General features: G+C 42.7%; 4 protein-coding genes and 1 long non-coding RNA gene across 11 annotated transcripts; 3 read left to right on the forward strand and 2 right to left on the reverse strand.

The window, feature by feature from the left end:
- The first annotated feature begins 13,203 nt into the window (after positions 1-13,203).
- Positions 13,204-32,782, forward strand: WDR86 (WD repeat domain 86). Of its 2 annotated transcripts, XM_042888364.1 has the most exons (7): positions 13,204-13,250; positions 13,954-14,230; positions 16,396-16,537; positions 17,875-18,307; positions 26,904-27,039; positions 30,482-30,585; positions 31,695-32,782. In XM_042888364.1, the coding sequence occupies exons 2-7, from the start codon at positions 14,068-14,070 to the stop codon at positions 31,911-31,913; spliced, it is 1,197 nt and encodes a 398-aa protein (XP_042744298.1). In that variant the 5' UTR covers positions 13,204-13,250; positions 13,954-14,067; the 3' UTR covers positions 31,914-32,782. The 2 variants fall into 2 exon arrangements, with proteins under 2 accessions (XP_042744298.1, XP_042744296.1); XM_042888362.1 differs by lacking the exon at positions 13,204-13,250 and having other exon boundaries at positions 13,725-14,230.
- Positions 32,783-34,300: 1,518 nt separating this feature from the next.
- NUB1 (negative regulator of ubiquitin like proteins 1) lies at positions 34,301-50,696 on the reverse strand. Of its 4 annotated transcripts, none has more exons than XM_042888360.1 (15): positions 50,596-50,696; positions 47,365-47,482; positions 47,117-47,278; positions 45,116-45,174; positions 44,460-44,530; positions 43,386-43,568; positions 41,412-41,500; positions 39,940-40,046; positions 38,846-39,032; positions 38,382-38,489; positions 38,041-38,193; positions 37,184-37,330; positions 36,831-36,926; positions 35,914-36,106; positions 34,301-34,979 (listed from the first exon to the last, which is right to left on the reverse strand). In XM_042888360.1, exons 2-15 carry the CDS (start codon positions 47,479-47,481, stop codon positions 34,816-34,818), a joined length of 1,836 nt encoding a protein of 611 aa, XP_042744294.1. In that variant the 5' UTR covers position 47,482; positions 50,596-50,696; the 3' UTR covers positions 34,301-34,815. The 4 variants fall into 4 exon arrangements, with proteins under 4 accessions (XP_042744294.1, XP_042744292.1, XP_042744293.1 ...); XM_042888358.1 differs by having other exon boundaries at positions 50,469-50,696; XM_042888359.1 differs by lacking the exon at positions 50,596-50,696 and adding an exon at positions 49,450-49,490.
- Positions 50,697-50,790: 94 nt separating this feature from the next.
- XYLB (xylulokinase) lies at positions 50,791-150,396 on the forward strand. Of its 3 annotated transcripts, none has more exons than XM_042888220.1 (22): positions 50,791-50,889; positions 52,146-52,236; positions 55,540-55,659; positions 68,739-69,115; positions 71,067-71,149; positions 72,042-72,111; positions 73,210-73,290; positions 75,223-75,309; positions 76,685-76,813; positions 78,131-78,196; positions 80,479-80,551; positions 86,652-86,770; positions 88,408-88,489; positions 89,476-89,516; positions 89,949-90,064; positions 91,994-92,109; positions 94,659-94,732; positions 95,446-95,542; positions 135,313-135,371; positions 139,384-139,471; positions 141,660-141,754; positions 143,688-143,831. In XM_042888220.1, exons 4-22 carry the CDS (start codon positions 69,071-69,073, stop codon positions 143,814-143,816), a joined length of 1,650 nt encoding a protein of 549 aa, XP_042744154.1. In that variant the 5' UTR covers positions 50,791-50,889; positions 52,146-52,236; positions 55,540-55,659; positions 68,739-69,070; the 3' UTR covers positions 143,817-143,831. The 3 variants fall into 3 exon arrangements, with proteins under 3 accessions (XP_042744154.1, XP_042744156.1, XP_042744155.1); XM_042888222.1 differs by lacking the exon at positions 143,688-143,831 and adding an exon at positions 150,112-150,396 and having other exon boundaries at positions 50,795-50,889; XM_042888221.1 differs by lacking the exon at positions 50,791-50,889 and adding an exon at positions 51,039-51,053.
- CUNH9orf152 (chromosome unknown C9orf152 homolog) lies at positions 54,780-60,597 on the reverse strand. Its single transcript, XM_042888224.1, has 2 exons — positions 60,203-60,597; positions 54,780-55,823 (listed from the first exon to the last, which is right to left on the reverse strand). Exons 1-2 carry the CDS (start codon positions 60,429-60,431, stop codon positions 55,267-55,269), a joined length of 786 nt encoding a protein of 261 aa, XP_042744158.1. The 5' UTR covers positions 60,432-60,597; the 3' UTR covers positions 54,780-55,266.
- An 8,217-nt stretch (positions 150,397-158,613) lies between the features above and the next one.
- LOC122189246 lies at positions 158,614-190,594 on the forward strand. Its single transcript, XR_006181759.1, has 5 exons — positions 158,614-158,725; positions 162,004-162,130; positions 168,188-168,332; positions 184,537-184,671; positions 189,408-190,594. It is a non-coding gene; the product is annotated as an uncharacterized LOC122189246 (long non-coding RNA).
- Positions 190,595-204,512: the final 13,918 nt, after the last annotated feature.

Consider the following 204,512-nt stretch of genomic DNA (forward strand, 5'->3'; position numbering starts at 1 on the left):
GGGAAGGGAAGGGAAGGGAAGGGAAGGGAAGGGAAGGGAAGGGAAGGAAGCCATGCACCGAGTCCCCCAGGAGCAGCAGTTAAGACCAGAAATCCCACACCTGGGTTCCCCACGCTCAGCAGCCACAGCCTGGTGAGCAGTGTGGTTGCATGGGAGCCTGTCTGCAAGCAGGCAGCACTTGGCTACCTACAGCACATCTTACACACGCCTGTCTCAGACTCCCAGACCACAAACCCACCATTTAACACATGCTATCCCATTTACAAGCACACTCCCAAGACAAGGAGCTGATCTCATTAACACTTTCTTTAAAGAAACCCTCTGGATACTGAAGTCTGACATCACTACAAACTGGGGGTGGGGGATGAAATCCCATCTCTTCGTTTTCTTGATCTGAGCCTAAATGGCTCAGAACTCCTAAATGGAGTTTGCAGTGTAGAAAATATAAATGACAAAAATGCCAGCTTGGTGAGAAGCGAATGTGAGATGGTGCAGCAGAGATCTGCACTGCACCATGTTATGGCTGAACGAGCTCTGCTCTGTGCACCAAATTGGAAACTGCTCTGCAAAATGCTGGAGATAAAACAAAGATTCAAAAAGTTATTGTAGTTATATGTAGTTATTAATTACAGGAGAGAGAACTAAATGAAATCAGCTCCATCTGGAAAGCCAGGAAAGCCCTAATAATCAGCATTACTGGGCTTGGCCAGGCTGCTGCAGTGTAATATTCAGAATAACTTTGAATTACCTCTGGCCCCAAAGCAAATAGCTCCTGCCAGAATGGCTGCATACATAAATGTCCTTTCTCTCTGGCTGGATAATATGGGAATTTGATGGAATATGTCTTGCAAACGAATCCTTGGAAAACATCTGCACAGCTACAGTACTTTTGCTGTGCTCCATTACCCAGTACACACAGAAACCCTCCTGTGCTTTCTTCTTTCTTTCTCCAGAGCAGCCCATCTGGACCAGGTAACAGTGAATTCACTCCCCCATGCCTGCTGGAGCTGTTTTATTGGGTCTTTGAATGGGGTTTTTGAGCTGCTTGTCCAACTCCAATGGAAGAATCAGAGAATCATTAAGGTCAGAAGAAACTTCAGATCACCAGGTCCAACCCCAGCCATCCCACCATGTCCACTGACCACGGCCCCAAGTGCCACATCTCCACAGTTCTGCAACACCCCCGTGGATGGTAACAGATGAGCTGTCAAGTCCTTGAATCAGAGGACATCCATCTGCCTGGTGTGCTCAGCATCCTCAGCATCACAAATGGCACTTTGCCTTGATTTTTCATTTTCAGCCATCCAGTCTGTTTGGAGAGGTTAAATCAAGTGATTCCTGTCCAGTGATAGGGGCTCACGTAGGGTTTGTTGTCTGATGGCCTCCTGTTCCAAAAGTACCCACTCAATCAGCAAAGGAGGTGCAATAACAAACATATCACCTGTTTTGAACTGTTCTCATACTTACTGGTGACAATGAAGGAAATCAAAGATGCTTGCATGGAAGAAAGTGGGAAAGGACAGAATTGTTTTAATTTTCCATGGAGCAACAGAGACACAAAGGAGCAAATGGATACGTGGTGCTTTCTGGGGACACCTGACCATCTTTATGTGCTTTTTATAGCCCTATTTGTAATCAAATCAGGCTGTCCCAGCTTCAGCACAGAGGAATGTAGCAGTGTTTGCAGTCAAATTGTGCAGGAAGCAAACGCAAAATCGTATTGTAATTGTTAATGTAAATTCCTTCTCTCCATACAATGGTCTCCAGTGGGTTGCAGTAAGCCTGCACTTTGTGTAGGCACTCACACCTGTGCTCACACAGTCCAAAATGCACTGAGAGCTTCCTCCCAGGCACAAGGAAGAGCTTTATGCACTCCTGCTAGGGGAGCGCAGGGGCTGACTTAGTGCAGGATCAGCCTCTGCTGTTTCATGGGAATACTGCATTTTTTTTCCATGTAGTTTAACTCCTTGCAGCTGCTGTGCAGTGCTGCTAGTCGCTTTGTTTAGCCCAATGACAGACACTGAGATAACTGCTTTCTCATGCGAGCAGCTCTTAGTGTTGCTCATGGGCTGGGATGCGGCATGAGAGCTGCACAAGCTGCACAGCTCCTTCCCCACAAGCCGACCCAGGCAAGGCAATCACCTGCGGTCTGCACAGGTTTGTTCATGTCTGGGGAGAGGTGCTCCCAAGCTTTGATGCTGCTGCCCCATGGTCAGGGTGTTGGGAAGGCTGGTGAATGATCCTGACTCATAAATGGGCAAGACTCGGTGGTTTTAGCTGGCTGTCCATCGCTTGCTTCGTTCTGATGAAAAGCAACGGCTTAAAGAGAGCAGCTGGTGGAGCCACCACCAAAACGAGTCTTTTCTCTTCACAAGAACCAGTGCTACGTGCTATATGTGCCATAAAGTGCTAGCACACAGCTGAGCCCTTCCGACACATAGCAAGTCAATGCCCAAGGAGGCTGTGGATGCCCCATCCCTTCAGGCATTCGGGACCAGGCTGGATGTGGCTCTGGGCAGCCTGGTCTGCTGGTTGGTGACCCTGCACACAGCAGGGGGGTTGAAATTAGATGATCACTGTGGTCCTTTTCAACTCAGGCCATTCTATGATTCTATAATTCTATGATACAATACTGTAGGCTTAGCTCTGCTTTGCAGGGTAGGAGCTCATGAGTCCCGTTCGTAAATCATGCTAAGGCTTTATGGTGAGAAAGCACCGTGTGGTCCGGTCTGCACGCAGGGCTGACCTGCTCAACTCTGTGAGAGCAACAGCTGTTCCAGCAATGTAAGTGGGAACCAAAACTGCTGAGATTTGCAGAGCTTTATGCGGTTGTCATTGGTTTTCTTGGCTGGTAATGCGAGCAGAGAATAATAACATTTGAGTCATCCGAAGCTACAATAGTAATAATAATAATAACAGGATTCCAAAGGTTTTATTTTGTGTGTATCCTGCTATTATTGACTTGCCCTTTGAAATTATTTTTCTGGGAATAATAGAGCTTCTTTTTTGGACTGGGGGCTGGGGTCAGCTTCATTTGTCTTCCACCTATTTAAAAGAGAGAGAGGAAATAAAAGCAGGCAAACACCATTACGACTTCTGGAGTTTATCATTTCAGTTCAGATCTTCTTACAGAGCTGACAATCTGCATTTCAAAGGCTTCAGACCTCTTTCTCTATCGTTTATTAGTAAATGATACGTAACAGTCAGATCCTTTGACAACGAAGGATCACACTCCCCAGCAGAAATAGAGTTTCATGATGCTGGAAAGCCTCCTGCCTGCATGGAATGATTCTTCTTTTCAGCTGCACTCAGGCAACTTAGGTTTGGAAACAAAACATTCTGGTAGGAATCCAAAACCTCTGTAACAGACCCCCAGGCCTGGGATTTGTCTAATAGTTTGCTATTAAAGAGCTCTTTGGTTGGAATGAAGTACCAGACAGTGTTTTCCTCGTTCAGCTCTTGGACTATTATTTTCCTCCTTTTCTTTTTTTTCTTTTAAATCGGCATTTGAACCTTCAAGACAAACTTGCTGTCAAGATGATGGAAGATCAAGGGGAAGGGTGCAGCTTACCAGATTCCTGAAGCCTGACTTCTGCTGGGTGTAGGGATGGTGGGGAAGCCCTCCTTTCCCGGTCACAAAGTGTGATCACCCAACGCTGAAGGCCAGCAGTGCCAATGAACATGAGATAGGGCTGCCTTGGAGCTGTGTGCTGCTCCCAGAGAGACACGGGCTGCCATAGGGTTCTGGTGCAGAGCAGCTCATCAAGCAAGCCAAGTACCTCAGCTGAGTTTGCTTTGCTCAACTGCACTGATCTACTGCTGCCAAATAGCTGGCCTGCGCTCTGTATCTCTTCCTATATGGTTAAAGATCATTCTTCACATTTCCATTCCTGTCAAGAGCTCCAAGGCTGCATAGCTCTGCAGTGCCACTGAAAAGTACTTATTGTTTCTTTTATTTCAGTGGTTTGCTTGTGAAATCTATGCTTGAGGAGGGGGGAGGAAAGTCCCAGAGCAGCCAAAGTAACCATGCCATGCCAACCAGCATCTCCTCCATCTTCATCCTGTCCTCCTGCCAATCCTATGTCACTGCAAGTCCCTGGGAAACCAGCTCCATGCTGCAAACATCCATTTACACCCATGCAGAGTTCTGATTTGATGAAAATGCTACATCAGAATGAAGGTTGAAAGTGAATCAAGGACAGTGGTTTGTTCAGTTTCTTTCCTTCACCACCATGGAAATCCAGAGAATGAGCACCTCCCCCATTAGCAAAAGGTCATGGAAACCACAGCCAAATTCAGAGAGGAGAGAAGCAGGGTATGTTCCCTAGGGTTAATACCCTTAGCTAATGTAACTGGCTTGGTTTTATCCAAGGTAGAACTGGGCTCTCACTCTTCAGCTTCCTCGTTGTACATCCAGGACTAACAGGGATCCGAAGGGTTAACAACACAACTGCTGGTCTCCTTTGTATTTATCCTTATGGCCATAAGCAATGCATATTTTGAGCAATTGCATCCAAAATGAACAGATCTGTGAAAGGAGATGGATCACTTACAGAGCAGAACAGGAAGAGCCTGCAGCTGTCTTCCAAAAGCGTGCAGCGGTTGTTTGCTGGGTCCTAGCGCCGTTCCCAGCATATCCTGAGGCTCAAACACTTAATCAGCATGATTATCAACACACAAACACTGCCAGAGAGCTTGATTTGCACATTTGCTTCTTTGCTAAATAACCTTTCCAGAGCCCCGTGATGCTTGAGCCTCTGTCATAATTCTTCTGAATCTTGGAAGGCTTTTCCTGCCTGTTTGGGGTTTGGCGCCTGAGCTGAGAGGTGTCATAGGAAAAGTTATTCACAGGAGAGATTCAGCTAGAGCAGGCAGCTCTGATTTAACTAAGGCCTCACCCTCCTGGGGCCGGAGCCTGGCCATGGTGTGAGCAGATGCAGCAGCTCCTATTGCTTGCAGGGGGAGCGGAATCTGCTAAGAATAAGGGAGGGATTTTGTTTCAGACAAGCAGATGTTGCATCAATGTGGTGCAAGCTGCAGGGAGACTTTGCTGAGCCCGTTGTCCTTGGACTGTAGTGGGTGCATAGCTGCTGCCTTGCGACAGCAATCCTTGTGATGCCCAAGGCTGGGTTCTCCGGCTGCCCTCCTTGCCTTGATTCCTTCTGGACCAACAGTGCCATGGGACGAGAGCTATGAGAATGTAACAGCAGCACTCTCCAAAGCAGCTTTTTTGGGCACAGTGATGAGGGGCAACCTGCCAATGACCTGGTTGTCCTTGCATCCTGTGGACCAGGATGAATGAGGCCCTGTGCAACCTGACTTAGTGGCTGCCAACCCTGCCTGCAGCCTAGGGTTGGAACTGGATGATCTTTGAGGTCCATTTCAAGCCCAGCCATTCTATGACTGTATGGCTGTGTGATGAGGAGAACCAGCACCCAGCCCTTGGGCAACCCATGTTCTTGGGATCACCCCTTCCAAGAGCTCCACCTTCAGTCCATGCAGAGTTCCCATAGGGACTCCTCAAGGCATCTATAAGGGCTGTGCCTTTCTCCTTTTGCCTCAGCTTTCCATTTGTGCTTGAATGACACCAGAACATAGCACAGAGCCTCCTAAGGAGCCTGGGGTCCTCTCCCTCCCTTTACAGCCTTGGTTCTTGGCTTCTTCTCTAAATCACAAAATGTCCCTCGCCCTGCAGCCAACTCACTGCTCTTTCCCCTGTTTCTTCTCCACTTTTCTCCCTCTTTCTCTTGAGTAGTTGGCAGAAGGCCTTTTCTTTCATAACTTTCAGTCACTTTTGCCAGGTGACCCTGTGAGTAATCTCCCCCAACAAATAAGCAAAAGCGTGGTTAAAAGACCACTTCTGACAGAAAGGACATTCTCCTCTTGAACCCCTTGATTATTCCCTCTGTGGGACCTCTCAGGCAGACAACATGAAGCCCTGATCACCCCATACCCACTTGTGCACATGGACTTGGTTTTAATCTCCCACCTCAGTGTATGGCTCAGGGAAGATGTTACCCCCACGAGGCCAGGAAGGAGGCAGAAGAAAACTTAACGGCTTCAGTGAGCCACGCACAATGTTCCATGAAGCAGCACAGAGATTGCCTTAATTCCACAGCTCTGCATGCAATAGTTTCATTTATTTATTTATCTGTTGGTCGAGTTTCACCCAACTGGCGTTTTAAATGCCACGGTTTATATCCGAGATGAATTGCACTTACAAGTGCTGTTGCTAAGACAGAACATATTGTGGCATCAATTTTTAATCAGGCTGTTCCCTCAGACTCAACGGGGAGCTCTGCCTGAGATCTGCTGGCGGTATAAATCAAGAAGTTGTGCTGTTAGCATTTTTGATCACACACTTTGTGCCTCTCCATGTGAAAGAGGGATGATAAAATGAGAGAGGGAATTCAGCAGAAATAAACAGCTGAATACAACATCCTGTCTGATGCAGTCTGTCTCCCTTACCTCTTTGAAAGTGCGAGCAACACCAACCACCCTTGAAATTCAGTTTATTTTTCCTCCCAGCCCTTAGATGCTCAAGTTTGGGACTGCTGACATTTGCCTGGGAAGATGCTGGCTGTGTTACCCGGGCTGTGAGCCATGTGGGCTGCAGCTCCGCCATCCCTTTCTGACCATGTCGTGCCCCTATCTGCTCTGTTTTACAGGACAAAGAACGCTCCCCAGATCTCCCAGCCCCACCTCGCCCTTTGTGCTGGATGTGGTTCAAGTCCACACAGAGTGTATCAGTGCATTGTTTTCATGGGCAGCTGGAAAACCTCAGGAATGAATGGAAACAGACGGCTGCAGACCAGCTAAATTACACTCTCTCCTGCTGACAGAAGTGGACTCCAGCAGGGTGCCTTCTTAAAAGAGGGCTGGGATGAACCCCTGTGCAGACTTGGTGGGGGAGGGAAAAAGGAGAACAGTGATGAGGAAAGATTTGTTCACCAAACAAGCCATGGAGTACGTGCAGGAAGTGAAGGCAGACTGATGTCCCACTGCCCTGTCTGTCTCGCTGCTATCAGTGCATGGCATCGAGCTTCCTTGCACTACACTACAGCTGCCATTTTGTGTCTCCCCAGCAGAACACCAGTCACCATCCAGTCCTCCACTGACAAGATCCCCTCTCAGTCTTCCCTTCTCCCGGCTGAACAGCCCCAGGACTCTCAGCCTTTCCTCATCAGGGAGATTCTCTACACAACCAACCTGAGATGCCGAATCCAAGCTTCTCACGCTTCATTTATGCTAGTAATTCTTATGGTAGGATTATCAGCATTACCCTGGTATCCTTCTCTCTACCAAGGATTGCTGGGTTATTTGGTGAGGAGAAACAGTGAAAAGCAGTGTTGGCTCTAAACAAGCACAGGCAGAGAGACAGAACAGAGCTCTGGCACAGGCCCCAGAGGGGCTGTGGAGTCTCCTCCTTGGAGGTCTAAATCCACATGGACATGGGCCTGGGCACCCACCCTGCCCTGGGTGGCCCTGCTGGAGCAAGGGTGGGATCAGAGGGACCAGAGGTCCTTCCAACCTCACACATTCTGTGATTCCGTGAAGCTTTGGCATCCCCTGGGATGGTACTGTTTTCATTCACCAACAGCAACATGCAGCTAAGCCATTTCCTGCCCCTCTTAAACCTCCTTTTTGTATCAGCTGTTAGTACAGATCTTCACAGCAACGAGGTATGTGGGATGTCCTTACCTAAGGTAGCACAGCAATTTGGCTCTGCTCACAACCAGGCAGAAACAAACACTGAGCAATCTCTCAGAGTCCAGATGAGAATGCAATTGCTGTAATTCTGCCTGGGTCACTACTTGTAACTTCTGCGTTTTTTAAATCTCGTTTCTGCACCCATGTCAGGGGCACTGGGTCTCTGCCTGCATTAGTACAGCTCTGGATTAGTGCAGTCAAAGCCAGCAGAGCTATTTCGGAGCAAAATCAGTTAAAATGGCTTCGGAATAAGGCTCAGAAAGTTACTCTCGTGTCACTTAGTAAGATATATTTCTTTTGGCTTCCATTGAGATGTGGTCCTTAAGGAGCCTGTCAGAAGAGATATACGGTCTAGGCAAGAGGCCAGCTTACTGTCTGGAAGGAACAGCAGGGCTCCCATCAAAGTAGGGAGCAGGGGAAAATGAGCTTTTTGCTATTATTTTGTAATTCTGTAAATATTTGTAATGTTCCCACTATACAGTGACGTGATGGAAGGTCTTTGCCATCTATAGACTATGGGGGGGAAAGCTGCTTACAGTAAGGCTGTTTACAGTAAAGATCTTGCATCCCCTGGCATGCAGCATCTTAAAAACGTCTAGGAAATGACTTCTGCTTTCCTAGCCAGAGAGATAAGATTCCTTCACAGCAGCAGTTTTTAAGCTATCAGTTCATCACAGCAAAAAGTTAATTCAACCCCCTTCAGAGTTCATGGCTAACCTCCCATTGCTGACAGGGGTGAGCTACCAAGAACCCACTTGTATCAGGCAGCAATATTACCATCACCATTTCTGAATACCTCTTCATTTCCCAGCTCTCAGGTTTTCAACATTGATAAGGGGTAATGCACCCACCTGGGTAAAGTAGCAGGGGACAGCAGAGCTGCATCGAGTTTAGCAGGCAGGCATTTATGAGACAGCAGTAACAGAAAACCTAGAAAACCAAGCATTTTTGAAAGAACTGTTTTGAAACCACTGCTTCAGATCTGATTAAAAAGCGAAAGAACTTTGTAGATGTTTACAGGAAATCCTGGGCTACGTGACAGTTTGAAACCATCTTTTATTCTGTAGAGACAACTTGCTAAGGCTTTACACCCATGCAAAACTTCTGAGCACTGTGGGACACTTATAACTGCAAGGGACCTGCACTTACATGGGGAAAGGGAGGACTTTCAAAGGCATGTACAGCATTGCCTGTCACAGAGGCCAATTGCAGAGGGTTCGGAAGGAAGCAAACGCTGAGTCTGAAAGGATAGATTCAGACTGTGTGCAGAACTGCACATACAAGTTCTGTGCCCAGAGCCTCCAAAGGCCTTTGGATGACCCTGGGAAAATGCAAGGAATTCCAGAGCAGGAGAATGGGGAGGGTCAATGTACTTTCCAAAATGTTTTTTGGTGTTTCTTAATACAGTTTGCCAATACTGTAGTTATCTGTGTACCTCCACATGAGTTTCTTCACTCCTTTTCCCAAACCATACCTCACACACCACTGGTGCTTTGCAGGGTAAAGCCTGGCTCTGCGCTCCACCTGCAAACCGTTAGGTGAGAGCTGCAGGCACGCAGCATCCCTCCTATGCTCCCTGCATGGGAAGAGAGCCCACTCCAACAGCTCTTCCAATCTGAGTGGTAAGAGGAGTGCTCCAAAGAGTCCCACATGTAGACATCACCATGGCAAGAAGGCTGCAGATGGTCTGGGGATCAAACCAACCCTTGCTTTCCAAGAGGCCCTGAGCAATGTCACACACGGCCCAGATGTAATGCATGATCACAGCCTTCCCTGCGCTATGACCCGGGCACAAGGCCTCCCGTGGATCGAGAGCTACGTGGTGGTCTAGGATAAATCCTGAGGCCTGGCAGGGTTCTACTGCTATGAACTGTTCGGGAATTTCTTTTCTCTCTTGGCCATAACAGCATCCTGTGGCAATGAGTTCCGCAGACTGATTGCATGTTGCCTAAAGGCATTTCCTTTCAGAATTGTGAACTGTCCAGCTTCCATTGACTTGCCCCCATACTTGTGGCATCGGGCTGGGAAATGAAGACATTTTATCCGACGGTGCTATGCTGCTGCATTCTAACACTGAGCTCTGTGCCCATCTTTAAGCTGCAGAGTAGCTCTGCCAGGAAAAGTTGAACGTTGCTGTTATTGGTCCTTCTAAAGGATGAAGGGCAGAGAAGGAGAGCGTAGCTCACCCTTCCCTTCCAACAGTAGCACTGGATGGGGCTGTGGAGCAATATGTGGCCTTGGACTAATGAAGAAGCCATGCTGACCTACTCCCCCATCCTCACTTCAGAGTAAAGCTACATCTGCACAAGCTCTGATAATTAAATCCATGTAAAAATCAATCTGCCTTCACCAACGCCAGCTCTTCATGAAAGCAAAGCTGTTCAGACATTGAGAACATTTTGAATTAAATCATATCAGTAGAAGCTACATTGGAATCTACTTAAGGTTGGATTTTATTTACACTGTACTTGTGTAACTAGATCAATTTTAAATCAAATTGAACCCTAGTAGAGAAATATTCTTAGCACAGATTAGGTTTCCTCTGTGGGGAACTGTGCTACTGGAGATACCACACAGTCCTTTGAGGTCAACAGTTCTCATTCATTCTAATGATGTGGTTGATGGTGAAATGAAAAAGCAGTGCAGGATATGCCAGTATCAATTTTCCGGACCCTGACAGTAGTTCCAGGAGAGTTAGTTGGCTTTTGTGATTTTCTGAGGTAAAGAAAGAGGAAGCAATACTTAATTATCAGCAAATCTGATGGTGATTGGGGTTGATAGCCTGAAGCAAAGCCATATAGGGTTTGGTGAAACAGGCTAGCAGCCATGGCAGTCCTTCTGTGGGAATGTGGAGGGGTTTGGATGCTGGGAGGAGAGAATTCTCTAAGGGAGATTGCATTGTTGTACACTTCATTCTTTTGTTTTTGGAGTGAGTGGAGCTCTGGTGCTGGCTTCTTTGGGGCATTATGGGCACCACTTCTTTGACACAACAAAGTGCCTCCGTAGTCTACTGAACGCCATTGCAATTCCATCCACATCACCAAAGCCTGGGAATGGGGAGCTGGAAGAGCTGCCTGTGCTTCCTCTGCCACAAATGACATCCATAACATTTTGAAATCATTTGCATCATTACTCAAATCTTACCAAGGGTAAGAATCTTCAGCATTCTCATTGTGCAGCCACACATAAAATGCAGCCAACGCAATATGTCTGAAGGGGACCTCCCTGAGGGAGACCCTGAACACCAATAATTTGGATGATGTTGCCTGATAGAGACTTTTCCACCTGACCGTGTCTTGGAGTGATTTGAGGAGTCTCCCCATACTGTCTTGTTAGTGGATCAGAGCTGTGAGAACAAGCTATGGTGCAAAGAAAGTGTGTTTTAAAGACAAAGGTCCCACTTCACTCACTTCATAGAACCATAGAACCACAGAATGGCTTGGGTTGGAAGGGACCTCAGGGATTCTTAAGCTCCAACCCCCCTACTGCATGCAGGGCTGCCAATCTCCACATTTAATACTAGACCAGGCTGCCCAGGGCCCCATCCAACCTGGCCTTGAACACCTCTAGGGATGGAGCATCCACAGGCTCTCTCTCAGTGGAAAAGAACCTGCAAATGTCAGACCCCAGGTGAAGGACGGAGGTAACCCTCCCCTTCCAAAAGACAATACAAACTATCTGAACTCCAAATCCTTTATTTGGGTGGCATTTGCCTCACCTTGCTAACTAGAATAGAAGATGAAATCCAAATTTCCCCCGTGTTCACATCACTGCAGCGCAGGAAAAATAAGGAGTGCTTATCTATCCTCCAGTTTCCCTCACTCCGTGCAGTGGTTTGTGAGTGGATTTGACAGATGTACGAGAAGATGGTGAGGGACACCCCCTGAGCACAGCTGATTCCCAGGCCAACACGTTCAAAAGAATGTCTTTCCATGGATAACATGATTTTCAGAGGAAAGAAATCCAGTGCTCGTGTCTCACATTGAAAGTCATGGAGCACGCAGTGTCAAGGCTGGGGATAGTGCAGAAATGCAGATATGCTTCTCTTCAGAAAAGAGCTGGCTGGAGACAACGTGCCATGCAGGACGTGTGCTTACAGTGGGCAGCAGAGCCAGGACCATCTCGTGGTGGTGGTGTTGGCTGGGATGTAGCAGCTCAGTTCCACGTCTGCCAGAATGCGCAGTGCAAAATAAAGTATCCCATTAAGCATACATTTAAAGGCTGCATTTCTGTACAACCCACACACTGAAATACATCATCCAGGAATGAGCCTGCTGCCTTGTTCAGTGTTTACTAAACCTCAGGGCTGAATGTGACAGCCTGAAATGGAGCCAGCAGGCCCAAGGACTTGATGCAAAAAGGCACTTCTTTGATTAAATTGAGTGGGGAATAGGGAAAGTGGGTTTTGCCATGTACCCTACTCAGCAGGTGTGTTTTTAGCAGTACAGGTGCTGCCCATTTGTTAGTTGTCAACTTAGGGCAATGGGATCTGCATCAGACCCTGCCGTGGGCTTGCTGTGGGTTCTCTGTCTGCCAGGTTATCTTTTGTATGTTGAATTACACGTGCTGGGACAGGATTCATCCCACTTGTGTTTCATTCTGCTCCTAGAACAGCAGAGCCTCATTTTGGAGAAGCAGCATGCCATCACCCCATAGCCCAGGGCTTGCATGACTACAGCCAGACAAAGTGTGGATTTGTGGCCTGATTAAGTGTAGCTGGCAGGAGTAGGGAGGTATCATCCCTCAATACTTGGCCCTGGTGAGGATGCATCCTGAATACAGTGTTCAGTGTTGGACCCCTCACTATAAGAAGACATGAGGATGTGCAGACAAGGGCAACTGAGCTGTGAGAGGTCTGGAGAACAAGCATGATGGGGAGCAGCTGAGGGAGCTGGGGTTGTTCAGTGTGGAGAGGAGAAGGCTCAGGGGAGACCTCAGTGCTCTCTATAAATGCCTGAGAGGAGGTTGTGGTGAGGTGGGGGTTGGCTTTTGCTTCCACATAATAGCAACAGGATGAGAGAGAATGGCCTGAGAGAGCTGTGCCAGGGAAGGTTCAGGGTGGAAAAGCTTCTTCTCAGAAGGAGTGGTGCTGCACCGGTACAGGCTGCCCAGGGAGGTGGTGCAGTCACCGTCCCTGGAGGTGTTTCAGACCTGCAGAGATGTGGCACACGGTCAGTGGGCGCTGTGGGATGGGTCGGACCTGATGATCTTCGCGGTCTTTTTCAACATTGATCATTCTGTGATGTTATGGAAGGTGGGGCTCTGCTGCCAGTCTGGTTTGCCCACGGGAGCGAGGGACCGCACTAACGAGCAACAGCCCTCAACGTTTTGGCAACGAGCAGAATTTTTGGCGTCCTCCTGAGGAGCAGCTCAGCCGCAGCTCATCCTCAGGGATGAGGGCGAGAGGAGGAACAAAAGGCGATGGCTTCCCTCAAAGCCAGCCCCCAGCTCGCCCCCTCCCTCCTCTCCCGGGGAGCACGGGGCTGAGAGCTGAGGGCTGGAGCCTCCCCGAGGAAGGAAAGCCGGGGAACTGAAAGGCGGTAAGGGAGGCAGGCGGGCTGGGGGCGCCTCTTCCCTGAAAAGAAAAAAAAAAAAAGGAGAGGCAAGGGGGCACAAAGGGAGGGAGCGGCACGGGTTGGGGAGAGGGGAGGCCGCGGCGTCCCGCCCCGGGGAAGCGGCTCTAACATGGAGGGAGGAGAGCCGGCGTCGGGGACCCACCCCGGGGTGGCCCGAGGGGAGCGCGGCGTCCGCCTCGGCCCTCCCCGCGCAGCCCCGGCTGGGGGCGGCTCCTCCGTCCCGCCGCAGCCCGGAGCCGCGTCCGGGGCGGTGAGCGAGCGGCGAGGGCGGGGATGCCGCGGGCCGGGCGGGAGGACGAGGGATGGCGGCGGGGCCGGGGGGCTGCGGGGCGCTGCGGGCTGACCGCGGGGGGCGCGGGCGGGAGCCGGGGGTGCCTGAGCTGCTCGGAGTCGAGGAGCTGAAGGAGAAGGAGCGTGCCCGAGTGCCGCAGTGCGGGGCGGCGGGTGGCCGGGGAGGGCTCGGTGCCGTCCTGGCGATCGGACGTGCCCTTGTGCTGGCGGTGCGATGGAAGGCGACGGGAGGCCCCGCGGTTTTCCGCCGTAGGGCTTTTATGCGGTGAAAGAAGCGCTCCGGAGCACGCACGCGTCCCCACTGAGAAAAGCGGTGTGTCCGCCGAGGAGGCGCAATGACTCAACGAGACCCCGTCCCCTGCTCTGTGTCCCCCAGCCGCCTTTCCCTCTGTGAGGTGCGTGGCTGAAGGCGGTCGGTGGGAGATGAGGCCCGGAGCGAGGGGCCGCGAGGCGACCTGCTGACCCGCAGCCTTCGTGGGCAGCGCCGGCAATGGGGAACGGCGGCTCGGCCGTGAAAGTGTGCGCCGATCACCAAGGAGGCATCAACTGGCTGAGCCTCAGCCCCGACGGGCAGCGACTGCTGACGGGCAGCGAGGACGGCACGGCGCGGCTCTGGAGCACGGCCGACAGCCAGTGCCACGGCCACTTCCAGGGTAGGCATCCTGAGCTCCTTATCGCCTCTCTCGCTCTTCACGTTACTTGTGTCCCGTTAATCGTCTCGCTTTCCAGGTGGTTTTTACACAGAACCTCTTGGCCCAGAGCTCTGGGAGGAAACCTTGTTGAATAGAACCTTTTCTTTTTTCCTCAGAGCTCTGACACACGGATGCGTCAGGCGCTGGAGTTTTGACTTCTAAATTGGTTTTGTATTTGTAACAGAATCTGATGTCCTTAGGCTAACGTTTGTATACCTGAGAGAAAAGCTTTGCAGAAAGCACAGCCGTGCAGGAACCACGCTGGGGGCCAAAGATTGGTTGTATTCTCATTCACTCGTGTTCTTTCTCTCTTAGTAAAGCAGAAAACCAACCACCCGACTCTTACATTTGGAATTTCTCATCCTTTCTTCTTTCAAAGATTAACGTTGTTGGGATTTTTTTGTTAGTTTGTCTTTTTATTATTATTTATTTACTTTGTGTTGTCTGTGCCCCCACATCCTGTGTCTCCTGGAAGATTCGCTGCGTTTGCTTAGGGATCAGAAATCCACTCAAAGCAACAATTAGCTTTAAACTGGGAAGATAAGTGTGCTGGATAGTATTCAGTACGTGGCTTATGAACTGCTGGTGTTTGGGGGAAGCTTTAAAGAAGGTTGGCTGGATGGTTTGTGAACTACCAATCCATCAGCTAACTCTGTGTATATTATGTTTATGTTCTTATGCTACTCTTGTGTAAATTCACATTGAAAAGCTGTAATTATGATAAACCCTTACCTAGAACAGTTTCCAGCTTGTACCACAGCATAACCAGCAGACTTGTGTGGTGGCAGACCATCACCAGACCATCAGCTGCACCTTACCTGCCATGAGGGATTTGGACAAGCTCTGTGTAACTGTTACCAATGGTTAAACTCTGACAGGCTGTGCTGCAGTGACCAAAGTGCTGTTTTGGTCTTGTAAGAGTGGGGTTGGATGCTGCTGCAAGAGAAAAGCTGGAGGTTGAAACCTGCCCCTAGATAAGCTGCTTTGAAAAACGTTGTCACAAACGTGTGAGGCTGGGTAGAGTTTACATACAGCCTATTTTTTTTATATCTGATGAGTTTAATTAAAAGAAAAATGAAGGTCATGTGTGCTTGGAGCGTGGATTCTGATTTGCTGAACACTGAAAGGGTTTTCAATCATAACAGTTGCAGTAAAATCACTTTTTTGATGTCAGAGAGCATAAGTGCTTTACTGGGTAGCCTGCTTTCCCTCAGTTCTTTAACATCTCTGTTGTTCAACATTCTGTTTTCCTAGCATCACTGTTTCTCTCTCTTTTTAATTACATTTGCCCTTTCTATATGCAAGCATTTAAATCACATTCAGGCCTACTGGCTTCAGCCAGAGTCTCTTGGGACACTTCAGAAGAATCAGTTTTGGTCTAGAAATCTTTAAGTCTAGATGTCTAAATCCAAAGGAGTGTAAGAACGTTCTGTCTCATCTGTTACCCTGGTGGGTGACTGTATAAATGAATCTTACTCCTTCTTTCTGGGTCATTTCCTAAAGGTATACTGATATCCTGAAAACTTTTCACTCATGTTATTGGGCACAATGGGGAAAACGCTGGCTGACTTTTTACCAATTATGCTCTTTTTGTTTGCATTTCATTCTGCTTGGACAATGAAACTAAGCTTGCTGGTGAGGTTCATGTCTCTTCCTTGTTTCATAGTTACGTGCTTCAGCTTAGGACTGCTTGTGTCCTGTCAGTCAGTGGGCTGTATTGAAATGCAGCCTTTTTTCTGACTTTAGAAGGAAGCAAATGCATTTCTGTATACAAAATGGATTAACAAACCTTTTTTTTTTTCTTCCCCTTGTTACCAGTTTTGCAGTAGTGCAGATGTTGTTATACTGACAATAGTTCAGCTCATCTTCTTTTGATACAGCTGAGCTGCCTGATTAGAGAAGCAGTACTGCTGTACTCTTCCACTGAATGTGTGACAATGAAGTGGAATTTTCTCCTGGTCATTAAAAATGCTGTTTTACACAAATCCTTCAGCGTGAAGAATGGGATTGTAAATTTAAGACTAGTCTGCCTGTTTTCTGTGCACTTAGTCCAGCTGAAGAGCTCACCCAGTCCTCCCTGCTTGCAGGCATGATGCTTGAGCTGTTATTTCTGCTCTTGTTCCTAGGACATGAGAGTTACATCACCTTTTGCCACTTAGAAAACGAGGCTGCCTTCACATGCAGTGCAGATCATACCATCCGAAAGTGGGACGTGGTGACAGGCCAGTGCCTGGCCATTTACCGAGGGCACACATCCATTGTGAACAGGTTGGTTCCATGGAGTTCCGTGGTGTTCCTGTAATCTCTTATCACATAGGTTGTCATCTTGCTGCAATTTTCCGTGACTATGCTAACAAAAGGGTTGTGTAAGCCTTTGGGTGCATGCTCCACGTGTTCTGTGCTGTAATGATTGGTTTTCCTAGCAACAGTGCTGACATATCCATAGACGGCAGATAGGAGAGGGCTGTAAGGCACATGGCAGGGGAATTGAATCCAGCACCAGCCATGACATTCCAGAAGAAATTGTTCAATTGATAACAGATGCTTTTGATAAATGGATGTAAAAACATCACGTCAAACCTTTGAGTCACTGAGGGGGGTGAAGTCAGGGCTGTTTCTGGAATCGCAATTCCTCCTTGTGCAAACGAAGTTTGTCTTAATCTGATTGTTCATAACTGATTGGCTTGTTGATTTTTGAAGTGCCTCTTAATAGCTGGGATGGCTTTACTTAATGGAGCAATCAGTCAAAGATTTATTTTAATATTTTTTTGTTGTTGTTCATCACCAAACTCGGAGCACAAACGGTGTGTAGCTGGATGCTGTAAATAGTTAGGAAGGCTGGCTCTGCCTGTGTTCTGGCACTGGCCTGATTTTGCTTGAATCAGCAAGTTGGAAATGTGTTCCCTATTCATCTGTCTTTGTTGCCAGTTTGAAAGGTTCCAGAGGGCCAAACTCAGCGTATAAAGAAGATAGGTTATGATGTTCCCTGTTTCCAGTTTAGAAACACAGTCCACAGAGACTGTGCTGTTATCTCTTAAGTGTTTGTGCAGCTACACTTCATTATTACGGAGGCCCAGCAAGCTGGATTCTTGAGCTATAGTCTCTGATTTGCTTTTTGATTCTGTAATAGGGTTAGATATTAGGAGGAAGCTTTTCACAAAGTTTTTCATGCAGTGGAACAGGTTGCCCAAGGAGGCTGTGGATGCCCCATCCCTGGAGGCATCTGGGCAGCCTGCTGTGGTGGTTGGCGACCCTGCACATAGCAGGGGGTTGAAACTAGATGAGCATTGTGGTCCTTTTTTATTTTATTATCTCCTATGATTTAGCACTGCAAAGGTACAGTGTAAAATATCCACACTGGTGTACCTGAAGAAAGAGTCTTACTTTTCAAAACTAAAACAGAGATGTGTTTAGTGTGGGGAAAAAGAAAAAAGTGTGCTTATTAAATAATGTGTTTTAAACAGAGGGGCTGAATCAGAGGTGTGTATGTTGAATTCATGCTACTGTTTCTAGCTTCAGTGTGCTTAGCATTGAAATCATTACAAAAATAAAAGGTAAAAAGAATGGTACTGTTAATATATAATGCTTTCTTTATTTTTTTGCAGGATCCTGGTTGCCAAAGACTATCTCTTTAGTGGCTCCTATGACAGGACAGCCCGCTGCTGGAGTGTGGACAAGGAGAAACAAATCCAGGAATTCCGGGGCCATCGGAACTGCGTCCTGACTCTAGCGCACTATTCCTCCAAGGACGTCCTGGAGGAGGAGGAGGAGGAAGAGGAGGAAGAGGAGAGAGTAAGCAGAGACCTCCTGGTGACAGGTAGCACGGACTGCACTGTAAAGGTCTGGTGGGTGTCCAGCGGGCGCTGTTACCAGACTCTGCTGGGACACACTGGGGCTGTCTTATGCCTTATACTTGACGCACCAAACAGGGAGTTGTTTTCTGGCAGCACGGACTATACCATTCGAACATGGAATATTGTTACTGGCGAGCAGCTGAAAGTGTTCAAAGAGCACCAAGGATCAATAATTTGCCTAGAGGTAAGAACATAGGATTGCTCAAGTTGGAAAAGACCTCAAAGATCAAGTCTAACAGCGACTCAACCAAACTACCCTAACTCTGACAACCCTAAATCGTGTCCCTGGGCAGCACATCTGAATGGCTTTCGAACACATCCAGGGATGGTGGCTCAACCGCCTCCCTGGGGTGCCTATTCCAGTGCTTAACTACCCTTTCTGTAAAGAAGTTTTCCTTGATTCCAACCTAAATCTTCACTGGTGCAACCAAGAGCCATTCTAAGGAGGTATCTGTCTTCTAATCTGTGCGAGTCTCAACTGTCTTTTCACTCACAGAGATGCTCTTCTGAGACATGTTGTAAATGATATTCTTAACCATTCATATAATAACAGAATAATTGTGCCCTATGATCTCGGAACAACCTTTCTCTAGAATATGTCATGGTATCCTCTTGGATTCCAGTGGCTGTCCTGGTCTAACTTCTAGCTCAGTATTTGTTTAGGTACCCCTTGGTCTTGAAGTTTATGTGTGGGGTGTGTTGGTGTGCTCTTCTTCTGAGTAGGATTGTGCATCGTGGCCCACCAGACTTTGAAGAGAAATAACCTGAGCTGTTGGTGCAACAAAGCTGACATAGGGATGAGTATCTTAAAATGGGAGGAGTAAAATTCAGAGTAAATCAGATATCCAACGCAAAATTGTGAACAAGAGATGATAGCATAAAGCTGGAAGAAATCCTGCTGTTAAAACCACACACACAGACACAAGATGAGGAAAGAAAGGGAGAAAGAGATGGCCAAATGAGAGAACGGGCAAGGAAAATGGAAAAGAGAAATAGAGCCTGGGGGAGAGAATTGGGAAACAGTGAAGGAGAGGGGAAAAAATTTAATGTGACTTGAAGAACTGTACCTTGTTTTTCTGTTTGTGGTATTTTTCTGGTGAACATTGCCAAGTTTATTAACATTGCAAGGGAGGGAATGGATTTGGGGAGACGAAGAAGACAAAAGGGAACTATGGCATAAGTACTTGTCCATTCACCAGACAATATTAATGGAATATTTAAAGAAGGTGTGTAAGTTAATTTCAGGTCAGTAAACCTAAGTACTTTTAATTAGATGTGTTGTATGAACTTACACAAGTTGTGTTTGTTTTATTTATTTATTTTTTTTTCCCACTATTCTTCTTGTTTATGTAACTTCCTTTGCAGAGGCTACAGTGTATATTTTTAATAGCTGTTTAATAAATGTTGCCTCTGTTTCTAAAGAAGATACTTATAGCTGACAGTAGCAGGCTGAAGACCCAATAGTACGGAAGGAATTCTATTTTCCTTCCCTTTTAGAAAGGAAAAAGAACTAAGTTGTGTTTCCCTGGAGTAATGTTTGTCTTGCCTGGGTACATTCTCAGATTGTGGTAATGCATTTTGAGGATGCTCACGTAAATATGTTGTTGTTCTTAGTGTCACGCTATGTCTTACAGTTTAATAGTAACCTTTTCTCAAGACACAGATTGGCAACAACAGAGCTTGCTTTAATTTAATTGGGTTCTTGCTAAAATTGTTACACAAAACTGGCTTGACCCTCTCCCAGAAGCCTGGGAAATTCAATTACACTCTTTGAATGCTCCAGAATGAGCAATACTTCCCTCCTTGCGAGCACAGCATTAAACAATGGTTTTAAACAAACAGAACTTCTTGTAGGAGAGAAGAAAAGCAAAACCAACACGTCTCTTTGGAAAATCTGAACAATTCAAAGTAGACAAGTCTGCTGCTGCCAAGGCTGTGCTGGCAATGATCCTGGCCAAACCCTCAGCCCGTAGCTGTGAGTAACTGGTAGCCATTTGCTTCTCCAGTCATCAGTTGATGGCTGAAGCTAGAGGAGTCCAGCTGGGTACACGCTGCCCTAAAACTTACCCCAGCTTAATCACTTGCTGTAATGCTGTTGAATAGCTTTAGCCTGTCAGTCTTTCCTAATTCCTAGCTCTTCCTTATTGGTTCAACACTAGCCCTTCTGTTCCTCTTGGCTGCCTCTCAGCACAGCCCACATGGTATTTTCGTTCTTCTAGAAAGGGGTCAATCACAAGAATCCATACAAAGATGTTGCAACAGAAGGGAAACTTCCTGAGCTGAGGTGTGTGCAGTTTTCTTGTGTTCTGGTTTTTGTTTGCTTGGTTGCTTTCTTTATTTTTATTTTTTATTTTTATTTTTTTTTCTTTATGTTCCTTTATTTTGTTTTTGACTTTAATAATTTTTTTTTTTTTTTTCTCTCCAGGAACCTTTGGAGCCTTCTTTGCCCAGGGCTCCTTTGTGGCAGTGTTGCAATCCGTGTCAGTGAGTTTAGTGTAGTATTTTTCAAACCCTGTGTCCGGGAGGACTTGGAGGTGGTTGTGAGTCACTAACAGTAGCCAGCAGAGAGCTTTAATTGTTGGCAGTAGCTCAGTTTCTTCAGAGCATGAGAGTGAGCTTCTAATTACACCACATTTTTACTCCCTTGTCCTGGAGGAGCTGAGCTGGTACCAGCATTTAAAGGTAGTTGTTACCATTCACCAGCTGCTGTACTGCTTATGTGGAGAGACTAAAGGGGTACAAAAAGAAGTACTAATTTCTAGTGTATGTATGCAAATAAAGGTTCCTAAGGGAGGCTGGCCTTTCAGAACATTTGAGAAATGGAGTTCAATGTGGTATCTTTTCCCAGACAGGACACGAAAAGTGTGACTACTAAGACTGTATCTTCCCCAGCTTTAAAATGTACTGTATTAGCAGGAGTGCCTCAGGATGTTCTGAACTGCTGCAGGTAAGGTCTGGGCTGGTCTGGCCAGCTTCCATGACTTTCCAGTAAATACCAATAGCATTTCTGTAGCAGTGAATGGAGCTTAGGAGAGCCTTTCAGGGTAGATATCCATAGATGCACCCGTGATTTCCCTTCCTGCATGGCTGGTGAATGGAGAGCAAAGAGATGATGGCACAGTCATGTTCTGACTTGGAATGCTCCTCATTTGCTCCAAGATCTTCTAGGTACTGTTGCCATCCAGCATACATTAGAGGAGCCTGAATACTCTAATCTGGCACGGAAGGCCAAGGAACACTGTTTGGCTTTTGCTTTCCCTTTTCCCCTGTCCTTGGTGATCACAGACAACAGTGAGGAGAGTGAGCAGTTCTGATCTTCTGTGTGATGTGTCCTGCTGTCCCAGGGCTGAAGCATGGCGTGTGGCCTGCTCTCACAACAGCTGCAGGTGCCTGCTTTTTGTAACGCCATTCCTCCTTCCACCATCCCAATTCAGCTGACAGAAGCTTTGCCAGTAGACTTTCTGCATGCGAGGTGCCTTGGCAGCCTTGACTCCTTCCCTCACGTCGTCAGGCAAGGTAACCATTGGTGCAGCAGCCAGAACTCTTCTCCCATGCTTCTTCTGCACAGTGTTGCTAGCTTGGCAAGTGAGGGCCAGCAGCTGCTCTGAGTGCTCTCTTCGTGTAAGAGCCAATGATGTGATACAGGAAGCAATGGGAAAAAAGCAAGGGTGGGCTGAGTGTAATCACACAGCTCATTCTATTTCTTCTGCTAAAACATTTCAGGCCCAGCTAAAGACCAAGGTTTGTAATTCGTAATCAGACCGACAATTCCCCTGAACACCACTGCCTGCACCAGGCTGAATAACCCTGGCCCACATATTTACTAGTGTGTGTTATTCTAAACGTCTCCAAAGTGGTTTTGCAAACTGTTTACAAGGATTGCTTTGTCCTTTGCTGATTGTTCAAACCGAGTATTTATCGAACTTGTGCTGCCAAAGGCTGGCAGAAAGAAATGATCCAGTCTGGTATTTAGCTTGGATTCTATAGCGAACATTCTTACAAGGATGAGAATTGCAAAATGAGTTTTAAATGAACATGAGTGGGCAAGGACTTGCTTCTGGTTTTCCTGCAAAAGATCCTTTGTTGGGAACATTCCCCTTTGTTGTCTTTTAAGGCTGGCTGGAAGAAAAGAATGCTTTGAGCAAACCCGCTGCTTGAGCTCCATTTATCCACTTAGCTATTGTGGTCGTGGGGAAGGATTTTTTTTTTCTCTCATGGCACCAATGAAACTGTGTGCACTTTTGGGCAATTTGTTTGTTGCATCGTTCATCACAGGATGAGTTGGGGAAATCTGAACGTGTTCAGCGCCTTTAGAAAAGGAGCGTGTTTTAGGGCCATTACACTGCAGTGAAGAAGCTGAAAAATGTTCTCTAGCAGCCAGAGCACACTCTAGATGGATTCTCAGTTTAAAATAAAAACAAAACCAAAAAACAAAACAATTTCTTGCTCACAGGGAGTTATTTAGCTTGCTAAAATGACTGTGGTTTGAATGGGATCCTGAAGGTCTAACTCAGCGGAAGGCTCGCATGGATGTAACTTGAGATTGCTCCAAGTTGGTGATTTCTAGCTTGGGAGCAGCTGTGAACAGAAGACCCGGCTGACAGGTTGCAGGAGCACTGACCCCTTGTAGAGAGAAAGTTGGCAATTGGAAGTGTGCTGATGGGAACTTGCCTGCTTGAGAGCCTGCTTGAGCACAGTGATCTGCAGCAAGATGACGTGCCTGTTCCGATTGCTGAGCCAGTGGCCTCTCCTTGGACGAAAGTTAAATTGCCTTATAGCAAAGGTTAATTGGAGAGCAAAGTCCACTTCTATAAACTGTAGGTTGAATAACCTGCTACACAACTCTTTTGCTGACTTTTTTGGCATTCATGCAGGTGGAAATTGTCTTAAGCTGCTGCACGTGTTCAGCTCAGCCAGGCTCACAGAGCAGTAGGGTTGTGACTGTCAGGAGAAACCAACGCTAGCTATGCTTCTTTATGTCAACTGTGGCATGTCTAGGGGCTGTGACCAACATCAGGATTAAATAAAACAGGCAATCTTTTTATGGTGAAACTTGTAACTACTTCAGTGTCTGCAACTTTTATTTTTCCAGTGCTGTAACTTGGCTGTTAAAAGCCAGTCTGACCAAACTTTGTCGTGGAATAGTACATTTTTCAGGACATTGCTGGAGAAACTGAGACAAGTGTGCCTCATTCTCATGTCTCAGTGTTTCATCTGGTAAAAAGCAAAGTCCCTCAGCACAATGAGAAACACAAATAGTCCAGAATTAAAGCTATCAATGCGGTGATTTCTTTCCCCCCATCTGGCTGAGGCTTTAAAACTGGGCATCTGATTGTCATCAGCTTTCTTTATTCTTTTGAAGCTCCTTGGGTTTGAAGTATCCGCACAGCTCATTAGTTCCCAAGCTGCAGATCTGTTGTGTATTGTCTGCCCTGCTCCAGGTGTCCTTGCATTGCCATGCTTTTCCTTGTCAGGAACTTTGTTGGGCAGTGATCCAAAGTGAACAAAGCACTCAGGAGCCAGCCAAGGAAAATACAGCTCTGGAAATACCACCAGTTCTCCAGGCATTTGCAGATTAGAATATGTAACTGTTTCTACTGATGGTTTTTAAACCAGGATTTGACAGGCTTGGGTATATTTGGAAAATCTGTTGGGTGAAATTTCACCATTTTCCTTCTAAATTATATGAAAGTTAAATAATAAGATTAGGACTGGGGTTAGAGAATTGAGTGTGGGTTTTGGAGCTTTGGAAGGGGAAAAAAGGCCTGGTAGTTAGGGATGGAGAGTTTGTAAGCACACAAGTATTGGCTGAAAATGACTGCATCTGAATGCCCATGCACAAAAATGGGTGCCGGTCTCGGCACTTGGAATGCCTTCCTCCCACCAAAGGTAAAGCTTGGTCTTGCATTCTGGTGAAGAAGTTGTCCTAGGAGCTGATCTGCTGAGCCTAATGTGCTAGCAGGGGTATTTAAGCCAAGGAACAGCAACTATGGATGCTTCCTAGTGATCGGACGAAGAGAAGTGGCTTTAAATTAAGAAAGGGTAGGTTTGGATTGAGTATTAGAAAGAAGTTCTTCCTGGTGAGGCACTGGCACTTCTGCCCAGAGCTGTGGCTGCCCCCTCCTTGGAGGTGCTCAGGGCCAGGCTGGATGGGGCTTTGGCTACTTGCTGTGCCCAGCCAGCATGGGGTATTTGTGCACTGAATGCAACCCTGGGGAGTTGAGAGCCAGGCCTGCTGTGTCTGCACTGGGAGGTAAATGCATCTTTTGGATGCCAATGCTGGCAGAAGGCTGTGGAGTCAAACTGCTGATTTGACGTGGGTTGGACTGGATTGGTGCCTCTGTCTTGCTCTTGTCAGTAAGAATCCCAGTTGGTTTTCATATACCCTCCTGGGCTCAGTGCACTGGTGCTCATCACAGCTTCCCTGAGGCATGTAATGCATCCTGTGCTCTGAGATCCTGGCAGTCAGAAGTTACAGTGCTGCAAATTTCAGGACATTTTTTTTAAGCAGGGACTTGAGATGCACTGTATCACAGTTCCCCACCTGTGAATCAGGGAAGGCATTTATTTATATTTTATTTTATGCCATACAATGTGAGTGCTGCGCATCGGGTGCTTGGGCTGGGGGCACTGCCTGTCATGACGATGATTGTGACTAAATAATAGGTATCTGAAGTGCTGTAGCTTAGGTTGCAGCTGTAACCTAGATCTGTTAAGATCTGATCAAATGAAGCGGGATCAAAAAGCAGTTCATCAAAACTGATAGCGATGGCTGCAGCTGAGACAGCCACCCTTGTCTGAGGGACAAAGAGCCACTTTTAAGGTGTGATTGGCTTCGGACATCTCCTTTAGGGGCAGACCTCAGTGGCTGTAAGGGGCTATTTTAGATGTAGATAGTTACAGCAATTCAGATGAGGCGATGCCTGCATCGTACCACCAGTGGTAGATCTGATTTGCAGCTTCCACTTGATCTGATGACTTTCATTGGATTTCCCTGCTAATAGCTATTCTGTGTTCTGCATTTTAAAAATCCCATGGAAATGAGAGGCAGTGTGACAGTTTGAACACGTAGCAGACTTTGCTATTGGCTTTACTGCAAGCTTAGTCTGTGACATCCAATAGATGGTTTAACATGCTCATGTTTCTGTTTCTAAGCATTGCTGAGAATCCTTTGCTCCCCTGCTTAAACTGGGGAGTGGGAGGAGGGGAAATAAACAGGTGTATTAGAGGGCAGCTTGGGTGGCACAGAGACTTGGGGCTTAATGAAGAGAGCTGCCACGCTGCTGACTCTGCAGGTCTCCATGCATTGAAAGCTTTTATGGTTCTTATGCTTCCTGTGGCATAAATTATCTGTGTAGCCCAGGTCATTTAACATATTTTTAAATCTAGCAAGGAAGAAAATCCAGGCAAGTGCTGCTGTTCTGTTCCATTTCAGCATCTGCACACCCACTTAGATGTGGAACTCAAGCAGTTTAACCTAACGTTCCAGTAATGCTGAGTGGCACCTACCTGCAGGAGGTTATAACTCCATGTTTTCCCCTTCTTTGCTCAGTGTGTCGGTGTGAGATGTCTGAACCAGAAATGTGATGACTTGGCCAGGAAAAGCCCAGCAGGCTCTCAATTCAAAACAACTCTTGCATTGAACAGGGGCCATGTGACAATGTTTGTCGTGCCCATTCAAGTTGAGCCCGGAAATGAAAGGTCAGGTTTCCTTCCTCAGGCTGACTGTTACGGCTCTCGCTTTTCGTTAGTGCTGCTGGCCATTCCTTCTCTTTCCTCAAAGAGATGTAGTATTAATGCCATGGGTAACGCAGCTTAAAAGTAATGGGATGTGACATTTCAAAGTACTGCTGACTTTTAGCAGCTGATGTGTTTTACAACCTCTTGACGTTCAGCTGTGAAAACTGCCCCGTGGGCCAAGTTCTGCTCGTTTATGATGCCTTTCACAAATGACACCTTCTCAAAGTGGAGTGGAGATGGGAAAGAATGGAAAAAACATTTAAAGCTTACAGAAACAGAGTGCCAGGAGGAGGGATTGGGGGTTTATAGTGCAAGGTGTCCCCTGAAAGTGACCCAAGAGCAACGCCCAGGTCCAGTTGACTCATGATTGCTGTGAGAGTGTGTGCTTCACTGGCTGACACCATCATACTGCCTTCAAATGGCATCTGCCAGGCCAGCTCTCTGCTTGGAGAAATATACAGAGCCGTGCAGAATGGTGCCTGCTCAGAGGCCATAATTGCTTGCCCTAGATGAGCATGAATGCAGGATTTCTTTGCACTGCGGAGGGTTTCCCCTGCAAAGCTGCCAGGCTCTGTGCACTTCAGATTGTCTATTGCTGTATCCTGGCAAGTTTCATAGTACTGCACAGGTCTGTTACATTCTCCCTGTCTCTCTTTCCCTTCTGTAATCATTCCCTTTGCAATTCTTCGCTGTGTCTGTGTGGAAAGGAAAAACCCCCCTCTACCATTGATGAAGAGCTAGTGTTTCCACATAGTGACCTCAAGCAGAGTAATCCTGCTATACTCTGTTTATCACAGAATCACAGAATGGCTTGGGTTGGAAGGGACCTCAAGGATCATCAGGTTCCAACCCTCTGCCACAGAGGGGTTTGCCAACCACTGTTTAAAACCCAGTCTGTACCTCACAGAACTACCACTTGTTGGGCTTTTTTGAGGCCGTTCAGACAGAAACTGCGACTTCAGATGAGTCAGCTCAGTGCAGAGCTCACACCACCATGCCTAAGAGACTGTTGTTAATGCTTTTTTTTCTCTTCCCTTCAGCTGGTGAATCGGCACTTGTATTCAGGAAGCGCGGACAGGACAGTGAAGTGCTGGTTAGTGGACACTGGGGAGCGAATCCAAACATACAAGGCTCACAAACACAGCGTTAGCACTTTGAAATACCACGCTGGGATCTGTGAGTTGCCTTTCCTATGTTCAGCAATCCCTTGTCTCCTTTTGGATGTTTGTCTTTGATCGAAGATTGTTAATAGAGAATGCTGTAATTACAAGGCTTCAGAACGTGTCACTTTATTCAGCTCCAGCTTTTTTTTATGTTCAGTATCAAATTTGCTGCACTGTTCCGTGTGAGAAGCTCAGATCTTCCCTCCATTTTGACCTCCTTCTTCTAGCTTTGTAATACTTGCTTTATTTATGTTACGAGGGGAAGTGGCTGAAATCCAGAGCTGTCTGTGCTTTGTTTGCACAGACATGGTTTAGCCTCACCAGCCTAATGTCTGTCAGCCTGCTGCTCTTGCTGACAGCAAGTGCTGCTGCTGGATACACTGCCCCGTGCCACCCTCTACTGCCTTGTCTGTACTGTTAACAGACTGTCCCAAACCAGAATCACTTCTCAAATCCTCGCTGCTCTTTCCAACAGGGTTTCTGTTTGGACTCTGACTGTCTCAAAGACTCATTTTGCACAAATTCTTTTCCTTTTTTCTGTCTTTCTGCATCTAGTTGTTCCCAAAACCACCTTTCTGCTGCGGCTGAGCATTACTTACAAATGCTTGGGACTCAGCTTCACTGCTGTCAATACTCCTATTAATACAGTTATCTTTGCATAGCTCTCTCTTGTTGACATAACATATTTCAGCCAAGGAACTGCTCTTTAAATCCCTCTCTTGGCTGGCTTTCCTTATGCATGTCAATCTCTGCTCTTCCACATTTGGGTTGCAAGGCTGCATCTCTGCTTTAGTCAGTCCAAACCTCTCAATGCATCATCTCTGTCTCATTCTGACACTATTGTTAGACTCGATGTGCCTTCATTCACTTCCCAAACAAGTATTTCTCTCCTCTGGGTAACTGGGGTGGATAGTCTTAAACTAATCTAGAAAGCTGCAGCGCTTTTCTGATCTCAGTTTCTGTACTTTTGGCTGGGTGGTGAGGCACCAGAACAGGTTGCCCAAGGAGGCTGTGGATGCCCCATCCCTGCAGGCATTCAAGGCCAGGCTGGATGTGGCTCTGGGCAGCCTGGTCTGCTGGTTGGTGACCCTGCACACAGCAGGGGGTTGGAACTGGATGAGCACTGTGGTCCTTTTCAACCCAGGCCATTCTATGATTCTATGACCAACATGTAACACCAAATGAATGGTTGCTATTGGGGCCTTAACATCTCTTGTGGTAGATGATGGGTATAATGGTGATAAATGGCTGACAAATGTGAGATAATACTCGTTAGAAAGATACAAAACCAAACATTGTCATCAAGCAAGATGACTGCACTAAGCAAATGCTGGTCTGATCCAGTGAGGAATCTGTGCTGAGCAGACAGCAGGCTGCGTCCTTCATTAATGAGATGCTCACAGCTTCTTTTCAGGCTGTTTGTACAGGCTTGACCAGAGTCTCTAAAATCACTGTGAAGAAGGTTAGGCTCAAACAGAAGTTTCATTATTTGACGCCATTTCCCTCCCCTTCATCCCTCTGCAGTGTCTCTGCCATGCAGATGCATTACTTTTTCATAGTTCTCTTTCTTAAAATGCATTTAGTATTACTGCATTTAGTCAGATCTGCAACATCCTGATAGTGTGATAGAAGTGCTCATGGTGTTATTTAAGATCTCACTTTTCAATCTAAAGCAAAAATGCTAAGTGTGTCAAACAAGGAGAATTTATTGCACTTAAAGAGTAGGATACGTGTCATGGAAGAATGCTAGGGATGTGTCTGAACATAATTTAGATATATTCTGATTCTAACTGAGCCATCAAATGATCAGAATGTGTTTCTATTGGCCTTGCTTAGTATGTGTGTGTAATTACAAGCATGGGGAATGTTACAGCTGTTCTCAGTTCCATTTACTTAATGGTCTTATCATGGTTATTTCTCTCCTACTATACATACGTGGTCATTTAGTTTAGTTTATATTTAATATATTTATATATATTTAATATATTTATGTCATCTTGCTTGATGACAATGTTTGGTTTTGTATCTTTCTAATGAGTATTATCCCACATTTGTCAGCCATTTATCACCATTATACCCATCATCTACCACAAGAGATGTTAAGGCCCCAATAGCAGCCATTCATTTGGTGTTACATGTTGGTCATAGAATCATCAGAATGGCCTGGGTTGAAAAGGACCACAATGCTCATTTAGTGTGTATATATATGTATATATATATATATATATTTTTTTTTTTCCTGTTCCAAATCTCCAAGGGAACGTTCCAAACCAGCCCACTCTCCCAAGATGCTGTGAATTTTAAGTAAAAAAAATAAAAAATAATAAAAAAAAAGAATTGCTGACATATTTGCTTATTTGCTTCAGAGAGGTGTCTATATAATCTAAATGCTGAATCTGGGTTATGTCAGCAGCTCTCCCTTACAACTCAGGGCTGCAGGGGGGCTTCCTAAATCTGGAGTGACAGTTCAAAAGGTGGAGGAGATGTCTGTCAAGAGCAAAATCCTGATAGCTGGAATGAACTGACGGCAGCATGGTGAAAGCAGCTCTTAATTGCTTATTCTCTGCATGCGTGTAATATAGGAAGGTACTTCTGTTAACTGGAAAAGACTGTGCTGTGCTTTGTGTTATTGGTACTGGTCTGCAGAATGGGACGAGTGCTTTTTCAGAATTGTGTTGGCCACAGAGTGCATGCAGGCCCATGTAAAATGAGTCTGGTTTGTCCATATCCAGCTGTTCCTTAAAGGTGTACCCAGGAGGCAGCCAGCCTCCTGCTCTTTAACTTGAGGTTGGAAAGCTGGTAGCAAGAGGCAGCCTGTTCTTGTCTCTTCTTGTAGCCCTCCATTTGCTACTGTGTACATTTCTTTACATCTGTTCAGGAATCCAGTGCCCTGTTTCTCCCAGAAGATGAGGAATCTGTTGTTTTCAGGCACTGTAGTTTTGTAGCTGTCTTTCTGCAAAGACATGAAGTGCAGAGAGCAGTGAATACGAAGCAGTGAATGCTTTGTGCTGTTCTGACATTTTTATCTGTAGATAAACTTGAGGAATTTGAGGCACGTGAAAGAAAGTGGGTGTTCCTGGAAGCAGCTTCTAACCCTTAAAGAACACGGCTGTTCCCCTTTGGGGGAACACTGCAAAGGTATGGCTTAAATCATAGAATCGTAGGGGAGAGTCAGAGAATGGCCTGGGTTGGAAAGGATCACAGTGCTCATCTAGTTTTAACCCCCCTGCTATGTGCCTTGAATGCCTCCAGGCATGGGGCATCCACAGCCTCCTTGGGCAACCTGTTCCAGTGCCTCACCACCCTCTGAGTGAAAAACTTCCTCCTAATATCCAACCTAAACCTCTCCTGTCTCAGTTTAAGACCATTCTTGGCGTGTTTCTGACTTGGCATGAGCTGTTCTTTTGTGGCTGCTCCTGTTAGGCTGCGTGCTGAGCTGTGTGCTTGTCTTGCAGTGTTTACTGGGAGTGGTGATGCCTGCGCACGAGCCTTCAATTCCAGGAGTGGTGTCCTGCAGAAGATCTTCCGAGGACACAAGTTCATCATCAATTGCATCCAGGTGGGGAATTTGTCACTTGTGCTCGCTCTCTTGTGTTTCATGGGAACCGTGCAGCAGTTGAGTGCTGTTGTGGGATAAGATGAAATGTAATAGATGCAAGTATCCCCACTGAGAAGGGTAAGCGAAGCCACAGAATGAAGCCACAGAATGAACCCCCAGAGGCAGTCCTGTGTCAGGGAGGGGAGGCTTTTCAGGTCACGTTAGACAAGCATTCATAAGAAATGCAATGACAGAGACATGTAGGGGCAGGGGATGGACTCAGAGAGCCCTTCCACCAGGAGGCTTCACAATGCAAGGATTTGCAGTGCTTTGTGCAGAATGCAAGTTTCTTCCTTGTCCAAACAGAACAAATACAGCATTCAGCCCCTGTCCCCCAGATATGGCATCCCTTCACAGAGAGTCTAGCAACTGTTTACTGTCCTTTCCAATCTTAGTGAGGTGCTAGTGCTGATTACCATGTTCTACCCTTTATTTAAACTACTCTATGAAGTGTTGCCTCCAGCATACGATTTTTTCTGTAGCTGTAACGATGCCAGAGAAGCTCTATCTTGCTGTCTGCTGTACCTCCCACCAGACAAATGGAAGAGTCTCTGCTACAGGGTTAACATTTTTCTGAAAACTAATCCAGGTCCTTAAAAAGGACTTGTTCATTGTCTTGATTCAATGGGCACTGATGTTTAATGCTAAAAAGGGAGAAAGTGAAGTGGTAAGGAGAGCATTCCTGTCCACATCCACTGCTCAGTGATTCACATTTTGATGGTGCCTCAGTCTTTGTCTTCAAAACCAGGAGTCTGAAGCTGGCACAGAAATGCCTGGCTACAGCCTGCTATGACACTTAGGAATTAGTTCCCCATTGCTTTTCTGGTGGATGTAAATTATAAATAACCCTTGCTGTGTATATTTTATGGCTCTGTGAAATGGCTAAGAAATGAGGCCTGACTTGGGAACGTCCCATCGCACTTGAGCAGCTTTTGTGATAATTTATAGCAGCTTTCGGTATGCGCTATCAGGTCCTAAGTGTCGATCCAAGCTGTGTTTGCTCTGATTCTGGAGTTTGATTATGCATGTTCTGAGCTGTAGCTTGGCATTGTGTGACCCTGTTGTTCCAGATCCACAACGAGCTGCTGTACACAGCCTCCCACGATGGAACACTGAGGATTTGGGACATCCGGGGAATATGCAAGAGAAATAAGCGGCGTTTGAAGAAGGAGAGGTGTGTCCAGGGCAGGAGCTCGCAGAAGGGAAGTCTGTCTCGTCTCTTCAACAATAAGGTCGGCTGTATGGTACAGCAAGAAAATGGGGAACATGAGACTGTTGAACTAATGTGACTGACCACAACGGACTGTCTGTGAGTGACCAAAGCTGAACCTTCTGTTTTCTGCACCACTGTCTTCATGCAAACCAGAACTCGGAAAGAGACGGGAGATGGCTTTGCTTGAAACTCTCTTTAAAGAGCCAAAGCTCTCTGTGGCAGTAAGATGGACTCCAGTCATGTTGCTGCTCAGGATGACTCAGCTGAGCCGTACTGGGGGCAGGAGGGACTGAGTGTGGTTGGGGTGATGTATCAGCGGTGTGGCTGTGTCATTAAGTACTTCATTTACAGCTGCTTTTTTTCAGTTCTTCCTGGCATTGAGGTGTTGCACACTTCTACTTGGCTGGAATCTGACAAGGACTGTTTCTGCCTATCCCCACTACCCTCTCACAGGCCCTGAGTCTGGTTGAATGCCTGAGCATGGCAGGAGCAAGGAGGCTGTGGCACCACATCTGGGATAGTGGCTATGCAATGCCCCTGGGCTCAGTGCTCGGTTCTGCCTGGTCCTTGTATCCATGTGGGAGTTCCAGTTGTGCTTCACCGGGGGTGGGTGTGAATTATAGGGAAGAGTTGCTGGAAAGGTGTTGTCTCTTCCTTATGTGGTTATGCCTGGCCTTGGCTTGCTAGCAGCAATGGCTAAGCAGTTGAATTCAAGAGTATTTCTCCCCCTCTTTTTCCAGGTTCATCCCTTTCTGATAACCACTGAGCCCTGAGTAAACGAAGGTTCTTCTATTTTTCTATTTGCAGATATAACCCTTTGTAGAACCAGTACGAAAATATCTAACCACATGTTTTTATTTTTATGGCTTTATTTATTCTGTACTACAGCAAGATAGCAACGCTGTAATTCTTTCTTAGAATGGACCAATAAACATGTGGCATCTACAACTGCCTGTCTTGCTTTTATCTACTTATCAGGTAGAGGGAATTTGCCTGCAGGGGCATAGCAGCAGAGGATGAATGGAATAGGGAAAAACAATATACACACTTTGGGAACTATTTGCCTTGCTGCTGGGGCTGCCCCTGGAGCAGGGCTGGCATTGGCTCTGTGTACCCCTTTCCTCACTGCTGTGTTTTGCATACGATGGCAATGCCTGTAGGAAGCCAGCAGCAGAGATGGAAGAGTTGTTACAGGCAGCATAGGAGACTGCTGGGTTAAAACTTTGAACTAAAGGCCCACAGTGTGTGAGATGTGAGAGCTCAGCACAGGGCAGCTGCAACTGAAGTTTGCAAATGGATTTCAGAGGCACAGAGCTCATAGAGGGGAATTAATGAGTCATTACTGTTTGTGCCTGTCACTAAAGATATCAGCGTCTTCAAATGCACGTTCAAAATTAACTAAATCCTTCAGCAAATCCTCCCACCCTGCTGATCACTTAAAACTGCACACACAGTTCCTGGGGGCAGTACTGGCAGAATTACATCACAGAGGAACAGCTTCTCCTATAAGCTTTGCATGTCAAGATGCTAATTTTACAAACCCTGAGGAGTTCACTTTTTGAGTTGTCACTGCCAATGGCTATGTAAACTGTGCCAAAGCAGAGAGCTGCTGCCTTCTGTGCATGCTCATGCACTACCCCAAGGTAATGCCACTGCAGTCCCACCTACTCCTTGTTAAAGCTATGTACAGCTTCTGGCTCGGCTGGTTGTTTCCATTGTCTAGCTATTTTTTGGTTTGTCTGTTGTTCAGTGCTCTGTGCTCTCCTGCAGAGAGACAGTGGGGATAGAGCAGTTGCTGGGTTTCTTTTTGCCTCAAGTTTGCATTTCTAGCTTTATCCCCATTGACCAACATGTTTCTAAAATACAAAACTACCCTGTTTTTGTAGTGCTTGTCTTGACACACAAGCGTGAAATAAACAGCAAGTAACTCATTAGTGATATATATAATTATTCCCTGTCTTTTGCTGCCCCAGGCTAAGGTAGCCAGAGTAAAAACCACTACAAGACTTACCAACTATTAGCTTTAGGATTATTGCAGTCACTTTGCAGGCCATAGTCCTACTTCCAGTATTGTGTATTCTCCCAGTACTGCAGAAGTGCAAGCCTTCATTTCCCCTGATAAATGCTGGGTAAGAAGAAATGGTCACTGCATACACAGCTCATTCCAGAGCAGCTCCGGTCATGGCCACCAGCAGCAAAGGTCCCCACTCCCTGCTGCCTTCCCCCCGGCCCTGCAGCAGGTAGGGCTTGAGCTCCCTCTACCGTGAGTCTGAAGGTATTGAATGCAAATGGAAAAACAACGCTGGGTGAAACTCACATGCCAGGCAGAGAGGAGTCTCTTGTCGCAGGAAGCTGGATGTTACACCGGCTATTTCCACGCAGGTATTTCTCCAGAACGCTATGGGATGTGGCAGCTCTTACTGCTTTTTAAGACCAAAGAACAGAAGACTTCTTACTAGAAGCTGAAGTAGCACATGGTTATCTTTATTGCCTGTGTAACATCTGCATGAAGCAAGAAGCAGAATGCAGTATAAATCCATGCATAACAGACACATCAATGACTCTCAGCAATCTTCCAGATGGAAAAAAAACAGTACACAGGTGGATACCTCTCTAACCTCATTAGCCAGGTCTCTCCTTTACACAGATTGCATCAAAGTTGATATCTTCAAGTGATGTAGAAATGCTTATTTGCCTGTATACTAAGTGAATCACTTTTTCACAATAAAAATATAGTTAAGTTCTATTAAATTTTTTTCTGAAAATAAATGTTTCTATCTTTTTGCTAGGACAATAAATTACAGTGTACCACAGATGTAGGCTTTAAGCAGATTTATAAATAAGCAGGAATTATGTGTTTCACCTACAGCTTAACTGACTTCAAGGCGTTTAGTAAGAAATAAGCTGAAGATGCATTTAGAATCCAAACTCAATTTGCCAAGGGAAAAAGTGTGTAACTGAAGTCAAGATAATGAGATTTAATGCTGTGGTACTTCTATGTAGGATAAGTATTCATGAATGATCTGTTCCTCCTCCTCCAGTGTTAAATCCAGATAATCCTCCTCATGTTCAGGAATATCCTCCAGGATTTCATTGACTGCATCAGTCTCCATGTCTTCATCTGTTGGTGAACTAGAAGAACCTTCAATTAGAAAAGAAATAAAGTCAGCAGTGGTTTCACTGCTGAAAGAAGTTTATACTTTCCCTCTTTCAGCAGCATGAATTTCTCTGCAAGAGCCAATTACTACAAACTACCTCTTATTTTAAAATTGCTCTACCAGTTATTGCAGGATGGCCAATTTTCCCTCTACTTAAAGCTGCAGGAAAGCCCTTAGTTGTACAACAGGGATTGCTTGAGCTCTGGCAGCTAATACGAGACAAAGTATGAGTTTTCTCTTTGCTAATGCAAGTATCAGTTACAGCTCTATCAAGATAAAGGGCATGTGGTCAGATCAGCTTCTGTATCATACATTTGGAATAAAACTTCATGGCAATAAAAAAAATAAAAATAAAAGATCAGGCATTAACAAGCCAAAAATTTTCAGCACTAAGTCCAAGAAGCCAGAGAGTCTTAAGACTCTCTGAGAGTACAGGCAGGGAGAGGCTGATTCATTTTTAGACTTAATTAGTATGAGTGAATTCAGTTAGATGGGAAAAGCTAGAATTATCTGTGGGCTACAAAGGGCAGTGTGTTCCTCCTCAGTGATATGATGGAGATACCCAAGGCCTCCAGCCGTGCATGCTAAAGGCATGGCTAAGTCAGCAGCCACTCCTTTCAGTTTCTCCCTGGATGCCTCTGAAGGTTATCCTTTCCTTCTGGGCTACATCTGTCTTGTGTGCCTTCAGCTGACACTACACCCCTTATAGATCATAAATGGCCACGACTGATTGCAGGGGCTGTAGCTTATCTGGGGCTAATGTCTGCCTTGTCAGTAACTACAGTACCAAGGAAATCAGTCTGAGGCCTAACTCAAAGCACTCTACAAACAGTGTAAGCAGAAATCACATCATCCATTTGTACAAAAAGCAGAATAGCCTCCTGCTCTCTCTTAGTTGTTGCATGCAGCATTTCTTACTTGCAGACTCTGTGGGTGAGTCTTTAGATGAAGTTGATTCCTCTGATAGACTGGACCCCTCTGGAGATAGCTGAAGTGAATCTGGCAGAACTCCCCCATAATGAGCCAGTGTCTGGGAAGCTAAGTGGATGTTGCCTTTAAAGACCTTTAAAGCTTGCTTTGCTGACTCCTGGCTGAATCCCATGTACATCAGCTACAAGGGGCAGAAATAAAGAAATTCAAGCTCAGTCAGCATCAGTGACTGACAGGAATCTGACAGTCACTCCCCTTGCACAGAGGAAAGCGTTGCATGCCAGGAATTCCAGGACACTGAGTGTGGTTTACTGGAATAGCTAACAACAGGGCAGTGACCTATTACAGGAATGGGAACGCTGAGCAAAATCAAGAGCCTCTTGTTTAACATCAGGCCAGCTCTTCAGTTTTCAAAGGGAACTTCAAAGCACTTCAGCATTCCAGGAGTGTGCATTTATTATTTATCTTTTCTATGCAATAGTTTTCCTGCCTGACATTAAACTATCGAGCCACACTAGCTACTGAAGAGCTTTTCACATGGCCCATGATGAGAAAGACAGATGTCAACTCTTTCCCAAGTGCACTGCAATATGTTTATAATACTCGAATACATTTCTTCTCTGATGTCTTTTTTAGAGTAAGAGCACTAGAATGCCTGTACTTCCTTCAGAACCTGTGCACCACACATTGGTGTGAAGGGCAGGAAGTAGACAGGAATTACACTTCAGCCCAAGTGTGACTTCGCTGTGAAGAGCAGATGCAAGACGATGGAAATGTGACAGCATATGAGGCACATGGGACAAAGACAATTTCCACAGCTTTGCTTAAGAAAGATCCAGCGTGGTTGAAGGTATAATTCAGAAACAAGGCTACCAACTCCTCAGAAAGAAAAAGATTTGACTTACTTGGTCAATACTTTCTTGGGAAACCTGAAACTGGTCTGAGGCTGCAGAATCATCATCATCGTTTTCCAACAGTAACTCTGGATTGTCCAGAATAAACTGTAGTAAAATGGAGAGGGATCAGAACAGGGCAACACAGTTACATTAGTCCTCAAAATGGAAAAGTGTGTACAAGCAAAACCTCAACCATCTTAGTGTCTGATTCACCAGGTCAGGAAGTAGAAGTTTGGTCATTACAGTTCAAAAAAAGGGTACAAACTCACCAATACAGAAAGCAGAAAATAAGAATCTGCTAAGCAATTCTAAAAGAATACTTTTTTTTTTTTGTATAAAAGCACTACTCCTGGAAATCTTACCTTAAAAGCTTGGTCCAGGTTTCCTTGTGCATGATGAAGGGCTACTTGAGCAGCTCGCTCTGAGTAGCCCATACTTTTCAAGGTGTTTATGTCTTCCAGTCGCTGCCTTCTTTTAGCTCTCTCCTCCCTCCTTATCTGTGCCTTTTCCTGCAAGAACACAGCCATTACAAAGCTAACTGTGCATGGGATTGCTTCCACCTTCCCCTGTGCATGAGGGGTTTCTTGGATTTGCTTCTTTTGAACTTGGATTTCTTGAGGAAAAAGAACTTAGTATTTTAAATACAGATTTCACTGCCAGACAGTGATCACTAGAGTGATTTGTATTCCCATGAGCAAGCACTGCAGCCATGCTTCTGTTCTGAAGTCTCAGCAGATCTAATCCTACACTATCACAGCTATTATAGGCCCTTGTAGTAAGCGATAAACCAGCTTGGCAGATGGGTCTGTGGACAAGACCTGCCAAGGACACACAGTCAGGGCTGGGCATGTAGCCAACAAGATCTCACAGCCATTTGACTTTTCTATCCACATTTCACTGTCTGAGGTCTTAAAATACCACCTCTACTTACCAAATGTAATTTCAGGCACTTCAAGTATGGCCAACACCGTCAGCTACTTATACTTCAGCACAACACAGCCTTCTCCCCTCTTGAATTTTCCAAGTCCAAACACTTCTATTAAGTTGTGGTTTCAAACTTGCGGCAGCAGATGTCAAGCTGTTAGTCACACTAACAGTGCCAAAGCATGACAATTTAAGTCCTTAATTTAGCATTATGGTGTACTAGTTATGCAAAACATGATCTTAGGGACACCCCAACAAATAGAATCCTTGGTTTAATGCTTTTACTGCCCCATACCTCTCTCCTGTTGGTAATAAGGTTGGCAGCATGCTCCACATTCCCATGGCACGCTCGCAGGGCAAGGCGAGCTTCCTGTTCAGAAAAGCCCAGGAATGACAGTTGATAAACCTTTTCTGGATCTATGTACAGTTCTTCATACAAATGAGATGCCTGTGTGTAAAATGAACAACGTGACATCACTAACACTGCTGCTAACATACAAATGGAAAAAAAAAATCTCCCCATTTTCCTGAGTAAGCAATGAACAGGTAGAAGGCACAGTCCAAACATAGGAGCATATTTCCTTCAGTAAATTCCTAGTGCAAACAACTTGAAAGCTCTCCCTAATGATGCCTCACCTTCTGGATGTACTCAGCAGCCTCCTTTTCTCTGCCACTGTGATAGTGTCCTATTCCCTGAAGAAGGTAAAGCCGTAGAAATAAAACCTTCTCACGGCCATAGCTTCCCTAAAGGATTGTTAAACAAAGGGGACAGGGGGGTAAGCATATGTTAGAACATCCATTATCAATAGAACATTATACATCTTTAATGAAATTTTAGTCACTAATATGCAAAGCTCAGTATGTAAATGAAGTGCCACAGCAAAATCTACACATATAAACATATTTGCTGTGACCTTGTTGTCAAACCCATTGCTTTCACAATGACATAATGACATAACCAGCTAAGGAAGCACAAGAAAGCTTTAAACTAGAAGAGAGCCTTGGAATATTTGAACAGTAAGTGAATCAATGCAAGAAAAAAAAAAAAAAAAACCAAAACACCACAACAAAACCACCCTCGTTTAATAAAACCAGCATACCTTGATATCAATAAGTCTTTCATGGTTCTCCCCATAGCACCTCTGGAAGCACCTGTGGGCTGTGGTCAGCTTTTTCTCTGCATCATCCAGGCAATCCAGCTGTTCCAGGCGGAAGTAGCACCACACTATATCCAGCTGCAGGACTGCATAGTTATCAACTGTGTTCAGCAGCTCCGTGCTGCACTCACTGGGAAAACAAAACATTTGGTTTTTTTAGGGGAGTGGTTGTTTGCCTTTTGACACTAACAAAATAACAGGCTAGGAGTACACATACTCATATGTACTCAAATACATACGCTCACATACATACACTCAATTCATTGAGGAAGCATGTGCTTCATATTTGAGGCAGCAAACTGAAGCCAGTGGAACTTTAAGAGAACACTGTTGTCCATCACTTTCATTAATACATAGGACATTCTTGATAACACTTCTTCCCAAAAAAACTATGATAGCCACAATATATTTTTTTAAGCTATTTAAAGACAGCATCCATATAAAAGCAGGATAGAATTAAGCACTCTATAACCTTTAAGACCACAGAGATCAATCATCTGCTTCACTGCAAGTGAATACACTAGGATCTGTGTGAGTCTCCTTATTTGTGAGTGCAGACGAGAAGCAGAAGGGTACATTACTTTGGGGAGGGGGTTCCTCAACATTAGCACCTTAGGGTTCTGACTGCTGACAGCAAATTAGATTACCAGCAGAAACTCCAATATGGTTACTGCCCTCTGTGTTCTGCTCCACCTTTTTCGGAAATTATTCCTTACAGGAGTGATTGCAAAAGAGTACGTGCATCTGCCTCCCAAGCTACAGCAATTTATAGCCTCATACATTAATGACAGTTTCTGTTTATGTAATATGACAGACTAAATGGCCCAGTGGCTGTATCTGTTTCAGCTGTTCTACACGAAGCCACCTGTCACCAAAAGTCAGAGGCTTCTCCTGCTATTTCCCAACTGCAGAGAGGGTGAGAAGTAATCCTGGGCAAAAGAGGCCCTGATTTACACACGTAGCCAGGGCTAATGGTGTTCCTATATTTGGCTGACAGTACAGGAAAGCCAGATATAAATACTTCAAAAGGTTCTTACCAGAAATGTTTATCAGCATCCAACAAATATGGCAGAGCTATTTCATATTCCTTCTTTTTCATTAATGCTCTGCCCTTTTCATGATAACCCATTGCCAGCAGAAGTGCCTAGAAAAAAATGCATCAAGTCATTTCTGTACTGCCCTCAGCTCTCTTTCATGACTAAAAATAATGATGTAGGTAATCCATTAGACTCCTTGTTCTTCCTAGAAAAATACCGTTGTATCAGTTCAGTAAGAGTCATCATTTCACACTCCTTGATATTTTTATCTCATTTAATAATATATTGTCTAGGAAAAAAAAGCAACAAATGTTACTGACACATGAAGTGAAGCACCAAATTTATTCTAAAACTAAAACCACAGATTGATTCTCAGTAACAAGAGATAACAAGCTAAGCATTTTGCAAGTCCCACACATTCTAACAGTACCAAGCTTGTTTTGCTTTACTATTATAACTATCTTGTATAACTCTTGTGATTCACTTCCTGTAAAACCTCAGAACTGATAATTATATCTTGATCGTGGCAGGAAAACTCTCTAGTTCCTGCAGGATGGCAATTGCAGTAATGACAGTCACAACCTGCAGTAGTTCTTCTCACTCAAATTCCATACATCTGATGCTTTAACTTTCAGGCTCTTCAGCTCTCATCAGAACAATCTGCATTCTGAGAAAGGACGGCTATTTCTTCCAATCATCCAGAAACTCCAGATGAGTCAGAAAACAGTGTGCCTCAGCAGATGCTAGAGCAGCAATTAACATGTTGGGGGTCTGCTTGTTGTTGCTTCCCCTCCCCTGTATTTTTTTTTTTCCTTTTGTTATATTTGTAACCATTTCTTACTTATCTTCAAAAAATCCAACATCTTAAAAGACAGTGTTACAGCCATTCTTCTGCTTCAGCAGCCAACATCACGTGTGTCACTCCTACTGTAATGACTGCATGCACCTGGCCAAAGACTTTCAGTTGGGAATGTGAGGTTTGAACAGGGAGCAAATTTAAATCTGAGATGGGTCGCAGTGCAGAAGATCTCAAAACTACTTTTTAGAAGTCTGACTTTGCAAGGCTCGTTTTGCCTCCAGCTGAAGTTGACTGAGCCTAATGAACAAGTTCATTTCATGTGGCCCTACAGCAATCAAAATTCAGGTGCTAGGAAACAAAGTTAACACCCATCTTAAAAACAAAACTGAAGAAAAAAAAAAAAAAAAAGACATTGACAACACTGGAGCCTATGCAAGATTAAACCTGCAATTAGATCAGCAGTTAGGGGGCTGTCTTCAGATGACTAAAGTACCTCAACTGCAGAGTTATACTTCATTTCCATTTCAAAATTATTTTTATTAAGCAAATATCTAGCTGACCTAGTGTATATCCCCAGAAAGCCCTAGTGTATTTCAATGCTATATTTGAAATAGCTTCTTAAAGCCTGATTTGTCAAGTGTCTTATTAGCTCAGTAAGATAAATTTTACCTACTTTTTTGGCTTGAGGAGGAATCTCGATTGACCTCCCAGTCTGATTAGCTATATCTAGATATGGAGCAGTATCTGCATCCAAGTACTCCTCTGAAACATAAGAAAAAGCAAGTCTTAGTTGTAAGTACCTCCTAAAAGAATACCATTGTTGCCATAAGTTTATGTCATTAAGTACACAGTCAAACAACAAAGCAAACAACAGAAAACGTGAATTACAAAAGGGCTGGAGCACCTCACACATGAGGAAAGGCTGAGGGGGTTGGGCTCGTTCAGCCTGGAGAAGAGAAAGCTCTGGGGAGATCACATTGCAGCCTTCCAGAACTTGTCGAGAGCTTACAAGCAGGAAGGGGACCAACTTTTTACATGGTCTGGAGAGTGATAGAACAAGGGGGAATGGCTTTAAACTGAAAGGGGAAAATTTAGCTTAGATGATAGGAAGAAATTTTGTACTTGGAGGGTGGGGATGCACTGGCACTGCTGCCCAGGGAGGCTGCAGATAGCCCATCCCAGGAGTTGCTCAAGGCCAGGTAGGATGGGGCCCCAGCAGCCCCGTCCATGGCAGGGACTGAACTGAATGACCTTCAAGGTCCCTTCTACTCTAAGCTATTCTATGATTCTATTACATGAAGTCTGTTTTTAGACAGACCTACCACCACCAGCCTCAGCTGGCCAAGCATGAAGCATTTTAGGGCCCATTTTTTTTTGAATCTCCAGAGGAGATTCAGGCTGGGCATTCAGAAAAATTTCTTCTTCAAGAGAGTGGTCAGGCACTGGCAGAGGCTGCCCAGGGAGGTGGAGTCAGCATCCCTGGAGGTGCTCAAGACACAGTTTAGTGGGGACACACGGGTGATAAGTGCATGGTTGGACAAGATGACCTTGGAGGTCTTTTCCAACCTCAGTGATTCTATGATTCTATCCTTCCCCAATGTCTTTGAAGTTTATGACTGTTCTATTAATTTTTTGTTTTCACTTACATTAGATTTCAAAAGGATGCTTTTCTTCCAAACAAAAGACAATTAAGAAGGAGTTTACAGAGGCTAAAAGCTTCTGCCCTGCAATTTTCCTCAGGTGAAACAAAAGGTTTGGTAGATTCTTTTTGTACTTCATGTTGCTTCACACAGAGCCTTGAGCCTTTGAGGACACTATATAAAGACTCTGTCATACTCTGGCATTTTGCTATAAATGACAGCTAGTAGTATCTTAAAGAGGCCCTATGCAGGATTCAAAGGCTGGGGTCTAAATTACCCCTTAAGTCAATAAAAAGACTCACTTCCTTTATTTGTTCAAAATCTGGTATTACAGTAGGCTGAAAGCAGCTTTGTTCACATACTATTTATGCATTTGGCAGGAATTCATTGCATACTCAATTTCAGTTTCTTGTTTGTGGATTTTCGAAACAGTAAAATAGAGAAGTGATTTAAGTTCATCATCTAGCAGTGCAATTCACAGACACACTTAATCTCATTTTGAAAAATTACTGTTAAATTGACCATATCCCTTTGACTTAATCCACAGTTGCAGGCAGCTGACATCAAACACAATGAGAAAAGAACAACCACATTATAGATCAGAATGACAAGTGAGCTGTTCTGCACATTGTAACCATGGTTACACGTAGTCATATCTGAGGTAAACTACATAAAAGTGTGTAAGACTTATCATACATTATTCCACTGTGCTTATGTGAACAATAAGTTTAAAGCCTGCTCTCAGAGTTGTCAGTCCCTTAGCTGTCAAGTGCCAATTACACAATAATTGATTCATATTATATCCTTCAGCAAGTGTAAAATATTTTCTAGCATTCCACTTGTGTAATAATTAGAAGAGGAAGTTTTAATCAACTCAGTTTTCAAGTTGGTAGAAAACTACAAGAGTATAAACTGAAGTGACAGTGCAGGCATTCTGCATGCTGAAATGCTACAGAGATGATCTGCAAGATGCCCAGCTCCCCACTCCCACACCAACCCTGCCCTACCTCTCTCTGCTAGGATTTCCAAACCCTTCTTAGTTCTTTGCATCTTCTCACTGATGTCTTTTTCTTTCTTGCGCTGAAGTTCTTCTTCGTGAACTTTTCTTTTAGTTTCCTCATCACTCTGTTCCAGTTGAAGTACCATCACTTTTGCATTATGTGTTACACCTTGATCTTCAAGGGTTCTTCCTGCAAAACACAGTATTAGGATCACATTTCTCATACTTTATTTGTGAAGAAACCATTTTACATTGGAGTGCTACTGGAAAAAAAAACAAAACAACAATCTCAACAGTCCCTTACCTTGCTTGCATTATACTGGTGAACTACAATCAGTACCAGATCCAAGTATTCAGTCATGATCACTGTAAATTACTGACATCTTCCACAGAAACTCAAATCAGAAGCACATTTGCATTTAAGAAATGCTTTTAAAATGACTGGTATGGGTTTTTCCCCTAAGCACTCAAGAAACACAAGTGTTTCTATTGCAATTAATTGATCTCCAGGCAAAAACTAGAATAATGTGGGGTTAAACAAGGCATCCAGTATCACACATCACAACAATACCAGGACAGAACAAATGGAAATTAAATCCAAGTTCTTATCAATTTCATGGCTCTAAGTAGCTCTGACTTCTTCCAAGGGAAGAAATATGTCAGCTGCTCAGGTAACCAACAAAAAAAGAAAGTAGTTGTTGTTCAGTGTTTCAAACACATTGTGGGAATTAGCACGTGTAACACATTACAAACAAATTTCTGAATGTGCAGCTATGTAGTGTGGATTGGGGAAATTTATTTATTTTTGTTAAAATCCATTCTGGGTATTTCAACGCTTCAGAAAATAGGTTTTCAGCATTTATTAAGGGATTCCTATAATCAATAGTTCTGAGTACTTTGATCATTACTATTTATTACCTTCACCTTAGAGCAGAGACTGGCAAATAGAACTGCAATTCCTTGGAGATTTTTCACATTAAAAAAAATTGCAAACAAGTTTGCTTCTGAGAAGCAATAAACTGAAAAACAAACACAGAAGTACACTCAACTGCAGACAGTTTACTTGACTAGAAATACATACCCAGGTCGAGCTGCTTCTTATTTATGATTATTTTGATAGCATTTTCTTGTAATGCATGCTCTTGTGCTATCCTGTGAAATAAATCATTGCATTTATGAATACAAACTTACAAGGACAAACAGCATTTCTAATAGAACAGTGGTAAAACTTGAAAACAACTATGTTAATAACTGGCTTAACATTTGACTATGAAAGGCTGCTAAAAGTTAAAATAACATCATCAGAAAGCTTTCTATGCCATACAGGAAAAAGATGGGATACAGAAAGGGAAAAGCAAAATAGGCAGAAAAGAATCTGATTTTAGTTGGGTTAAAAACAAACAAACAAACAACACACCAAACCACAAAAGAGAAGCTGGTTCACTATTTAGAGGACCTGCCTCACTACAAACAGTGTTGATCACTGCTGCCTCCTCTGGTACTTGCTGATGACTTACAAAGGAGTCATTTCCACTACTAACTTTCCTTTTTTCTGTGTTGAGCTGCCACTTTTTAAATGAAGAACTGCCCTATCCAGGAATGCTGTACAGCCTACTCAGACACAACAAACAGTAAGAAAAACTTAAGAGAACCCAACAATAGTGCACTGCCTGCATTTCTGTGAATAGCACACTGTCACACAGTACTAAGACAAGAACCAAAGGTGATTACACTTACTGTGATCTGAGCTCCTTGCCAGTGATGAACAGGCTAGTTTCCAGTGGGACTTTTCTGCTCTGTAGTAATTATATTGGATGGAAGAATGGAGGAAGGAAGGAAAAGAATGTATCATAGCACTTCGGGCATTTTTTAAAATTAACTGCTTTCTAACAACTGCAGTTTCTTTTTCAAATAAGAATCATGTTAACAGGGTTACTACTTGGCATACATACTATTAATTTCCAGGCAGGGAGCATACACTGCTATCCACTGCTAAAAATAAGCATTACTACTGCACAAGATTGATAGTTAGATAAATCCAAATTCAGACCCAAACAATTTAAACTAATTTAATTATGTGCTTCCAATCTTAACTCTGCTCTGTAATTATGCCACTCACCTGTGACTGGTGAAGTTATGATTAATTCCTATTACTGCGTCTGGTCCCAGATTAGATAAACTGGGATTTGAAATGAATTAATTCCCTCGTGCCCAGCAGCATAGAAGAAAGGAATTAGCAGACTATTTGTTTGTTTTAACTGCATGGCAAATACTTAATACTTTTAAAACAAAAACTGCTGCCTTCAGCCTGTCACATTCCCTGCTAATTAATTTTCACTGCAGGAGAGAGAACAACTATGATTGTGTTTTTTCAAGCATTCAGTGGAAAAAGAAACCTTCTGAAGTACAGGTTATCTCTGAAGATCACCATCTTCAGCAGAAATATATTATCCTTTTCCAGAGTCACCACTCATTGCTGCTGCTGCAAAGATGAATGCAACCTTTAAGTGTCCCTAAGCAAAGAAGTTCTATGTTATCTGAGCAGATCAAGATACACAGCTCTGGGGAAGATGCTGCTCTCACTCAGCAGAACCAAAACTAGAAAGTGATCTAAGATGGCAATTGTGTTTGCCAGACACTGGCTTTGTCTGCACTAGTAAGAAACTAACCAAGAGCTGTTCTCTGTCCTGTAAAGCAGCTCACATCCATAGAATTGAATCCTCTCAGCCTTCAAAACAGCACAGCTGTATCCAAACCACTGATGGAGATCAGTCCCTCACCTTGTGCCTGACCATTGCTTGGCAGAACAGCAGGTGGCCTGGGCAGAGCTGCTTCAGAGGATGCAAACAGCTGTGACTGCAGAACAGCCAGTGGGCTTTAGCTGACTAAAGTTCAGCTGAGCAGGGTAGATGCAGCCTCAGAATCCAGCACAGCAACCAGAGTGACACCAATTTCATTACTGTGGTATGTTTTATGCAGGAAACTAAAGGCTGAAGCCTGGATGTAAGGGGCAAATTGTTTGGAACCTCACTTAAAATAGATGAGTACCATCATAACAGAAAATCATACCTTTCCAAGTTCAGACACTGGAGGTTTAGTTAGCTGCCAGGTCTAGAACAGTTACAATATAAATCACTGTAAGAGCACTGCCATGTGCCATGGTTAAAAGCTACAGGAGGACTATTTTATATCAGCCATACACCACTTAAGATGACAGAGCATTCAATTTGGTCATTGCAATTAAAAAGAAAGGGGACTTCTTAAAAAATTAAAGCTGTCATTGAAACAAGAGCTGTGGTAATAAAGTGATATTCATTTGCTAATGCAACTTTAGGTATTTTACAACTGAAAAAAAAAAAATCTGCTCTTTATTACTAACATGAACAGTTAAGTCAGAAGAAATTAAATTGAACTAAACAAACTCAAATCTAATTTACTTTTCTTAATTGAAAGATCATTTCTCATTAAATCCTACAAGGAAGACAATTACTAGTCACCCAACACTATATCCCCCCTTCATGATATTCTCATATATCTGAGGAACTAAAACTATATCTACATAACTTCTTCTCCCTCCCCACCTCCAGCATTATTATTTTTTTAATACCAAACACAGATTCATCATGCAAAGCACCCAAACAAGTTGAGGAAGAACAAGTTTGCACTGGATGTATAACTAGAACTCAGAAGGCCATAAAGGAAAGTTACTTCTCCCAACTTTTCTCCAACATCGCTTACTTTCCTCCGAGGCAGATGTATATCAAGTCTTGCAATCCCAGTCACTTTATAATTTTCATTTCCTGTTCCACGCTCAATTGCTTTACACCGTATTTCTTCCAGCATATTCTCTGCATCATTCTGATTGATTTTCAGCTTGGATGAATATTTTTGGACAAGCTCCTAAGAAAACAGCAAGAAAAATCTGGTGAAATGCACCAGTAATACGACTGGAGGACACATGACACCAGCTCAGATGGAATATTTACCTTCATCTCTTCACCAGCTTCTTTTTTATCATTTGTATATGGTGGCTTCCACAGCTGAATTTTGTCTTCTCTTAAGCAACTTGTCAGCTTTGCTATCAAATACTTCTTTTGTGCCATTCTTTTAAAGAAAAGCAAACAAGCAAAAAGTACCATTGAGTATGAAACACATTTTGGTTGGGAAGGGAACCTAACAACAAAACTACTATCAAAAATTGGAACATAGACAATTCAGGAACCCCCCCCCCCCCCCAATTTAGTATTTTGTGGCAGGAAATCTCTTCCTAACCTCTCATATAAGCTACAATTGCAGAACACATTGCTTCTTCAAAATCCATGACAAAACTATTCTTTCCTGCCCTGGAAAGATCTGCTCATTCCAATCCCTCTGCAAAACGTGTCTGTGCTATGCCTCTGCCTTCCTGCTTTTCTCCACCAGCCACTGAACACAAGTTATGACTCTTTTGGAAGACAGAAAAGAGATGTCAAGAAGAAACATCTCAGTCCCACAAGCTTCCCCATGAGAAGACCATAACACAACGTCCTCATCCCTCCAGCAAATGAAATCAGTGCCAAGATCCATGCCTCCCCTCTCAGATCTCAATCATTTGCTATCACAGTGATGAAATAGCAGCTTGTCATAGTCCACGATACGTTCTTCCCACTCCCACTGCAGAAAAAGCACAAAGAGCACAAGCAACATAAAGTACAGAGACTGAGATTCAATGTGATGTGCACTGTAGATCTGCAGCACGCAATGAAGCACCCATCACTAGGGACAAGTTGGCAGTGTGCTGAAAAGAGCAATTCCCTGGCTCACAGGTGACAATTTAGGCTGAACTCATCACAAGTTACATTCAGTTGAGAAAAAGCAGTTACCTCTGAGTAAATCAGCATTTCCATGAAAAAAAAATCCATTAAAAAAAAAAAAAATGGTGTTCAAGAAATGTTTAGATGTCGTACTGAGGGATGTGGTTTGGTGGGAAATATTGGTGATATGTGGTTGATTGGACTGAATGACCTTAGGGACCTATTCCAACCTCTATGATTCTATAGCAAGGAATTAGAGAAGGCAGAGAGAGGGTAAGGAAAGGAGGATAAGATGATCTTGGAAGAAAAAAAAAAAAACACACCACAAAGAAAATCTATTTACTTATGACTTGGCTCTTGCACACCAGGAATCATATGGGAGATGTCTGTTAATTTATATAGAAAGACATTTAAGTTGCGGGCATTGAAAACTGATTAAACTGTCACTTTTCTTTAAGAGTGGGTTCATTTTTTCTTGTTCTTGTTTATCAGCACAGAGCTCTCAAGAAAATGGGGGGAAAAAAGAGAAGAATCAGAAATCACTGCCCTTGTGTCCAGATTCAAAGCCTGTTCCTTGTTCAGAAGGGCACACTTAATGAGCAAAAAAATGTAGGTAAAAAAAAAAAGGTCAGTTAAACGTATCAGTTAATCTTAACTGCAGTTTTGGTGAGATACAAAGAACCTCTGAATGCCATAAAGACTCTTCTAGCAAAAGGCCACAACAGCTGAGCAGCAGGTGCTTCAAAAACCCTTCCAGTTTGTTTCCTGTAGTTCACATAGTGTCTGATCAAACCAGGTGAGAAAACACACATTCTTCGTCTCACTGAGATGCTGTTATTACTTCAGGGCCAAAACAAAACATGCATTTGCAAGCAGAAAGGAACAAACATATCCAGTTTCCAAAAGATGGTATTAAAGTGCAGTTTTCCCATTTTTTTTCCCAAAACACATCACATAAATCCCATATCACAGAATCGCAGAATGACCTGGGTTGGAAGGGACCTCAAGGATCATGAAGCTCCAACCCTTCCCCCCTCAACCCCCAACTCCTCCACTCCACAGGCAGGGCTGCCAATGTCCCCATTCAATACCAGACCAGGCTGCTCAGGGCCCCATCCCACCTGGTCTTGAACACCTCCAGGGATGAGACATCCACAACCTCTCTGGGCAGCTGTTCCAGCACCTCACCATTCTCATGGTAAAGCAACTCCCCTGACATCCAACCTAATCTCCCCTCCCTCAACTTAAAACCATTTCCCTTGTCCTGCAGTTACCTACCCTTTCAAAGAGCTGACTCCCCTCCTGTTTGTAGGCTCCCTTTAGGTACTGAAAGGCTGCAATAAGGTCACCTTGCAGCCTTCTTTTCTCCAGGCTGAAATACAATCATTTTTTTGCAATTTTCAGGATGTGCTGAACAACCAAACCATCACTATATTTCCACTTAACAATAACTTCAGAAACAAAAGAATATCCTTTATTTTAAGGCATCTAGACACTTTAAGTCCACAAATTATACAGGTAACACTTGGAAGCTGGTCATTCACCTTCTTATCAGATTGGTACTTCACAGTTTTGTAAATCTGCTCATCTATAGAACCAGGAAGCAACACCAAAGTCTCCAATTAAACTTACCCTTATCAAGCCTCCATAAAAAGAACATTTTCCTTTCCACAAGTAATAACACAGATATAGCTGTTAAAAAACTTTAACATTCATAATGAATTACCATTTCACCTTAAGTAAATGGCAAGAGAATCCTTAAAAAGAACTTATGAGTGACAATCCCACAAGCATCCCTGAGATGGTTTCACTTTCACTGAGCTTAAAGGGGCTCTCCAAAAACTCAAAACAACCAGTGGGGATTTACCAAGGGCTGCTCTGAACACCAGACTGAGCTTTTGCCACACAGATGTCACTTGAACCAGCTGGGCTCAGAAAAACAAACGCAGGTTTGAAAGCCAAATCATTGAGGGAAGGATTCTGAGCAGCCCAGTAATAAAACAGACTGCATAAAGAACATAAGCAAGGCTCCCTATAGCACCGATTTAATGCTCACTGACAGCTCCAGAGGCGATAGAGAAGCTAAGCAGCAGAACGGGCACCCAGCAGCAGCCCTGGGCCGCCCTCAGCACACACCCGGCTCACCCCTGCCCTGACAGCACCGACACCCCCACCCCCGTGCCGCAGGGGGCGATTCCCAGCGCTGTCACTGCTGGGTGCCTCCAAAGCACCACGCTGACAGAAGGGCGAGGCCCGGGGAGGCCGTACGGTACCTCAGCGTGAGAGGAGGCACCCACCTGAGCCCTGCGCTTGAACGCGGGCCTCGGCGCTCAGGCCAAGGGGGACAGCGAGCCCTACCAACAGCTGTCCCAGCCCACCACGGACCCAGAGCCCGCTCTGAGGGGCAGCTGGGCGGCAGCTCACCCACTGGCAGAGGCCCGTAGGAAAAGCGAGGCGCACCGCTCCCCTTAGGGAGGGCAGCTATATGGGGCGGGGTTCTGTAACGCCCTTTGCTGCTGCCGGCTTCCGGCTTCCGGGAGATTCCTGCGCTGAGACGGGAAGTGGGAGGTCACGTGGTGAAGCCAAGCCCCGCCCGCCATTTTAGGGCTTTGCCCTCACTTGTGTGTGTTCGTGCGCGGTGTTTGGTCGCTCGGTGGCATGCTGTGCCTTCTGCTCTTCGTTTGCCTGTTTTGCACCTTGAGAAGTGCTGGTGCTTAGGTACCTGCTTCTCCTTTTTATCCTTTCACCTGTCAGACCCTTTCACCCGCAACCTTTCTGCTTGTGAGGCAAAAGAGGCAGAGGTTCCTGTCAGTGCTGGGGGGCCTTTCCAAGGGCTGAGAGGTGCCGGGGAAGAGCCGGGTGTGATGGTTGCTGTGTGCAGGGTAAGCGTGTCTGTGTGGGCCTGGGGTTAGAAAACAAGTTTGTGTTTGTTGTAAGGGTGTCAAAATTAACCTGGACTCAGAGGCTGGGCTGGAAAACTATTACATGTGGCACTGTACATGGCGATAACTCACAGAATCATTAAGGTTAGAGAAGGTCTAACTAAGGTCTAGTCTCTACCTGTCCCAGCATGCCCATTGACTCTGTCCCTCAGTGCCACATCTCCACAGTTCTGGAACACCTCCAGGGATGGTGACTCCACCACCCTGTGCCACTTCATCACCTGTCTTTCTGAGATTAATTTTTTTCATAAAATCCAACCTGAATCTCCTCCAGTGCAGCTTCAGGCCATTGCTTCTCATCTTACTGCTATTACCTGGGGGAAGAGGCCGATGCCCACCTTTGGTACAACCGCCTTTCAGGGCACTGTACAGACCTCCCAGACTCAGATGTTTTGGCCCCATTTCCCTTACAATATATATTGTACCTTCTGCTCTAGTGCCCATAATGGCCCACTGCTAGGAATGGGGTGAGGCTAACAAGGCTGCACAAAGTAGACACTTGATGTTATATTTGTATGTAGGACCCCCAAAGGTCCCACGTACTCCCAAAACTGTCCAGGCAGCTAAGGATTTTTATGGTATCATCAATGTTGGAAAAGACCTCTGAAATCATCTAGTCTAACTTTCAACCCATTGCCACCATGCCCTGTGAACCATGTCCCTCAGCACCACATTTCTGGACACCTTTCTTGAACACTTCCAGGAATGATGACCCCACCACCATGCAGCCTGTTCCAATGCCTGACTAAACTTTTGTTCAAATTGCCCTGATATTGTGAGGGAAAGCATTGTCCAAGGATGTTGTTTATTTTGGACTAGATGGCCCTGCAGATCAGTCATCATGTAAAGCATATTCCTTAGGCAGTTATGTGGCCCCGCAGGTATTGTGTGTCTTGCTCGCAAACTCTGAACTAGAATTTCAGGATTGTGAACTCTCCTGTGTGCATAAATCAGTCACATTTGCCCACTGTTAAAGTAAGGTTATTGTTACTCTGTTTACTTTTCTGATACTCTTGAATTCTGTGCTTGAAGCTTTGCTAAAGCTACCGTAATCCAGTAATGACAGTTATTCCCCATGAGTTCCAAACATGAACAGCAAACAGCAAAGTGCTTTGAAAATCAGGTAAGTTTGAGAACTGTGACTTCACAATATTTGAAGTTTTCCATTTTTCTCATGAAATTCTTCCCTTTTTCATTTCTTTTACTAAGGCTGCTTTAGGGAAAAAATAACAATTTTCAGGCAATGCACCTGTATAATATTTTAATCTCTTGAAATGCAGGTTCAGCCACTTTTCTCATAACTAACAATACTCCATTAACAAATGAAAATGTACTGAAATGTTCCTTCTCTTATGTCCTTGGGATTTAAACTAAAGGACTTTTCCAAAGGCAAAATGCCCTTCCTGATTAAGCTCGTCATACAAAGCACACTAGCATGCTAGAGAAGCCTCAGGAAAGGACAAAGTGGTTCTATGAAAGTGCCTGCAAAGATTTAGCTATTTAGTATGTGTATAAACTTTCACTGACTTTTAAATCAAGGTATTCAAGTCTGTGTTTAGTTAAGATAACTAATTCAAAGCACTTTAAAATCAATTTAGAAGTATTTGCAGAAAATAATATCACTAATTTAGTCAAATGGGTGTACAGAGAAGGTAGATAAGATTTTAGAATTTCTGTGATACTGATTTAAAAATTTAAATTGCATTCACTGAAATGTTTTCAAGTGTTTCATTGCAACTATCATGTCAAAGTGATCCTGAATTTAATTTTTAATAGTTTTTTATAGTGGATCCTTGCCAACGTGACTTTTTTTTAATTTCAGTTGTTCCTTTATCTTGATGTGATTCTGTTGTGGTCTCCAGACTTGTAGATACAACAAAAACAACACTCTGGTATAATGAAAGGCTGGAGTATAAATCAATAAACTCTGTAATCAGCATGACAGGAAAACAGAAAGCTAATGTGCACCACAGAGTTCAAAAAACTCATTGTCCTTTGATATTTCTCTCCAGGTACTTTCTTGTTTCATATAGCTGGTTGTTATCTGGTATTTTATCCCTATTATACCTTTACCTATTATCCATAATTGTAATTTATCTTTTTTTCAGTTCTTTTTTTAGTACTCTTAGTACTGTGTTTTTGGTTTTGGTTTGTATTTTATTTCTTTCGTTGTTGTTTTAAGTTCTGTTTGTTTTTATAAGTTAGTTGTGATTGCTTATTAATTTTTCATGCCTACCCAGAAATAGGAATCAATTAATTGAAAATATTAAAAAAAAAAGAAAAGGAAAACATTGAAAAATCACAGCAAGTGATCAAGTGAAATGGTTTTAAATGGTTTTAAGTAGAGGGAGGGAAGATTTAGGTTGGATATCAGGGGGAAGTTCTTTACAGAGAGTGGTGAGGTGCTGGAACAGCTGCCCAGAGAGGCTGTGGATGCCCCGTCCATCCCTGGAGGTGTTCAAGGCCAGGTTGGATGGGGCCCTGGGCAGCCTGGTCTGGTATTGAATGTGGAGGTTGGTGGCCCTGCCTGTGGCAGGGGGTTGGAGATTCATCATCCTTGAGGTCCCTTCCAACCCTGGCCATTCTGTGATTCTGTGGTTATGGATGGTTACTTATAGAAGAGAAGTGCCTGCCAGTCTATTGGTGCTGGCTGGATCACTGTGTGGCAGTATGGAATTTAGGAACTACTTTGAGTGGCACAGAGGAGATGGCACTTGGCAAGGAGAAGTAGAATAGCATTGTATTCCATGGTGGTTTTTCCTTTTCTGTGGTCTTACAAAATACTGTGCCATGGTAACATGATATTCCTACCTGGAGCACTGCATTCGTCTTGGAGCCCTGAGCAGGTGGAGAGGAGACCACAAAGCTGATCAGAGGGCTGGAGGTCCTCTGTTATGAAGGAAGACTGAGGGAGTTGATGTTCAGTCTGGAAAAGGCTCCGGGGTGACATTATTGTTGCCTTTCAAAGGAGATTTGCAAAAAAAAACCTGGCTGTGGACTCTTTACCAAGCTGTTTAGAGATAGGACAAGGGCAGGTAATGGTTTTAAACAAAAAGAAAGTAGATTGGACAAAGAGAAGACATTCTTTATTCAGAGGGTGGTGAGGCCCAGAGAAGCTGTGGATGCCCCATCCGTGCAGGGCTTTGGGCTCCTGGTCTGGTGAGAGGTGTCCCTGCCCATGGAACTGAGTGGGCTTTAAGGTCCCTTCCAACCCAAACCATTCTGTGATTCAACACTTACACTGTGAATCTCCTGTGAAAGAATTGGCTCTTATGGCCACGTCCAGAGAATGGTGGTGAATGGAGTGGTCAGGAGCGGTGTTCTCCAGGCAGCAGTACTGGGGCTGGCCCTGTTTAATATCTTTATTGATGATCTGGACAGGGAGATTGAGTGCACACTCAGTAAGTTTGCAGATGACACCAAGCTGGGAGGAAGCGCTGCTTTGCCTGAGGGTAGAAAGGCCCTACAGAAGGATCTGGATAAGCTGAATGTCTGTGTTGAGGCCAATCATGTGAGGTTAAGCTGTGTCTATAGAAGTGTGTAGAAGGGAGTCAACAATGTATTTTTACAGCATTTATATATAAGAAAAATGTACCATTTACTGTGTCCCATCAAAACAACAACAGATGTGAGCAAAGATTTTATTAATTGCTTTTAAAACTGCATTAAAATTATAATGAATATCTTTTTTTTTTTAGAAGAGGCTTTTAGGAAATCATATTAAGTGTATGAATCACCTTCAGTACTGTTTCATTGCTCATTTTTTTAATTTTCTAGTCAAATCGTACCATACTGAAGTTCAGCCTTGTTGCTTCACCAGCAGTTTTGCTAATGTTTGCTATAGCTCTCAGATATTTCAAATGTTGTTATGATGCAGTCTTTTTCCTAAATAAGTAACCTGAAAATAGAGGGGAAACAGCCCAGAAAAATTGCTCCAGTATCTAGAATAACAAAAGTGAGCTTCTGTTTCAGTCCAACATTTTCCTTACAACTCTCTTTAGATTGTACTGTACAGCAACAATTTATTTTGTGAAGATCTTCCTTGGCTAATAGGAGACCTTCAGCAGGTTGATCACAGTAACTAGGAATGCTATTTTGCTGCTTTAAGTTTTACTCAAATTTTTGAGTGAACTTTATTTACTGCTGAGTGTCTTCACTGTGAGACATATAATCCAAGCCTCCTTGCTGCTTCTGAAATTCTGGGTGCTTTTTTATTAGGGAAAGGATAAAAGTCTAACTTGTGGCAAGCTGGCATATATTTTGTAGAGGAAATGTGCTGATGCGTCCCGACTGCTGAAGTGTCTGACTTCAGAGCAGGCTTTTGGCAAGTTCCTGAGATGGTGCTGCCACTCTCTTTGCTGAAACTGCTCAATGTTGAACTTAGCACGGATAATTCACTCGCTTCTTCTAATTCCTTGTGTTGCAGTGTGCCATCTTCCTTTGGAACCAGTCTCTGATTGTCAGAACTGCACGATTCATTCCTGCAGTGGGAAAGATCCCAGGGAGCTCTCTTACAAGGAGTTTGTGCCAGGAGGTGAATTCCCAGGTGAGTACGCCAGGGTGAGCTGTCGTGTGCAGTGCCATTGCTGGTTACCTCCAGCCTGACCTTTCTGACAGGGACACGTTCTGTAAATGACTTTGAATTTTTAACTTTTTTATTAATTAAAACAGCATTGACCATTGATTCTGGGAGAACGGATTCATGCTCACCTGTAAGAGAAACACATACATGCACTGTAGTAGGGTGGCAGAAATTAAGGGTCTACTTCAGCTGAAGAGCTTTAACAGATGAGTGGTGCCTGTACTCCTTCCATCTGTGACCAAGAGTAGTTCAAACTCTTTTGATACCAGATTACAGAGAAGTATTCCTCACTCAGTTTTGCAGTTTGAAGACATGAATGCTACCACAGAGTCAGTTCAACGATAATGGAAATTTATCAAGTCAATATTGATCTAAGCGCTACTCTAAGACTCATTAACAACACAGATTGAGAATTGACTTTCAGTAATTAACTGCTTGTAAGCAAAAATTCTTAAGGTGAACAGGGGCCTGCTTAATGTGTCGATTGGTACTGTGGTTTGAGACACAGATGTTCAAGATGATACTGCTGTATTCACTTGTATTCACAACCCAAAAATATTCTGAATTTCTTTCCTCTTTTTCCCAACGCAGAATCATTAACGTATAGGCTTGTATTTATTACTTAATTATTTTTTCCCATCTCTGTGGCTTAATTTCTAATGTGTTATGAAAGTTACTGCTGGAAATGCATAGGATATTAGAAATAGAAATGCTAATGCTACCTTAATTAGATGTAGCAGCTATTAAATTACTGAACATGACTGGCCTTCTGTGCCTTGAAAATGAATAGAATCTGAGCCATTGTACTAAAGATAAACAAACAGTGCTGTTGACATTGTAAGCACTAATTAAATGCACTTTAGTTACTATAAATATTGCTTAAAGTGGAGTTTGTGCAGAATGCTGACCTTATTTATGGGGTTGAGTTAAGGGAACTGAATTTTTTTTCAGTACAAATGATGAAGTATATTGATGTGAAAAAGAACAGACATAGAGAGTTGATTATATTTTGAAACACAAAATCTGAATAGCCACTTAAGAGAATTCTAACCTTGAATTTGAACTGAAACTAATTGGAGTAGGATGTTGCCATAAAAAAGAATCTAATGCAAAAATCCTTTTAACAGTCTTTCATATCACTGTTATGAGAAACGATCTGAAGATATCAGATGCAGCTGATTTACTGGCAGCAAATGAACCTGCACAATGGGGCTTGAGTTAAGGAGAGGCTTTTGCTGCTGTCTTTGGCTCTCACTACTAAAGCAACAACACCTGTACAGTATCATAGAATTTTCTCTGCCCCTCAGTTGGCCACAGAAGGTTGATCTGATAAGAGCTGGGAAGTGAGAGTTGTGTGCATCTTCTGCTTTTGTGCAGTGTTATGAGGAGAGAGGAGACAAAAGCACATGCTAAGCTTAGAGCATGTGTCTGTGCATATGTCTATACAGTGAAATATACTAGAAGAATTTCCTAGTGTGAAGCCATTCTTAGAGATGAGAATGCACAATTTTGTATCATGAAACAGTGAGAATCAAAGTTATGGCCAGTCTTATGGTCAGACTTTTTCTAGGAAAGTCCATTTGCACAGCAATGGTCAGCACAACAGCACCAGGCTACAAAGGAGGGTTTGTTCTTCACATGTGAGAGAAAAGACGAGAAAGGAGGAACTGAGAGACTCTCAGGGGTGCAGCTTTGCATATTCTTGTAGATATCACTGCACTTTTAGATGAATTCGTGTTTATAGGCAACATCAGGTTTTATCTCGAATCATCTGAACTGGTCTTCAGAAGAATTACAGTCTGGTTTGAGCTGATCAGAGAGTTCAGTGTAATGCATCAGTCCAAGTCAAATAATCCAAACTGGTTTTCAGTTCAGGTTTGATTTGATTCCTTGGCTACAAGTGCAACACACAAAGTTGAGCAATGAGCTGTAATAGAAATGTTGGAGCCCTGAGCCATGCTCTGTTGAGCTAATGCACATTCAGCACTCCCTGAACTTCTGAAGAAAGCTTGATTAAGATCAAGCTTTTTTTTCTTTTAGAAAAGACAGGTCTTTTGAATTGCACATAATAGCCTTGCAGTAAGGTTGTCTACCATTTGGCCTTTTTCATATGCTGTCATCATAGATTCTGAATTAACAGAAGTTGATCTTTGAAGTCTTGGAAGAGATTTCTGCAGTCAGAGGTCCAGTGTTTATTCCACTCTTACTGCATGCTCTGAATGCTATTTTAATTCCTAAAGTAAATACTGCTTTTCTTCTTGTTAGCCAATGAATAATAAACACACTATCGTGTTATCCCCTACCTGGAGATCTTCAAATCTTGTCATCCCTTTTCTCAAAGAATCAGGAACTGGCAGAAATATGAATGTGGCTGTGTGTATTGGGGACAAACCAGAGGCAAGCTGTTTTAAGGTGACTTATCATTTAGTAGCTCACCAGTCAAAAACCTAGAAAAGTTAAGGAGTCTGAAATTCTGTTTAAAGGTTTACAATTCCATTGCTCTGGCAAACCAGGCAGATAATGAGATGCAGAGCTGGAAGTCCTTATGGAATCTTGAAGTTACCATTCCAACTGCAGTGCTGTAAACCTGCAATGCTCAAAACCACTGTGGCACCATGGAAAGACAGATGGCCTATCTGCAGGAAGCAATTCAAGGTTTTCCTAGTTAGAAATGTTTGCAGGAATTTTTGGGACCATGGAAGGAATGAAGGCATCCTTCTACCATGGAATGTCATGTCTCTGACCTTGGAGGTTTGTGTGCATCTGTAGTCTTATTGCTGTCGTTGCCCTTCAGCAACAATTTTACCCTCTGAGTACGGTAACAAGGAAATGATAACTGTCAGTACAGAAAAGCAGTGCACACATGGAATGCTTTGTGGAATGAGCTGGAATTTCTGGATAGCTCAGGCTTGTAACTTAAGGAGTGTAGCAATGCTATCTGATAATAGTGGTGGTTATTGCATCCTGACATCCTCTTGGAAACTGATGCACGTAACAGCTTCTAAGTGCTGAGCTATGTAATAGGTTTTTCCAACTTCCAAACCACATGAATGTTTAAGGTTAGCTTTAGTGGTGCTGAGAACTCAGCAGTTTCTCACAGCAACATTAACCCCCTCCACACAAGGTGATTAAAGGCAGAAGTTCATTGCCATAGGTTCTGTGTTTTTGTTAATGTTTTGAGCTATGTGCATGCATATGACAACATGTATGTCAACTTCCAGCCCCACTAAATTTTTAAATTCTCAGAGCTGTATGGTCCTACTTTGTCTTTTCTTTAATCTTCAATTAGTGTCCTGGCCAAAAAGAAAAAAAATTGCTCTGATTATGTGTATTACATTTGAAGTTTCATCTGAATTTCATTAGAATACACACCTCTGCTTCTTTTCTTTAACTGGCTAATATTGTTCCTTTGCCTTCAAGTTAGTTGTCTTTCCATACCTGATAAAATAAGCTCGCACATTCACATCCCTTTCTTCCTTAAATAGGCTTTTTTGCTTGTTTATTTAACATTAGAATTTCTTGCCATTTGGGTGAAATGATATTGAGGAAGCTAGTATATTTTCTGGTTCATAATAAGGTGTTTTGTCAATTGTTTCGATGACCCTCCTAGTCAGATACAGCCAAAATCCAGAACTGCTGAAAAATGTAGAGAAAAATGTGAAGAACAAAATAGCCTAAGTTCTCTATTTGTTCAGCTAACTACTAACACCAGAGGTGAATTAAGCACGTTTTGCATATTGGTATTGCATTCAAAGACAATTTCATTAATTGATTTAGTATTCTCAGTATCACTTTAACTTAGAAAGTAACTGGAAATATGTCAGTGCAATATTGCAAGCAGTAGTTTAACTGAAAACTTCAAAACAGTTGAATGTTTGTTTTATAAAAGCTGTCTGGCGTAGCAGAAAGATGATTGATACACTGTCACTTCTATTTTCCAAGCACTGTGCAATGAAAACGTTTTCAGAAAGGGACCTTTTGTTCCAAGATTATATCTTGGATACCCACTGTTACTTAGTAGAAGTTATTTTCTAAGCAGATGCCCAACTTTTGCTTGATATTTGGTTTTGCCTCCTATAGTCTTGTAGGATGCATTTCTTTACATAGATAAAGAAGAGAAAAAGAGACAGAAGATCCACGACTGATTGTTCTGATGGAAGAATTTGATAAAGTACATTTCACAAATAGATTGATGATAGATGTGAAGTATATGGCTCCTGTAAGAATAAACAGCAAGGTTAAGAATTTTACTTTCCTAACTTAAAACCTGTAAAACCTTTAATCAGATGCATTCATCTATTTCAAATTGATGTTTTTCCGCTGTGAAACTTGCTGATAGAGCCAAAAGACTGCCTGTTAGTGAAATGAATAAAAACCCTAAACTGACAGAAAAGTAGACACTTTGTCCCTCTCTTGAAGCCAAGCATTAAAAGAACAAAGATAGAAGTTATTCAGTATAAAGTTTTTACATCTACATTTACATCGTTTCCTATAAATCCAGGCATACCTGTTTTAAATACAATAATGTGTGATTGCAGCTTTTGCTTCTGTTTTATGTGGTCATACTGCTCCTCAAGTAAGCTTACATCCATCTTGGTTGGCTGCTTATGATGATCTGAATCTCGTAGCTCTGAGGTATGAGTCACTGAAAAAATACCAGTCGTGCATTTGTAAGCCTTTACCATCTGTTCCCACAAGGAAGAAAAAGTCGTGCAGAAGCAGGACATTTCCTTCATTGTGTTGGCAAAAAAAGCACATCAAAGTATCTGAAATCTTCCTAAATGATGAAATAATTCTCTTTTCTAAGTTGGGTTACTTCTTTCAGAAGTGTCTGTTCTGAAGCTGTGGATTTCAAGCAGCTTGTTCTCCTGCAGCACACTTTGAGCTCCTGCATACAGATTCATGGTGATAGCAGGATTTATGATTGGATTTAATGTTGACTTAAGGTTGTGAACACATGAGGCTTTGCCAAAAAAAACAGTGAAATTCAAAACCTCATTGAACACGGTCAGGTGCTCAAAGGGCTGGATAATACTGGTTTATGTAGCAAGGCTAACTCTTAAAGGGGTGCTGTCATGGTGACCTGACCAAGACAGTAATTCCATCAGAGAAATCTTCAGGTTTCTTTTCAGTTTTTTTTTTTTTTTGTCTTTTCCTTCCCATTCTCCTTCCTTGACTTTCACCCAGTGTCATTCTTATTGGAGCCTCTTGGGCAGTAGGGTGAAGACTGAACTGACAACCTTTATAACCTTGGTAAAGATATTCCTGGGTGCAAAGTCAAAACAGAGCTTTATGTAACAGTGAGGGAAAGATTAAAAAGAAAACCAACCCAAACACATCTTTTTCTTCTACGAGTTAAAGTATGAGAGTGTCTGAATGATAAGCTGCACATTTCTGTCCCTGAAACAGGTCCTTTTGATGCTATTACAAGGATCCAAGAGAGTTGTGTGCCTGAAACACTGTTCAGTGTCAATCTAATTGTTCATCTGCTCGGTTCCTTGCAGTGAGAAGCATTGCACAGAAACAGTGTGAAAGGGCAGTATGTGCAAGGAATGCCTGCATGCTGTATTTTTCCACTTACTGGGAGAAATTATGCTCTCATTTGTGTTCTAAATGATTTACTGAATCAGGTTCAAAAACATGCAGATCTTAGGAATCTGTTTGGAAGTTGTGTGTACACCGGTGACAAGTCTTGCTACAGAGTTACATGCATACGGTTCTGGTAAGGCTCAATTGGCTCACAGGTGTAAATCTGCTTTAATTCACTTATTCACTTAATTGCTTTTGCCTTTCTATTATGCATGTGTCTTGCAAATCATGTTCCCCAGCTCAGCTGCAGTCCCATTCTGCCCTACCAGAAAGAAAAGTAAGCACAACAGTTGATCAGAAGCTGACTATTTGTCAAGTCATCTTCTCCCTCCTGAGCCCTGAAAAAGCATGTGTTGTGTTAAGAGTTGTTCTGATGTGCTATGGCTTTGGAGTATCTGCTTTGATATTCTGCCTTCAGTAGTGACAAACACTAGTGCTCTGCAGAAGGCTGCCTTGTTTTTCTGCTGTTCTGAGTTGTTGGCACATGGAGTCCTCCTTTGGACCTTCAGGCAGTGGGTTTCTGTATTGGGGCAGGAGATTTAATTAATCTCATTGCAGCTTGAGCTGGTATTCAATACAAACATTGTTAATGGCCATAAAAGTTCCCCAACCTTCTTAAAATTCCAGTCACAGTGTGTGGCTCTCTGACCTCCTGAGAAAGTGACTTGTACACCCTGAGCGTGTGCTGCAGGCAGAATTACCGTGATCCCATCCCTTAACGTGAATGTACACTCTGTCTTAAAAGATGTCCATGTCTTCTCATTAGAAGGGCATTGAAAGTAGGAGTTTTTATCTGAGCAAAAAGTGTTATGATTTTTGATCGTGCTGTAGCATTGCCTCAGGCTCATGGAAGGCCATCACGCTCAGTTGCACGTGCGCTATACAAGGCAGCCTCTTTCCAGACAGTTGCATGGGTAAATAACAAAAACAGAACGAAAGAAAAGAGCTGCCCAGTGAAATAGAGTGAGTGCAGGTGGTACAACAGGTCAGGGGAACCAGGAACAGGATTAGCTTTTGTGTTGCTCAGCCCGTCCCTTACACACTGCAGTTTGTTTCCTTTACAGGGAACGGCTGTGAGCATGGCATCCTGATTCTGCCTCAGGTGGAGTGTGTTTGTGTGCATGCATGCATTTGGCACTGCTTACTTTGCTTGCTGTCAAGGCGTGTATATACACATACATACGTGTGGTTTGTGAATAAGTTGCAGTCAGGATATGATTCATAAAATGAGGTGCAGATCCAATATCCTGGGGATCACAGAGAAAATGGGGTTGTGATTTTGATGTATAGTGAGCTGATGCAACTAATTTTTGTTACACCACTGACATGAGCTTGCAAATTGCTTACCTGAGGCTTCTGTTCTTATACTGCAGTGGAACACCTTCCTTTGTACTCCAGCCTGTTTAGGTAAAAGGAAAAAAAAATAATCTGTCTTTGATACGTACAAAATGGAAATGATGATTTGTGTTTAAGCCAGTCATCACTCACTCTTTAAATGGAGGTACTCAGATCTGCAGACCGCTGTGTGCTTTTAAAATATGCAGCAGATGGCACTATTGGAGTGATGTGACTGTAGGCTCGCCCTAGTCCTAAAACATCAGAGGCCCAAATTTCCTTTGCGTGTTTCTGAGCAATACGAGCAGCCAAGCCGCTTTTTAGCATTGCTACGTGCATTTCTTAACAGTACTGAAAACTCAGTGTCATGATTAGGTTTCTGAAAGAAAATTAATAAAAAAATAGCCTTGTCTTTAATTGAACAAACTCTTAAAATCATCTATGAGTGATTTTAATTTCATTATCCACTGACGTCTGAATTGCTATATTTTCTCTTAAGTCTGTTCATCCATCACACAATGGAAGCAATTTTTCATTTCTTTGGGGCAAAATAAATTTGTGAGTATATTACAGTCCAAAAGCAATGGTTTTCAGAACTTGACGTAGATGCGTACTGCCCTTGACCTTGGTTGCAAAATCTCATTTAAAAAGATGCAACTAATTTTATCACATACTAATTAATTTGTAAGTAGTAAATCATTTTTTATTCTAAAAATGTTTGAAGGATCTTGCAGGAATCACTGTTGATTTAAAGATAATTAAAAGAAAATGCTCAGAACAGTTAACTATGACTGAATGGAATTCCTGCAGCCCTGGGTTTTATGGCACACCTGGGGCTGGAGGCATATATGGTTATTCACATTGCTCATGTGGGGAATTACAGGCACGTGGCCTGTTTGTGAGGGGTACAAAGACAGAATACAGATATCTAGATTTAATCTAGATGATTACGAGGGTGGATAATGATAGGACAATGGGGAATGGTTTTAAACTAAGACAGGGGAGGTTTAGGTTTTATTAGGTTTTTTATTTTAGGAGGAAGTTTTTCACACAGAGGGCGGTGAGGCACTGGCACAGGTTGCCCAAGGAGGCTGTGGATGCCCCATCCCTGCAGGCATTCAAGGCCAGGCTGGATGTGGCTCTGGGCAGCCTGGTCTGCTGGTTGGTGACCCTGCACACAGTGGGGGTTGGAACTGGATGAGCACTGTGGTCCTTTTCAAACCAGGCCATTCTGTGATTCTGTAATTCTATGATAATCCCCCTTCTGTAGCTTTCTATAGACATATATGTATTACTTACACATAGTTTGAATTGTTGGAAACTATTAGATTGTTAGAAAATTTAGTAACAAATAAGAAACATGGAAACAGGGTAGCTGCCCTTATTGGTGCTCCAGACAATATTAGCAGAATCAATAGTAATCATTTACTTTTTAATGAGGTTTTTTACAAGAGCGCATATCTTTCTGTTACTCAGAGCACAGCTTTCAGGCAAACTGCAGTTAGGGACTGGTTAAGTAGTCAGAGCACAGCACTCTCTAATGATGCAAGATCATTTTTTGGTGTTCTCTGCACATCCATGAGAGTGGCATGAAGAAGCCCATGGTGCAAGATTTCAGAATGATCTCGAGATGTTTCTTTTATCTGCTGACCTTTTGCTTCTCGTATCTGGTTTTGCATGTGTTGAAACCTTGGTGTATGCCATTCCTTTGCACAATCACTGTGGGTTTTGGTTTTTGGTTGCTTTTTGTGGGTGATAAAGGCAGTAGGGTCAAAATCACTGGATTCATAGAATCACAGAATCATTTGAGTTGAAAGAGACCTTTAAAGGTTATCTGGTCCAACTCCCCTGCAGCGAACAGGGACTCCTACAGCTCGATCAAGTGAATCAGAGCCTGGCTCAGATGGATTCACCTACATTAAATTAAACTGCACTGATGGTGAGGGGTTAAATGCAGCAGATGTCCTGCATGTGGGGTATTTTTTTTTGTGCCCGGCATAAGCAGCATTTAAAAACCTCTGTTCTTCTGTCTTCACTCTGTTGGTGCTGAGGATTAATTAACTTTCCTTTGGAACGTTAACTGCTATGGAAAGTAATTTAAAATGCCAAGCTTTGCACTGTTAGCTGTCTTTACTCTGTTGGTTGTCTGCATGAGTAGGACTGGAATCTCTCTCTCTCTGTTTGAACAGTCAGCATCCAAACGTAAGGTCAGGATTTGCTGTTCATTTTGTGGTTGTTGCCCACTAAGAACTCCTCAGATGCCCTCTTGTGAATGACAGTGTGCAGAGGCAAGTCAAAGAAGAAAGTGAAGTTATTTACATTTTAGACATTGTAAACAAATGAACCCTGCCATCTTTCCTTCCTGTTTCCCTTTCTTCTTGGTTACAGGGTTTCTTAAATCAGAATGACAAACAAAACGGTAGTTTTAGTCTTGGAGGTAGCCAAGGTCAGGCTGGATGGGGCTCTGAGCACCTTATGCTGCTGTGGGTGTCCTTGTTCGCTGCAGGGGAATTGGACCATATGGTCTTTAAGGCTTCCTTCCAACTCATATGATTTTATCATTCTATGATATTAACATTATAAAACTGTCCATGAGAAGTGGACGAGAGGGAAGTAAATTGCCTTCATAAATAGGCCTTCAGAGGATTTTGGAAATTCACTGCAGTTTCCTTGATTTTTGAATGTCTTAAATTCCAGTTACTGATAAACAGAGCTCATCTTTATGGTACTGCTCTGTAAGTATATTTTCTATATGAGCTGTTTCTCAGTGTTTCCTGCCCATGGAGTTACAATGGCTCCAGCCACTTACATTTATTTGTTCTTGCAACAGACAAAAAACACTTGCATGGAGGAACTCAAGGAGACATTCCAAGTTCAAATAAGATCTAAAAATGATTGGATAAGCTATATAAATTTTCTGCCTTGATTTTTTTTCCCACTTGTAAACTACATTAATTTGATTTTTTCTTGATTGTAAAATAATTTTTCCTTCTTGCTGGATAGTGCTAAAAAGTGCGAGGCTTGGCTCTTATTTTTTTTCCACTTAAGGCATTGTTTGAGTAGGAATTAATTTACCCTTGATTGTTTTTAATCAATAAAATGTACTTATCTGTAAGAGTGATAAGAATCAGATACAGCACGAAAGAACTGGTTAATCTGTTGTTAATGAAAAGTTTTATCAGGATGACAACATCTTGCTTTTGGGCTTTAGGACACAAGCCACTTCAGTATTCCTCTTGAAGGGAATCTGCCAGGTGGGTAAGATTGAATAAGCCTCGCAAATGACTGTGGTTAACATAGTCCTCCAAAGAGGATGGTTGAGTGCTACCACTACTGTGGAGTGAATGTGGACTTGAAATCTGTACAGAGGAGGGAAGTGTCCTAAAAAAATGATTTGCCAGTCAGAAACATCCTTCACTTCCATGCAGGGATCTCATGAGGAATTTGTTCTGCACTTCATAATCACTAGTAACATAACTGAAGTCAGTGAAATGACATCTGTAAAACTAGAGTATATAAAACCAGAAGCAATTCCACAGTGCCTGATTCAGCGCCTACTGAAGTGGAGAGGTTTCAATAGATTTCTATTGAAATTAGTAGAAATGAAATTGGAGGATTTTATGTACATGATTTAGTGCAGGCTCTGACCTGACCAATACACATGAAACTGACAGTATAACCAACAGATTGGGCAGCGAAGCCATCATTTAAATTCTTTGCAAGTACCCACTGTTCCTGTGCTTTCATAGGCTATTATCTGAAACCCTGTGCCAGTTCTTCATGAGGGGTGGCCTCTTAACGGGCCTTAGTTAGTTAGTGCAGTCCAACACCTGGGAATTTGAGTATACACATGCCAAGAACTAAATCCTGCAATGAGACTGCAGATAATTTCTACACCTAAATAAGGTATGTCTTCAGTCCCAATGTAACAACTGGTTTGGGCTTCCTGTAGTGGAACTCGTGCAAGGGGCTTCTGCTGGATCTTTGTCTTATAAACTTTTGCTCATTCACAGTGCAATCACTAAAATTAGTGGATAACAACAGTCCTGATACATTACTTTTAAACAATAAGTATTTATTCTTGCAGGGTGAAAGCTGAGGTTCTCTACAGTGTCTGGAGGTATGGATAAACACAATTGTTAGCATAAAGTACTTTGGTGGATAAGTGCATATTTACAGAAGGGAAAACTTTTTTGATGTTACAGGTTCATCTCATTACAAAGAACAGCAACTTTGTATTTTAATTTATGATACTGTGGTATTTTGACTTATCAGCACTTGGTTGAACATTGCTGAATATTCTGATAACAGAATACTGGTGGTGCTAAGTAGAAAAAGGGATGACCTTTAGAGAATTATTGTTGTTCAGGTATCTTTCCAAAAGGCAGCTCTAGTGCTCACACTGAGGTGTTTTTTTTTTTCCTTAAGGTGGAGTACTGTTACGTTACATAGAACTGTAAACATTCTCCCACTTAATTAGCAGCATTGCATATGACTGTGAGACTGGCTGGCAAATAGGCAGAAATTCATCTGACCCAACGTAGCACACTTTGATGTTTCTGAGGTTAATTAAAGACCCACAAGATTTCTTATGGGAAAAAGCACAGTTGTGCCACCAAGCCTAACAATGCTAGGTCTAACATGGATTCCCTTAGTTGTAGGGATATCAGCTGTGTGCATGCACTACGTGTAATGCTGTCTTGTTTGTGCTGAGCCAACCTTTGCTGATGTACCAATATGAAGTACTTGTTTGGGATGGAGAATATTTGGCTGTCTAGCTACTTAAGTAGGTAGAGGCCCCAAATCTGCTGGAAGCAAAAGGATGGGTAGCGTTGAAGCAGCTTGTGGACTTCTCCTATGAAGGTGTAAATACTTTCACCTACCATTCAATTATGTAGCCCGCATCCATCAGGACTACAGTCAGTATGGTAATGCTAATTAGTATCAAACAAAGGTCTGGTCTCACTGTTCCCTAGTTTTTTGGCACCTTTCAGATGACGGGATGATACTGAAGCACAGTAGTTAGGTTGGGGGGGAAATCAATATCATTAGTTAGCTGAGTAGTTAAAATTTACCAGAACAGCTAGAGGCCTAAAGCATAGCAGTATTGCTCCTTTGTTACAGCAGGTCTGTGCAAAACTGCAGAAGCTGGTTGATAGGAAAAGGGGAAAAAGCCCACTTTTCCCTTTACTGTATATACGTGCTGTGAGTGATTAATCTTTGCTGTGCCTCAAACTGTTAATCTGTGATGGTGACATTTTGCCCATGCTCTCTGGAAATTTTGGACTCGTCAGTACCAAAACATCAGTGGCACATGAATGCAACTTCACTGATAACAACACAGCTCTAATCCTTGTTTGCTTTCAAGAAACGATTTTAGAGGTTATGGCAATGACCGCCAGCATAAGCCTTAACACAGAAAGAAAAGCTGCAATGTCAATTTTCCATACAGAAGCAATTAAATCTGGGAGAATGCTGACCTGTTGGGATGAGGTGTAAGAAAGACAGAATGAGGTTCTGAGAACATCCTGATTTTCATTAGAAAGACCTGAACAGTAAAAGTAGCATAATTAACTTTCCCATTCTGTCCTTGTGGAATCCTTATGCATTCTTCCACAATAATTTAAGATCTGATAACACTAGGGCTGTTATCCCAATCCTATAACTTTTCTGTGCTGTTTAAAGCCAAGCATTTCACACAGCAGTCTGACCACTGGACGATCTCATTGCTGAAGGACGGAATTGATTCTGACATTCTCACGATGTAAGACTGCTTTATATAATTTATTAATCCTTTTTCAGTACTTTTCCTGAAAAAGCTTCCTTTTTCAGTACTAACACCTTTTGAAAGTTGCACAGCTGTCTCTTTCCGAAGCGATTCATCATTCCTGTGGCTTTCTTTAGGGCTGACTTCCTGGGCATCCTGGTCTGGTGGTTGGTGGCCCTGCACATAGCAGGAGGGTGGAAACGAGATGATCACTGCGGTCCTTTTCAACACAGGCCTGTGTGTGATTCTGTGACTTCAATTTTTTATTTTTATTTATTTTTTTGTGAGCAACTGTACATTGAAAACAGTAGCGTTTCAAGCCTTCCAATTCCATATCTGCCCTTATTTATAGGAAACATGCAGTAAGATCCACCCAGCCCGATCTCTTTGTGGACAGAGGAATCTCAGCAGCACCAACCGCTGCAATCCTGTGATTTAAAGACGCGTTACTACAAACCGGGTGACCATTCGACACGCCTTCGCCTTCAGACAGATCGGTGCTTCAGCTTTGTCCAGCTGGACCTTCCCTGATTGCAGACTCACAGAACCTGACGCTGCTCGCCCAGCCTCAGCCGAACACTCATTAACTCGGGTTCACCTTTAAGCAGCCGCTGCGGTGCAGAGCTCCGTTCCGGGGGAAGGCCGGGCTTAAGGCCGCCGCTTCCCTGCCCGGCGGGGTTCGACATGGCCGCCCCCTGCTTCTTGGGATGGGATTTCAGCACGCAGCAGGTACCGCAGGTTTCCTTCTTCCCTTCCCTCCTTCCTTACGCGGCTCCGCCGTTGCTTCCTGAGGGCTGGAGCCGGCTGCTCGCGCTTAACGGGCCGTGCCGTGCTGCTCCCCGGGAATTCGGCGCTTCCTCTTCCCGAGTCGGGAACACTGCCTCTTGCTGGCTGCCGTAGAGCACAGGCTTCTGTATATCCGCCCAGCCTTCTGCACGCCTCCATCTGCCTGCGTAAAGTTGTTGGGCCACCTCTTCTAGCGATGTGCTGCTGCTGTTTGTCTGTTTGCACGTCCGAACCGGGCTGCATTCCTCTGCCTCTTGTCCTTTGGTCCAGGTGGCCAAATCAGCGTTGGTAGAACTATGCGCTTTAATGCTGAGGGTTTTACAATTGCTGGGAATTCTGGAATTCCTCAGTTTTGGAATTGTCAGCATAGTCTGGTGTCAACCACACTGCCCAGATTTGTTTAACTAGCAGGTATGCAAATAAGTCACTTCATAATGGCTGTGCTGAAGAGGCATATGCAGGTTACTCGTATTAAGTTCATTATTTTTAAGGGAGAACATAGCAAGCAGAAAGCCAATTAAGCTGCAGCTGGTCAGAGCCATGTTAAAGCTAGCACAGTGCACCAACTTGGTAATGAGTGGTGGTAGTGCATAAATGAGGCCCTACATTAATATGGCTAAAATTAAATAACCCACCCCCAAATGCGATGGCTCTGTTACTTGAATACAGCTCTTTGAGATGACGATCTTTGTACTTTTTTTCAGTCTGTTCGTTTAGCAGCAGCTTGCGTTCTTTCCTTTGTTAAAATGCAGGACATGAACTACACTCTTGCTTTTTATTTGAGGCTGTTAATGTTTTTCTTCATCACTAGTTAAACTTGACAAAAGCTAGAGTGGGAAAGTCTGCGGTACCTCCTAGCCAGTGCTTGCAAGAAAGCTCAGCCTGATGGACTTGAGATTGGGATGTTGCTTTCCATTGGCTGCAGAAGCTAAGTGTGCAGCTGTGTAATGTCTTCTGAGCTTTGTCAGGTGGAGATCAGCTTACTCCCTGTGTAGGGGTTGAGGGAAGATCCTCAAAGTGTTCTAAAGGTCTGCAAAGTTCTTGGATAATATTGCAGAATCAAGGGATCACAGAATGGCTTGGGTTAGAAGGGACCTCAAGGATTATGAATCTCTAACCCCCCAAACAGAGGGAGGGTCACCAACCAACATATTTAACGCTATCCCAGGGCCCCATCCAACCTGGCCTTGAACACTTCCAGGGATGGGGCATCCTTATCCTCCTTTCTGGACAGCCTGCTCCAGCACCTCCCTGCTCTCACAGTAAAGATCTCCCTGATATCCAACCTAAATTTTCCCTCCTTCAACTTAAAAGCATTTCCCCTTGTCTTGCAGTTACCTGCCCTTTTGAGGAGTTGACTCCACTCCTGCTTATAGGCTCCTTTTAGGTACTGAAAGGCTGCAGTGAGGTCACCCCGCAGCCTCCAGGCTGAACAAGCCCAGCTCCCCCATCGTGTCTTCATAGGGGACGTGCTCCAGCTCTATCACTGAAGATGAGGCTATTAAGAAAAACACACAGAAAATACGACGTGTTTAACCTAAGATACTGTGTTCCTTGGATGGATTGGTTACTGTGGTGCAAGCTGGGAATGGTGTATCTCATTTAATGTTTTTTCTTTTAGCTAGCATCTTATTCTAGTGTAATTAAAGAGAGAGAGAAAGTGTAGGGGAAAATGCAAGCATTTACACATTGCTGGGTAACTGACATGCTGTAAATTCACACAATGACTTGTTTCATGTAAAATTGTGTCCGTACTTATAGTCATTTGTATGGATTGGGGTGATCTTCTTTCCCTTTTTATCTGTGAGAATTGAGTTACTATAAATGAATTACCAGTGCTATCTAATTATGTTGCTGGGCGGTTTTTGTTAACATCCTGTTTTATTTCTTCTAGCTGAAAGTCATTGCTATTGATGAACATCTGAGAGTCATTTATGAGGATAATGTTAATTTTGATAAAGACCTTCCAGAATTTAGGTAAGTTTTTTTTTTTGTATTTTACTTGGATAATCTTGTTTAGAACTTTGACTATTGAGACAGGTCTGTTGCCTGCTTTGCTCTCGTTGGTATGTGTAGAGGTATGGAAGCAGTTATGCTGCATTTGTGTTTTGTACTTCACAAGTGAAGTTTGTGCCCTTACCTTGCTTGATATGTAAGTATGGCAAGAATTCCCCAGAGGAGAAAGAGGAAATAAAAAGACCCTCTCACACGAAGGCATAAGGTATAAACTAACCAATGTATATTTTCTCATCTGGGACTTTTGCTGTTAACAGGTGGCTGTTTCTTTTTGGACACAGAAGCACCGCCTCTGTGTCAGGATGGAATGCTGTGATAACAGTGAATAAATTGCATGAGAGGAACTTATAAAACACTTTTGAAGACAGATTCAGTGGCTCCCAATGGCACATTAGAATGTATAAATTCTGATTTATAGATGAGAATTTACAAATTCCATCCGCTATGGTCATAAGTGTCAGTAAAGTACATTTGCTTACAGCAAAAAACTGAGTTTCATCTACTAGATTTAAGTCACTAATGGTGACAGTTAGGAAACTTAAAGATAACTGTTACTTGTGTGGAGCCCATGAGCAGCATCAGCACTAGAGTCTATCACAGATCTTACACCAGGACCAAAGTCCTTCCTTGCAATTTATTTGCTTTAGCATTGGGTCTCTCTCTAATGCTGTTTCCTAAGAGCTGGCCTTTTTCAGCTTTCAAACTCTGATCTTTTCTTTGCTCCTAACAAAAAAAATAAAAACCCCAAACAACACTGCAAGCTCACTTTAGTCATTAAAATACTTGAAAAACTTTGCTTGATGGGGAAAAATGTACTGACTTTATGAATAAAATACTATTTTTCCATTTTTAGGACTCAAGGTGGAGCCCACGTTCACAGTGACCGACTGACAGTCACTTCTCCTGTGCTAATGTGGGTCAAGGTATGGATGAGCTGTTATGTCAGCCTTCTGGGAGTATTTGTAGTATGTGGTTCAGCTTCCTTTCTGTTATAAGAAGCTTTGCCTAGCTTTACTGTGGTTGTGCAGCATCCAGGTTGCACTGTCTTTTTAGAATGAACTTTGCTAACTGATTTGTGTCTCAAATGGCAAGTGGTTGAAGAGCAATTTATTTAGTAATTCCCAGTCATCTTGACTGGCATTTATTTTGAAATACAGATAACATTGTCTGCTGTTTTGAAAGCAGTTTCTGCAGCTCTTGCTCTCGCATGGTGCTGTTGTGATTTGAATAGTTAAAGACATTTAAAAGGTCACAGAATTCCCAGTTGGTGATCAACAGCAGTTCTGTCTGATAATACAAGAAGATTTGGTAAATTGGTTGCAGGTGGTCTGTAGAAACATAATAAACAGTTTATTTATTAAATTAGTATATGATAATGGTTTCTTGGGAAATTTTGTAGCATTATAGTGGTCCATCTATCAAGAAAGTCTGAGAAATGCAGATCTGAATTAGCTTAAATAAAGACAGATTGATTTTTTGGTTTTAAATTTTAGTAAAATAGAAAAAGAGCAAAAGTAACCTAGGTACTTCAGTGCAAAAATGTACTTTCAGCAGATGCTGGAGTTGGTGATAATGAGGTTGCCTTTTAGCATCCTGTAGGATGACTTGTAGGTTGCACACCATGAAAAATGTCATAGATTTCCAAAAGTAAGAACGGAAAAAGTTAATGGTGTTTTGTATCTGGCTCTCTTAATAGTTGCTTTTAAATGAATTGGAATTTATTAAATCTTCCTTTTATTTAGATTTCAAAGAATGGTTCTTTGTGATTCAGCTAGTTTAAATATTTTTTTTTCCTCTTTGTGATTCAACTTTCCTTTTATGGACTCTTACTTAGTAAATTAATGTATGCGGCTTCTTGAAATCCATAGTCATTAGCTAATTTGTCATTAGCTAATTTTTCATTACCTGCCAATGAACTCTTACTAGTGATGACATGAGTTTACTCTTTAATCCCAAGGCCTGTGAGTATGCATAATTTGGTATCTCGTTACTGTCGTTCTTGGTTCTGTTTGTTCTTGTAGGCTCTGGATGTGATTTTGGAAAAGATGAAGTCTTCAGGATTTAACTTCTCTCAAGTCAGAGCTTTGTCTGGTGCTGGCCAGGTTAGTTCATAAAAAGAGAAATCACTCTTAACGTAAACTCTAATGAAGGCATACTATCTAATCATATATTTCCTTTTAATAGTTATATCATAGGATCACAGAATGGCCTGGTTTGAAAAGGACCACAAATACTTTCACCCCCCTGCTGTGTGCAGGGTCACCAACCAGCAGCCCAGGCTGCCCAGAGCCACATCCAGCCTGGCCTTGAATGCCTGCAGGGATGGGGCATCCACAGCCTCCTTGGGCAACCTGTTCCAGTGCCTCACCACCCTCTGTGTGAAAAACTTCCTCCTAATATCCAACCTAAACCTCCCCTGTCTCAGTTTTAAACCATTCCGTATTATGGTAGATCTTAAAGACATCAAGTAATATCAAATCTTCCATATTAAGCAGCCATTAAAGGATGTGTTACTCAAGGGAGCCTAAAACCTGAAACATATGGAGCAATCTATAGAAGGTAATAGGAGTGGAGGGTGAGACTTACTGATCTAAACAAGTGCACTGTACAGTGCATAAATAGCTGGCTTCCTATTGTTTAAATTATGTACGCCGATCTGAAGTGGCTGGGATAACTTTGTGCATATCTAGGTGCTTGTAGAAACAGGATAGAAAAAATGATTAGCTGAGGTTGCTGAAGGCATAGTAAAGTCTTGTTGAGCACGGTTTTTATTGATTAGGACAGAGATTTGCCTTTGATGCATTGAGGACGAATATTCTGCCTTTGCCATGATTTGTTCTGCCATTTTTAGTTTATTTTTTTCAGATTTATAAACCCATCCTGATAATTAGTTAATTTGCTTGTCTCCTAATACTTTGGTAGTGAAACAAGGAAGCTTTTGCACCTTTCACAGTTTTTAAAATTGTATTCAAAGTGAGGAAACCAGCAAAGTCATAGCTAATTCTGACACATGAGAGCTAGGTTATTCATTAAGTAGATCTGGGGCTAATTAATCTAAATTGTTGCTTTGATCTCCACGTATTATTTGCTGGAACAAAGTGTCTGAAAATAATAACCTGCATCAAGGCTTTGTTAGGAATTCCTTAGTGGAATAGAAGTTAGAGACTGGAAGGAAAGTGCAGCTCTCTCAAGCAGAAGTAGGAATTGGTTTTCCAAACTGCCAATGTTCCCTTTGCTTCAACTTCTTTCTTCAAATTAAAACCATTCTATGCTTCTATGACTTGGGGTTGCTACATTCAGATTCTTTCAGGTAGAGTAGATTTCTTTTAACTGCCACTTTCCAACTCACATTGTCATTCTTCCTTTTCTCTTAAGAATCTTGTCTCTGTATTGCCAATCAGATAGCAGAGGCGTACCAGCGTGCCAGGTTTTGGTCTCAGTTGTCAGCAGAACTGGAACAGAAACGTTGATACCATCTGGATCATAACGTGGGTCTGAATTGTGGGCCTGGGAGGCTCATCATTAGTGGAAAACTGAATGGTGCCTTATAGTTTGCTTTGGGTGATCTAAATATGAACAGCTAGAGTTGTCTGACATTAGAAAGGCTTCTGAGAGTTGGAGGTTAAGCAGCTTATTCAGTATTATGCAGTTGGTTAGCAGTGGCTGGGATGGGCACGTGACTGTGGGACCTGGGGTCTGTGCAGGTAGAGCCAGGAACAAATTGTCTGTGCAGCTCTGGCTGCAGCTGGAAGAGCCCTCAAAAAAACAGCTAATGGCATGGGTTAGTAGTGTGATAACAGCTTCCACTAAAAGTTGCTGTAGTTTAAGGTCATATTTGTCTCAACTCCTATGTTTTCTGGTTTGCTCAGTCTCAAATAGACCTTTAATATGAGGCACTTGATTTGAGAAGGTGCATTTACTTTCTTGTAGTTTGGTGAGAGTTCTCTGTCCCTAAGAGCTTCAAGTTCAGATCAAGCTGCAAAGTTCATATCCTGGGGGACTATCTCCAACTTGTATTTTTGCACTTCTTACAGCAACACGGAAGTGTATATTGGAAGAAAGGAAGCATCCAAATCTTAAAGAATGCATCACCCGAGCTGCCTTTACATCAGTCACTGAAGGTAATGTTCACACAAGAACTTTGAAAGGAGAGCCACACTGGCCTTTTCCTGGTCTTCATGCTTTGCTTTTTTTTTTTTTTTTTTTTTTTTGCTTGCAAGTGTTTTCTCTGGTTGCATTTTCCTGCAGTGTAAAGTGAAATGTACTGGTTATTCCTTCAGCTCCAGAGCTCCTGGCATTTCCTGTTCTCTTCAGTGAAAGTATATACTGTTTTAAAAGCTTATTGGTGCCAGTAGGCATCCCAGAATCTTTTAATGTCAGCACTAGAACGTGTTTGTTCTTTAAACATAACATTTCTGTAAACAACCTGTAAATATTGTAGGTTTTTTAATCCGTATTAAAAGAAAAAATGGTGAAGAATATTATTGCACCAGAGTTTCCCCGCAGTGCTTGAGTTTTCATTAGAAAATATTAAAAAAAATAAAAATTTACACTTAGCTCTGAAATGATAAAGTGGACAGAATCTCCTACCAAATACTTTGATATGCACGTGATATGTTTTGCACGTAGACTTGACAAATTAGTATTTGAAAAATAGGGAGAAAACAGCTTTCCTTTTGAAGTCCTTTCTGTAGTTCAATATGCAGCCGTGTCCTGGGGTGAATCAGGCCTAACACAGCCTGCCATGAGTGGCAAGGGCTTGTGTCAGGAAAATGTTCTTCGCTCAGAGCAGTGGGCACAGCCTTGAGCTGCCAGAGCTCACGGAGCCTTTGGATGCTGCTCTCAGATACAGGGTTTGGATTTTGCTTGGTCTGTGTGGAGCTGGGAGGTGGACTCAATGACCCATGTGAGATTCTTTCAACTTGGGGTATTCTATGAATCTCAGATCAGTAACAACAGTCGAATACTGAAGGAGAGGCATTTGTATAAGCTGATCTATTAAATGATTAATTTTGGAGATACCTCATGCAGAAATCTTGGAAAGGGAATGAAAATGCTATCTGGTGATGTGGTAAGCCTCATTGTTTTGCTTAACTATTATGCCAGTCAGTGAAGAGAAATCTATTAGAAGAGCTCTAGAAAGATCATCTAAGTGTTGAGGGAAGAAGCTTGTCAAAGTGAGTCTGAGCTTGTATAAAACATCCTGGGGCTTTGGCCTCCAAAGGAATGTACTGATATGTTGCTGCAGTACGTTCAGCTGCAGGGTATGTGTGATGTACCAGCAGATAAAGCCTGCTGCTTCCCTCAGGTGTGACATTTAGGTTAGGCTTTCCACCCCTGGCCAACATACTGACCAATACTGTTTTCCTTTAGTTACTGAGAGGACATCAGAGAACCGACCTGTGAGCTGACTCCTCTGTCTGCTGTGTTGTTATTGTTTCAGTAGGGACTTCTTAGAGATGAGGTGTTATTCTTAAAGAATACTGTTTGTTCCAGGCTTGTTTTGCTGTCAGTAACAGCCCCATCTGGATGGATTCTAGCACAGCTTCGCAGTGCAGCGCTCTGGAGAATGCTGTGGGAGGAGCACAGCACTTAGCAAATATCACTGGTTCTCGAGCCTATGAGGTAAGAAGCATGACAAGAAAGTCCTCAGCAGAGTCTTGTGACCAAAACCAACTCTGTCACATCACAGCAGATAATGATCAGCCGTTAATTATAAAAGAGGCAGTTTTATTCAGTGTTTCTAAAGAAACTCCAGTGATATCATGCTTTGCAGTAAGCTCACGAAGAAAGACGTGGAAATCCTATTCTGTGGAAATTCTCAACTAAAATTAGGCAAAACACTGGAAATTTTACTTCAGGAAGCAGTGCAGGAGTAAGTTGGATTAAGCTGTTGCTCTTGGCCTGTAGTTCCCCAGATGTGGTGTTCAGTGTCCATACTTACAGTCTCAGGGTCCAGCTCTCTGCTGGGAGCTCCTGTGCAGCCAGGTTTCCATTGGGATCACAATTCACTTTGTGTTACAGATTTACTTGGGGTTAATGACTCAGTGTTTTGGGATCACTGCTCTAGGCTACTTCTGTAATTTAGATTGCCCTTTTGATGTTCCATGAAGGCTAACAAGCAGCTGTGTTAACCTCAGAAAAGTGAGCTTCAGAAGTTTGGGACTCTATCAGGGAGTGCTCTGTCACTCATCTCATCTTCCCAGCACTTCCCTCTCTTACAACCACGACAAAGAGTTATGGAGTGGGAGTGGGGCTGCCCTGCAGGCATCTTTGCACCTGTCTGCTCTCGCTGTTAGTTCAGTAAAGTAAGGCTCTAACCTCCCAGAATTCTCATTCTGGTTTTGAATCATGAAAGGTTTATAGCTGGTGTTTGAAATCAGATTTTATATACTACTAACGGTTTATTTTTAACTTACTAAAGGTTAAGGTTTTGGAAGATCAGTATTATGGGGTTTTTAGTTATTTGATATAATATATGAAGGAAAAATAGTTCTTCTCAAAACTGTTAATATCTTGTACTGATGTTGCTTCTTTAAGTATAAAACTTCCTGCCTGTTCCCACTTACCTTCCTCACAGAGAGGCACGCAGGTTGGATAGCCTAAACCTTTTTAAGAAGGTGAAGGCAGCATTTCAATAGCGTTAGTTCCTGAGCATGTAATAAGAGTGATTCATTCCACTGAACCGTCATTTCTGAAATGTAAATTATGTATAGTAATGTTTTTTTTTCTCAGATTTTTTTTAAAGGTGAGCAAAATTCTCATAATGAGACCATGTGTTATAGCCTGTTTAGTGCAGATTGCCTGCTGTGCACTGACTTTCATCATGCATCAGACAAATTAAATATCCAAAGTGCAATGTACTGAACTCATTACACAGAGTTAATGATTATTGACTCCATTTAAGGTTTGTGTTTCTAAGCATTTGCATTTCTTTCTCAGCGTTTTACAGGAAACCAGATAGCAAAGATTTACAACCAGAATCCTGAGGTCTACGCGCAAACTGAGGTTGGCTCAACTTCAACTTGTACTTATTGGAAATCACAGTTGAAAATCTTTTTAAGTGGAATTTTGTGATGTCACCTTTTTTTTTTTTCTCCCCTAAAAGTATTTTGACTTTTGTGCTTGCTGTAAGATAAAATTCTGTGACTTTTTCTTTGTTTTACTTTTTGTGGATTTGTTAGTCATTAGATAAACACAAATTGGGCATCAATTCCTGAATGCTGGTGTAACACAGTGGGCTCCATTGGATCCTAGCTTTTGTGGAGTAAGTTTTATTACAGGCTTTTATTTGAATGCCAATAGGCTGGTATATGTAACAGTTCAAATATGAGTGGGCACCTAAGCACACAGATGAAATGTTAATAGTGACAACTGGCTGTATGCATACAGAAGTGTGGTTGTTCTGCCATACAAAGCTGGCAGCCATGCAGATATGCATAGGAACCAACTGCAGTCAATTCTAGATGTTTGCAGAAATTTTTCCCTCGCAGGAAACAACTTTGGTTGTTATTACGAATGAAACACATTGTTTAGTTTCCTCCTGATTTTTTTTATTTTTTATTATTTTTTTTAATTTTTAGAAATCTGTATAAATTCTTTCACCTCAATTTGTTAAGTCTGCATCTAGCTGTGACTAAAATGGTTTGAAACAAGGTGAAACTTCCATGCAGATGTGATATAAACAAGGGAGAAGTTCCTGTCCTGTGAGTTGAGAATGCCATACATCTTGACCTATAAAGTCAGACTGCTTGTACTTTTACATTACTGCAGTTCTTGTTAGCATTGATCATAATTTTTAAAAATCTTATTCCTGCATGAAATATTTAATTTTGTGGGGAAGTGAATTGCAAATTTTGCTGCCTATTTTTTTTTTTTCTTTTTGTTTCATTATATAATTTTTTATGCTGGTAAAGGCTGGAATGAAACGGGACTAATGCAAGTTCATGGTAAGCTTAAGAATAAGTTTGGAGAAAGATGCATTAATGGCAGGGGCAGGGTGGGGGGTGAGTTCCTGGGAACTAGAACTGCTCAGACTAAGCTAAGACAAAAGGCTGGTGGCACTGATGCCACCTTTTTGGCAGCAAAGGATGTGCAAGAAGCTATGTTGTAGCACAAATGTCTGTGCTCTTAGGAACCCACAAGAAACACTTAGCAGCTTGATAGTTTCAGCAGCATGTGGAAGGTGGATACCTTTCCTCCTCTAGGTCAGCTTGATAAACTAGCTGATTCAGAGTTTAACTTCATCCTTTTCCTTCCATTTCAGGCAGCTTGTGCCCATTGGGGCACCGCAGAAGGTAGGCCTTTGTTATCTAAGCACAATGTGATATATTCCTGGGGAGAGATGCATGAAGAGCAAGTGCATCATTAAGTTTCCTGGCCATTATAAGTACATTTTTGAACTCTGGCTATAGTACAACTCTGAATGCCATGCGAAGCAGTGGTTTCATGGTCATTAATAACAAAACCTTGTCACTGCTGGCTCATAGAGATTTGATTCTGATTAGATGTTGGGTGACAATTGTAACTCTTTTGAATTAGAGAGCACAATAAGGAATTTGTTAGCTTTTATGCCAGTTTCTGGGGGCAGATAATACTTGATCCTACCGAAAGCTCAGCAGTAGCTGATTAACTTCGTAGTTCCTCTAGCAGACTTGAAATGGAGGTGAGTTCATGTTGCATCAGTGTTTTGTGTTATGTGACCAGGGCATTTTAGAGCTGGTGCTAGAAGCCCTGCAGCATCTAATGTGCTGTTGGAACATAACCTGAGGGAGAGCAGCGGATGCTGATTTAGTTCAGATTACCAATTCCTGGAAGTAAATCCTAGGAGATCTGTCATCTCTGCTGGCATGGTAAGAGTTCAGATGGAGGTGTTGTCAAAGCCTTGCCTTGCAGACCTGCACTCCAGGTTGACCAGTGTGTGTGGCTGTTCCCCCGATCATCCAGTTGTTTTTTTCTTACGTTTTTCCTTGAAGTGAGATCTAGAACATACCTCAGTTGTGAATTAATTCATGATAACATAGATATGCTAATATACTCAGTGTATTTTGCATGTTTCAGAATGCAAAACTATTAACAGCTTTTATCATAGGGTTACCTTTAAACTGATGTCTGCCATGTTGCTTCAGCAGGAATATAGAACTGAATAATCCTTGGAGGTGTGCTTTTAAGTGTATTCTCCCTAACATTAAGCATCCATTAACATCTGCTGCTTCCAATTACTTAAGTTATTTTCTTTCTTTGAAGTCAGTACTGATGAGAGTCACTATCTCACTGTTTTTTTCTTTCAGAGGATCTCTTTAGTTAGCAGTTTTGCAGCTTCCCTTTTCCTAGGAGCTTATGCACCCATTGATTACAGTGATGGTAAGTATGTATGGGGTTTTCTGGTAGTGACAATTTAGCAATGCAAAGTTTGTCTCTCTTCCTATCTGATGTAAAAGTGGGATGAGGTTTCTGCCATTTATTTTTGGTCTTTAAGCTTTAATGACAAGTGTATTAGTTTTTAAGCTAAATTACTCACCTAACAACCTCTATAGGTGAGTCTGTACCTCTAGAGATCATTGAGTCCAAGCCCTCTGGTAAAGCAGGTTCCCCGCAGGTCGCACTGGTAGGCATCCAGGCAGGCCTTCAGTATCTCCAGAGAAGGAGACTCTACGACTTCTCTAGGCAGCCTGTTCCAGTGCTCTGTCACTATGACATTTAAGAAGTTCTTTCTCACATTAGTATGGAACTTCCTGTGTTCCAATTTCTGCCTGTTATTATCCTTTCAGTTTGTTGCTACTCTATATGATGATGTCAACTCAACTTCTGATACTTCTTTGGTTTTTGCTTTGGTTTTGGTTTTTGGCTTTGAGTTGTGCAGGGGGCAAGCAAGATACATACTGTGATTATTTCTCTCACTCTTTACCCACCATCTAACTGGAACTAACAGGGATATTCTTTTGGAGTGAACCAGAGGAAAAGCAAAACCAAGCCACCCTCCCCCCCCCCAAAAAAAAACCAAGCTCTATTTGAAAAAAAACATAATGTAACCTTCTGTATTGCTCTATTCATCATAACAAAGAGCAAAGTGACTAGGCCAGTGTGTCTCCTTTCTGTTGTGTGTTATCTCAGTTATCCAGCTTTTCAATGGCAATTTTAAATGACAGTTACAAGCAATGCCTCCTTCCTGGGAGCTGCGCTATTATTTCTAAATAGCATTTTTGATTCCGTCTCTGAAAATAAGAGAAGATATTCTTCAGAGCTGAAAGGTTAGATAAAAAGATTCTCTAAGGAAATTTTGCATTATAGAGCTGTAGGTGACACCCATATGTGAAGACCAGCTCATTTTTTCCCTTCTGTTGTTCCATCAAAGCTCATAGAAATAGCAGGACAGCTCAATTTTAGCTGACGGTCAACTTATTCAATACCAGATATCCCATTTATATTTGAGACCTTAAAAATTGCAAGACAATCCATTCTTATTTTGAAGCAATTGTGTGATTACTGCATCTGTCATCTTGTCTTGTTCTGTTAGCTGTGTATTTTCACAGCTAAATTTGTGCATGTGTATTATTGCCCACAGAATTGCTACTTTGCTCCTCAGTAGGCCCAAGTACTGAGCATTTCAGCCACTCAGCGACCTCCCCAAAGCTTCGTGTCCTGTGTTTCAAACACAGACTGAGAGCTTCGGGATGCTTTTTTCTGACAAAGGAATACGTTGCTTCATTAGAAGATTTTCATAGAACATGTGTTGCATTTTTTTGATCAGCTCTAAGGAGAGCCTATCTGTTGTACCTCTGGATATTTATGTAACTTGAATCAATGTTATCTACTGTTCAGAGCATGTAAGATTGTTAAATCTCTGTGAAAACAGATAAGGGAACTAAGCAGGATGTTACAGTTCTCTTTACAACGCAGAAGACTTTTTGGTGATGTAAGCTGTATTTGGTCTTGTACATTCTTATCTTCTGTTAATGTAATGAGAGAGAATTCTAATTTCAGTACTGAAATATAATTGCAGCAGTTATTTGGATCCATCTGTAAAACTTGCTTGTCACATACGATTTCTTGCAATTCCCTTGATCTTTTATGTTGCACCTGTGTGTTGTAGTTTGAAACACGTCTCAATAATGTTCATGTAATAGACTTAATCTTCATTTCTGTAGGTGTGACTTCAGGTCATATTGCCTTTAAAAAACCTTGTCAAATTGCTTAGTTCTGCACAATTTTCTCTTCAAATTTTCATGTTGTTGTAGGGAGTCTGCTAGTCAGTTTTAGGAATTTTTCTTCTTAAAGATCCAATCTCACAAAGTTCAGATGAACTTTGTGGGCTCCTTATGAATGGCTGAGCACCTTGCCTGATTGATTTAAAAGAAATCAAGTTACATTCTGGTGGAACGAAGAATAATTTTTATTTATATTGTGTGGAAGGTAAAAGTAAGATACATTTGGGACATATGAATGAAGTGGCCACTTCAGGTTTTGTTTCTTTTAGAAGACACCTTAAAGAGCAGCTACTCAGCTCTTTGATCTAGAGAAGCTTTATCTTTTGAAATGCTTTTCTAGGAGCCTTAGGCAAATTATAGCTTAGCATACTTGCTTCTGTTGTTCAACCAAATTAGGATGCTTAAAGCTGAAGCCTATTCAGAAGGAAGCACAGTAAGCTGAACTTACTCTTGATGTAGGCTGTTGGTGTCAGCAGAGTTATGCTGCTTATGATCTGGGCTCTTGAGAAGGCAATCTGGAGCGCTGTAACACCAATGCACTTACCTGTTTATAAATATATGCAAATACTGATCTTTGGGTTGTTGATTAATGGAGCCAGTTAGTCAGTTTCTTTTGGTCTTTGTGATGACTTTTTTCCAACCTTGTAGTTTTATATAAGCAGTAAATGTTAGCAAGTCCTGGTTGTGCTCCTGAACACTTCATGTTAAGTCAGTGATGCTTGCAGTGGGATGCTGAATTCGGCTCACGTCTGTGTTGAACCTTTCCTCCATTCTTACCAGACTGTGGACTTGACTGTTGACCTTCCTCATTACTGATGGGGTGACATCTGGAGTGGCAAGTTGAAGGGTTGCATTTTGTTGTTTTTTCTTCCTTGTTTTTAATTTTATTGCTTATTTTTATGTTAAACTTACAATGATCATAGAATCATAGAATCATAGAATCACTAAGGTTGGAAAAGACCTAAAAGATCACCCAGTCCAACCGTTCACCTATTCCCAATAGCTCCTACTAAACCATGTCCCTCAACACAACATCCAGTCTTTCCTTGAACACCCCCAGGGTCGGTGATTCCACCACCTCCCTGGGCAGTCCATTCCAGTGCCTGACCACCCTTTCTGAAAAGTAATACTTCCTCATGTCCAGCCTGAATCTCCCCTGCCGTAGCTTGAAGCCATTCCCCCTGGTCCTATCACTAATGACACGAGAGAAGAGGCCGACCCCCAGCTCACTACAACCTCCCTTCAGGAAGTTATAGAGAGCAATAAGGTCTCCCCTGAGCCTCCTCTTCTCCAGGCTGAACATTCCCAGCTCCTTCAGCCTCTCCTCATATGGCCTGTGTTCCAGACCCCTCACCAGCTTTGTTGCCCTTCTTTGAACACGTTCCAGGGCCTCAATATCTTTCTTGCAGTGAGGGGCCCAAAACTGGACACAGTACTCGAGGTGCGGCCTCACTAGTGCTGAATATAGGGGAACAATCACCTCTCTGCTCCTGCTTGCAACACTGTTTCTGATGCAAGCCAGGATGCCATTGGCCTTCTTGGCCACCTGGGCACACTGTCGGCTCATGTTCAGCCGAGCATCAATCAATACCCCCAGGTCCATTTCCTCTACGCAGTCCTCCAGCCACACCGCCCCAAGCCTGTAGCGTCGCCTGGGGTTGTTGTGGCCGAAGTGTAGGACCTGGCATTTGGCCTTGTTGAAACTCATCCCATTGGCTCCAGCCCAGCTCTCCAGCCTGTCCAGATCCCTCTGTGGGGCCTCACTACCCCCAGGCAGATCCACACTTCCAGCCAATTTGGTGTCATCTGCGAATTTACTGAGGGTGCACTCGATGCCCTCATCGAGGTCATCAATAAAGATATTGAAGAGGACAGGCCCCAGCACCGACCCCTAATGATGTTCTTAAGCCATTTTTTACTCACTTTTATTTCTAGAAGTGGCATAGATCATAACCAGAGGTGCTTGAGTTGGGTGCTCGTTGTGTTGCTCCACGTGTAATTGAAGGAGCAAGCAGTTCCAGGGAGCATCCAGCTCTCTGGTTTCTCTTTCAGGTGTGTGTAGCTGGATAGGATGATCTGGGCCAATAGGCAGGTTGTTCTTATCAAGTAGTTGTTTCACATCTTTTAAATGAGTTTTTGAGAGTGAGGTAAATTAGTTTGTCTGTCTTTTATCAGGGCATAACAGAGTCTCTGTGTGACTGTGTCTACCAGTCAATAAAACTGAAGTGCTGTTTCAGTTTATATATTAGCTTAGACCTTTTCAGTCATAAATGTTAGTGTTTTCTCTATTTTATGGAGGAAAGATTGGAAGCACTCCTTATATCTTCAAAAACTGCATTGGAAGATACTGGTTGAGTGTTTCCCTATGCTTGCAGGGTATGGGGGTGAAGGATTTAAACCCTGAGGAAACAACAGCTACCCTTTCTCTAATAAAGTTCCTATTTATTTAAAGACTTCCTTGATCGCTGGTTAGGAGATTTTCAAGGAAACTTTCTAGCTTTGCTTAATTCTTCCTAGGCAGCCCTGTTATGCCTGGGAGGCCTGGGAAGAGGCTGCTCACTCCCTTCATCCCTTGGAAGAGCAGATGGTGATGCTGGACTCAGGTTTCTTAGGCAGGAGGGATGGCTAGATTTAAGAGAAGTGAGAAAAGCTGGTCTGAGTCATCATCTTTCCTTCTCTTGGTGGTAATGACTCTAACAGTAGAGAAGGAAACTAACTGGTGCATAATTTAAGTGTGTTTAATTTGCGTGAAATTAGATGAATTGAATTTAACAAATTTAATTCTATTTTAAATGTTACTAAGCATAGTTCAAATTTCCTGCTGTTTGGCTTGGTTTATTCAGGTGCTTGTGCAGTGCAAAGCACTAAGTCCAGACCTTGTTGGTGATGCTTAGGATTGAGCTGTATGAATAGATATTTTATAAATAAATGTCTTAAATCTGTGGAAAAAGGCTGCTGGGAATTGATAATGTCAGCTTATTTGTGCACGATTAACCAGCAGTGGGGTATGCAGAGGGAGTATGGCAGACTTGTGGATTTGTTCAGAGTAAGAGACTTGTGATATGCTGGCTGAAATTTGGTTACAAACCTTCTCTTCCTCTGTGTCCCAGCACTGTGAGTGTCATCTTATTCCACAGACAGTGCCTGCTGAGTCAACTTCACTGCCTTTGTGTTTTTTCAGTTTCAAGATGTATTGAATTGAACTTCAGGTATTCCAGTGCTCTGCTGAGAACGTGGTTGTGTTTCTGAGATAAATAAGTCACAGGCTAGACAGTCTTCAAAATGAAAATGTTGTTAATCCAGTGTAAGACTAATATGTCCCTGAACAGCATTAACCAGTAGTGCTTACAGATTTTTCAAGTCTAATGAAATGTGCAATTAAAGACAACCTAGAAATATAAGCAAGGGATGTGGAGTGCTTAGTAGGTTGCTTAGATTTGATCACTGCTTCAGTTAACTTTATAAACTGGGGCAATGCAAATAAAACAGTGAGGAGAAAAAAGCAATGAGAGGTGAAACAGAAAATGATGTGCCCAGGAAAGTGGTAGAATTGCCATACCTGCAGGTTTTCAAGAAACGTGGAGATGTGGCACTGAGGGATGTGGCTTAGTGGTCATGGTGGTGATGGCCTGGTGGTTGGGCTTGATGATCTTAGTGGTCTTTTCCAACCTCAATGATTCTATGATTCTAAGCTGGGGTGTTTTTTTTGTTTTTGTTTTTGCAACTGGTATTTTTATTTCATTGTCTTTGAAGAAGGAAGCACTGATATGGAGGAAGATGAGTCAATGTGGGCAGTGGATGTAGGTGCTGGTTTGATGCTCAAAGATAGTAGTGCATAGACAAGCTGCCTAGGATAGAATTTCTTCATTGTTAGGTCTCAGATGAGGACAACTTGCCTTCAGGTGACACTGCTGCATCTAGACAGTAGTGAAGTATTTCTATAAAGCAGAAGGATTGAGGAGGAGTCAGTGGGGAGATATGTTTTCTTTTTTCTTTATTTGAAAATAACTGATTTTTCTGTTGCAGTGTGCATCAGAGGAGTATTTTCTGCAACCTTGCAGATGAAAGGCAGTTAGGTAGAATCATCAGTATCAATTGTACTTAGAAGGGTTGAGACCATTCTATTTGAATGTAGAATGTTTTCTGTAAACTCTGCTGCCTGTAACGGGGTGGAATTTTGTGATGTAGTGGTGTTTTCTTTACCCAAGTTTTGTGTTTAATGATCTGTGCTTCTTGTTTTGATCTGTATCTTTCAGGTTCTGGTATGAATCTGCTGCAAATTTGGGAAAAGGTGTGGTCGGCATCCTGCCTTGATGCTTGTGCACCAGGGTTAGTGGAGAAACTGGGAAACCCTGTGCCATCCCATTCAGTTCTGGTACGTGCCTGTCTAGAGAAGTTTAAATGAGCAAACAAATAAGAACCACCAGCAAACCAAACCCACACAAACAACAAAGAACAGCAAAATATTTATCACTGGAAAAAATTAGAGCTTTTTGTTGAGAGTTCTGCTGATGGTTCTTTCTTGGAGTATATTTGAGTGTGTGTCTATGTGCACAATTACCCTCAGAGCGATGTTGGTTGATTTAATACTTGCAGGTATTCTGTACATATCCGTGTCAGAGCAGAAGAGGACACTTTTGGAAACTGGTAGCAGGTATCTGTCATAGCTTTCACTGTGGATCACCCTGGATTCTAGCATGCTCTGTGCTATGAAGACCAACAATTTGGCAGATGCTCCAGTGATGAGAATTGTTGGGGTTTTCTCTTCCCAATCCCCATATATGTCCTCTGGTCAGCTGGCTACTGCAGAACTGTGTGTGGCCTTTATTGCTGCAGAAACAGAACTCAACATTTGCATTACTTAGCAGGAGCCTTGTTTTAAATTGTAGAATTAATGAGTTAATCTTTGTGAATAATTGGGGATGTTTAGAGCTCCTCAATTCATGTAGCATAATGACGAAATCAAATCAAGGCTCACATCTCTTCAAGTAGATCAATTTAGTCTTAGTATCTACCAGAAAAAAGAAAAGAGCTATTGCTTTAGATGGTGCACATGTGAAACAGTATAGATATCTGTCACTGATTCGTCTTTAGTCAGTCGGTTAATGTAGCTGACTTGTGATTCTAATGCTAATCTTCTCTAATGGAGAGAAACATTGAAAAGTCCTTGTACTTTTGTAAGGGTAGTTGTTGTGTTCTCTTATTTTTTTCCTCTGTGGCTGTCAGCTGTGGCTTAAAAAAAAAATAAAAAAAAGTGCAGTTCTTGGCCTGTAAAATAACAGGTGTCATATTAGAATCATAGAATTGCTGAGGTTGGAAAAGACCTCCAAGATCATCCAGTCCAACCATCCACCTATTACCAGTATTTCTCACCAAACCATGTCCCTCAGTACATCTAAATATTTTTTGAACACCTCCATTATTTCCTAATGTCCAGCCTGAATCTCCCTGGTGCAACTTGAGGCCATTCCCTCTATTCCTGTCTCTAATCACAGAGGCCAACCCCCCACCTTGGCCAGCCTCCCTTCAGGTAGTTGTAGAGAGCAATGAGGTCTCCCCTGAGCCTTCTCTTCTCCAGGCTAGGCAATCCCAGGTCCCTTAGCTGCTCCTCGTAACTTGTGCTCCAGACCCCTCATGTTCCAACGTTTAATGTTGTGATGTGTATTAATGTTGTGTTTGCATTGGATTTTTAGTTTCTGTGTATTCCATGCATGTGTTCAGAATAGGTGGATATGTTTGTTATTGGATGTGAGTAACATGAGAGTGAACCAGGGCTAAAATGCTACTGCTTACTTGATCTATTTCAAAATCTAATCTGCGTGTGTTTCTGAGATTGTCTGACAAAAAAATTGCATTCAAAATCAGGAAAATATTTATGCCTTAAATATACAGAAATTTTTCAACTGCTCTATGGGTTTTTGGGACTATGTTACAGCACTGTGTTGTACTCTGTGAGATTATTTTCCAATTTTGAGCTTTTTTTCCTTGCTCTGTATTTCTTTCTTTCCTTAGGGATCCATTTCTCCATATTATGTTCAGCGTTATGAGTTTAGCCCAGACTGTAAAATAGTAGCCTTTACAGGAGACAATCCAGGTGAGATGATTAAGTGTATAAGATTCAGTGAATATGTTTATGCGTGTGCTGAAATTCTAGATCAATACTATTAATTCTCAGATGCTCCTTTATACAGTGAAAGTATATCACATTTATCAGCATTAATAGCTTTTTCTGACAGCCATCCCTCACTGATTATTCTTAGATATAGACATCTTGGATAAACAGAGTACTGCAAATGACTTCCACTTAGCCTATTATTTGGAGGTGACTTTATTTGCCTCCTGATAACTTCAGTTTTTGTTTGTCTCCACCTAACAGCCAATTCTTAAAATGAATTGCTTCCATTTTTGACTTAGGAAATGTGAATTCAAAGCCTGCTGTTGTATCTTTTGAGTCAAAGAGATGGAGATAGATGTTACAGCTGTTCTTCAAGAGTTAGAGCTGTCCTTTTGTCAGAGTGGTAGATCCCAATATAAGGGAAGATGTTAATTTAGGGTCAGGTTTTGTAATCCTCAAAACTGTTTAAGTGCAGACACAGCAAAGCCATCTGTTTCTCAGGACTGTGAAAGTGCTTACTGTATTACAGGAGTGTGTCCAGGTTTGGATTGAGATATAGGATTCATCCTGGAATGTTTCCCATGAGCAGTATGGGAGATGAATGTCTTGAAAATTGAATTGATTTTTCTTGAGATTAAAATTCAGTTTAGTCCAATAGATACATGAGTAGTCTGTAAGTGGAAGCCTTTGTGCTTTAAATAAGGCTCCACAGTATTTAAAACTTGAACATACAAAACGTTAGAGAATCCTGCAGCTCTGTAGCTCTTGGCCTTGAATGTTTTTGATTCAGTGTCAAAAATAACTCCATCGCCCAAACTCTTACGCTGTACAGGCCAAGGCTGTCACAAGTATACTTGCCATTTATATTCTGCTTTGAGGTGGTGAATTCAATGTACTGTGACGTCTCATGCAGTATGCTATAATTGAGTCACACAAGTAACTTTTTATCTGACTTCTGGTTTCAGCATCATTGGCAGGGATGAGGCTTCAAGAAGGAGATATTGCAGTAAGTCGAAACGTATTTCTGGAAACTGTTCATGTCCCTGAATAAGTAGAGTGTATGAAATGTGGAACAGTAACAAGGGCAGTAGCTGTAGGTTATCAGTCAAATTAATCTGCCAGTGTTGATTTTCTGTTTATTGGCTTCATGCTTGTTTTATTTCTATCAATGTGCAAGCTGTCTGAAAGATTTTAAGCAAACTGTGTAACTATTTTTAACTAACGCTCCAGTCACTAAGGCCCAAGTCTCTGTCTAGTATGTATTTCACTGATGTGACAACCTGAAAGTCAGAGCTAGCTTCAGTATGAATCCAATTGACTTAATGTGTAATTTAAAAACAATTAGTGGTGATAACAAATGGTTTTAATTTAATTTCTGTATTGCTTTCCATGCACGTTGTGATAACGCCTCAATTACTTTTTTTTTCTTCTCCTCCAGATTAGCCTTGGCACAAGTGACACATTGTTTCTGTGGATCCAGGAGCCAACTCCAGCCTTAGAAGGTCATATCCTCTGCAATCCTGTTGATTCTCAAACATACATGGCACTTTTATGGTAATATCTTTTTTTTTTTTTTTTGGTACGTTTAGGATCAATAGCATATTTGTCTGTGTTAGTGTTTTATTCCTTTTGCAAAATGATCATGAATAGAACATTCAGCATTCTGTATGGTCTCAGGCAATCTATTGCTGAAACATTTGCATCAGTGTTAGAGCATTCTCATTGTTTAGCGTGGGTAACTGCAACTGCAGAGTTATGATGGATAGATTTTCATGGCAATAAAAAGACAAAATTATTTTTATATATTCATAGAGCCAGTTCACTATAAATCTAAGATGGTATATTTAAGGTATAGGAATAATAGCCTTTTGAAATGTAATAATCTGGAATGCCGGAAGCTTGACCAGACTGTACAACTTCTGTGCTATTCTACTGGTCCAGGGGGGACATAAAGGGGCAGGTGAAAGGTTTCTTTTCATGGAGGAGTATAATCAGTGCTGTTCAGGGACAGATTAGGCTGCGCATGTGGAAAATAGTGAGATCTCAAGAAACCGAGCTGAGAGAATGAACCTCCTGGTGGCTTTTGGCTGCTGTGAACTGGGAATGGTTTGGCTGTTATCCAAGCAAGCAGGTGGAAAGAGGACCTGAAGCTACCTTGTCCCTGTGTTCAGGGAAAAAACTTACAAGTCAGAGGCAAATATTTATAGATACAAGTATTTTACAGATACATTTGAAGTGGAAATCCTTGGGGTTGCACAGAGCATAGCACAGAATTTATCGGTGGGAGTGAATGGGGCTATTGCTTGGGAAGAACTTTAGAAAGGTGTAATGGACCCATTAGTTGTGAGTGTACAGATACAGTCCTCTTAAAGAAATTTTGAATTTTGATTCCCCCAACTTGGGCTGATTCTTATGGCATAGTAGTAACGTTGTTTCAATTATTACAAATTAGCTGGGGTATAAATGGCATTTTCTGAAGTGGAGATTTGATGGCCTTCCTGGTTAAAGCAACCTGTTCCCTCTGGATTTTGAGATTACCTCTTGTTCTTTTTGGTTTTTTTTTTTTTTTTGATATCACAAAATCAGACTGTAGGTGCTTCAGCAGAGCTCACATCTGCCTTTTAATTGTGATGTCTTTATCTGAATAAGAATGGGATGCTGTAGATGACAGTGGGAGCAGGGTTGTGAAGTTGAGTTTAGAATGTTGATGTTGGTTGCAAGTTACTGATTTTCATAATATGATTTCTCAACAGTTGGCTATTTTTGAAGCTTCGTATTTAAGTTTCAATTTTTTTCCTAATTTTTCCCTGTTTTGACTTCCTTTGCCAATACTGGCATGGAGCAAGGCCTCGTAAGTCTTACTGGACCCAAGCCGGCTCCATACCAGTACAACACTCCTGAAATCATAAATGATGTAATGCAGTGAAGAGATGCTTTTCCTCCTTACAGTCATCTCACAGCTAGCCTTTTCTTACTATGACAGAGTGCTTCTGACAGGAAGTTAGCTTCCTCACCATTCAGACCATTTCTCAGTACAAAAACACAGCTCCCCAAGTCCTGCTCTACAGCCAGCACGAGCAGAGCTGATGTGTGTTCTTCAGTGCTTTGGGCTCCAGGAAACAGTGATAAGCCAGGCTTTGGGTTGCAACTCCTGTCCTTGGTGCTCTGAGATGTGGTAGCTGTTCAGAGCTAGACTGAGTATGGCGTGATCTGCTGGCCTAGATGTAAGCCAACTCATTGGAGAGATGTAGAAGAGCATCTCTGCACTGTGTTCATCAACGTGTCTTGTAATAGTTTTCTCTCTTACCCAGTTTCTTGCTTCTCCATCTGTTTCCATAATGAAGAGAGGATAGTATAGTTTTGATTGCCCAGCTGTCTTCAATTGATGTAATAAGCAGCAATATTACATAAAACAGCAATTTGCTTTAAAAATCTAGAGCCAAATGGTTTGGAAAATGCATATGGTGTGTTTATGTGTTTCAGTTTTAAGAACGGCTCTCTGATGAGAGAGAGGATCCGAAACGAGTGTGCTTCAGGCTCCTGGGATGAATTCTCCAAAGCCTTATCATCTACTGCTGCTGGAAACAACGGGAACTTGGGTACGAGCCTCAGCAGGGCTGGGATTTCCTGAGGTTGATTAAAGACATGACTTAGTGGGAGTTGTGCCTACTTTTTACTTGAGTCATGGAAAGGACTAAGAATTACGTTGAGCTGTGCAAGGGAAATTTTTAAGGCGTGCTCAGAAATACTCTGGCAGGCTGAGTGCCATTACAGTATTCTTCTTCAAAATTGACTCAAAATAAGAAAAAGATATTTATGGATCTCTTTCGGCCACTGAAAAGGAGTTAACTGCAGATTGTTTAAAATGAGTAATTTCTGAAGGAGATTTGTTTTTTGCTGAGGTCACAAGCCATGTGGTTTAAATAGCCCCATGCTTTTTTTTCTCAGTCTTCAATCATTCTGATCTCTTAACATTTCTCTAGAATCTTGCTCTGTGCATGTGAATAAAGCAGTAATATCAAATCTTACCTAATGTCCTGCATTTTCCCCTACATGTGTTGTAAAGGCTCTTCATCCCTGATTTTACCCAACATTAGGCTAAGTGAATGAAAGGAAATAATCAAAACAATTTAAAAATATTAACAGACTCATGTATTTGAATTTTTACATTATTTTATTTTTGAAAATTTAACATTTTCAAGGTATTGAAAGATGAGTGTTTGTATAATCAAGATTAATATTTGACTGTCGTATTTGAAATCATTGCAATCATGTTAGATCTGAGTCAAATTAATTTTAAAAAAACACTGTAGGATTATTAAACTATGGAAGACTTCAATCTTTAGGAAAGTGAATTTAAGATGCAGTTTCTTGACAAAGTGAGGTTAGCACTGATTTCATGTTCAGAATCCCAGTATGAAAAAGACAGGGAGCTGTTGGAGAGGATCCAGAGGAGGCCACGAAGATGATCAGGGGACTGGAGCACCTCCCCTATGAGGACAGGCTGAGGGAGCTGGGCTTGTTCAGCATGGAGAAAAGAAGGCTGCGGGGTGACCTCATGGCAGCCTTTCAGTACCTAAAGGGAGCCTACAAACAGGAGGAATCAACTCTTTGAGAGGGTAGATAACAGCAGGACAAGGGGAAATGGTTTTAAGTTGAGGGAGGGAAGATTTAAGTTGGATGTCAGGGAGAAATTCTTTACAGAGAGAGTGGTGAGGTGCTGGAACAGCTGCCCGGAGAGGCTGTGGATGCCCCATCCGTGGAGGTGTTCAAGGCCAGGTTGGATGGGGCCCTGGGCAGCCTGGTTTAATATTGAATGTGGAGGTTGGTGGCCCTGCATGTGGCAGGGGGTTGGAGCTTCGTGATCCTTGAGGTCCCTTCCAACCCAGGTCATTCTGTGATTCTGTGAATTCATGTTATGACCTGTCAAATCCAGTCTCTGGGGGGGTGTTAAAGTGGTCAGGCATTTCTTGCCACTAGATGAATCAGGTCAGTTGATAGGAGGAAATTATTCCAAAAGTCAGACAATAGTGAAAGAAAAATGGAAGTTGATGAAAACCTTGTTATTGATATCAGGGATAGCAGGACACTGCCTAGAATTTAAAACTTGTGTTACGATATATTCACTTGGGTAACTCAGTCCTCTATAAAAGTGGGTGTTCTGTGAAACCTATCCTTCAGTTTTGATAACTGATAACCTTGCGTGACTTCTGGGTTATTTGAGATATTGTAAACATGTGAAAATATAGGAGTCTCTGATTTCCTGAACAAAGCAGAGTGGAGAAGAGCCTGGTTTGGCTTCCTTTCTTTTATCCCTTGTTCCCTGCACACTGAGCAAGATGATGCCTTTGGAGGCTTTGGAGATGTGGAGATGAGCAGAGGCAGCTGCTAGGGTGAAGTTTTCTTGGGGGCTAATGCTTATTGGTCTCCTAGGGCAGCATATCCTCATTCTGAAGACCTGAGCCTTACAGTCTGTGCTTAGTTTCCTAGCTGCTCTGATCAGCTTTCCAATTCTTGTTTTGTTTTGTTTTTTGTCTCCTTTCCTGAGCATCTTTTCTGACCAACTTGCCATCAACGCAAAGGAAATCTTTTTCACAATTTTTCCTCTAAGTGTCTGCAAAGCATTACTGCATTTCCTTAGATCTCAATAATATTCAGAGACCAGTTCTGCTTTGTGACTTAAAACATCTGATGCTCTCTCATAAATTCATGAAATCTAATCCAGTGCATGGAATGTTCTGCTATTCCTACACACTTCTTACAAACCTCTCTTTTTCATTTTTTTTCTTTCAACTTTGCAAGTAATTTACTGAAACTATTTCTATTATATATTATCTTAGTACTCTGCTACTTGCATATGTACGTGATCCGGTGGATGGGAACTGTTTTGGTAGACTTATCTTTTATTGTATTGCTTAGATTTCTAATGAAGTGTTAGAGGCCTAGAGCCAGCCTCTTTTTTGTAAAGCCAAAAGTAATTAAACTTATTAAATATGGACTGAAATTAGTTAAGAAACAAGCTGTATGGTATACCAAATGTCTTTCTAAACGTAATGATTTGTATTTATTATTTCAGCTCTGTGCTGAAATAAGATTACAGCGTTGAGCTAGGAGAAAACATGACACTCTTGAATGTTAACTGATGCAGGCTTCTACTTCGACGTGATGGAAATCACTCCTGAAGCAGTTGGGATTCACAGATTCAACAGCAACAACCAAAAGGTACTGATAATCTAGTTATTGCCTAAAACCTTGAAGGTGTGCTGCCAAAGCTTGAAGTGTTTGCTGTTATCTCTTGCCTGAGATGCTCGCTTCCAAGTTCCAAGTGCCTACTGTTTAAACGAACGCTTAGTTGCTTCTTGCTGTTTCACAGGTTTGTAGGCACTGGTTGTGGTACAAGGACAAAGTCAACTTTTTTGTGAAACGTTCTTTTTTTTTAGTTCAATGTTTTCCCACTTCTGCTAGCTTTCATCTGGTTAACAGAGGACTGAAAGATGCTACTTGTAACAACTAACAAAAAGCTTGTTTCACTTCTGTGCAGACAGAAATACATAGATTTAAACTCTCTGGTATTGCTTGAAGCGTTTGAATTTTATATACTTTAATTTTTCAATTTTTGAGGTATTGATCCTTAAGCAGCCTTTGGTGTTGAGAAATACTAATAGTTTACAACTCACACTAGTCCTCTTTCCGTTCTGCATTGATTTCAGGACTGATGGATTTGCCAGCAGTTCCAAGGTTACGGGTTGCGTTTTTGAGTCTTTACTTGTCTTATGCATACGAATAGAGGACTGGCCTAGCTGAAAGCTGACTTCAGAGTGAAGACAAGGATAATGAACTGTAAATCTGTCTTGTGCTTTTAACCTGTCACCAGCCTGGCGTTGTATACTGTGTAAGATGCTGGATAACTTAATGCATTCATTCTTTTGATACAGGTTTTGAACTTTCCAAAGGAGGTGGAAATACGAGCCTTGATTGAAGGGCAGTTCATGGCCAAGAGGATTCATGCTGAAAAGCTGGGGTATAAAGTCAGTAAGTATGCTGACAGTGCTGCAGAACTAATGGTAATACAGTTCAAACACAAAGATGGGAGCTCTGGCAGTAATGTCAGTATTGTGAATCGTACATACAGAAACTGGTATGACTTCTGAATGAGCCTGCTGGAAACATTTTTGACAGTTTGCTGGGGACAAGCTTTTGCAGATGTTAACTAAAGAAGCAGCAATGATTAAACTTCGATTACATCTTTGCAAGTATTCTTGCTATTTGTTACTAAGCTGCATTGTCAATTTTTAAATAAGAGCTTTGACTTTGATAGCTTTGTTAAGTGAAAAAAAGACTAGGCTTCTGCCTAAGGCACCATGCTGTAACTCAGAAAATCTGAAATCTATGTTAGTTCCCGGACCTGCCATAAGATGCTCACTTATCTCCAGAGTTTTCTGCTAATGAAACAGAAGTCATTTTCCTGTCTTGTGATTTAGAAAGGAAAAGATCTTGCACTCCAGAATTTTTAGTGCAGCAAAATCAGCTGGTATTTTACATATAGAGGTGGGAGCAGAATCACTACTACCTGTGTAATTCAAGGGGAAAAATACAGGAAATTTGAGAAGCTGTTTTGTTTTTATTTCTTTTCTGCCAGTACATCATCCAGTGGCATCTTAAAAACACTTTTCAACTCTTCTTGAGAGTTTTCTAAAATAATGACTTTGCAGAATAAAATGTTGGTTATTGATACACTTCAAAGCAAATCCTGAGCACTTTCTTTACAAGCCTTTTATTTTCTCCAACCTCTGTGCTCTTGTCCGCAATCACGAGGGATACTGTTGTGACTTTGTTTTTCTTCTGTACTTGAAACAGTATTTAATTGTGGAGGTTATTTATGCAAACAGAGATTCAAATAGATTGTGTTTAAAATACCAATTTCTACTCTGTTTGTAGGTGTGGCTCTACAGTATGATGGGCTTATGCAGCTAGGAAGCACATGGTTGAAGAGGATACATTTGTACTTCATGAATGTCAGGGTTCAGACAAATACAGAGTCGGAGAAGAACTATTTAGGATGTCAGACAACTCTGACGCAGGAATGAGTGGGTAGAAATTGTCTCTACGTGTGTTGAGGCTAAGTAGGGCAGATGAAAACCTCACTTGTTGTAGGATTTCATAAGCTTTAAAAGAACACATACCTTTTTTTTAATTTTAGTGCTGTAGGATCTACAGCAAAAAGGAGATTGTTTTCCTGTAGATTCCTTGGAACCTTGTATGCTTTTGCTTTGTTTCATCCCGAGGGTCTAGCTATTTGGTAACTAACAGATGAATTGCTTTGAGAAAGAACTGCTGTACATAGTGTAGGCTGTATGCATCTCCTACTTTTCCTTAGTGGTATTATTGAAATGTCATCTTCTGTTGTTTGTGTGGTGATGGCAAGCTTGCATCTGCATTTGTTGTGTGACAGCTCTGAAAACAGGGTGTGTTCTGAACGTGTTTCAGGGTATGGATGAGCTCTGTGGGAGTTACTCTACTATCAGGCTTTCTCTTGTTTCATAGTTGAAGCTGTGCTGCTTTTCAGGCTGCTTTTTTTGGCTTTAATGTGATTAAACCTCATTTACTTTTTGTATGAAAGATGCAGTCAGGATCCTTGTGCTTATTCAATTCTTTTTAGGCCTATTCTACATGGGGAATTTACTTTCAGGAATCAAGAATTGCATTCACAAATGCAATTACAGCAGTGTAAATCTGTTGTTCACATCAGTAAGAGAATACTTACTGTGAGTAATAACTACTTGCAAAATCCAGAAGGTTAAGTGATGGCACTTCTAAATCTATCTGCAACAGAAGATGGAAGTGATACGGTCAGTCACAACAAGCACTTTCTGAAGTCATCCTGAGGTTTACATGGCACCATCTCAAATGAGCAAATGAGCCAGAAATCTGGCTGAGGATTTCTACACCTGGCATCAAGGTGCTGCAAAGTCATTTTTGCAGAGTTGTGAACCTGCTTCTCCACTCCTGGGCCAAATGCACTTTGGCTGACCGTAATCGTGAAAGCTTGCAGGTATGCCAGAAAGTGGCTTTTTAGGGGAAGAGAATTTTGTGGAAAATACTTTTGTCTTTCAGAGTTCTTGGATATGTGCTGCAAACATTACATGTGTTATATAATTTCTTAGAATTTATTTTCAGTTAATGAATGTATTATCTTGCTAGTAGAAGTACTTTAAAGCTTCTCATTCTACCTGGCTCTGCAGGAAGAGGTGCAATGATGCTGAAGTATAGTTTTACATATGAGATTATTCAGCAAGTTTGACACATCCAATACATTACAGATCTTTCACAAACTATGAAGAATAGTATACTAAGCCTTAAAGCAGCTCTTCAGCTGCTGTGTGTGTATGCAGGCTTCAGTGCAGCTTGTGTGCCAGTAGAGGGCAGGGGATTCTGTCTCATGATTTTTTTCCTTTGAGGCTGGGATGTGTGTTTCTGCCTGCTGAAAATGGCAGAGAGTCGCCGGATGATCTTTGAGAGAAAAGTTAGACCTTACATTGGTTGTGATTTGAGGGGTTTAAAAGTGTGTGTCACTGTGCTCCAATTGCTCTAATCTTTGTCAATCAGATTTCAGGGGAAATCATTCAGTAACACCCTGTATCCTGTTTTGCTTAAGGGTTGGATAGAGTGTTGTGATCTAGAAGCAAACAAGTGAAGTTTGGTCTGTGCCTGTTGTTTACATCCTCTCATTCAGAGATCCATGCAGATAAGTTGAAGGTTTGCTGTTATGCTTTTATTTTCCTGGATTTTGATTGTATCATAAACACCTGTTTTGTCACATCCTTTTTCTGCTTGCAGCCATCCTCTTTTGAAAGCCAAGCTCACAAATGGAGTTCAGATGCTGATCATATAGCTGTGCTTGTTGGCTGTTTTGGGAACCTTTTGTAATAAGGAACATACACGTTTCTGTAGTTAAAACCATGGCAACTTCATAGAGAGATTACAATGTCTGCAGCTCAGTGACACGGGTAATCACAGCAGCTATAAAACTACAGTGGCAGATCACTCTGAGCCACTGACATACTTTAATAATCTTGATGATCACGTCACTGTTGATTCTACTCCTTACTCCTGAAAATTCATATTGACACTGGGCTGGAGAACATGATGATTGTCCTTGCTTGCACGCAGTGAACTTGTTCTGGTGAACACCTGCAAAACTAATGATTGTTGGGAGAAAATCTTCTCCCCTGGTCACCAGTCAGTGAAGTAAATGCTACAGAGGTGTATGTGATGTATGCTGAAGGAAAACAGTGCAAAAGTTGGGGTTCTGGCATTGGTTACACGTACAAACAACAGATATTTAAATGATGTGCTGGTATGTTGATGGCAATCTGAGCAGTCTGTGTGTAGATATGAGTTCAGATATGCTAGAGCTGTGAAGCTGCAGCAGCAATTAATGAACCCTGCCTTGCAGATAGGATAATTATCTGGAGTAGGGGGTTGTCTTGAAGCTGTTAGCTTTTGTACAGGGCTCGGCATTCACGTTGTTTTACCTGCTAGTGGCTTCTTGACACTGTAGCTGCCCACTGTGCTGATTGTATTACATTTTTATACCTTCAGCAATCTGATTCTGCCACCCAACTGTCATCAGCAGGGGGAGATGGATAGAAGGTGCCAAGTTTTGCAAGCAAACGCACTGTCCATAAAATCCTGCATCTGTGTTTATTAAGTAATTTACAGTTTGTTACGTACATAAATCCATCACTTGCAAACAATGCTGGTGCCCTGAATTCTGCTGACACTACTTGGTGCTTATATATTGGCTGGGGTGACACAGACATGTCTGTGTTTTTTTGCACTGTACTAAGAAGGAGCCTAAGAAGGAGCCTTTTTTTTTTTTTTTTCTTAAGTGCCATATGTTACTGGTGTGTCAAGTGTGAAAATGCATCTTTCTCATTCAATATACAACAGGATGCATCCTTAAACAAAACAGCAGTTTAAGTGCTTGGCTAGGAAAACAAGGAAATTTCAGAGCACGCTGGGCCTGAGTTTTCAGTAATTAGAAAACAGGTGTTTTCACTTTAAAGAACTCAGCCTAAGATTACATAAATGTAGCAACATGGAGTTTGCCTTTCTGTTTTTTCAGGAGGTGTTTTCATCAGGTGCTCATTGCTGCTGGTTGAGGGTAGCAATAACGTGTGGCTCTTTGTCTGCAGGGAAAGCAGCCTGGTGGAGCAAGGGCAGCTCAGAAAACAGCAATTAGTACATGGAGCTGTTGTTTCATTGTTCATGTTGTCAGGTGGAGGCAAGGCAGCCTGAAGGTGAGGTGTGAGGCTGTCACTTTGCAGCACAGTGGTGGTCGTCTTGATGGTAGCTTGCTCTCCAGTTTGGCAAGGTGAGATGCCACTGGTTGAGGCACTCAGCAATAGCTTTGTGTTAGGCTGGTGATTGTCTTTGCCTGGATTCTACAATTGTAGCCTCCAACTCTGTTGCTAATTACTGGCAGCTTTGGGGTGCTTGTTCAGTCTGTCTGTCCTCACAACTGAGTATGTTTCTACTCGAGTTGTAGCAGTGTTTTGCCTGAAACAAGGAGCGAAGCCATTTTGTAGTTGCATACAGATTAAATTGATGTTTATGCCCTGCGGGATTTAAATTTCCTAGAGAAATCAATACTAAAATGTTGTGCTGGCTTTATGCTTGTCTCTTGCTGTTTGCTGCTAAGAGTGCTGGTGGTGTTTCGGCAGCAGGAGGGTGATGGCGTTGTTAGAGCTTTTTTGCTCCAGAAAGTGAGTGAAAACAGTTGAAAAAATAAGAGGAGGATAAAGTTCAAAATAATGGTAAGTGGTGGTAATGCTTGGATTGGAACATGCAGAAAAACTGTGAAATATGTGGGATAAACAAAACACAAAATACCCATGCCACTGCATCTTTAGCCTGGATGTTGTGAGGGAGAAGTGTTGTCTTGAAGTACTTTCGTATTCATCAAAGGCAGGATCTTCCTCTCAGATAAGTCAGTGATTCTGCTGTAGAGGATATTTGTATTTTCTGATGAAACTTCAGACTGATAAGAGTGCCAGTGTGAGATGGGCATGACCTTGCCAAGAATAGCAGCCCCTTTTATTTCCCACAGATCATCAGACTTGCATCACGTAGCAGAGCCTTTTAGGCACGATCAAGCAAGGCTTGGTTTTAAGCCAGTGGTCTGGAGTGGAAGGTTGGTTAACTCATTACCAATTCCCTGACCAAGTATTTTGCAAGAGGGCCTTTTTATTATTACTTGGCTCAGGAGAGTACAGTATTAGTATAACTGGTTTTTAAAAGGAGTGGATGAAATGTCTCTGAAGGAAATGACCTAATGTGCTATAAGGAAGCTGCTTACGTGCTCTCGGCTTTTTCATGCGGTGGCTATTGTCTTGCTTTTATTTTGTTTTATTGTTGTTATACATACACAGGAAACACAGTGAAGATAGGAAAATCTCAAGAGTTAATAAAAAGGTTGGAAGGGGTGCTATCTGTCTTTCTTTCTTGACACAATGATAAAACATTGTCATTGTTTGAACAATCACTTTTAACGTTTGGTCAGCAAAAGACCAACTATTTAAATGGTTCAATTCCTGTGCACTGTGTTAGGACAGACTGTTTATAACTGTAGATGTGCTATTCAAGCAGTGCTCAGAAAAACAGGCTGTCAGTTGCCTGGTTTTGTTAGAGCTTATGGATCTCTGGAAGCCGGGGATTTAGTGATCAGTTGGGTTATCTGATAAATCTCCTTCTATCGCTTCTTTTTGAGACTGATGTATAGTTTGAAATCTCTTTATATTAGCAAAGGAATGACACGATTGCAGTCTGTAAGTACCTTCTTGGGAAAAGGAAAACTGACTGTATAGGACTCTCTTATAGGCAGTATTATTATGGTTCAGTAACTAGAATTTGGAGGTAGACAAACATCAAATGATGAGCAAGGTGCAGATTGTTAATAGAGATTGAAATCAAACGATGCAGCATTTGGCAGAGGTGTAGTGGATCTATTAGTGCAGACAGTTTTAAGAACAAGATAATGAAAATAAATAAATTTTCCCTCTGAAAATACCCATTTTGTTTTTTAGTAAAGGGATTGCTTATATTATTGAAGAGTTAACGTGAAGGATCAGAATCATCCATTTATGTCTCAAAAATGTGAATCTGTTAGGAAGCTTAGCTGATTTGTACATGTGCATACATATAGCTGGATATATGTTTATACCAATAGTGGTGACGATCTTCTGTTTTGATGATGCTGCTGCTTGTAAAATCCTACACTTACCTTAGTTAATGCTTAGTCATATATTGGATATTTATTATTTTAAAACTCTCTTCCTCTTTAAATCTCGGTCTTTCTGGATTTTCATTTTTCTTGCTCAAATGTGACAGGCCTGTTAGTGAACTCTAATCAGCTCTCCCAAGGTTCCATAGATCCTCCAGCTGTCTCACTTTTTTTTCTGGTTTAAGGTGATTCGGCTTCCATAGCACAGCTCACATTATGCATCAGCTCTGAACACTAAATGTCTCACTGCTTTCAGTTGCATCAACCCACACTTGAGTGTTTCAGTGTTAACAGGGGTTCTACTAGATAAATCATTCTTTCCCTACCTGCTCTATTTGCCTGTACTGTGATTTTTAGCTGTGAGATTGTTTGTTGTGTAAGATAGGTAAGACAGGTTTAACCTGCTTTCAAAACTGCTTTGGCTGTCTGAAGCTTTAGTTCCATCCAGACTTTGATTTCTGGATGGCAGCTACTCAGTGCTCACTGAAATGATTTCAAGAAAAAAGCAGCACAACCCTTTGCATTTCTTGTGTAAGTAAAAACAAAGAAGTTCATGTTTCTTTGGACAGTGGAATTTTGTAGCTTACTGGATAACTAATTCTCTATAGGAAGGAATTTGGGCAGCTTTTCTTATTTCTGGCCTGTGGTTCCTAAAAATGCATTTGAAAGGTTTTCTTTTTCCACCTTTAAATTACAATGTTTTTAGCCTGTATATGTTGCACCTAATCTATGCGCAGGCAGAGGGATGCATAGCACACATAAAACGACACATCTCAGCCCCAGGGCTTTCACTGTGTCAGTTTAGTCCAAGTGTAAAGATGACAAAGGATGGGAAGTTCATTAAAATAGGCTTTGAGTGCAGCACTTACTCATGTCAAAGAAAGAACTTTTAAAAAGTAACAGCAGAACAGTTTTTAGCTTGCATGTGGAGACTGAGGTTTGGGATCAGTAACTGGACTGACTCAAAGTACAAGGATTGGATGGGTGGTAAGGTGTGAGATTAGAGGTCCACAGTGTTGAATGTACTAGGTTACATGAAATTCCTAATCCCAGCTTCTGGACAGTGATATCATTTCTCTTTGTTCTTCAGCTCAACAGTTCTATGCTCTTCCTACCTGGAAAATCTAAAGAATAGGTAAAATAACATGAAAAAAAAATTGTTCTATCCTTAAAATATCCTATTATTATCCTACAGTATTATCCTACTGCACTTAAAATGGTTGTACAGCATTAAACAGATTTGAAACTAAAACTAAACTCAGGAGTACCTACCGAGCATTGTACATCAGTTCCTACTCAAGGAGAGAGTGAGTTTAAAAATGACCACTTCTCAACCACTGCTGTTGGTTTTAAAGTATTTCTTTTCCATCTGACAATACTTGAGGCTTAATAAGCTTTCAGAAATTTATCGATATGATCTAGAAATTTGAAATAAAAATAGAAGTATATATGTAAAGAGAGGGTGGATTTGTGATGGTTTTGTATTTGATAGTGCCTTGCAATGAAATAGATATTTTTAGGGGATAACTCCTGCGTTTAAATGCACCCGTTAACCTTAATCTGAAATGTTAGTGAAGTATGACTTCACTAACTTCTTGCTATTACACCACATCTCTGGATGTGCTTATCTGATTGTTTTGGAATGTTGTTGATTCTTTTGAGATGTGTAATTTCCAGAAGTTTTGGCAAATGAAAGTTCAACTACCTCTGGATTGTAGGAATCAGCTAGCACCGTACTAAAATATAAATCTGCATGCTTTTGTACTTCAGTTTTTGCAGTAACAGTAAGTGAAAGGAACAGCAGCATAGGAACTGAACTGAGCTGAATGCTCCATCTGGAAAGCTTCACTGGAAGCTGTTTTGTATGCAGAGACATAATTCTTTCGTCTTACGAGGCACTGAAATCACCGAAGGTAGCAAAACTAAACAATGCATGCTCATGTAGTATCAAATGACAGCAGTATTTTGGACAGCAAAGGAACTGAGCTGAACATTAGATTTTGTTAGCCTAAACTTGGGAGCCAAAGTTTCGGTGTACTTATCTAAATACACTGTCACTGACAGTACCTTTCTTCAGGGGCTTCTTGTGTTCATGCAAAACGGACGGCATGTGTTTGCTTGACTAAAAACACAAGCCAAAGTTAGTGTGCTGAGGCCTAAAGCTTTGATCAGTGGACAGGGAGAAAGTGTGGCTGAAAACAGCATACAGTTTGGTTTCTAGGCAGGTTGAGAAGGTGGTGTTTCCTTCTCCGTGAAACCTATAGCTCTTAGACTTGCTCTTCACAGGACTGCATGCTGTGTACCCAATGGTCTGCTCTTCAGTGTTGCTACAAAGAGGTGTTCATGTACTGGAGGAAGGCTCTGAAGACTCTATTCTACCACATCTCTGCTTTTCTCCTCATTTTTTTACAGTATAGAGCTACTCAGTTCTTTCCCTCTTCAATATTAGCATCTGTTAGCTAACAGGTAAATGTCAATATTTATCTGTACGTAGCAATTTGCATGCTTGCATCTCAGGAAGTGGTAATTATGGAAAGCTGGAGGGCACTCAGCATTGTTACAAATCAGTAATGTGTTTCACTCTTCTCAATGGCTACTTAAAGCATTAAAAATAGCAGGAAATAAAATCATACATTACTCTGTGTAGTTGCAGCCCTCTAAGTAGCATTGGAATGAAGGTGGTCATTGGTCACAGAGCTAGAAGGATTTTAAAGGATTTCTTTTTTTTTTTTTTTTGTAAGCATTCACCCTCTTCAGCTGAGGTGCTTTTGATCTTTTTCCTCTGTGTTTATTGTGGTCAAAATTGAACTTTTTGTTGTTTTGAAGTAGTTCTAATTATAACAGTAATACAAGTGTACAAGTGGAGAGCTACTTGAGTAATCTCTTCAAATTAAGTGCACTTCCACTTAGATGTCTTAAGTTTACCTGTAAGTGAACACTTAGGCCTCAGAGTGATAAATGATAAAAAGCTTTGTACTACAGACTGAATTTTGTCTTTGAATGCAAAAGCCTGGTACCTGAAATGCAGGTGAGTATCTGAAGCCATTGTTTTTGAAGCTTTGCACATTAGAATAAAAAACTGCTGGAATATCTACTTGCAAAGGTAGAAGTGTGGTTTTTAAATAAATTGGCAGTGCTCAGGACCCGATGGCTTCTCACTTTTGTTTTAACCTTCATAAATTAAAGGTATTCATAAATTCTTTCAACTACTGTTGCTGCTATGAGCTGCAGTGCAGTTCGGTGCAAATTTTAAATGTTAGCTAAGCTGTTACGTGTGAACATCACTGCTGGAACATTCCTGTTGATTTCAGTGTTGTCATTTGTGTGAATAATGGTTACTCATGGGAAATAAGGCGTGCAGGACTCTAACTTCTAACTCTTCTCTATGTTTGGAAATTAGGAAGCTCTTTGAAGGCTTGAATGTTTAACTATTTGTTTCTGCTTTAACCAAGGGACTAATCTGATAGAGTGAGCAGCTCCAGTTTAAAGAGACTTCAGTTTAAGTTTTGTACCTACCTTCTCCATACATCCTTCCTAGTAGATCATTGGCATGTGCCCAGTAGAATCAGCTGAGGGTTCCTGGAGGCTGCAAGAGCAAAAATATGTTGAGGACTAAAGATGATTATATTCTACTGGTTAAAACAGGAAAGCTTATATTTATGTGCTATATCTACCTACAGTAGCAGCACCTGTATTATAGAAATAACTTTTCTGTATCACCTAGAGGCTGGGAGGCAGAATTGGAGATGTAAGGAACTGAAACCTTTTGGTAAGAAATGATTTCTTTTGTCTGAAAAGCCACTCGTGTGCAAATGACTGCTACATGTGGAGATGCAGAAAGATGTCTTGCAAAACCAGCGTGGCTTCAGTAACTCCGGTGCGTTTGATGCTTAGGAGTAATTCACAAACGTGTGGGAAATGTGATCTAATGGATGGTGTATACCTGAGAGCTCCACGTAAAAGATCAAAGAACAATTACTGAGCTGAATGCTGTGTTTTGAAAAACAACTTCATCCATTTTCCTGCCTTTTTTGTGCTTTTCTTCTGAGTGACTCTAATGTGTATTAATTAATTACTTAAAATAATACCAATAAATCTAATAAGGTTTGTCTAAAGCTTGACTGCAAACTTCATGTTTGTTTCAGTGGCAAGAAGAAAAACACATTTATAGAAAACGCTGAGAAAGTTAATATTAATTTAGATGGAACTTAATGAAATCTTTAATGGCTTTTAAAAATTGTTTTATTTTCCTTAGGTTTTAATTTGAATTAAATCGTTACTACTGTTAAATTAGTTAAACACTAAATTAAGAAATGCAAATGAAGTGAGCCTAAAATCCAATGTGGTTATTGTTTTTATTGATATATGGAGGCCAGTGGTGTGGAACAAATTCCAATTATATCTGATCTGTTACTTGCAGTGCAAGTTCCTGACTCTTCATTAAATGTAATACATCAGATTAAAAGCTTTGCTCAATAAGAGCTAGGAAAATACCAGTGCTACAATAAACCTCTTGCTGCTTTTTCTCTTTGTTTGGCCTGCCAGCAGTGTCTGGTGGAGGCTGCAAGGCCTTCTAGTCTGAAGTTTTACAACTCCTGCCCAGCTGTGATCATCAGACAAGGATAAAAGTGAACTTTAGGCAGCGTAGTCACAGGAGGCTCAGAAGCAGGGGAGAGTTGCTTAAGGCAACTCCATTACATACATGAGTTCACCTGAATAAATGCTCAGCGGCTTCTGTAATGCTAACTTAAAATACTAGTAGCTAGTGAGGAGAATGCAGGTTTCAGATGATTTATCTCCCTGTAGGATTAAAACGTCCAAAATAATTGAAGTGTATCTTCTACTACCAGAACTAGATTATTCCAGGTTGTTCTCCATGCTCTTCCATATGCTCTGTGGCAGTCCCTTGTGGGACACTGTGAGCAAGGGTAGGCTTGTGAGCTGACCTGCTGCAGCTGCGGGTAAGCCAAGCACACGTGGCAGTGCCATGTTGCAGAGCTGGGGCACAGTTCAGCCTGTAACACTGAATATATCCTGCTGGGATCCTTGGAGAGGGCGATGCTGAGTGCCTGCTTGCAGTGGATGAGCAGTTTCTGGTTTATGATGATCTTTGCCTGATGGGAGATGTGCTGTGGTTTTGAGGCTGGCACTGCTAGGCCTTCTCTTGTGAAAGATTTTTGAATATGCTTTTATTTTTACACAGGCATTTTCAGATGCTTCTTCCAGACTTGTGTCGTCTTGCCCTTAGGGGATAACCAGACTTCCAGAACAATCCTCTGCCCATATAACACCATATTGCAGGAGCTGATTGGTTTCAGGGGGGCAGCCTGGGCAATCAAGCTGCTACAGGTGTACGAATAGTGAAGATAAATAGTGCTGCATTAGAATATAAATCTCCATCAGGATTTTGATGCAGCAAATATAGAGCAGGATGTGCCATGTCACAAAACCACAGCATATCCTGAGCTGGAAGGGATTCACAGGGATCCTTGAGTCCAACCCCTGGCTTCACAGAGGAGCTCCCAAAAATCACACCCTGTGTCTGAGAGCAGCGTCCCAATGCTCCGTGAGCTCTGGCACTCAGGGCTGTGCTCACTGCACTGGGCAGCCTGTTCTATCCACGCTGCCCTCCTGTTTCAGAGAGAGCTTTGCTACACTCTGAGTTAGTGTCCTTTTACACTCCAAGGGCAGTTCTTAGTGCACTAAGGATGAAGCTTTTCTTTAAAATCCAATTCATTGGCCCATGACTGAGAACTCGCTGCAGAATTTGTTCAGGATTCACTCACCCTATTGGAAATTCTGACAGGGCTGAAATGAAATGTGAGCAAGAAGAAGAACCATGCAGTGACACAGGCTCATTTGTTTTCACATGAATACATTAGAACAAAATCTCTATTTCATGAATCAGCGTTTCCTTTGTCAATAACTTTCAATATTAAACAGTAAGGTGACACCAGGTTTACATAGGAGGAAAGGTAAATTAACTTGTGCAACAAAAGATTCCTGAGGGTAAATTGATACCTCGGATCTTGATTCATGGTTCAGCTACAGAACAGGATGGAATAACTGTTTCCTTCCCGGCATGTTTATAATTCTTTTGTAACTGAGGGAAAAAAGGCATATCCAGATTCCTAGAGGACACTAATTCATCCTTTACCAAATCCCACTCTGTGCTGAGAAATGATACCCTTATTCCTTTCTGTTTTCTTGTAATTACAATGCTTGGTTTGCCCAGATAAGGAACATCTAGTTGTGTGCTTCCTTTGTTGCCTAAAAAAAAAAGCTGATGTTCTAGCCTGGTCGTGTGCTGAAAGTCATATTCTTCAGTTGAAATGCAGTGTTTCTGCCTCTTTCTTGCCAAATCCATTTTGTATGACTATACATTAACCTCTTCCTGACTTTACAGTGCCACTTATGTATGGAAATCACAAGTGGTTCCAGAAGACAAGCATTGCAGTTGTGTAGTGTATAGGTACTGCTGAAGACTCAAAGGGAAATGCATAAGTTTGTGAATGGTAGTAATAATTTTAATAAATAACCTTGGGGAAGTTGTTCAGGAGTGTTTATTTTAAGTGAGAGGGTTATTTTTTTAAAGCTTCTCAGGTGGTTTTTTGTGCTATGTGTGTGTCCTGCCGTTCTGAAGCAGAAATTATTTTACCTTGGGACATATACTTGGTTCATATCCGTATACCAATTTAAATACAAGTAACCTCGGATGAGCTGCAACTCTTTCCTTAAACTTACCAATGCATGACTTCTAGGCTCAAAAAAACCCAACAACATCCAAAAATCCAAATGAAAACAGCAGAAGCCACCAAAAAAACTGAATCGTGTCAATTTTGACCCAGTGCCTGCTCTGCAATTCCTTGCCTGAATCCCTGAAACAAAGGCATGTAGTTTGGGCCAAGTTTCTCAGAAAGGAGACCTATTTGTGTAGAGACCTCCAGTGTGTGAGTCGCTGTGAATCTGAATGTTGAGGAAGGTCTTAATGATATAATGAGAAAAGGCCAAAGAGGCGAGCTGTGCATCACGCTGCTTCATCCTATCTACACTTAATCCTGTTTTACACATTCAGCTCTACCTCTAGGATTATCTTCTGATATGATGATGAGAAGCTCATGCTTGTGACTTGAATAAATCGTGTAAATTGCGTGTTAAACAGAGGGATTGTTTGTCAGGAGCCTCAGCAAATTCAACAGAAGAATGAGGGATCTTGCACTTGGGGCACATGAACTCCCTGCATTGATAAGAGGCCCTGGGGAAACTGCTGAAAGGAACCTGGACAGTCTAGGCAAAAATGAGCCAGCAGTGTGTCTTTGTGTCAATGAAGGTTGGTGGCTTGTGGATTGTAAACAGCATTACAGCCAGCTTGTTGAAGGTGATTAACATTTTTTTATTGAGTGTGTGTTAGATTACATTTGGAGTACTGCACTTGCTTTTGGGACACTTAATCCAAGAAAAGCATCAATAAACTGTAGCAAGTGCAGCATAGGACTGCTAAAGTGGTTGAGAGCTAGAGGGGAGCTTCCCTGAGCAGGGAAGATGGTGAAGGTGAGGTTAGTTAGCCTGGAGAAGAGGAGGTATCAGGGAATCATAGAATGGCTTACATTAGAAGACACTTAAAAACCCATCTGGTTCCAACCCCCTGCCATGGGCAGGGTTGCCACCCACCGGATCAGGCTGCTCAAGGTCTCGTCCAACCTGGCTTTGAATGCCTCCAGGGATGGAGAAGCTTACCTGGGCAACCTGTTCTACTGCTTCACCATTTTCTGTGCAAAGAATTTCCTCCCAGCATCTAACCTAAGGGAGACTTTTGAGGTGTTCTTTGCTGAGCTGCATGACAGGAGAATGTGAGACAACATACAATTACAGTAGATGAGTGTTTCCAGTTGGATATACAAACCTAGATTTTCCCAGAGAGGAATGAAAGTATAAAGCATTTCAATACTGGCCACCTGCTAACTGATGGTCTTGAAATGCTGTCTCAAGTGTAGCTAGACACAAGGCTAATTTTATGTTGTTCTCTTTCTGAATCAAGTTGGTGTATTGACCTAGTTCTGTCATTCAGCATCCATGAGCCAATTGGAGCCCTCAGCTGCCACCCCATCTCATTTTGCCTCGTTTGGACAGATAGAGCTAATTACTGTAGGTACTCTATCCAAATTTTTACAGATTAATTTACAGCATGATGAACAGAGTCAGTGATGGAGATGCAACCAAGAAAGTGAGGGATGCTCTGACCTTGTCACTCAGATGGATGAGGAAACATAGTGCTCTTTTCCCAGATGGCTCCTGAGTTTTACAGAAAGTCAGTGACATGCTTAATTACTTCTGACAAATAGAGAATGCTTTCTCTCTTAGCTTTATTGTGTTATGTCCTTCGTGATGGTGGAAAAAGGCGAAGCTGCATCTTGACCAGCTGCCCTTTGAGTAGGATATTATGGACTGAAAGTCTCAGGGCTGAAGTACAGGCATTCAGTTCACATTGACTCTTGGTGCTGTCTGGATTAGAAACACCTAATGCAAGGAAGTGCTTTGGTACCTATGAGGTCAGTGACATCTAAACACATGCCTAAATAATGTTTTGCAAAGAGATGTTTTCTTAGTAATCAAAATATAGTTTACGTGCTGTGTGGCATTTGATAACTCTAGTTAGACAGAGAAGATGAATCTAAAATTGCATTAGGATGTGAAAAAAAAAGGCCAAGACTGTTGCAATCTCCAAAATTATGATAAATATAATAAAGATTGTCAGGTTTGCTTCCTTATAGCTTTTAAAACAAAAGTGTTCATGGGGAAAATGTTTATACTTTGAAATTTAGATATGGTGCAGTCAAATATCTTTTGTAGGATTTGAGTCAGCCTTACTTTTTGGCTTGATGTTGGAGTTTTTAAACACTCAATGTAAAGTACTTTCATGTGCTCTGCGATGGTGAAAGGAAAAATGTGCCAACTTTATTTTCTCCACTGAGAGTGACTTTGGACCAGCTCTGATTTGAACTGATTTTCAGACTTTCATTCCAAAGTGGCAGAAATCTGAGGGGAAACTCGAGTGCTCAACGCTGAAATGGTTTTGCTGCTGTTAGTGAAGACTAAGAAAGGCTACTGTGGGTCAGGCCGAAAGAACAGCAAAGCTGGAGTCCTCTGGCAGTGGCAATCTCTAACAGGTGAGGAAGGCTTCAACAGCTATTGTATCCTCCCAGCTTCCACCCCTCTTCAGCTCAGCAGCTTCCTGAGCCTGAGGTTTTTCATTTAATGGTTGTTGACATACTTTTTCCCATGAACTTCTCTAATTGCTTTTTAAAAACATGTAGATTTCTGGCAGCCATGGTATCCTGTAGCACTGAGAACTTCAGTTGAGCTGTGCATTGTGTGAGAAGTCCCAATTTTTTGTTGGTAATTGCAATTGCTTCTCCATAACTTTCTACCATGAGAAACAATGAAAAGCTATTCCCTATTTGTCTCCTTAAATGCTTTGCTCTTCTGGCTTCCCTCTGGGATCCCTTTAACCATTTCTTTTCTTAACTGAAGAGTTGTAGTCAAGGTTTACTCATGTCTTTCTGGAACCTGTCCCATGCCTTCAGTCCACTTTGTTGCCCCTATCTCTATAGTTTCCATTTTTATTACGTTCTTTTTGAGATATTAGGACTAGCAGTTGCACAAATTATTCAAACAGAGGCTAATCTTGCATTTAAGAGAAGGCACAATACTGTTTTGTGTTGGTTTTAATCCTCCTATAATGTCAGTGTTGGACTTGCTTTTTAAATTTTAGGTTATTGGGCTGATTTTTGATGACATTGTCACAATTTGCCACTCTTTGCTCAAAGGTTTTAACTCAAGAGGCTGTTGGGTGTCCATGTATTCGGTTTGGCGGGGCTTTCCATTACAGACCCTAAATCTCCTTTACATCGCCTTCATTTAAGTGCCTAATGATTCAGGTTTTACACAGTATAGATTTCCATTATTGAAAGCACGTGGATCCAACCTGGAGAACATTTTAATAACTGCCATCATGCTTGTCATCAGCAGATGCCTTTGCTACTAAGGTACTAGGGTTTAAGTAATAGGTTCTATTTCTACAGGTAGCATTTTAACATTTTTACACTTGATTCCTATGCAGCTTTTACATGGATAGCATCAGGTCTTATCTGTTTCTCCTTATGCATTTAATTGGTTTGTTCTTATGCCTCCTTTGTTGGCATCTCAATCTGGGACAGGTCTTCCAGCATCTCAAATTAAGAGCTTCCTCATTTATTATTCTTGAATAGACTGTGTTGATTTGTGAGCATTTTAGGCTTTTGGCTGCTGCCTTTAATTTATTTTTAATATGCTTTCTCCTTCTTGTGTTACTCCACTGAAATATTATAATCCTATTGTGGATTTTTATTTTATTTATTTGCTTATTTTGAATCATTGGCTCTTCCTAGACCAAACTGTCTAAATGCTTTGCACTAGCTATTGCAGTGTTCATCAGTAGCAACTTTCTGAACCTGTGTGTTTTTTTTGCTTAAGATGAGACTGGTCAAGAGTTGCTCTTTTTCTTTTAGATTTTTGAGTGGTTGTAGCATATATAACACATGTACCATAGTGTAAAGCATATATACCATGTGTATCTGAATGTGATGTTTGTCCTAACTCATAAGGGAATAACTGTAATCTCTCTATGATTATGTTACAAGTTAATACAATTGTTCGTCTGCTCTGACTTCAAATTTTCATTAATATATGGCAGTGCTTCAACTGCTGTGATTTTCTGTATCTTTGCAATATAAATTGCAGTATGACTTGTTCTTTTATCTTACGCCATTGTAATGATTGTATGCCTGTCACTACTGTGCTGCTTCTGTCCATATCCTCATTGAAAACTAGATACTTAAAGGTTTTCTGTTTTATTTTTCTGATTTCTAGTATCTGCATAGTGCCACTTAAAATGGAATTTCTTTTTGTAGTTTCATATTCAGATTTATTAATATCTGTCCTATCTTTTATTTATGGATACAAAGTTATAATGATTTCAGGCTTAGAAAATGTGTCATGTCCATCCGTGCCAGCCTTTACTGCACTTCTTAGTTTAAAGGTTCTCCTGTAACATTATTAACTGTAAATGCCAGTAGTCTGCTACCAGCTTGATTTAGATGAAACTCATCTTTGCTTTATAGGCAGTCTTTCATCCACAGCTTCTGCAGAGCCTACTGAATCTAAAATTAACAGTAAAAGCTCGCATTTATGAGAACAAAGTTATGCCTGTGCAGAATTTTTGAAACTCGTAACAAAAATATTTAATAGACTTCCTCAACAGAAGGCTTTGTTAGGATAGAAAGCCTGATTGGTTTACAGTAAAGCTGTGGATACTGGAAATGCAAAGTGACAGTTGCTGAACAGTAGCCATTTGCATATTGGCTGTGACTTCTTTAGGGCAAAGTTGATAAAAGTACATTTGGTTCTACTGTTGAGATGGTGTAAGAGAGTCGGAATCCTGAGCAAAGAGGAGGATCGGGCTGATAACGGTGGATGCATGGTGCCTGGGTAGGATTTGGTTGTAGGAATTTGGAAGTTGAAGACGGTAAGCTAAGCAGCTTAAAATCTTCAGAATAAGAGGGAGTGAAGCTTGTAAGTGCGTCAAGCTGTTTGCTCAGATCTGGAGTAAGGAGCTTAAGTAGCTTATAACACCACAACGTTGGTAGCTCCAGAGGAAGGGACTTACAAGCTGTGCAACAGCTACACTTCAAAGGCCTTACAAGCACCGCTGATGAAGCCTGCAGGGCTTCCAGGGAGCATGTCAAGTAAATCTGTCCGTCTGTCTGTTTCTCAGCAGTAGCCCAGTGCTTCCTTTTCTTTCTTCCTTACAAGGGTATGGACACCTCCCTGCAGTTATCAGAGTGTTAAATACCAGGCACTTTAAATTCAGGGGGTTTTCAAAATTAATTTAGTCATGTCCTGGCTATGTATTCTCTCCTTCTTTGCCTTTCTGAAGAAACACACTATTTTGCTTGCTAGGATGTGCTGTTTTCTGATGAAATGTTATTTGGGAAACTTGAAAAGGATGGAGAGTCTAGTAGGGAATAGAAAATTATTTCAATTCTATAATTACAAATTAGCCAGTATCGGGATCTGAAGCTTTAGGCAGATCAGTTGTTTGTTTAAATCTTTATGACTAGATGTTTACAAGTTGCAAAGATGCACAAGTCTCATCTAGTTACCATTGAAATCAGATGTCTTAATTGGGGCTAGGTTCCTACAAAGTGAGATGGCTGTCTTCACAAGCTTCCACTCTACAGAGAATTATCATGTTCTCAAGAGTTTAATTACCTGTCATAAAAACACTTTACATCTTTAAAAGGAATTTCTTGTATTTCAATTGGTGGCCACTGCCATTTGTCCTATCACTAGGCAGCACTGAGAAGAATCTGGCTTTGTTGTCTTGACATGTGCCATCTCCCATCCTCCAGAAGTATTGATGCAATGGACAAGATTCCCCAAGAACCTTCTCTTCCCCAGGCTGAATGCTGCCAGCCCTCTCAGCCTTTCCTCATATGTCAGATGTTCCAGACCCTTAGTGGTCTTCATGGCGTTTTGCTGGCCTTGCTCAGTATGTCCATGTCTCTCTTGTGCCCTTCCCCAGGACTGGACCCAGCATTCCAAGTGTCTCATCTGTGCTGTGCAGTGCTCTCTTGACATGCTGATAACACTTCTTAATGTAATCCAGGATGTTCTTGGCCTTCTTTGCTGCAAGGACACATCTGGACCATATTTAACTTCTTGGACACCTCTGTCCTCAGGTCATCTTCAGCCAAGCAGCTTTCCAATTGGTGACAGTTTCCAGTCAGTTGGCTCTCAGCCTGTACTGGTGCATGGGGTTGTTCCTCCCTAAGTGCAGGACTTTGTTTTTGCATTTGTTGAACTTCATGAGGTTCCTGCTGACCCACTGCTTCAGCCCGTTGAAGTCCCTCTGACAGCAGCACGCTCTTCTTGCTTATCAACCCCTTCCAGGTTTGTATGGTCTGCAAACTTACTGAGGATGTACTCTGTCCTGTCACCTGGGGTGGTGAGTATTGAACATTATCAGTCTTCCAGTGCTGACCCCTGGGACACACCACTAGTGAGTGTAATACTTCTGGCTGGACTTTGTGCTGGGCACCACAGCCTTTGAGGCCAGCAGGTCAACCTCTTTTCAGTCCACCTCACTGACCACTTAACTAACACGTACTGTGTCAATTTGTCACTGAGGGTACAGTGGAAGACAGTCTGAGATAAACAACATTCATTGCTGTCACCTCATCTGAGAAGGTGTACTTACTAATCCCACAAACCCTTTTATCCATCGTGTTGGGAAGTGGTTTCTGGGAGTGTTTGCTCCACCATCTTTGCAAGACTGAGATGAAGAGAGCATCCAGAACTTCAATTCTTCATCACCAGATCCAAATACTTTGTCACAATATGCTGTAGACTTTGGTCTGTATGTGTGGGCAAGTGTTTATGTGGGCTCATTTCCAAACAAACAAGCCTGAGGTTTGTGCTGATTTCCCAGACAAGCTCTTCCTGTTCGTGGCTTGGGATATCAGCCAGCTGCCCAGTGAGCCAGCAATTCAATAGCAGGGGAAGTTCAGCTTGGGTAAAAACAAAGACAGCAGTACACATTTTTGTTTTGTTTTGTTTTTAATTGCTTCCATCTCTATATCTGGAGTATTTTTCTTAAAAATACTTCGTTTTGCAGGTGTAGCCTTGTGGACTTTCTTTCATCATAGGCTTTCGTATCATTTGAAGCAGTTAAAGAGTAGAAAATGTTGTTTTGGCAGGGGAGTTAACACAGGTGCCCTGGAGCAACTCCCGTTGGGATAATTGCATTATTTTACCAAAGTCCCCTTTCTGTCAGCTGTTATCTTTGGGTTCATGTCATGTCACGAGTTGTGCTTTGCTGTGCTTACTGCCAGAGCGTTGTATTTCACTGCAGACTTTTAGGGCTGAAATTGCTGTACGCAAAGTAAATTTTTTCTTATACTGGAAGGACAATCCAATAAACCATTTTGTTTCTTATTGGAAGTTGAAGCAGTGTTGCTTTTTTTGGATGGAAAGAAGTGTACAGGCTGGATTTTGATGTCTCATTGATTTTAAAGCGAAGCATTGACTATGGTTCGTAATGAACAGGTGATGTGATTTAGGAGATGCTTTCATGCTCTGGAGACTTGGCATACAATCCCAATTCATCTAGGTGAACAGCTTTATTCTATCTCAGATTCTCACCTCTAAAATACAGAGAATGATAATTCCTATCTGTTAAGGGTGCTCTGAGGATGAATTGGTTGTTATCAGATTGGGTTTATAAGCTATTTTGGTTTTTTTTGGGGGGGAAATAAGATTTATGTCTAATATTATGGAGATTTTTTTTTTTTGGGTAGTTAATTCTCTAACTTGTTAAGGACTCTGCACACCAAGAAGTTCAAGGCTCTAGTCCAGAGTTGCTCATGTTTTCAGGTTCCTGATGGTTTGTTTGTGCCATAGGTGAGATACTTGGATACATGAACAGAAAAGAAACCAATCTGGTGGTTCTTGGAATCACTGAGGTTGGAGAAGACCTCTTGGATCATCTAGTCCAACTATCCCCCAGCCACCAATATCTTACCACTAAGCCTCTTACCACTAAAACATCTAAATTGAACACCTCTAGGGATGGTGAACCACCACCTCCCAGGACAGCCCGTTCCAGAGGCCGACCACTCTTTTAGAGAAGAAATTTTTCCTAATGTCCAACCTTGAGGGCAGGAATTGTTTCTGCTTCAGTGTGGTAGAAGAGAAGATGTGGAGTAGTGTTTCCATTGTTTCATATGGAAAATAATGAAAGGACATAGCAGCAGGTAAGCCTGGTGGGCATGTCTATGATATGTCAGATGCACGTAGTGCACAGGAAGCCAGGGCACATATGGTAAATCATGATGCATTGTATACTCCTTCCAGCCAGTCAACTTTCCAGCTTTTCAGCAGAAATCTGAATATATGTGAACCTTAATTAAGGGGGTGATATTATTTTTTTGTCTTCACACTCGTTGCACTTATACTGACCTTAGCAACTCACCCTAATCCTTTCCTCTATTGTATTCAGCTATTGCCATGAGAAGTTTTGCTTGCCTGTCCCCGAAACATGGGGAATGAGGAAGTGAGTGCACTCAAATACCCATATTTTTATTTCACACGAAATTATGTGCTTTCAGAATTTGTTTTGAAACTATCTCATAATTAAAATTGCACTTTAGGGAGCTTTGGGGAAGAATCATGAAAGATGCATCTCCTTCTGGAGACAGCAGCTGAAATCCCTTTTCTGACTGATAACAGGACTGTGTCTTGAACCTAGATTTGACATAAATCAAGCCAGTGCCTTTGCTTTTGGGGTTAGAGTCAGTCTGTCTTCTGCTTGGGGCTGTTCTACTTCTTATGAAATATTCAGTAGTCCAGAGAGACTATATGACTTTGTACAACTTGTTGGGAAGGAGAATATGTAGAATAAAGCAGACCCTGGTTCAGGATCTTTTTCAGCTCAACACTAGGTGATTTACATCCTAGGTGAGTCCATAGGCAGTGGGGTGATAATTTTTACATATTCTTTTCCTTCTCTTTCTCCTGTTATTCCTTTTCTGTTCTGGCCCTGAAAAAATACTTTGATTAGCTGTCATGATCCAACAACAACCTTACAGAAAAATTCTTGACCAGATCTTTCAGAACTACTTCATGAGTTATGAATTATAGAACAAGGGTGTCAATATGTTCTAGGTAATAATGGATAGTTTCCCATTTTATTTAATCAGTCTTTGCTATAGCCAGTGTCTCTAGTTAGGCTTGTTTGCAGCTGTTGTATTCCTACTTTCCATTTGCTGATATAAAAAGAGAGTCTAATGCTCTTTCCCACGACTGGAGCTTTGTTTTTCCTTCTTCTTGTGATTCTCCATAATTTGGATACCTTTACAGTGTGTCTTAGTGGATTTTTAATTTTGCAGAACTTGAATCAGTTTGCTGTTGAAAAATTAACCAGTCCGTGCCCTTGAAAAGTCATTGCATCCATTATTACCTCCACATGTGATAAGTTTAAGAAAATGATTAGCAAAGGTGTCATTCATTTCTTCATGCTGTATATCAGATCGGACTTGCTGTGAAGTAGTGAACCATATTAAAGCTGTGAAATCAGCCCTGCTCTACAGGGACTACAACCAGCTGCACCAATTTTACTACTTTTTCCCTTGCAGATTCAGGAATGATTGGAATGGAGTTTGACAGTTTATTTACAGATTTGCTGTGACTGACAGGATGCCAGAGGGGAAATGTTTGTACTCCCTGAAGGTGGTTTTTGGTAACTAAGCCTAAATATCTGACAGGACTTCTGTTACCAAACAGAGTGTGATCAACAGTTGTACTACTGCAAAATTCAGTGCATCTTTTGATTTAAAATACAGCTAAAATTACAGAACTAAAGCAAGCATTTGCTATGATGGAAAGTGCACAACATGAACAAGATGTGGGGCACTGGGGAATGTGAGCGTTCCAGTCTGATTCTGATCTTTCATCCCTGTAAGAAATTAGCACTGGGGGAAAGAAGATGAGAACAACTCGCATACCTTCTTTCCTCTTGGTCACTGCTCTTCAGACTTAACATTTGTGAGTTCCATAAATTTTTCAGTATAGCATTGGTCCTCTTATGTGGAAAATTCAAGTCTCCTAGACAACAGACCTGTTTTTCTTACCTTATGGGCTGCCAAGGGCTCACAGACCGTGTGCTGAAAACTTATGTCCATGTGTGTGATGTTAAGGTTCCTTGCAGTTTAACCTTGAAATTAATAAAACCAAATTCATCTTGCTCTCCTCTTACAAGTCATCCCTTGGCTTAAAACTAGGGCAAATAGAGTTTTTCTTTTTCATGATTGTGTTGTGCAGTTTTTTATTATCAGTGTGTATCTACAGTGATCTGATTGAAGTATCTTTATGGTGTATAAAAATCAGTGTAATATGGTTATATTTAGGAAAGGAGATATATTTTGGAAGGAGATACGTGAGCTGTATGCTGTATAATATACAGTGTATGTGTGGTAATATTATACTCTGTATTCCCAGAACCAGTATTAAGCATTTGATCAGGAAAGTATTTTTGTTCATTAATAGCTCTTTGTTCATTTAAGAGGCACAGAAGCTTTTGTACATTGAAAAGGTTAATTATACTCTGAGTAAAGGTACTTGAATAAATTGTGTGTTTTATGGGTAGCAGAGGTTGAAGGTGGGCAGATTTGTCTAGCAGAGAGAAAAAATATATTTTTATTAGATTGTTGGGTGTTAAGAAGTGCTGCCAACTGGCCTAATGTAATCGGAGTGTTCATGAGCAGCAGATACTGATATATTGCAGAGGACAGAAAGTATGCACCCGAGTGCCTGTGCCCTTACTTGCATTTAAGCCAGTCCAACTCGCTGTATCTTCTATCACAGAGTTTGGTGGGGTTCATTTGTTGGTTTCTTTTTTCTTTATTCATTGTTGTTCCATCTGGATCAGCAATCTACTGTAAACTGGATTTCTTCTTATATATTTTGGTTGTAATGGGATTGCGCATGGAGAAAAAGACATAGCGCACAACTTGTGAGAGATAGATGAGAAAAGACAAAAAGAGCTTTTTGTGAATTATGATCTTGTAGTGTACAGCTCTAATACTGACAGGTCAGCTATGAATTACACAAGTACCTGAATACCCTGTATTGCACCACAGCTCTAAGTAGGATTTCCCTGGATCTCTGATCATTAGATCATCCAGCTGTGTCCTCCTTTCCACTGATGGAGTTCTTATGTTGCTGACTGGTGAATTTTTCTTTGTATTTTTTTAATTGTCAGGAATAAAAGCCGTACTTCTGGAAACAGGTTGGCAGCCAGCTCAGCCCTTCCCTTTCCCAAGTAAATTCTGTGATGTGGCTGTATGGATAGTCTGCTGATATGTAGGTACTTTTAAAAATCATATTTCCAGTAGATTTGGTGTTCAGACTGCTTGTTTATAACATGTAAGGGAGGAGAAAGGTTGCCCACTCTAATGCAAGATGTCAGTGATGGTGGTGGTATAAGGCAGAAATACAGCGCAACAGCCCTGAATCCTGCTTTCCCACTAGATCTCCTGTAATACTTTTTAACAGACAGAAAAGTAGATAAAATGTACTTTTGTTAGACTTCAAATAATCCTCAGTGTGGATCGTAAAATCCTTAGCTTTCAAGTTCTGACTGTTGCAGTAAGAAAAATTCAGGTGTCCACTGAGCTGCCTTGTCCCCGACAGATGACATTGTTCCTGCCTTGATTAGTACCTCCTGCTGCAGTTACCATGGCTCGAGTCTCTTTGCAGGCTGTAACTCTATGGGTACTATTAAAAGATACCCTCATGCTTCTTAAGACACAAGAGAAGTGTGCAAAATTATCAAAGAGCAATGACCAGGGGTGCCTGCTATCATAGTTGAAGACCTTCAGTAGGGCTGCTCAGAAAGTTTTATTATGTTGCACCACGATGTGAGGTGAGTGTTGATGTTATGCCCAAAGAGGCTGACACAAAATGGATGTGAGGAGTGAGGTGGTGGGTGGTGCATTCCAGCAGTGGTGGAAGTGATCACTGTTGATCAGTGAGTCACCTCTGCTGGTACAGGTTGTTGTGAACGTGGCATGCGGGCTCTTGTTCATCTCTGGCAAAGATGCATAGCTAATGGTGTGTTGAAAAACAGTGTTTAGTAGCTGAGAGTTTCCTCTGTCAAACAGTATTATTGTGCTTTTTGCAGCTGTTGTAGTTTCCGTAGACATAATGGGAGGCATTACTTTTGGAGCAACCTAGACATTATTTTGTTGAAGAAAGATTAGAGTGCTTTGAGATCAGCATCAGAACGAGGAACTGGAATTTAAGTATTGCAGAGACTGTGATTCAGTACCCAAAGTCAAAAGTGTAATTACAATGAGAAGGTCATTTTTCTAAGTAAAGGACAGTTGTAAACTGCCTTGACCAGAAAAAATCAGTATTTGTTGCATTGCTTCATTGAATTATTCATCAAGATCAGACACTTTCTTGTTCAATTTACTTTGTCATTTTCTTCTAGCTTATTCTCAGCAGTTGGGATGAAAATATAACACAGTGACACCTGCTTACGAGAGGCATTCAATCCACTAGATGTCTTGATTGGAAAGGTTTTTGTTTTGGTCCAAACTAAAATCTGATGCTCTTTATTTTAATGAGATATTCATGTTTTATGGGGAAATAACTAGAATTTGTGTTACAGTATCTTTCAGTTAACCTGTTATTATTTTAATAAGATATTTCAGGCCCGTAATTTACAATAAACAAGAGTCATTCATGGGTCAGATTCCCCACCTTTTCATTCTTTTTCATTTAGACAAGTGTTTTCCCTGCAGTAAAATTTGATTGTCCACAAAGATGTAAACTTCCTTTTTCAGGAATTTCTTTGTGTACATAGGTGAAAATAACACTGGTAGGGTGCTCTGGGCACGGTTAGGTTGTTTCAAGATCCCAGTCGGAGTACTGAAAGGAATAGATAATAATTGCTTTGTTACTTTACTACCTTTTCTTTGTTCATGGAAGTATGAGGGCTGCTCTAAAAGTAACGTTTCCTATTTTATGATGTTGGCCCACGATGTTGAAGGTGGATGTTGATGGGATGGCAGTAGAGGCTGAACATTCCCGACAGCATTCTATTACATTTTGTTGCCATGTGGCATATGGCAGCAGAGGGGCAGTCTGAAAAAGGTGTGGAATTGAATTATTCCAGACAGGCAGGAAAAATGGCTCCCATTGACACTCACTGATGCTTGCTGAACCTTTATAGAGATCAAACAGTGGATGTGAGCACAGTGAGACAGTGGGTGGTGTGATGTGTTTCAGCAGCGGAGATGGTGATGTTAAAGATGAGCCACGTTCTGGACGGCCTTCTACAGCTGTCACTCCATGAAGCGAAGAGCAGCTCAATCCAGGCCTGTGGAGCACATTGTCAATCTTGGCTGGATTGTCCCACTGCACCCATTGTATTGTCTGTATTTGGCATCCTCCATCAATTTGGGTCAATGAAAGACAGACTTTGTGGGCAACGTTGTCCTTGCAGTGATGCTGTGATAGCAGGTGTGAGACAGTGATACCCCCACTGGTGCTGAAGTTTACAAGCGTGGCATGGGGTTTCTTGTTCATTATTGGTGAAAATGAATAGCTAATGTTTGTGCCTATATTGAAAAACAGCGTTTTGTAGCTGCAGATTTGCTTCATCTTAACAGTGCTCTTGTTCTCTTGGCTCTGTTGTAGTTTCCCTGAATATAAATAGGAGGCATTACTTTTGGAGCAACATATATAGAGGTACTGAAATACATAGGGAGATTCAAGTGGGTGTCCAAGTGTTTCTCTCACCACAACCACTCTTTTTCCTTTTTTGTTGCTTTTGCCCTTAATTTACTTTGTTTGAATATTTTAGTGTTTAATACTGTGGTGCCTGAGTCAATTTTCTGATGAATAATTAAACAGGTACATGCCCTTGGAAATTCACTGCACCCTTTATTGCCACTTAACCTGTTAAAGGTGAGGAATTGGGGAAAAGATCTTGTCCATTTTTTTTTCCTTGACTGCTGTTTGTGTAAGGGTTGAAATGAATAGGACTCAGGATATGCCGTATTCAGCTGTATGTGATGAACTATCTCAGGTAACCCAGACTGGAGAAGCATTTCCTTGGCTTTTTGTCACTCAGTGGAAGAGCTGAGCAGCTTCTTTTTGCATAGTTAAATTGCATACTTAGATGGCAGTGGAGCATTTCTGGCACAAGAAAACATAAAGAATTGGTCATGAATTCTCTGTGCACAGCCAGGAGTTCTGCAGCTCTTCAGTAGAGGTAGCTGGGACTTCTCTAAAGGAGGAGAGTCAGCAGCAGTTGGGGTGTGTAATGCAGTCAGAGTGTTCTGGGCATGGCTGGGTTAACAGGAAAGTTTCTGTAAGCGCTGGAGAATTTCAGATTCTCGTTAAATTCTTGAGGTTGGTATGCTTGAGTGTGGCTGCACTAGAGATGCAGCTCTAGGAGGATTATTATAGGGACCTGCTGATGTTGTGCTGGCCTGGGTAGCCGAACCGTGATTTCCATTCTAGGAACAGTGCATGCTCACAACAGTTGGGAATATATGCTTTGTTAAATTGCATTTTGTTGTACTTTTTTGTGAGAATACTTTTAATTGTAAACATATTTCAGTGTCTTTGGTCATTCCAAATGACGTTAAAATGTCAGCTTGCCTTCATTGCTCATTTACTCTTTACTCTCTTGCAATTAGGATGTTGTTAGAAACACACATTGATTTCTAGGTAGATGCTTTTCCTAGGACAGGACATATTTCTGCTCAAATGTTACAAAATAAACCAACACAGTTTGTGTTAATGTCAGCCCATGGGTTGTTGGCAGCATTGCTACCAGCTCTGCAGCAGGGAGGTGAGATCTCTCTTCTGGCTAAGGCAGAGAATTCCTTTATAAAGTGAAACTTCTGCAGGCAAGCTTGAGGAGAAAGGGTAGGCTGGAACATGTGCTTAGGGTGTTTGAGTTGATTAATGAATGCATAAATAAGTGGAAAAGGTTATGACAGGGTAGCTTTATTTGTATCTGGTGCAATTGATAGGGATATTTTGATAGGGACTCTACCCACTGATGCGGTTATTGTGGCATTTGGAAGAGCTTGCCATAGGATTGCCCAGCTGTGATTAAAATTCCCCTGTGCTTGTGTGGTTCATATGTTCAGCCAAGCACTGGAAGAAGCACATGCAGTTTTGGGGCTCCTCAGTGGGAGGAAGCGTGATGAGTAGGGGGGTGGTTTGTAACAGAGCAGCTGGTGGAATTGGAGAGGTTAACATCTCAGGGGAGGTAACAGGAGTAAAACACAGCTGAATAGCGATCATTGGTTAAAAGAAGCAAGTGTCATGGAGATAAATAACTTTTATAGATTGTGAAAGAGATTATTGGCATCCTTCAAATCAGTGTTAATGATGCAGATCTTGAAATGTGTGGTGGCTGAGATTGCAGTGTGTGTTTTGATAGGAATTCTGTGATGGCTCGTCAAAAGCTTCAGACCTGTTGCTTTTTAAAGGATGTTTTCTTTGCTGTCTGAATCAAATATGCCAGCTTTGCAGTCTGTGTTAGATTAATTGAGATGCAGTGAGAGTGTAGAATCTGAACTGAGTGTGAGGCTGGCAAACTTTGTTCATCCTTTTATATAAGCAGACTTCTCAAAGTAACCGTGTAGAATTAGTGGTAAAATCAGTGTGAATCTCCATCCATCCTTAGAAAGAAAGGTTTGGGGCTAGATGGAGTCTGAAGGAACAATTTGAAATGTACCTTGTCGTATCTGATTGGCTTGAGTGAATGAATAGTTGGTCTTCAGGAATGCCTTATTAGAGTATTATTATAGTTACTTTTCAGTGTCTGGTGATGGATTTTATTTCACTGGAATAAAATTCTGGAAGTGGCATGCCCAAAATACCCCAAGGTAGGTTTTGCTGTTTCCCTTTTCCTCATAAAATGTTATTTAATTTTATGTGATTGAATTTGGTGACATTTAGTGCATCTTAAAGGAAAGAATTTATAACTCTAGCTAAGCAAAGTGTATTTCAGGCTTGTTCTTGGTGAGCTTTCCTTGCTATTCTGCCAAATCCAAGTGCACCTTTGCCTGTTAGGAACCTGTGCCACGTCATGCCTGAGCTCCTTAAGGTAAAACAACATCTTCAGACACTCATAAGGAAAAAAAGAAAGCTGTGAATCCGTGGGAGCAGTTGAACCACAGAGTGAGAGGGGTTGAAGGGACTCCTTCTGTCCCCATAGTAGGACCTCGTCTATTCCTTTGGTTCCCACTGTAGTGCCACTGATTCCCATAGAAGTCCCACTGATGGCTTTAATTTATATTGAGCCCAGGGAGCAGTGCAGGAACATGATGCTCAGCACCACAAGGACCCATCAGGTCTTTGTAGCCACCCTCAGCTTCCAGGGAGTGGATGAGAAAGGCACTAAGAATACCCAGCAATTTGCCATCAGAAAATTTCCCTCCTGTCCAGCACTATGAAGTTTGTAGGGTGTTTGGGAATGAAACGTAGCACAAAGGAGTTGTATTGTTCAGTACCCAACAGTGTGCCCTCCCTGGATCTAATATTTCATTTAAAAACAATTTGCCTGAATAAAATAAAATATGCATGATGGGTGAACACAGATGAGCTCTGTTAATGTATTCTAATTAACTTGCTAAAAATATTTTAAAATCTTAATAAGCTTAAAGAGAATTTCTGATGATCAGTTGCAATGTTAATGAGCATGGTACAAAAACATAAAGTGAAGTGGAGAGCTGACTGGCATTTGCAGCACGGTCTGTATAGCTGACATTATTCTTAGGCAAAAGAGCTCTTTGCATTAAATTTATCTTTTGTCTCGGTTGCTAATTTCTTGAGATCTTTTTCTAGGAAGCATAATGCAGAAAACATTAAAAAAATAATTACCTGTTTGATTTGGGGTGGAGCGGGGATTTTATTACTTAATCATGCCTTAGAAAAACATGCTAAGGACATTTATAATAAAGTATCTGCGTTCTTTGTGTGTGGGAGAACGACTCTTTTCCCTTTATATCTGCCATAAATCTCAGATGGTAGTTCTTGTTCTCTCCAGGCTATTAGGTTTCTGCAGCCTGTATTTCATTCCTTAGCACCTATTGTTGCTTGGCAACAGCGCCCGATTTACATGAGCCCAGCCCTGAATGAACAGCTACCTGGAACCTTTCTGCTCAGAAGCACCGAGCAACGTAGCAGTTCTCACATTCAGCATGACTTTTATTAGGAAATATTAATTGCTTCTCTCAATTCATCTTTATAGAGCCTTTATTTTCTTAGTTAAAGGAGAAAAAACTCCATTCTCTCTTTAGTTGCGGTCTGCCAGAGGTCACAAAATTCATTTGTAGATAATCCACTCGGAAAGCGGGAGGTTTGTTAATAATGGAGGAGTTTAGCAGTGCTCAGAGCCTCAGCTGGTACAAGAGGCTCCAGTGCTGCATGCAGTTGGTGCAGGGGGGAGGAGGCTCAGGGCAGTGAAGGGACCCACCAGAGTCACACGTGGAGGATCAGTGCTGTACTTCTTTCTGTTTTTTAGGGAGAAGAAAGAGCAAGTGTTTCCAGCTCACTCTGTTTGCTTTCCTTCTTGGTGTACGTAACTTTTCTGAGCAAACAAAATCAAACAGGTTTTCTGGTCTTCTTAGAACACCAGGCCTGGTCAAGTATCAGATGTGGAGGGTGGTGGCCCTTCATGTGGCAGGGGGGTTGAAGCTTGATGATCCTTGAGGTCCCTTCCAACCCAAGCTGTTCTGTGGTTCTATGACAGCAGGTGCACTCTTCCTATCAGCTGGTTTTATTCTTTGAAAGTACTTTAATACCTGTAGCTTATATACGTGTATATTGAGAAAAGAAGAAAAGTTCTTCACCAGCACTAAATGCAAAAGTCTTATAGGACAACATTCACAAGGACCAAAAATTTAATACCTCTTTTGAAAAATCTTGTGAATAAAACACTAAAATGATTTGAATAATGCTTGGACCTTGACTCTTTCCTGTTGTCTGTAGTCCTTTACTAATGTTTCTTGATAACATGGAAAGACACAAAGCAAATTTGAGATCTGGTTTGCAAATCTGTATCTGAAGATGTTTTTTCCCAAAGTTTGTGGTGCTTTGGGTTTCTCTAGAGACAAAACACTTGGTAGGGTGTTCTTTCCTCTCTTTCCTCAAGCAGCATTCAAGGTCAGATCATTGCACCCATACTTTTTAATTATGTTCTGTGGCTTTAGGTAACGCTGAACTTGCAGCTGATTATTGTTATATTTTCTCCTGTGGACATGTCTTTCTACTGATGCACAGACTGTGCACATTAACTAATGCAGAATTGAATGCATTTGTGATCTAAGTAATGAAGGGGCCTTTGTTCTATTCTTGGTTGTTCTCCTGATTTTGTGCGACCTTGGGCAGCTCATTTATCTCCTTCTTTGCTTTTCCCATTTTAACCTTCAATGGGTGGTGTCATCTGCTGATTTGCCAGTGTAATTTTTTATTACTTTTAGAAGATTTGCAAGGCTGACTATTGCTGTACGTGAGTAAATAGTTCTTAAAAATGAAACGGTGATGTTTTTGTGTTTCTGAGTAACTCAGCAGCAAGTGCTGTACACTGCTTCATGGTCTGTAATGCCACGTGGTGATTACCCACATCAGAGTTGGGTAGGCATAGGGTGTGTATATTTTGCTCAGGTTCAAGCATGGATTTCTCAAGTGTCAAAATGTTTTGAGGAAATGCTGAGCTGTGCTGCAGCGCCAGCAAGAGAGCACACTGAACAAAATAAGTGTTTTTAGTTAGTAGAAAATGCCTAAGATAGTGATTCCTTTATTTATTTAACCAATTTCTGGGATTATCCTGCATATTTCTGACTTTGGCTAACTGTCTCTGCTCCAATTCAGGGAACTGAGAAAAGCAAACTTATAAATTTGCGTTTCCAGTTTTCCTGTGGGCACCGATGAATGGTTTAGTGATGAGCTCTCCCAACACCAGGGCTTCCTCAAATGGGGAACATGGGACACCTGACCTCCTCAGGACTCTGCATAGTGTGTGTTCCAGAGCTGCACACCTTTGAAGTCTACATGTTCTCCTAATAAACCTGGACGACTTCTGACAAAAAGTTTTCCGTGATGAATTAACAGTTGTTCACAGAATGGCTAAGGTTGGAACTCTGTGGTCCTTAAAGGTCCCTTCCAACCCATTCTGTGGCTGGAAAGGACCTCTGAGGTTCATCTGCTCCAAACTCTACTCCACCAGGCCAACCCAGAGCAGAGTGCCCAGTCCCACGTCCAGGTGGTTTTTGGTGATCTCCAAGGAAGACGCTCTACAACCTCTCTGCACAACCAGTTTTATATACAGACACCTTCCTGCTAAGTATTGGGACAGACAAACTGGCTACATGCAGCATCATATAATTCTAGGGTAAATGTTTTTAATCCACTTACTGACTCTTCTCCTTTTTGATAGTTCTTTTAGTGTTGAAGACACTTCTGTAAGTTACTGGTAGTGTACCAGTGGCTCTAAGCATCGGCGATTTGTGGTCTTGGGAATAAACCTTTTAATGAGTAGCAGAACTTAATGACTTATCAAAAAGAAAGATAAGATGCAGTTTAATTGTAGTCTGTAATTGCCAAGACACAAAGAGAAAACCCAATTCTATGGTAATCTTTTAATTGGAAGCCTGAAGCCACAAAGACCAACCAAAAAGAAGTTAAAAATAAAAACCTAAATCATGGGAAAATTGCAAATATTTAACTTTGAAGGTCATTGAATATGAAAACAGTCAGTAATCACAGTAAGTCTCTGTCACTTCAAGTCTTTCATATGAAAATTTCCGTCCTCTTCAGATTATTGTCTTCAACAAATAGTGTTGGGTTGAACTGTGGGATAATTGTGTTAAAATTACGCGGCCTCTTTTAAGCAGATGATCTGTTCCGGACTTTAACATTTTTGGAGCTCTCTGTAGGTAGGTTTTGTAACAGGTAGATGTAATGGCTGGATTTCAGCTGTCCAGTTTGTCTCTCCTCTAAGTTCTACTTCAGAACATTTTTTGAGAATTGGTTAATTTGTCACATTGGTTCCAGCTTTCATGTTGCAATTCCTCACCGTCCTCTGAGAAAAGAATTTCCACCTAACATCTAATCTAAATTCCCTCTTTTAGTTTGAAACCATTCTCCCTTGTCCTATTGCTATGAGACCCTGTAAAAAGTTGTTCTCCCTCCTGTATGTCAGCTCCCTTTGTATACTGAAAGACTGCAGTGAGTTTCCCTGAAGCCTTCTCTTCTTCAGGCTGAACAAGCCCAGCTTTCTCCATCTTTCTTTGTAGGAAAGGTGCTCAGGCTCTCTGATTATGCTCATTGCCATCTCGCTAGCTCATGGTAACTTATTTTTTCTATAAGGAATGAATTCAGAACCAAGGATTTATGCAAGTCAGAGAGATAGCAAGGATGGCTTCAAGTAATACTGTCTTCAGGGGAGGACTTTTCCTCAAGTACATTTTCAGATTTGACCAAATAAATTAAAAGTGTTTCTTCTTGTTAGCCTTCCCTCTTTCCTTCAAAGCATTCACAAAAAGATTTTTCCAAATTACTCAGTCTGTATCCGTGAAGCCTTCAGATCTAAATCTGCCTTTTTTTTCCAGCCGTTCCTGTAAACTCTGTTGCTGAGTTGTGGATTTTTTTTATACGTTACTGTTGGAATTTAGCCCAGGCTTCATCAAAATAGTCTGTCAGATAGAGATCCATGGCTCAAAAAAAAAAAAAAAAAAAAAGAAAGGAAAGAAAAAATCACAGCAAATTGATAAGCGATTGCAGCTCTGCAGTATTTCTACAAGAAATGCAAATATTCCAGAGGTCTTGTTGTGAGCTTGTCAATGTATATGCTACTGTTATGACTATTGATCAGCTTGTTCCCAAATAAGTCTTTAACATTCATGAGCCAAAGTTTTCATTGCTGCATAATGCTGCTGAAGTCAATGAAGTTGAATTGTCAGTAGAGTTGTGTCTTAACTTTTTGGTTTGTTTCCTATAGTATGTCTTAGACTGTGTGTGTTTTGTGGGTAATCTGCAGTAACATGGTACAGCAAAATGTTAAAACAGAATTTATGTACACATTTTTCTGTTTATTTTCTTGAAAAACCATTGAAAAGATAAAGACTTTGAGTCGGTGCTATTTGCACTTTCATAGCTGGTGTGAGCTTGGTTAGAAGGAGTTTCAGAGTCGGTGATTTGGTCTCTTTAAGCTCCGGTTGTGAAATGCAAAGGTTGTCTTTACTGAAGTGCTTAGAAAAGCTAAATGTGGTATCCTCATGAAGAATGAGCTCTGCTATCAGAAGTCAACACTGTCACTTGAGAACATAAGGTGAACCTAGACTAGCAGTTGCATTTGGGTCTTGGCTATGGGTACCGTCTCTACTCAGTTTTATTTAGGTGTGTGCACATCTACTCATTTCAGTGGTATTATTCTTGCCTCGCAGAAGAGTGAGCAAGAAGAATCATGCCTGTTCTCCCCTACATCATTGTAGGACTTTATCTATGTAAGTAGCATAAATGTTGAGAATATTAGCCATATTTGTCATTGTTGCAAAGGAAATCTTGGCTTTTTTCCCCCTGTTGAGTTAGAGCAGGTTTGATAAGAGCTGTAGCCTTACAGGCAGATGATCAATTTTATCCTTACAAGTTGTTTTTCTTCCCCAGACAGTGCATTTAAAAAACTAAAAATAAATTCCGTGTCTGGAAAATTTATGACAGAAGTTTGAGCAATTGAAACCCCTAATGAAATTAAAGGCCGTTATGAAATATGAAAACTTTTTTGCTTGTATGGAAGGAAGTATCAACCTATATGGCAAATATGGCTTGCTTCTCTCTGTAATAAATTAACTGACACTTTGAAGTGAAAGTAAGGTCTTTTAAAAAATGGGTTTTGAATAGCTCTTATGAATTACTGTCTTCTTTTTAGTACTGTAAAGATGGCTGGATTTGTTTTATTTTTTGGCTTCCAGCTTGTAGTTTATTCACTCAGGCAGTTGCATTGGCCTGTAAATTAAAACAAACAAAAAAAAAGCAATTAAAAAAACAAACAAACAAAAGAGTTTGGGTTTACATTGCTCTTACCTCAATCAGATAGATAATGTCTATTGTGCTGCAGCTGTTGGTGGCAGTCTTTTTTTCTCCTGGAAAGTGTCAGGAGTAGTGTAGTGTAATGAGGCGCAGAAGCCAGTGCCTTCACCCCGTCCTCAAAGTCACAGAAGGGGCACTCGGTAGCTTACGTAAATTTTCCTTTTTCAAAGATACAGATAGGAAAAGCTTTCTACTGTAGCAGGTGCTTACTTTCACTGTATTAGCAAAAGAATAATTAGCATGAGTTTTTGAAGAGTTAATATGTAAGGAGGAAAATTTTGGAACATTTGTTTTATAAATGAGGCAAAATAATGATGTATTCTTGCTTTGTTTTTTTTTTCCTTGAATGAAAAGCTAGAAAATAATTTTTTTTTTTTTAAATTATAGTGTTTGGAGTTAATCAGAGAAATAACAGAGGGGCTGACACTTTTCTTGTTGCTTACAAATTGTAAATTGCAGTTATTTGCAATCATGCTTATAGCTGGCGTGGGTTCATGTGCGTAATCAGATGCTTTTTGAATGCATGTTCCATTGTTCTGTTTTATTTATGGATTCATTTGTGATGAGAAAGACATTATAAAGTTGTTTGGATGAAGCCTTGGAAATGTGTTTTAGGAGTTTTGAATGTCAGCAAGTGCCTGGAGTTTGGGGTACAAATCAGGGCTGTGCACAGCAATGGAAATTTAGATGGAACAGTTGAAGAGTTTCCATCTTCAGGTTCTTCTTCCTGACTTTATGCACGCACTAGCAAAAGTCAGGACTGATGCAGGTACATTCCTACTGCCCAGTTGAAATACAGCCAAACCCAAAAGCCTTAAAGCCAGCAGTTTTCCCATTGATGTTAACATCTGGACCTGTTTGCAGTCTGATCTGCTCCCATTCCTGTTAGAACAGGGGAGTGAATTTTTGCCTCCAGCCTCCTTGGTGCTGCTGCTCGTCAGCACTAACCTTCCGATTGAAGTGAGTTTGCTTATGTGATTATTTTTTCTGAATAGATACAGTTATGTGCCAAGGCCACTACAGGGAATGGTGGGTTGCTCAGGAGAGACTGCCTGTCTTACTTGCTGATTCCCATTTCACTTGCTAAGTCCATCTGGGCTCTTTGAGTTTTTGCTTTCTAAAATTTTTGTTCCAGTCCATCCATCACTTTGTATCTTACTCTACTTGAACTGCTTGCTTTTCTGGAAAGGCATCGGTTGTATGTTTGTTGATATACAGCCACGTAGGACTGCAGTCTTTCTTTCACTGAAATATCTATAATACCAATAACTAATTTCTCTGTCTTCCCAGTGACAGATTTTTTCCCCCTTATGCTTTTCGGTGAAAGCAATATCTTGACTGAAAACAAGAGCCAAGAGATGAACTTGAACATCATCCAGTTCTTCCTGTTGGATCTCTAAAGGAGATAGTGGGGCTTGTTGTGGGAACAGTAACAAAAACTGGCTGTGGGCTGGCTTCTCAGTCTTATTTGGGGAAGTACCTTGTACTCCCATCTATGCCCCATCCCTTCAGGTGCTCAACGCCAGGTTGGATGGGACCATGGACAACCTGATCTAGTGCCTGATTTGACCCAGCCTGGGGCAGGGGATTAGAACTAGATGATCTTTGAGGTCTCTTCCTACCAAACTGTTCTGTGATTCTACTATCTTGCTATGTAAGTGAACTTCTTTACTGTTCTTCTCCCTGCTGCTCTCCCCCAGCCATAGCAATTATTGTTTTAACTGAATTTAATTAAATCAGCCACAGTATTCCACAGCAGATAATACAGCTGCGGAAGTGGTGCGTATTGCAGGACAATGCCATGCCACGAGCAGCTGTAAATGCTTTCTACACAGGGTTAAAATCCTGTATTGGCTCTCTAAAAAATCATCAAATTTCAAACAGGAAGAAAATAAACGGGTTGGTTAGGTACTAAGCAAGAAGCTTTTAATTAAAAGATGTTTAAACTGATTCTCTCAACTGTCAGAGAATTGAATTCCTGAATTATGTTTGCTACAGTTGGTGTTGGTTTTTTTTTTTAGTAACACTGTATTTAAGTTCTTTCTGTGCACTGCTGTAGGGGATTTAGATGGTAGCTCCTGACAGATTCACCCACAGCTGGCTGAGAACACCACTAGTGATGGATGAATGATGTCTTTGTTAATGCCCCCGTATCCATAAATGATGGGCTTTATTTATTTATAAGATGTATCCAATTACACATCTTAGAGCAAATGTCCACCGTTCAGTAAAGCACACAATATTGGCATTGAAAAGGCAATCCCTGAAATCAGTGATCGATGCATTTTCCGCACTCTCAGGAGGAGAGTTTGAAATAAGAGAGAAACATAAAATTCTGCTAATTCAGATCGGTTCTTTTGGGACCTGGCTCCTTGTTTGTAGTAAGCGGTTGAAACTCAATCAAGAAAGCTGTTGTCCCTGCTCCGGCCATATGTGGAGCTGCTGCTGGGAATGCTGAGCACTGAGGTCACTCTTCCTCATGTCTGGATGGACCGCTCCCACCGGTACAGTGGGTCAGGTTCTCTTGTCAGGTAGCAATGGCTAAGGTTCATGAAGCTGGTACCCACTGGGATGTGTTGCAGTGAAGCAAACAATCCTAGTTAAGGAAAATTAATGGTTTTACCCTTCGTGTATAGGACATGCCTTCTTTTCTTTTCCTTGCATCTGTATGTGTTTGTACTCAACAGTTGGTTCAATTTAGAACTTGAGATATCCAACCAAGAGTTGAAACTTCACAGCACAATCTGCATCAGTTTCTTTTGTCAACTAGGTCAACTCTGAAATAATTCTCTAGTGTTTAGCTACAGAAGAATTAGTCAGGATTAAGATAGGGGTGTTAAACACCTTTAGATTTAACTCTGCTTCCCCTCTTGTTAGGTACCTTCTTCACCTAAAGGCAGGGCAAATACAGGCTCATAGATGCACTGTGATGTTACCCCTGCTTTTCTTATGGTAACTCATTTATATTGAAATGTTCCAAGTTACAGTGATGGCACAGATATATAATAAAAGCAAAACCTGAGTCTTCCAACCTATTGATGAGCAGAAGACTCCTGTCCAGCCCTTGATTCCAGCCTGCCTTTGGTCCTTCTGCCTTGTGCACCGTTCTCTCCTGATGGTGACAGCCCGGCAGCTTATTAAGCCCCTCTCCAGAGGCAGGGGGTAGTAAGCATGGCTTGTTCCTTGCTTTCAATTCCTGTGAAGTGTAGCAAACATACTTGTTTCTAATTCCGTCCTGCTGGCTGTTTTTGAAATGTGTTTTCATGCTGGATATGATACTTCTGCAAGAATTTATATTCGCAGCAAGGCTTAGCAAGACAGAATTGCAACTACAAGGCAAATCATTTAGAGTTCAGCTTGGTTTCTAGGAACAGAGGCTTGCTAGTTATTTTTCACTGGTTTCTGTGCTATTACATTGTTGTGATAATCTTGGCAGGGATCTGTCATTCTGCGTCGGTATAATTGAAACTTGTTTTCCCTGAGGAATCACTCTGCTGTTTGTTTTATTTGTTTACTGACATTGACAGAGATCCTAATGGCTTTTAAAACCCAATTTGTGCATCGCTGAATATCCTCCAAAGAGGAAAATAAAATTAAATTTATCAGCAAGATAGGGTCCTCTGTGCAGTGCTGTAGCTGGGTCTTAGACTCCACCTGAGAACCTCACTTTGGGTCAAGAAATGTCATGAGGAGCCTTTTGTGAGTTGCATCTTCTCTGTTTCTGATTCTGTCTTCAGGGATTTTGCCATTAAGGGCAAAAGACAACAAGTTGTTTAGGGCCTCGGTATAAATTGACTGAGTTTGCTTTGCGTGATGTAAGATATTTTTTTAGCTTTTGTTAAAAATGAGGTTAAAGGAACAAAATAATATGACAGTAAAATTCCCTTTTCAGGAGGATGTACAGAATGGTGTTAGTGTGATAGATCATATTACTGTGCTGCTATTATTATGATAGATTAGGGTAATTAAGTGTGTAGATTTATTTTTAAAATATAAGATATTGAAGTATTTATGCATTCATTTAATTTTAAATCTTTAAAGAATTTCAGTGAGATACTTGAACTACTGAAGCTTGTAATACCTTGCTGAGTTGTGGCTGTGGATAGATGTATGGCTTGTTGGATGTCATGCTCCAGAGGAGCATGTACACAGATAAATAATGAAGCACTGGACAGAAAGTCAGGAACACAATGAGGAAGGGTAGCTTTCTTACAAAGACTAAAGAATGTGTAGGGTGATTTTTTTTTCCCACTGCCCCCAGATCTATGATTTTTAATTGGATAGAGATTTATGTAATTTTTTATTTTGCTGAATTGATTTAGACCATCTCTAATTACCTTCTGACACGCTTCCTTGTCATTCAAGCATGTAGGGATGCTCAGGTTTCAGTGAACTCTTGATTGTGAACGTCGTGAGGAGATAAGTTTGGAAAATATTGCTGGTTTTAAAGGTTACCTGTCAGCTTTTATATATACAGCTGTGAGCCAAACCAATCTGACCTCAAACCAGAGCTGTTGTATAATAACACTCTGCCTTTTTATTGAATATCTCTTTTGCAAATCTCCCAGACTTGATAGCGCTATAATAATAATAGATGAGCAAAACCTATACTGCCTCTTTTAAGGAAATGTTCTAATGAGTCTTGGTGGACAGTACTCACTTTTTACATGTGGTAAATTAGAGAAACGGAGAGAGCCCAGACCATCTGACTTGCCCTCCTCATTCTCATTGCTTGGTTCAGTAGTGCAGATCTGGACGATATACGCTTTCAGTCTAATCTGTGTGTTCTTTTGCATTGCAGTGCCCAAAACAAGGATTTTGGCTACAGGTGGAGCTTCCCATAATAAAAAAATACTGCAGGTAAGCAGAAAATTAAAGTAGATGATTATATCTGCATTTTTATTTTGGCGTACAGAATCCAAGTCAATGTAACTGTGTGGGAAGGTGTGGATATGGGATTGTGAAACTGCTTCAGGTCATTAGGATTTTTCCTCAGGTTTATTGTGGAGACCAATGCTAACTTTGTATTGAACTTCAAATTTATTTTATATATGTGTGTATATATATGTTTACACTTCACTAATTTTATGGATGTGTATCTGAAACACTGGTGATTTCCAGCTCTTGTTGCTTATGTCAAATCAATTAGCAAAGAAACCAAGAAGAGACTTGATAAGATACCTGAGATGTTTATAGTTTTTGTCATTAAAGTCAGCACTGGACTTCAGACTGAAACTGGAGAGGGATTACCCTAGTTCTGGACACTCAAACAATTAAATCCACCGAAGAAGAACCATTCTAAACCCTGTCCCTGGTGTTTTTGAACATGTATTTCTGATTGGCATTGTGTCATGTATCAGTAGAGCTCCTTTTCTTCTGTGTAGTCTCTCCTCTCCATCTTCCTCACCTGCTGCTGTTGCTGCACAGCTAACACTGGTTAAGATCCTTTGTCCCAAGAATATCCTGGGTTTACTCCACTGAGTGCATCAACAAGCTTCTCTTTGGCTAGAGGCTCAGTGAGCTTGGGGATGGGCATCTACACCAGTTAGTCAGCACAGGGCGAATTGTGTTCTCTGGATGCCAATCCATTTCCATTAGTAATAGAAACTCTTGAGGCCAGCCTCAGCTACACCCCATATTCTTTGGTGAGCACAGTTATACAAAGTGAATGTGATCTGTTCTACAAAACATGAGTTGGAATCAATGGAGATTGAAAAGCAAAGACCTTGCTTTCTCCTAAGTCATCTAAAATGTGTGTTTGTAGAGCCATGGGATGTAGAGCTCATTGGGACACAAAGGACAGATTTGGAATGTTTTGTTTGTAGATGTCATTTCATCTGCTTTGGTTATTTTGCTCAAGAAGCAGATGTTGGAAAATTAACTGGTATGTTAATGGCTTAAAATATTGGTCCCCACAGAAATAGTTCTACTATTTCTTAACGTACTAAGAGTATGTTAAGAAAGGGATTGAATTAATAGATATTTTCTTTTAAAGCATTATTTAGATACTAGGAGGGTCTCCTTGCTGTGGAATGAAGGCTGAGAACAGAATGTTTTTGTAACCTGTAATTTAAAATAGCTGAAAATTTGTGGTCATGAGAGTGATTCCTGAGGTGCTTGCTCTTCAAATGTAGTAATAGAGCTGCTTTTAAAACTCATTAGAAGTGTCTTAAAATAATATGATCAATACAGTTTCGTCCACTTAATTCAATCACTGGTTAATTGGATCCTCCTTTTTAATTTAATCAAAACCTCAGAAACCATATCAGTTGCATGAGGAATAACGGCTTCCACCCTTATCATGGTCAATTTTGGATAATTTGTTCCAGGGTTACAAAAGAGTATCATTTAATTAATCAACATTCAGTAACTCCTGTATTTTACATAGCAAAAAAGGCAACTTAGGAAAATGTGCTTAAAAAAGAAATATACAGCTATAGCAGAGCAGTTTTCTCCACTGTTCTGGGAAGCTTTTTATAACATATGTGGGCCTGATTAATGACCACATGAAACATAGTGAAATATTTGTAACAGTAAAATCTTTAACAGTTTCTTTGAAAATTACCTGTGAGAGAGATCATGGTTTCAGGTAATGTACTGAGTATATGAACTTTTATTAATTTTAATTTCATGATCATGTCACACAAAAGGTAGTTATTATTTGTACGATTACAGTGCTTATTAGCATTACTGAATAGAGCTGCATTCTGTAAGACTCCAGAGAGGTGCAACACAAAAGACCTCTGTTGTTCAAGGGAATTTAAAATTCAAGCATAAGGCAAGGAATACCTATCTGAGATGAAGAGACGAACAAACAGATGGGGAATGTGGTGAAACCATACAGGACAGGATGGATATTTGAACCTAGCACTCTGTGACCTAATTTCCAGAGGGCTTTTTAATGGATACGGTGGTTAATTTTCCATTTGTCCCCTAACAGTGAAGCTCACTGTTTGCTCAGTTCTTGCTTACTAACAAAAGTTAGGCAATACTGACACTGCAGTATTAATAGAAGAGAGCATAAAAAGTGTGTAAGACAAGGCTTTTATTGGATTCTAATTAGCAACTAAATGGCTTTTGTTTCAAATAACCCAAATTTGTGATTATCTAAGATTTTTATTTGCAGATATCTCTCAAACTTTCAGAGAAAGAGACAAAATCCTTTAAAAATGTTGCATATCTTTTTTAGTGTAGCATGTGAATTGAATTCCTTAGTCATCTTTTATGGAGCCATGGGGCCCATGATGAATCCTGGGCTCCATCTTGAGGGATATCACACCACATGTGCAGGACAGCAGGGGGATCAGGCCTAGCCAGTATTTTGGGGTGTAGGAGCAGAGTCCTCATGAGCAGCAGCTGATGGAGCTGGGATTGTTTAGTCTGGAGAAGAGGAGGCTGAGGGGTGACCTTACTGCACTCTACAACTGACTAAAGGGAGGTTATGGTGGGGTGGGAGCTGGCCTTCTCCCATGTAACTGCCAATAGGACTATGGGGAATGGCCTCAATTTGTAGCAGGGGAGATTCAGGTTGGATGTTAGGAAATACTTCTCTGACAGAGTGGTCAGGTACTGGACTGGGCTGCAGTGGGAGGTGGTAGAGTCATGAACCCTGTAGATGTTCAAGAAACATTCTGACATTGTATTGGGAGGCATGGTTTAGTGGGAACTATTGGTGATAGGTAGATGATTGGAATGGGTGATCTTAGAGATCTTTTCCAACCTCAGTAATTCTGTGATTCTATTCTATGACCAGAGGGGTTGTGAATCCCTGGATGGGGTTTCGCTGGTCACAAATCTGATTGATTTGTGTTTATGGACACTGTGACCTTATTTTAAATTCTTATATACTGATGTAAATCAGGTGATACACTTTGGAAAAAGTAATACAATATATTGCAATTTAAATCTGAATTTCTGCATGATTCTTGTGTGGCTTGAGGGACACCTACAATCCTTGGGGAGATTAAACCAAAATATCTGTTTAATTTGGAAGGAATAAGTTGAGAATATTTTCAGTAAAGCGTTCTTGAATATTCTGTGTCCCTGTCCAAATTTGTCTTTGTTTTCCCTCCACAGAATCTATTTTCTTAAAACTACATTGTTAGTAAGAGTGCATACACTCAGTAAATGCGAGATGCTGGTGTAGATTTCAGGTGCAGTGGGTGGAATGGTGCATGGTGGAATAACTTAGTATCTGTCAGATATCAAAACAGATTCTTTTCCTGTGTTATTTTCTTTGTACTGCCAAACCAAGCTGAGAACACACAGCCTTGCTTTGTCTTCATAGCTAAGGATTACTCAAATGCAGGAAAACTCCTGGTATTTGTAAAGCCTGTGAGATCAGGTCAAACTTCATTCTTCTGCTAACCCTAATATAATGGGAGTGCTGGAAGCAAAGACAACTGGTTTAGCAAACTGTAGCTTTTATGCTATCAAAGTTGAGAACTGGGGAGCCATGGCTGGTTCCTCTCTCCTTCCTTTCTGCATGAGTCAGCCATACAAGTGATGGAGGAAAAAAGGCATCAGTTGCAGGTTTCCAAATGGGTATCCCTGATGCAGGCCTTTAGCATGGGCAGACTGTGTGGGCTCATGAGGGAGATGATGCTTGAGATTAGAATCCTCTAGAAAAGAGATCTGAGGAGAAGTGGGACTTAATCTCCTGGTTGTAGTTGCATCTCTAGGTCAGATTTACCAATACTCCATTGTGTCACAAGTTCAGGAGACTCCGTGTTGCCTCTGGTACTTTTTTCCATGGATACCCAAACGCTCTGCTGGAGTGTATATTATCTGTCTGTTTTCCTGTGCAGTAATAGGGATTGCTTATCCTTTGTATTTCATGAACGTGCATAACTGATGCTCTGATACTTCCCAGGTCCTGTCTGATGTGTTCAATGCTCCAGTGTACACTATTGATACCGCCAACTCTGCCTGTTTAGGAAGTGCTTACAGAGCGATTCATGGTAAGACTGTGAGGAGATACTTCTGAGTGGTCTAGATGTTTAATTTCAGTTGGTTGATACTCGGGATTAATGCTATTGAAAATGAGAGGGGAATAAAACTGGATGAATCTGACTGGAAAGTTACTGAGGTCAAAGCAAGGGGGAAGTTGCTTTAATACTCTTGGATCAAGCTGCTTCTCAACCAGGGGATAAGGCCTGGAAGCTGCTGAGATTGGCAGGTTAGAGTCTAGGAGCTTTATGTGTTGAGTTGCCATCTGAGTGGCTGAAGTGGTCTTACAAACTAAAGATCCATCCTAGCAAAGAGGTTCCAAGACAACAGAGACAACAAGTCCAGGAATACTGCTGGCTGAGTAAATGTTTCTAAACCTTATATATCTTCCAGCTTTTAAATGTCAAGACATACAGTATACAAGCATGCTGGGCTTCACACTCGAGCTGTGTGCACTGTCTTGTAAAAGCATAAATTCTGGGATGCTTTTAGGTTACCCAGTCATTCCGTTCATTGTACCGTATCACTCAGTGTGACGCAACAGGCCAAGACCCAGATTTAAAGTGTTAATGAACTTGGATTTATTAATGTGTGCAGTGCTATGTTTAGGTTAGGCCCTCAGCCATTTAAGAGTTCAATCTCAGACAGGACATTCTAATAAAGGATTTTTTTAAAGTAAGTTTCTAATACATTATTGCTAAACAAGTGAAGGAGTGGGGATCAAATTCTGAAGTCATTGTTTAGGCCAACTGTTTTTCTGATTAGAAGCTTTAGGATTTGGCCTTTCCTCATAGAATCACTAAGATTGGAAAAGACCACTGAAATCATCTTGTCCAACCATCAGCCCATCACCACCACCGTGCCCAATAAACCAGAAATGGATAGCTCCTGTAAAGATTCATGTAAGATCCACACCATTGCACATGCATGGAAGAGAAAACATCAGTCATCAGGAAAAATCAGCCAAGTTGTAATTTTAGAAGCAAGTTCTGCTGTCACATTATAGCATCTGAAGACTACACGCTCTCTTGCATTTGAAAGAAGCACAGCCAAAAGTTTGAGTCAGTATGTTTAACACACACAACTTGCTCTCTGTTTTATTTCCAGACAAGTCACGGGGATTCTGTCAGGCAAAGCATGGCAGGGCAGTGTAAGCAGTACAGTAATGTTATCAGTGTGTTTAAGCCATAATGGGACTATTTTTGCACCTTGGAGGCTAAATCTCCAAACTCTGTGCTCAAGCTTTGCCTACTGCTTCAGCAGTCCTCAAAAGCTTTCCAGTCCATAATGCTACAAGCAAACTTTTTGCCCCTGAATACAAGTGGAATGTAGAGCCATCATTATAGTTTTTTTTCAGTGATTTCATATGTATGGAAGATATAAAATCGCTCTGCCAGTTTGGCATGTGGAATCTTGAGGCTTGGTTGACAGAGCATTTGAGGGAGGATTTCAGATGCTGTGCTGCCACAGGGACTCCTGAGCTCAGGTGCTCTGCCAGTCAAGCCCTGGGGGCATGCCTTGTGTGTTTCTAAATGGCAGTTTTGATTGATGTGTTCAGATGACTCACTTTTGGCCAGGGAAAGGAATTTAGTATGAGCAAAGACTTCCTAATATAAATGAAATATTGATGGCAGTGGCTCTTTAATAGCATTAGAGTGTACATCTGGGTACAAGTAAAGGTTTTCCACAGTTCACCTGGGGTACTTAAAGTTGTAACAAGGAACTCCTAAAAGGGTGTGATTCACTTGCAAAGCAACATGCTGTGGTAGTAGGACTCTTGTTATTCTGCTTCCTTATATATCAGTGTGTTTAATGATTTGCAGCATGCTTTCTTGACACTCTTTTCACTTCCTTTTTAGTTTAGTCACATTTTGTCCTTGAATCTCTTGCTTCCACATATTTCTACTGCTGTTTACTATACTGTTGTAACCATAAATAATTACTGATATTGTTGAATAGCATTTCTGCTGCCTGCCTATTCTCCAGGGTATGTATTGAGTGATTGGCAAAAACTCAATCACAGCATCCGCACTTCCCAGGCTGGTGCACTGGAATGTAAGATTTTTTGCCATTTATCCTTCAATCCTGAATGCTGACCTGACTGGGGAAGATCAATATAAGGTATTAATTTGCCAGGGAGTCAAGGCACATCCCTCATCTTGCTTTTTGCATTGATCAGGATTGTGATTCTCGTTGCAGGACTTGTAGCTGAGACAAATGTGCCCTTGGCTGATGTTGTGAAATTAGCACCAGAGCCCAGATTGGCTGTTACACCAACTGCTGGCACTGAGAAGGTGAGCAAGCTTGGGAATTCATTTTTCTTTTCGTTTTCTGTCTGCTTCAAAATGTAGTAGTAAACTAATTTTTCTAGTGAAATGGATTAATCTAAGTAATATTTTGTTGCACAATTCTTAATTCTTTTTGTGAAAGTTGATTTAATTTAGGGAGATGGCAGGTGTAATGATGTAGTGATCTGCATGATCGCCCTCTCTATGTCTGAGAGAATGGCTTTTTCTTTCCTTAACTGGGTGTGATTAGAGAGCAAAAACGACTTCCTAAACAGGTTGAATTTGGATACACATCAGGTTGTAACTGATAGTAATTGACAAAACAGCCTTTACTTGCTTGCAGGCTGCAGTTTTGAGAAAGGCATGGTGATAGTGCTTTCCAGATCTTTAACAGTGGCAGCAATCCTGTGTCTTTTCTTGTACTTCTCAGTTGGAACAGCTGAAAGCATGCCAGCTTGGAGAATTGAGTACTCACAGGTCTTTGGTATTTTGCTCATCCTGAGAATTTCAGCTAATCTGAAGGTGAAACTTGTGCTTTTTTGGGCCACGTACATTAAGCAAGACAAGTGATCACTGTTGCTAATGACACCATTTCTGCCTGTATTCCTGCCCACAAAGGACTTGTCTTGGGCTTTACAGTGCTGCCTCATACCTCTCACTACCGAATGTCAGACACCTTAATTTACAACAGCTTTTGCAACGTAATGTCAGCTAATAAATTTAAAAATGCAACATTGCATAATTCCTGGAGAATATGAGTTTAGAGAAGCAAAGGTGAGTCTACCTCCATCTTCAGCTGTGTATCCAGACAGCCTTACACACATCACTGCTTGTGATGTTTGGTTATGCCCTAACTACAGGCAGCAAGGTTTTAAAGCTTTTATTTAAACTGGGAAATTAATGATCTGCCAAAACTACTAACTCCCAGCTACATATGTACTGGAGCACCAAATATCATCGTGAGTAATAATAGAAATGATCATGCTGCATTGTGCCTGCCAGCATATTATTTAATTATTAACTGAGATGGAGGAGCTCAGTAATCGAATAGAAGTCCCCTTCAGAAATATTAAGACATTGAATAATTTAAACTTGATTGATCTGATCTCATTTACTCAACTTTCCCCCCTCATTCTGAAAGATAATTAACAGCAATGGCCTGTGTCGCATCTGTTGCAGCTGGAGGCTCCTGTGGGGGCTTCAGGAGGAGCTCCCTGGTGTCTGATCCAGCCTCACGTAGCTGCCTCATACCCCCAAAATGCTCACTGCTGGAGAGCTGACAGGCTGCTTTGGTGGAGGTGCAGAGTGCTCTGAGACCTGCTGGTGACCCCCAGTGCTGCTTCAGCTATAAAGCTCAAGGGCAGGGGATACAGCTGTCATTCACAGAGGACTTGCAAGAGCAGCAAGCACCTTGTGCCCCTGCAGGGGCCAGCAAGCCTAGCTGGAAAAAACAGTGGGGAATTCATTTGCCTCTTCCTATTTTACTGTCTGCATAAAACGGCCTGGAAGCTAAAAGAGTTAATTATCTCCCTCTCGATACTTTTCTTCTCCTTTTCCACTTGGTTAGACCTGGCTCTCATAGCACATCTTTTTATTGGTTTTAAATGATGTACAGCAGAGAATTATTGCCCCAGTAGATAGAAGTGAATGATAGAGAAGGCAGCGGCTGAACAGCATGCGAAGGAATAACTGTTCCTGTGCTTCAGCTTAGCTTGCCAGCTTCATTCCATTAAGAGCTGCTTCTTGCAATTACGTATTCCACACAATTTTTTTTCTTCCTGTCTTATAATTTTGCAGTTGATGGTGGATTCCCTGGCTAGTTTCATGGCTGTGAAACTGCAGAGAGCCAGAGGGGCCTGTCAGTAATACAGTGTGTTAGCACGAACAGTGCAGTAAAAATTCATAATGTGATGAGTCAGTTTGATTCTGTTTCTTACAGAGCTGCAGCTCCCTGTCCGTCCAATTTCATTCTGGTGAGTTTAGAGGCTTTCACCTAAATGACGGTTCTTTTTATAAACTTCAAAGTCATCCTGAGGTTAGGTTCTGTCTCACTGAGGAGCTCTTCTGAAAGAATCTGGCTAACCAATATGAAATTGCCTGGACCACTTCCCTACATTTTCTGGACAGCTACAGTTAAATCTTGGCAGAGTGGAGAAAAAACAGGTCATAACACAACAATCTGGTCTAGTTTTGTCCTTTCTTCTTGGTGTAGATTGGAGGCAACATGTGCTACACCCTTAGAAGGAGGAAAACCTCCTATAGACAGAGGTCAGATGCAACATTTTGATGTAGCCTCCTCTTTGATGCCAAGGCCTGGGCACACAGCAGAACTTTCCAGGAACACAACTTGCAAGAAATGTTTCTTCGATTGCCAAATGATTATTTGTGATAATGAGTTTGATTTCATAAAGGGAGGGCAGGGCACAAAAAACAATCCTTCAGGTTCAATTAAGCTGACAGCCAGGTAAAATGAAGTCACAAGATGGGAAATGTAGAGCTTGTGATGTGTGATGAGTTAGTAGTTTGAGGAAACTGAAGTCCTGTAAGTTGCAAGTTGTGTGGCAAAAATGTGACTCTGTTATAGCAGACCATCCTGCCTACAAATGACCGTCTGAAAGAGAACAAATCCCTTTCTGTGGCTGACACTTCAGCTGAACGTGATTTCACAGTATGTTTGTAGCCTATGGAAGCTCCTGAACCCTGAGCTTATTTATAATTACGTAGACACCCACATGGATCAGAAGGTCTTCTGGTGGTAACCGCTATGGTGATAACCGTTGGTCATGACTCAAGCAGACTAGTTGAAGTTACTCATCTGTGGGTTAAACTGATGAATTTCTTTTTCTTTTTTTCATATTTTCAGAATAACAAAAGCTAAAGTCTTCTAACCTCTCTGGTGTCTTTTCATCCCCCCAAGGAAAAAGATTAATCAGAAATACTAAGCATGACAGAAATGACCAGGAGATTATAGAGCAGTAAATATATGCTAACAGACAGAAAGGATCCATTATTATGGCATTAGAATTCAGCTCTATTCTAGCAATCTGTTAAACGGAGATGGTTGGCTTGTTGTTTAATTAAGCAAAAAAGCAGGAGAGGGAACACGATTATGTGGGGTTGGTCACTTGTGTTTATACAAAACATATACCTATAACATAGTGTTAGATTTCTTGTAACACTTTATATTGTAGGGTTTTGAAGGGAGAAGGCATGACACGATTCACTACCTCTGGATATATAATCTTTGATTGCCCTCTGTTGAGGGCACTGAGGGACATAGATCAGTGGGCATGGTGGGGATGGGCTGATGGTTGGACTAGATGATCTTAGAGGTCTTTCCCTTAACAGTTCTATGATTCTATGGTTCTATTGACCCTATTGAGAAGTATCAATTCTGCATTCATTCGAGAAGGAAAAATGTGGGCCTAACAGGTTTTCTTGACTTTGGAGATGTGCTTTGTAAGCATGTGGGTTTATAGAGGCGACCCTGTTACCCAGGAAAGTTACAGCGACCTATTTATTGATTTAAAGTAATGATATTTTTGTTGAATTAGATATTTGGGGGTGGGATGTTTTCTGAAATTGGTTTAAGTTGCTAATTTAGTGCAATGCAGATCATAATAATACAAGTATGGAAATATGATAATAGGTATTGATGAAAGTTTGATTGAAGTGACTTGGGTAACCGATAAGTTTCAGCCTATTAAAATGTTTCAGATATGCTTACAGAATGAATATGTGAAAGAAATGAAGGGACAATTGGGGTATGGTTCCTTGCAGTCGTCTTCAGGGTATTTCTGGACACTGCCATGTTCTTTCTGCCCTAAACATATCCTTTTTGAGTTAAAAAAGGTGAACTACTGTGATGATTTTATAATAGAATATCTGTATCTCTCAATTTCTTAAGCATATCTCTGAAGTAATTTGAATTTAGTTTAAAGGAAAAAAAAAAGGAACCTGTCTAAAGCAGCAAGTGTTTGCAAGGGACTGATTAATTTTAATCTATGCAGAGTAGATTAAATGTACTTGGGTAGATTAAAATTAGATAATCATCAGCATCATCTTTGTAATTCGTAAATTTTGATTTGCTCCAATCATTGGCTAACACAGCATTGCAGGAAACAGAAGGATCCGTGGGATTGTCACTTGCAGTAATCATTTGTAGCTGGCTTTACTCATAGAGAACAGGGGAGCCAAAGTCCTGTTCTCGTAGGCATAAAGAATAGTATAATAGTATGAAGAAGTGGTAACAGCCCTGTTGAGTTCATAGGCTAGTAGTATGGTGAGATAAAATATGAGGATGACACACTTGATTTAGATTAAAGAGCAAGGTAACATTTATCTGCAGAGTTTTTCCAGGCAAGGCGAGTCAAGTTATTCTCAGTTATAATGTAATCTGTGTCATTTCTTCTTTCTTATTTATCTGTGGGATTGTCGGAGCGTGTCCAAGTTGTCCCAGGAGTGAAGTTCAGCATTTGTAAATGAAGCCATCAGAATACTGCTAATGCTGCAGAGTTGGCTATAGACATAAGCGGGAGAAAAGGCCATAATATAGCAAGGACAATTAAATTATGGACAATAATAAGGTTCATGTTGTGATACATGTAATTACTCCTGCTAAATATCATGGTCTGATATATTAGGTTTGAGGCTATGACAGAGAGGGAATTTATGTTCTTGAGTTTTTATGCATCACTGAGAGTTCTTTATTCCCTTTGGACCTCAATTAGAAAAATAAATCTATATAATTGCCTGAGGAAAAAGGCTCCTGGAATGGCTTAGGAGGAGCTGCTGAGGTTCTGCAGGGGCGATTCAGCTGCAGCAGATGTGGAGAAAGATCTTTCACAAACACAGCTGTGTGTGTTCAGGCCAGGTTCTCCATAAAGCGCTTGGGTTTTCTCTGTGTGTTTCCTGGGAGCTGTGCTGCTTTGGCCCCAGACTTCAGCTGCTGTAAAACTGCTATGAAAAGCGCTGTGTATGAAAGGCGTGAAGCACTGCTGTGCTTACCAGCCATGATGGTGTCACAGCCAAATTCCCTAATGAAGAGGAATTCAAAACTTCGTGTTAGCCCTCTGAACTGTGCTACCCCCAAAAGAACAGAGTACAAGCAGTGGTCTTGAATTTTTGTTGTTGTGGTTTGTTTGCATTGTTTTCAGGTGGTACAAAACGCAGCATTCATTTACACTAATGGCTGGGAAGGTTACTGCAAATGCCTGAATTTTGTCAATTAGCGAGCTAAGTGCTTAAGTCCAATAAACAGGAAAAGGGATTGTTATCAGTAAACGTGGCTGTTCATTTATTTTGACACATTTTAATTTAGTGTGATGTATTAACAATAATACTTCCCAGCCTTCTAGTGAATGTGCTGTTGTGTATTCTGTAAGAGCACTGCTGGGTAAGTAATAAGGAGCCGCCTTTCTCAGGAGCTGAGCACACTTACCAATGCAGCTCTGCTGTGCTGAATCTTTGTTGAGAAGTGCTTAGGGTTTTTCAGATTTACAGAATAGCAAAGTAAGAAATAGCGAAGCTTGATTATAAATGCTTCAGTGAATAAAAGAGCCATTTTTGTTTGACATACCGATAGTCCCAGCATAGTGGTGGTTGCCTGCTTGGTATTTTGTTTACTCTGATGTGCATATTTAGCAGAAATGGGAGCGAGAATATTCTTTGGGAACATGGAAAGAATATGTGTATGCACTTCACTGAACACCCAAGGCCCCCATGTAGTCAGTTAGAAATGGTATGCTGAGCCATGTGGCACTTAATAATAGTAGTGATTTTTATTTGCTAACTCAGTAATCTGTGTGAGTCTCCATGGACTTTGGTATCACTGCTCTGTAGAGAAGAGGAGCTGGGGCATGGATAAGTTTGTCGGGATTGTTCAGTCTGGAGAAGAGGAGGCTCAGGGGAAAGCTTCTCACTCTGCATGACTGCCTGAAAGGAGATTATAGCAAGGTGGGGGGTAGGCTTCTCCTCCCAGGTAACAGTGATAGGACGTGAGGGAATGGCCTCAAGTTGTGTCAGGAGGCATTCAGGTTGAATTTTAGGAAAAACTTCTCAGAAAGAGTGGTGCTGCAGTGGCACAGGCTGCCCAGGGAGGTGGTGGAGTCACCGTCCCTTGAACCACAGAGATGTGGCACTGAGGGATGTGGTCTGTGGGCATGGTGGGGGTGAGTTGAGGTTGGACTGAATGGTCTTAGAGATCTTTTCCAACCTTAACGATTCTGTGGTTCTATGTTAAATGTCTTCCCAAGATCATGGAGTTAGTGTGATACAGAGTATCACTGAGTAGGTTTCTGTTTCTGTGTGACAGGTGTAAGACTGTTAATCACTGCAAAATTGATTGAGAACAGCGTCCTGATGAGGCCTTGGCTAGTGAACAGTGTCTGTTGCTGCTTAGTGTAGATGTTTCTTATCTTCCCATTGATATGCTTAATCTGTTGAAGAAATGTACTTCAACTGCTGCAACATCTTGTTGGTGAAAGGGAGGAGTCAATCAGAACAGGTTTGTTCTGCAGGATGTACCCATAAGTCACTCACCTGCTACAGGGGAAGTGGGAACAAAGCATTAAGTCCAGATTTTGCTGTTCAGACTGAAGCTTTCCTTTTGGAAGGGGGAAACAAGAACTGAATGTTTCACCATCACCTGAAGCACAAGAACAAAGCATGTTAATTCTTTATTCCCTAGATAAGAAAATTGTGCAAACACTTGGTGGATTTTTCTTCTAACCAAGAAAATATTGGCAATATTGGTGGTAGGTGGACATTCGGACTAGATGATTGTAGAGGTCTTCTCCAACCTTAATGATTCTATGATTCTGAAATGACAGGTACAGATACTGAGGCCACTTGAGGACTATACATAAAATGCACAAGAACAGCATCTCCTCTTCCTGCATTTGCACTTGAAACATTTCCCTCCTGATTTTTTTTTTTTCATACATACACAGTTGTTGGCTGTGGCTCTTATCTGGAAAAGGAGAAAATGCATTTAAATGCTGGATCTCCCTTATTGATGAAAGCCGTAATTCAGTTTACTGGATATGATTCATTATGGCTTTATAACCTCACTGAACCTGGAGCCAGGAGCGAGACTGCCCTTATTATGAATAACATCAGTGCAGGGGGCTTGTAGACTAGACTTGGCGGCCCATAGGATTCATTGCAGCAGGGATATGACCTTATGGCATCCTCCTAAGGACTGCTCGAGGCTGTACTAGCTCCACACTGGCTCCTGGCTGTCCCCTCTTTGTGCTAGTGCCAACAAATGAGTGAAGCTATCCTGGCATGGCATCAATTTCTTATTTTATTGGATGAACAATTAAAATTAGACGTAGGGGTAAGGAGGAAGGTGTATCTCCCAGATCTGGAAGAGGTACAGTTTTAGATTGCAGCCTGCAGTACGGCTAGACTTCATTTGGGATTTCTTCTATGTAAGCTGGTCACATACAAAGTAGTTCATCTAAGATATGTCCTGTGATGAATTTGAAACAGAAGAAAAAAAGGAAGAAAAAAGAGTAATGTAGTGAATGTAGCAAATTCCAGCATGGATCTTGCCCATGTCCAGAAGCATAGGGCATGTTTCAGTTTGGAGTTTTGAGTACATTTCAATCTTGATTCTGCTTTTCATGGCTGTAACAATTGATCTAAAAATCCCTGGTGGATTCTAGATAAGGAAATAGGAAAAAGCTGCTCAGATGCTCCATGTTGTTGTGGAAATAAACTGAGTCTTTGTTTGTCCCTGGGAATACAGTGTGAGGAGCCAGGGCATGGAGCACATCATAGGTGGGAAGGATTATGGGGTAGAAAAGTGCAAGGGAGATAAGCTAAAGGAGATATGGGCTTATGAGAGGCATGGGAAGTGTATTTTAGAATGCCCTGGTCTGTTATTGGCCTTTCTGACAGTGGCATTGCACTGTGGTAGGGGCTCATCAGCAAGGCAGAGGAGGAGGGAACAGAGGCAGTGATCCGTCCTGAGGTAGCAGAGGGAGGCAAGGACAGGAGTTCTGCCTGGGTGGTTAGGACTGCTATTACTGAGGGGGCATGGCTGACTTGGAGAGGTGACTTTAGCAGAGCTGCTTCCTCTGGAAGCAATGACTTGTGCTTATAGCAAGAATACAATCACAGTAAGAACAACTTGTGTGTGTCATAAAATTAGGCTGTAAAGGAGATGGTGAAAAAGGCAGTGACATTTGAAGGTGGAAGATACTGCAGCATTTCTTGAGCAAATTGGAAAAGAAACCTCAAACCTGCAGTTGCCTGTGACAATGCTACTTTTTCAGCTCTGAAGATATTTTTAACTGCAGCGTGATTTAAAAATCTAATTTTTCAATCTAGACATTTGTTTCTTTTTTCCCTTTTAGCTCTATCGTCCACTCTTGAAAAGATATGCGGAGCTTGAACAGAAGGTGATCTACAACCCAACCTCCTCTTGTCACACAAAATAACAAGCAAACAAAATTTATGAGTTGGCTGCAGAGTGGACTCCCAAAGAGATCAGAAGAGATTTGCTCAGAATTTAGTGGAGTTCTTTAAATCACTTTGTTCCTCTTTGTAGACAAATCATTGTTAAATGGCTGAGTTTCAGTATGTTGATGGAAAAAGTTGCACTGTGATTGAAAACCTAATTAAAAAAAAAATCATTGTTCTGTGTGTTTGTGACTTCAGGTTTTTTCCATACTTTTCACATGGTACTTGCTGATTAGGAATATCTGGATGAGCGCATGAAGTCCGTTGTATATGAGCTTTGATTCCACATGTTCAGTGCTGTGGGCTCTCTACATGCCCACCCAGTACAGTATCTTCATTCCATGACCTCTTTTCCTAGTGTATTTCGAAATTATCTTTCTGCACATCCATAATTTATCTCCTCTTTGCTTACATAACACCAACAGAAAGCATGAGCATATTCATGTCCGTCTGATGGAAGTCTTTGAACATTCACTGGGATCCTCACAGAAGGGAAATTCTTGTTTCATGATGCTATGGAAAATCTGCTGTGGGATAAAGCATGATGTTGGATTTTATAAATCGTGGAAATTGCAAAGGCAATACATTGAATTTACCCTGTGAGATGCAGGTCTGGTTGCTCAGTGTTTTATCTGATGTTAGCTTTGAAAAGATGAAAATAAGGGTCAAATGTGGAAAGTTTTTACATGTTTTCACATTTTCATTCAGTTTCATAAAGAGTCCGTTCCATCTGCATGCTTGTTTGGGGTTATGCTGCTTTCTTTTCCTCCTTCAGGAGTCATGGCCATAAAGTTGTTTGTTTCATGCTGAGTGTGAGTGCAGAAATAGGACTCTCTTCCTAATAGGGCATGAAGGTCACTGTTTTTCTTTATACCACCAATATATCATTTCTTTCTTGGGGATGCTGAGCAGAACTGGTGGCTGTCTTGTCCTGATGCTACTCCTCAGTCCTAAGGAAAGTCCTAGAAAAAAATACAGCCCCAGACACCTTCCTGCAGGGATGTATGGAAGTCACAGAATTTAAGTGAAAAACCTGCATCAGCCTGTGCAAGTGGGAACAGCTTATGGCACTATTTTACAGTGCCAGTATTTTTCCCTTAGGATAAAATTTCTTCTGTGAATAAAGTGTGTTAATGAAAGACTTTCTGAAGCCTTTCTTCAGTTCTTGTGGAAGTTGTAGTGTGCTTTGGGAATACATCAGGGTGTTGTAGGGAGTAGAGGATCTGTTGTGGAGCACTGTGAGGTGTTGGAACAGGCTGACCAGCGAGGTGGTGGAGTCACCATCCCTGGAGGGTAAATGTAGCACTGAGTGACGTGGTTTAATGGTGGTGGTGGGGTGACAGTTGAACTTAGTGCTCTTAGTGGTCTTTCCAACCTTTATGATTCTATGACCTGAGAATTGGGCTGTGAGAAGTGGGCTGCTGGAGGCAGGCTGACTCAGGCTCCTGCTCTTCACGTTACAGCAGTTCAGGAGTGCTCTGTGTCCCTGCTGCATTGCTGCAGTGAGTGGTACCTCCTGGCAATGATTCGCCCCGCATGTGGTGGACGGTGGGCACATTCTTTCTTTGCTCCCCTTTCTATTGAAGCGCCTCATTGTGAGCACTAATGGTGCCATTCCTGTTCATGACTCAGTAATTCTAGCTTCTTTTGATATTGGCAAGATTACTCAGCAAGGTGAAGAATTACCTTTCGAGTTTCTGAAGCGAGTTTCTTTTAAGCAATTCCTTTAAGAGGTGGCATTGTAAATACACATCTCTTTTATGTGCTTATTATTTCTGGGTCCTAAGGTACAGTGCTAAAGCATATAACACTTCTCACAGGCGTCCACCTTCAGCAGTTGCTTTGTCATTGAGCAAAGCTGTAGATAGGTTATGAGAAACGTGTTAATGTGAGTTAAGCAATGCCTACTGGTTTGTCATCAGTAGTCATTAACCATGCCTGGTGACCAGTTTGTCATCAGGGTTAAACCTGAGAGTGAAAAGGTTCAGAGATGTTTGCTCAGTTTTGACAACAGTTTCTTCAGTTGGCTCACTGGAGTGAGAAGACTGATACCTCATGTGGCACTGTGGCTTTGCCCTTGAATTGGGACATTCAGCTCGACTCCCAGTTAGTTGAAGAAACTTAAGGCTCATGTTCCCCATCACAGGACTGTGAGGCACAGGGGCTTTTTTTTAAGGATTGTTTTTTATAGATTATTGGCTCTTGACAGCGTTGTTAATGGTGTACAGTCCATGTGGTTTAGCAGTTCTCTGGGCCTGAGCTCTTTGTGTTCAAGGCTGCATTGCATAGTGGCCACATGTGTCCATTTCCTGACATGTTAAGTCATGTTGGGCTGGGATGGGGCTGTCAGATGTGTCCCATGTTAACATTAACTGCTGTTTCCTCACGGTAGCTGATGCACTCTCTGCTTACTGCAGGAGTCCCTTGAAGAGATGCAGATACCAGACCCTGAAAGGCCAGGAGCTGAGCACCACTGAGTTATAGTATTGTTGTGGTGATGGGTTTATTAGGGCTGGCCTCTGAGGAATGTTGTCTGGAGTATGAGAATTTATAGACAAGCTCTTTTTTTCCCTGGCTCACCAAAGTTGCACATGTTCACTGACTAGTGTCAGACAGAATAAGGCTCAATAAATCTCCCTCTAGAAAAGTCTTTTGAGAAGATGCTGCTATAAGAGTTCTACCACTCTTTTCTTTTTGTAATATCTAAGGATGCCCGTTAGCCTGCCAAGGAACTGTGTGCACATCTCTTTAAAGAAGACCCCAATGATGGAAGGCTCTGGTGTGCTTTGGTTTCCAAAAGTATTTTTTCCCGAAGTGTTTTTGGGTTGTTTTGCTTTGTTTTGCTGGTTTGTCTAGCGATGTTGTTCTGGCTGTTTGGAGTAAAGACGTTACGGTGCTAATTAAAATCCTAGCTAACAAATCTGAAGGCAAGCCAATATCCTCTACCTCCACTAGATAAAGGTTGATTCCCTCTTTCCTCATTAGGACCTTGCTGTACTCCAAGTCTAGCAGCAAAGTGTCCCCACTTTGTTCAGAGGAAAGGTCATTTTCTGTATTTGAAGACCTGCTGAGCTATTCCCAGTCTGAACCAGTACTGGAACCTGTATGGAAAATTGATCTTGTCTCCTGGAAAAAAAAAAAACTTGATTGTTACGAGGAAATTGTTCACTGCTGAACTGATGCACAGCTCCCATCTTACACGAGCAAAGCCACTTGAGGTGGCATATGAGTCATGGAACTATGTGGCAAAACCCAGGCAGCATCCTTAGCTCATGGCCCCATGCCCTCGCCAGTCAGTCAGTTGCACAGACTCACCAATGAGCTCTTGGTGTTCCAGGACCCAAAGACAAACAGTTTTCTTTGCAGCCTGAAGTCTTTAAAGTCTTTTGTGTTACAGCGGGGAACAATCAGGAAAAGATGTTTGTTTTTCCTTATGGGATCAGTCTGAGGGAGCTGGAGCTCTGAGTGAATAAGTAATGTACTGAAAAAAGTCCACGCTCTGACAGTGCTTTAATAAGTAATTGAACTGAACACCACGGTGTGTGATCCCAGTGGGACCTTTTTTGTTGTTTTTTTCAGCTTTCTTTTCCTTTGGAGTTGTGGCTGCCACTACAGATCACAGCAGCACAGTGAATGTATCTAAAGTTGCAAAAAGCCAATGCAAAATTTGTTCTGTTCGTATTTCCATTACTGTCATCCCCAGCCTTCTGTATTCAAGTTAGCAGGTGGGGAAAGAAAAGCATAATTGCTATAGAGAACTACAAATTTTGATTTTTCCTTATCTCAGCCACTGACATTTTTTTCATCTAGCCATTTGGATTTGGATTTTGTTGAGATCTTTGGGTTGAAATTGGCCGGCAGTTAACAGTATGACCGAGGATGATTCACAGTTGTGTAGCCATTCCCTCAGCTACCAGGGGATCACTGTATCACTGTCCCATCTGGGATGTTTCCTTAGGATCTTCACTAGAGGAGATTGTAGTCCTGATCCTACATAGCTGGACATTTTTGTACAGTTCACGTATGAAACATAAAACACATGCACATATAAACCTCCGCCAAAGAATCTGATCTTGTTATTGCTTTATGTTCCTTTTGTGCAGGTTTGTGCAATTAAAACGTGATGTATCAGGCAGAAAGAATTTGGGATTAAATACTTAGGCAACCAGCTTTTTTCTGAGCATGGCTCTGAAGGGTGCGAATATGACATTTTGACACCTTTAACATCTTTGACATCTTTAACAATTTAACGTGGATGTTCAGCACAGCTCCAGCCCCTGCTCACTCTGTGCTTTGATTACAGCTCAGATCCAGGCTCTTTGGTTAGCCTGGTCAAGTGGCTTAGCTTTCAGCCTTCAAAGCTTGCACTATGAGAATGTAAGATTTTTACAACTTTTTCTCTGCCACTCTTCTTCTTATCTTGGAAGCGGGTACGGCCTTTTCTTTCACAAAGTTCACCTGGTTGGCTGTTTCCACTTCTGTGGGATGCCAAGAACTTCCCATACACGATACTTAAAGAGTGAGTGTATCTCCTGCTGAAATTTGACCCCAAGACTTTTCATTTGTTTGTCCTTTCCCCTGTTGCTTCTTCGAGTTGGTTTTGACAAACAGAAGGATACTGCTGCGGTGATCACAGCCCCCTGAGGGTGTCTTGGCCATTGTGGGAACACAGTGATTTCCAAAGTGTTCTTGAAGAACAGAACCTAAAGAGTAAGGATGAAGGAGCACTTTTGGTTGCACATGGATTCTGCTGTGATCTCTCGTTTCAGGTTTTGACTAGGTTTCCTCATCTCTTGATGCTTCGCCCTGCCCATTAGAACAACTGAGGGTAATGACTGCATATGCTTTTCTTGCTCTAAGACCTTTCTTTGGATGGCAGGTATTTTTTCTATTTTTCTTTGTTTAGGTGCTGCTATCAACTCTGCTTTTATTGAGTACGCTGTGTCTTAGTACTCTGCAATGTACCCATCTGGTTATCCTTTCTTTTACTCAGTATCCAATCAATTAAGTCCTTCGTTACCTTCAGTGTGGGATTCATTCGACCAGTGTAGAAATCTGTCTCCTACGATACGAACTAAGGATCACAAAGAAAAGGAGTTCTTGGCTGCTGTTCATCTTATCGTGTGGCAGTTGTCTACAACAGAGCAGGTGAGTTATCTCCTGAGTGAGCTTTCTTCCTGCTGAGTAGAAGGGCAATTGTACAGAGAGGAGAACAGAAAAAGTCAATTTTTCACATTGTGCCAAAACTCTCAAAGACTTCATTGAAACCTGATTTCAACTTTGGAGGGAAGAGTTGTCCCCAGTGGCCATTGCACAACTAGAAATTTTTCTTGTTCCAGCACAGCTCTGTTTTTTCTATCAAATCCATGTGATTGACCTCTCCTGCTCCCTTCAGATAGGACTCCTCATGCACCTCCATGGAGATATCCAGAAGACGTGGGTCAGGAGCTTTGTTGTATTTCTGCTTTTAGTCCTTTTGTTGCATGCCCTTGCTTGTGTTTATTCCTTCAGGCTGGACTCTTTCAGGCATTTGTATTATGCATCTAAGCTCAGTTCTCTGCTATAGAGAAATGCAGTTCCCTTAAGACTTAGGCAAGCATTGCACAAGAAAACAAAGACCTGTTCAACGTGCTGTTGGGAGACAATATTTACTCTCTGACTGACATGTGTGCACTCCCTCATGAAACCTCAGTTCTGTTGCAGTACTGATGTATCGGAAGATGGAATTCTCCTTGAAAATAATCTAAACCATGTTGTATAAAAGTAGGGCTTAGAGAAACAGAGCAGAAAACGAGCTATTTTATAGCTGAGGGCTTTTATCTTAATATAAAACACATTAGAGCAAACAAGTGAGAGGTAAAGGATTCTTACACCCTTTGGTGTCACAGCTTATGCCACCTGAGAACATCTCTTCACACTTCTGCCATAGCTTTGTTAGGATGGGACATTCTCCTGTCAATCCTGGTGTTCTGTTAGATTCCTACCCTAGATGACTCAACTTGAGGACACTTGCTTACAGCAGAAATACCCTTTTGATCAAGAAAGGTAACATTAAAAGGCAGTGATACGTTTTCCCCGTTTTCAGTTTCTCAGCAGAATTATTGTGGTACCTGCTGTTGTTTCTTAGAAGAAATCCCTACTCCAGCAGAGGGAAAAAGAAGACTTTGAATGTAGCTAATCCAGCATGCATTTTAGTCATCACAGAATTGTTTGAGTTGGAAGGGACATTTAAAGATCATCTGTCCAGCTCTTCCACAATGTACAGGGACATCTACAACTCAATCAGACAGTTGTGTGAGTGAATAAGCAAATAAACTACATTTCAAGATTTCCCTTATATTATTTTTTTCCTCTGTGTAACTCTTGGCTCAGGAGACATATCCGTGGTGTTTTATTTGATTCCTTCTCACCATATTTGCAGTGTGGAAGACTCTCTCCCCAAGGTCTTTCCACAAAGGCTTGTTTTGCTATTAGCCCAGTGGAACGTAGGTTTTCCACTTTGATCTGTACTGTGTGTGGTTTTGGCATGATTCTTAAATGGACTGATTAAATAACTACTGCTAACAGCTTCCTCTGCCTTCAGGAGTCAGCTTCCATTGTTCAGGGGCTTTCCATAGCAAAAGGGAAGAGATAGCACTGGTGTAAGGGCTTACATTAAAGGCTAGAAGAAATGTCATAAAACTCTTTCCCATTCCTCTTGGTCCAAAAACATTGCAGTAACTCAGTCACTAGATAAGCAGTGTTGGATTGTTCATAGCGTGAGTGTTTTGAGCAAAAGGGATGGATGCCTGTATGCTGATGCTGAGCCAGATTGTCTAGATGAGAAATCACTGAGCTGAGACTGGCTTGGTAATTTACATCTAGTTCTGTGTTTTATATATCAAAGTCTGTGTTTTGCAGTTTACACTCTGAATCTTTAAATGAAGAAATAAATTAAATTTCTCAGATGAATGAGAATGGTGCATTTAAAGGGAGAGGGAGAATACACTGAGACTTGGGAGCTGCTCAGGGAGGAGACCCAATACTCAAGCTCCCCTTTTCTGGCATGAAGCATCTTTTCTTTCTAAAGTGTTCCAGGCCCCCAGGAAATATGGAAACTGCTCCCTCCCTGAGCCTCCTTCAGCCTACTGAAGATGTATTGGGCATTTGGTCAAACCCATCAGGCAGTGGTGGCAGCCAGAATTCCCCATGATGTGCCATCATGCCAAGGCTGGTGTCCAAGAAGCTCCTTAGTTCAGCATGGGGCAGTCTGATGAGGCTGAGACCATAAATATGTCGTGGCCATGGCATGGTCAGTGTTGTCCTTGAACTTCTCTTTATGCCTTTCCAGTGGAGACAGAAACATTGCTTTCTGTGAGGCACTGGTGAGCCCCATCAGGTAGGACATTTGCAAACATCCTCTCTTGTTGTCAAGACAGAATTTAAACTGGTACAGATGAGGAAAGAGGGCTGATAAGTCAGTGAGGGGAATAGAAATGCTGTCCTAGGAGAGGAGACTAAAAGCTTGGCTTTGTTTGCCTAGCAAGTGGAAGCTGAGAAGTGATACCATTGCTCAGTATAAATCCTTCAGGCGGGGGGTAAAGAGCAGGAGAAGAGCTACTCAAGCCAAAGGACAGTGTTGGCACGCAAGCAAATGACACACACTGAATGGGAGTAAATTTAAACAGGAAATTAGGAGGGAGGTGGAGGTGCTGAAGGACCTCCTGTCCCCTGCGTGCGGTGCCAGGAACATCGAGCCACGTACTTGCAGCATGACGTGTGGCAGGGCTGTAGCACCATGTCAGAAATCCTCTGCTCACTGAGAAAGCTGCATTGAGTACTGACCTTGAGAGAAACTGTTGTTTGCCACGTGGCCAGAGCAGAGTTTCACACTTGACCTCTTTTGAATTTCCTTCTTAACTGTGTTTGATTTGTAGGAAGCAACGAGTATGGTAGGGACAAATAAATTGAAAAGTTCCAGCTCTACTTCTTAACACTGGGACACATAATAGCTCGATTTGCTATCAGTTTGCTGGGCTAGTCCTCTACAAGCAAGAGGAATTTGCCCCCCGGCAATTTTTCTTCACTAGAATCCTGCAAAAGGAAGTGAGGTTTAATTAGCATTTTAAAGTGGACAGCCTTGAAGTTAATGATATTCAATAAAGAAAAATTGTTTTAACCTTATTTGCACTTTTCAATTTACTTATTAGAGGCCATCTGTTATATTTTAAGCAAGAGCACTGGGAGCTAAACTCTCAGATTGTCAAACGAGGCTAAGCAGAAGGGAAAGAGCAGGCTGCCTTAAATGAGCAATTAGACTGCTTTCCTTAAATTTCTCATTTTTGTGTCGAAAAGCAAACGGTCACCATTTCAAGCAACAGTTATGTTGCTCTAATGACATCTATTTTTACAGGTACTCATCAGCCCTGGGAAATGTCACTTGTCCTCAGATCTCAGATGAAATTAGAAAAGCCAGAAGTGAGGTGGAGCTGTTGAGAGAGTGAAGGCTAAGAATAAGGATTTCTGTAGGTAAGTCATTAGAAGAAGGAAAACATAGATTGGCATATATTGGTGTGCTGCTGAATTAGTTGACCAACCTAGTAAAAGAAGAAGCATGGAAAGAGCGTGGTGCTCTTTGCTTTTGTCTTCATTAGCAAGGTCTGCTCTCAAGCCTCTTTCTGTCTAAGTAATGTGTGGGGAAAACAAGTCCTACCCATAGTAGAAGAAGATCAGTTTAGAGGCTAGTGAAGCAAAATGGGCATACACAGGTGTGTGGGGCCAGGTGGAAATGTGTGAGTGTGCTGAGGAAGCTGGCTGATGTCATTCTGAGGCTACTCTATCATCTTTGAATGGCTGTGATGACAGTAGAAAGTCCCTATTGACTGGAAAGAGGTAAATGTTACTCTCATCCTCAAATGAAAAGGAGATCCAAGGGAACTGCAGACTGTTCAGCTCCTTCTCTGTCTCCACGAAAGTTACAGAGCAAATCTTCCTGGGAGCCATTTTCGAGGACAAGAAGGAACCACCGAAAATAGGGACCAGGTCTCCATTTACTGTAATGGCAATTTGTGTCCTAAACTTCCCTGGCTTAAGGTTCAGCTGACTGCCAGTGTACCTCCAAGAAAGTGGATGATTTTGCCTTCTTTGTGGGTGGAATAAATGCCTTTGGTAGGACAAAAGCCAAACTTTGCTCTGCATGGTCTCATAAGCCTTACTTAAATTCTGAGTGCACTTAATCCCTCCTGGAAGGATGGGAAATAAAAACAAAATGTCTTCTCCAGGTCCATGTAAAAACCTGTGGGAGCCAGCAGAGCTGGTGCTGTGTGTCTGGATTTGACACTGAACATTCATGTGAGCAAACCTGCTGGATTATTAGATGTCCTGCTGTTCAGCTGAGCAGAGGCTCAAGATCCTGGTCTCTGTGGGATTTGTTAGCAGTGTCTGTAAGATCACCATGCCCAAAATGGAATGGAATAATCCCTTCTGCAAATGAACACAAAATGGGATCAATGCCATGGGTTGATAACCTGTATCACAGCAGCAACACCTTAAATTGCACGAGTGGAAATCCTATGTGTCAGAGGACGTTTGAAGTCTGATTCCACAAATGTTTGCAAATGTAGATCTTAGCTTCACTTCTGTGGTTTGTCACACTGAAGTTAGACTGAAGTTAAACTTCAGTTGGTAAGATCTTGTGGGTTCCAAGTTTGCAAGGAGCTGAACCCACCAGCTCCTGTTAGCTTCAGACTTGCTCTGAAATCACCTGCGTTTCTGTCCTGAGAGTTACAGCAAGAGAAGGGAGGAGAAATGTAAACCACAGTGCACTGATTCACAACAGCACTTGATCATTACAGCAAAACCCAACCAAACCAAGCCTACTATGAAGTACCTGTAGCAGCGAAATCCAGCTGCCAATGATTTTGCAGTACAGAACAGTCTTTGATACCCTTAGTTTGCTGTCAGTGCCAAAGCCAAATTTGTACATAATGAAATAGCTTTTTAAAAACCTGGCTTTTTTTGACTTTCCAAGCCTAAAAATGCTATTTTGTGTCCAGATCTATAGAGGGAAAAAAAAAAACACACAACTTGAGGTGACTTTTGTTTTAAGGCTGTTTTAAATTTATAACAGAGCTGGCTAAAATGCTTTTCATCAAAGTACAAAAGTTTCATGCTGTAATTAATGGCAAGTGATATCTAACGCAATAAAACACCATCATTTCAGTGTTCTTACAAGACTATTTATGACTGGATATTGAAACTGATAATGATTCTGCCATTTGTCCTCATAATTTATTATTCCAAGGAGAGGCAAGTAGTGGTAAGGGTTCATGATCCGTTTTATGGAAAGAGTGCTGAATTCAGCTTTTTATGGATGTAAATGACAATGTTTGGTGCTGGGCAGAAAGTGTGTGTGTGACAGTGAGTGCAGACCCTGTTGAGGGGTCGAGGTGGGGAGCATTAATGGTCCTTCTGAGCCAGGGAAGCCCTTGGCTGTGTGATCACATTGCAGCTAGCTACTGGAACCAGTGCAACTGGCGGTCGTTTCCACAGCAGGGTGCTTTGGAAGACCAGGGTAGGATTTTTCTGAAAACCTCCCACCTGATTTCTGAGCAAGATAATCTCCTGAACTATTGCTTTGGGCAGCCAAAGCTGAATTCACTATAAACAACCCGACCCAAAGCTCGTTGAACAGAATGAAAAGAGTTACTGGCTCTGGCAAGCCTTGTATCAGGCTGAAACAAAAGCTCTCTTCCAGAGGAAACTTCTCTTGGCCTTGCCAAGTGCCAGCCTGCATCCCTCTGGGCACAGCCCATCCCTTTTCATAGAATCATAGAATCACAGAATCATTGAGGTTGGAAAAGACCACTGAGATCATCTAGTCCAACCATCCACCTACCACCAATATTGGCCACTAAATCATGTTCCTCGGTGCCACGTCTTCATGGTTCTGGAACACTTCCAGGGACAGTGACTCCACCACCTCCCTGGGCAGCATTACTACTCCTTCTGAGAAGAAATGTTTCCTAATATCCAACCTGAACCTCCCCTGGCACAACTTGAGGCCGTTACCTCTCATCCTATCTCTGGATGAGGCTGATTTACTGAATGCTTGGGCTCTGATTCACACCTTATTCAGGCTCACAGAAACCTGGAGGAATTTCTGTAAAGTCAACATTGACACAATTAATGGAAAATCTAAGTGAAGTCAGACCCTGGGGTTATTTTCTGGGCTTAGATGGTGCTTCATCCTCCTGGACTCCAGGACTGGGGTGCTGCTACACTACAGCCTTCTGGTTGTTCCCAGGCTGCTGTTCATTTGCTGCAGAATAAGGTGCTGTAGGTAAAGATTTGCATTTCCATCGATAGCCCTAGCTGCAGTCTCATGAGTTCCTTGCTGCTTTGCAAATAGCTTGGAGTGAACCTGCTGCTGCAGAAGCAGAGCAGGATGTGACCCATTATCTTTGCTTTTCAAGTGCTATGGGCCCCTTCTTCAAGCCTCCAACATCCCCCTGTTTATTGTAATCAGCACGTCAATTTATTGGAGGTTATCCGTGTCAGGAGAAGTTATGTTCCCATCGCTACCTGGGGGCCCATCAGCAGATAAAGATGGAGAGCAGTGACTCAGAATGACTTTGAAGCAACACCCAGCAGCAACTGAAGACAAGAACATAACCTTAGCTGACGTTTAATATAACCCGATGCACAAATAAAGCCATTCCACTAAATTATGCATCCTTTTACTCTTGGCTGTTGTTAAAGGAAGGGGACAGGGTGAGTGTTCTCTCTGTGTGTTTCTTCCTTTCCAGCGTCGGGAGCTGAGTGACAGATGCACACTGATGGAGCACAGTGCATTGATTTTTGCTGCTGCAGTACTTTATGCTCAAAGAAATACAGCTTTTAAAACGATGGAGGACCCCTATTCAGAGAAAACAGGTGAGGCAGATGGGTGATTTTCCCTGAATGCCTTAGTTATCTGCTTTGAGTTAAGCAGGTGCTTTGTTGACCGCATTGATGTGAGTACATTCAGCAGCGGGTTTGGGTGGAAGTAAGCAATGGTTAAACAGCCATGGAGAAAAAGAGGAATGGGGATATTTAGAAAAAACCTGCTTCTGATTCGCTGTTTGTTTGAAACCAAGAAATAATGCGTTCACTTTTTTTCCCTAATGGCACGAACACAGACATGTGCCATTGCTTGTTCACTTTTCTCTTTTCTACTCAATTCAGTTAATCCATTGAGGTGAATCTATGAAAATATGAGTCAATTTTAAAGAGGACTCTTGCATCTTTAAGAGGCAATAATGGCACTTTTCAGGATACGTCCATAAATTGAGAACAATCTGTCACGTTGACGGACTCAGCTGACTCTTCCGTGAACACATGTCCACCACCAAAAAATGGCTGTGCAATCAGCATGATAGGCAAAAGGCATCTGAAAGGTCATTAAGGGGATTTGCTAACTGCTCTGCCCTCAGAAGTGTGCATAGATCCTGTCTCTGTCCTCGTTTTTGTGTTGTAATCCGTATAGCAAAAGTCCTTTTGTTTCAGGAACCAGGCAAACATGCCAGGTTTTATGTTTATTTACAGGAGATGAACTTGCTTGTGAGTTGGGTTTTGTAAAATTGGATCCAGCTTTAATCAGAGCTGAGCCAGTCCCTTGACTTGTGTTGCTGTCAGCTGGTTTTCATGGGAAGCATCTGGCTGGGGCAGGGGAGCACAGGACCTGGTGGAGGCAATGGGGGCTCAGAGGTAATGCAGGAGACACAGGGGTTTGTCTCCTGCTCAACAGTCCTTTGGTTTTGGACTGATGGGACAAGAAAGAATGTGGAAGAAGGGATGAATAAAGTGGATTAGGGGGTGACAGGCTTGCCCTGAGCACGGAAAAACAATTTCATAGAATGTAGAATTATTAAGGTTGGAAAAGACCATTATGATCATCAAGTCCAACCCCAACCCACCCCACCATGCACTCAGTGACACATCTCCATGGTTCTTGAACCACTCCAGGGATGGTGATTCTACCACCTCTCTGGAATAGTTCCAGTGCCTCACCAGTGCCTCACCACTCTTTTTGAGACTTATTTTTTCCTAATATCCAACCTGAACCTCCCCTAGCACAATTTAAAGTCATTACATCTTGTCCTATTTACCTGCGGATGATAGGAACCTCCATCAAAAACACCAGTGATGGTGGGATGAGGAGGGATGTCCTTCAAAGCTTGGTTAGGTGCCAGCTCCCCAGGTCTGACAGGAGCTCTCACATTAATGTTTGCAGTACCAGGAGCAACATTTAACATCATCAGGGCTTGGCTTTATTCTGTCCCTGAGGGCTTGCAGAGGTGGCAGTCATCTGCACCTTCCCTGGCACTGGTGGTCAGGCTGCCACCCATAATCCCAAGGCTGCATGAGCTGACCCCAAACCAAATTTGTTTGTGAAGATGTGGAAAAGAAGGAGATTTTGTTGTGTAATGTTTGCAGTCAAGGTTCTGGGGAGGGGAATATGGTCTCTGGGTCAGAGGATCTCATCTCCTGCTTGGCTCTGTGCTGACTCCTCAGCATCAGTGTCACAGAATCATAGAATCAATATTTACCCTTCCAGTTGAGTTGGAAGGGGCCCCTGAAGGCCATCTAGTCCCACTCTGTGCAATGGGGGTCACCCACATCTCCATCAGGTGCTCAGAGCCTCATCCAGCCTGACTCCAATGGCTCCGGGGATGGGACATCCACTATGTCTATGAAACGTCAGCCTGAAAAATGCATGGGAGCCTGTTCACCATTTACATAGCAGTGCTGGGGCAGAGGACATAGCGTGCATCACCCAAAAGTTCACTGGAAGACGGTGAAGGTGATCAGGAAGGGAAGAAACTTCCCATGCCTCGCCATCCAAGCTGTAAAAAGGGAAATACTGTGGGAGGCTGTCGCTGCTGGGGAGCAGCGGGTGGCAATTGAATGGGGCTGGGCTGTGGGCACCCACAGACTGTGTTGCGGGGAGAAGCGCCGGGCAGGGCGGTGGGTGCGGGGGGAGCAGCGCTTCTCAGTGCATCTCGCTAGAGGGTGCCCGCTCGCTGCGCTTGCAGCAGCACACAAGCCCCTGCCCAGGCTTGGAGGTTTTGGGCTCCGAGCGTCCTTGCCGGCTCGTCCCGTCCTCTTTTCATTGCCCGAAATCGGTTGCGGTATCTTCTGCACGGTGCGCTTGGGCCAGAGGTGCTGCCTTGAGAGTTGGTGGTGCACAAGGAGCAAATTGGGTTGATTGTAGGCAGTTCGTTGTTCTGTGTACAGGAAGCATCCCTCATCTTGGACGTGGTTCCCAGATGATGATGCCAGCCGCCCCCAGCCCTCCCTCTGATCCCCAGTGTTCCATTGGGGGTTACCCTGCATGCCTTGGTGGGCTTATGTGCCTCTCTTGTCCCCTTTCCCATCAGTACACTGCAGGAGGGGACTTCACAGGGATGTTGCTCCCATTGCTGGCTCTTGATCTTGTTGTTATTGCTGTCCTCCCAAAGGCAGGAGATGTGCCGTCCTCTTCCTCTCTGGACATTCTCCTTGCTTCCCTCAGATCATTGCTTTTCAGATTGTGTCTGAATTCCCATCTTGAGCACTCACACCCCTGTTAGACTGGAGCCTACAATGGAGGTCACAAGGACATTCTCCACCCCTCAAAATCATATCCTCAGTCCACACTTCTATGAAAATGTTGGCCAGACCCAGATCTGAAGCAAGCTTACATATTTGGGAGTGAGCCATTGCCAACCACTTGCTATGCTGTCTTTCAGTCACTTGCATCCTTTCCTCCTTAGTTGTTCCTACTGGAGATAATAGTCAGGCTTTCTGAGCCCAAACCATGCAACAGCAAATTCACCAATGTCCATGGATCTGCCCATGGGCACTACTGTTACCATCCTGGCAGGGTCTAGGGCAACTTCTCTGAAGGAACTATAATTAATTAAGAAACAATCGGAAAAAAACAATCTTTTGCATCTTCTCTCTTGCGTTTTTATCCTTCCCTCCAACCCTACCAAAGTTTGGAAGCTCACATTTAAAATACAGAGGAGAGCAAAAGGGGAGTGTGCCTTATTTTTGGCAGGCACTGCAGTTGTTAATGAAGAGTGACATTATCCGAGGCTATGGCAGAACAAGCAGAAGTCCAGCTCTCCATGCTTGGCTCTGCAGAGTGCAAACTGTTGTGCGGCCAAGGCTTTGAAATAAGTTATTCTTATTGTGATTCTTGTTTATAACATCAGATTCATTGTTTGCAATTTTGTTCGGTGGCATCCAATCAATAGCAGACAATAAAATATTATTTCGAGTGGCGTAGACGTTCCACGAGAATGTGATTGATTGCTTTAATTTCTGCCTTCCTCAGTGTTTTTACTAAACCTTGTCTTGATTTCTTTCCTCCTGCCTAGCTCTCTTCAGCATCAGTTGTTAAATAAAGTGACATATTTATTATATGAGTTTTATTTGACAGATTGCCGGGTGACATATTTTAGATTAATTTTTTCATTTAAAGATGTATGTAAATGTGCATGTGAAATTATATACATACAGACACACACAAATACGTGTACACTGTATAAACACAGCGTGTGCATGAACTTGCTCAAGGCCAACATTTCCAAGCAGAACTTGAGATTTTGGGTGCTGTTCTTAGGTGTTTGACGCCACATTAACGAGCCCAAACTCAATTTCCAGAAGGTGTGTGACCATGCAGTTCAGGTGACCAGGTTAGTGTGTGTTTTATGACGTTCCCAACACTCTGATAAAGTTTAACATCTCTTCAGTTGGGCAGCAGTAACAGCCATGTGATCACTCTTGGTTTTCCATGTCAACCAGGTTAACGTTAAGCCCACTACTGAGAATAGTTACACTAAAACACGTCCTGAAGGTGGCTTGAATGTGTATTTTTTTACAGCGTTATGTCCAGAACGTTCTTTGTGAAAAAAGGAAAACCACCGCCAACAACAAAAAGGAATTCATTGGGACTATTTCTAATAATGCTCAGTCCCTTGTGGAACACCTTTCTTTCTTTGAGTCAGGTGTGCATGGAGATTGAAGTCAAGCTCATTTCATGTACAGATATGGGCCGTGGGATTTAGTGCATCTCCTAAATTGTGGCCTACATGAGCTGTTTCTCCCCATAAATACTGCATGACTCCAAGTTAGGTGCCCTGGGACTTAGTGGCCAGTCCCAGAAATAAAGGATCTGGTGGAGGAGGCTCTGGGGAGATCTCATCGTGGCCTTCTAGTACTTGAGGGGAGCTTATAAGCAGGAGATGGACTGAATTTTGATACAGAACAATAGTGATAGGACAAGGAGGAATGGCTTTAAACTAAAAGGGGAAATTTAGGTTAGATGTTAAGGGGAAATAAAGGGAAACTCTTTACTCAGAGAGCAGTGAGGCCCTGGCGCTGCTGCCCAGATTGCTGTGTGCGCCCCATCCCTGGAGGTGCTCAGGGCCAGGCTGGATGGGGCTATGGGCAGCTTGAGCTGTGGGGGGCAGCCAGCCCATGGTGGGGGCTGTAACTGGATGGCCCTTAAGGTCCCTTCTAAGCCAAGCCATTCTATGATTCTATAATTCTGTGATGTCATAGAATACATGGCAACTGCTTCCAGCTTTAAGATACTGGGCTGTAAATCCTAGTCTTGGTAGCGGACTGAACGTTGCTTCGTGATGTGCCCAGTGTGCTGTGGATAAGGAATTTCAGAGCTGAAGAACAGCTGGGTGCTGTGAAACATCCATTCTTGATCCCCAGACGACGACTTCTTTTTTGTACTAATCTGAATTTTTCATTTAAAATGGAAATTATCTGAACTTGCTTAGCAATGTAGGATGTTCTCATAGCAGAGAAGCATTAAAGACTTCCTAGGCTCTGAACTGCGTGCTGAAAATAGAGTACATTTGTGTTTATTTTCTAATCCTTTCAAAATGTTGTTGGGGTAGGGCTTAAGCTCAGCCACATCCCTTTTCATGAACATAGCTTGTTGTCTCTGAGCTTAAAGAACACAACCAACAAACAACCAACAAATAAATCCTATTACTCCAAAATATGATTAGTGTTCTGGTTGGAGTTATAAATCACCTTCATTTAAAATGCACTGTTGCTACAAGTTAGGATTTGAAAGTACAATCATGCAAATGCCATTTGCAATGTTTTCACTCTAGTAACCTTGGCAATACGGCAAACACCTTTCCTGTTTGATACATACAGTTTTGGAATTTCAATTGTAATGCAGAGAGGGAAGCTGCCAATTTGTGCCACTTCTTGAGGGGAAGAGGTCATTTCTGGGGTAAAATTTGGCTGCCGCTGGAGCCATGCCTTTTAAGTCTGCTGGATTCTGGTGCTTTGTTTTATGTTATTTTATGCTGGTTATATCCAGCTTTACAATATTTAAGCCCTTCTTATAAATCAAAATCACGGAGCATAAATATTTATCAGCAAAAGAAATAAGCTGCACAGTAGACAAGCTCAGGAACAGAAAAAGCCAAGTATTGCTTATAAAGGCAAAAACAGCGAGTTATGTTTTCATCCTGTCAAAAGTTAACGTGTAAAAGCAGTCACAGACGCAAGCACCTTAATTCCCTCTTCATTTGATATTAAACACTCCAGATCAGTGTGGATATTCATGCTGCAACTTTGGGGCTGGTACAGGGAAAGAGTAGGGCTTCCCTTTGTTGCTTCTCCTTCCTGCTTAGCAGGCACACAGCCCTGGAAACAGCCCCCACAGTGCTGCTTGACCTGCCAATGTCTGCTTGTGGTTCCTGTTGGTGGACCTGGAGTTGCAGGTCAGCTTTGACCACTGTAGTGTTGCTACCTGCCTGATGGGGTGAAAGGGATTCTTTGGAAGAGGCATCTCATTGTGAATGTGGTAGAGCCAGAATTTCTGCTTGTGGGTGGAAAAAAACCAACATCCTCAAGAGATGTAATGAGAAACTGACCTTCATTAATCTTTGCCCTCCCACTAAAAAGTTGCTCTGATGTTTTCTCACACAGAAGGCTCCTCAGCAATGCTGATTTTCCAATGGCAGCCACTCTAAGAAATTCCTGTTCCCACCTTCCTCAAGCCATGGCTTTCTGCTCCTGGATGTCAGCCCTGTTCTTTGAGCTGGGCACACCTGAACCTGCTGTACTTCAGAAGGTGAGTGAGATGGCAGCACATCAGCACCTAGAATCACAAAACCTTTAAGGTTGGAACTAAGATCACCAAGTCCAACCACCAGCCCATCCCCACCATGCCCACTAACCACGTCCCTCAGTGCCACATCTCCACGCTTCTCAAATACCTCCAGGGACAGTAACACCACCTCCCTGTGCCAGTGCAGTACAGCTCTTTCAAAGAATAAGTTTTTCCTAGTATTTTCCTAGTTCCTCAAATGTTGGAGGCAGGGATCAGCTATATGTCGTTGCTCTTGAGGCCCATCTAAACCTTTTCAGAAGGAGAGGCTCTGGCAGTTGTGATCACGAACAGCAAGCAGAAAAGTTGGAAAGGTTATGTAAGTACAGCGTAAGTTATGTAAATACATCAAGCTGCCTGAAGAGGTGGTGGAGTTTGCTCCTTGGAGATTTCCAAAGATGTGGGTCTGCCTGGACGTGGGTCTGGGCACCTTGCTCCGAATGACCCCATTGCAGCAGAGGTTAGAGAGATGGACCCAGAGCTGACTTCTGATCTCAACCATTCTGTGATTCCGAAGCTGAGTGTACGTACAGAAATGGAGTTAGTGACTGGCTGAGTGCTGGGATGTGCCTGCCTGGCCACTTCCCTGGTCCCCATGTTCTTCCCCATGTGATCATGATAGGAGGGATCCCCTGGGTTCATGCATGGGTGGACAGAGCTTTGAAGGCAGAAGCAAGATGTCAGGAATTCTCTGATTTACAAGAGCAAAGGGCTCTCATCATTCCTGTAGGAACAGAACACCATCACGTACCCCACTTTTCTGCAGTGCTCACTTCCTACAGAAAGATTTTGCTTTGAAATGAAACACCTTTCCTGTGCCTTTTCAGCATGGGTAGCTAGCATGAACATGAAAGCAGCCATGGGCTGGGTGCTGGGGCTGTATAGGGGCCCCTCTGCCTCTGCAGGAGCTCTTTGTGTGACTGCTTTGTTTAGCATCGCCTTTTCAGACAGGCATTTTTCAACCCTTAGCATTGTTCAGGTTCTACAGCAGAGTCAAATGTTAATCGGTGTGTTGTAGTAAAATGTTTTATGGGACAATTTAGCTTGAGCTGTACCCTCTCCCTTTCCATTGTTTTTTCTCAAGGAGCACAAGGGGCTGTGTGATGCTGTTTTCCAGGTGTGAGCTCTTCTGACCACTCGCCATCCTTTCAAGCAGGGAATGCAGTTAGAGCACTAAAGTTGGAACTGGTGTTTCTCCTGTCTGTGGCATGTGGATGATCCTGTTTGCATTTGTTGGCTTTGAGTGGCAATCATTGCTCCCCACACAGATACCCAAGTGTGACATCCATCCCCAAGGACAAGTGCCATGCTCAGGCATCTTGTCCAAAGGGGACCATGTTTTTTGCCCATCTCCTTAAGAAACCCATCCCATGTCCAACCTTCCTTGTCACAAGTGGCACAGTGCTGAACGTGGTTCCCTTGGAAAATAAATTCCTGCATCACAAAGATGAAACTGTTTTGTTCATGGCTCCCATGGACAAGTGTGTTCTGAGAAGACTGACTCAAGTCAGAGGTAAAGATGCTGCTCACACCTCAGCTGATCTCAACAGCCATCTGAAAACCCCACTAGAGGTATAAAAAGACACATCTGCAAATCAAGATGTTATTTGGACACTCTTCTCTTTGGGAAAATTCCATAAAATTAAATAGTGATAGGAGCAGGAGAATGCTTGAAGTATTGAATATGCTGCTATGTACTTTTTTTCTCCATATACTGTAGAATTTTTGTGCATATCAAGATCATTTATATGAACACTTTAACACTTTATTTTCTATTCCATTTTGTTAGCAGGATTGAAACAGAAAACATAAGTGTCCATTACAGTATGTACAGCATCCTCCTAAGGATTTTGTTTCTGAGATCCACAAAAGAAGTGTGTTCTTCATCAGTTAAAGCTGTCCCTTTTTAGCATTTCCATTCTCTCCTAATCCCTCCCATTGTTGGAGGTCTTCATCCAGCTGCAAAGATAATCCTTCCACTTGGACGCCTAGGCTCCAAAATTCACCCTCTGCACAGAATTTCCCAGTCTTGATTTAATGTTTTGGATTTTGCTCAAATAAGAGGCATGGCAGCGTTGAAACAAGAATGTACAAATGCTTCTTGTCTTGTGTTGGTACTGTGGAAACATTTCACATCACGAAATTCTGCAGGAAGAAGGGCTGGATGGGAAATTTCCACGTATGCTGGAAATAGGCATAGTAAATAGCTGGGCAGTTTTCTACTCTGAGTCTCAGAGGACCTGAATCTGTTCAGGGATTTCTCTCTCTCTCTCTTTTTTTTTTCTCCCCATCTCCCAAATGTTTAGTTTTTGTGCTTCCTTCTTTTGGCCTTCACCTGTTTGATCTTGTGGGAACAGCCATTAAAGACTGAGGAGGCCCATCAGTGAATAATTGCTAGCACCCTGTAATTGAACTAATCAGAGGTGGTTAATTGTGATGGGAAAATAAGTGTAGAAGGGCCACCACTGTGGTTTGCAGGCTGGCAATGAAGCTGCTGAGCTGACTGCTGACAGACAATGAATGAGAAATATTTGAGTTTGGGTTCTCTTCCAAGGAATTAGGTGACTCGTGGTTTGTAGCCCTATCTCTAGGCACCTCCAATCCCTGAGCCACAGCTAAGCTGTATTAATTCCAGGTTTTGTTACCTCACCATGACTTACTCCTTTTTCCAACTTGGATTGTGATGTGCCTTAGATGGAAAAGTTTTGTTGCTGTCTTCTTTTGCCTCTTGTTTATAGAAGAAGGTGTGATCTGGAATGAGGGGTTTGAAATTACTACCCCAGTACCTGAGCGGAATCTCTACAACCTGATTCCTTCTCTGTTTGGAGAACTCTACAACTTGAGTACAAGGGTAGACCCTGCACAGAGCCTGGATGGGAAAACACCAAAAAGCCATTTTTTTTTTTCCTTTCTCTTCCTTTAAATTTTATAGAGTGTTCCTGTCATCCTGCCATTTCGGAAGAACCACATCCCTGCCTTCTTTTGCAGAGCTCACCCTATTCGTGCTTCCTTGGATACATGCCTTAAGTTGAAATGATTGTTGTGTTTTGCTTTCCTCATATTCTGACCAAACCTCTAGACTATGGCTTGGATGAGCCTCTTGTGCCAGCTTTTATTGTTTGTTGACAAGAGACTTGATTTGCTTTTCTTTTTCCTTTTCATAACTGATGGATGTGAATGATAGGAGAACAATGCCCTTTTTATTTTCTCCTAAGGAAGGATCCTCTCTTGGATGAGAGCTCCTGGGTTGTTCTGTTCAGAGCTTATGTAGAAATGTATGGAAAGATGGTAGGAAGTTTGTGGAAACTGTGTTGGGTGGTGGAATTTCTGGCCAGGGAGAAATATCCCTACCTAAAATACCTGAAGCGGGGATGAGTTGAGTGGTCACCTCAGAAAAGAGAAACTGAATTTGCATCACTACTGTAGATTGAAACACACTTTTCTGCATGCTTACAGTAGATCAATTGCTCTTCTCCTCTTGCACCTTTCTCACATCATATGGGTATCTCAATAACCATTGAGGAGGGAGAAGGTAGAAAAGAGCTTTCATTCCATTCCCTCCTCTTCTTCCTTGTTCTCTCTCCCCACTGAATGTCTGCAAGACCATGAGGTTACAGCTTTGCAGAACCAGCTTTTGAAATGTCCTGAAATGATAACCATTTCCTACCCAGCCCTACCCCTCCTGGGGGGGCTTGAGCTGCCACAGGGGATTTGCAGGATGTGGGTACCTCTGTGTATCCAAACGCCTGCTTCTCACAAAGAAACATTTCTGTTCCTCTGACGCTGTTTTTGTGTCACAGTGATCATTTTTCATTTTTAAAGACCGACATTCCCTTCAACTATCAACTTGCCACTCCTTTCGTGTGATGTATTGGGGACCCTTTGGGGACTTCTGTGAATACCAGAGATTGCCTTCAAAGAAACTGTGTTTTTCCTGTTTTACCTGCTGGCTCTCATCACTTGTTCTTCAACCTAAAAAAATCCCTAACCCCATGGGAAGGAAACCAGACAGTGTTACGCCACCAGGATAAGATGCTAACTGTACCTTACACTGCCAAGCCTGCAAAGCATGAATTCAATCCCAATTTAAAGTTGTTTTTAAACACTTAGGCTGCCTGCACAGCTCACAGAAAATCTCGTTTGTCTGGTTTACATGTCTCTTGGTATTTGTTCCACTTCATCCTGCAGTGTCCTCTTGTCTGTCTGCTCTTGGCAAGAGAAGCTGCCACTTCATAAGCATTAGAGATGGGCTTCTCACACTGTAGACTTACAAATAATAATAGAAACCAATAATGTTCATACTGTAAAAGCAAGTTAAGAAACAGCTGTATCTGGAAGAAGTATTCATATTTTATGAGAATCTCTGTGCAGCCAGCGAGGCACACACATAGCTGTGCTGAACAGGTGAACAAATAGAAATTTAGGCTACAAATACCATTTCCTAAACAGGAGTAGGGGCCTGCTTGCTTTTCCAGAATCGTTCTGGTTTTGAACATGGAGAGAGGTGAGGAGCTCAGAAGGGTGCATGCGGGAATGCAGGTGTGTCTTCAGGTTGCATATCAGGGACATGAAGAGTGTCCCCAGGGCAGCAGGCACAGCCCTGAGCTGCTGGAGTTCAAGAAACATTCGGACAGCTTTCTCAGATACATGGTCTGATTTTTGGGTGGTCCTCTGTGGAGCCAGGAGTTGAACTCAGTGATCCTTACGGGCTGCTTCCGACTCAGGATATTCTGTGATTATGTTCTTTTCAGTGAATCTTAACAGTTATTTTCCTTATAAACATGGTGTTACACACGATCAAAAGATGTTAAAATGTGTCATATTAATGACCTGCTTCATATTCAAGTTTCGTTCTGGCATTCCGTTCTCAGCCACTAATTTGAGTAACATTTTATTCACACTTGTTAACCGTCAGGAGACTCTAACTCAGTAGAAGTGGATATTCATTGATTTCCCTTTGATAATGAATTGATACAACACTAAAAACCATTGTCAGCCTTCCTGTACCTGTTGCAGTACCTGAAAAGAGTGTGTCATGTAGGCCAGACACTTCATATCTGACAAGGATTCCTTGGGGGAATTCTTGTGTTTGATTTCAGTGGAATAAATGAGCCCCGAAAAGAGCCAGTAAAAGTATGAGACCACGAGAGCATGCTAATGTATCTGCCTAATTGTTTCCAAAACCTCTCCAGAATGCTGCCTATAGTCCAGGACTCTCCTCCAGTTAGCAGCTGAAGCCTTCAAAGACTCAGGAGTGTTACCACAGGGGAAAACATAGTTGGGGAGTAAACAGCATAGCCAACACTCCTAAATCTGATTGATTGACCAGCTTGTCTCCTTCTCTCTGTCGACCTAAACCATGTCAAACTGCATTAGATCTTCACAATAAGAGCAGCCATCACCTATCACGTGAACAGGCTGCCCAGAGAACTTTTTGGGTGCCCCATCCCTAGAGGTACTCAAGGCCAGATTGGATGGGGCCCTGGGCAGCCTGAGCTGGTGGGGTGCAGCTCTGCCCATGACAGGGGGTTGGAACTGGATGGTCTTTGAGGTTCCCTCCAACCTAATCCATTCTATGATTTTATGAATGGAAAGCAAACAGCAGCTGAGTATGCATCTTTGGAGGAAACTGGAAAGATTTTGATCCCTAAAGTCTGTTGAGGGGCCTGTTGTGTTGTTTTTGTTTTAACTCTCCTGGAAATCTTGATGGTTGGAACACACCCAGTTTGTTTTTAGAGTTGTCTGGGGAGTTGTCTGGATGTCAATGAAATTTGTAATGGCAATGGCACAGAGGAACCCAACAAAAACAGTGTTAAAGGAGGGATACTCAAGCATGAAGAATCATTTTGAATGACTTGTTTCTGCATCATCCAACCAGACCTGTTAGACGTGGGGAAGCTTCAAATTCGGGCTTTTCCTTTAGACTGCAAAATGTAAAATCTGTGTCTATGGATGTGCATGCATGTGTATGCACCCTGGGGACTGAAGCAGAAAGCCTCATGTGTGACTTACTGTGGGGAACCTGCTTCAGCTGGGAGTTGGTATAGATGATCTCCAGAGGTCCCTTCCAACCTCTACAATTCCGTGATTGTGTTGTTTGGTCCAAATGTTAGCTGAAATGGACACAGGGAGTGATCCATATGATTCAACTCCTTGCAGCTCTGCTGTGGGGATGCTCTGCTGGGTGCTGGAACAAGATGGGAGCACAACATACGATCCGTGCTCATGTCTGAAGCAAGATATAAGGAGGCTGACTTTGCAGTGTAGGTCATTGAGCAGTGGCAACTTTCAAAGGCTGCGAGGTGATGATCTGAGCCCCATTTCAGAGTGTGGATTCAGTCCTGTGAGGGTGGGAGACCACCATGCTGGAGCTTGACCTTATTGGGAATCTCAGTGCACTCAGTATCTCCAAACTGAGTGATAGGTACTCAGCAGTACTCTCGTAGCACATGTTCCTTGGTGCTGCCATCAAGGCTTCTCATGTGCAGCAGCCCTTCTTTAGTGACATTGCTAATTGGAGGGGAAGAACAGCATGAGGCTATAACACAATGTAAATGTCAGAATTTGGACATGGTGGACTTATTTCTGCACAGGGAAGAAGGTACTGGAGGGGCATCTGGAGGGACTTTGCATCTTACAGCCCCAAGTTGTGATCTGAAGTAATTCTAGGACAAAGCCATGTCTTAGTTAATCATGTAAGACAGTTCTGAGAGTGGGGGTAGGGGATAGCCTGCTGCTCCTCGTATTGATCAGGAATTAATATCTAACCTTTAAAAATGCAGTGTAGAAGCTGAGTGAGATTGTGAAACCCTACTTTGTGCTGTCTGCGATCGGTTACCTCCAGGGACCCGCAGAGCTCAGGCTGCTGATTACAGATGCATTTGGAAAAACCTGAATTTTCAATTTTTCACATGAATCTCATAAAGTGAAACTGAGTCCTGCTGGGATTTATGAAAACTGGTTTGCTCTCCACTGCATGCAATACATCTCCTTTGCTAAGTTGGGAGAGCTCCGACAGGAGAGGCACTACAAGAATTATTCCACCCTCAGCAAGTTAATTGCTGCATCGTCAAGTAGTACAGTATCCATCCTGTCCCTTCTGCTTTCTCTCTCTTCTCCCCCCTGTTCCTCTCCAAGAGCTGACGTGTGATGTCTTTTATTTTTTTCTCCTTCTTGCCATCTGTTTCGTGTTTGTGACTTGGGGAGGGTGGGTGTGTGGTAGTGGAGCTTGTGATGGAGTTTGCTGGTGGAGGCATTTCTTTCACTCAGTTAATTAGATTTGTGTTTTCCTTACTCCCAGTTCTAAGGGCCATGCAAATAAGACTAAATTATGCATTAGCTATATACCCCAGTGTTTTAAATGCTCCTGTTGTTGGGGGACACCGACTCTATCCCATATTCCTCCCTTTCATAGAATTCAATTATATTTAAACTATTAACAGGGAAAGTCTAAAAATTCTATTAAAATGTCAGTTTAATAAATCTTCCAAGGTTTAATCTTTCATTTCTGGACCGGGGGAAGGGGAGGATGAATTATGACAATTTTAAGTTTTCCCAGAGCAGCCCCTGCATGTTAAATTGTCTGTAACTCTCAGCATTACAGAACTTGTCTCTATTTGTAAAACAATTTCAAGCAATGGGAGGGTGCCCAGGTTTTGTTGTGAAACATGTGGTGGCTGGGGGAATTTGGACCCAGGCTTTTGGTTTAAGCCATTACAGAGAAACAAGAGAAACAGAGCAATTCATGTCCACTCTGGAGACCATCTCCCATCCCTCTGCTGGCTCTCCAAGATAAGGATATCTGGTTCTACACCTGTGATTGGCACTCAGCATTCATACTACACAGATCATTGTCATCTTTCATTCTCTCTTCCTCCATATGCACCTGTGGAGTACCAAAGCACGTGGGACCCCATTGGGCTGAAAGCCGTGGGAACAGCTTATGTAAGGAATGCTCCGGTTGGATAACAGGGAAAGGCTCTGTGCCAGAAGGCATTGGGCTAACCAGGGCACCACCCTGAGCCATGGGAACCCAAGGAAGGTTTGGACAACCCTCTTAGGCATATGGTCTGATTTTTGGGTGGTCCTGCATGGGTTGGACTCACTGATCGCTATGGGTTCCTTCTAACTCAATCACAGAGTCATCGTACAATGGCCTGGGTTGAAAAGGACCACAATGCTCATCCAGTTTCACCCCCCCTGCTATGTGCAGAGTTGCCAACCAGCAGACCAGGCTGCCCAGAGCCACATCCAGCCCTTGAATGCCTCCAGGGATGGGGCATCCACAACCTCCTTGGGCAACCTGTTCCAGTGCCTGTTCCAGTCACCACCCTCTGTGTGAAAACTTCCTCCTAATAGCTAACCTAAACCTCCCCTGTGTCAGTTTAATACCATTCCCCCTTGTCTTATCACTATCCACCCTCATAAACAGCTGTTCCCCTTCCTCTTTATATGCTCCCTTCAAGGTTAACTTGGGTTATTCTATGACTCTTTCCTTTCCACCTCTCTGTGTGCTGTACTTCAGCCCTGACTGAATGCCAAAACCGTGTCTCCTCTGTTTTCTTCAGCTCACCCTTGATTTGAAGCTGTTCCAGTGTCTAGCCTACAGGAAGCTTTCTACTATCTCCTCTCAGCATTCCTGTGCTTGAAATCAGGACTCATTTATGACCATATAAAGAGATGGCAATGTTTCAGCCCAAACAAAGAAAATCTAGCTCTTGGTCTTGCATCTCTACATCTGTAGCACAGAGGATGCAAGCAAGGTGGGTGTTTGGAGACCCAAGACATGAACAGAACATCCAGGATTGCCCTGTGATGAGGCTGCTCCCTCCAGTTAAAGATTCAAAAGCAGAACAGCAACTTGTGTGGGGTAGGAAGAGGCCTGTCATCTAGTCCAACACCCCTGCTACGAAAATGGACACTTATAGCTCCATCAGGTGCTCAGAGCCTCATCCAACCTGACCTGGAGTGCCTCCAGGGACAGGGCACCCACCCCCTCTCTGGGCAACCTGTGCCAGTGTCTCGCCATCCTCCTTACATGTCCTCCTTATATCCAGTCTAAATCTCCCTTCTTTTAGTTTGAAATCATTTCCCTGTGTCCTATCACAACAGACCACCTTGCATGAGAGTGTGAGAGGCAGGTCCGGCCTATGAAAACAGGTTGTGATTTCTGTTGGCTGTGCAGGCATTGCTCATGCGCTGGGGGCAGATCCAGGAGTGGGAGCTAACCCACTGAATGTGGGCTCTTCCAAGAATGCGCACTGAGAAGCAAAATATGTCCATCTGTGGCATGGACAGAGGCTGGAGTCAATGCATTTGAGGATATTACATAGGTTTCCCCAACAACTGGGGAGCAACTCTTGGTGGGGAGCCTTGCATTGCTCCCTAAAATGGAAGCGCCTGGCACAGCACACAGAAAGTCCAACTCCTCATCGTGATTCCTTCTTGCAACCACATTTTCAACTTCTCTCTGATGTTTAAGCCCAGGAGAGTGGAATTGCCGCATCCCAGCCCCGGGAATAGAGAAAGTCAGTGACCAGCAAGAAGGGTCTAAAAGTTCTCGGTACCTTCTGGAGAGAAAGAGGAGAAAAACAATTTGATCCAATGGCTTGGTCAGCCTGATTGCAGAGATTAGCTGATGTCAGGCTGTAGGGAAAGCGTGTGGGGTGTAGTGCTTTGTTTGGGTGAATAAACCATGCATGTTCATGGAATATTAATTAATAATAAATGAACACGCATGAATTATTCATGCTCACAAAAGCAAATTTGCCCTGAAGGCATAACACAAGACAGGTTTTAAGATTTTTTTTTTTCCTTTTTTTCAAACTGGGGGACGGATTTGTATAGAGCATAACCGATTGGTGGTAATTTGCATCCAAACACAGTGTGACTGTCACAGCCCCTGCTCAGCCACTGTATCTCAGCACACTGCACAGGCGCTCCCACTCCCACTAATGCTATTTTAGTCATTCATTTGTCTTCCAAGTTGCATAGAGGGACCTACTTGCTCTGAATCCCATTTGACTCCAGCAGGCCAAAAGCGCTCCCCTGGGGTAATGCTGCTGCTGTTGCAACAGGGATGGATTTGTCCCCTCACGTTCGTTCTGCTGACAGATTTGTTCCACCAGCGTGTAGTGCAGATGTCTCATACATGATGCAGGATGTCAGGTAAGATTTGAAGCAGCGAGCAGACACAGGAAATGCTGCTTCTGTGTTTTAACTCGAAATTATGCTAAAGATGCCATAAGAACCTTTTGCTGTGCCAGTGTTTGTTCTTCTTGTCAAAAAAACAAAACCTGTAAAATGAATTTCGATAAAATAATGTCTTTGTGTCTTGATGAAGAGCCACCATGCCATTGGAGGCTGCCCATGACTTAAGGGATATCTTGACTCCACTTTGAGCTTGTGCTCACCGACCAGAAATGGCTTTCTGCCCATAAGGAGCTGCATGTGGGACAAGTGTCACCCTGGGGCTGTCGTGTTGTTTGCTGGACTCTGTAATTGCTGACTTGCAGGAACCAGTGGTGTAATGGGCTGAAGCAATGCACAGAAATATGAGCGAGCATCTTGTCAAGTTCCTGGTTCTGCTTCTGCTATTTGAAGTGAAATGCAAAGATGTTCAGGTCATCAAAGATTCTTGGGCTGCCATCATAGAATCATAGAACGGCTTGGGCTGGGAGGGACCTCAAGGATCATCAGGTTCCAACACCCCTGCCACAGGCAGAGCCACCAACCTCCAGATCTGGTATTACACCAGGCTGCCCACCATCCAACCTGCCTTGAGCACCTGCAGGGATGGGGCACCCACAGCTTCTCTAAGCTGCATTGCAAGTGCCTCACCACCTTCTCACTGAAAAATGTCCCCTGACATCTCACCTATCTCCCCTCTTTTAGTTTAAAACCATTCTTCCTTGTCCTGTCACTGTCTACCTGTGTAAGATGTTGATTTTCTTCCTGCCTATTAGCTCCCTTTATATATTGGAAGGCCACAATGAGCTCTCCCCTTTATCATCCAGGCTTATGCTGAGATATGTCCCCCATCTATCCACATCACCATATTAGTGCCTATCCAGATACTCGTACTATGCCTTTCCTTAAAGATGTGGGCAAAATGTGGAAGCTGGACCTTGCTTCCTGCATGGTGGGTGCACTGCAGCTCTCTCTGGGTGATAAAACCTGTCCCTAATATTCTTCCCAGCTGTCTGGGTGGTGCATGTTTGTGACCCCGTGGCTGAAGTCCTTATTTTGGGTGATCTGCTGGGGAAAGGGCTGCTGACAGCTCCAAAATTGGGTCAGGACCTGTGGAAGAGGAGAATGGTTTGAAGATTTGCTGGGTGCCTCCGGGGGGCTGGCAGGGCAGGAGAAATACGGTGTTTGTCAGCCTCCTGGACATCATTTCATGGGAAAACTTAAAGGAATGTTAAAAATAGAGGTGAGATCCCCAGACACAGCTCAGGTCTGCTATGAATCTGGCCTCAAACCATTAAAATGATCTTAAACTCCTTTTTATTTCTTTTCCTATTTTTCCCCCCAGAAGCCTGCACTGACTTCCTCAGCTAATAAAGATTGGGGCCATAAACTCTGCTGTGTTGTCCCAGCAAGGCCGTTCCTTTTGCTAAGCTTCTTCCTCCTGCCTTCAAGTTCCTGTTACTACAGTTTTAGTTTCTACATTTGCAGCAATCCTTCGTTGCTGAGCTGCTGCAGTTTGATCCCTGCTTTTTATCCTGATTCCATAACAAACATGTTGTAAAGCCTCTGCTGCTGGTCTGCAGACGGTTTTTCCAGGAAAAGTGTTTCATGTATTACAACTTAAAACACGGGTGGATTTATTAGGATTTAATGTATTGGGAGCTAAGCCTTTGGTCTCCCTTTTCATATGGTGGTGGAGGTAGACAGATGGGAGCGATTTGAGTAATTTATATGTTAAGAAGTAATAATCTTTGCAGCCATTTTATCTGCCCAAATGCTTTTACCTTTGATCTTTCTGTTTTCGAGAAACACCTTGTGTTTTTTTTCCATACTTCTTCGCCTGCCAAAGACAAACATCTCTGAAGACTCCTTTGAGCGCTTCCCTCAGCTGAGGAGAAGTGATGTCTGTTTGTCACCGCCCCGTCCAAATGCCTCCACACTTAGCTGCAAAGCTTCTTGGTATTTAAGGGCAGAACAGCCAAGGGAAAAATGCTCTCCAGAGCTTGAAAAGTGCATTGTCCTCTCGCAATGGAAATCTGTAGCCCTAGGTCTCGTGGTATTTAGAAGTCAGTAGATCTACTAATTAACGTTGCTCACTCAATTAAAAAGCCCTTGATCTGAGCCCACCAATGGATTTTTGGTATCTGTAAAAATCTTTGCCTTGTGTCTGAAGATTTAGCGATTTCTTTACTTTCAGACCAAGGCTCAGTGGGAGGAGACACGGGTCAACAAAATGAGCTTTGGTGCTCCACTGGTCTGGCTGCAGAGGCTGTCCTGGGCTGCAGCTGGGAAGGGGCTTAACTGCAATAATTTACTAGGCTAGGTAATTACTGGATTAAGGGTGAGTGTTGTAGTACTGGGGGATGGCACTGACTGAAGATAAGGTTCTGTTAGAAGAAGGCAGTAGGGCCAGAGGAAGAGTGGCAAAGTCATTCATGATGCCTCTTTTTGAAAGGTCCCACAGCTTGGGGAATGAGGCAGATGCCAGCTAAGTTTTACTTTATTCTATTTGGGCTATATCCAAGGAAGCTAGGAAGAGAAATATTTTTATTTCACCAGGGTAAAGACTTATCAGTACTACACTGCCTCTCTTTCACCTCTTGCTATATATACGTGCTTGCAAGAAGGCTCTTCACAGCCCACTTTGTTTGTGTGTTAATTGTTTTCTCTGTCTGGCACTTTTCATCTGTTGAGTCTGTTATTGTTGTTTTCCAGTGGTAAATTCAAGCTGAGCATCACATGAACTGGTCTTGTTTTTTATGGGAAATTCAAATAAAGTTTTCTCCATAAGAAAAATCCCTGAAGTGACAGCCTAGATAAAGACATTTTATCCTAAGAACATAAGCACAGCATGATGTGCAGATCTCTTGATTTGACAGAAGCCCAGCTCTCTGTAGCATTAAGGCTTATTTCAGGGACTTCCTTAAGAAATTTAGACCCATATATGCCCTCCATTTAGAAATCTCTTTTTCTCTTGCAAGGTTCACTATCTTGCTGAAGTCATGAGCCATAATAAAATCTCTGATCATGCTCCTTTTTTTTAGAAATGCTTCCATCATCATTTGTCTTATTGTACCACATTCCTTCATACTTTGCAGCATGGACATCCCTTATTAGCCTTGTGTGGGTAAAGTCTCTTAGTTTTGGGTGCTGTGGATGACAGTGATAGTAAAGTGTGGGTGATTGGTAGGCCTGTGAAGTGTGCAACCCCTAAATCCTGTTTTAATTCAGAGGATTGCCAAGAGAAACAGTGGATGGGGCACATCACTGGAGGTGTTAGAAACATTTCTTCTCAGAAAGATGCACTGACACAGCTGCCCAGGGAGGTGGTGGAATCACCGTCCATGGAGGTGTTCACAAGCTATGGAGATGTGGCACTGAGGAACACAGTTTAGTGGGCATGGTGAGGATTGGTTGACAGTTGGACTTGGGGATCTTAGTGGACTTTTCCGCCCTTCATGATTCTGTGGTTCTTTGATTCACATGCTGGGTGCATGCAGGCTGATGCAAGCGCATTGCAACCACACAAACCCACCATGCAGACACAGCAACTGTATGCATGAAGGTATGCAATGCCAATGCTTCCCATGCACCTCTACACCCTTCAGAACTCACGGCGATGAAATTATTCCCATGGTGTTTATCATAGAATCATGGAATCATTAAGATTGGGAAACACCACTAAGATCATCAAGTCCAACCACCAACTCATCACCCTCATACCCTCTAAACCCCTGTGCCCATCATTTCTTCTGAAGTCTTTGCCCATAGCAAGGAGTTTGGAGCTAGATGATCTTTGAGGTTCTTTACAAATCAAGCATTCTGTGATTCTATGATTTACCAAGCAGTGTCATTGCAGAGCTTATCTGCCATGTACATGGAACTGCCCAACATTGAGGTGGGAAGGAGATAGAGGTGAAATCCAGCAGGAGCAGAGTGGCTGGAAGGAAAGGCAAAGCTCTGAAATCTCAGTTCTAAAACCGAAGTGAAAGGGTAGGCGAGGTGTGAGCAGCCCATGCCTCCACAACACGTCTCCCACCTGGTTTCCCCCTCAGTGGCTGAGCTCTGAAAACCTCTTGGGAAAACCATCAGCCCTGGGAGGCTGCGTGGGTTTAAAGTCGAGAAATGCAGTTCAGAGATGATTCTCTTTTGCTTGCCATGCGGTTGTCTTTTTTTTTCTGTGCCTCTCGATTGGAGCGGATGTGACTCGTCTCATCAAATTGGCATCCGCAGAGTAGATGCTGATTGCAGCAGCAGTCACCCAGGGCTCCCGAACGGACTGCAGGGATTGAGCCAAGGCAGCTGAAGGAGTCCAGGGCATGATTCATCTCTGCTTCCACTCCACGTCTAAAATAGGTCTGGAAAGTTCAGCTCAGAAAGTGCCGATTTTTCTCTGCTGGCTGTGAAAGATGCTGACGGTGGTCAGCTCGGCTGTAGTCCCCGTTGTGGACATCCATGTCATCAGGTGGATCCTATCCAAATGGTTCCTGGATGGGTTTTTGAGCAGTGCTCAGCACATGGGGCATGTCTTTGGTTGCTGCAGATGTTCCTTTAGTATAAATAATACCAACATGCTCGAGGACACATATTCTCTCATTATTCTACCTCCATGTACATACTCTTACGTCTACCACAGGTTGATACATATTTGCTAATATAAGAAGACTAAGGGTAGGGGGGCCGGGTGGGTGAGCGTGCAGTGCTTGATATGAATAGGGTGAGATAGGCTGATATCATCAGACAACAGCATTTCTGCATCCTGATTGATTGAGGTGCTCTGTTTCCACATTAACTTGCAATAAAGTGCTCTCTCATGCCGATACGCATTCATCATGTGCAATTGTGGAGACTGTTTATAACTTAATTTACTCCGAGGTAATGATGATTATATCTAAATATTTATGGAGAGGTCAGTGCAAGTAAATTTCTCAGTAATTCTGTTTTGCTTTTCTTTTCTTTCTCTTTTCTTCAGCCAGCCAAATTATCTCAATGCTCCCTACAGACCTTCTGCTAATTCCTTTGTTTGCAGTGACAGTTAGTGGAGAAAGAAGGCTGATTAACTGCAGGCTGCCTCTGTGCCGAGCCAGCCAAGAGTCTAACCAGAGGTGTATGGCTCGTCTCTCCCTTTTAATTTTGAACTGCAGGAAAGTCATGGGCCAGAGCTGTCTATTAGAATATATCTAAATCATGCATGTGTTTGTGTGTGCTAGCAGCACAAGCTTCGCACCAGTGCTTTCACAATTGATGCTCTCTGCAGTTGTGAAAGCGGGCAGCACTACGATGGGAGCACTGGTTGTTCTTCCTCTGCCGGTGATTTTTTCAGTTCAGACCATAACTGATCATCTTTGAGGTGGATTATATACACCTTAGAGTGCCAGTTAATTTTGGAGTGTGGGCATTTCCCCATTTCTTCTATTTGCTCTTTGTGCTTTTTATCTCATAAGACACACAGCACCACGGAGGTTCCATCGCTTCTGATGGGATTTAGCCCTGTGGAGCTGTGGTCTGTAGGCATCTCACAGCCTCTCTGCTGATATGAGGGCTAGATGAGCTGGAATTCATCTCCCAGGAATTCCTGGAGGCAACATGGAAAATGGACCACTGTGTTATCTCAGAGAGAATAGGAATTCCACAATATTGATATGAAAGAGCTGAGAGGATGTTTCATTTTGATATCTTACAAGAAACATCTGTTGAGCACCATGCTTCTTGGCTCTCCTTACCCCAAACACAGAGTTCCAATACATCACCACCTTCTTTTCCTTCTCCTCTGTTGGCCATGTTCATTTTCTTTGTGTAGCTCTGAGTGCTGTACTTGGTGCAGAACTGGTTGCTATTCGTATGCTCCCACCCATCAGTGCTCCATGTGACTTTTAAGACCTCCCCTCACCCTACCTTAACTGCTGCTTGACTTTGCCTTTGACTTGTTGGTATCCTTCATACACGCTCCACATTTTCTTCTGCTTTTCCCTTTTCTCAGTTGTATTTTCCCTGGAGGAGCAGTAGAAGCCCAGCCACCATGCATTCCCTGTGCTACACCATGCCAGAGGGATACAAAAACTCAGTGACCGGAGCCAAATGATTGTTCCATGTATCTGTGCATCAGTGATTTGGGGTGAGTATGCATTTTCTGGTGCTCCTCAAAACATTGGATTGTCCAGCTTCAGCTGCCTGGGTTCAGGTGGAAAATGGACCGGTGCCATCCTGCAGCTCAGCCTTCATGGTGCTGAGGAAGGCAATTGTGTAAATCCACTGTAAGCCTGAATCAAACGCTGCAAGAGGGAAGAGATATTGAAGTATATTGAACCACAGAGGAAAAAAGTCTAAGTGCAATCTGCTCCATTAAAAATTTCATAGGCTGTTACTTTTACAATGCAATTAGCTTTGCAATTTCGATGCTATTGGAAGACCAGCACAGTGGATAATCAGGAGCAGAAATGCCTGTGAAGGCACATTTGCAGAAAACCTTCAGGTTTTAGCTATCTTTCACATGGTATGTTCCTGACTGCACTCACGTGTTGATGACTGTTGTTCAGGTTGGACATTAAGGAAAATTTATTCTCCATAAGAGTGGTGATGCAGTGGCACAGCTGCCCAGGTGGTCACCGTCCCCTAGAGATGCTCCAGAACTGTGGAGATGTGGCACTGAGGGATGTGGTCAGTGGGCATGGTGGGGTGGGTTGATGATTGGACTTGGTGATCTGAGTAGGCTTTTCCATCCTTAATGTTTCTGTGATGCTGTTGTTCTTTCCTCCTTCACTCGTGTCCATTTCTGCATTTTTAGCAAGCAATCTCTGGCCCCATGCAGCTGCTCAGGGTCTGCCAGCAGCGGGGGCTTTGTCAGCAGTTTCCCACATCTGATGCTATAACTTTGGAGGAGTTAATGCTGACATGTAAAGCAGTGAGAGGGCTTTTCATGTGAATTCTGATGAAAAGGATCCCAAGAGCCACATAAACATCTTTCCATGGCTGAATGCTTCATACACAGTTTATGTTTTGTTTTTAACAGAAAGAGCAAAGTGATTTTTTAAATTTATTTTGCTTACTGCAAGACTTAGGGAAAAGTTCCCATTTCTTTGAGGAAGGGCCTGACTCTGGTCCTTGTTGACTGCAGCATGCATTGGCTGCCACACATCACAACTACATTGAGGTGCTCCTGGGCAGAGAAATGTTTTGGCTTTATTTTTATCACAACACATTGCATTTCATTGTGAGGACTCTCAGCCCTGCTGAAGCAGCAGAAGGACTTTAGCACCAAATTAGTGAGACTGCTGGGATGCAGACCTCAAACCTAAAAGCAGCATCTCCATGCAGGAATCCTCATGAGCTCTACTGCGACACCACATCTCTGTATGTCCCAGTGCCCAGACCTGGCAAACTTTGGTGGAAATTCATGGTGTGCATGGGGATAACCTTGCCCAACACAAGCTGTGGACAAATAGAATCAAAGAATCATTAAGATTGGAAAGGACCACTAAGATCATCTAGTCCAACCATTAGCCACATGGTGTGGATCAGGGAGCTTGTTCAACTGACAGCAAGTCCCATAAAAGCCTGTGTTCCTTCCCCCACCCTGAACCCCAGCTCTGCAGCATGCAACCACACACGAATCACTGATGAGATCTTATTCCTTCTGGCTGAAAAAGATAAATTTCCTTAAAAGCCCAGACCCTGACATTTCAGAGAACCAGAGCTGAACACAAAGAATGCGTATTGTTTCTAAATAGATGCATGAATAACAAGAAAAAAAAAAAGTCTTATATTTTTTAGCCAATCTCACAATTTCAAAAACTGACTGATGGTTTTTCTCATGCTTCATGGTGACATTGCCAAGCTTCTGTTGTCAGACTGCTGAAAAGCTTGTTCACTTTCATCCAAATACCAAAAAAATGAGCAAAATCAGATCAGTTTCCTTGTCTCCGAAATTTGGACAGAGGTTGCATCTTTTTTTACAATGCTGTGCCTTAGAAGAAGAAACAGGGGCAGGAAACTGAGCTTCAACACCCAGAGGTCTTCTGTTATCCCTCTTCCAGTCTGTCTCCTCACAACCTTTGCCTTATAAAAAAATATAAAATCATAATTCGACGCAATCCATTTCTGAGTGTGAAACAGCATTGTAACATAGGCTACCATAAGGCTTTTGGGGTTCTAACGTGCACAACATAGCAACTGTTCTGGAATGATTCCCACCTGAGAAGAGGTGCCTCCACTCCTGAGGTGGTCTGTTCCTCTCCACACAGATGTAGCTGAGCTCCCTGAGCACAGAGGATCCTGCTAGCAGAGACTTAGGGTAAATCAGGGATTTTGTTGTCGCTATCTCTGCAGGCAGCCTGGTGCTGCTGTGAGCAGGGTGTGCAGTGCATGCACACTGCTGCTGGAAACCATCTCACTAGGCTATCAGGCCAATTGTTGGACAACCAGATTTTCCTGGTGGGAAATCAGTTGCCAACAGGTAGCAGGTGGTATTTTCTTCCCTTTTCTCTAGAGTAAAAGGCTTTGGGAATGGGAAGTGAATACCTTCAGCGTTCCTCTCCTGCAGCTCTTTCTAATGGGCAGCAGTATGGAGTTGGCACCAGCAAAGCCGTTTATTTGGAAAAAGAGAGGAGAAGTGAACTAAGAAAATAGTGTCTCTAATGGTTCAAGACTGGAGGCAGAACATCCACAATTTACAGATACTATGGCCACTGCAAATACAGCCTGGATTGGGCCTCAGAAAATGAGGAGGTTCTGTTTTCTGTTGAAGGCACCAAAGCATCTCCCTTTAATGTCAGCAGGAGCAGTACATACCTAGAGAGCAGCTCATGCAGACAGAGTGCCACTCAGGAGGTGCAGCTCACTCATCAAACTGCAGAGGGCACAGGACATGGTTTGCAGTGGGCTTTGGCTGCTGTGGGCAGCAGTGCACACGTAGGATATGGAGGCATCAGTCTCTGCTGATGATCACCCGCTGCTCTTCCAGGGCTGGCATGAGATGATGGGCCTTGTGGGTGGTGTGAGGGGGAAGAAAATATGCTCAGAGGCTGAGGTCCCTGGGGGATGCTTGATCCTATGCACCCATTTATCCACAGGAGTTTGTGTGCACAAAGGCTTTCTGTCTTCCCTGGAGATTAGCGATACTTGCTGCTTTCCCCAGCATATAATATTGGTTTGACAACTGTAGCTAACTCGTGGTTCCACTTATTTTTCCCATTATCTAGGAGTGCTGTGTGTGAAGGAGCACAGATCGTGTTTATGCCTACAGATCTCAGATGCAGACAAAGGCAAAGCAGAAATGTCCTTCTTCCCAGCCACTCTCAGTGCTCCAAGCTGGAGGCTTCAGAGGAAATGAAGGGCACAGGGGTTTAGAGGGCATGAGGGTGATGAATTGGTGGTTGGACTTGATGATCTTAGTGGTGTTTCCCAATCTTAATGATTCCATGATTCTATGATAAACAGCATGGGAATAATTTCATCGCCGTGAGTTCTGAAGGATGTAGAGGTGCATGGGAAGCATTGGCATTGCATACCTTCATGCATACAGTTGCTGTGTCTGCATGGTGGGTTTGTGTGGTTGCAATGCGCTTGCATCAGCCTGCATGCACCCAGCACGTGAATCAAAGAACCACAGAATCATAAAGGGTGGAAAAGTCCACTAAGATCCCCAAGTCCAACTGTCAACCAATCCTCACCATGCCCACTAAACTGTGTTCCTCAGTGCCACATCTCCATAGCTTGTGAACACGGATGGTGATTCCACCACCTCTCTGGGCAGCTGTGCCAAGGCATCGCCTCTCTTTCTGAGAAGGAATGTCTCCTAATATCTCACCTGAATGGCTATTCCTGCCCACTGACACAAAGCAGATCCAAGATGTGGCTGTGATATGGGCAAGGACAGTGCCCTGGGTGGAGCTTTAGCACGCTTACCATTTTCATTTTTTATTGACACTTTGAATTGCAAAGGGTCTGATTTGTAGGAGGATATGCAGAGATTTCAGAAGGCATTGGTCAGGGAATCTGTGTTCTTCTGTATGTGGCCTCAGATGTAGAATCATAGAGTCATAGAATGTCTTGAGTTGGAAGGGACATCAAAGATCATCTATTTCCAAGCTTCTGCTATGGGTTGGGCTGCCTCCCACCAGCTCAGCCTGCTCAGGGCCCCATCTAACCTGGCTTTGAGCACTTCCAGAGATGGGGCATCCACAGCTCTCTCAGAAGACTGTGTCAGCACCTCACTACTCTAAGTAATGAATTTCCTCCTAATATCTAAAGTAAATCTCCCCTGTTTTAGTATAAAACTGTTCCCCCTTGTCCCGTCACTGTCAGACTGCATAAAAAGTCAGTCCCTCTTAAGTTGATAAGCTCCCTTCCTGTACTGGCAAGCTGCAGTCAGGTCTCCCAACAGCCTTCTCTTCTCCGGGCTGAACAACTCCAGCTCCCTCAGCCTGTCTTCACAGGAGATGTTCTCCATACTGTGGACCCATTCCAAAAGTTCCTCTAAAATTCCACGTGTGCCAGCTGTGGTCCTGACTGTCCATAAACCTTATTTCTCAGGCCACGTGCAGATTTCCAGCAACTGCTGGCTGCCACCAAAGTGCAACGTTCTGGCAGGGCAATGATGGAGGCACAGCTGGGGTTGCAGCATGGGGGGGGAACAGAGCAGCCCCATGTCACGGTGGAGAGCCGTGCTGCTGCACTGGGCTCTTGGGGGGTGGGATGGGTGACTCAAAAAAACCCATCCAACCCCCAACATGGTGCCAGCAGCACTGTGACCATCAGCTGGGCCCCGTCCTTTGTGACCACCCCTCTCTCTCCTTCCTCCCCATCCTTCCCAGCCCCCTTCCTGACGGGGTTAATTTTATTTTTTTCCTCCAGGGGTTTGCAGCGCTGGCTGAAACGCGCAGGCCAGCTGCCTGCCGGTGGCAGCAGGAAAACAGGCAGACAAAGCAGATGGACCCAGCAGGGGTGGAGGAGCGCTGTCTTCAGTGGGCCATAGGCATCACTGAAGAGTAAACAGCTCTCCGAAGGGAGCCGGGAGCTAACCCCAAACCCATCCTCTCCAAAGCACTCAATCACAGCACATTAACAAGAGCGCCTGGACTGCTGGGGGAGAGTAAACAATGAGAGGCCTTGCTGGTGGGAGAGTGGGAAAAGCGCAGCCCATATTTATTGTAAGAGGGTGTAAAAAGTGGCTCGTGGCTCAGCATGCTGTCAGCGAGCCGCGCTCGTTGTCAGTGCTCATCTCCTTGTAGGAAAGCCGCCCTTTGCCTTCGCGGGTTGAGTGGGTGCCTGCGCGCTGCTGGACACGCAGGGATGCTCAGCGAGGCCAGGAGGCAGCAGCAGAAGTGAGAGGCGAAACCTTCCCTCCCGCAGGCGAATGTGCTTCGATGCTTGCCCTAAACCAGGCAGGGGTAGCATCGGGGCTACCGCTCCTTCCAACCACAGCCACTCAAGTGAGCTGCCTGTTTGGATGAGGGAAGCGTGTTGGGGACCCAGCGCTACTGTCCAGAGCAGGAGGGGGTGATCTCCTCCTGTCCACACCAGTGTGACTTCCTTGGTTTGAGAGCGGCTTCTGATTTATGCCCAGGGGCTGGAGCCCGCTCACCGGGCGCTGCTCTTTCATCTGCAACGTCGCAGAGAAATTTGTTTACAGAGCTCTTGGTGCGCTCACAGATTCTTTCTCCCCTTCCCCCTTTCCTCCAAATCAGCTACAGTTTTCCCTCTCCTTTGGCTCCCGCTGCAAAACCAATTGACCTTTCTGGGCTGTGTCTGACACATGAACCGTGCAAAATCCTTTCTTCTCCCCGAGCCCTGTGCTTGCTTGGGAACGTGGCTGCCTGGAGGAGTGCAAACAGGAGCCCTCCAGCAGCCCTTTGCTGCATTTCTGAGGGCTGCTTTGCTTGTAATGCTGCGCATCCTTGAGAGTGGGTGGCTGTGTGTGTTGTGGCTGAGCTCCCCAGTGCTCTTTGCAAACACTGATGATAGGATGAGGAGGAATGGCCTCAAGTTGTGCCTGGGGATGTTCAGATTGGATACTAGGAAAAACTTTGTTCCAAAAGAGTGGTGCTGCAGTGGCACAGGCTGCCCAGGGAGGTGGTGGGGTCACCGTCCCTGGAGGTGTTCCAGAACCATGGAGATGTGGCACTGAGGGATATGATCAGCATTGTGGGATGGGTTGATGGTCGGACTTTTTCACCCTTTATTATTCTATGATTTCTATGATTCTATGCCATTGTTGTGTTCCAGCGCTACTGAATTTCAGCCAGCGTCTGAAAATTTCTGATCCAGTTGTTCCCTGCTCCCAGTGGGATGTATCCACATGGAAATAGCAAAAGGACATTTTTTTTCTCATCAGGAACACTCAGCAGAGCACTTGTAGGGTGCGGAGAGCTGATCTTACCAGCTTTGTGGTAGTAGCTTTGTGATTTAACCTGGAAAAAGAGTTGCCTGTGCTTGGCCCATTGAGCCACGGAAGACATAAGAAGAGCCACCAATTTGTCATAAATATAGAATATAGTTCTTCTTTTTTTTTTAATTAAATCTAGTGGTTGGCCAACCTGCCCATGGGGATTGAAATTAGATGATTTTTTTAAGGACCCCTCCAACCCAAGTCATTCTGTGATTCTCTGATTCTATGACTGATACTTTCTACCTCTCTTGAGGGTAAAGAAGCATGGTGGAAGGGACAAGTGGTCTGGTGGCCTGGCTGAGATAATCTCTGCAGCCATTTCCAAAGGCTTATATCAGTCTGCTGTGAAACCAAAACACTCTTTAACCCTTCCTGAGCACATGTTGAACCTGGGCCTTTGGGCCACTTATTGACTCAGGTTCAGCTTTGTTGTGTTGCTCATCTGTGCTGCAAGAGAGGGGTTCAGAAGCAGCTTTCCATTGGCAGCAGGTGGAAATTGAGCTGTTCTTCAATTGTGCCAGTGACTGCTAAAGCTGACCTTATCCTGTCTGTCTTGTGTTTTAAAAGCTGGAGTTTGAGGCAGGTGAAAACATACAGGTGTTTTCTTCTTCTTGTCTGAAGTAGCTGTGTTATATGCCTTGGTGAAACCTGAGCTTAATTCACCTTGGCCATAACATATCAGAGGAAATATCAACAGTATAAATCATAGCAAACACGAGGATGGAGCTCTGAGAAAGTGCCGAAGTGGCCAAGAATACATTAATAATGAAGGCTGCTCTGGCCCAGTTGCAAGACAAAAAGGTCCCATCTGTACAAAAAGGCATCAAATTGCCCCAGAAAAGAAAACCATGCAAGCTGAGCCTTCTCTGAAACTCAAAACACAGGGATCCTCTGGGGAACCCAACTCTGTCTGGGTGGTACTGAGCAAGGGGAGCTCTCCTGGACCAGGCCATACCCCCGACCCATTCCCACACTCGTGAATGTCAGCAGAAGATTTTCACGAGATTCAAGGAGAGCAGTGATGTAACTCAACGATGGGATCTCCCCCCTTTCTCTGGAAAAAAATAAGTCTTCAAATTGAGTAAAATATAAAAGCGTTTTCTTCGCTTAGGCCTCCTACAAGTGAATTCCTCTGGTGCCGGTGATGGGCTCCTATTCTCCCTGGGAAATACATCAATTTGATTTTCTCCCTCAAAGGATTCGTCACTGAAAGACAACACCACCCTCTTCCACCCAGCTTTTCAGTTGCCTCCAGGTGCTTGGGGAATACCAGTGAAAGGAGCCGCTCCTTGCTTCTTTTCCTTCCCCTTTTATTTCTCATGATTGCTTCCTCTCTGATCTTTTTTTTTTTCCCCTTGAAAGAACACCTTCCTTCCCACCAACTGCACTGCCTGCTGTGGCTCAGCATGTCCCAACATCCGTCCTGGCAGCCGTCCCTCCCTTCCTATCTGATTCCTCTATATTTTCATTATTTGTTGAATAAAATTACTGATAGCAGCAACAGAGCCCAAGTGCATAGACCATGCTGCAGGGTGGATGCAGAACTGCACTCTTGATGTAACTGTAGAATAATTCCACATCTACAGCAGAGAGTGGCAGAGCCCCTGTCACTGTTTCTATGGGACTGCTGGTGATGGGCAGCTCTCCTTGTGGTGTGATGCATATTCAGCAGCCCCCCGTCTCCCCTGGACACTGAAACAATTCACTCAGGTGGCTGACAAGAAATGTGGTGGACTCCAAACATGCCCTGATGTTTTCATCCCTGATGTTCCCCTTCTGTCGCCCCTAGGGTTTAACCTCTATGACACCAGTTTTTCTCCCATGACCAAATACATGCTCCTGAATTTGGGGAGGATGCATGTGTTTATCAGAGTTGTGTGAAATGCTCTACTTCTTCCTTGCAGGAGGACAGAAGAGGAAATGGTTTGTTTTGAAGATGTGCCATGATAGGCAATTCATGCTTGCTTATGTTTTCACACATGCCAGCTTGGATAACTTGGGTGGAAAACTGAAGTGAAGCAAAGTCCTCAGCCTCTCATAGCTTTGGCAGCAGTCACCAGTGGCCTCCTAGAGCTGAGCTGTTGGAGAGCATCTTGACCCCAACCCAAGGGCTGGAGGTGACTGCTACACTGCTGTTTTAGGGATCTTGAGTACTCTAAGTGCTTTATTTCCTAAAGCAAACAAAAATGCTGCTCCCATCTGCCCTTCAGAGGCACTCAGGAGGCATCCGAGTAAGCTCTTAGTTTTGGGAATGAGTTTGCCTTCTTCCCTGAGATATGATAGCCTGCAACTCAGGAGATCACGGAGCATGCCATATTCCTGACTGCCCAGGAGCGTTCTATCAGCCCATTATAGGCCTGATACTGGATTAAGGACAAAAGCTTACCAGCCAGCAGTAGGGATGCATGAAGTTTTGTCTGTGAAAGACCACAGAACGCTTTGGGGTTGTTGGAAGATGGGTTTTGTATGCAGCACATCCTGCATCTCAATGCTGCTTTCCAGAGCTGTTTGCTAGCAAATTGCCAGGATTTGAAATTCAGGTAGGTTGCAGGATGAAGAAATACCCTTCCCACATTGCTATGACCTTTTTGGTGGTTTATTTGTTAAAGGCATTACTGTTCCCCTCGGGAATGGTGCCTTCCTCTGTTTTATGCTCTAAGGATGTGGCTCTTTTCATGTTTATCTTTGATTCAAGCATTGTAAAGAGCAATCCCTCGCACTTATGTGCTTCATTGTATTCTGGCCATGAGAGATTCTCCCCCACTGTTTGTAGCCTTTTTTCAGTGCAGCTAGTAAAATATTTGAACAGGAAAAAAAAAAAGAAAGAAAAAAGAAGAAAGAAAAAAAAGAAAGAAAAAGAGACACTAAACAGCTTCCAGCATTTAGAGGATAAAATGAGATGTAAGGAAAAGGACGACTGTGGTTAATGCACAGGGCTGGGAGGCCTCAGATGGACCATGGCCTCTCTTCGTTTCTCTTCTGACTTCTTCTGTGACTTTGTCTAAGTTATTTGACCTCCTCCTGCTGTAGCTCTGGGGTGTTAAACACACACCATGTTTTCTGCTTAGAAAACCCAAGCTTGCTGTCCCCAGACAGCAGAGCTCAGCACTGCCCATCCGCTCCCAATGAGGAACTGTATGGCCATGAGCCCTCATCATCCTCTGCTCTGTGCCCAGCAAACTCAGGGCTGTCAGCTACCGCTCACACTCCTTGCCCTCCCCTGTGGATGCATATCAGCACGTGATACAGCCTGGTTTTCTTCCCTAATTTTGGATGACACATGGAAGCTGATTTGCACAGGGTGAATGCAAACCAATGGCTCATCCACTGAAAAATAATTAAATTTCAATGGGTTACAGCAGGAAAGCTGGAATCCAAGGATCCTAAGATTGGTTATGTTGGGGTGCTTAAGGGGAAACCTCCAGTGGGCAAGGATCTGTTGTAGTCCAGATAAGCCCTCACAATTCAGAGTTTTCTTAAATTTCTGGGGCGTAATGGCACAGCTGGCGACAGAGTGCCAAGTGAATATTTGACATAAATAAACCAATGTTCCTATGTGGGAGAAGGGCAGAGGGAGCCTGTGAATTAATGATCAGCTTTTAATTTGTCCTTTCATTGGAATCAATGAAAATGTCAGGATGATTGAGGTTTATGTGCTCATGGGAAAGATGTGAGCCCGAGAGTAAGAGATCAAGGCTATTTTTTAATATATTTGTTTCACCAAGGAAGATGCTTCCCTTCATCTCTGATACCAGAGAAGGATTTGCTATGGGTGAATTCCTGAGAAAGCCTGGGCGGTGTGTATTGGAACAGGATGCCCAGGGAGGTGGTGGAGTCACTGTCCCTAGAGATGCTCAAGAACTGTGGAGATGTGGCATAGGGAGGGACGTGGTCAGTGGAAGTGGTGGGATGGGTTGACAGTTGGACTAGAAGATCTTAAAGGTCTTTTCCAACCTTTCTGATTCTATGATTCTGTAATTCATTCAAGTCTCAGCAGAAACTTGCCACCCTCAAGCTGTGGGCTGCTGGCTATCCTTGGGCACTGGTTCAGCCTACCTGGTGCTGGTTTTTCTGGCTGCAGGCATATCCTGTTTGCTCACCCCAGTGTCAGATCTGCTGTGGGAGGCACAGGGCTGGGTGCAATTCCTTGTTGAAAAGGGCAGATCCTGATGATGGATGTGAAAAACTGGCACTTATGTCCTGGAGGCAGAACTGGCTTTGGATCCGGATGCTGGCTGCTGGAAATACTGCTGTTTGATCACCTGAAATGGGCACCTGCATCCTTTTTTTCAGCCAAAACAGGGGTTTCTGCATCAGAGCTTGTCACAGAGCTATTAGTAAAGTAGTCAAGTGAGTGGGCATGGGTTTAGCTTCCTATAGGTGGCAGGGGGAACCTGCAGGGTGAACAGTGGCCTGGAGTGGTGGATTCATTTGCACATTTCCTCTGTCTTGATGGAGGCTTCATGCAGCCCCTTGGCACAGAGGAAGTGTCTGCAAACTGCCAGGCACGCTTTGGCCTAATTAAATATTCATGGTGACAAAATGTCACAAGCACAGGGGAGTTTTCAGCAACTGCTTCACCCCCGCTAGCAGACACCCTGCTCACTGCAGCAGGGCTCCTGTGATGCATTCCCACCCTTCCTCTGCACTCACCTGCTCACCTTTCTCTGCAGCAAAACCAGGGCAAGGATGAGCTGGGCTTTTGCATCTCACATCTGCTTTGTCTCAGGGCATCAGTCCCCCAGATGCATTTATTTTGTCTTTGAGGGACCTGATATTGCAGCCAGTGCTCTGCTCTGTGGGTTCTGGAGTTGAGTTGAGGTCTTCTGCAGGTGGATCACAGCCAGCCTGTGACCTGCAGCTCCTTTCTTCTGCACGTTGGCTCAGGATGGCTTTTTGTTCCAGAAATGTTGTCACTCCTGACACTTCCAGACATGAGCAACGCAACCTCGTTCCTGCCAACAAACACAGCCCTCAACAAGGGCTTCTGTGATAACATCAGCTCCTCTGCTGCTGCTTTGTTTTCAGCCTTCTCATGGAACTGACCTCATAGTTTCCTAATTTAGAACTGGTGACACAGAGTGTGGGGAACGTGCATGCTCAACACCTGTGGTGACAAGGCCAGCAGGACACCTTCCAGCAACCTGCCCTGAACCAAAGCTGTGTTCCAGTGGCTGCTGAGCTTCCGCAGTGGCCCCAGCAGGCACGGATTTAACCCAAATAAGGATCAATTATCACACCAACCTAGAAATAGAAGGGAAGAAGTGAGAGTTGGGGTCCTGGTTTTCACCTACATTTCTCATTTAAGAACATTTCTCTTTTGAAATGATATGCTTTTTTTGCAGAAGGTGGAAAGCTGGATTTCCAGCTGATCCATCAAGTCAGCCTAAAGCCCATCCTATAATCTCACTGCTCCTCTGCTTTAGGGTACATGCTAAAAGCCTTACTGTTCTGGAATAGTCTACTCAGAGTGGCAGTGTCCCACAGAACCTTTATGTTGTCTTCTTCATCTCCCCACAACCCTCCCAGCCATGGGATCTACATCCTCTCTGAGCTGCTTGAGCTGTTTAGCTCCTTGTTGTTACTGCTCTTGCTGCTCTTGTTATTGAGATGCCCAACCCAGTGTTAAACTTGTAACTTGTAGGGCTGTACCTGCGCAGTGAATGGCATGGATGAGTTACAGAATCATAGAATGGCTTGGAAGTGAACTTCAAGATCATCCATTTCCAGCCTCCTGCCATGGGCAGGGTTGCCAGCCACTAGACAGTGCTTTATGTAAAACCCTAGGCAACAGAAATACTCCAGGGAGCTGATTTTTACTGGCTTTAACTTCCCAGCTGGTTATTTAGCCGTCTTCACCAGAAAGTTGTCTCAGTGAAATGAGAACTCGCCCACATTCAGGATAAACTCACGGTTCTTCTACTTTTTTTTTTTAGTTTCGGAAAATGTCGCGTTGTCTGTGGTGGTGGATGTGTGTGTGTGTGTGTGTGTTTTATTTTCTGTGTGTGGCATCCCTGCATATGTCTTGGATTGCTTCAGAAGCCGTAATAGCGAAACAAGCTTTTCTGTATTCAAAAATAGAAATGGGATGATCAAACAACTCAGACCACGGCTATGTGCAGTGCTTTGTTTTTTAACCAATTATTTAGTATCAATAACAATAACTATTATTACCATGACACCTTATGCTCTGGCTTTCCTCATCATTCCTTAGAGTTTCTATATTTGCAAAACATTGTGAAAGCCCATTGCTGTTTGTTTTCTGCCCAATGAGGATGTTGTGAATTCTGCTGCAATCTGCCTGGAGGTTTTTGGAAGCCAACGACAGCAGTTTGTGCAGTGCACTGGAAGGCCACATCCCCACACAGCTCTGGTATGGGGGATGCTGCAGTGAGGCACAGAGTTTGCTCTTACGCTGCCTCAGTGGAGATGTGCATTTTGTTCATGCTCAATTACTGGGGAGCGTCCATATGTCCTTTAGGTGAATATCATAGGAATGCTCTGAATTTTGGGCGAGGAGAGCTAGTGCTTGCACATACAGCATAGTGGGACTGATTGGCTTGAGCCAAGAGGAACCTGAGACCTAAGGGATAGTAGTTGGTAGCAGAGTGACACACTGGAACAGGTTGCCCAAGCAGGTTGTGGATGCCCCATCCCTGGAGGCATTCAAGGCCAGGCTGGATGTGGCTCTGGGCAGCCTGGTCTGCTGGTTGGTGACCCTGCACACAGCAGGGGGTTGGAACTGATGAGCATTATGCTCCTTTTCAACCCAGACCGTTCTATGATTCTATGAAGTCCTGCAGGAAAGAAAGCAATCTGCATAAGCCCATCTCCTTTTGTGAATTTAGGGTAGAAATCATTCTAGGCAACTGGTTCTGTTGCAACTGCACTGATATTTGAGTTGAGAAAGAGGAAAAAAAAAGCCCAGCTAACTAAAAGTTGTCAGGCTCTGTATTCTTGGATGGAGCTTTGCTGATCTTTCATGTGGATTTCCCCCCTTCCCCTGAATTTGGCACAGTTAGTACAACAGAAGCAAAGATGATACATATGTTTTATAACAGTAATGCGCATAGTGAGTTTAAAGTCAGTTTATCAATGTCTCTCCTCCTTTCCCTCTTTTTCTGTATTTTCTGTTGTTCTCCTTACAAATTCTGCAGCCTCAGCTGATGAACTTGATGTCATTTTGTTGAGGGAACAGCAATGACATTTTCTTTGGACAGGAGAGACATTCTTGCATTTCTGGTGTCCAGGAGAAAATGACAGTCAGATAGTTTCTCTCCTGCACATCACTTCTCAAACCCTGGCCGTGCCCAGAAGAGCATTCATTTAGGAGAAAATTCACTTTAGGAGGGGAATTGCCACAGCTAAGCCTTATTACGAGGAGCTGAATGCATGGCACACTTGGATATAATGGAGACCCCACGAGAAGAACAATAGCTTCTGCTCCCCTATAGGTGTTGGCCACTGCAGTGGGTGTACCATGGGTCACGATAGCTGTGTGCATTCACATTTTCAAGCATCCAATACCAAAAAGGTTCATAATGTCCTGTATTTCTATAGTGGACAAGGTCATGCAGTTCACAGGCAGAAAGTTCAATGCTGCAGAGGGGGGGAAGGCAGTCCTATGCATAGGTCTTGCTTTAGCATCTTAAAAGTGAATGTCATCCCCATGAATACAATGTCTGTTCATGAGGTATAAATCCAAGAGCGGACCACCTTGGCTTGGCACACTGGAAACTTCTGGGATGGCATTAAAAAGGATACAGCACTGTTTTTGGTTGTCGGCTGTTGCTTGCTCAGTGTTTTCTACTGAATTTCATGAAGCCAAGCCGAGTTACATCTACCAAAACCAAATACATCTAATTTTTTCCCCTCGCCTCGTACGTTCGGGCTTGATGTATTATGTCTGGAAGCAAACAGTTAGAATAAGATGCATTTGCTAGATTGTGTCTTTTCATTATTGAGACAGAAGGAAAAGGCAGTTGACAAAGTTTCAGCAGACGGTGCATAGTTGTTGTTTATGTTAAACAAAACGAGAATGTGCAGCATTCGGGTGTATAAACAGCATGACAGCAATAAGCATAAAACATAAGATTGGAAGCAGATTTTACTTTCAGGCCTTGGGGAGCAGATGGATCTGAGATCATTGTGCATTTGCGTACAACTCCGAGACCTATAGAAACTCATTTATTCCCCATGTCGAGGCATTTCACAGGAGTCAAATGTAGCACGGCTGCAAATGGATGCAGCTCCACTGAACATAATGGGCTGGACCCAAGCACCTAGATCCGTCTCTTAAATTGCTCCAGCAGCACTAAGAGGATGGAAAGCTGCTTTAGTCTTGCAGTCAGAGATTGCCTTGTCATCTTAATGTTCAGGTGGCATAAAGATGAGGCAACTTCTATTTGCATCTGCTCTGTGTGCAGGCTGGAGGCAGCCGGGTAGGAAAGGAACTGCAGCCAGTGGAGCTGCAGAGGCTGGATTCCTCCCCACACATAATATATATATACATAAATATGTACACACATACACATGTATATGTATATAAAAGATGCATATTGATATATGAAGGCTTATTAAGAATGGTGAGGCACTGGCACAGGTTTCTCAAAGATGTGGTGGATACTCCATCCTTGGAGACATTCAAGGTCAGGCTGGACGGGTTTCTGATGGAGCTGTTGGTGTCCGTGTTCATTGCAGGGAGGTTGGAATAGATGACCCTTGAGAGTCCCTTCCAACTCAAACAATCCTGTAATTCTGTGATTCTAATTTTTCCTCGTTTGCTCTTTTCTTACCCCATCCCTGAGTTTGCACCAAGCTGAGCACAGCTGGCAGCGGAGAGGTGGTTCATGTGATGGAGTCGCAACCGTTTGTACCTGTGTGCTTCAGGACCGATGCTGCAGGACAGAACAGCACTCAAGCCCACTCTCTGTACAATGGTGAAGACAGAGACATCATTTCTCAGTTTCAGAGGGCCAACTGGATCACTTCAAAGGCTGCCCTGATTCGACACTTGCAGAGGCAGGAGCACACGGATTGCCCATTGTGTATGGCCCCGATTCCCTGGCAGATCTGCGTCATTGAAGTGAAGGACATAATGAGGGATTTCAGTCCCAAGCAGAGACCATCCAAGCAGGTGGGAAAGCGATGGGCCAACATCCAACCTTCAGAGCACAGACCAAAGAGAAGCTGTTTTAAATAGCAACAATGGCTCTAATCCCCCGGCAGGATGGAGAGATGCAGATTGGTAAAGGCAAGAAAGGGCAGAAAATAGCAACCGCAGAAAGTGTGTGTATGTGAGAATCCCTTTCAGGATGCATTAATGGGATGCAGTGAATAGGAAGAAGAGACCCCAGAGCGTGTTTAAAACAGATTCCTGGTATAATATGAACCCCTGTAATGAAGTGCTGTACAAAAGAAATAATAAAAATGTATCACCGTAGTCAGTAGTACTGGCTGTGTTCAGTGTTTAACCGCATCAGAACCTTTTATTAACTAAGAGGCAGAATAATACAGGCAAACAAGAGGGCAATTAGAAAGAAGAATATTAGGACCACGATGGGGGCCCTGTGAGGTTTCTCCCATGGCAGCTCCAAGAAATGAGGGCCCAACGAAGAGAAAAAAGCCCACCTGCAATGCTTGGCTTGGCAAAGCCCCTCCAACAACGGTGTGGGAACGCGCTCACCTCCTCCATCACAGTTCTCCTGCAGTGATTCGCCTGCAGCAGCCGCTCGCCTCCGAGTGAGGAGTTTTAATAAATGATCGTCATGCACAAGCCATGCATGTACGCGAGAGAGGATGGGGACATGTATTTTTAAACACAAAAACTCCCACCAGCCGCAGTTTGAACACGGGCTGTATGATCTTCAAGAGAAGGAGAAAAATGTGCTGGTTTCATCCAGAACTGGATCATTTGCTGCAAATGGTGTGGTTGATTCAAGAAGAGTTATGGAAAATGTCGTCCACAAGGGGCAGTGATTGTGGGGCAATGTGAATTTTAGGATGGGCTGTTAGAAGCCATGTCTCAGGAGAGGTGTTTGGCACCTTTTTGGAGATCAAACCATCTCCAGATGCTTCAAGACCAGAGTGCGTCGGCTCCAGCAGTTGAGAAGGCTGCTGTCCTATGTGGATCTATAGATCTATATGGGGGGTATTTTGAATGGCTGTCTTTGCATAATCTGTTGAATAATTGAATAATATGTTGAAGACCACTGTCTCCTTGCACAGAAGTAGGTGGTTAAAGCATTGGTTTCCAGAGCTGGGCTTTGGTTACCCAAAAGCCTCCTTTGGCCTGGCAGTGATTGATGCAAGGGTGGGTTGAGCTGCGTTTGGAGTTCTTGATCACTGAATCTTTGAGGTGGGTGGGAAAGTAGGGACAGAGGTGAAGAAATGTATCCTACAGCATTTCAGGTGAGCTCCATGGGATGGAGGATGGTGACAGAGCAGGGAAAGTTGTGGGAAGGAGCAGGGAGATTATAGAGGACAGAAGAGTCAAGAAAACATAAGATAGGTTTACCTTAAATACTCACCTGATGCCCTGACCTCTCTTGGCCTCTGGGGACTTGTCACAGCAGTGAGGAGATGCACATGCATGACAAGAGGTATTAAAGATGAGTGATGGAGAAAGCTTTCCTCATGCCCTCAGCTTGACCTGCTGTTCCCTGTGGCTCTCATTCCCCTATGTTTTTGCATGTCTCACTGAATACCTGCATACCTCAGGTTGGTGGCAGAGCCTCAGGCTGGTGAGTAGGACTTCAGCTCAGCTCCCAAAAGCTGCTGGGCCTGCCTGTGTGTCAGAGCAACATTTTATCCCAGTGCCCAAAGGGCTGTGTGGAGCTGTATGCAGCATTTCCAGTTCTAAGGTTTCCCAAGCCCAGACAAATGAAAAGGACAACATTTATCCTGCCTAATTTCTACCAGGAAGGCTCTTCATGACAAGTGTGAATGCAGAAGTTGCTTTGACTCCTGAATGGATAAACTCTGGAATCCAAAGGATGTTTGAGGACAAATCTTCAGAGGTTGGCACGTACATACTGACTGTAAAATTACTTCACAGAGCCAGGCTGTGCATGCTAAATCCATATTTGCCTGCGCAAACAAGGTGCTTATGCATGCAGTTAGATGTTTTGCAGACACAAAGGCACAGGCAACTTCAACCCTGGCTTTCACCATCTTTATGACTGTATAAGCAGTACTTTTCCCTGGCCAGGAATGCTTCACAGGGACCTGTGTTTGCAAGGAAGAACTCATGTCATGGTCCCAGATGGAAAGGCTTTAAGCTCAAGGCTTAGCTTCAGATAGACTGTTTTAATTGGGATGGTTCCCAAAGCAATGAATAATCAGCCTTGAGTTTTAAATTACCTCAGAGGAATGTCTCCTTAGCACACAGTGGGAAGGTGCCTGCATCACGAATTCTCACCCCCCATTTGATGCTGCAGCTTTGGCTCCTGATGTCAGCAGGTAAACGCTCAGGGTGCCTGCTAGAAAATATTCAAAACCACCCTAATTTCTGCCCCAGGGCAAAGCTCAAGGCAGGTGTCTGCATTGTGAAATGATGCTTGGACCTGTGGGCAGCTGCAAACCATACCAGTACTCCTGACTCTTCTGGCTTTGTTCTTTCCCACGTGCAGTTGGTGGCTTGAGTCCAACATCTCCATGGTCCTTTGGTAGCAGCTTGGGGTTGCCTTCATCCAGCCTGCATGGATGGGGCTTAGGGTCCTTGCTCCTCTCCCACTGCCAGAGCCTTCCACAACAGAGCTTGGGTCAACCAATTCTGGATGTACCCGTGCTGGGATAACCTGGACACAGGTGGCGGAGATGAACCATCAGGAGTGCACTGGTGAAACATCGTGGGACAGTGAGCATTACATCTGCAACTATGAACAGCAGAATATCCTTCCACTTCCAGAGAACTTCTTTCTGCATAAAGGGAATTGTGCTGCAAAAGCAGATGGTCGTACCTCAGTGTCTAGGAGCAGAGAGAAACTGTGCTACTCTTGGGAAGATAATAAAGGGCTAAACATCACAGCTTTGAAAATAATTGTCTGAGTAAAGCACACTCCTAATCCTGCCTCTCCCTTGACATTCTTGCCTCCCTGAAGATCTTTGTCTCCTGCTCAGCTATCCGAGAAAACTCGTGTTAGTTATAATAGCAGCCTGGGGGATAGATATTACAGCCAGGGCAACATAAATAAGGCATTTATTTTCAACAAATGGCATAGGGTGTCTGATCTGCCATGCTCACATTTGGCATCATCAGAAATTTAAGGCCTGATATTCGCTGTCCAGTTCATCTGTAACAATGTGGATTCATCACAGCCCTAATTATAGCACTCGGGTAGCTCATGTGGGGTAGTGAGAGGTTTATTTATAGGTAATATTTATAAACAGATCAGCTATCCTCCCAGGGAAAGGGCTCATAAGGCGAGATGTGTTATGGTGAGTGCTCTGAGAAGCATCACAGCATCACCATCGCTGCACGAGCCCTGTCCCCCTCCCAGGCAGTGTCTGCAGCAGGCAGGGTCCCCCATCCCACCTCTATCCCAGCTGCCCATTTGGGTACCCAAACTCATTTGCTGCACTTCCTGATGCTTTGTGGGATGTCTGAAAATAGCAATTTCCCAGTGCCACAGAGGGCATGTGACAAGTGTGGTGCTGTGTCTCAATAGGCCACTGTGGTGTTTGGCTGCAATCATGTGGCTTAATCACCTGACTGCATAAATGAGTTTCCCTTGACAAGATTTGATCCCTTCGGGCCCCTTGACTAATTACCTGCTATTGTGAGAGGGCCTGCTTGTTGGGAATCTCAACCCTTGTTCCCCAGCAAGAGCAAAATAGAGAAATAAACACAAAAGTCTGGAGATCAGAGGGTGCTCTTTTACTTTCCACATTCAGAGCCATATAAAGGGTCATTAATTATGTTCCATTTTCATGACAGAATTTACTTTTGAAAACATTTTTTTCTTGTTTGTTCTTTTTTCAAAACAAAGGTATCTGTGTTTTCTTCTCCCTTATCACCCTGTAATAATGCAGCTGCTTTGCAAGGAGGAACTGTGCAGGAAAACATCCCTCCCAGCACTGCACAGCTTGAGTTTCAGGGTGCCCTGCAAAGCAGAGGGCAGAGCCCCTGGCCCCTTGTAGATCCCCTGGAAAGAAAGGGCTTTAGTGCTTTTCCTAACCGTGCATGCTACAGGCATCATTTTCCATGCATACGGGTGGTGAAGATGTACAAAAAGCATCTGAAGAGGTAACTGAGTTATCCACATGGAGAGCTGGCATCTGTTTAGAAGAAGCCATCGAGTCTGTGATGCACGTGGAGACCTTCACCATGTTGTGCCACTGTTCATTTCTGGCACTGTGAATCTCGAAATGCAAAGAGGCAGAGCTTTGTAATCCCACTGAGTGGTGGAGAGGGCACTGAGATGCTAGTGCTTTCCCTGTAATGAAATGGGTGAGGGGATTTATAGTAATTGTAAACTCTAAGAAGCCAAGATCAGCCCCTCTTCTTCATTTATTTTATTTTATTTTATTTTATTTTATTTTATTTTATTTTATTTTATTTTATTTTATTT

Source organism: Lagopus leucura, unplaced genomic scaffold, assembly GCF_019238085.1.
Source record: "Lagopus leucura isolate 7727_CA_CO unplaced genomic scaffold, USGS_WTPT01 Super-Scaffold_100157, whole genome shotgun sequence".
Classification (NCBI taxonomy): domain Eukaryota; kingdom Metazoa; phylum Chordata; class Aves; order Galliformes; family Phasianidae; genus Lagopus; species Lagopus leucura.

Coding starts and splice junctions, on each gene's coding strand:
- CUNH9orf152 (XM_042888224.1), bottom strand. CDS start 60,431: ATGAAGGAAATGTCCTGCTTCTGCACGACTTTTTCTTCCTTGTGGGAA. Junction 55,824..60,202: donor CATTATTGTATTTAAAACAG/GTATGCCTGGAT, acceptor TTTCTCTTACAG/GTGAGCATGAATCCGTTCTC.
- WDR86 (XM_042888364.1), top strand. CDS start 14,068: ATGGGGAACGGCGGCTCGGCCGTGAAAGTGTGCGCCGATCACCAAGGA. Junction 18,308..26,903: donor GATCAATAATTTGCCTAGAG/GTAAGAACATAG, acceptor TCTTCCCTTCAG/CTGGTGAATCGGCACTTGTA. Junction 30,586..31,694: donor TCATCATCAATTGCATCCAG/GTGGGGAATTTG, acceptor CTGTTGTTCCAG/ATCCACAACGAGCTGCTGTA.
- XYLB (XM_042888220.1), top strand. CDS start 69,071: ATGGCCGCCCCCTGCTTCTTGGGATGGGATTTCAGCACGCAGCAG. Junction 80,552..86,651: donor ACCCATTGATTACAGTGATG/GTAAGTATGTAT, acceptor TGTATCTTTCAG/GTTCTGGTATGAATCTGCTG. Junction 90,065..91,993: donor ACATACATGGCACTTTTATG/GTAATATCTTTT, acceptor TATGTGTTTCAG/TTTTAAGAACGGCTCTCTGA.
- NUB1 (XM_042888360.1), bottom strand. CDS start 47,481: ATGGCACAAAAGAAGTATTTGATAGCAAAGCTGACAAGTTGCTTAAGA. Junction 47,279..47,364: donor AAGCTGGTGAAGAGATGAAG/GTAAATATTCCA, acceptor CTGTTTTCTTAG/GAGCTTGTCCAAAAATATTC. Junction 45,175..47,116: donor TACATCTGCCTCGGAGGAAA/GTAAGCGATGTT, acceptor TAATTACTACAG/AGCAGAAAAGTCCCACTGGA.